The sequence below is a fragment of the Callospermophilus lateralis genome, unplaced genomic scaffold, assembly GCF_048772815.1.
Source record: "Callospermophilus lateralis isolate mCalLat2 unplaced genomic scaffold, mCalLat2.hap1 Scaffold_93, whole genome shotgun sequence".
Lineage (NCBI taxonomy): Eukaryota > Metazoa > Chordata > Mammalia > Rodentia > Sciuridae > Callospermophilus > Callospermophilus lateralis.
Genome location: NW_027517451.1, coordinates 1,525,907 through 1,777,572, shown reverse-complemented (window position 1 = coordinate 1,777,572; position 251,666 = coordinate 1,525,907). Strand labels below are relative to the sequence as shown.

General features: G+C 36.0%; 1 non-coding gene and 2 pseudogenes across 1 annotated transcript; 1 reads left to right on the top strand and 2 right to left on the bottom strand.

Moving 5' to 3' along the window:
• Window positions 1-15,590: 15,590 nt before the first annotated feature.
• Window positions 15,591-160,277, bottom strand: LOC143388468 (RNA-binding motif, single-stranded-interacting protein 1-like; annotated as a pseudogene).
• LOC143388472 (small nucleolar RNA SNORA3/SNORA45 family) lies at window positions 34,417-34,547 on the bottom strand. The gene has a single exon (XR_013090009.2). It is a non-coding gene; the product is annotated as a small nucleolar RNA SNORA3/SNORA45 family (small nucleolar RNA).
• Window positions 160,278-161,204: 927 nt separating the features above from the next.
• Window positions 161,205-175,366, top strand: LOC143388467 (hexokinase-2-like; annotated as a pseudogene).
• Window positions 175,367-251,666: the final 76,300 nt, after the last annotated feature.

The window sequence follows — 251,666 nt, the reverse complement described above, 5'->3', positions numbered from 1 at the left end:
TCGAATCCAGGGCCTTATGCATGCTAGGCAGTATTCTACCACGGAGCTACAATCCCAGCCTGGGTCATTCTATTTTAAGAGTTTAGGATTATTGGCAAACACGAGTATAAGCACTGGGTCTAAGCATTGGGTTGTCTTTATCCATCCAGTAGCCTGTGGGTTATGGTGAGGAAGCTGCACACTGTATAGCTTCAGGGGGTACCGGGCCATTCTACAGTCATTGTACACCTGTATGGCCTCTCTGACAACTCTCTGGTAGATAGTAGTGAAACTTTCAAAGAGCAGGTGTCTCCTCCATCTCCAACTGATGGGAAGTTGCAGTGTGAGTAAGTGGCAGGCTAGGTACCTAGGTGAGGCACTGGGGATGGTGCTGGGGAAAGGGAAGGACCTGGTGAAGATTAGCACATGGCCCTAACTCCTCAATAATGTGAAGGAGATAGATGGGCACCTTAGTCCCAGTTTTAAAATAACACTCAGATGTACTGCCTTCCCCATATCCCCTCCCTGGCTCTGTTGGTGAGCCAAGAATGGAAGGTTGGCAAGGAGAATGAGCTGCCACCTACACCAGCAGTGGCCACATTAGAATACAGAGGCTTTGGGTTTGAAGGGATGAGATTGTGAGACACCCACAATTGCCACTGCCAGGCCACGAGAGGGAGGATAATTACTGAGGTCCAGGGACCTGGGGTGGATGGTAAGCAGTGGCTGCACCAGCAGCAACCTGGCCTGGTCCATGGTTGCTGCAGCCATTGGTGGAAGCCACGAAACAATATCCCAGGAACCAGAGATCTGTGCCATAAACTGCATCCTGCCTTAGATAAACCCAGCTCCTTTTCAGAACAGAGAAGAGCAAATGAAATTCTATGTGAAAGCCATTGATACTGGTTGTACTCTAGGCCTGGCACCTTCCCTTCCCTTTCCCTTTCTTTGAGGGCCAGTCTCCTGTCAGCTGTCACTCATTGCTCAACTTTGCCAATATTTACCCTCCAACTCCCCGGTGTCTAATGACTGCACCCCATATGCCACGTGGAGGTGTTCATTGTAAAAGATAGAGACAGACAGATGCAGAGATTTCTTCTAATCTTACGGTGATAAACACTTTGAAAACATTTTGGCATTACCTTGTAAACCTAAAGCCAGGCCTGTCCAATGATCTAGCAGTCATACTTCAGGGCATGTCCCCTACAGGAAAACATGCAAGGTTGTCCCAGTAGACACATGAAGACATGTTCATCACAGTCAAAGACCAGAAAGAGAACACGTTTATCAACTATAAAGTGGTATACAATGGATTACTATTTGACAAAACAGATAGGTTATAGATATGCCAAAATGTGATTAAATGTTAAAGATTGAGCAAAAGAAGTCGAATGTAACAAATATTTAATGCATGATTTTATTTTTGTACAGTTTAAGTATGGGCAAACTAAAGTATATTTTAGGGATTCATATTTTAGTGGTAAATCATTAAAAAGGCAAGAAAATGAATACTGTGAAGACTGCAGAGTAGAACTTCCTGAATGAAAGGAGGGTTTTATGATTTTGAAGAGACACCCATGGGGAGTGGTCTGTGGAGGTGCCCCTGTTTGATTCTTGACTTGGGTGTGAGTCAGAAGGGTGTTCATTTGGTAAAGGTACATCTGTTTTATGCACTTTTCAAAGCTTATTATGTTTCACAAGTTAGAAATAGTTAGCATGAAACTGCTCACTGCCTGTTAATTCTCAGGAAGATTAGGAATGGAGATGAAACTTACAGGATAAATAGGGGTTCTCTAGGTAGGGGAGAATATTCTAGGAGAGAGACAACAATGTGCAAAAGTCCAGAGCAGAGAACTCTTCTGAGGTCTTAAGAGTTCATGATGGGATATGACTGGGGGTTAGGCTTCAAAGGCAGTAAAAATGAGTCATGGGGGAGCCAGGCACTTAGACTTGGTGGGGCTTGTAGAAGGATTTTAAACAAGGGAATGAAATTATAAGAATTGGAGAGCCCACGGGAACACATAGCAAAGAGGTCATTGAGATATGACTTCTTCAGCAGGGTCATTTGACTTGAGAACAGGAAGTTCCCTGTCCCCCCTATAGTATCGGCCAGTGCTATAAACTAAAAGGGGCCAAGTGGAAATGCAATGGGTGAGGTATGGATTAGGTTGGGAAATCCACTATTTCCCCATTCTAAGAGGTTGTAGCTCTTTTCATTCTCAAAAACTCAAAAGAATTTATTTTAGAGACATAAAAATTAACTTGGTTTTCCAGGTTGTTTTTCACCCTTCCTATCCCTCCAATGTAATGAGGTATAATTGACAAATAAAAGTTGCATATATTTTAAAAAGAAATAATTCATGGTTAACAAGATAGTTCAACTGGAATTTTGATGCTCTATGAGACTAGATGGGTTTCTCTTGGAAGGTGCTTGAAAAAATACCCAGGAAAATCAGGTATTTCTGTAGGATCAGTTTCTAAAGCATATCGAACAGAGATGGCAACTTCCAGCTGACATCTTAGAAACCTCATTTTGTCCTTAATTTAATACACACCAAAGCTGGTGGCTGAGAACTTATTTTCCCTCAGGGGACAGATTTAGAAAGTGGTTTATTTTATCTTCTTTTCCTTCCATACTTTATCTTACTTTTATTTATTTTCCTTTCTGTGTCTTTTATACTTCCTTTCTCTTTCTCCTTCATGCCATCTGCTCATTTCTATCTCCTTTCTGGTTTTCCACTGCCACAGCCTTCCTGATTGTCAATTTTACCATGTTCCATGTGACAACGGGCAAGCTGACTGCATGAGCCAAAATTATAACATCACAAGAAACCTCGTCTTTTGGAGGGTACCTGCCCTCTTAGGGCCAAATCTCTCCTGCTCCTTGTTACACCCTGACTGCTTCAGGAGACAGAATAGAAGGAGAGCAGCTTCCTCACACTTGAGGCCACACAGTGGGAGATAGCAGATTCTGAGCAGGGTGAGCCAGGCTAGGCATCTTGCACAGGAATGTGTGTGACATGGTTACATGTAGAGATACTACCCTGCAATCTATCAGATCATAATGGAATGAAATTAGAAGTCAATAATAAAATAAAATATAGAAGCTACTATAACACCTGGAGACTAAATAATATGTATTGAATGATGAATGGATAGCAGAATAAATCAAGGATAAAATAAAAAATACTTAGAAGTAAGTGAGAATACCATACAACATAGCAAAATCTCTGGAATACTATGAAGGCAGTGCTAAGAGGAAAGTTCATTGCATTGAGTTCATTTATTAAAAGATTAGAAAGTCAATGAATAAATAACCTAAGATTACATCTCAAAGCCCTAGAAAAAGAACAAATTTACACCAAAATCAGTAGAAGACAGGAAATAATTAAAATCAGAGCTAAAATCAATGAAATTGAAAAAAAAGAAATAATTCAAAAAAAATGACAAAACAAAAAGATGGCTTTTTGAAAAAATAAATAAAATTGATAAATGCTTAGCCAAGCTAATGAAGAGAGATAGAAAACTCAAATTACTAAAATTCATGATAAAAAATGAAATCACAATGGATACTACTGAAATACAGAAGATAATTAGAAACTATTTTGAAAATTTATATTCCAGTAAAATAAAAAATCCCCAAAACATCAACAAATTTCTAGAGACACTTGACCTAACCAAACTGAATCAGGAGACATACACAATTTAAACAGATCAATTTCAAGCAACAAAATAGAAGACATCATCAAAAGTCTACCAACCAAGAAAAGCCCAGGACCAGACAAATTTTCAGCAGAGTTCTACAAGACCTTCAAAGAATAATTATCACCAATACTCCTCAAATTATTCCATGAAATAGAGTGAGTTTGAAAGCGTCCTTTCTTTTCTACCAGACAAGTATCACCCAGATACCAAAACCAGACACATCAAGGAAAGAAAACTTCAGACTAATATCGCTGATGAACACAGATGCAAAAATTCTCAATAAAATACTGGCAAATCATTCAAAAACTTATTAAAAAGATAGTGCACCACAATCAGATGGGGTTCATCCCAAAGATGCAAGGTTGGTTCGACATACAGAAATCAATAAGTGTAATTTATCACATCATTAGACTTAAAGACAAGAGTTATATGATCATCTCAATAGATGCAGAAAAAGCATTTGACAAAGGACAGCACCCCTTCATGTTCAAAACACTAGAAAAATTAGGGATAGTAGGAACATACCTCAACATTGTAAAACTTGCTAAGCTCAAGGCCAACAACATTCTAAATGGAGAAAAACTGAAAGCATTCCCTCTAAAAACTGGAACAAGACAAGGATATCCTCTTTCACCACTTCTATTTAACATAGTTCTGGAAACTCTAGTCAGAGCTATTAGACAGATAAAAGAAATTAAAGGGATACAATTAGGAAAAGAATTCAAACTCTCACTATTTGCCAATGACATGATTCTATATTTAGAAGATCCAAAAAATTTCACCAGAAAACTTCTAGAACTAACAAATGAATTCAGCAAAGTATCAGAGTATAAAATCAACACCCATAAATCAAATGCATCTCTATACATCAGTGCTGAATTACTGAAAGAGAAATTAGGAAAATTATCCCACTCACAATAGCCTCAAAATAAAATAAAATACTTGGGAGCCAATCTAACAAAAGAGGTGAAACACCTCTACAGTGAAAGCTATAGAACACCAAAGAAAGATATTGAAGAAGACCTTAGAAGATGGAAAGATCTCCCATGCTTGTGGATAGGCAGATTTAATATTGTCAAATGACCATACTACCAAAAGTGTAATACAGATTTAATACAATCCCTATCAAAATCATAATGACATTCTTATAGAATTAGAAAAAGCAATTATGAAATTGATTTGGAAAAATAAGAGACCTAGAATAACCAAAGTATTCCTTAGAAAGAAAAGTGAATCGGGAGGATGACTATTCCAGACCTTAAACTATACTACAGAGGCATAGTAACAAAAACAACATGATATTGGGACCAAAAAAGACACATGGACCAAGAAGACACAGAGAAAACCCACATACAGACAATTATCTTATACTGGATAAAAGCATCAATAACATACATTGGAAAGCGGACATGGTGGCACACACCTGTAATCCCAGAAGCTCAGGATGCTGAGACAGGAAGATAGTGAGTTCAAAGCCAGCTTCAGCAATGGCGAGGTGCTAAGCAAGTTGGTGAGACCCTGTCTCTACATAAAATACAAATTAGGGCTGGGGATGTGGCTCAGTGGTCGAGTGCCCCTGAGTTCAATCCCTGGTATCCACCCCCCCGCAAAAAAAATACATTGGAGAAAAGATTGCCTCTTCAAGAAATGGTGCTGGGAGAATTAGAAAGCCATATGTAACAAAATGAAATTGAAGCCCATCTCTCACCCTGCACAAAACTCAATTCAAAGTGGATCAAACCCTTAGGCACTGGAAGAGAGTCTCTGCGCCTAACAGAATAAAAAGTAGGCCCCCAAATCTTCACCATGTTGGCTTAGGAACTGACTTCCCTAACAAGACTTCTAAAGTGCAAGAAGTAAAACGAAGCATAAATAAATGGTTAGAAATGATGGTGGAATGTGATGGTCATCATTGTCTAAAGTAAATGTATGAAGACATAAATTGGTGTGAATATACTTTGTATACAACCAGAGATATGAAAAATTTGTGCTCTATATGTGTAATATGAGTTGTAATGCATTCTGCTGTCATATATGAATAAAAAATTCATAATAAAAAAGAAAAAGAATAAATACATGGGGTGGATTCAAACTAAAAACTGCTTCTCAGCAAAGGAAATGACCAATAATGTGAAGAGAGCCTACAGAATATAAGAAAATCTTTACCACATGCAGATAAAGCATTAATCTCCAAAATATAAGAACTAAAAAAAAAAAACAACACCAAGAAAACAAATAACCCAATCAATGAATGAGCTAAAGAACTGAACAGTCTTCTTTTTTTCACAAAAGAAGAAATATAATGGATCAACAAATATATGAAAAAATGTTTAACATCTCCAGCAATTAGAGAAATGCAAATCAAAACTACTCTCATTTCACTCCAGTCAGAATGGCATTTGTCAAGAATATAAGCAACCATAAATGTTGGTTAGGATGTGGGGGAAAAGGTACATGCACACGTTGCTGGTGGGACTGCAAAGTGGTGCAACCATTGTGGAAAGCAGTATGGAGATTCCTTGGAAAACTTGGAATGGAACTACTATTTGATTCAGCTATCCCACTCCTCAGTTTATACCCAAAGGATTTAAAATTGGCATACTATAGTGGCATAGCCACATCAGTGTTTATAGCAGCTCAATTCACAATAGCTGAACTATGGAACCCACCTAGGTGCCCTTCAACAGATGAATGGATAAAGAAATTGTGGTAAATATACATTATGGAATATTACTCAGCCTTAAAGAAGAATGAAATTATGGCATTTGCAGGTAAATGGATAGAGCTAGAGAATATCATGCTAAGCAAAATAAGCCAGTTCCCAAAAACCAAAGGCTAAATGTCTTCCCTATGCGTGGATGCTAATTTGCAATGCAGTGGGGCTAGGGAAAAATAGAGGTACCTTGGATTAGGCAGAGGGGAGTGAAAGGAGGTGGGATATGGGGGTAGGAAGAATAGTACAATGAATTGGACATTATTACCCTATATACATACATGATTATGCAACTACACAACCAGTGTGATTCTACATTATGTACAACCAGAAGGATGATAAGTTACACTCCGTTTATGGAAAATGTGTCAAAATGCATTCTGAACAAAATTAGAACAAAAACAACAAAAAAGCTAAAACAAACAAACAAACAAAAAACCCCAAACAAAAAGGCTGTCGGACATGTGGCGTGTAGCTCTCTCTTTTTTATTGTTATTATTTTTTATTTGAGGAGCTGAATATGAAAGTGAAAGAAGGATCTGGAATACTTGTGCTGTTGTAGAACAGATTTTGACCTTCAAAGTGAGAGTCATTGGCTCTGTGAGAGGGATGAAGGACATCACCTGAGATCATTTGGCAAGAAACATTTGGAGTACCTGCTGTGAGTCTGTGTCCTCACAGACTGACTTTCACAGGTTTTTGGCTGTGCTGCCTCTGACTTTCATGAAGGGGCCCTAACTGAAACTGTTTTAGGAAACAGTCATTGTGTGGGTGAAGAAGGGGAAGAGGGGTCAGACAATATACAGGTATTTACAAATCCATAATCTGACATGTGGGGAATGTGTCATCTAGGGCAAAAGGAGTCAGAATGATGTTCTTTGGAAAGCATCCCACACCCTGCACCATCTCACCCTGCACAAAACTCAATTCAAAGTGGATCAAACCCTTAGGCACTGGAACAGAGATCTGCACCTATAGAATAAAAAGTAGGCCCCCAAATCTTCATCATGTTGGCTTAGGAACTGACTTCCCTAACAAGACTTCTAAAGTGCAAGAAGTGAAATGAAGAATAAATAAATGGTTAGAAATGATGTTGGAATGTGATGGACATTATTATCCAAAGTACATATATGAAGACATGAATTAGTATGAACATAACTTTTTAAAAAACCAGAAATATGAGAAATCTAGGGCAAAAGAAGACAAAGCAAAAAGCAAGATGATACTTTCTTGTCATACCGTCTAAACATTTTCAGAGCAGGAATGATAAAGGAATGTCAACTCTTTGGACATCTGTTCCAAATCTCCTTCCAATAAGAGCAGAGCTACCAAAGACTTCACTTGTTGGCTTACCAATGCCATCTCTCAGAAGGCACAGGAACCAGGGAGGAAATGGATCTCTGGAGTAATTCTGATCAGTAACTAAGGAACTCCCTGATAATGTGAAAATGAGGAGATCGCAGGAGAGATGCCTGTGTACCCTGGTCCCCTCATAGCAATTTACTTCACTCTTGCTTTGTTACTTCTCCTTGAAACATTGTCACCTATAGACAGTGAACTTTTATCTTTCCACAAGACTGTCCTCTGAGGACCAGGACATGATGATGATGATGATGATGATGATGATTTTTTGGTGGGGCTGGAGATTGAACCCAGGGCCTTGTGTGTGTGAGGCAAGCACTCTACCAACTGAGCTATATCCCCAGCCCCACAATGTGTGATCTTTATGTCTTTTGGTATCTGGTGCAGTATCTCTTAAAAGCAAAAATCAATCTTGCTGAAATGGAATATCAGGAGCATATCAACCACTGTCGGGATGATCTGACAAGGCTCTTTAAGAGTTTTTTCTAATTATGTTTTCATTGTAGTTGGGTACGGTGGTGTACTTGGTAATATCAGAGACTCAGGAGATTGAGGCAGGAGGATTGCAAATATGAGGCCAGCCTCAGCAACTTAGTGAGGCCCTAACCAACTTAGTGAGACCCTGTTTCAAAAATAAAAAGTTTTGGGGCTGTATCTCTGTGGTAAAGTGCTCCTGGGTTCAATCTCCAGTACCCAAACACAAACAAGCCCAAAAAACAAACATCAACAAAATAAAGGCAAAAAAGTTTCCATTGTAGAAAATTGGAAAAAAAAATCAGAAAAATACGAGAAGATAGAAAATTTGCATAATATTCTCACCTACTATTAAGCATTTTGAATTTTTTCATTTTTTATACTTAAATATTGTTTTATAATTATGATCATGCAGTAGCTACAGTACCTAGTACTTTTCTTCTTATATTCTGATCAATTTTTCATGACTAAAGATTTTTGATTTGATTTGGCACAGTGGCACACACCTGTAATCCCAGCTAATTGGGAGGCTGAGGCAGGGGATCAAAAGTTCAAGACCAGCCTGGGAAACGTAGTAAGACCCTGTCACAGAACAAAAAAATATAAAAATGGTTGGGGATATTGCTGAGTGATAAAGCACTTGCCTAAAGTGGGAAGTCCTGTGCTTGATCCCTAGTACAAACCCCCACCTCCAAAGAAAAACTTTAAGTCTTTTTTTTTTTTTTTTGGTACCAGGGATTGAACCCAAGGGGGCTTAACCACTGAATCACATCCCCAGCCCTTTTTATATTTTATTTATAGACAGGGTCTTGCTAAGTTGCTTAGGGCCTCACTAAGTTGCTGAGGCTGGCTTTGAACTTTGCCATCCTCCTGCCTGAACCTCCCCCTGCTGCTGGGATTACAGGCTGCACCACCTTGCCTGGCCAAAAAAGTTTTTTTAAAAAATGATGTCATAATATTTGTTTTCATATCTTTGTCATAATTAATCATGGTGATTTAAAAAGTAAAACAGCACAAGGATTTTCATGGGCTTCAACTTTTATGAATGTTGATATTCATGAAAAGTCAGAAAAGAAATACTACTTGTATTGGAGGGACTGGTCCAGGTAGGGTGGCAGGTTTGGCTCTAGGCTGTCCCTTGGGTTCTGAGCCTTATCTTGAGTCAGTTGCGGTACGTCTGGCAGGTGATCTGGTAGTGTGGACTGTGGAGCCAGATTTGAGGAGTGAAAGTTAAAGCTGCAGTGCTCAAGCCAGGGCAGAGCAGAGCAGTGAAGTCACATCTCCACCTCCCAAGACTGTCTGGCTTGTTTTGTGGTATCCTAGTTGGTATAACCAAATCTGGCAGGTGGAAATTACCACCAAACAATTTTAACTCACTAAGTAAGTTTGAGAGCTGTTCCAAAAAGATGCAGAATACTCCATGAGGTGCAGAGATATTCAAGCAGGGCCTGTGGCTTCTGGAATGTCAGAGGGTAGGAGTCACCTGCAGTGTTGTCAATGATCTGTGTCTTGAGTGAGCAATGAAATGGGCCTGAGCCTTTCAGAATCACGTGCTTTAGAAAAATAAATAACAGTATTTAATCCAAAGCCACCTGTTTTCAATTCTCAGCAGTCTAGAGACCTGCCAACACTCTCTGGAACCTAAGTTGTGGTCTGACATGGCCCATGGCTTATCCCCCACCCTTGACTTCCTTTGGTCTTAAAAAGTCACGTTTATGTCTCTCCCCAGTCTAGCAACAAGGATCACAGTCAGGATCAGTGCACTGCCAGTATCAGTAACAGTGATGGTGTGAGCACAAGAGCCACTGTCTTCCTTTTCTTCAGACAATTCTACTGCAGATTAAAATATATCCCCAGTTCCTTGGTACCTAACTGCCTGAGGAGCCACAGCTTTTTGGCAAAGTGTGGCTTATCCACAAAGCTGTGCCACTCCACCTTGTATATGTGAGTCATCACTTTCTCTGAACTGTCATCACTCTGGCTTGATCCTCCTTATTATATAGAAGAGATGCTTTTAATAAGAGTGTTTATTCATTTCAGTATACGGTCAGCCCACTGTCTCTGTGGATTCTGCATTGGTGGATTTAACCAACTCCCAATGGAAAAGTCTACATTGAACATGTACAGACTTTTTTCTAGTCAGAATTCCCTAAATGATATAGCATATCAACTATATACAGCATTTACATTGTTTTATTATAAGCAATCTAGAGGGAAAGCATCCAAAGGGAAAATGTGAATATGTTGTAGGCAGATGCTATTACATTGTATATAAGGAACTTGAGCACCTATGGATTTTTGTGTTTGTGGTGAGTCCTAAAACCAATCTACTGTGTATACCAAGGGATGACTGTATAATGTACTCAGATGGAAGTCCCTTGGATTGTGACATAAAGATTTCTTTGCTTTGCATGGCAGTGCACACCTGTAATTCCAGCAGCTCAGGAGGCTAATGCAGAAGGATTGTGTGTTCCAAGTCAGCCTCAGCAACTTAGCAAGACCCTGTCTCAAAATAAAACAAAAAGGGCTGGGGATGTGGCTCAGTGTTGAAGCGCCCCTGGGTTCAAGTCCTGGCACCTTAGAATACAAGAACAAAATAAGGTGAGGTTAACAAAACTTATGGTGCCCAGTAGCCTAAATAGTATTTCTTCTTACCTTACCTATTTCTTCTTACAGTCATGTGAAAGGGCACTCACATGTGTAGCTGAAATGCAAATGAGACCAACCACTGAGATTCCTGTAGCCCTGATTGTCTCAGAGGCCTGGCTTCTCTCCTGCTCTAACATCTCTCTCTGAAGCACTGGTTAGCATCAGGAGTATGCGCTGTCTGTTCTGGAGAAGTATCAAGTACCAGGGTTTTCTTGACTCAGTCAAGTGAAGTATTCTAACTCCCCCTTAGCTAGTTCACATAGCACACCAAGGGCCCTGGAGGGGAGGCATGTAGAATTGGAGGGGAGTGGATCTTTTTCTTTTACCACCATGACAGAGCCATGACAGCAGAAAACCTAAATACTGTACAACATTAAAACATTTAATGCACTTTGGGGAGGAGTTAATTTCCTGGATTAAGTACTTTCCATATAGCATGTCAGTGAGGGAAAGGGAAGTTCTCCCTCTTCCAAGTCCCCAGTGAATGCTGCAAGGGACCTCTTACTGGGAAGAGCCAAACCAGGTGACTTTACAGGAAGTCATGGTCATAAAGGCCTGGGTGGGATCATTCTGTCTTCCTTACCCATGTGCTGGCTTCCACAGGTGGGAGACTATTATTCTGTCCATCTAAGAAGTGAAACTGTCAAAGGGTAGCAGTAAGGAAAGGAGGAAGAAAAGGGATATGATTTTTTTGTTCTTTAAAGACATATTAAATAGATCATATCTCAGTGGCTCAGGAGGCTGAGGCGGAAGCATCAAGCCTCAGCAACCTAGCGAGGCCCTAAGCAAGTCAGTGAGATCCTGTCTCAAAATAAAATACAAAAAAGTGCTGGGGATGTGACTCAGTGGTTAAGTGCTCCTGGGTTCAATCCCTAGTACAAAAAAAAAAAAAAACCAACTCCCTCACCCCCACCATAAAACAAAAAAAAAAAATCCCAACAGATCAGCAGGTCTCCAGCTGTAGCTCAGTGATTGAGGGCTTACTTAGTGTGCTCAGACCCTGGGTTTGATCACTACCATAGCCAACAAAACAAAACAAACCAAACACCGAAAATAGTCTGAGTAGCATATTTCAGACTGGACTTTTGCTGAGATGTGGCGCACTGATGGTTAATGTGTTTGGTCACTACATGGATTTAAATCAACTGAGCCTGAAGGAGATCAGAAGTGAAATGAAACTCTGATAAACATTTAATCTTCTTAAAAAAAATTGACAGGAATAATAAAGTTTCAGATGTTTTTTTATTCAAAGATTCTCAAAAGAAATAAAACAGAAAAAGCTAACAATCTGATCAAATGTACACTTCAAAAATGTCTTTTGGCGTTTAACAACAAGTCCTAGGAAAGAAAACTACAGAGTTATCTTGAACCAGACAAATAAGTTACCACTGGCAAATTTGTGACACTAGTAAAACAAAAATAAAAAAATAACTCTCTTGATCATACAGGTATCTCTATGAAAATCTTTTTTTTCAATCTGTACAAAAGGTCTTTCTTCATAAATTAATTTTTTATAATTTAATGGCTGTCTACTATGTGATGTTTAACTGATTTATTTTTATTTATTTATTTTTTTATGTACAGAGGTTATGTTTCCCAAATCTTACCCAGATGAGTATGGCACTTAGTTCAGACATTTCTAGCAGCAGATTTCCCCTCCCCTCTAACTGAGCTATCAAATTTCTGTCTTAACTAATGCAAAAATATCAAGTAGTGAGAGACCCAGGTTTATAAATGTACTAGGTACACGGAGGGTGCTGTGTTCAGTCTGGACTTTCACAAAGCAGTAATATTCCAGGGAGCGTAGAACCAATAATACCACAACTTAAAAAAAAAAAAAGGAAACAAAAACAAAACAAACACATTTCTCTTATGACTATTTAATTTTCACTAGAATCTACACTTCTCAGAGCAGCAAGGACTTTTGAAACTATGAAATGTCACTGACATCTATAATCAAATACAAGCAATAAAATTTAAGAACTAAAAAATACTCAAAAGAAATAACTGCTTAGGCCTAGCTCCTGAGCTAGGAGGATTTGGTCTGTGGAAACAGGGAGGGCCAGCAACTTGTCCCAGCACAAAAGAAAATAGACTCTGAGGTAGATAACTGATCATACATAGCTGACCAGACAAGTACACAGTTTTGGAAGACAACTTAATTTACCATTGCTTTGAAAACATATGCAATAACCTTAATAAAAGAGCTTTAATAACAGTGAATCATCTCATATGTACTAAAGTAGAAATAACTGTGTGTTTATGAATCAGGAATTTCATAGTTTCAAAATTTGTTTTCTTTACACTTGAACACTTGTAGTGATGATGTAAAGTGTGGCACTGCTTGGATCCAAATCTTCCTTCATGCTTTTTGTTTGTTTGTTTGTGTGTGTGTGTTTGTCCATACATCAATTAAAATTATAAAACCTATATTCAAAGGTACAAAAAAGGCACATTCTCCTAAACGCAAACTGGTCCGGCAAAAATAAAGAGCACAGAAGATGTGATGCTGAGACAAGTTGGAGCTACTGGTTACTGGCTCTTCGGTCTTTGGTGAAGTTACCTTTAAAAGTGCCAAGTCGTTTTTATTTTTCAAATTTACCTGAGAGAGAGAGAGAGAGAGAGAGAGAGAGAGAGAGAGAGAGGGCTAGTAGCCAATCCTTTCGCTTCTATTCATATCTCAGCTTATGTTTGAAGAGAAATCCTTACTTTTAGCTTTTGCCATTTAGTTGCAATAGCAACATTTTTTTTTTCGGTTTGCCAGATCGCAGGCATAATTCTCATTCTAAAGCACTATCATTAGTATAAAGGAAGGACAAAACATTCGGTGACTCCCCTCCCCCGCCCCCTCCCCCAGCCCCAATGCTACCTAACACTAATTCTAGAACATCAAGTTAATTTTTTTTCTTCCTGAAAAAAGGCAAAAAAGACTTTACATTGCATCATACAGCAGATATCCTACATCAGTCAAACTATCAGAGGAAACTGTTGGAATACAGCCTTACAAACGCTTTAACCCTATTAAAAGTTCCCCAGTCAGAAAATGTGTTTCACACAAAACAGTTTTTCCCTTCTTGCATTTCACTACCTTACACATTATGTGAAAAATCATTAAAAACACCTACTACATATTTAAAAAATCCAAAATTTCAGCAACTTTTATTGACTACCTTTTAAAAGCCCTATGCTGCTGTTTTACAAGGCATAATAGACCAGCTCATTTGGTCAAAGCATTCTACATCATTAGTTTGAACTAACTTTTACTGAAACAGCTACAGCATCAAAAGAGTTAAGGCAAATTGGAATTCATAGAAAAGGATAAGACACTTCACACTACGTTGAAAGAAAAACGGAAAGCTAAGGAAAGAGGCGTGATGGCAACACTGAGTTACAGTAACACTTGCACAGCAAGCATGGAACACCATGGGTGAAGTCGGACTAGTTAAACTTCAGAAAGCCCATTTCATACAGCTGAAAAAAACACAAATTAAACACAAAATGAACAAAACCTCAAAAATCCGGTCATGCACTTGGATAAGTCTTCATGGTCTTTGTGCATACCCAGGAAATTGAAGTTTTCTTTTTTTTTTTTTTCTTTTTTGGATCATAACATTTGATAAAAATCTTTTTTGGTGTTTTTTTTTTCTTTTTTTTTTGTTTTGTTTTTTACTAAAATAAACCTGTTCAGGGGAACAGCTACTAGATGAATTTAAGGGTTTTATGCACCTTATAGAACTTATAGCAAAAATAGTTTTAGTTGATTTCATTATAAATAACATTTTCAAGAACCTGTGAAAAACTGTCAATAATTTCCTAAAGCACAATTGATCAGAAAAATCCATGATTGTTCAGCCTTTACACCCTTCTTCATGCAAGAACACCCTTCTGTACATCTGCAAGAGAAAGATAAAAGACAAGTACTTTTGTGGTCTCGATATAATACACCATAGAGCTTATAATCTTATTTAAAGAGATGTATTTGAAAAAGGCTGTGCTCATCACTGATGTTTCATGGAGAGATGCAAACTCTGGACCTGATGTTCACTTTCAATGTTTTGAATCTGCCTTTCAATCTGGGACTTGCAAAGTTCTTTCCTCTCTAAGAGAATCAGAGCCAAATACATATGGGTCTCCAAAGATCAAGGGTGGCTTTATAAAAACCAACAATACATATTGTCACTAGGGCAATCCAGAAACCAGGTTCCATATAGATATTTTACTATAATATACATGGTAAAGTAAAAAAAAAATGGTACTTGTGGGAATACAATCTTTTAATCTAAGGATACTGACACTAGCAATATCTTGGCTCTGAGTTTTAACTAATCTTGTAATGCTTGATAAAGCAACATCTGATGCTAAATTGCCTTTAGTTTTGAGTACTAGAGAATACAGTATAGGATACTTATATAATAAGTTTGATACATGATGTTCTATGATGTTATAGATCTTACTTTTTTTGAGGGTTCGAGGAGTGTGTGTATATGTGTTTTATTTCAATATAAAGTGTTATTCTTTTTGCATAGAACAGTGAATCTGCAAACTAACAAAATCATTGATTTTAACATTTTAACAAGATTGGATGCCCTGGCTATAATGAAATCAAGTATGATCGATCTGAGTTATTCTAAGCATCATTTTGATAAGGGAACCACAGACTGCCTGATTGGCGCCTTGGTAATGGAGACCTTTCTCTCATACCTCACAGTTACTTATTGGGTTGAAAGGAATATGGAGAATGGTCATTAGACATCTCTACAGCCACCTGCTGCTGACCACTCGCCTCCTACAACAAAGCAGAGCAGATGAAATGTGTTAGTGGTAAAATCTTAACTCTGCTACTTGGGTCTAAGTCAAAGGCATACACCTGAAAATAAGCAGTTTTTAAAGTGAATTTCTTAATATTATGCAGAGCTTTTTAGGTCATTTCCTCAAGTAGCTGAAATGGCTGATAGACACCAAGCACACCTCCCATCCAAATCTTTGACTTCTCTATTCTGATCAAGCTACATTTATCAAACAAATTTCTTAATCTGTTTTTCCCTGGGGTCAGATGTGATTTAGAATTCATCATTTTCAAGGTTCAGAATCTGAGACATGGTATGAAATATGCTGTATATCATATAATACCCTCAAGTAGGGCTTAGGGATGTCCCTCATAATCAAACATATCAGTAATTCTATATAGAACCGAGTGCATAAACACAGTAACTGGAACAAATGTATCACCTTGTCTCAGTTCAAGATGGGTTTTTTGAAAGGTCAGAATTTTTGCTAAGAAGTTAGTCACAAAGACAATTTTTATTTTCAAAGTTTTTGGAGGGTTTCAATATTGCTGATAAGGAATTGTGGGCTCCGATAACTGTGGTTCCCATAATCGCACAATGAAAGGCAAATAATAAGAAGGCATGGTTCTTTGGCCCTTTTTGGAAATGGGAGCCTTTGGGTTCTGCCCAGTGCCTACTGGGAAAGAGCAAGTGAGCTGAGTATTTTCCTTGGAATTTTAAGGATACTCTGATGGAAAATGCTATTTCCTGTCCAATCATAATCAGATGCCAGACTTCTTCCATACCAGCTCCAGTGACAAGAACCAAGAGTTATTTAGCTACACTAACAGCCTCTATAAAAATAGGTATGGCTTCTCTCCCACGTCTGCTACATCAGCTTTCCTTTTTCATTTACTATCTGAATTATGACTGACTTCTTTTGTGAGTATCACCATTGATACAATCTTTAGGACTAGGATTACAAACTCCAATTTTATCTCATTTTAGGGGTGACAAGATAGAGCTCTGGAGGGGTGAAAAAGGTGCTACAAGCTTCAAAAATATTTCTAGGAGTTCTTGGGGATGTGGCCTGGATGTTGTTATCCTAATTTGTAACAATTATATTTTATAGTCCCAAATAACATATTCCGTCTAAAGTCAATCCTTTTATGCAAATATTTGACTTTTGATAGATTTTGCTTTCAGTTTTACTTAATTCACCCATTTTTGAAACTACCTATTGCCAGAATGGCCATTTAATACTCTGCACCAACCTTGACAGGAACCGCCGTCGTCTGCATGTGTGTATACTGTGGCAAGTAGGCTCCTTGCATAGCTGACATTGCAGGCATGTACTGAAAAGGAGGAGGAGGTCAGGATGGACAATGGAAAACCATGCAAAATGGGGAGTACTCAGGAAATTTTGAGCTGGATATAAAATATATGGAGTTCTCCAAGAAGAAATTTAAATACGCTACCCTCAAAGGTTTATTAGTCCATGTAAATATGTCATATGGAAGGAATTTGTCAAACTATAAATTCCATGTTGTCTTTGGATTTCCTAACAAAGAAACACACAGGTGAAGATCATTAAAGTCTGTCATAGTGAATAATTCAATATCACTAATGCATCATTCTAGATGATCTTTTATCAGAAGACCTTGTTATCATCTAGCAGCTTCCTGAGTTGTTACCTAGTACTGTTTCTACAGGTGGAGACCTAAATGTGGATGACTTATTGGACCTATCACTGAAGATTAGGCCAGGGAATCCTGATTTCCTGATGCTGAAGTCACTAACTCTTAAAGGCAGGAGGAATTTCTGGTCCATCTCAGGCTGTGTATGGCTCTGGCTTAGTCTGCACAAGAAGTTGCTGCTGGTTTTGAGTGTAAGAGGGGAAAATGCACCACCCTTTGTTCTTTTGAGCCACTATAGATACAGGCTGCATCAAACTCCTGTGGGAATCTCTTACAATTTAAACTATAAACAAACCAACATGGATCTAGTACCAGGTCAACCTCATTACTCTACCAAGTCCCCTGGACTCTAGTGAAATAAGTCACGAATATCATGATTCAGTGCTCTCAAATTCTAAAACAGAAGGAATAGGTGAGGGAATATTTCCTATTTTTGCTACCATGTGTCACCTTCATCCTTTGCTGCATGAAATGGTACTTCATGATATACCAGTGACATTAGTTGAAGAAGCTAGATGTGGCCATGTGTGAGTGCTAAATTTTGGCAAAGGGGAAACCTAGAGAGCAGATTTTCAGTTTTTCACTTAATCAAGAAATATCTGAGTTTTTTCTTTTTGGAAGGCAATGTAGGGTGGGGCTGGGGCCAGGCATAATAACTGTCATCATCAAACCTGTGATTCTATAGGGTAGGCACAGGGGTGCATTAATTGACCCTCCTCTATTTGCAGAGACACATGATATTAATTTGCCACCTACTGTTCCGGTGCTGCCTGGTGAAAGATGACTCATCTGCTGGGTCAGAGGGCTGATCATAGATGCAGGCTGTAGTGACATGGTATGCTCCATTGAGGGAGTTAACAGGGCACCCTGTGGATGGGAGACAGAAGCAACAAAGGATAAAATGAGAGTAGTTAAGATTCTATAATTACCTTTTGCAAAGGAAATCCCTTTGTGATTAATGTGAAGCAAAAATAACATCTTTCAGACTGGCAAGGGGTATCAATAATAAATAAGGTTCAGAAGTCTTAATAGATTGCTTTTCCTGAGACTTTGTAAGAGTGTTAGGGGAAATGGTATTTTGATATTCACTTCACAAAAATTCCTGCATTAAACACTACCCTCACTTAACTGGGAAGCTAGTTCAGCAGGAGGAGCTATAATAGCAAGCACAGATTACAGACTCTCCTTGGCTGGCAAAGGTATAAAATGCTTAAAAAAGACAGGTGATGTTTTCTGTAGCTGCAAAAGAATAGGACCAATAATAATGATCTGTTTAAAAATGCTCTATAAAGAGAGCCCTTTGTTTCAAGATTAAGTTGTTGGGATCAAGAGCATTCTTCACTCACTCGGTGGTTCTCAGAACTTTTTGTGATTCTGGTGCCAAAAGAGGGAACATTAACCAACCAATTCCAAGTTCTTCCATTTCATTTAAAAAATATTGGTGAGTAAAAATCAAAATTTTTAAAAAAATTTGGGGTACTGGAGATTGGACCTAGGGATGCTTTACCGCTGAGCTAAATTCCTGGCCCATTTTATTTAAGACAGGATCTCACTAAATTGTTGAGGCTGGTTTGCAACTTGCAATCCTCCAGCCTCAACCTCTGAGCTGCTGGAATTACAGGTGTGTGCTACTGCTCTGGACTAAATTAAATATATTTAAGAAAACAGGGAAGAAAAAAAATCACTTATAATCCAGCCTCTCCCATAACAACCACAATGTGCCCCTTCCTGCCTCTGCATGTTTCTCCATAGTTGCAATCAGAGAACATGAAGAATTTCACATCTTGGGTTTTTACTTTTAACTTAGCATTGCACTAAAAAAAATTAACAGATTGCACAGTTGTCACTGTCATCATTTTTAATGCTTGGATCGATGGTTCACTGACCATCTACACCAAAATTAATTATTTTTGGACTTTAATTGTTCAATTTTTTCTATAAACTGTGGATTTTATCATTCCTCTTTTGCAGTTGGCCAATTACCTGATGGAGCAAGTATTCTAACATACTCCACAAGTACTAATGTACATTCTGGGATCATTGTAACTGATATCCTTTAAATAAGTTATTTGTTTTACTGATAATCTAATTATTGATATGCACAGTTGTGGGCAGAGGTTTGTGTGCAGGCAGGCAATTTGGATCTGGGTGGGAACAGGTAATGAATTCTCAGCAACGTTCTATATACATTCCTCATGTCTCCTGAAAGATGATAAACTAAAATATGTGCAATCTTTGTCTCTAAAAGTTGTCAAAGGGGGAAAAAAGATACATTCTACTTCTAATGTGCATTATCAAAAGCACAGAGTAAGATGAACATGACTCAGAAGTCCAGAAAATGGGGAAGGAGTTTCCTGATCTTTTTGCTCATGTACACATAATACACATCACAAATCCACACATGGCCATGAATATGTGCACGTATGTGTCCCAGTATGAAATGTGTATATACCACATAATACATGTGCATTCATAAGCATCAAAGATGTATTTTCCTGTGTTATAATATCAACCTGTTTTATTAGCTTCCTAAAGGTCATCTCAAGCATTTCTTGTTCAAAACTAGTTATGCCTGGATTGCTATTTCATACATACAGTCATATAGTACAGTGCCCACTTTAGGAGAGGTATTCTGGGACGAATTTCAATCTCATCTTAAGACCAAGAGCCAAGTTCTCTTCCTAAGCAACAGATCTATGTTTATCTCACAAACTCTTTAAACTGATTATCAGGATCCCCATTCTGCACTTGTCACCAGAAAGCTGAGGTCCAAATCTATGGCTTTCTTAACAGTAAGCATGCAGGTCAGTGTAGGCATGCTTAGCTTTGTGATGTCATCTGAAGAGTAGCTCATTTAGAAAAAGTAGTACTAGATACACATTAGATCAACAAGTGTTCAAGTCACCAAAGAAATCACATTTGTTATTTATCAGAGTGCATTATACTACACTGTACCTGATTTCCAAAGAGGCGAATAACACAGATGAAAATCTCTATCTTTACTTTAGGGTTGCATTAAACAGAGTAAAAACATGAGTGTGGTTTTATCAAATATTGTAAAACATTGTCACTCAGATATCCCCCCAGAACTGATGTGAGCAAGAAATTGTGTACTGCCCCCCACGGAGTATATTTTAAATTCTTATGAACAAATTTATTTAATGCTTACTACTGATTCATTTTAAACTTGTGCACTTTCATATCCCATGCTTAAAATTTCCCAAGTCCCTTATCACCTATGGCAAGGGGTTTTAACCTGAAGAGTACACACATGGCTTACTTGCAGGCAGAACATTAGGCCACTGAGGTGAACAACTTACGGGTTGCTGCAGGATATATGGTTGAGGTTGCATCCAAGAAGGACTTTGCACCTAGAAAAGGGAGAATTTTAAAGAAACAATGATTTCCATTGTAATAATTGCATAGTTCTCTTTTAATTGTGTTAAAAATCTACAGAAGGAAAATAAGGAAACAATACTATCAATGAGTAAAAAGATTATAAGGCAGTTAGCATTCTTGGCAAACTGGTCACTCTGAATGGGATGAAATAATTATTTAGAACCAATTTCTATTGGCCCACTCAAGAAGTATTTGTTGAGTATCAGGCAACAAAGAGAAAAAGGTGAATAAGACATGGGACCCACCCTCAATAAATTTACTCTCTAAAGCAGAGAAGTTAAGTATGTAAAACGTCTCAAATTAGTGAAAAGTGTTACAATCAAGGTATGAACTAGGTGCTTTAGGATATGGATGAAAGAGGATTAATTCTAGAGCATCTGATTAGAAACTAACCCTCAAAGTATGGGCTGACTTAATAAAAATAACCAAATTCAATCTCTCTTTGCTACTCAGGACATTAGGTTTCAAAAATCTTACATAGTAGTTAATAATTTCTACTTAGTGAGGAAAATAAATATCTGAAATTCAGATTGAAGAAATTAAACTTTAGTAACTATATCTGACATCTACAGTTAAAAGGGCATCCACACAGAAAAAAGACCCTCTGAACAGAGAAATAAGATGTGAGGTTCAGGCTTGTGGCAGGAATTCTGGCTTGTGTCGTTTGCCACTCGGGAGAGGGATACATCAGTCCCTTTTTGATGCCCAGGGCTTTCCAGAGTCTATGTGGTTAAAAAATGTTTCAGTTTCCAATTCTTAACACAACCTTCTTGTATCCTGTCCCCTAGTGTTAACTTCAGAGATTCTACAGAGAGAATATGGGGAAGAGTCATGGGGGAAGAATGCATTGTGATTTACCTTGATAGCAGAGCCCCGATACTTGTTTTCTCTGGTTTCCTTTGCCACCTAAGGCAGACCAAAGTTAAGTGCTTCTGCCTTGTTAACATTTCAGTTATCTGGACTGCAGCCGTTCCCCGTTGGGATACTGATGATTTCTTTCAGATGCTAATAATTTCTCAAATCCAACTACATAAGCATACGGTGGTTTAGTAGAGAAAGGCCCACTCCAACACGAGTGGTGGGCCCTCCCTGGATAAATCACAGGGAGGCAAGCAGTTCCCTGTACATCCCAATGTGGGCCAAATGCACTCAGTTTTGATATGCTTCGGTCTTTATAATCTAGTCAGGTGCAGCATTATGAGGTTAAGGGCTGTGACTCCTAATCCAATTTTCTCTCTTAAGCATCAAGCCAGCTATGGTCGATTTCTATTCCTCAATGTTCCCTAATTAGAAAATGGGAATAATAACCTATGCTTTTTAAACTCTTTGCCACTGGTTCTTAACCATCTTGGGGTCACAGATCCCCTTGAAAACCTAATAAAGAAAGAGACTGCCCCCACCCCCACTAATTGCACACACACAAGTGACATTCTGCAGCACAGGTCACTTAAAGCTCATTCACTGACCCTACCTGGTCCCTGAACGTATGGGGTTAAGAATCCGTCTGAGATGTTATTGCACTGAGTGTCAGGGAAAGGGAATGGAATTCCACAGGTATCTTAGTATACAGAATGCCCAGGAGAGGAAATCAGGCCTTTGAAATGATAACATTATTTCCAGTTAGCTATATCAAATTTATTACAAAACTGGCCTTCTAATTTTTTATTCTATGAAATGATTCTGAAATGCACATTGATTTCATATTAAAGAAGGAAAAAGGTAGTGGAGAAAAACCATAATAGCTGAAATATCTATAGCAGTATATGTTGAAATTAATATGTGCAATCTTTGATTTGCCTAAGAATAAGCTTATACATGCCCCTATTTTTAATGATATATAAATGACAGATTTCTAAGTTCAGATAGTTCAAAATTATGTCTTAACATCAGACATAGGAATTATTAGGGAAAATGCAAGGGAAATATAGAAATCTTAAGTACTACACAATTAAAGAGGCATTAAGTGACTTCTATACCCAGCAGGTTGAAGAACCATGGTAAGTATAAACGACTCTCAAAGAACAAAGAAAAGGGAAAATGACTGACAATCAGGGGAAGGAACATACAATAATCTAAAGGCTGAGAGAGGTGGTGATGACTACTTTAAAATTTCAGTCTTAGGGCTGGGGATGTAGCTTAGTGGTAGAGTTCTTGCCTCGCATGTGCAATCCCCAGCAACACAAAAAGACAACAAAACCCCAACAACCCCTTCAGTTTTAGTGCATCTAGTCACTTTTCTGTTATTCAAAGCTACTTTTATGTTTTTTAGACAGAACCAGCTTTGACATTGGCTTAGGTTAACCAATTTATTATTTAAGAAGTATAACTAATATATTTTTATTATAAGCCAGCTACTGATGATAATAGTAATCACAGCTAACATTTTGAGTGCTCATTAACACTTTTCATAGACTCAGTCCTGTAACTTTTCCAAACTTATGAGACAAACTATTATTATACCCATTTTAAAGAGGAAGAATCTGAGGTTACAGAAGTCAAATAACACAGCTGTTACATTAGATATTGTAGTCCTCTAAGATCAGAAATCAGGACTACAACATCTAATTCAATTGTTGTTAAAACAAGAATACACCAAAGTTTAGTTTAGTCCCATAGAATACCAATAGTCAAGAGAAGAGAACTCTCTCTCTCTGCAACTGAACTCCATTAGAAGCTCCTGTCTGGACTGGGCAGTCAACATCTGGAGGGGCTCTGATGCAGGGGAGAGGGCACGTGCACTCTTGGGGTCATGTAAAAGAGGAGCTATCCCTGAAGTATAATCAGATTGACCTTATGATAGTGCTTAATAGATTTCCTCAGTTGGGAATTTAAGGTAAAGCCTCTGCACAAAATAACATATATAAAATAGAGCTGCCTCTATTTTTTTTTTCTTTCTTTTGGTGGGCAGACCCCAAATCTCATCTGCACTGTTTACTGAATGTAACCTAACTGACACACCTTTGTGTATAAGCATATTTACTTCTTTTATTAGTTTCTGCTGACAAAGAAATAAAAGCAAGATACACACCTATTCTGTATTTTACCTAATGGCATTTCTCTTATATTTCAGTTTTTGGGACACCTGGCATCTAAAAGCTGGTCGGATAGTGGAGGAAGTATGTGGGTTTGTCTCAGTTCTAAATTGCCATGTTTCCAAGGACAGATAATGGGCAACCATTTCCTTGGCTTTACATATTTTCCTAAACATAAAAGCAAATTAGTCTATCAAATCAAAAGCAGCTTATTCTAAATTGAGTACCCAAAAGCTGCATAAAATGAGTTAAATTTCATTATAAATATTCAGATTTTTAAGACACATTAAAAAATGCAGCAGAGATTCACGATCATAAGTTGTTGCACTACTGACAAATCCTAAAGGTGCAAACCTGGTAGGCAGATACAGGAGATGCAATATAGGGTGTAAAAGAAGTTTGAGTGATCATTCAGTTTGTAGCAATACTGTATGGTGAAGGATAAAATCTAGAATAAACACAAAAGCCTGTATTAAGTAATCCTTTAAGTGGAATAATTCATGGAAAAATGATATTTTCCACCTTTAATTTCCCTCAAGCAATTACGCATTTATCATAACAACATACCCGTTCTGTATAGCAGCTGTGGTCGGGTCGTAAGGGAGTGTCATTCCAGCCTACAGGAAAGAGAAGGACATAAATGTTCAGCTGGAAAGGCATGATTTGATAATGCTATTTCTTAGACATTGCAACATAAGACAGTAACAGTAACATTTGATAAAAATGTTCTTTTTTTTTTTTTTGCTATAGCCAAGCATAATTGTAAGCTCAGTAAGAGAATTAAGCCCTAGACCTGTTGCTTGTCCCATATGGTAGCCATTAGCCACATGTAGCTATTTAAAATTAAATAGAAAAATTCAATCTCTCTAGCAAAACAGCTACATTTCACGTGTACACATGGCCAAAAGTGGCTAGTGATTATCACTGGACGGTCCAGATTCTAGAACATTTTCTCCAGACATTCTGGGACCTGCATGCTATTTTTAAAAATTATGTTAACAATTCATTGAAAAGAAATATAGAGAAGTGGAGGCCCAATAATTTATTAAGAAATTGAAGGTTAAAAAAAAAACTATTCAAAAGAACAAGATTAAATAAACATACAACCCCCCCAAAAAAACCCCTCAATGACAAATACATTTATTTTAATGTTATTTAGAATACTTTTTGAATATAATAAATGTAAACCCTTCTAAATGGTCATACCTAAACCATGGCATAAAAGACCTTCAAAACACTCTTGCAGTTCCATAGCAATTTAGAGCCTCCTACTTAGGCAGCTAGCTGGGGAACACAGCTGTTTGTACCATCTATGTGGAGAACTGTCACTTTGTGAGCACCCCCCCACACACACAGAGGGAAGGGTCTCAGTCTGAGCATTACTTGAATGAAAACGTGCTGGCAGAAAGGTGTGACCCAGGCAGCTGAAGGGAGATGCCTGTGTGACCTTTCGGAGCTGCCCACGACTGCATACCCACACTGAAGTTAAGAAAGGACTTACAAGTCTCACCTCTCCTTCTCAGTGCCATGGTCTTACATTAGGGATGTATTTGTTTGGGTTCTGTCTCTTCTTCTGTCCTCCATCCGCAAATTTGCAAAATAAAGGTTCTGTAGGAGCTGAGTGATCGGGCAAAAATATTACAAAACCACAACCGTGCGCACGCACAGGTGACAAGCGTAATGGGATTTCTTTTTTAGTGGGAGCAGTGTGAGAGCTAGGAGGGAACTAATAGAACACTGCAAGGCAGAAGCTTCTTCAGACCCTTAGAAAATCAGCCACTGGTGAAAGATCTTAGTATAGAATAATACACTGGTTATTATTTCCAAACCAGGGCATCATGAAAACATCTGAAGGGCCATTTTGTTGAAGAAGCAAAGGAATCTTCCCATTCACTTTGGTGCTTTTTTTTTTTTTTTTTTTTTAAACGGGCACTTCTTTGCCTTCTGGCTTCTCTACAATTCTGCCTTTAAACAGTCACCCAAATAATCTTCAAATGAAAATAGGATTGTGCCACCCTGCACTCCTCCAGCTGCAAATGCCTCTGGAGCTTCCCATTAACATTCCTCAGAGGGACCTCCACTCCTCCTGGTGGAAAACAAGTCCCCCCTTTGTAGCACATACCCCTATATGTAATTGCAGCATTTCTAAGTCTGTGTTCCCTGATGCCTGCTTTTCCTTCCTGTGTGCTCTGTCATCACTGCATTCCCAGTGTCTAAGCAAAGGGCACTTGGTAGGTGCTTCTTACCTAGAGGCTGAATCAATGAATGGATACACACAGACCTCATTTGTTCCTGGGACACAGGAGTGAAGTCTGTCATCGTGAGAAAGCTTCCAACACCTGCCCGTCCCATTTAAAGACTTTTCTGTACCTGAACCATTCCACTTGGTGAGTTTTTTTTCTTTTTTTTTAACCAAGTGTCCATCTCACAAAAATGAGACAAAGGGAAACCCAAGCAACAAATGTAGAAAAGATGCAGAGATTCTTTGAAAGGAGACACATTCATTAGAACTAAGAGACAAAATAACAAACCACAGGCAGCACAATAGGCCACCCCTGACTTCCTTTTTCAATTTGCTTTTCTGAGATAGAAGCAGCAGCGCATTCCTGGAAGTTGTGCATTTTTCTGCATGCGTCTTGTTAATATAATAAAGGCACTCACACCTTCCCGACTGGTTCCCACATTCCATCCTTTGTCTACTGTTGAACCATGATTACTACTTTCAAGTTCTGTTTCAAACTTAAATAACCATGAAGAGAAAAATATTACTTGTGGAAAATTTACTCCTTTCTCCTTTGCCGCTTATTATCCTAATTAATCTCTTATTTTATATCACTATTATCCACCCGCTAATGACAGGGTAGAGGCAATAGTGTCTCTCAACATTTCTCTGCCAAAACACAAAACACCGAACTGTATGTGATTCCGTCTCGGTGAGCTGTCTAGGCTGTTGGCTGGTATGCTTTTCCCTTCCTGGGTTGAACCACTCCTGAAGGATGCATTGGAATGGGAGTCATTTCTGAATGGCAACTGTACTCTGGGTATGCTTCGGTTTGGATATGATTTCCTAAATAAATAGTTCACATGTTGGAAGCTTGGTCCCTAGTGTGGCAATGTTTAGGTGAAGCACACAGGAAGGTCCTTAGGTCAAACCTAAGAAGGAGTGGAGGTAGTTCTTGCAGGATCCTGTGTTCTTACAAGAGCAAGCCCAAACCCTGAATTGCTCTCTGGCTTGGTCTTGTAATAATGCTCACGTACAGATACCACCTATCATGTGGCTCTCACAAGAGGCAAGCTGATACTGGCAGTATACCTTTGAATCCCTAGAACTATAAGCTAAATAAGCGTCTTTATTAAGTCATCCAGCCTCACACATTTTGTTATAGTAATGAAAAAATGGACTAATACAGGTAGTAGTTGTTCAAAGTAAAAATGTTAGGTGTCTGGTGAGAATTTTAGTGTTCCTTTGTTTACCTTCTTGTCTCCAATACCTCCACCTGAGCTTTCCTGAATATGAAACTTCCATAGAAGGCAAACTGGGTATGATAGAAGATGGACTGCAGCCAAATCCCAGAATACAGATGAACCATACTACTTGTCTTTTCAAAAAAAATTGTGTTTTTAGAAATTCTATCTTTACCAATTACAGACAGTGAACAGATACAATGAAGCAAGAAAGTTTTATAATCACTGTTATTAATTCTACTACAGGGTCATTAAGGGACAGGTAGAAACAAGGGCTGAGAAATAGCATCCAAGTAGGAAGGAATAAAAGACAAAATCTTCTGCAAATAAGGACTTTTTATACCTGGAATCTTTCAAAGTTACTCACCTTTTGGGGCAAATTATACTTAAAATTCTAGCACTGAAACTCTCCTCAGGCTCCTGGGTCAATGTGAAAGCGTGTTAAGTGCAGGCCTGAAATGCAGGTTGTGTGTGTGTGTGTGGGTGGGTGGTGGTGGCCTCACTTAACAATGACGGACAGAACAAGAACTCAGATGAAGAAAGGCAAGATCTCACTCTCTGCACATCTAGAAAGGGCCTCAAAGTAGAATGTTTTCTCCAATGATATTTAAGGTTATAAGGTCCTGCTTCCATATACTCCTGTAGGGCAAAGGAATATAATAAACTCTGTGGAGCTGGCACTTTGTGGCAGACACTTTTATCTAGAGGGTTTATAAAAACTAGCACCTAGACTGAAATTTAACTAATTTTTTAAAGCGCTTCCTGTGCTCAGTGATTGATACAAACTGTTTTCCTCAATTAGTATAATTCTTTCCAGGGAAAGAAGGTGACCAGGTTGCTCATTCTGGAAGCTTCCCTTGGGCTGTCTCGGCAGGCAGGTGTGAATGAAGGCAGTTTGGTAGCAAGACCCTGATGCATGTTGAAGCTCACTTGTTAAGTGGCCAATGTTCCTATTTGGATGTAATGTGCTTCTAATGTGCTTTCATCTAGATTCTGTCCTGTCAGAAAAAAGCAGATCTCAGGTAAGAATGAAGTCTGCTAAAATATGTGGTAAGGGCATTTTTGCAAATACATATGGTATTTAAAATAAAACACACACACACACACACACAGACAGAAACACATGGAACAAGATGTAGTTGAATCTTTCAAATATGAATTATATTTACCACCTGATTTTTGTGCTGCCATTAAGATATGATATTTTCCTCTAAAAGCAAAAAGGTAAGTAGTAGAAACAGTGTGTACTGGCAGTAATTTCTTAGGCCAAACAAATTTCTTGTTTTTAAAGAATGTAACCAGGGGAAATGACCCAGTTTTTACATGTTGCTGGCTCCTTGTTTCAGTGAACTAGGAGTGCCCAAGTCTTGCTTGTGAAGAAATATAAAATTCTAACAGCTTTTTTCTTTTATCAAAATTCTCTCTGGTCTCCTTATCAGTTGAAGTTTTAATGCCCTACTATGTATGTGGCAGGGACACAAGAGCCAGTGGTACAGTGGCAGATCTGAGTTGTTGCCTCCAGGGGGCATGCAATTTAATGGGGAAGAGAATATTTCCAATCTTATGAAAACTCATTTAGTCATTTACAGGACAAAGTACTGTTTTTAGAGAGATTTGTTCTAAATAGAAATGTTATGTGGAAGCAAAGTACTGACGTGGGGACAGCGGCCGTCTGTCTTTCACAATCACTGCTCCATTGACTTGGAGAGTGTGGCGAGAAAGAATGCATGCCTGGAATTTAATGTTTCTCTGTGTGCTCTGGAAAAGCAAATTAGGTAAAGACTTACAGGTGTTGTATGTGGCAAATGGGCTTAATTTATTTTATCTGACACCATGTTGCTAAGCAAGGGTAAGAGGATTTCAGTTAGATTTTTGCACAGAAAAACAAAACACCCAGTTCTGTACCATGAAGCCACTTATTTTTCAGTGCGTGCAAGCTTGTTAAAAATTGAGAGATCTTTGGTTAATTAGTCTCTCCTGTGATTCCTTCAAAATGAAGGGATGTCTTCAGTTTGCTTCTGGGAGCCTAATGTGCAGGCTACAGGCTGAAGGGAGATGGTGTGGGATGTTGGCATATTCTACAGAGGGATCCTCCAGCTAGCCTCTTTGGTTGTGTTTTAGAAGGCAGATACTGAGAACAGGAAGTGCCATAAAAGCTAGTAATAGGGATGAGCGAAGCTTGGGCATATTAACTTCGCAAAATTAGTGTGTGACAATCTCTTTTTTTATTTTGGTGGTGGTGCAGGGGATTGAACCCAGGGCCTTGTGCATGTGAGGTAAGCACTCTACCAACTGAACTATATACCCAGCACCAGTGATAATCTCTTACGTGGTCATTTTTCTATATTAGCAACTCTTTATTGTTCAAAACAATAACTGCAAAGAGTTCTAACATGATTTGTGATGTGAGACACATTCCTGAAATTAAAGTGATATAAAAAGTATATAATCTACCCCAAATTGATTATTTTGCTAATTATACACAGTGTTCTAGGCTGAATTTCCCCTTAATAAGGGTAAATCTCAGATATCTCATGAGGTCTGTCAGGTTCTTTTACTCAGCAACTGATAGAGAAGTTATTTTCTTCCTCATCAGAACCAACAGGAACATGCATCCCCAAAGCCTGACAACCATGGTGTGACCGTGACCTTGCACACTTGTGAGAAGCCCAAGGCAACACCTCAGATGCAAACACTGATCATAGGTAGTATCCGCTGAAGAGCCATCTATGATCATGGCATTACTGGACTCTTCAATATGCCCTCAACCAAACTTGAGAGAGGGATGATATTTTATAAATGTCTGATTGCACATCTCTGCAGTTTCCTTAACCTGTCTTTTGAGCTCAGATTCTACAGTGATTTGGGCTCAGATGTTGAAATGGACCTTTCCTCAGCCTGTCCTATGTGAGGTCTTAGTACTATCATGTCTGATGATGAAATGCACAAACAGATGGAATGACCTCTCTTTCCAAAGTACCATTTTTTCTAGTTACGCAGTATTTTATCTCAATTAACAGTCAGCAAAATGTAAACTGCCCTCGATAGAAGTTTCTCCCATCAATTTTGGAAAACCAGATCACTCAGCAACCTTCATTAGCTTTCGTAGTGAGGCGTTTTTAAAGTAACATTATCACAAACAATATGTAAGGAACTACCTGGTAAAAATTTCAACCTAAGGAACCAATAAATATTAATTTATTAAGATTAATTTTTTATGTGAACAACACCATTTCCTGTTTTAGCCCCTCTGTCCTATCCAATGAGCACAGCTATACTTTCTGTGAACACTTCTCCCAGGGGGGCTTTGATGGAATTTGGTCTCTCCTCCTTTACTATGCCTTACACAGTGTTGCTGGCTACCATTCAGGTTGAGAAGAGTACCGTTTGCAATTTTTTCATATCAGCTTCATTTCTGCATGGTTCGATTTTGGTTCTTTCACCTCTCTTCCCAACCCACCAAAGAAGGGTCACTAAAAGAACAATGTGACAATAGTAAAATCATGTTAAATAGAAAACAAAAACTCAATATCCTCTATTGCCCCCCATAAATATTTTAATATTCTATTTTCACTGCTTTTCCAAGTCATTTATTTTTCACATTTGTGATGACAGATACTTTTCTTCTACCATTTCTATTGTGGATCTTTCCCTATCTTGTTATACAGTCATTTGTCAATGGTTACATAGTATTCCATTTGAAAAGGAGTCATGCTTGATTTGTTTATTTAACTAGGAATTGAACTCAGGGGCACTTTGTCACTGAGCTACACTCCCAGTTCTTTTTTTTTTTTTTTTTTTACTTTGAGATAGGGTCTTGCTAAGTTGCTGAGGCTGGCCTTGAATCTGAGATCCTTCTGCATCAGCCTCCTGAGTCTCTGGGACTGCAGGCATGTGCTATTGTACCCAGTTTTCTTTATTCTTATAACACTTTATGGACATTTCTGTATCTTATTTATCTTTTTAAAATCACTGTCAATCTGATCATACTGCATGATGGCCAGGGCACTAGCTTCAGGGTTATTGTCCCTGAGTTTGAAATTTATGAGCTAGCGACTCTGCAAATTATTTAATGTCTCTGGTTTCAAAATCAATGAAATGTGGATAATAGTACCCACTTCAAAGTATTGAAATTATTAACATAAAAAGTGCTTAGAATAAGTGAGGCAGGAGGATCACAAGTTCAAGGCCAGCCTGGGAAAATCAGGAAGACTCTACCTCAAAATTAAAAATAAAAAGGGTTAGGGTGTAACTTAGTAGTAGAAAGCCCCCAAGTTCAATTTCTAGTGCCCCTCCTCCCCCCAAATGCTTACAGTGTCTCAATGAGTTTTCAGCTATTCTTTTTATTGCTGCATCAATTGGCGGAGCTCAAGTTTTGAATGTTGGCTCCTCTCAACACTTTTGAATTATTAAGATCAACTGTTAGTTGAGGGACTTGTGGTTCAGAAGGTTCAGAAGTTTTTAGGAATTGGCCTGCCCTCCACAGGATTTGATTCTGAGGCATCTAGCAGGCTGTCTAGGTTGCTTCTCTTCGAATGAAGAAATGTGCAAGTTACAGTTAACGATGAAATTACTGGCAAACACCATTTAGAAAACCCCCACATCTTCCACCAAGATCCTTGTGCTTTGATAAAATTCCTCCATTATTTATTGCTCCTCACTGGCAGAGTCTGATAAAGCTCAGAGATGCTCTTGGTGAGCTGGGTGTGGTCGATGGTAATAGCAGCTCCCTGAGGGCAGCCCATCACAAACCTGGCATGGCACTCATGTCCCCTGGGGGTGACACACTGCTAATCTCTCCTTGTGGTCCCTTATCACTATTTAAAACAAGCTTTCTCTCTGTGGTACAGAATATGGTTGAGGTTTGGGTCTGCTAGACAGCCCCTGCCCCACTGGCCACCCAGAACTCTTTGGCACTTTTGCTCCCCTGGCAATGATTCCTTGTTAGAGCAGCCCTTGAAGGGCACCTCTCACCACATGAACATGAGACCCTGCTCTTTTGCGACAGTGGGTGAGGAGGGAGATGTGACAAGACTACAGTCCAGGAGGTATGATCCCATCGTCCTACAGGTACCAGGGGCACAGCACATGTCTTCATGTGTATAGCTGTCCCTCAGGATCTGCTAGGGACTAGTTCTAGCGTGTGCCACAGACAGGCTGCGTACGATACGTTAGCATTAACGCAAATTTCTCAATAAAACCCAAAATGCATTTAACTTGGTTTTTACCTTGGCAGTTGAGTGGCCTTCTCTGCTTTGGCCTGGATCAGTCTTCTCTTCTTTCTCCCTTATGCATATCTTCTGCTCTACTTTAAATCATTACTTGATGATGTATAACACTCCAGTCAGTATAGATACCATATAAGTAGCTGGTACCCTGTATTGTTCAGGGAATAATGATTGGGAAAAAAGTCTGGATGTGTTCAGTACAGAAGCAATTTTTTTTCCTGAATATTTTCAATCCATAGTTGGCTAAACTGGTGTGTACGGAACCATAGAGAGGGCTGACTATATTTTGTCTTGAGAGCTGCCAGAATTTTCTGTTTGTACACAGTAGCAATGCTTAAGATGAATATTAAGGGAACAGATCGACAACAGAAACCTCTGAAACATCTCTAGGCCTTTTCCCAGAATTGTAATTCTTCCTTCACACATTACCTGTTCTGTCTCCTGGCATGGGAACATGCCCTGATAAGATCGCTATAGAGAGAGCCTTGAACTGTGGGCGAGAGTGTCTGTCAAGCTCGGGTGGGCACATGCCCAATCTGAAAAGTCAAAGGAACACAGAGAGCAGACGCAGAACAGGCTCAAGACTGGACGCGGCCTGCCAGCTGTCGCATCCGCACTTCACTGGAGCGCAATCAAGACGCAGGCCAGATCTGAGCACTGTGGCAGAGTGTACACCAGCAGGACACTGAGAATCCAACAAGCTCCTGCAGGCGCCGGGACAGGACACTTAGAAACATACTCCGCCTTTAGCACACAGACTACTCCTGACTCCACTAATGCCATGAAGAGGTTCCCAGACATGGCAGTCACACCATCTCCTGCAGTGCTGAATCACTGCGGGCCTTTGTCTTGAGGAAGTGGGAGCAGTGACATGTGGGGCAGATGGAGTGATGAGGCTGTTCTCAGCTCTGGGAGAGTCCCAGCTAATACACCACACCCACCCGTCTTCCCAGAGACTGTTCTCTCTTTACATGAAGGTACTGGAAGTGCATTTTTAGACAAATACCTGAATCATCATGGCGACCCTGTTATTTCTGCCTGGGGCCACGTTTCCTAGTTTGGACACTGATTCTATGTAACTAAAATTTCCAGCCTTGTTTCTAACAGTCACTGTGTGGAAAACTGGTACATATTATTTCCTCACAATGGAATTTTTAATTGAGAAAGTATTAAGTAGTTATTGAAAATCTCTATGGAATGAACCTAAGTTGTGTGAGAAAGCAGCTGTGGGTCCCTTCATCCTGGCTGGGAACTTTTTAAGCAAATCTGACTTATTGCAAACCATCCCTGACTCAAAACCAAGGCAAATCAAAATAAAGAACAATGCTCCAACATTTTCAGGGAACAAAGAGGGATTGGGTGAGGAAAGAGGAGACATCTTATGAACAATCCTTTTCTTCAACAAACTGTAATGTACATTTAAAGAAGCATCTGCTCTAAGAGAAGACAAAGCCTCTTTCAAATAAGATAACACCAGACATGAAAGCACCAGATTTTCAAAAAGCCTTTCGGAAACAGACTGCATTAAAAGTTGTGGTATGGAACCTTAGATTTTTCGTAGAAGTGTAAAAATGCACAACACGTTGTGCACCATGCCTCAGGTTGGGTGGCAGGGTGTGTACGGCTGCCATGGTGAAACCCAGCCATGTCACCTGAGTATGAAAGGTGTATTGGCAGGAAGGTGGGTGATGTAGAAGTGACTACTCATGTGTGCAGCTGATCTCCTTCCACTTAGTCTTCTAGAGACCTCCTTGAGTTCACTGTTCAGTTTATTTTCTGTCTTTGGGGACTGTGTGTAAGGCGGCTTCCTTTTTTTAGTTGTAGTTGGACAGAATACCTTTATTTTAATGTGGTGCTGAGGATTGAATCCAGAGCTTTACCTGTGCTAGGCGAGTGCTCTACCATTGAGCCATAACCCCAGCCCGTGGGTTTCCTTTTTTTTTAGGGGCATGTTTCTGACCTGGGTACTAACTGGGGAACTGATTGCCTCCACCAGTGAATCAAGATCAGCAGATCCTCTCCAAGGACTCCAGCACATCAGGACAAGAGCCATGTTGGGATGTGTCTCGCGTCTCAGGAAAGTGGGTTTCTTTTCTATACTTGGCTCCAATTTCATAGGCGAAGTGCCAAACATGCAAGAATCCAAGTACTCTGACAGGAACCATCCCAGGTAATTCTGCTTATGCCTGCTAGACAACATGCATCATTAAATAAACCATCCTCTGACTATATTTATGAAATGATATGTCTGCCTAGTAATGAGCCAATATTATTTAAACATTCAAGTGGAGGCTCATTCAATTTACTCTTTTTTTTAAGATGGGGGGAGAGAGAGAGAGAGAGAGAGAGAGAGAGAGAGAGAGAGAGAGAGAGAGAGAGAATTTTAATATTTTATTTTTTAGTTATCGGCGGACACAACATCCTTGTTTGCATGTGGCGCTGAGGATCGAACCCGGGCTGCACGCACGCCAGGTGAGTGCGCTACCACTTGAGCCACATCCCCAGCCCTCAATTTACTCTTGCCTGCCAATATTTTTGTTTTTCATCTACTTGTGCTGATCCTACTCACATGTATTCCATGGAGAAACTGAAGCTATGAAGCAGTCATTCAAGTAATAAGAGAGAAGAAGACAGTATCTAATAAACTGACAAACATTCAAAGATAATTCTCATGTTGTGTGTACAGGAAAAAAAATAAATCTAGAGAAGTTGAAAACTATTTCAAATTCTTTGTGGATACTGGGGACTTGTTTTTGGGAAAAAGTGAATTCCAAAACAGTGTGCTTCCAAGTTTTGCAGTGTACATTTCAAATTTACCCTAAAGGCAGTTCAACCTCACTGATGTGCAGAAGGTATCCAAAGTATTCCTCAAAATAGCCATAATTATTGAGATGATATCTACATGAAAATGCTCTATGAAACTACATGGTAACTTCTGCTGGTACAGGGTAATGCACAAAATTAAACCTAAAACACACCTCCCACCCCTAAGAACTTGCAACCTAGTTGGGAACTAAGACTAAAACACAGCGCAGATCATTAAGCATTTAGAAATAGCATGAAATTGGGATTGGGGTTATGGCTCACCTAGCACATGCAAGGCCCTGGTTTGGTCCTCAGCACCACATAAAAATAAATAAAGTTATTGTATCCAACTATAACTACTATATATATATATATATATATATATATATATATATATATATATATGTGTGTGTGTGTGTGTGTGTAGTTGTACATAGTTGTACATAGATAGATAGATAGTAGTTTAATATATATATATATATATATATATATATATATATATATATATATATATATATATATTTTTTAAGAGCATGAAATTAAGACCTGATTTGGAACATAGAGAATGGCTTGAGTGTAAAATTGTACAGTGATACAATCTATATGGAATTTGTTTCTTGGTTCCCACTGCCACTTGGCAGAACTTGGAAGAAACTGCTCTCTACCAGCTACAGTGGTGTATAGGTTCATACCATCATTGACATGTGGTTTGGAAATTGAAGTTTTTTTTTTTTTTTCTCCTTGAAAGGACATGGCCAGCAATCTGTGAACCCACTTCAAAGAAAACAGTCAATGGATACTGTTAAGTTTTTTGGAGAAAATAAGAAACCTGTCCAACCTCAATCTGTGGCAGCTGGAGATCTACTTCACTCAAGAAACTGGGAGATCTATCTAGATTGATTCAACATCAAAATTAATGTGTTCTGAAGGCTTTTTCTCCTTCAACTTTCCTTGCTGCCTGCAAGAAGGAACTGAGAAAATGAAGTGCTCACAAGTAAGTGGATGAGCAGCCCTTCAAAGGGACTAATGCTTTGGGGTCCCCAGTGTGCAGGGGATGACTCAGGGGAAGAAGAGAAAAGCCAGTGGGCACAGGAGATTAACTTGGAGGGTCTGACCTGCAGGGATCAGGTTCACACAAGGCTCTCTTGCTTTTGCGTGGAGGTTAAAAACATCCCTTTCACTTTCCTTTTCTTTCAATCAAGGATTGTCAATGGGAAAACAAAATTAACTTAACAAAAAGGAAGCTCTTTCACGGGGGTAGAGTTCCTGGGAACAGCATCTTCCAGATCTTGTACTTTATGCTCTAAACTGGTGCCTGCAGGCAGTTCACCTTCAGATATATCCACAGAAACAGTGCGCTGTCAGGTTTTAGTACTACAAGATCAAATGTAGGCTGTGGTATTGCACAGACTTACAAATTAGTTCCTCTATGAAATGAAACTCAACTGGATACAGAAAATTAAAGTGAATCCCTAATTGTCATCATCAGTCATCCAGATAAAGATGGAACCTTGGAACTAGGGGAGGATAAATACTGAACACTAGGAGCCCTAGAGAAACTAATCACTTCAATGACTCCTGGTTGGAATTCATCTAACTTTAAAATACCTCAGTGCTTCTTGGAAAGGCCTGAGTGAAAAACCAGGGCACATGTTCCATAGGGCCTTTGGGCTTGTTCCCTAGAAGTGGGGCCTGACCAATCTTTCTGTTAGGTTCAACTCACTGGATCTACTTAACTTCAGTTTTACATATTTTTACATATAAAATGTGGTGAGGTAGCTGGTTAGCTGTGAGGTGGGGGCAAAGTCAAGGTTTGTCAAATGGAGAACTCTGTTCTTATAGGTTGCTCACCTCCAGAGATTCCTCCTTTGTTCATAGGGGAGCTCCAGGGCAGGGTCCCCACATGAGTATTAGGATAAATCTAATTGATACATGGCTACTCTCCTTAGAAGACTCTGATGAGTAGGTGGCCAGACAAGCATGGTTAAAGACCCTCCAAACCTCTACCCAGCCCAGCAAGAGACCCAACTTTTACCCTAGGGCACGCCCTAAAGCAAGGCAGAAAAGTGAGGCTGTTTTGAATGACAGACCTAAGGACTGAAGATGACTTGCTGATCTGAGATACAGACTGGGAAGCAGAACTGAGATGTGTCATGCTAACTAAGATGATTAACATTACAGAGGACAAAAGATGCTGGAGAGTAGATATTTCCTTTTTGTTCCCATTTTAAAAATTCTATAGCTCCTCCTTCCAAGCAAGGTAAGGTAGTTCCTAAATTTTGAATTTCTCCCTGCTGTCAGGCATCTTGTTAGAGGCTGGCTGCAAATCAAAAGGCATCTCAATTTTCCTACCATATGCTACCTTGTAAGGAGGTAGTACTGTCTTAGTGTTATAATGCTGTGGAATTTATTCAAAACCAACAAACACTGGTTATTGTTAAGCACAGTTCAGTCGTTGTGCTGGGCAGGCACATAAAAAAGATGAGAAAACAGTTTTTGACTTCTAGGAGCTTCCAGTTTAGTGGGATTGACACATGTTAAATGCAGATGAGCATCCTCAGGGTGCTTTGCAGACAGAATCTAACTCAAGTATGTTAAAGGAGACCCCTGTAGGGAGAAGGCAGGCTGTGAACAGTCTTGAAGGGTGAGGCAGAGACATGCAGGTTAAAGAGAACCAAAGGGGTCTGAGGTATTGGAAACTATAGAAAGACTGAAAAGAGAAATGATGCAATGTGATGCACTAGGACAAGTACCTGTAGTTCAGTATTGGAAGAAAATAAATAGAAGGCAGGTAATGGATAAAGAAGAACTCTAGTCACCTTTGGCTTGCAATGTCATTCTTGGAATCCTGTATCTTTTCTTCTGGGAGAGGGAGAGGACATGATTTTTAGCACAAAAGTGATGCTGAAGTATATATACATTTTAAGTCTCTCCAGCTGCAGTCAAGAAGATGAGTATGTGTGAGAGATGACACAGGTGGCTGGGGGGATCCAGTCCTGGATTTTCAGCTGGAGTATCTGGGTGGATACTGATTCCACTAACTTTAGTGGGAGAGAGCACTGATCTAGTTTTGGAGAGAATGAACCTAAGGTGACTGAGGCCAGGCAGCCTGATTCTCAGGAGAAAATTTAGGACAAGAGATGAGTATCTGAGAGTCTCTTAAGATAAACAGAAACCAAAAACTTTAGACTAGATACACTCTGTCAGCCAAAAATGAAATTCAGGGGAACACCAACAATTAAGAGCAGATAAAAGAAACAAGAGTCCACAAAGGAGAAAGAGTACAAGATGGGAAGAAAAGAGAGATCAAGGGACAGCACATTTCAAAGTTCATGCAACAGATAAGACACAGCAAAGAAGAAGCCAGGAAAGTCCCCAAGTTTGATAATCACAAAGTAAATATTAGGGGTTGCACTGTGTTGTCTCTCTGACCCCACCCCAAACAAAACAAAACAACAAAAAACATTAGAGTCCTAACCCCATAATGCTTCATAATTCACAGTGTGACCTCCTTTTCAAAGTTACAATGAGGTCATTAGTTAGGTTGGGCCTTAATCCAAGCATGGCTGGTGTTCTGGGAAGAAGGGGAAGTTTGAATCCAGAGGCAGACACACTCAGAGGGAAGCAAACACTGTGAGGTCACCATGTATGAGTCAAGGAGAGAGGCCCGGAATGGATTCTTTTCCCGAAGGCCTCAGGAGGAATCAACCCTGCCACACCCTGACCTTCAATTTCTGGTCTTCGGAACTCTGTGACACTAAATTTTGGTTGTTTAAGCCACTCAATTTATGGTGTTTTGTTGTGGTTGTCCTAGCAAACAAATATAAGAAGTTTATCAAGAAGAATTTCAATTGCAAACTTAAGGGGAAGACTGGAGAGAGCTGAGGTGTGAATAGGACGTGAGGAAGTGAAGACCACACTTCAAAAATGCTTACATGAGAATGAGTTAGAGAGGAGCACTGCTTAGTTTTAGTTTGAAGATCACAGACTTGAGCGATTTCAAACACAAATGGATATCTTTTTCCAGAAAATTCCTGGCATAAAGTAGTTCGCACATACCTTCACTGAACTTGTGTGATGTTAAAAACGTCTATTGTAGTCATGCTCACAATTTTTTTGTTTCTGGTATTGTTTGTGAATTTCCTCTCACTTTCTCACTGCTTAGTCTTGCCAGAGATCTGCTATTTTATTAATCAAAAAATTAAAGTTTTTGTTAGAAAAAAGTAATTACAAGTAAAATACAGAGATGGTAATTATAGAACAGAGAGGCAATGAGAGGCAGAGCAAGGCCCTGATGGAACAGGATTTCAAAGACAGCTCTGAAACCTTTGTCCTTAGGACCTTGGGGAAGGAGAGGAGAAAGAGTGGGTGTAGGTGTGGATCCCTATATTGAAAAGATGTAGTCAGCTAATGATCTCAATGCTATTCACTGGCCTAGAGCTAGCTAGGGGACTGTACATGTTGGTAAAAGGGAGAAATACTGCTGGGAGAGGCAGAGAGAAGCCAAGTGGGGACCAGTGGTACTGAGGGTCTGGTTCAAATGAAGATGTGTAAAATGCCATGGTGTCAATCCTTATTGCCCAGGTATAACAGGATCAGTAGGGTGGATTATTGTAGGATCAATGCCAGTTCATGGTTCTTCCAAGCAGATGTGAATAAGGGTTGCTGTACAAGAAATCTGAGGATGTCACTAAAGAAATGGTTTTAGTGCTCACAAGTGGAGACCAGATTCTGTAGGAATGAGAAATGGGTAAAGAGAAACCCATAACAACAGTGAAAATGAAAGGGTGTCTTTGTATCTCAGATCAGGTGTCCTGGGAGTGAGACTGAGTGATACTGAATGGGATGTTGGCTAGAAAAGTTCCTGAGTGTAGTGTTCTTGATAAGGACAACAGAGGGGGAAGGGGCTAATGTGGAGTGAACATAAAGACTGTGGGGATTGAAGTCCAGGTACTGCTGGGGTGGGAAGGTGTCACGCTCCTCAAAGGACATGTCCTAAGGGTGGGAAGTCTATTTTAAGGATGGCCATCCGGTAGAATGAAGGCTGGTGCATTAGAGGGTTGGATTTTGCAATGCTTTACAAGTCAGAGAGCTCCTTACCTATGGGTCCACTTCAATTAATGCTTGGACAACCCGTGCCCAGCAAAAGCTGAATTTTTGAGTCTTATTTGTTGATATAGATATAAATTTTAAAAAGCAAAATGAGAGTTGTTGTTCTTACTATAAGAAGCATCATGTACTAAAGTTATACATATTACATAAATGACTACTGATAAAATTTTGGAGAACATACCAGAAACTCCTGGTGGTGTCTTGATGAATTTTCCATTAAAATGACCAATTACAGCTTCGCATTTTTCTGTAGATTCCATCCTATTTATGAAAACAAAGTTCATAAGTATGTAGCAGTCTCTTAGCTTTCATTTTGTTTTGTGCATGCACAAACATTCTTTTAGGCTTTTTGGATACAAATGAAATCAGGCAAAAATATGTGTATATAATAGTTTATCCTTTTATCTGTTGCTTTTACAGTTCTCCAGAGAAATAACTGAAACTATAGAGTATGTTCTAAATCATATAAGAAAGAAATTATATTGAGTGTTTTAATATCAAATATATAAATTCATTCTGATTGTTGAAAAATTGAGAAAAGCAATGTATAAAAGCTTTCTTAGTCATGATATTGAGTTAAAAGCAACAGTTTAAAATACTAGTATATTTGCTACTTGTTAGAATATTGGTTATTTTAAACATGGTCTTCCCTTTTAAGTATTCATAAAATGACAGACTACAGAGTTGTGATAATAGCTAGTGTCAATCAGAGGATGTGTCTCACATGACTTTTACATTTTCTCCAGGTTTAAAATTAAATTAGTGAAGTCAATTATATACTTCTTTGTCATCTTGGCTTTGGAGGAGTTAATTAAAGGCTGAAGCCTAACTTTATAACTTGTTTTATATCTACAGGTGGCTAAAAACATTTGAGAAACATTTCTGAGTATTTAAATTACTTTGACTTATATTTCTTCGATAGAAGAAACACAGAATAATCTACTTAAAATACACCATATTCCTGAACTACCCAGAGAATTACACCTCAGTTCTAATGGATAGTGACAATGTGAAAAACAGCAGCATTTAATTGGGCTCAATCTTTGGATAGGTACCCCTGGTCTGCTTTCAGAAGAATATCCACGGAAGTGAGGAGATGTTATCGAGCCAATTGGTGTCCTACCCAGATCACCAATGAAGTGTGCACTTGAGATGCTGGCCCTGATGACTTGCTATTTACTGATATATTAGCTTTATTATAAAATTGTCTGGCCTAACAGAACAATGGACTAAAAGCCAGAAGAACTAATTAATGGCCCTTGCCCACTAGTGGATGATGGAAAAGTCCCTCTGTGCCTCAGTTTTCTCATATATAAAGTAATATGTAATAATAATGCTTTATTCATAACACAGGTCTGTGGCAGGATGTGACTGTCTACTATATGAAAGTAAAATGTCAGCATTTTTTCTTCCAAAGTCTAAGTTAACAATTTAAAACACATAGATATTGTTATTACAGAAGACTAACAAGTTCCTAAATAATGTATCAGGTAAATTCAGCTTTTTTTTTTAAATGGGCTTTAGGATTAGAATTTATCTGGAAATCAAAGCTCTTTCTGTTTTATATATTTTCTCTAGAAACCAAATTAATGATTACACTAAAGTATCCTTTCTGGGGAGGAAGAGATAAAATGGAGGAATAAGATACTTTAGTTATATCTGGAGCACTCATTTCTTAAAAAACTAAAGTGAGAATTATAAGATATTTAAATTTATGTGGTAGTTAGGTGTTAAATCCTTTTCTTTCATAAATGTTTGAAAAATCTAATTAACTCACTTTATTGATGATGAATCACATTTCTGTCTAAAGAGAAAAAAACATACTGATTTATCTATGAAATTTAGGAGACTGGTTGTCAATTTAAAAAAAAATATTTTCTTAAAAATTAATTTAATCAGAACATAAGACACAAACACTTTCAGAATTATTGATCATATAATACTTCTTTGCCTTGAGCCAGCAAATATGTGTGCTCAGTTTCAAGAATACTAATGAAATTGCAAAAGATTTTTTAAAAATTACATGTAAATTTACACTGGTGCCCATAAGCCTGGCTTAAATTTGCTTGATTATTTTTTTAATTTGTAGGATAACTCAACAGAGCTTCTGCTGGTGTAATAAAGGGAGGGCAACATGCTTACCTAGCAAAGCCAACACCGCGACTTGTACCACTGGAATCACGTAGTATTCTTGTAGAAATAACTTGTCCAAAGGGTTTGAGCATATTTTCAAGTTCTTGCTCATCCATGGACAGGGGAAAATTAGAAATATACAGGTTGGTAGGATCCTGTTCCTGTTGCTAAAGCAGAACAGAGAATTGTCTATCAATTTCTAGGAGAAGGTGAGATATTTATGTCAACATATCTAATTGTATGTAGGCACCCTCTTTGCTCACATCCTTTTAAAGTATTATCTAGTGAAACCATGGGATCCATGGAACACTAAAATCACCTTGGACACTTGAAAACAGTGTCCACACTTTGGGCAGTGTGTACAGGTCTGACCTAGTTCCAGAGCCCTTCTCGGCAGAGGTGGAAGTGGCATCATGTTGGAAAGGGTGATGCTGAGTTGAAGGGGTGCCCTTCAGAAACCACAGCTCTCAGCTCTTTTCAATGTTTCCCAAAATAACCAACGTCTCTTCCATTGCTATTTTTAGGAGTTCATTTCAGGCAGGAGGCTATTACTGCTAATAATTCAATTTAGAGATACATGAGAAAGATTTCTGGATCAAGTCACGTGGATTCCAGTATAGGCTTTCCCCAATCTGCCCTATGGCAAAGTCCATATGACTTTCAAGTAGTGATCAGCAATGGAAAAAGAAGAGCTCCTAATTTAATCCACAAGAGAAACTCAAAAGCCATATAAAATGGTAAACTCTGGGCAGATCAAATTTTAGAATCTTTTAAAAGCTGAACTCAAGAGTAGATGGAGAGAGAAGGTGTGCTAACTCCGTGCTATACAAAGAGTGATACAGGGACCAGTAATATTGTTAGGAATTATCTGGGAGCTATTCGAAATGCAGAGTCTCAGGCCCTACTTCAGACCTGCAGAATCAAAAGCTGCATTTTAACAAGATACTCAAGTGACTCATAAGCATATGAAAACCTGAGAAGCAGTACTCTTAGATAATTTTCCATCCGACTTTAGTTTGTTGGGGGTAGAATCAGCTAGAATCAGATATGATTGCCAGTAAATGCAACGTTATGAGGAGTAGGGTATGTCAATCACCAGGAAAAAAGTTTACCTGAAAACTAGAATATTTTCTGACCAGATCAAAACTCACTTCTGCAAATAAGAGATTAGTGTAACCTTAATTTAAAATTAGCCTTTCCATTCCCTCTAAAATCTGGAACAAGACATGGATGCCCTCTCTCACCACTTCTGTTCAACATAGTTCTCAAATCACTGGCCAGAGCAATTAGACAGACGAAAGAAATTAAAGGCATAAAAATAGGAAAAGAAGAACTCAAATTATCACTATTTGCAGATGACATGATTCTATACCTAGCAGACCCAAAAGGGTCTACAAAGAAACTATTAGAGCTAATAAATGAATTCAGCAAAGTGGCAGGATATAAAATCAACATGCATAAATCAAAGGCATTCCTGTATATCAGTGACAAATCCTCTGAAATGGAAATGAGGACAACCACCCCATTCACAATATCCTCAAAAAAAATAAAATACTTGGGAATCAACCTAACAAAAGAGGTGAAAGACTTATACAATGAAAACTACAGAACCCTAAAGAGAGAAATAGAAGAATATCTTAGAAGATGGAAAAATATACCCTGTTCATGGATAGGTAGAACTAACATCATCAAATTGGCGATATTACCAAAAGTTCTCTATAGGTTTAATGCAATGCCAATCAAAATCCCAATGGCATTTCTTGTAGAAATAGAGAAAGCAATCATGAAATTCATATGGAAAAATAAAAGACCCAGAATAGCAAAAACAATGCTAAGCAGGAAGTGTGAATCAGGTGGTATAGCTATACCAGACTTCAAACTATACTACAGAGCAATAGTAACAAAAACAGCATGGTACTGGTACCAAAACAGGCGGGTGGACCAATGGTACAGAATAGAGGACACAGAATCCAATCCACAAAATTACAACTATCTTATATTTGATAAAGGGGCTAAAAGCATGCAATGGAGGAAGGATAGCATCTTCAACAAATGGTGTTGGGAAAACTGGAAATCCATATGCAACAAAATGAAACTGAATCCCTTTCTATCGCCATGCACAAAAGTTAACTCAAAGTGGATCAAGGAACTTGATATCAAATCAGAGACATGGCATCTGATAGAAGAAAAAGTTGGCTATGATCTACATACTGTGGGGTCGGGCTCCAAATTCCTCAATAGGACACCCATAGCACAAGTGTTAATAACTAGAATCAACAAATGGGACTTACTCAAACTAAAAAGTTTTTTCTCAGCAAAAGAAACAATAAGAGAGGTAAATAGGGAGCCTACGTCCTGGGAACAAATCTTTACTCCTCACACTTCAGATAGAGCCCAAATATCCAGAGTATACAAAGAACTCAAAAAATTAAACAATAAGATAACAAATAACCCAATCAACAAATGGGTCAATAACCTGAACAGACATTTCTCAGAGGAGGACATACAATCAATCAACAAGTATATGAAAAAATGCTCACCATCTCTAGCAGTCAGAGAAATGCAAATCAAACCCACCCTAAGATACCATCTCACTCCAGTAAGATTGGCAGCCATTAGGAAGTCAAACAACAACAAGTGCTGGCGAGGATGTGGGGAAAAGGGTACTCTTGTACATTGCTGGTGGGACTGCAAATTGGTGCAGCCAATTTGGAAAGCAGTATGGAGATTTCTTGGAAAGCTTGGAATGGAACCACCATTTGATCCAGCTATTCCCCTACTCGGTCCATTCCCTAAAGACCTAAAAAGAGCACACTATAGGGACACTGCTACATCCATGTTCATAGCAGCACAATTCACAATAGCAAGACTGTGGAACCAACCTAGATGCCGTTCAATAGACAAATGGATAAAAAAAATGTGGCATTTATACACAATGGAGTATTACTCTGCATTAAAAAATGACAAAATCATAGAATTTGGAGGGAAATGGATGGCATTAGAGCAGATTATGCTAAGTGAAGCTAGAGTAGGGACGAAGAGCATGAGAAGAAGATTAACATTAAACAGGGATGAGAGGTGGGAGGGAAAGGGAGAGAGAAGGGAAATTGCATGTAAATGGAAGGAGACCCTCAGGGGTATACAAAATTACATACAAGAGGAAGTGAGACAATAATATATACAATGTTCCAAAACAGGGAAAAATCAATAGAAATGGTTTTAGGTACTAAAGTTTTCCAATGCAGACCTCTACCAACCCAGTAAACTGCCCAGTTCCTCTATTAGCCATCTCCCTTTGGCCTTAGTCTCCCCTAAGTTTCTGAGGCTTTCCTGGAGTGCCAGCGAGTATTTGTTAGTATAGAAATCTGGCCCTGCACCAACCAGCACAGAGTTCTTGGTCCTTAGTGTGGGTCTTGAGAGAACCTGTGGCTTCAATGAGCTCAAGGACATTTCCTGTGCCCCTCACACTTCAGACTCTCACTATAAAATAACTATGACCTAGTCCTGCTTTTTACAGCTTCCAATTAAGAAGGATAGAGGGAAGCACGTAGTGAAGGCTAGGTGTGTGCAAGTCAAGATGAGAGGACAGCGGTGGTGAGGGACACTTTGTTGAGAGGAAAGGAGAATTGAGGAACAAAAAGAAGGCAAGAGGTTGAAACCAACTGTGAAAGGCTATCCAGGAGTTTGGTTTTATTGTATCATCCCTTGCTGCTTAGACTTTCCCACGTAAGGAATGCTAAGGGCAAGGAGAATGTGTATCCAGAAGAGTCCATGGGCAAAAGCCAAAGCAGCCTTGCCAGGGTGGAAAATTTCCTTGAAATCCTGTGCTTTATCTTAATATTGCTTTTTTTACATTTTTTAAAACAATTTGAGCTTTAACAGAGAAAAAATATTTCTGATCTAATATCATGGAGTAACACTGATACCTCAGGAAGATAAACCATGTTTCTCTTATCTTTCACTTTTCTGGAAGGTAAGGAGGGGTAGGAGGAAAGACAAACTGTAGTTTGAAACTTACACCTTGAAAAATTGGGAGGCTTTGGAGACACAGAGCAGGGGAATTAGAGAACCAACATACCTTAGATTTTTGAATCATGTTTAGTCAGATTCAGAAGCAAGTGGAAAACTCCCTAATCATAGGGCATTAAAATACTCTTTATACAAAAATATGGCATTTTAAAAATGTTACTTACAAAATTATGTGTATGTGTATTATAGACTTTCTTTTTAAAATTATAATCATGAAGATCTCTCAATGACTAATGTTTAAGAGTGCTCATAGGAGAATTTGTTATAAATGAAGTAATTTTAGAGTGAGATAGATACTAAGTACTTCCCAAACCTGTGTTTTAGTTTCTTGCATCTATGAAGTTAATAATAAAAATGTTTCACATTCTACAAGGTCTTGATTCAAACGGGAAGTTTATCAATGAAGAAAAAAAAACTGCTTAGAATCATGATCCAGAAAGAAATTGGACTTTTAGTTCTTTCTTGGATATAGTGAAAGAGAGTGATCTAAATAGATGTAAATATTTCCTATGACTTTTTTTTGTGTTGTTTTCAACAGCAACAATTCTTGTTAGGTTTCTTCATTTGGGATGACCATTTGTGCTAATATTACTTATATTTCTTTTTCAATACTACCCATAATGTTAGAGTAATTTTAAAGTTAAAAAACAAACTAACCACCAAAAAATGGGGAGAAACTGCCTCTTGGAGCCACAAAAATATATAATCCCAAAGTGTCTGTGTGTTCTTTACCATACATTCATTATGAATAGAACATATAATATTTTCAGTCACTGATGATGTTTTGCACACTGAGGATAATTTAGTCTCCCTAAAATCAGCAACAACCATAACTCTGTTGTATTATGTCTGAATAATAAGTTGCTATGTCTGAAAAATAAATGTATTCTGTCAATTATAGGTGGCTAAACAAAAGTAGGACCAACGGCCTCTTTATGTCCCTAGACATTGAAGGGATTCAAGGGCCTCTCTAACAAGTGGAAAACTAGATCCCACATCAGCCATGAGAGGGATAAATGGGTACTAATGTTCACTTAAGTAGAAAAGTGGGGCTTGGAGGTCCCACATGGTGTAAAGCACTCAGTCATCATCTGAAAGAAATTAACAAAAACCTCCCTGTGCATGTGGAATGGTTCCTAAAATGCAAGAAAGGGACTTGGCAGGAAGAGCAGACATCTGTTTTCTCTTGTACTGAATACCAACCAGCAGATAGCCACTCACGGGGATGTGACGGCAAACTGCTTGGAGCATGGTGGACTAGGGGTGTTGTGAGGACTAAATTCCTGCTCAGTGACTACCCATTTATTGAGAAAAATGTGCAAGCTTCCCATCAGCCAAGTAGCACCCAATGATCTGCTGACCTCCAGCAGGCCTCAGAAGGTACCAAAGGTTTAGAGAAGTCACACTGTTAACAGGTATCACTGATGTTTATTTACATATTACATCTTTGTTTCCAAGTTTAACATTAATAGGCTTTCCAAAAGGCCCAAGGCCATTTCTATTTGAGAAGTTTTATCGGGGTACTCCATGAATATGATTTTTAAATGTCCCTTTCGCCCTTTTACTTTTTGGACTGGGGATTGATCCCAGAGGTGCTTTATATCTAAGCTATATCCCTAGGCCTTTTTAAAACTTTTATTTTGAGACAGGGTCTTGCTAAGTTGTTGAGGATGGCATCGAATTTGCCATTCTCCTGTCTCCCCAATTGTGTGGATAACAGGCAAGAACCACCAGACCTAGCTAAAATCTCTCTCTTAATTCTTAATAACTGCCTAGGCTCAGAAGGAAGTTTTTTCCCCTCTTAAATGATTTTTTTTGATTATTAACAAAACAAAAAAAAAATATTACCACGTGGGAAGGACCAAGCAAGCCATCAAAAATACATTAATAATAATAATAATAATAATAATAATAATAATAATAATAATAAAAAACCTGGTCTCTAATGTTTCAATTTGCAGTTTTGAACATCTGTGGGATCCTTTCTGAACTCAATCAACATGTCAAACAACATTGCATTTCCCCCTTCCCTCACCAAAATGGCCCTTATTTTTTTCTGATTATGTTTAATATATGGATTTTCAACACATAGGTGTATCCTGATTTGTCCATTAAAGGAAAGCGGACAGTGACAGGCCATTGTCATTCAAGCACAGGAGCCAGATTAACTTCCTTTAAAAATCCTCTCCCCAAAAGATGCATGCCAAAGACTCCTTTATCAAGACAGAACAAAGAGGCTAAGCCAAACGTGGACTTGCAAAACCCTTGAATTTATGATACAGAACAAGAGATCTGCTAGCATTATAAAATACATTTTTTAACTATAAAGATATAATAAAAAAGAATTTAGATCAAAGAAACTCAAGTCATTCTACAGGGACCTGAAGAAATTCATACTATGGAAAATGTTGGCACATGGCCAGCATCTCTAATCCTGCACAATGATCTTCCCCACAGATGATGGAGGAAGGGATCATTTCTCCTAGCCAATTTACAGTATAAAGCCTACCAAAGAGGTCTTTGAACAGAGCTCATTATCGACCCATGGGGAAGCTGGCATTCAAAGTGCACCATGGATATGACATGTAGTACCAACCTACACTCAGTCCTATGTTGACTAAAAGCATTGCAAAGAATTTTTCAAAATAGTATATATTTAATATAATATGCTGCTTAATATTCAGGCATTGGGAATGATCCTAGGGCAAGTGTTCAGGGGCACTCAAAAATGGCTTTTGCATTTTGTTAACAGGCTGACAAACGGGCCTTTTTCTAACTCTGATTTAGCTGAGGCCATAAAACAAGGGGTGTGTGGTACTTCCACATTACAGAGTGAGAAACCAGGTCATCAGAGAGAGCCTGCAAGGAACTGGCTGAGAACTGGTTTGGGATGCTTATGTGAACACTGCCTCTTGTCTGTCTATAAGAGATTGCACAAGTGGAAATAAGGTGCATGTGCTCTTTATGTGGAAAGAAAGGTGCATGTGCTCTGAGTCTCAATATATGGGCTGTTTCCCTCTCATTATCCGGCCAGCAGCAGGGGCTTCAACAGACCAATCCGCAGGCCTGGTCTGTGTCCCACGGGCTTGCTGGATACAATGGTCCAAGCCACACTCAAAAGGTGAGTCATCTGGAAGCAGAAATGCTGGTTGAAGGGGGCTACAAGTGTGGCTGGGAAGAAACTATTTGACTGCAGATGGCCGGTAAAGGTGGATCAGAAGTAGGCCCATAGGCAGAATGGCTCCAGGTTGTGTTAGATCCACCCCAGGAAGGTTGGGGGATGGGGAAGTCCTAGAAGAATGGCGTTGAGGATGGCCTTCCATTATGAGGTGCTGAGGTTTCCAGCCCAAGAACACATATACTCTAGCTTCAAAGGATAATGGGGAAAGATCAGATTGAAAGGAAAGGTGGGGTTGGGTAAACAACTAAGAAAAATGCCAGAAGCATTCCATGAGAGAAAGCATCAGTCTGCTGCCTGGCCAGAGAAATCAACCCCAGATTACCTCTGCTACTCCAACCCTGGAGGGTTAGAAGCTGCAAATAGGAAGCTGAAAGAAGGGGTGGGAGCAGGAGAAGCACTAGCTCTGGAAACAGAAACCACCCATGTTCCCATCCCACCGCAACCATGCTCTTTGGAACAGACCTGGATCAGGTGGAGAGACTCTCATGTTACACAACACTCAGAATTTGTCAAATAAACAGGGATGGATATTGAAACACTGAACACTTAATATAAAGAACAATCTGTTTTTGAAAACCAGATATTCAGCATCAAAAAGTTAACCAAAGGTTAATGTTAAAATAATATTTCATATTATTTTAAATAAGCAAGTTATAATGTATTACATATTAGTCACAACCCAAACCAGTCTTCTAAAATATGACTAAATTGATTATCCTAAAATTCCCTAAGTTATAACTAAATACATTCATTACACATATCTATGTGAGTATATACACATGTAATAAATGATTATGCGGGGACAGAAACCTTCAAGACACTGCTTCCTGGTCACCAGATAATCAATAGAGTTGTCAGCAAATAGTTGTTACATACATAGACTGTGATGTCTTTCTGTAACAGTGACATGCAAGACACAACATCCCTTTTGTGGACTCTCAGCAGCTTTCAAAGCTTCTCCACAAGATTCTAACATTTGACAAATTCTATTTGAAATGTAACTTAAGGCTTTCCCCATATATTGACTTGTCTGAAATATCATTTTGAGGTTGGGCAATGTAAATACACACAGAAGTGCCTGGAAAAGTATTAAAGGATATGTGTGTTTCATGGAGTTTAGACATGAAAAATAAAGAGGCATTCTAACCCACCATCTTCTAAAATCAACCAGAAAGACCTGAAATGAAAGAAGCAAGTAAAGGGACTTTTTTGAAATAAAGAAAAGTCATGGGACCTGCCCTGGTATTTTATCCAACCAGAGCTTCACAGAGTAGAACAGACAGAGTGGAGGACAGAAGAGTGGTTTTCTGAATGAACGCCTAAGAGTCCTGCTTACAGAATATTTGCTCACTGTTTACAGAGCCAGATTAAACATTGTGGCAATCATGATCCAAAGCTGGTATCTCATATTTACAATACACTTAAAATTTCATTGCTTCTCAACAATATTACAGGAAATTACTCTTTATGGAGGACAAATAATCTAAAAGTCATCATTGCTATTTTTTAATATTTATTTTTTAGTTATAGATGGACACAATATCTTTATTTTATTTTTATGTGGTGCTGAGGATCAAACCCTGTGCCTCACACATGCTAGGTGAGCGCTCTGCCTCTAAGCCACAACCCCAGCCCATGATGCTTACTATTTATAGTTTTGCTTAACTTTTACTCTGGAGTTCAAGAAAATCCAAAGTAAGTGCAACTCAACATAAATCTTTAAAAACATTCTATGGCAAGGTTACCTTAAAATGTGATACCTTCTATTAATTCCTAAAATCTTTATCTATGTTTATTCTTTCATTCAAAGTAAGCCTCGATCCTGGTAGTTGCATGCATGTTCTTCAGTAGCCTGTAACTGCTAAGGTTTAACTTGGCTTTAAGTCTCAGCAGGTAATTTATTTCTTTCTCAGAGTTTTTATTTTTTAACTTCAATAAACCTTTCCTTATGGACATGGGAGTGCTCTTTAGGAAATGATCATTTGCTAATATTTAGAAGTAGCAGAGGATAGTAGAAAATTCCTTTTTTTCAGTATTTTATGAAGCCAGATAATATAACATTGCTGCCTCTTTGAATTGAAAAGAATGCTTAAAATATCAAAGTGCAATATTTTAAGTTTGAAAACAGATCCTACGGTAATTGAAGATCCAAAGATGGGGAAAAAGTCAGGTATATCTACAGGTATATCTTCATAATTGCATTATTGGTACTTGCTATTAGCATATAACCTAAAAGTGACATTGACTGAATTGACACTTATGCCCAAGTCTTTGCTGCCCAAATGTAAGCTTGAGTTATACGCTTACAGCTAGTACCTACATGCAATTATGAAGATACCTTTAGTTAAGTAGATTTTTTTCCAGTCTTTGGATCTTCAATTGCTGTCGTATCTGTTTTCAAACTTGAAACCTGGTAGTTTCAGAAGGTCTGTTACAGAATACAAACATGCCATTTCATGGTTCTTCTCTTTTCTGAATCTTAGTTTTTCTTAATAAAATGATTGTGCCTATTTGAAAGTAGGAAGGAGCACAATTGGAGGTCTCCTCAGCTTTGTAATCATGACTGCACCTGTCTGTGTAACTGAGATCAGGGATGGTCACCCTTCCAGAGTGCATCCAATATAAGGCATCATCATGTCTTTTGAAAAAGGAATTGGGCATCTTAAACTAACTTCAATTTTAAGAGCATAATATGAAAAGAAAGAGACAATAACTGGCTGGTTAACTCAATTCACCTTTCTAAATTATGCTACTGTAGATTCTAGGGAAAGACTTGGAGAGAAGCTGTCATAAGAAAAAAAAATTCAAGGTAAACATTATGTCTTACAGTAATTAGTATCTATGTGTACTGTACTAAGCTATTCACTAAGCAAGAAACTTATGGTTTCCATTTTGTAATCCTTGGACATTCAGGCACATTCCTTACCCTGAGAAATTTTTTTAAAGTTTATTTACATGTTATGTAATTTACTATGTGAATTGTATGTATTTATAAATCCTCCTTCCCATGGAAAATTATGAGGAATGTATAATATTTGTCAGAGTACTACTGCTGTGGATGTGGAGACACAGGGTAGATATTTAGCAGGAGCTGTGGCTAGCAGGGACAGAGGGAGCGAAGAATGGTGCAGGAAGAGGCTTCAGGAGCAAAGTGCTTGACTCACCTTGGCCATTTGAGCCTGAACCCCACTAGCCTTCAGGGCCGACACAGCTTTCTGAGCTGCTGCAGGACTGTCGAAGTCAACAAACCCATAACCTGAAATGCAAAACACAGTTTTTATTAAGTCATTACTTTATGATTATGTGAAAAGTAGAAGAATGACTCCACTTTGTCTCCACTCTGACAAAAGAAACGGAAAACCCCATGAGAGGACACAGGTGTTCACAGCCACAGTACAGTGACATCCTTAATTCTTCCTCCTGGTGGTCACTCTGAGCTGGACAAGCCTCCCTTCCCAGTGTGTGTACCGTGTGGAGAGGAGAACTGGCTTTGTTCCATGCAAGATCTTCTTAGGTGTCCTATTGTTACTATGAAAACAATGACATCTCAGCTGCCAACCAAAGTTAGAAAAGGTGGGGAGGGGGCAGGAAACAACTTCAGAGAAATATTGCTTTTAATGATGTGGTAATGAAGATAAGAGCCATTCCACTGGGCTGACAAATGACAGCAGCAAAAATTATGTTGTTTCTTCTTCTTTATATTTTTGGTACTGAGTATTCAACTCAGGGATGCTTTACTACCGAGCTACATCTCCAGGCCTGCCCTCGCAACCTTTTATTTTTTTTGAGACAGTTCTAAGTTGCTTAGGTCCTTGCTAATTTTCTGAGGTTGGCCTTGAACTTGCAATCCTACTGCTTCAGCCTCCGAAGTTGCTGGGATTACAGGTGTGCGCCTCCATGCCTGGCAAAATGTATGTTTATTCTGTAGAATCTTACTTTCAAAATTAAAAAAAGTACCATCATTAGATACCCAAAATATAAGATAATCTAAACTTTGGTAATTGGCTAAAAGTACTATTTACCTAAAACACAGCTTATTGTATCTCTTCAAAAGAAAGAGGGAAAGAAAACGCCTCCAGACACCTAAAATATTTGGAGCAGTTCATGCCCTAAAGTCTAAAACCAAAATGCAACATACACACACAAAAACAAATAACCACCTATAAGAGGTTGTGGTCTAAAGCTTATTTATCCATAGGTTCACATTTTTAACAAGCTGGTCATCTGTTTTCTCAGGCCTCAAGAAATCATAGCAGAAAATTAGGCAAAAAGGGGTTCTGATGAGGATAGGGCTACAAAGCAAGCACATGGATGGAGGCACCTAGCCGTGAAAAACCACAACAAGCAATAAAAGAGAAAAGTTGAACAAACAGCAGGACTTCCACAGCATACGAGCAAGCAGCCCCATTAATCTCAACAGATCCTGAGAGCATGGCTGTATTAAAACAGAGAATTGTAGATTTTCATTCAGTCTGATAACTCCATTATACTTAGTACACTGTTTAAAGGAACAGGACTCCAAGTGAAGTACCAGAGTCTCCCTTGGAACTCATATCAATTATTACAAAATTAATTTCAAAGTAAGTACATTTTAAAAAAGGAAAGTACCATGTGGAGGTTGTGTGAAAGTGGAGGTTGTGTGGAAGTGGAGTCAGTCTGTCACTGATTTCCACATATTATGAAGAAATGGTACATAATTGAGATAGCATGGTACTAGTGTCAAAATAGACAAACACACAGCAACGTGGTCAAAGATAAAGCCTCAGAAACAGTCCAGTTTGTAGCACTGGTACCCAGAATATTGCCTGGTAACAAAATAAGTTGTAATGAAATAGAGTAGACAGACTATCGATTACAGAGAGATGTTTCAGGAGAGATGAATGTTAATGCAGCTTCCTTGTAGTACTTAGAATTGGACTGAAATTATGCCCAATTTGATTTAGACAATAGTGAAACAGCCAGGTTGAGGAAAAGAAGAGGAGGCTGATCGAGGCCAAAGCAGAGGATGCTACTCAACTGCCAGGTTAGAGATCAGGTTAAACGTATTTTGGGTGTTATTGAGAAATTTGCTGTTACTGCTTACTTATCGTATTCTGAGGATGGATGCACATGCATGTGTGCACTCTTCAGCAGGTCATAAATGAACACATGGCCACGACAATCAAATGACATTGCTTCTACGAGTGGATGTTTAAAGTTTTCCACCAATTTTGCTATTTGCAATAAATAGCAATAAGCAGGTCATCTCAATTTCTGCTTCTATCTTAGTTTTTCCTGTTGGTCTGATTATTATATATATCTCCAACCTCTTGGTCTGATCTGCCCTCACTCTTTTTGATTACAAGTGTGTATGTTCTGGTCCATGTGCAGCCATGTATGAATGATCAGATACATAATCAATCCTTTGGAAGTTCTGCCCTGAACTGCCACATAGAATGGTGTGGGTAAATCTTCAAATCTCTCTTGTTGGCCAAATTCTGACAGAAACTGAAGCATTAAACAATTGAATTTTCAATAACTAAGGCAAGTGTTATTCAGATTTAATATATTCCTTAGCTTAATTTTGTCCAAAGAGGCTCCAAAATATGATTTATGACAAAATGACCTATGACCTTTTATGAATTTTTATTTCCATGCATATAATTCTCATATTTAATCTCTAAAAATTAATATATAATACAAGCAACATTCATTTATACTAATGCTCTATAATCTCATGTATTAATTTATCTATATCCACCTCTCAATCTATCTATCCTATATTTATCTACCTACCTACCTATCATTGTAAGTTGCTTTGGGTAGCATGCCATCTAACATTATTATGAGCTAAATTACATGTTATTTCTTATTTGTCTTAACATTATTAACATTTTCCCCCCATAAACTCTCTCATTCTGGTTTCCTATTCTTACCTCTACCTCCTTTCCAAGGTGTCTGCTGGCATCAAGTCCTGTGAGGTTTGCTCAAGGCAGAGCGCCCTGCAGGGTCTCATCACCGCCCACACAGTGGTAGTGTCTCCCCAAGCCCAGGTGAAGGAAAGCTCTCCAGTGGACTTATACATAAAGTCAGTTCTGAATTACAACCTCCCTTTCTTTGGAAGCCCCATTAGCCTCTTCACTTATCTGTGGACCCATTCCAAATATTAGGGCTGTGCATTATAAAAATATGGGAGATGTAGCATTAATTTGTACCCATACCCTTTCTAAATCAGGATGGGCACTTAGTAGAGTGGTGGCTTCCAGGGAATAGGCTGTCAATGGAGAAGAGTATACAGTGGTGGTTTTGCAACCAGAGGACTCTGGGTCCTCTCCCTCACTTTACTAGGGCAGCTCTGCTTTGCAGCAAACTGAACTGCTTTGTAAGATTTCTTGTTAGGCCAGGAAGAAAAGGAGGGGAGGTAGGATAAGGCCAAAACCATTATCTACTGAAATGTCTCTCTTGGTTTGAAACTGTTGAGATCAGTTTCCTGTTTTATGCTGGCAAGTCTACTTTTCTTTATAAAACCAAAATATTTTGTGTGTGTCTGTTCTCCCAAATAATTTATAAGTGTTCAGTAAGACAAATCGTGGCAACTAAGTGTATGTATTTGAGTCTACAAGTTAACTCTCTCTAATTTATTTTAAATATTTATGGGGTACTACTCTACATAAAGCACAGTCCCAACGCAAAACTGCCTTAATGTGCCATGTTGATTAAACATGGGCTTAGATATTTGTCACAATAGCTCCTTTAAATCTAGGCACTTTGAAGAAGAGACAGAAATACAATGAACCACTTCAAGTCTAGATTAAAGGAAATGGCTGGCTTAAGAGGAGGGTGCATTTATGTTCTTCGCCTTTTTCAAATTGTACTAAGCCACTGCCCCGTCACCACTACTTGAAAAACAAGGGTCTAATTAATGAGGAGATTTGCCTTCTCTGCCTATTCCTGTCAACCTTATTTCAATTCATGGGGTCAGTAGTTAGGTTCAAAATCAGCTGACTCCATTCTTTCCTTTTCCTAGAAATCACATGCCTATTGTTAAGATGCTGGATCATTAAAAGTCAGAAGCACAGAGCATCCGAGCTGCCTACTGCAGATGCCTCCTCTTCCAGCTCATGGAGTTGGATGAGCTCATCCTAATTACACGGAAAACTGAAGGTCAGTGCATCAAATTAATGCAGCAGCATATTTCAAAGGGGTGCATGACCTCCCCTCCCCATAACAATTTGGTCAGTGAAAATGGTTCTCTCCTCCCTGCTGCCAATATTGTCAACAGGCATTCAGCAGAGAACAATTGGGAGTATTGAAACATGTAATTAAGTACTGCTTAAAACTACTCTATTCTAATTAATAGAGCCAATTTGCACAATATGTAATCTTTTCAGTTCTTTAGTACAGTCCAATGGTCTTCAGTAAGCAGCTCTAATCTCCTCAGGCTCAAGAAAGAAAAGCTATTTTCTAAACTCTACTCCCCTTTTAAAAGTAGGGGCTAAATGCCAACTAGTATTTTGCATGTTAACTCTACTGGCGCCAAATCTGGAAATCTGGCAAACTGGAAGTTGCTGTTGAGTTTCCAGCCAAAACCCAAACCAGGGACAAAACAAATGTAAGCAGTGTGATAATGTTGTGCAAGACAGAAACTGGGTGTCACATGAGATTTGATTTTGAATGAAATGGGGGGTAATCTGGTAACCTAAGATCAGATTCAAAATTCCATCATTTCAAAGTTATGATTTAGCAAATATTCAGCCCTGAAAACATACCTTTGCATTTGTTTGTTGTCTTATCCAAAATTGCCTTTGTGGAAACTATTTTCCCATATCTGAAAAAGAAAGGAAAAATGTTATAAAGAAGAACTCTTATTAATGTCTAAATCTAAATAACACGCATACTTTTCAAACACCTGCAACTTTAAAGTACAAAATATTCTTTATTAAGCGGCAAGCTGTGGAAATTCCAAATTCAATACTTAACTAAAAACAGGGAATGGCCAGTCTTCCCTTCGGAATCTTTGGGTTACAGTTTGATGTTTAGCTTTGACGAATGGGTACTTATCTGACAATCTTGATATAAAAACACAGGAAATGTATTCTGTGAAAGTATTTTCTTCTACCAACACTATGTCTATGGTCAAATACAAGTCTGTACAATTATTAAAGTTCTATGACCTGCACAGCTTTTATGAAATAATAATGGTGGAGAGCTGCTGCATTCTTCTATGCCTGGTGATTCCACAGCCAGTGCTGCACGGATCATCACAGAGGGCTGGTGGGCCTGTGTGTAAGTTTAACACACTTAACGATAATAAAATAGGTCTTTTCATTTTTACTAAAGACTTCTGTCATTATCCATAAATAATTTACTAATGCTACTTCTAACTCTAATAACAATACAGTACACTAATATGTGTGCATGCAACATGTGTGTAAGAAATGGATAATCAAGAATATAAAAAATGCACCAGGGATTAATCATTCATTTTATGAGGGTGTGTATGAGAAATATGTTCAAATTCCTTAATGTGCTATAGATGTAGGAGGAGATGGAAAAAATGCAGAACACTAAAATTTAGTGCACGCCTACTGAAAATGAAGAAATCGTATAACTTAATTATGTGTATCTCACCTCACACCCTCTGAGAGCACAAACTTTGAGAAAAAACATCATTGACTATGCTTGTCTTCCAAAAAATAGAGGGGAAAAAAATCTTTGATTTTTAAGAAATTTTTTTAAGAAGTAGTTTTCAAAGTAAAACTTGGGAAACACATAACTTACTTCATGTATCTGAATTGCAAGTTTCCTCATTTGTACGTGGTAAATTCCAAAATTCTATTTTCTCCCAAGTTAACTTTAAAACAGTTTCACATTTGGTTTCCTATACCTTTCTCATGATTGATTTTTGAGGACTAAAACAAGTTTTTAAATTTCTAGGAAACCTAAGTATCTGTGCAACATGTTAAACCACCTTGAATATTGTAACCATCTATTTTATACACATTGAAAGCAGCTGACATGTATTTATCTGGAAAAAACAAATGGCTTGAGCCACCTCACTCCTCCAGTTAGTTTTCCTTATTTTCATTCTGTCTAATCATGTAGTCAGATGATTACTAACTAGGCATGAAAGTAAAGATAATTTAAGGTTCAAATGTCAATTACAACCGAGAGACATAATGGTGCACAAACAACTTCAATTCCCCTGAATGATATCAGGAGGATCTAAATAAATAATGTAAAATAGTACCTGCAGTAAAAAACAGGGAGAAATTATATTAAATTATGCAAACTCACAAGAGTATGACCCTGCAAATATCCAAAGATATGATGTTCCCCAAGGAGAAGAGAGTTATGTAAATTATCAATCACAATATTAAATTGGAAGGGGATGATTTGATATAGGTTAGGTGTGCTGTGTGGAATATACTCATATGCTCTTGCTAAGAAAAATAACCTGGGTGGTGTTTGAGAGATAAGAGGAAACAATAATTTTAATGTAAACTTTTAAGTTTGTTAATTCAATCTGAATACTAAATCACCTTTAGAACTTAAGGGGGCAACAACCATCTAGTTCTAGTTGGTAAGATACTGACATCATAGTGAGAGTCCTGTCATAACCAAAATTCCTTTTATAGAGAAAAGTAAGGATATTTTAAATTTATAAATAAAAATGTTGATAAACATAGTCTGTGTCAAAAGTTTAAAGCAATTTGCCTGAATCTTGCATATGTCCTTAGCAAACTGAAAGAGAGATAGAAGTGGCTATTTCAATGAAATTTCTTTGGCAATCTTTCAAAGAAATGAAGAAGCATAACATGAACATTTTGTCAGGCCTCAGGAGTCTTGGTAAATATTATATAAACAATGGCGTTTCAGTATTATCCCCAGTCACAATCACACCAGATGTTACACTTCCAATCCTGAATCCCTGGCACGGAGTAAAAATAAAAGGACAAAATATCTTTCTACTTAGGAAAATAAGGGCAAAAAAAGGCAACTCTTTTGACTATAGTTCAAAGATAGTAGACTAGAGAATTTTCCACTGAATAGACGTGTATTAAAATGTCAAATAATGGCAATGTGGTTTTATTACATCCTGTTTTTTCAAAACTCAGCTAAACTTGAATTTTGCTTCTTTCACAGATTCAAAGAAAAAACAAAAGAAACATAATCTTTACAATAGTTATTGGAAACTTTCTATGAGATTGGAAATGTATTCGCTGTGAAAAAAAATGAGTCACTAAGCCTTCAGACTGCATTCCAAAAGTCTACCAGAGGCACTTCAATCAAGGGTGTGAGAATGTGGCAGCCAGGGCCATTTGGGCTAAAAAGCATGGTACAGAATTATGTTGGTGAATCTAGAGCCCTCCAAATGATCTCCATGTGACCATGGTATTGAGTCATGGAGACATCTATTCACAAATTTAATATTTTTTTCCAAAAAAGGTAGAAAAAGAAAGAGTCCTGAGTTCCCAGTAAGAATGCTAAATGACCCTATCTCCCAATGTAATGCTTCACTTTCATTTCCAATATCAGAGAAGCCTATTGACCTCCGTGGTGTTATCCTTCTCGCTGCTCATGCAGTACTTTCTTTAATCTCTCGGATCAAAGATTGGTCAATAAAAATCATCTCTGCTTTTTTGAGGAGCAAACAAACTGCACTCCATCCTATGATAATTGTAAGTTTCACAAAATTCCAAGAAAGGAATCCCCATGTGTTGTTATTAAATTACCAAAGGTGGGGAAAAACACCCTAAGATTTCTTTGGCAAGTCCATTTAAAATGCACTGTGTTTTCTAAGTAAGGTGCATATTACTTCTCCTTGGGATTTTTGGTCTGTGTTTTTTTTTCTTTTTCTCCTTCTTCCTAAAAATTTTAAATAAATTTAGAATCAGTGAAAGATCTCTTACCAATGACCCTGAACACTGAAGTCCAATTTTTCTACAGAAAAAAAATTACATGGAGGTGTCATTTTGAAAAAAGAAAATCAATATAAATGACAGCCTCAATATGAACTGCCCTTTGCAATAAAGGAAACATGCCTCGATCCCAAATGAAAAGGACAACTTCTTTGGCGAAAGAGTAGGCCGGTTGTTTTCTCCTTTAAAGTTTGGTCCACTTTGCTAAGTAGTAACAAGTTTTAGTAGAAGCTGGGAATGATATCTAGTTTTTGATAGGACTATGATTAGTCATTTGAAACTAGATGTAATTCATTGACTTATTTCATAATATATTAAGTAATAGCCCCTCCTGCAAGATTCATAGTTCTAAATTATTGCAAAGTTCGCAAATCACTAATTCATTGGGGCATAGTATGCCACAGCCAACCCCATTAAGCACTTAAATATTTATTTCAATTTCCTAATTGCCTATCATAAGACATACATACTGTCTTCTAAACCATGCTTCTTCCATCCCTGTTTTAAGAGATGGGAAATTAACACAGTACAAGTGAACTCTGTGGGGGGTATTGTGAAGGCATACCATCAGAGGAAAATAATGATCAACTTCAAAGATATGGTAGTAAATACCAATTATGGGCAATAGTTACTTTAAATACTACTAGATATTGTATCAGAAGAAAAGTGTGGGTGAAACTATAAAAACTTAGAAAGGCAGTTAAATACCAAGCAGGAGAATTTATTCCCACAGAGACAGAACACATTTTTCATCAAGTTCATGTTTTCACATATTTTGCTTTTCTTTAACAGGGGCACTATCACTGATCTTTTCTGCTTAAACATGTTCTCAATAACTTTCTAGTGTAATAGCAAATCATTATCATCCTCCTATCTTATAGAGCTTTATAAAAACAAATAAAAAGCATTCAGTTTAAAATGACCAGAGGAATAAAAATAAGTTAACACAAGAATTCCTAGCATCTCTAATTTGAAAAAAAAATTGTTCGTTAAAACTTTGGGGATAGGGAGAGGGAGCATGGGAGGAATAGATAAAATCTAAATAGGGCAGAAAGGTGGGAATGGAAGGGAGGGGGCATGGGGTTAGAAATGATGGTGGAATGTGATGGTCATTATTTTCCAATGTACATGTATGAAGATTTGAAATGGTGTGAATATGCTTTGTATACAACCAGAGATATGAAAAATTGTGCTCTATATGTGTAATAAGAATTTAGTGCATTCTGCTGTCATATATAAATTTATAGAAATAATTTAAAAAGAAAATGAAAAAAAATTGAAATTCTAAAAAAAGTTACTGTTATTTAAAAATAAAAAAAATTAACAGGATTGGCTTTGGAATTATACTTAAGCTACCATTCTGGTTTCACAATTAATTTTATACAGTTCTTATACTAATTTGGTTTCTTCTGTAAAATTGGAATTTTTTTTAAAAAATCGTTCTTTGTGACAGACTAAATATAAATAATACATACAAAATGCCTAGAGCTATTCTAGGCTTAATCTTAAGTTCTCTAAAGAATTAACATTTACTGAGCACTTAACCACTGCCAAGCTTTGTTGTTACCACTTTTCCTATCGCTGCTCTTTTAAACTCCAAACTCATCTATAAGATACACATGTGACAGTCACAGTACTTATCTAAAGTTACAGAGTAAGTGGTAGAGGCAGTATTTGAACCCAGCTCTCTTCCTCAAGAGCTTGAATCTTGATCACCACTGTATATTGCCTATCTAGGTAACAGTAACTTCCAACTTGTCAGCTATCATGTGTTTATCACTGTCTTGCATTGGAAGCACCTGAGGTTTGAAATCTCTTAACTGGGAGTCCAAGGCTGCCTTTGGCCTTCACTGGTGATACATATGGGCAGTCCTTTCAATGCTTCTAACTTTATTCTTTATTGAGTAATATGAGTAGCTACCTCTAAATTCTGGAAATGATCACTAAAGATGATGGATATGAATATGCTAACTAATCATGATATTATAAGGGGCATATTTTAGCCTAAAAAAACCTATTGCACTTTGACTTAGTGATCCAAATGTTTTATGATTACATGGTTTTCAGAATTTACTTCCAAATGCAGACGTCTGAAGTTCCTCACCCCTAAATATTTTGTTCTATCACTAAGAATGTACTTTCATAAAAATTCCCAACCTCAATACATTTAAAATCTCCAAATTCTGTGGTCTGTTACTTCTAGCCAAAGTTCAACTAGTCAATGATTATAATTCATTCTACTCTATAATAAAGAGATTTTTAAAAGTTAACTAATTTCAGAGTAAACTGCTTTTTTTAGGAACAATATGCTACATAGGTTCTTAAGACTTGGAAAAGCTTATTAAACCATTTGTTTACAAAATGCCATCATGTTAGAGACAAAGGAAATAGGAAGAGGGCATTGAAGACTACTTATTCATCACTAATCTGACTTGATTGCATGTGTATAAGTTAACCAGGATGATTCAATCCTTGTAGACAATAGCATCTCAAACATGTATATTTTGAATAGCTCAATATAAATACTAACTGCAAAGAAATAAACCAAGAAATACTCAATATGATTTTCTTGTGCATAGTTGTTCCAATATCTTCACCCATGCATTCTCACATTAAAAAATACTTTCTGAACATTTATTGAAACTCTGTGTCAACTGCTGTAAGAGAAATAGATATTCAATATATAAAAATAAAAACATCAAAAATTTTAACATACTTTCAGGCTTTTTGCAGTTTTATACATAGTTTCATTTAATTGCATGAACAAAACTTCATGTCTTACTTTTAAATAATATAATTTTCTAAACATAAAATTGACATATACTTATTACAAAAATATTCATGCAGATGGAGAGTTAAATGAATAAAAATAACTCATCCAGAATCCTACTTAAAATCATTATTATCAGATGGTATATTTTATTAAAATAATGTCTCCTGTGCATTTTTAAACTTGTTGAGATTATTTTGTGGGTTTCCTTTCTTAAGGATAACTAACATGACGTCATTTAGAGGGCTTACATGGAAAGGAAGTAAGATGGAATCAGGGACAAATAACTGACACTGGACATTCTGTCATATTAAAACAAAAGTCATCACTCAAGTCATTTAATACAAGTGGTAATATGCAGAAAATTAATTATTCAAGCATCTTGCAATTAAAAATAAAAAGGACAGTTTATTATCCACTCATCCCCAAACTGGTAAGGGATTACAACCACCTGTTTTCTTACAAAATCCCCTAACTTAAAAATACTTCGCATGAGCTAAAACAGAACAAATTTGGTTAAAACTTTCATTCTGAACAGGTACAGTCTTTTCTTTCAACATATTTGTTTCTTAATGCATAATATTGATAGATAGTGTCAAGATGTTCAATAGTAATTTTCAAACTTCAGTAAGTACACGAAATACCTGTAGATCACATTCAAGAACAGATTCTGATACATTAGATTACCATCGAGTAGAGTCCACATCTCTCACAAGCTCCCAGGTGATAGGGATGCTGCTGCTGATAGAGAGATCATGGTCTCTGGCCAGCTCCAGCAACTCACCCATGTAGAGGTGACTCAGAACCTAGGCTCTGAGTCAGGGAGCACTCTTTGAAATAAGGAAATATATCTGCCTGCTTTATTGTAGGTAATAAAGACTGGTGTGTTGAATGTTTAAAAATTATTTAGAAATCACCGATTGACATATTTTCATTTCCATTATTTTACGGATCTTCATAAGCAGTCTAGTAGGGAATGAGGAGGAGAAGCATCAGGGACAACTAACTCTTCATTATTGAAATCAGAAGTTAACAAAAAAAAAAGATTGTAACATAATGTGAGCTTTTTCAAATAATCAGCAATACATAAGCTTAAAGGGAGGAACTGCCCAATGAACTGTAAGAATTATGACTTCTACACAAGATGCAGAACTAACGTTTTATACCTATTTCTTTCAAAGCAAAGTTTTCATACGATATTAGCAGCCTAAACCTGTGGTTCCGACAGGTGAGTGTAGACATATCCCAGGAGAGTCCATGCCTGGGGCCAGGCACAGATGGCTGTCAGTGATGCTGGTTGGCATTAAAAACCTCATGCAGCATGAGAACCTGAGCAGGATATAATTTAAACCACATTGCAAACAAAATCAAATGGGAAAGAATTTCACTTTTAAATGTTCATTCACTAAAATCAAAAATAAACAAAAACAACCTATCAACATAGCCTCATCATGTTCCCCAGAGGCAAGTGACTATGTCCACACATCAGCATTTAGTTTCAGAGAGAGCTCTGGGAGCCAAGATAATGAACTACCATTAACTATCATCCTGCCCAGAAGCATGGGGATGGGTAAAATGACCTTCTGAAATCCCAGTACTGTTACTTAGGAACCAGTTAGGACTCCTTCAAGACAACCAAGAAATGGTGATAAAGGGTTAGGAGGCAGTGGCTGCCAACAGGCATCATATTTTAACCTACTGTCAGCCACACAAGGATGATACCAAAGAAAATGTCATTTTTTCCAATAACTGGAAATTTCTAAGTCCCCATGAGCCCTAATCCTAGTGGAAGTCATCACATAGTTTCCTACTGGCATGCCAACACTCTCTAGAGAATGTTAGAACCTTTGTGGGTAACTGCACCACATAATAAACTGGCACAGAATTTTTTCACTTGTAGTTTTTACACAAAAAAGTACAGGTTCAAAGGTTTTAAACCATTTCGACAGATCATTTTGCCTTAATGGTTCTAGACAAATAAAACTCATTTTGTGTGAACCTCAGTTATCCAGAAGGGATAGTTTTTATTTTTGCAGTCTATGTTGTAAGGTTTGATAATTTATATTCCATAGATGACTAACTTTCAAAGACTTACAATACCAGATCCTGAACTCTATGGCTAACCATTTCTGGCAGTCTTTATAATGCAGAGCATGAAGAAGATGGAAATCTGGCCAAAAGACTGAATGATTTTGCAAATCTATTACCAACCACTGAAAAGAAGACAAAACAAGAAGAGACAAGCTCAACTATTGATATGACTTCAAGAAAATCTGCATTGTTGACAGAGGAGAGATTTTATTATGGGTATTGTGATGCATTTCTGTGTTTGCAACAGGCTGTCAATTTCCAAGTCAGAATCTATAATTCATAAAAGTTGGAGCAATTGGAGCTCTCTGCCATACCCTTTTATAGGTCCCTCAACTTCCTTTCATGGAATTCAGCAGCTTTTGAGTTTGTACTTGTGAATCAGTCAATGAATTCCCTTCCCCATTCTTCTGTGATAGACCATATGATTTCATGTTGACAGAAACATTATTTTTCCCTCTTTAATACACACAGTACTTTTAAGCTTAGTAACTTACATGTAGTTGGACCTCAGTCGATAGTCATGGAATAAATTTTAAATTAGCTTGGGATTTTTATATATACATTTTCCTTAAGCTAACAGAGGTTCACTAACCCTTTCCCAGACTTTTTTTGGTACAGTTCATATTAGTCATAAGAATAGTGTATTAAAAAAATAAATAACTTTCAAAGGAATATAAGCTTTATTTGTGGAACTGATTTCTCATTGTCTAACCATCTTAAACTAAATAAGCAACTCGGTCTCATGTTTTGGATAGTGAGAGAAGAACAAAGATTCTTAATTATCAAAATTAATATCCCATATACATAAGAGAATTAGAAGCCAGATATGCAATCATGAACTTGAAATATTCTGTTACCTGCTCAACAACAAACTGCAACTCCCCCATTACTAACAATGTTCGTCCATTTGCTCCACAATTATATTAATGGAAGCACAACTTAAGACACACAAGTGCCTAATTACTTATTTTTTAAGTTTGCATGTATTTGAAAAGTATGGATACTGTAGGTAAATGCATGTGCATACAATCAATAAATAAATAACCCTTACAATTTTTATTTTATTTTTCATATGTTATATAACATTTTTCCTATAAGAAATAGAAGCAACTCATCAGAAGATATCAAGATTTATTTTTTAAACAAAGCACTCAGATACTAAAAAACTGAATACTTCATAAAGAAAATAGGTTGCTCTCTCCTAAAATTGCCTCTAATGTTAGCTGAATATTAATAAAATCCATAAACCATTAGTACATTATTGCTGCTTTGTTCTTAATTACATAGACCTTTTATGTTTATTCCTCAGTGAAAATGCATAAAAAAATTAAATCGACTCTAATTGTACTCTCTGAAGATAGCTGGTAAAATCATTTCTAGCAGCTATAAATCAATTGTAGTATTAAAATGACCTGCCAGGTGCATCTTCTGGGTATCAGACTAATTAAGGGAATGTATTAATTGCAACTATTCATCAACACCACCAACGTTGTTAGGTAACCCTTAAAATGAATCTTTTTACCATATTATCTAGCAATAAAATTCCAGTTTTTTAAGATGTGAAGAAAAAAAAAGAGAGAGAGAAAAAAAGCTAGGAGAATAGCTTCTGCTTCTACATTTCAAAAGGTCTTGTACAGAACCTCAGAGTGGACAGAACAGAATTATATCCTACACAAAATCTGTAACTCACCCTCATGCTTGGTTTCAACTATGCTTTATTTTGTTAAATACTTTAATATGTCTTATAAAACCAATTCTCGATGATTAAAACCCAGTTATTTTAATGCTTTTTATCAAATTAACTGCTAATAACAGCATAATTTGGATATACACATTTGTGTCTGGATATTATGCATATATATCCATAATACACTTTATATATATTATATATGTATATAAATATTATATACACACTCACACACACACACACATACACATACACATATTTGTCTTTACATATACAGCAACCACCTTGCTATGGTGTGTGTGTGTGTGTGTGTGTGTGTGTGTGTGTGTGTGTGTCCTTCCCCAGAAGGAAGCCAATTAAGCTGTAATGGTAATTAGCATCAAAAGAATGTCAGAAAAATGTAGGCTTTGATCTTTAAGTAGTAAACTGAGTAGGCTTTTGAAATTAATTTCAAATGATGGCCATATCATTATTACATTTTCCATTCCTCAAAGGAGAAAAGAAATGTAAAATCTAGGAAATTGTTACAAAACAATATGAGTTTTTTCTTTCTTTATAAGCCAAATTCTTAGTGAGCGCTAAGTGACTCACTAGTTCTAAGACCAGCACTAATTCACTTTGTCATTATGGTTAACAGTTTTCTAAGTTTCGATCTCTTTAGTATGCTAAATAATACAAATGAAAAAAATGACAAATTCCAAGCAGTAGAGATGACTATATTCCGTTCTTCTAGTGTAAGTCACTAGGAGAGGTGGTATTGATCCTGAATGTCCCTAATCACCACTTCTAGGAACTGGTTTCAAGCTTCAGAAAATGTGATTCCTTTCAAACCAGGTTTTGACAGCCTGCTCATTTTTGGAGTATCTCTGCTGAAAATCTATTCAACATTTTAAATATGCCAAGTTCACAGGATGGAAAGCAGAGAGGACTTTAAGGTCCTTCTTAACATCCTAGTGCATCTGACCTTCCTGTAGTACCAAAGGACAGAAGCAAGGTCTTTGGAGTCTCAATAGTTAACAGTTCCACATGGTCATGTTCTCAAGAGCACCTAGTGGGACAGTCCCCAACATGGACCACCTCAGCACAAATTGCCTCTCTGTGTTTTGCCTTGGCCTGTCAGCTTACACAAAGCTATACTAAGGAAAAGGAAGTGCCCTCCTTCTCCATGGTTTGATTTTTCTAAGTGGAACAAGAAACTCATTTGTTTAAAAATTGCCCTAAATCTAAAAAGGATCTATTTTACCCCCTGAAATAAACACACTGGAGATAAGAAATGAACAGCTATGTTTGGAAATTCTGGGAGGATGAATAAATTCTTCAGCTCAGCCACGGAGAGGCAAAATCACAAGCCCCATATCAGGAATTGAAGTTGTGAATTCATGCTTATTCTCCATTTCTCAAGGGAGCAAAAAAGGACCCAAGTCTGAAGGGACAGACTAAGCACCTCATAGGAGAGCAGTAGGAGCAGAGCCTCAGGCTAGAGTGCCCGACACTACTGGAAATCGCTGGTGATAGGAAGCTCATTAGTTTAATCATCCCTGTCTGTTGCAAGCAGTACTAGGCATCTGAGTAGTCACTAGTAGCTTTTGAGGGCTAGGTTTCTGGAGTCGGAGCCAGTCAAATTTGAATTTGCCAAAGAAAATATTTAGGCTATTGTATTTCTCTAGTAGCATACAAAAATATGGTGGAGAAGTAACTGAATCCCTACCCACAAACACCTGAAATGTCCTTTGAATTAAACCCTTAAAGTTAACTCAAGAAAAGGAAATGTACAATTTTAATGTTGGTACCACTTCTTAATTATTCAGTATATCAGGCACTTTGAGAACTTTGCAAATGTCAGTGATTACTTTGCAAACGTCACCTATTTATCTTTTTTTTTTATCCTAGTCACCAGAATAGGATAGTGTGAGCTGACATTCGCCAAAGATAAATAATTTACATAAAATTCCAAAATTACATAGAAAAAGGATTTGAAGCAGGTGAGTTTGATAAGATGATGCCTTTAATCAGTAAACTATACTGTTCCTGAATATTCTCATGGAATTTGGAGACATCTCAGTGCATAAATAATAAACATGCACACCTCATTATTTTTTGTCACCACTCTGATTTTTGTTGACTCTACTATGCCCATGAAATGACTGTCTGCTTGGTCTGTGTTTTCTGAATTGCCAGTACATTCCTGGGAGTACACTCCTGATCTCAAGTATTATAAATTCTCATACTTCATGAAGGCACTGCTTCCATTAAACAAAAGTTAAAATCCTTTGTGCATGCCATATTCCCTCACTGAAAAAGTAAATGCTGATTTTCAGATCTTTGTTTACTCACCTGGGTTTTTCTTCATTTTATTTTAGAAATATTTTTCTTTCTAAGTATCAGGGGATACAAAAAATGATCAATTAATAATTATCAGATTGTGAGCCTAAGAAATTTTGCACAGCACCAAAAAGAATATGTAATATGGTTTTCTCCATTTAAAACATCAGTTTGGAACACAAGAAGAGAAGCACAAATTAAGTCCCAGAGACAAAAGCAACACTATTGGAAACTTAAACGACAATAACCACGACTGTTGCACCTGCATGAAGATAAAACACTTTTTTTGAAGGTATAATTGAAACAACTGTCCTCTGTTTCTACATATTAATACTTATGCAAAGAAATAGTTGTTTTTGAAGGTCTCATTCAGAAACAGGGTCAATTCACTTACTGATGCTAATCAAGGAGAATAGAACAGGGAAAAAAAAACAAAGGTTACTTGAACTATGTAACAAATGTGCTTGAATATTTTATTCTGGATAGAGGGATATTGTTTCTATTTACCTTCTTTTGGCAAACTTGAAAAAAAATTGTTTTATGATTTCTCAGACTCATTTATTTCATCTTTGTGGATAATATTTTTGGGGACACAACACAAAAGGAAAGACTTGATTCAGAAAATGCTCACAAGCTATTCAATTTTCCCAGTCAGTCCATTGCTTGACATCTTGGTATTCTCTATGTGGGAATAATTAACTCACTCAAGCTGACATTTTGCATGGCTCCTCATCTTTCTGTGTATATATCAAAGGTGCAATTATCTCTGACAACATTCAAGCTTATAAATATATTTACTGTGTCTCTTCCTTACCTTTGACACAGCACTCACCATCCATTAATCCTCTCAAATCCATATATGTTCAGGCCCTGTCCTTTACCTAAATGATGTAAAACATCATTTTCCAGATATTTTTGCCTCCCTTCTCTCCACTCCATCCATAGGTAAAGAAATTTCTTTGTCAAGCATTTTGATCCTGCTACTTCACTTCTCTGGGTCAGCTACTGGGCCACAAACTCTGAAATTCAAACTTCAATTCTAACAGAAAGCACTATTTTAAGCAGCATCCTTTAGAAGAAAGTTAGCTTTTTGCTCATTGCCCCTACTGTAGCTCCTACAAAATTTTATAACATGTTGCATTCTCAAGAGCAATTTGTTCATCATCCAAAGCCTCATTACCTGTAAACTCCTTGAATGCAGGACTCATGGCTTAAAAATCTTATAAATCTAGCACCTATATTTTTTGCCTGGCATAAAGTGGCACTCATTAAATGTTTGTTGAATAAATGAATGGAGACAGGATTCATTGCCATCACGTCCTTTGCAAAGCTGTTCACAGGACACTCCTCCTCTCAATCCTGTCTAAAGAGTCTCCACATATTTAAATGACCTTGCCTCCAAGCTATCCATACCCCATACCATGCTCTCTAAACTTCAAGAACCTTTCCCCTTCTACATCAAGTCTGGTCCTTTCAAAGTGCTGATCAAATTAACTGAGCTCCCTTTTAGAAGAGTTTTTCACCCAATAATTTCCATAAATTAATTTGAAACTCTGAGTATGAGGATGATGAAGAATATCATTAAGAGTTTACAAAGTTGATTTCTTTGTATCTATTATCTTGTCTTATAGCAGTTTTGAAATTCATGAAATGAATGTAAAATTATCCCCATTTTAGAGGTGAAATAACTGATACTAAAAACAGTAAATAATATGCTAATTTGAAATTCTTTTATCATTGACTCAGATATAGTCTTTTGTGGGGGGCGGGGGTAGGGGGGATATTCTCACTATGTTACCCATATATTACCAAGGATGGCCTCAAACCAATGATCCCCCTTGCTGCCTCAGACCTGAATGAGTTTATAGGCAGATAACCCTGCACCCAGTTTAAAACACAGTCTTGTGGGGAAGAAAGTGAAAGGACTATAGAGTCAACTAAATCTCTTTTCAAATTCTACCTTGGCCACTCATAATGATTTAAGGAGTCTGGTCATCAGTGTGTGAATTCACAAAGAGAAGATATGAAGTCCAGAAATTCAGTTTCCTTTTCCTTGTCCCCGATCAAATTATTTTCCACACGAAGCCATCAACAAATGGCTTTGATTACAGTGATGTCTATAACATTGTATCTTCTCCTCTGTATATACAAATACAAAGGAAGAGAGTGGATTTTTTTCTTCACTTTTCAGCACACAAAAATATTTACCAAGGCTTTTATATTCCTGGACAAGTGCTACTTAATTTTTTTTAATTAATGAACTTTAGAAAATCTAATTATGTAGCAACTATCTAACTGGATCTACTATTATTACTTTTAAAAATAAGCTAAGAAAAATATAACTGTACTCTATTGAAAGATGAGAGACTTTCCTGACAGAAAAGTGAGAAAAAAATAGTTTAGAAATCATAACATTATTTCCATTTTATTAAGGGAGACTTTACCAGGATAACAGCATTTAAAATAGTTTTTTAATGGAACCTTTTAGTATATACCTGGATGATTGTCTCTCACCCTCAAAATCACAAGGATAGATTTGACAACTTCAATTTCTTAATGTAGCTATTTGAAACACTCATTCATCACCCAGGTATCTCTATGCTTAGTTAAAGCCTTGTGTAGCCTTAAAATGGGAAACAAATATCTCCTGTCAAGAAAGAGTCTTAGCACATAGTAATATAACCAAATGATATAATTTCTTTTTTGACTGCCCTGGAATTTTCCTGTCAGGGTGCTGTTTCTAACTGGTTTGGTGGCACTCGTTGGATTTTGCCTCTGACAGTCAGAAGGGGCTCCTGGAAATTATTGATCAGCTGTGGCCCTGCGGTGAGAGTTTGAATGCCATTCAGTGATGTGGCTTGCAAAGAAAGAGCGATATGCAAAGTTGTCCTGAAATTTCCACCATGCTGGTTTCCTTTAGGTTGACTGATGCCTCAAAAGGAAGTCTGTAAAGCAGAAAGTCGACTGATGTGGATGGCGAGAGGAGGACATGCAGGTGGGATTTAAGGGTAACATCAAGAAAACATTTGTTAAAAAACATGAAACTCTCTCAGGTGCTTGTAGGCACCCTCTCTAACACTGCTACTTCAACAACACTGGCTCTCTGCCGTCCTTTATTCTCCGGTCTTCTCAAAGGGCTACAGAGCCATAAACAACAACACAACAGGGAGTACTTATGTCAACCCCCACGCAACATTTCTGTGAACTGAAATATGAGGTGTGGCTAAGTAGATCTCACTATTGCCGGGGTCCACATATTTTATCTGTGTGCTCACTCCCTAGAATTGCTCTCCTACTACTGCCCTGATTGTAGCTAAAAACAATAAATGAAAATATGCTGAAAGATGACAGTCTAAAGTCATAGTGGAAATTAAAGGCACATAAAGCTGCACCAAGGTACCTAGATAGCCATTTGACTAGGCATATAGATGTTCTTTTCAGACAAGGCAGAGCAGCCTGCATCCCCCACTACTACCCCAAGCTACAAACGAACACCTGAAATGTGGAAACATGGAGGCTTGGCTTTCCTTGTAGAAACTCCTTAGCAGCTCTTTAACTTTCACACATAGAGTTCCTGAGATACTGTCCACCATAAATAAAAGTCCCTCTGAGCTGACGACTTGCCCAAACTATTTTGCATGGTTATGAGCCATGCAAATAGCTAAATAATTCTCATATGTGTCTTTTAGTATTAAATCACACTGGTAGGAGCAGGAATATCAAATTCTGTCCTAATAGGCTATAGGTCAGGGTATTTCTGAGCAACTTCATGAAAAATCGAGGATAGAGTGTCATATTCTTCAGAAGATAGCTCTAGTCTAAAATTTAGAGATAAGTATCTTATGTAACAAAATGATGCTATGGTCATTATATTTGGGGAGTTCCACACTGAATCCTAAACATATGTGGTCATAAAGTCTTGGGATATGTTATTCATTCAGTGTCACTCCAAGTACAATTCCATAAAATATAGTTTTAAAATCCCTGTTTTATTCATTTGAGGCATTAGATCTGGTAAATATCATGAAATGTTTGTGCTCTACTATTTTTTTTAACTTTAAGTTTTCCTCATTTCATTATCATTTCTAACCAACCTTTTAGGTCCATTAAATTCAAGTTATGTCAAATAATACTAAGAACCATTATTTTCAAAGATCATGTTACAATTTCTTTATGGGCCTGTTTTTGGAGCTTGTGATCTAGAAATAATCTGAAACTCCTAGAACTTGAAAAAAAATCCCTGTATCCCTGTGCTAGCTGAACAAGGTTAATCAATTCACAATAGATGTTATTTTTATTCTGAGACTTTTTAATGTACTTTTTGAATGGTGATATATGTGTGTGTGTGTGTGTGTGTGTGTGTGTGTGTGTGTGTGTGTATACACATATAATTTTACCTCTGCTGAAAAGGGGACACACTGCAGTTAACATTCACAGCACAAGCGACTATGCAAATTTATACCCCCAAATTCTGCCCAGCTTTCACCACAGCATTATCTCTGCCAATAATGTGTGACACAAAAAATAAGCTTTGCATTCAGCAAAATGCTTTTGGTACCTGAAAATAATATAGTCTTAAGCACTAATTCATTAAATTTCTTTCAATATGGGCACTTTCCAGTGCCCTGCTTTCTGGCTACCTGCGTCCATAACTTTCGGTGCTTTTTAACACCAACTGGTGAATTTAAAATGCCTCCACAGGCTGATGATGCTGGGACACAGGCTTAGAGTATTTGCTGGCCTTGCATGCTTGAGGCCCTGGGTTCAATCCCCAGCACAGAAACTAAATAAATAAATAGAATATAAAACAGAACAAGCAAAAATAATGAAATAAAATACCTTGAGAGTTTAGTTCCTATGCTGAATCGAAACAAGAAATTCTTCATCCTTTTTTTCTTATTGTACTCTTTAAAAATCTTTCTTTTGTCCTCTTTCTCCTGCTTATCCCTTTCACCTTTTCTCTACTTGCTTCACTCTCTTGATCCATCAGATGCAGCCCAGCCTTCTGATATCTATACCTTAAAGTAATTTTGGACAGAAGCAAAAGGCCCTGGAATCCTTAGTAATCTGCTTCAGATCCAGCCACTGAGCGCTGGTTAGGCTCCCTAGCAGCCTATAGTCTTTTCAGGCAACTACCTTGGAAATCGAAAACCTGTTAGAGCATCAGTGGAATAACATAAGCCCTGAAACAAAAATCATACAAATAGAAATGAAAACGTCCTTTCAGTGTTAAGTTAAGGCACCTCTGAAACAATTGAAAGGAAGATAGGCTCTAGGTGATCTCTACTGATGGGCCTCAAAGTGGCTGGTGCTTAGAAGCAGACTGGTTATTTTGCCTGTATTTCTGATGTCATTAGGCCTCTGCCCTGAAGGCTGAGCAGCTTACTCCACTGCGCAGAGCTTCCTGTCTGAGAGCGAATAGCAAAGCTGAGATAATGCATATTTGAGAGTTACTTGTGGAGCAAGCAACACACACAGGGAACATTCCATCCCAGCAGTGCCTGTTACTTTGTTTAAGGGAAAGATGGCTTTGCAGAAATACCTGCTACAGCTGCTTCCTCCTGCTTTCCATCGCCAGCCCCCACACATGCCCTCTCTGCTCTCCTCCTTGGAAAAAAAGAAAGCAATGCTTTCACCCTCGCCCCCTCTTTGACTCACAGTCTCCTGAATTGCTTTCTTCTCCCAATTCTTTCACTCCTTTACTGTCTTCACCCTTTTCCAACTAAATTGCATCAATCCAGAGTGCTTGACAAAGACCCACAAATATGCAAAACAGATATTCCTGCTGAGCCAAGTTTGGGATAACTTCTCTTTGATGAGATCATCCTGGAAATTCTTCCCATGATTCAAGGCTTTCATTTCTTCCCAATGCAAGGGACATTTTTAAGCAGATAATTTCATTTCTGCATGCTAGACTGCTAATGTTAACAGCTTCTAATGTGCAGAATGTAATACATCCCCAAGAATTCAAGTCATTCCACCATTGTCTCTTCTTAATACAGGCCTCTCTATTGTGTCTCTTCTCTGTATTTCTCACCTTACACCTCCTTTGTATTCATTGCCTTTCGTTTTCCAATCTCCTCCCTTCCCCTCTCCTCTTCTAGTCTTCCCCAACTAAAATAGATACCTCATCTTGACATTTCTGCCACCCTGTGACCTCTTAACAAGACGCACCATCTTTCCTTTCCCATTTCTGCTTTATTCTCCAACCAGGCTCATCCCCTTGTCCCAGGACAACCAAGCTCTGCAAGATTGGGACAAGGACCAGGAGCAGAAAATTTAACAATGGCAGAGCTGTGACAAGTTAATTCAACTCCTGCTGTTAAATTAACCAGTGTTCCAGACGAGTTAATGCGTCACCCAGTTTCAAAAGGTTAAGCTCCAAGCTTAATCTTATTCATCATTATGAACTCTTCAAATTGGCTGAAATATTTAAAATTCAGTGAAATGAAAGGACCGCAGGAAACATTTAAGAGCCAACTACCCGATCTTCAAAAAAAATGGAGAAATAATCTACAAAGATTAGGAAAAGAAGGCTTCAGAATGGGTGAATGGAGACACTCGAGAACCAGGCTGGAGTGAATAATAAAAGGACATTGAAGACAAGGGCATCTTATCTTCCCACTATTGTGAAGAGATTCAGGTGTTAGGAAGAAATTTAATGGAGCACCCTGAAAATGCTTGTCCTATCTCATCATAAGCAACAGACCAAAACTGAATGCTAATGAAAAGGGCATGTACGATAATACCCACTGAGCTTTCTGCTCCTCTTTGACTTTGGACACAGATGGAAGGTGGGTCACTGTGTGCCCCCACTTATCACTGACTGGGAGGGACATTACAGCCCCCTGTGTGCTCTCCACTCAGGCTGCTGTGACAACAGAGAGCCCTTGTGAATCTTGAGAGAAGGAGTTGTGCAGCAGAAAATAACACTAGAGGCACCAAGCCTAGCATTTGTTACTAAGCACAATGTTCAGAATACAGTAGGCTTAATAAAGTTTTGTTCTATTATTATGACTTCTGTAATATACTTTTGGTCACAAACCTCTGCACATTTTTGAACAGCATAACAGCTGAGGTGAATTGAACTGTTATTCCATATGCATCCTTTCCCACTTCTCAATCTCTCACCCCAAGCTTACACATGTGCCCTGTTTTAAATGTTCTTTCCCAGTGTATGAGCTCCAGCTACCAATACTTCCCCAGTTCTCTACATATAAATAGCCACATTTTGCTCAAGCTGGTCCTCATACCTGAATTCCTCCCTGCTCCTGCCTGCCAGTTAGTATGTTTTCCCGAATGCCTTCATGTTCCACCTCTTTCTCAGAAGCCTTTTATATTTGGATTATCTTTATTCATACTTACAGGCTTTAAAAAGAGGTAGTTTAAGATTTTATAATGATACTGCTATGTCAATAGTGTTTTATGTATATATTTTATTGCTGATGTCTATGGGGTGAAGACCAAACCTCTCTGTTTTAATATAGCCTCTGTATGCCTGGTACAATGTTGTGCATTTCTTGAGATCCTAATAAGAATAATTCTATGAACATCTGTCTACTCTCCATCTTAATGTTTTGCCAGAATTACTTTATTTCTCTCCCTCACTCCCCTCCCACTTTTTCTTTCTTACATGTACACTGGACACACACACACACACACACACACACACACGAATAGTCATGAGCCATTTCCAAGTCATATGCTATCGTTAACTGTTTACTCTGATCTTATTGGCCAAAATCCTCTATCTACTCTTAAACAGTAGTGAAAATAGTATGCATCTTGCCCTCCCGTCAGCAGGTGTGCCTCTAGCATCTACCCACTAAACAAGATGCTGAGCATGAATGAATGTACTCTTCAGTAATAGTCAAACCATTGTCTCCCATTCTAAAGTTACTTATGCAATGTGAACTTGCTACTCTCTCATCAAAGAATGATGGTTAATTTTCTTCTCCTTGATTCTAGCTCTGCCTTTAATAAGATGACTTAAAAGTAAAGTTGTTTGACTTCTGAGACTAGGAACAAAGACACCCACGGTCCCTAGAAATTTAGCTCTCCAGATCCTCCGTGTCAGCACATAGTCCCTCGTGGCCAGCTGCCACACTCCAAGAACCCCAAACTAAATGGTGAAGCTGCACAGAGTATTCTGCTCAATGTCCCCAAGCAAGCCCAGCTGCTTGTATGAGTACAGAATTGCCAAGAAGATTCCAGGACTCAGCATTTAAGTCATCTCCAGCCACTTTAGTTCCCAGAAGAGGTCTGGACACTAAGCTTCTGACACAAGCCACCCTGATATACCTGGTCAGAATTCAAGAACTAGATCCAATAAAGGAGTTGCTTTATCTAAACAAGATGGTTGATACCTATTTTATTAAAAGTTTTTTTTTAATAAGGAATTGTTAAATTTTGTCAGAAGACTTCTGAACTTCTGTGGAAATAATCTTTTCTTCATTCTTTCCAGACCCAGTAATATATTAACACATATTGATAGATTTATTAAAATCAAATTATCTGGGGCTGAGGTTATGGCTCAGTGGGAGAGTGCTCACCTAGCATGTATGAGGCACTGAGTTCAATCCTCAGCACCACCCAAAAATAAAATAAAGAATATAAGTCCACCTAAAACTAAAAAAAAATATTTAAAAAAATTTACATTTAAAAAAATCAAATTATTTATGAAAAATGGGAGTTCATAATCCACTTGAATCTAATGTAAGTAATATGATATGTCAAGAGCTTTGTAATGTTTTGAACAACAAATTTTAAAAAAATAAAATAAAATAAAGAAATGAATCTTATTTAGCCATGATATATTATTTTGAAATACACTACTGGATTCTATTTCCTATAATTTATTTAAGATGTTTTCATCAATATTGGTAGATATTTGTCTTTGATTTCTTTTTTTTTCTTTCGCTTATTCCATCATCAATGTTATAACTTGTTTCATATAAAGAATTGGAGAGCTTTTTTTCTTTTTTTTCCTATGCTCTGGAACAATTTAAGTAGTATGAAGATTGTCTTGTCTTTGTGACTTGGTGTAAATACATAAGACTGATGCTTTTCTCTAGGGAATTCAAAGATGAATTATTTATTTCTTTTATGGAAATTATTATTTTTAAACTTTCAATCTCCATTATGGTCAATTTTGACAAGTTATATTTTCAGGGAATTTATCCATTTTAACAACTAGGGACATTCTTATGCATAGGACTGGGCAATATTGTCTCCCTTTCAAATTATATCAATTTGTTTAATGGTGCTTCACAGTTATTTTTTGTATTATATGTTTACCTTTCCCAATTAATTTCCTAACAATTTATTCCTTCTACTTGTTTTTTAAACCACTCATGTTTCTTTGATCTAATGGGTTGTTTTTTTTCCTTTATTTTTATTCTATTTTTGGCTTTTAACATTATTTCCTTTTGTATTTTCAACTTTTAACTTGATGTTTTCTCTCATTTTTAGGCAATTGTTCATCTTCTTTATTTTGGTTTTTATTGACCTAATTATTAATTTTTCAGATAACAGTTTTAATAGTACCTAAGAGACTCTGTTATGTAGTGTTTCCATTGTGACCAAAGAATTGTTCAATAGGGAGCTTGTGCAATTTCTAGATAAGAAAAGCCTTTATAAAATGTTATGATTAAATTCCAACTCTTTTTCTTCACTTTGCTATAAAATATTGTTTATATTACTTTTATTTTGTAGAGCTTATTAAGTTTTCAAAACAGAATTGATGCATTGTAAAAACTTGTTACATATAAACAAGATTCACATGCACAAGAAAAGATGGAGCTTTCTCAATTTTCAATTTTCCAACTTTAATTTAAAACATTCATAAAATTAAGTCTGTTGATTTTTGTGCTATAAGTCTTCTGTAAGTTGACTTTTATATTTACATGGACTGTGAATAGCATACCTACGAACTCATCTTTTTTTTATTAGTTGCTCAAAACATTACAATGATCTTGACATATCATATGTTTGATTCAAATGGGGTATGAATTCTTATTTTTAAACTCTTTCTTCCCATGTACTATAAGTGAGGAATTCCATTTCTACATATCAATATGACTGAAGTATTTGGCATCATCTCAGTCATACATACACACATATATGTACAACTTATTATATTGCTGTATTTTTCAATATATTGAAAATATATTGATTTCTTTTTTCAATTTTGATAAAAAGGTTTGTATTTTTCCTAATGATTACTTTGGGGATAATATTTACTTATATTATCCTAATTCTTCTTTTTCTTTACTTAAGCTCTTCCTATTTGTTTTCTCAGCTTGAAATAGTAATTTAGTGATTTTTTACTCCAAAATGCTAATGACATACTATTTCATGAGCTTTTACAACTAACACTTTCTCCCTTCTCCTCTCACTTCCTTTTTAGTTGTACCATTTCTTTGTTAAGCACTGTTAAAAAGTACATGCTCGTCTTCCATACTTTAATCTAGCTGAACATTTTTAATTTTCACTACCCATTGTATTTGTCATAAATTCCTTTAGCAAAAGGAATAGATAGGTTCAAAGTAGATTCTTCTTCAGGAATATATTATGATTATTTTACATATATATATATATATATATATATATATATATATATATATATATATAACCAGAGCAACTGTAGAGGAAAAAAAGTTTACTTGTGGGCTCACAGCTTCAGAGATCTCAATCCATAAACAACAGGCTCCATTCCTCTGGGCTTGAGGTGAGGCAGAACATTATGACAGAAGAGTGTGGCAGAAGGAATGGCTCTCTGCTCTCTGATCATGGCTCACATTATGATCAGAGAGAGATAGCTCTCCACTTGTCAGACACAAATATATGTACCCCAAAGCCATGGCCCCCAGTGCTCCACCTCCTCCAACCACACCCCACCTGTCTTCAGTTACCACTCAATTAATCCCATCAGGATATTAATTCACTGATTGGGTTAAGGCTCTCACAACCTAATCCTTTCCCCTCTGAACTCTTTCATATTGCTTCACACATAAGCTTTGGGGGATCCCTCACATCTAAACTACAACAAACTCTTACAGGTTTAAACTGTTTTTAAACTGTTTTTCTTTAGCATAACTATATATATATAGTGTGTGTGTGTGTGTGTGTGTGTGTGTGTGTGTGTAGTATAGTCCTGGAGATTAAACCCAGGACACATTACCACTGAGCTATATCCCCAGTGCCTTTTTATTTTTCATTTTGGGACTAGGTTTTGCTAAATTGCTGAAGATCTCACTAGGATGCTAAGGCTGGCTGATCCTTCTTCTTTAGCTTCCCAAAGTCCTTGGGATTCCTACTGTGTGCCAGTAATCTCCATATCCAGTTCTTTAGCATAATTTTTGTTCTCTTTCCAGAGTTTTTATTGGTGCATTATAGTTGTGGATAATGATGGAATTTGTTGTTTTGCATTAATACATGCACACAATATAACAATGTAATTTGGCCAATATTGTTCCCTAAGCATATCTTTTGAAGAAAATTTGACAAGATATGAAATATTAGTCATTCTACCCTAGCATTTCTTAAAAACATCTCTCCATTTCTTCTTGTATTGATTTGTATATTGCTATCAAGAATTCCAAAGGTGAGCTGGTATTCCTTTCTTTTTAAGTGGCCTTTTAAAGCCTGAAAAAACTGAAGAAAAAAAATTAATCCTTATAGTACATTAATTTTACTAGAATATATTTCAAAAACAAATTTTTCAGTGTATGGAAGACATTTTTGTATAATCATGTCTTCTTTTATTTCTGGGAAATTTTCTTAGATCATCATTTTAAATTGTAGTTCACTTCCATTATCACATTTTTTGTTGTTCTTGTTCTTGCACATCAATTACAACAGTCCCTTTCTCCATGATTGTCTGCATTGCTCTTGATCATTCTCTGCATTGCTCTTGATCATTCTCTGCATTGCTCTTGATCATTCTATTCTTTCAGCTTTTTTGTTCTCATTACTATTTTTTTTTATTTTTATCAAATGTACCTACTTTCCCGTGGGCACATTGTAATGAATCTGCATTATTAATACGGTTATTCTTTCCTTAAATTATTTCCTTAGTTTGGTCAGCTCTTATTTTTTTAAAAAATTATTTTTTAAAATTGTTCCAATTAGTTGTACATGACAGCAGAATGCATTGTGACTCATTGTATACAAATGAAGCACAACTTTTCATTTCTTTGGCTATACAGGATGCAGAGTCACACCATGCATGTAATCATACATGTACAGAGGATGATAATGTCCATTTCATTCACCATAATTCCACTCCCATACCCACTCCCCTACCCTCACACCATTCTGCTCAATCCAAAGTTCCTCCAATCTTCCCTTGCCACCTCATCCCATTATAAATCAGCATCAACATTTCAGAGAGATAATTTGGCCTTTGGTATTTTGGGGACTGGCTTATTTCACTTAGCATGATATTTTCCAACTCCATTCATTTATCTGAAAATGCCATAATTCACTCTTCTTTAAGACTGAATAATATTCCATCATATACATATTTTTTTCATTCATTCATTCTACAGTTTCTTTATTCATTCATTTATTGAAGGGTATCTCTGTTGGTTCCATAGTTTAGCTGTTGTGATTGAGCTGCTATAAACATTGATGTGGTTGTTTCACTGTAGTATGCTGATTTTAAATCCTTTGGGTATAGACTGAGGAGTGGGATAGTTGGGTAAAATGGTGCTTTCATTCCACGTTTTCTAGGGAATCTCCATACTGCTCTCCAGAGTGATTGCACTAATTTGCAATCCCACCAGCAATTCCCACATCCTTTGCAACACTTATTGTTGCTAGTATTCTTGATAATTGTCATTCTTACTAGAGTGAGATGAAATCTTAGAGAAATACAAATAAAAGTTGCTCTAATTGCTAGAGATGTTGAACATTTTTTCATGTATTTGTTATAGATTATATATATATTATTCTGTGAATTATCTTTTCAGTTCCTTAATCCATTTATTGATTGGGTTATTTGGCTTTTAGGTGTTAAGATTTTTCAGTTCTTTATATATCCTAGAGATTAGTGCTGTATCTGATGTGTGTGTGGTAAAATATTTGCTCCCATTCTGTAGGCTCTCTGTTCACTAAACCAATTATTTCTTTTGCTAAGAAGAAGCTTTTGAGTTTGAATCCATTCCATTTATTGATACTTAATTTTAATTCTTACACTACAGGAGTCTTATTAAGGAAGTCGGGGCCTAATCCAACATGATGAAGATTTGGGCCTACTTTTTCTTCTATTAGGTGCAGGATCTCTGGTCAAATTCCTAGGTCATTGATGCACTTTGAGTTGAGTTTTGTTCATGATGAGAGATAGTATTTTAATTTCATTTTGCTGCAGATGGATTTCCAGTTGGCCAGCTCTTATTTTAAATTATTCCTTTATGTGTCTGTTTTGAATCTTATGGTTTGGGTATATATTCACAGATGGTCTAATTAATAACTAAGCATTTTCCTGTTTCATTGGCTCTTTATCATCAAATTCTTCCTCTTTTTTTTCTTACATACAAAAACCTCTGATTAATACCTCCTATTTCTATACTGCTACTTGATATCACAGGGTTACTATTCTCCTCAAAAGTGAAACATCCTCTGGTCCAAAGCACATTCTAAGTTCCTACCTTTAATTTAATTGCACTCTTTATCAGGCTTCTTCATAATCAGCCTCACACAGCACTGGCTAACATGATTCAAATTGCATCCACAGTGGTATTCCCCTCTCATCCTCCTTTCCTCTGTTCAATCTTTGATAATTCTCTGCTTTTTGAAAGGTTCAGAACTTTGTTCTTATTTTGAATGTTGATTTGCTCAATTTGTGTGAGTTGAAACTTGCAGTCATCTCCCCCTAGTTATATCTAAACATAAGCTATGGCTAATGCTATTTCCTTTTTTCCTTTCTGCATGGTTTCTTGGAGACTTTGTGAAAAGATATGATTTTGGGATTCAGCCATTATCTTAGAAGAATCATGAAATGCCAAGTAATAGAGCATTAGTGCTCAACTAAAATAAAGGTCATTAAAAACCTTTTTTTAGAAGAGTTATTAGAGAGTAAAAATGCTAATTGATTTACATTTCAAACTATAAGAAGAAGTGAAAGATCTAACATTTGGTGGTACTTTGAAAGAAGTTTGAATACAAAATTAGCTTAAAATAATCACTTTTTCCACAACTCAACAGATGAATGCATAAGTACAAATATGTGAATTTGGAAATTGTACCAATATTTTAATATCATAAAAGCCAATAGATCAAAATGGTACACAATGTTGTCCTTATTCAGTAGATTATCAATAGTGTCTATTGAAACATTTGGTCTCAGAGTATGATACTAGACATATATCACAAAACTTCCCATCACCACATAGAAAATATGGTAATTTATAAATGTACTTAAAATATAATGAGTATGGATTATATTTTAAATATTTTTAAAACATTAAAAAAACTAAGTACAACATTATATTTAAGCCAAGGAACACTATTTCTTTTTCATCTTTTCTAAAATATTAGATGAATAATAATGAATTGTTGATATTTCCTAGTTACTGCTGTTAAAGTCTGGATACATAACTCCCACCTCATGATCTGTCCCTTTCCCTCATTCCAACTTTGAAAAAGAATATACTCTGACCATACTTTGCTTTCTCATTTCCAAGACTCTACTTATGGAATTCCTCCTTTCCTGAAAATTAGTTTTGTTCTTCATTTCCTGGTAAAGGCTCATTCATCCACATAATTTTTGTTTATTTTTTTTCCATAAATATCTCTTTCATGTCTAATCTCTACAACTCTAAAGTTTTATTTCTCTACAAAACTCTTAAGACTAACTGTAGGGTATATTAGTCAGCTTTGCATTCTATAATGAAATGCCTGAGGCAATCCTATACCTAGAAGATACAAAAAAAGAAAATTCCACCAGAAGACTGCTAGAGCTGATAAACTAAATTGGCAAAGTAGCAGATTACAAAATCACAAACAAAGATCAACAGCTTTCCTATATATCAACAATAAATCTTCTGAGAAATAAATCAGGAAAACAATTCTATTGACAATTGCCTTTAAAAAAATCATAGGAATAAATCTAACCAAGGAGGTAAAAGAACTTGACAATGAAAACTACAGAATATTGTACAAAGAATTTGAAGAAGAACTCAGACTATGGAAAGACTTCTCAAGTTCATGGACAGGCAGAAATAATAGCATCAACTTGGTCATACTATCAAAAGCAATATATATATATATATATATATATATATATATATATATATATATATATATATATATATATATATATTTTTTTTTTCCAATGCAATCCCCCATCAAAATACCAATGATATTCTTTACAGAACTACAAAAAAGTCCTAAAATTTATTTTGAAGGAAAAAAGACACCCAGGATAGTCAAAGCAATTTTAAGCCAAAAAAAATCAATAATAGAGGCATCACAATACCTTCAAATTATACTAAAGTAACAAAAGCAGCATGGCACTGGCATAAATACAGACATATAGACTAATGGTACAGAATAGAAGACAAAGAGACAAACTCATGCATCTTGCTATCTAACCCTTGACAGAGATGCCAATAACATACACTGGAGAAAATACAGCCAATTAAACAAATAGTGCTGGAAAACCTTGTTATCCCTATGTAGAAGAATGAGAACTAGGAATTAGATCAGAAATGATACAACTCCTACAGGAAAACATTGGTTCAAAACTTCAGGGTGTAGAAACAGGCAATGACTTTCTCAATAGGACCCTTAAAGCTCAGGAAATACTTTTAAGAGTTAATAAATGAGGTGGCATCAAATTAAAAATCCCTGCACAATAAAGGAATCAGTTCAGAATGTGAAGAAGTAACCTGTAGAAAGGGAGAGAAATCTTTTCTAGCTACTGTTCTGACAGAAGGTTAATATCTAGAATATATAAAGAACTCAAAAAACTTCACACCAAATACTGAAGTAATCCAATTAATAAATGGGAATGAATTAAACAGATACTTCTCAAAGGAAGAAATACAAATGGCCAACGAATGTAGAAAAAAAGTGTTGAGCATTATTATCAATTAGAGAAAATGAAAATCATAACTACACTGAGATTTCATCTCATGCCAGTCATAATGGCAGTCATCAAGAATACAAATAACAATAATTGATGAAGAGAATGTAGAGAAAAGGAACATGTTTACACTGTTGGTTGGATTATAAATTAGTACAACTACTATGGAATCAATATAGAGGTTTCTTAAAAGACAAAACCATATGACCCAGCTATACCTCTGCTTCATATTTATCCTGAAGAATTAAAGCGATTATACAATAATGATACATGCATACCCAGCTTATAGCAGCACAATACACAATAGCCAAACTATGGAGCCAGTCTAGATTTTCATCAATGGATAAATGGATCAAGACAATGTGGTAAATATATACCATGGAGTTTTATTCAGTCCTAAAGAAAAATGAAATTACATCATTTGCAGCAAAAAGGATGAATGTAAAGGCCATCATGTTAAGTGAAATAAGTCAAAATCAGAAGGTTATAGGTGGTTTGTTGTCTCTCATTTTTCTAGAGAGCAAAAAAGGAAAAGAAAGATGGGGGTGGATCTCTTGAAAATTGAAGGGAGATCAGTACAGGAAATGGACCAACAGGTCGGATGTGAAAGGTATGTGGGATGGAGGAGGATAGCACTGGGGAGTGATATTGGCAAATAATATTATTATATTGTGTGCATTTATGAATATGTAACAACAAATACCACCATTATAATGCACCAATATAAATGTAGAAAAAAATCTGTTTTTCACATCTAATTTCTACAACTCTAAATTTTTGCTTCTCTACAAGACACTTGAGACTAACTGAAGACTACAACTTGAGACTACAGCTTTTCATTACTGTAATGAAATGCCTGAGACAACTTATAAAAAAGAAAAGGTTTATTTAACTCAAAATCCTAGAGTTTCCAGTCCAAGAAAGTTTGGCTCTGTCACTTTGGGCCATTAGTGGGGATACCAGATTTAATGGTGCAAGTCACATGACAGAGTAAACTTCTCACAGCAGGAGCCAGAAAACAGAAAGAAATGAAATTCTGGTCCCTCAATCCCCTTTGAGGGCATACTCCCAGTGATCAAAAGACCTCCTATAAGGGTCCACCTCCAAAATGTCCACAGAACCACCTAAAAGCACATACCTGAGATCAAGCCTTTAATACTTGGATCTTTGGGAGATAGGCTTAGACCATAATAAATTATTATAAAATCTTGTTAAAGATAATCTCACTCTCAGGTTTAATGTATTAATCCTAATGTTATTTTATTAAGCAATATTGCAGAAAAAAATATCTAATAAAGAAAAATTGATCATGTTAATGGGTACCCATGAATCATGAAACTCCCTTAAAAACTTTACAAACTTAAAGTAAGACTTGTGGGAAGTCACAGAGATGTCATTAGTGGCTCGCTACAAACCTTGAAGTTAAAGCACCATATTTCATAGTAGTGGTCAGCATCAATCATTAATTTATTAGCTATTTTAAAATATTATCTGTACTGTGAAATTGAAGATATTCTTTAATGTTCTGACAAAAGCCACATCCATCCCTTGAGCTGTGTTACTACCTCTTTACATTTCCTCCTTTCCCCACTCTTACCCCATCCTCACCAAATAACTCAAAGGCTAGTACAGATATTGAGATAGTTGCTTCCATCCATAGAGCTAGCACACTTCTCATTCTCTTCTCATCTATGTATGACTTAGACTTCTTTTTATATTGCTGTTACCACCTGTTCACACTCAGTTTCCTTACTGGCATCATATCAAGACACATCCCAATAATTTTACACCTGATATTGTGTAAGCATATAATATACATAATGGGAGATGGGAAAGAATAAGGACATTGTCTAAGCATTTCTAAATGGAAATTAGAAATTAAGGGTTATTGGCAAAATTCCGATTCTATCAACAAACATCAAAAATTCAAATTGTCCACACCAAGAAGGAAATCAAAGATCAGGGAATCTGGGATCTTAGAATGAGAATGAAACTCAAGAGACTTTCCCATTTTCCAACAGTTCAATTCTGATTCTATTTTACAAATGTAACCACCACACTTCCCAAGTACTAAATACATAACGTCTGAGAGGTGGTATCAGGTGAGGAAAAATATCCATGCTCTCCTATGTGGTTTTGCAATGCTTTGTCCACTCTATCACAATGGCCATGTTAGTTTAAGAATTAATTAGGTACAAATAATCTTTTAATAAATTTTAACCTACTAGTATTAGCTGAATTGTGAGTAATTTGATGGGAAAAATTAAAATGTAACCAATAAGAATTATTTCATCAAATGCACTAAAAACATAAAAATAATATTAATAAAAAACAATTTAAAAACTATTAAATAAAAGAAAAAACAGGCTAGAAGCATGACTAAGTGATAGAGCACTTGCCTAGCATATGTGAGGTCCTAGGTTTGATTCCCAGCACTGCAAAAAGAAAAAAAAAAAGAAATATAATATGATCATGGGCCTATGATGTTCACTAAGAAAAAGGTAAAATAGATAATATAAAAACATAGGCAAAAAGCAAATATCTGAACAAAGATATTTTTGTGGTGTATAATAACTAGTAATATTATCTAAACTAAATATAATCAAACTAAATATAATCAAACTAAATACAATCAAAATATAACTAAATATAATCAAAACTCAACATTTGAAATAAAAGTACTTTAACCCTTGATATAAATTCATACAATTTAGGATTTCCTCATTTTGAAACAGTCTAAGAAATTATGGGGCTTATGTGTGACTCAATGATAAGACACTTGTATAGTATGCTCTGGAGTCAATCACCAGTGTCACACACATACACAAAATCTTCAAAGAAAGATGTAACAGGGTTAATATAAACTTTGGATATGAGTTATGATGAGGACAAATATAATTAGAAAATAGTTGGTTTTTATATGTAATAAAATGAAAATGAAAAACTTACAAAAAGCACAAAGCCTTATGTAACTGGCAATAATTCAATCATAGTGTATATTTTCATTGAGATAAGGATTGTTAAAGCAAATAACATTAGCTTTATCATCTCAGAACTACATGCTAAATAGCATTATATTTAATGAATAAAATGTATCTAGTTCACAGTTTAATCATATCAACTCAAAGAACACTATTGTTTTGGATATTTTCCTAATGTCAAAGATTACTAGCTAGAATTTTAAAGTCTTATTTGTTAAAACCTTTGAAGACTTTGAACATTTATTTTATCAACTTTGAATATCTTATACAGTATAAAGTGGTTTTATACAAATTTGTAGCAGATATAAAGAAATGTAAGGACAAGGAGATAAAAGAAAGAAAAGTCTCTTTCATCCCATGTAATGCAACTTCTTCAAAATGAAAACAATGAAACTGTTTTCTGTAAATATTACAGTTACTTTTAAGTAAGTGATTCTTATAATTAAAACTACTGGTGAAATAAATTATCAAAACAAGTAACCTTCTACCAAATATTGCCATGACACCATGCATCGTGGAGTGTTTCTTTAATTATTATTTTTTGGACAGAAGAATGAAATGCCATAATTTAAAAGGGGAAAGAGTGCTGTGGTTTTCTTCTTAATACTCCAATGGGAACTCATTATTCACACTATGCTTAAGTCTGTTGTTGACAATATGTGCAAAGCTGATACTTCTTTTCAGATTGAGGCCACTTAAGCAGGCACCATTGATACTTTTAATTAATCTACAAGAAAGTATTTGTTATCTAACAGTAGAAAAAGACTAGAATAGAAGGAAAATATACACTAAAATAACATTTCTAAGCAAAATCTATGAGATATTAAACAAATACAACATTAAATTACAAATGACATGAGTGTATCAAATCTTGGGTAAATTGGGTTATGGTAGTGGTTTTTAAGTACACTTTGAAGCAGTTTTCTAGTATTGTGTATGTGTACATGATAGCACTTTCTGAACTTCCTTTCATAACACCTTGGTGACACTCCCTAATCTGAACCCAAACATGACCTAAGCATTCTAATAGATGAATATTTCCTGTTAGGAGAAGTTCCCTGGATTTTTTCAAATCTCCAAACTCACCTTTCTCTTCCATGTTCTTGTTAAATTTTGTAAGCACTCATTTATATTATTGTACATTTGGCAAAGTTAACCAAATCTCACATATATTAGATAGATTCTAAACACAGAGATCACAATTGCTTTTTTCGTGTGATAAAACTCTCTTCAAATAAAAACCCACGGTCCAATACTGGAATGGTGTGAGGCCATGGATTAATCATTACTCCTTGGACAGCTAATTGAATCAAAATTGTTGCTAGGCACCATCTGATCTTGTTCTCTCAGTTCCCTCACACCTGAGTTCCAGCCAATCACTGAGTACCTCCATTTCCCACAAAGAAGAAAGTTCCTGTCTTTGAGGAGCAGTTTTATATTTGAGAGCAGTTGGATTCAAGTTTTTGTTCAGAGTCATTCTTCCATGTCTCTATTACCCGAGGATTACCAAGATTACAGCTCCCCATATGCTGATTCTACTGTATCAGAATCAAACAGCAAGACAAATAATGCAGGAGTGAGGAGAGAATTCACAAGATATAATGCCAGAGTGGAGCCTAATATTCTGGACCTGAAAAATCAGAATGAATATTGACTATTGTATATGATAAACTATTTTGAATTAGAGTGTTTTAGAATGGTTTCAATTTGCAAGTGCTAAGCTAAAGATTTTCATTTGTAGTTAAGTAAAAGGATAGCTTTATTTAATGGGTGATGAGTTTGAAAATTGTCCTGAGATTTGTAATTTAAAACCACTGAGAAGCCACTTTAATGAATATCAAACTATATTAATAAGATGAAACATGGGACATAAAGGACCCGATATTACTTAATCTGACAAATGTTCAACTAAAAAGACATGAGTTGCTGTAAAAGGTCAGGAAAGACTACCATGCCTAAGTGGATGGTGATCAAAGGAATTACCTTAAAATATATTATGACAATTTTTTAATTAAAGATCAGGAGTAGACATTTATTATTGTGAAAATGATTTGAACAGATTTAGAAATACTAAATAAATGATAAGAATAATCCCCCAAAGTTTTGGAAGTGTATCATTACCTTATTCCTATGTTGTTTGATATTTTTGAATATTCATTGATATATTTGATTGTTTTGGTCAGCCTTTTCACCACTATAACTGAAAAGACATGACAAGAACAATTTTAAACAAATAAAAGTTTATTTGGGGATTCATAGGTCTCAGTCCAGAGACGGCTGGCTCCATTTCACAGGATCTGAGTTAAGTGAGGACATCATGGAGGAAAGACATAGCAGATAAAAGCAGACTAGGACAACAGGAAATGGCATCAGAAAGCATAGACAGAGAAAGACTCCCCTTACCACAGACAAACTATATACCCAAAAGGCAAACCCCCAGTGACCCACCTCCAGGCACATCCTACCTGCCTACAGTTACTACCCAATTGATCCCTATCAGGGGATCAATGCACTAATTAAATTAAGGCTTTCATAGTCCAGTCATCTCACCTCTAAACTTTCTCACATTGTCTCACACATGAGCTTTGGGGGGTTATTCCACATCTAAATCATAACATTGACCATCATAAAAGTCTTGAGAAATAGAAAGACAACCTGATATTTGACTGAGATATCTCAAGTTTAGACTACTACAAATAAAATATGCTCATTTTATTTTTAATATTCCCCAACATGCTGCAATTTAGTCTAAATTATATGAATACTATGGATATAAATCCCTACTTTATAAAAGAGGAAACCAAAGTTCTTATAAAAGTTATAGATAATAGAACTGGCATTGACCAGGAAGCTTGTGATCCTCCATTTTTAAAGGTATGTTCTTCCAAGAAACAGGGCTAGATAATTTCTAACATGTATTTTTATTTTTAAAGAGATTTTTCCTAACAAAATAACTACTAATTGGTAACCAAGTTTCAAGACTTGTAAAAGTATACAAACAGTTACTATGACAAAAAAATTCATATTTCAAGATTCAATCTGTTACAGTTGATTAAAAATAGAAAATAGAAGGTATGACAAATTAGAAATGACCAAAAAGAGTCTTTGAGATTCTTTTCCAAAAGAAGTTGCCCTATGTTCACTCAACTTGAATCTGTCTGGGTTTTGTGACTGTTCTGAGTAATAGAATATACTGGATGTATACCCAAGTCAGTTTCCAGTCCAAGGCCTTAAAAGACTCTCTTGAATTCTTTGTCTCTTGAAATAATTTGGAAACTTTGAACTGCAATGTTGAATCCATCTACTAGAAGAACTCAGAGCTAAGATAAATGTGTTATGTTCAAAAGTCTCAGAGGAGTCATATCAGACCAGGAGTCAAATCAAAGACTGGGGATCAGGCATGTTTGTAAAGTAATCTTGACTTTGCAGACTATCCCATCTATCAGATGAACCTTAGAAAATGGCACTATTCAACATCATAAAGAGAAGTATGGGCTATACAAGCCCTATCAAATTAGTGAGTCAGAAAATCATGAAATATAATAAATCATATCTTGTTATAAGCATCTAAGTCCTAGGGTAATTTGTTATTTTAGAAATAGATAACTAGGACAAAATTTAATACCTGTAAATGTGTTGCTATTATAAAAAAATTTTCTGAAACAGAGTATTTGAAACTCAAGTTGTATGGTGGGCAAGAGCTGGACGGAACTATTGATGAACCTTTGAATGGCCTTAGGGAGACTGCTGGAACATTATGGATGATGAGGAAAAATTTATTAAAGGCCAATATAAATAACAGTTGGGTTATATATAGAGAGAGCAGCTAGCAAAACTATTGTTATGTATGGAAAACATAAAAGAACTTTGTGATCTCAGAAATCTTGCTAAGATTTGCAGGCTCCAATTTGAACTGTTGTAAGTTAAGCACCCTAGTTAAGCATCTCAACAGATCATATTGTCTAGTTTTAATTAAACAAACACCAAAAATGAGGAAGAAATCTTAAAAGATTTTTACAAAGTAGTCCACAAACGGCAGGCAATTCTCTTAATATAACTGAATAGTTAGAAACTGATAGTGCTAAGATCTTGATTGTTTTTCATTTTTTATCAGACACTTATGAGTTAAAAATCAATAATACTTCCATGAGATCTAAAATAGTCATGTTCATTAATAGTATTGATATTGACTAAAATATAATTTTAAAATCTAACGAGAAAGTTTTCTACTAAAACAAAAAAGAAAATAATTAATATTACATCCACCTTTTCCTCATTCGTTTTCTATTTCTGTAATTGGCAAAGTTTTATAATTAGATATCGTATATTTTACTATATTTATATTTTAATACAGGCCATATTTATATAATGTGTTAGCTTTTCATCACTGTGACAAAATACCTGATAAAATCAACTCAGAGAAAGAATAATTTATTTTTCTAACCATATCAGAGATTTCAGTTTACGGTCACTTGGTGCCATTGCTGTGGGTTTGAGGTAAGGCAGAACATCAAGGTAAAAGGGTGTATCAGAGTTGCTTACCTCAGAGAAGCCTGAAAGCTCTTGCCTAGCATTTGTGAAGCACCGAGTTTGATCTTTAGCATTGCATAAGAAAAAAAAAATAAGAAAATAAATGTTACCTTAAACAAACAAACAAACAAAAAAACCAAGATGTCCTTCTAGGACATGTGTCTTGTGGCTTACTTCCTCCAACCAGGCCCCACTTCCTACAGTTTCCATCGTCAATTCCCAAAAATGCCAAATTATAATTCATCAATGGGTTAAGCCTTTTGTGAGGTGAGGGGCCTCATGATCTAATAACTTTCTCAAAGGCCCCACCTCTGAACACTTCTGCATTGGGGATCAATCCTTCCATTGGGGGATACTCTAGATCCATAGGGTAACATGTAATTAAAACGTTAGTATACAAATTCATGAAAATATTTACTTTATGAGAGACACATCAAAAACATTTTGTAAATATTAGTTCAAGGAAACTAATATCAATAACCAGCAATATGATTAAAGAGTTGCTTTAGGGACATTTGAAAAGCAATGTGAACATGATACAAAGAATGCAGTAATCATTAGAAACCAACATGACTTTTCTTTAAAAAAAAAAAAAGCACACAACTGACTTCATTTATCTTTTCAATATCATTTTTATATTTAGAAAATAGATTAAATATTACCATATTGTTTTGAGCAAGACACTCAAAAAAATTAAGATGTGAATAAAATAGCAGACTTTAGATGACACATGCCAGGAAGAATAGCTTTTATGATAGATAACCAGAATAATCTTTCCGGCTCACTTCCTCTAGACCACATCCCAAATTTCTTCGATTACCCTGAGAATGAGGTCTACAATCCATTGATTCTACCACCCTTCACTGACCCCCAAGTGATGCCTTCACTACCATATTTAGCCAGTTTACATTTCACAGCTCAATCATTACCATCACTCTTACTAGGCCCCTAGCTCCCTTGGCTCTTGCTGGCTTTATCCACTGAACTTCCACCCTCTACACCTACATCTATGATTGAATCTTAACAAGGCTACAACTGAGCTAGTCTCAATCACATATCCAGTATCACTTTAAATTCATGAACATGTATTCCTTAGTACCACAAAAGATCACAATATTTGTACAAATTCTTGTTTGTTCACATTCTCACTCTCTTTAATAAGACTTTTAGACATTTTTGTCCTTTCCAGACACCAATAGGTTCTCTTCCATCCCTGCTATGTTTTAATAAACTTGCCTCCAATTGAATTGAGATAACTGCAGTTATCTCAATCTTATTCACATCTATGATCATAAACCCTACTTACCCTTCTGTTAACATAGAAAATTGCCCAGATCCTAGATATTACCTGTCAAGAATTATGAAGTTTACTTATTTATTATAATTACAATTATTTTTATTTTATTTTATGATTTTTATTAAATTTATTATTTTAATTTTAGTATATTTAAGTTTAATTATTTATTTTAATTTGAGTCTGCAAAGTTAGCTTACCAAAAGCCATGAGAGTCTTGGTTTCTATACAAAGCACAGTTTAGTACTCTTAGAAATTTCAGTACTTCATCCATACATTGCTGGTAGGACTGCAAATTGGTACAAACACTCTGGAAAGCAGTATGGAGATTCCTGAGAAAACTTGGAATGGAACCACTGTATGACCAAGTTTTCCCACTCAACAGCATTTACGCAAAACACTTAAAATCAGCATACTATAGCAATGTGGTCACATCAATGTTTTTAGCAGCTCAACTCACAATAGTTAACTATGTAACCAATCTAGGGGCCCTTCAATAGATAATTGGATAAAGAAAAAATGTAGTACATAAACAGAATGAAATATTTCTTAGGCATAAAGAAGAATGAAATGATAGCATTTTCTAGTAAATGAATTAAATTAGAGACTATCATGCTAAGTGAAATAAGCCAATCCCAAAAAACCAAAGGCCTAATGTTGTCTCTGATATGCAGATAATAACTCACAATAGCAGCAGGGGGCAGGGGGAGGAATGGAGGTTCACCAGATTGGATGGGGGGGAGTGGGTGGTGGGAAGGGGAATGGGAATGAAAGAGAGAGTAGAATGAATTGGACATAACATTCCTATGTTCATAATGGTTACATGACCAGTATAACTTCACTTTATATACAACCACAAAAATGGGAACTTATACCCCATGTATATTTGTCAAAATACATTTTACTATCATGTATAACTAAAAGGAACAAATTTTCTTTAAAAAAAGAAATTGCAGTACCTACTGTACATGCATTTTCTTTTGATGTGTCATCCTAATCAGGCCATAGGGGCCCCACATATTTGTCTAAAATTATTTTGGGGTATTTGTGGTAAATATGGTAATTTCAGTTGCAGACTGATGAAAGCAGATTGCCCTCCCCAATGTAGGTGAGTCTTGCCCAATCTGTTGAATGCCTGAATAGAATAAAAGTCTGAGTCAAAAACAATTCTCTTTTTCTCCCCATTTACTATCTTCAACCTGGGTCTACAACTACACCATCAACTTTCTTAGGTCTCTAACTTGTCAACTGCAGATCTTGCATTATTCAGCCTCCATATTGTGTGAACCAATTTGTTATAATAAATAAATAAATAAATGTTATAACAAATAAATAAATAAATTCTGTTTCTTTGATACCCTGACTAATATAGTTCCCTTGGTCACAATTTCCACAGGGCTTTGTATTGAGAATAAGCAACATCTGTATATGCAGTGGGTTGCATTACAGGAAAGGAATTTTGAGTTTAGGGAACCTGAATATTTTATAATGGGATGTGAACAACTTCTCTTGACTTGTACCCAGAGGGAGACATTATCTTTATTATACTAAACAGTAAGGAAACCTATCTAACTTGCTGTACAAACATCCTTAAAAAGTAGTCCAGTACAAAAGAGAAATATGTTACTTTTCTCTCAAGACATATATAAATTTGAGAAAAGTTGAAGAATTCATTTCTAACTTGGCCAACCCCTCAACCTACATGTTTACTTTAGCCTGTCCCCTATTGCCTACTCAAGAATGTTGCACAAGTAATTTCCCCTTCTCCCTCCTGAGTGTTTTTTTTCTTTCTTTCTTTTTTAATTGAATCGTTTCTATTTACATAAATTTCACCTATCTTAAAAAAAATGGACTCATTTTCCTCTCATTAACATCCTCATCTCTCGCCTTTCTTTCATACCAAATCTCACAAGGAAAAAGAAAAACCCTATTTATTTGCTCCCAGTTTTCTTCTTCTGTTATCTCTGTAACTCATTGTAACTAGGTGTCTTCCTTTCAGTCACTCTACCAACCTCCTCTTACCAAGATCACCTTCTTTGTCCATATAGTTGCTGTGACAAAATATCATAGGCTGCGTATTTTATAAAGAACGGAAATTTAATTCTTACAGTTCTATAGGCTGAGAAGTCCAAGATCAACATCACAGCGGTTTCAACATCTGCCACGGAACTACTTCCTGCTTTATGGAAAAGTGCCTTCCTGCTGTATTGTCACATAGTGGAGAGGGTTGAGCTAGCTCCCTAAGGTCTATAGTGTATCAACTATATTTTGGGCTCTGCTGTCCTGACTATTAACTTCTATAAGGCTCAACTTCCTAATACCACTGTCTTGGGAGCTAGAATGCCATCCTATCAATTTCTAGGGGACACAAACTTTCAAACCATAGTTACCACCAATGACTTTCCTGTTGTTAGCTCTGATGACAATCATCACTTCTCATCTTAGTCTAGTGGCAGCACTTGCATCTTTTGGGTTCCGTGTCCATTTTGACCCCATTATTCTTGGGGCTTTCAGGAAACCATTTCACCACATTTCCACTGCTCTTTGTGTGCAGTCTTTCCTAGACTTCTTGGCCAGTTTCACCTCTTCTCTAACTTCTAAATGCTGAAGTGCCCCAGAGATCAGTCCTTAGATTTTTTTTTATTTATATCTTCATTCATTCTCTTGATCATTCTTCTAGTTTTATGATTTTTTAATAGCATCAACTATATGCTGCTGACTCCCAAAACTATCTATCTTTCTGGTTCATATTTCTTGCCAGAACTCTAGACTCATATGTCAACATGTTTTTTATGAATATTCACTTGATCTCTCAAACTTAGAAGCTGCTGGTAGCTCCTGCTTGCCTTGCTTCTATTGTAGTCTTCTCCATTTAGGATAATGGAAACTCTTAAGTTATCCATGACTTCTCTCATATTCTGCATTCTATCCTTCAGCTGATGCTTATTATTTTTCCTTAAAAAATATAGAAAAGATTGCCACAGTCTCTGGCTGGGCACAAATCACGAGTCTCCACACAGCTTGTAGATTCAAACAGCAATTCTTTATTCCCGAACTCACACCGGCCATCTACAAACACGTTCTGGGGGAATCCACGTTCTCTGCCCAAATCCACCCTCCTGGGCATCTGTCTCCCAAAATATACTGTCTGACCCTAAGAACTCAAGAGGAACTCAGCAGCAGGATATGCCCTATTCTAAAGGGTGAACACCCTAATCTCCTATTATGATAAACTGCCCTATTCTAAAGGGGGAACACCCTAATCTCCTATTATGCTAAACCGCCCTGGTCCTTGAGCAAGGTCACCTTTCAGAAGTCCTTCCACTAGACAGCATGGGAGTAAGCTGGCAAGGAGATTGTCATACCTACTTGGCTGATGGCTCCCAGAAAAAGATAGCTGATCTTTACTACTTGCACTGTTAGCCTCCCAATCAAAGCCACCGAAATCTCAAACTCCTCTCCCTATCCCCAGAGAACCTGGTCCTTCCTTTGGCTCATGGCCAACCTTTGTTTATTTTCAAAAGATCATCCAAAATGATCCTACTTTAATGTAAGTTACACTATGCCAATCCTCTACTTAACTTCCTCCAGGAACTCCCCATGGTAAGAGCTCACATCCTTTGCAGAGATGTATAAAGTCATTCTTTTTCCTCTGATCCCATCCTAATCTCCTTTTTTTTCATATCACTTCATTTACACTAATCCTGACTTGCTTCTTGAACAAACCAGGGAGGCTTTGCCCCCCAAGACTTATCCAGGAATGACCAACCCCGAAAAAGTCAATTAGCACTATACTGTTTCCTTTACATGGTAACCATACCTGGCCATCCTATCTAAAATTCTAACACTTTTCCTCTTTCCTCACAGTGCTATCTCTCATTACATTCCCTAACATTTATTTGTTTACATTCTATATCTCATTTATTTACTATGCTTATTGCCCCCACTAGAATGTGAGCCTAATAAGGGAAAATTAGTTCATTGCTCTGTGCTCAGTACTTAGAATAGCAACTGGGACATGGAAATGGCACTCAACATTCATTTACAATAGTCAGTCATTCAATGAGGAGTTCAACAAATAGGGATGGATTACATTTAGATGCAAAAATCATGGGTGAACTTGGATAAGAATATTCTAAGTGAAATAATTTAGTCACAGGAAAACACCACAAGAATCCACAAATGTGACTTATAGAAGCAGAGAATAGAATGGTGGTTGCCAGGGTTTGGGGGTAGAGGGAATGGGGAGGTGCTGTTCAATGGATGTACAGTTTCAGTTATGCAAGATGAACAAGGTCTACAGATCTGCTGTACAACATCTTACTGTTAGTTAATACTGTGTAATGCACTTAAATTTTTAAGGGGGTAGATCTTATATTAAATATTCTTTGCCACATATGAGCACAAGAAGGTAGAGCACATGGACAATTTGAGATGTGATGTTTATTGCCTTGATTGAGGTGCTCAGTTCAAACTCATCACATGATACACATTAAATATGTACATTTTTGTATATAAAAAACACCACAATAAAGCTGTTTTCAAAAACCTATCACAAAAATAAAGGAGAAAACTTATTTGACTTCTCTTGCAGTTTTCCACACACAGTTTATTTGGACTCAGTGACTTTGTATATGCAATTTTTTTTTCTGACCTACAGTCCCTTTCTTCTCACTACTCATCATAGGTTTCAATTGCTCCATGAAATCTCTCAGGTTATTAAATGGACGAAATCCTCTTGTAGCATGCCTCTGAAATATGTTCAGCTGTTGCCCTTAGTATGCTATATTGTAATTTTTTTTCCTCAGCTGTCTCTTAATAAGCTATATGTTCCTACATGCTAAGATCCGTGTTCATAATATGCTGCCTTTCAAATCACTGCATTCATAGTACATAACTATTATTCAAATGTAATTAAATTTATGATTTAAAAAAGCTAGAGTGAAGTAATTTTTCAAGAGCTTTAGTATATAGCAAAATTGATAATAGTAGATATTCATTATCCAACTATGAAAAGTAGATATGAAATACTGTGCCCCAAACACTGCCTTATGAGATAGTGAGACTCCCATCAATGTGGAGCCTCCCATCAAGAGGAGCTTGAATGGCCAGTGCTCAGGGATTTGGGTAAAAGATTCTCAGATCACAAAGGGAATTATACTTGGAAAGCTCTCCTGCAGGATCTGTAGAATTCTAGTACCTCATTCTCCAATTTTTCTGTTTTTAAGTTTATGGTACTCTGAGATTTTTAGCTTTCTATACTATCCTGATTTAGAACAATTTGGATCCAACTTAAAGATTAAACACAAAGTTAAATGTAAATCTATACTGAATGCATTTGCTCAAATAGCCTAAATGACTTTATAGTCAAAATATAGTTTATTTGTTTGTTTGTTTGTTTATTTATTTATTTAGGTACCAGGGATTGAACTCAGGTACACTCAACCACTGAGCCACACCTATACCCCTATTTTGTGTTTTATTTAGAGACAGGGTCTCACTGAGTTGCTTAGCACCTCACCATTGCTGAGACTGGCTTTGAATTCCAGATTCTCCTGTCTCAGCTTCCTGAGCCACTGGGATTACAGCATGTGCTACCGTTCCAGGCAGACTATATTTTAAATTTAAAGGTCTCAATCTATTTTCATGTCACGTTACTCTTTACATTATTAAATTTAGCTTTCAAACAATATTTTGTATTTCTAAAATGTTTATTACTATTGATATTGTCTTTTAGTTCTTATTCCCCAATTTTTCTTCTTTTCTTCCCTCTTTTCACAATTGAAATTGAAATGCTTTTGATCTTTCTATGTAATTTTAAAGAAAAGAAAGCCATAACTATAAGTTGCTAACACAATAAGTTTTCACTGAGGACTAACTTCTGGAGATCATGAAATTCTAGAAACTGTGAAAATATTCCATAAAAGTATATGTCTTATGATTTCAAATTCCATTTGTTTTGCTTATGATAAATTCATACATTTTTCTACTGAGATATTTCTATCACAATAGCAACATATTTTTTTAACCTCACAGTATTAATGGAATGGAAATAAAAATTGTGAACCTGATAACTATTTACATTATCATAAAGTAAATCCAAATCTCCCAAGAATATAGACAATTATTTGAGGAAATTAGTAAAGGAAAATTTAATTGGACACAATAACTTTGTAAGGACATGTGGAATTGGAGTAGAAATCACATTTTACTACAAGGTATCTTCATGTGATTGCCTGAGACATATACATGATGTCTCTCAGATTTTCCCCCTCTACATAAAACCCAAGTAAAGGAAAATCAATCTGTAGAAGGTAGATATCAATCTGTCCATAAACTAAACTGCTAACTATTTGTTAAGTATCTTAACTTTGCTATGTTAGCCTTCAGCCCCTAAGAGAAATAAAGAAATGGATGTAAGTTAAAAAGTTGCTTCATGATATGATATTTAATAGCTGTAATAACCACTTAACTTTTTTAAAATAATTTTTTAGTTGTTGATAGACCTTTATCTAATCTATTCAATGGGCAATCAATCCAACTAAACTTATGCCAGTCATGTTAGAGTCCCTTGTACATCCAGAAAGAAGGAAGAAGGAAGGAAATGCTGACAACAATCTTTCAATACTTCTGTATGTCAAGAAAGAGGACACCCATGACCAGAATCAACCTCTGATTCCTTAGCAGAAATGTAATCAACAAAATAGGGAGCATGATCATCTAAATAAGGTTTTCATAAAGAAAATGGAATTTAACAGTTTCCTTCATTAAGCCTGTGTAGTATGTAGTGTGTATGTGCGTATATTTTTTTTTCCAGTGTTAGAGACTGAACCTAGAGCTCACATATGCTAGACAAATACACTACCACTAAGCTACATACCCAACCCTATATGTGTATATATTGCATTTGTCAGTTAATGGATGGAATTGGAGAATATGATGTGAAATAAGCCAACCCCACAAAACTAAAAGCCAAATGTTTTCTCTAATATGTGGATGCTAATTAACAATAAGGTGAGGTGGGGGGCACTAGAGAAGAATAGTGTTAACTTAGATTAGGTAGAAGGAAGTGATAGGAGAGGAGGGGAGGGGATGTGGGGATAGGAAAGATAGTAGAAATAAACAGACATTATTACTCTATGTGTATATGTGACTACACCACCAATATAATTCTGCAACATGTACACTCAGAAAAATGAGAAGTTATATCCACCTATGTATGATATAGCAAAGTGCATAAATGCATTCTACTATCATGTGTAAATAACTAAAACAAATTTAAAAATTAAGTTAAATAAAAACGGAAAAACCCAAACTAAGAAAATATATGCCCCACAATTCTTTCAAAACCTTTGGAGTAATTTAACATGCTTGCCTATATAAAAAGTGATTGTGTTCAAAATTCTTAGAGTCTAAAAACCTCAAAATTTCATTGAGTACTAAACACAGGTCAGACAAAATACACAAAACAAATCTTACGCAAGTAGGTCTATGGCATTTTCATGTATTTCTTGAAGATAGTTTGCACCTTTCAATTCCTTATATAATCACCAAGAAGAAAAAAAAATAAATCTAGATAACAAAGTGACACTCTCTGTTGTTTTTGTCTTAATGATAGAAAATAAGAAGGGAATTATTCATTCCTTGAACGTTTAAATCATCCAAAAGATCCTGTTCTCATGGTGCACTGTGACTCCAGTAAAGATGTATACTTAGATTTAAGTGGTGCTTTGCTAATTTCCGTAGGTCCTTTGCTTTCTGTTTTTTGTTTTATTTTCTTCCCTGACATTTCCTCGGCACTTGCTCCGGCTCCCTCTCCCTCTTTTTCTCCCTCTCCTTCTCACTCTCCCTCTTTTTCTCCCTCTCCTTCTCCCTCTCCCTCTGTCTCTCTCTGTCCCCCTCCCTTTCTTTTCCTTTCCCTCTCTTCTAATTAGGCCACTTCTTTCTTCCTATCATTCTTGCTCTAAATATACTTGCTAAGTCCATCGCTGCTACTGCCTCTTGTCCACGTTATCTTTTTTTAGGCACAATGTCAGTGCCATTTTTCTTGTGACTTGTGAAAGTCTTTCTTTCCTGTCCCTGCCCAGGCCTCCTACCCGCTGCCTTAGCTTTTCCTTTTTCCTCTATTATCTAGTACACTCTCTGTTATATTTCTAGCCCTTAAAGTTCACAGAGCTCATGAGAAAAGAAAACTACAGCTATGGTGAAACAACAGAGTTTTGTCCAAAAACTACCCTTGGTTATTTGGATCTAGTTTCCTATGTTGTTTCTAAACAACAGCTTAATTGCTCAGATGTGAGGGGGGAAAGAAATGCAAAAATCAAGTAAAATCCCTGGAGAAAGCACTAGTAATCTGTTTCTTCTTAATTCTTAGGGCTACTCAATTGCCCCATGCCTGCATTCATATGATAAAACAAGACATATTTACATTTTCCCTTTTGCTTACTGGGCAGTAGAATAAAAATATTTCTGTTCACCCAATTATCATTAACTCTTAGTAGAAATATGGGACAAAACACATGCCATCTTAAACTGCTAGTACTAAGTATAAGGAAAATACATTTAATTTGAAATTAATGGGATGTTGACAGTCTTCTTCAAAACACTGAGAAAAGTAATGAAGTTCCTGAAGCCTGAACTCCTAGTGATACATGCAGAATCTTATGGGCTAAAGAAACTCCTAGTGGACAATAATAGCCAGTTTAAGTTTTACCTTTGATGCAATTCTTTGCTTAGATATGTATTGATTTAAAAGTATTTAATTGTACCACTGTTTTTTTGTATTTTGTTTTTATATAACATCCTTTTGCGTTTCTTTTTATGGCTGGATTAGTTACCTAAAAACATTTTCCTTACTCTGTAAGCACAAGGTACCAGGTGAATTTGCCTCAGTACTGATCAGAATTTTTATTTTCCTTTCACAGATGAACAGGTTTTTTACATGCTTTGAAAAAAAGAATAAATATATTTAAAGTCTTAATAGGGAAATTGATCATTACAAACATAATTGGATCCCTTGCTTTTCTCATTTTTTTACTCTATAGGCATCTGCAGTAGTCTATTCACCTACTGACCCACAGAGAAAACAAAAATCTTTCTGATTATAACTGGAAACACTTTTAAAAATTCTATATTTGCAAAATCAAAATTGCCAAAAATGATAGCACTGGGAATTCCAAATTAAGTTCTCTGTATGCTATAACCAGAAGATATCAGTGCAGACACAGTAAATTGAGCTGAAGTTGTAAAAAATCTTTTACACAACCACACCTGAATTAGCCTTATGGGAAAGAAGGGAAGCAGAAAATATATGGATGCTGAATAGATCATTAGGAAATTAAAGATGAACAGAATAGACAATAAAGAAGAAAAAAAAAAACAAAAAGCAGAAGTACAGCTATTCAATTAACACTGATGTATAACTGCAGATATAATATAGATAGAAATTCATACTCTAAGAATCTTCTAAAGAGAAATACTGCTGTGATAAGAGAAAAGGAAGCATGAACACTGACCAGCTTTTAAACAGTTATATTTTGCCCTATGAAGTTCTGTGAAAATTGCACTGTACCAGTAATATTTAATTGTAGCATAAAAATTAAACACCATTTACTTGATATAAAATAGGGATAGTATGTAAATAAAGTAAGTTTCAATTCATGTCTTCTTACATCTGTTGGCAGTTTAAATAGTTTTAGTGTCATTAATTGTTATAGAAGTGCAAGATTTGCTGTATGCTTGCCACTTAGGACCAAAGGCACAAAAGTCTAATTGAACTAAGTAATTAGTAATTTGTCATTTCCTATTGTCAGCAATTACTTTCCATTAGAAATCCTCATTGAAAATTCTAATTTGAAGTGAGGTTTGCATTTTATTGCTGTCCATCCAAATTAGTTTAAAATGGACAGGTACATTTTCATTTAAAAATGTAAAGATATTAAGTATGCTTGAAGAAAGTGGAGCATACTCAGCTTCACCGAAATGCACATGCACGTGTATAAGCATGCACACATGCACACACACACACACACACACACACACACACACACACACACTCAGAGCCAACACCAAAGGAGGTGCTTTTATTTCCCCAAAAGGGAGCTGCAGTGGAAATATCACATCATTGTTGCTTCTATAACACTCCAGGCTTCTGCTTTTTAAATTTACACACAGACCCCTGCCGTGGCGCTCTCACCTGCACATAGACAGACAAGGAAACAGCACACTATTAGACTTCTTTCTGGAGATTCAGCTCCCCTGGGATATATGGATGTTGGACGGTTTTCCATTTGTTCTTTCTTCATGCTTCACTAGACAATTAACACTCTCTTTCCTAAGTTCTGAGCACCATATAAAGCAAAGGGGAAACTTTTATCAGCCCTCAAAAATAATACTAAGGAGTCAACTTATAATTAGCATGTGTCCACTGATGTACTTTAAATTAAGGGCAATTCAGTGAGTCAAGGTTATGCTTAGTTTCTTTTATAAATGTTGCAGACCTGTATATTTTCACTAGATATTCTTCCCCTATTAAAGAATAACATGTGTTTCCTTTAGAGTGCAGCCAGATTTCTTAAAAAAAGACTAGCTTTTCAGTAGTCAAAATTTGAAATTTAGAAATAAATTTGCATATTTCTCTGTGCCCCAGGGTTAAAAATCCCAAACTGTACAGCAGTTCTTTAACTAAAAGCCTTGAGTTAATATATACATACACAAAGGCCCAGTATCTTAGATGAGACAAACAAAAATTATTTGGGGAAAAGTATATTAATATATTTATTATGATAAAGCTGTCAATATTCATAAAGAACAGGTTTGATTTATTAACCTAGAGTTGGGATTGCATTAGAGGGCAAAAGACAATGAAATTTTACAATTATGTCTCTAATAATTCAATAACTAATAAGACTAGTATTGAATGCATCTCTGTATTAATTTAAATGATAAGGTTACTAATTTCTTTTTCCCTAAATTGTGTACATGTTAAAATTGACTTGCAACACTGTAAATGATAACGAATTTCTCTTATTTTTAAAAATGACACTCTAATCATTAATCTTAATTCATATACTTTCACAGAACAAATTTTCTACAGTTACTCATTTGGTAACTAACTAGATATATCACACATCTGTAACACTTAAGTGAACATTAATTAGTGCTAATTTACAATCAAATTCCAATGGAGAAGCAAATTATTAAGCTTTCTGGAACATCAAAAGTCTTCATGACTATTATTATGAAGAATGCCAGAACAACTTAATTATTTCTGCTTATAAATAATGTTTCCCACAAATCTTCAAAATGCATAGAATACTCTAGAAAGAAAAAAGATGCTAGTCTCATTGTAATTTGGTTTTATGTAATAATAATCCAGTTTACTTAAGTAACTGTCTTTTTTTTTCTTTTTTTCATTGCAGTAGAGAAAAAAATTACCTGAAAATCCAACATAGAATGTTTACATTGGGCTTATTATTAGAGAAGTTTTGAAATAAATTTAAGAAATTTTACTATACTTCTGTAAGATTTCACTACATGAATCTGATATTGCACATAATATTCCACTATATATGAACCAAATATTAAATTATACATTTTCTTCCTCCCATGATTCATATTTCACATATTTCTAAAAGAGTATGCTTACACAAGCTGCAGACACAAACTCCTATTCAGCTCATTCTAAAATTGTGTATAATTGCCAATAAGGCACTGAAGAGGAGAGATAATTAAATTAAAAGTTCAATAAACACTGATCAATATGCTTGTAAATACCAAGTCCATAAAATGATCTTCCCTTTAAGTGTAGTTATGCCACAGGTTCATGTTCCATATTTTGGAAGTTGACTGATCATTTTTAAGTCTAGTTAAATCTGTCTCTAATAGAAACATGCCAGAAATCTAGGAAATCTGCCAGAGAGGATTTATTTAAAAAAGAAGAAAGAAAAAGCAAACACCAGACTGGATTCTCAAACTGTCAATGCCTCCTGGTTTAGCATTAGCTCACAATCAGCTGAATAAAGAAGTCATCTCTGTCTAAGATGTAAATAAATCACAAGCCTCAGTTACTTTACCACTAGCTGTTTGTCATTCAGGAAAATAATGGTTAATCAATGTCTAATCAATGAAGATGTGTAACATATTAGTTTGCAGTCCTTCACCATCCTATTTTCTTGAATTGCCTGGGGGTTTGTGTTCAGTACTTACAGAATTGATTACAATTGAGAGTGATCATTCTGCTCATGTTTAGAGCTGTCAGCTGTGCTTTCCATGAGGCCGCTTTACTCTTGTTTCATATGAGATGCTAATATTTAGCTGCATCTGACAAACTGGGTTCCACTGTGGATCATTTAATGAGAAGTGCTTAAGTAACTAATTGTATCACTACATGTCACTTGATGAAACTAAACTTTTCCTGACTTCACAATAATCATAAGCATTACTGGCTTGCTGTGGAAAATTAAAGGGAAATAGCTGCCTGCTTGAGTCTGATCATGCCTGCAGGGAAGGTCTAAGAAAGGCAACTACCACTGATGTATTTATAAATAACCACAGGAGGTCGGGGGAAGGGAGGAGATTCTTCAATTTTCATATAAAACAATATTTTTCAACGTAAGCATGGTGTATACTCATGTGCAAGCATACTAGCATGCTCACAGTGTCTCACAAACACTAGGGGAATGGTGGACCACAGTCTCTAGACACATTTGTTTTAAGAAACAACCTTTTGTGGCTGTGTGCCTTCAAATTGCAATGAAAATGTTAATTGCCTGACAAGCCCGTTTTCCTTACCATTAACAATAATGTATCACCAACCTATATCTCCAGAAGAAAGAGAGGGTAAGTACTGAAAAGGGTAGAGGAGGAGGAGAATCTTGATTTCAATAACAAATAATTGTTCAGTGTGGAGTTCTCAGCTTGAATTACTGTTTTTGTGATTTATTTTGGAAGTTATGCAAAAGACAATCACAGAGTCCAAGGTCAAAAACTAATAACAATATAGTATTTCTTACAGAACATTTTTGGATCTTGATAGTATTCATTTAAAAGAACAAGTTTAGTTTTCTTCTAGTTAGTATCAGTTCCAAGAGCACCCTCTAGCGCCCATAGATTTGAAGCATCCTGTAGAAAGTGGGAAAAAGTCATTTGTACGCAGTTCAAGCTCATCGACACTTACTTTATGGCCAATATTCAGAAACTTTAAAAAGCTTATCTATCATCACAAGTGACCTAAAAGGTGCTCTTAAACTTAAAAATGTTTTAATATAATTCTGTGATGAAGCATACTGGAGAAATTTTAAGTGAGTCAAGATTTTTTTTTTAAGTTCTAATAGTGCATTAACACTATTAGGGTATTACTTTAGTTATACATTGTCAAGTTTTATGGATATTTAGGGATATATTTTAATTGTTTAAATTGCTTGAAGAATGGAGCAAAGCTTAACTAATGACAACACCTTAAAGATAAAGGTTATTTCACACTTGATGCCAAAATGTACAATGAAACATTGAATTTACATTGTTTCCAGGAACAGTGGGAAAAGAACTTTATCTTTGAATCACAACTTTTAATGAATCTGATATGCTAGAATAAGAAAAAATTATAAAGTTGAGTAAAAATTATTAAATCAATAAGTTTTTCTTGTTTTAACTCCCTCCATTTCACAAATAAATCCCATTACAGACTTGAGTACATCAAACTAAAATGGTCCCCCTGGAGAAAAATTAAAGGAGATTTACAAAATACTGGGTATGGAGGCGTTTTGAAATAGAATTTCATTGTCCAAAAGTACAGATGCAGGGAAGATGTATATTCAATATTAAAGAATGTACATATATTTCTGAGTTGGTGGGCTAATTGTGTAAAAAATGAAGGAATAAGAAATCATGAATTTATAATAATATTTTGATGCAGGAACATACTGTATTCAGATTTTAAAAAAAGCAATTTAGCTAACCTGATCTAAAAAAACAATAGCAATCTCAGCTTTTAACTGAATCAAAAGTGTCAAACCAAAATAGTTTTGTGCTTGGAGAGAAAATAATGAATGACTGAGGATAAAATTGCTGGAGGTACCCAATTCCACAGAGATTTCCAATCCACAAAAATGCTAGAATTTCATCAAAATATACTGGATGGTGTTTTCCTCCTTTATACCCCAATTTCTTAAGGAGAAATAGTTCATACATTTATATCCTGAGGAGTTTCAGCAAATTTCACCAGATTATTTCTAATACATATTTCTAGTAACAATTAGAGTATTTCAAATGATAAGAAAACATTATGCACTTGTAAAGGATCAGTCTCCAGGAGAGGCATAAATGCAAGTGCTAGCTCATGTAGAATAAGATCATGATCAAGAAAATACTTTTGGTCAACGTTTCCTAGAAGTTTCTTGTTTTTAATTTCCATCACTCACATTACTCAGACTGTGGGAAAGGCTGTTAGCTGGATGTCTTATAAGTTGTACTCACCTATCTGTGTGCAAATATTTATAGTCTTCTTAAATGACACTTTCACCATCTGTGGAACCGAAATCAAGCACATATTCTTAAAAAAGGCAAACCAACAAAGAGGTATGTAAAAGGTCTTCATCTACCACTGCACAGCGACCAGGGCAGGTGAGCTTGTCCCACGAACATTTGTACTTTGATACGACAGCTGTGATAATGATGAAAAGTTAATGGATTTTTATCGACATCAACCTGATGATCATAGACTTTGTTATTTTTATTATTTTTAAGGAGAATGGTGCTGCATGAATATGAAGGCATATATTCACAGAATTTCTTAGATTTTTAGGTACAGGCGCTACAAAGCCTTCTCTCTCCTTTCTGAGGTAGATAAATTGAGTTCCATGCAGTTTACTATGTAGGGGTCTTTCAAATGAGACCACAAAATCGCAAATCCTTCCTCTCCTGTGTGGACATTAAAGATCCCATAGCAGTTTTCATAAGAGTAGGGGCTTGTCACCATGCCACTGTGCAAATTCCTAGGACCTACCTTAAAGTTCAACAGCTAGCTTCTCTCCACAGGATATTAGTGTATTAGATACCATGAAAAGTTCAGTATATTTACTCAATTTATTAAAAATGTTCTCCTAATGGTTCTGAAATATCTTTTTCCAAAGCAAAAAAAAGAACCAAAGGTCTTCTTAGGTAAAGTGACAGTAATGTTTGTTACATGAAATCAGACTTCCTTCCAAAATATTTGATTAGTCTCTTTTGAACACAAATGCCTATGGTATTAATTTTATTTTAAAAAAAATAAAAACCACCAGTATGTAATAAAAAAATCTTATAATCCATGATCCATGCTTTATGATACAGGTAATGTAAAATAAATCATATAATCTACAAAACAATGACAAATGAAAGACTTGGAAAAGGTTATGGTTTGACAAGGTAACATTTTTGAAATCTGGACACCAATCAAATTGATGTAGCTATTGCTGATGCAACACTCTCTGACACTAAAGTCTTTACCACTGTCCAAAACAAATAGAAGAGCCCATTGTGATTGCTTAATGTCAGCTTTTTTTCATAAGCTCTTTCATAAAACTGAAACCAGGAAAATGATTTAAAGCAGTTCAATTTGTCTATTTACCTTTATCTTTAACTATTCCCATATTTCTGGCTACATGATGTATGACTCTTCATAAACCAATTTTTCAAAGGTATACATGACAGAAAAAAGTCAGGCTCCTAACCTTTTATGTGCTTAACTTTTATAGAGCTCTGGAAAACAAAATGCTTTTAGGTTTCAGAAAAGGGAAACAAAAATGAAGAAAGGTTATTTTCTTTTCCATTCTTTTTAGTAAATATTTGCCTCAGTGAAAATACAGCATGCACTAATTTCTAGACATATGAAAAGTCCTTTCAGAGTTTCCTCCCAAACATCACGATAAAGGTTTTTGCTAGGAAATATATAAAGTTATTTTTAAAAAATGAAGATTCATAAATTCACATCATTGAGCTCCCACAGATTCTACAGTTGAGGAAGGAATATTGTGCTAGGTATAATACCACTCAGCAAGGATATGTAGAGAATAAGAAATGCAGATCAGGGATTCCTTGACACGAGGAGTCTGAATATTTAGAATATCTAGCTTCAATCACAGAAAAAAAACAGTACTCAGAAAATTTATTCAAATATTTATATTTGAAATAGAAAGTTCTATGTTTTTAATCACAAGATCATTAAATCAAGTTTCAAATAAATTAGAAGATGGAAATAAAAGAAAATTATATCTCTTTGTCCATTCAAGTAGCCAATACTTAACAGGGCACCTATTATGTGCTTGGAGCTAGAAAAACAACTATGAACAAGGCAAAGTCACAACTTTGTCCTCTTGGAACCTATGTAGTTTCAAACTAAAAACCCAGCTTCAGGACCATTATTATCAGTTTATGATTGTGAGCCAGTTTAGAAGTGAAATTTTTCTAGTACCGTTAGTCCTTGAAGCCTCTTGTTCTTATGCAAATTTTCATTCTATACCCTGTGTTATTTTCAAGGTACCTGTAATTCCCCAGCTGGTTCGCCTAAATTAGAAAATGTAGTCTTCTCTCATAGAAAGGCACAAAACCTTAGAATCTTTACAATGAATATAGAATGTGGAATAGAAAGAGAGAGTTAGCATTTGTTCCCCATCTAATGACCCCACTTCCAGGCACTTTGCATATGTTCCACACAGACATGTTCACAATACGCAAGCATTAACATTTTTCACTGCAAACATTCACATCTTTCATAAGCAGATTAAATCAACTAAGTTGTTTTATAGAATAGTATAGTCTTTATCTTAACATTGAAGAAAGTCCAATAGGACAACCAATTAATCTTTAAAATTAATTCAGTGTGGATTAATTAACTGTGTAAAACTACTATTTCTACACTTATTGTTGGATAGACAGCATTTTCTTATGCAGATTTTGTGAAGATCTTAATAAATTATTAAATAATAAATCATGATATTTAATACAACTTCCCAAAACTAGTAGCTAGCTTATATCTTTAAAAAGTAAGCATGTCAACCAATATGGAAAAAAAATTAACATTCACATTATCATCAAGTATTATTTAAATGTAAAAAACCAATTGCATCAATATCAACCAGATGCTGTGAAAAGCTTATCAGAGCATTTTATTCTCAACATCACAGCATATCATGTTTGTTTGTATATTCGTCCATATAATTTGACCAAATTAGCATAAATACCAAACTTAAATTTTAGAATCAGCTTCTAACATTCAATGAATTTGTCTCACATATACATCTATCTATGAAACATTGAAAGTATCTTTATTCATATGCATGTATAATATTTACTATAGTATGTTTAAGTATACTTGTAGTCCTTAAAATACCAATGAAGCTACCCTTAAAATTTTGAAAATTAGAAACCTAACATATGCAAATTAGGTGCTAGAATTTACCTAATCAGGTGCCATTTAAATGCACATCTTTCAATGCATTAAAACTGTGAATAAAAAAAAAAAACTCTGTGAATGAGGATGACAAGAAATTTTTATATTGCCACACTAAGAATATTCCATTTTGTGTTATTTTTTTCTGTTGGTAGGAAATCTAATTTCTAATCTCATTCCAATTTTAGGCTAGCAAAGTTGTCATCTTCAAGCAATCTGGAATAACTAAACAAATAAACCACCTAATAATTAAAGAGTATAAAGTTAATATGTGTTTAGATGAAAATATACTGGCAATTCTCATAATGTAGTAGGAAGCAAACATACTTGTGTGACATTTGGTAAATGGCTTTAATCTGTTTACTTAGAAATCTTGCCACTTAACTTGCTCTTAATCCAATAATACAATAAGGAAAAAAAATGTAATAGAAATAAGACAGACATCACAAAGTGTGTGTTTATAGATGGTTATTTGTTGTTCATTAATCATATTTTAGGAGAGTGAAGTAGATGAGCATTTAACTATATATATATTTCTATAAATAGAAATTTATATATTTATATATATAAATAAATATTTATATATATAAATTTATATATAAATTTATATATATAAATTTATATATATTTCTATAAATAGAAATTTATATAATTTATATATAGAAATATATTATATTTCTATAAATAGAAATATTATGCAACTTTAAATATTAGAAATTATTTTTTTAAATACAGTAATTTAAATGCATTTAACCTCCAACAAACATGATTAGATTTTGCTGTTTAACTCATTTGAACTAATACATTAAAAATTATTTCACACACACACACACACACACACACAAAATCTTATTTACAAATAGATTTTTTTAAAAAATTCCTGGCTTTTTTTAATGGCTCATTTAAAAATTTCAAGTATGCTTGAGAAACTGACTGTGGATCATGTATACAATGTAGGGTCAATGCTGTATTGAATTTCTAGACTATTTTCAGACTACCTTCTGGCAATGGAAGCATTTTGACCACTGACAATTTCTATGGGTATATCTGACTATCCTGGTACAATGCACCATTCCCCATTATTGAATCTACAACAAACTGCTGTAGTTTATTCATTGATTGAGTGTTTAAGTATATTCTTTAGGAGCAAATAGAGAACAAATCTGTAAGCAATCACATAAAATAAAAAAAATCAGCAGAATCCCTTCTTCAAAGATGCTTTGAGCTACAGCACTTAATTATGTGCATTCTTTGATTATATTGCGTCACATCCAATAAAGATATGTAGGAATTCTATTTCTTTATATCACTGGATTCTTCTCAGCACTTCATTTTACCATGCAAGGAAATTAAGACAGCACCTGCCAAACCAACCCTACTCGGTTAAAGCACCCCCATTCATTTTTTAAACTCATATTTTGGGGCTTGGATCAATCATAATACTCACCAGAATGTTTTTTTAACCAACAAAGATGCCAACAGTGATTCTATATTTTCTAATACACATAAAACTATCAGGAAATACCTGTATGTGCATTAATCTGCATTCATCTACATGGTATTTCAAGAATAAGATTAAGGGCCTCTTGAACAGTATTCTTAAACAATGCAGAACCTGAGCGAGCATGTGGTGGCATGTGTGAGAGAGCAGACAGCTCTGCATCCCTTCACAAGGTCCTTCTGTCAGTGTGTATTTAGGACAGCTTTCTAACATGAAATCCACTCAGCTGCAGTGTCGATTTCCGGGGGTTCTGAGAAAGAGAGAGCGAGAGGCAGAATACTTTAGCTCCTTAAAGTGCATTTTCCTCTTTTCTGAAAACTGAAATGTGTTTCTGATTCTCAAATAGTGACTTTGTGAGCATATATCTGCTATACCAAACAGATTTCTTTTTCTTTGAATCAGGTTGGTAGACTTTGAATATTGTAACACATAAGCATTTAGAAATGTTTCAGAGGAGAATAAAATCTTTAAAAGATCTGTGCTTTCAAAAAATAATATAGAAACATGTATAACACAACACCTGCATTTTAAAGGAAGTAGGAAGAAAGTGCAGTGGAAATATTTCTGCAATCATATATTATTCACATTTTTTTATTTTATTCTTTTGTAAAGCATACTTTTAGTTGGTTAGGTTCTATGTAGGTTCTCAATGAAGTCCCCTTTTGTGTAACAAGGAACAAAAGAGGACAGAATGAGACAGTGTTAATATCAATAAACATTAAAAGCCACAATTTTGTCTAAATTCTTTTTCTAGAATGCAACCAAAGTACTTTTTGAATGTTGATGCTTTTTATTTAGTTCATTATTTTCAATATAATAGTAGCATAGGAGGCATGTGAAGAAGGCTATTCATTTGTTGCCTTTCTAATACAAAGTTCAGAAAAATGTAGAGATCATTCTAACTAATGAAATACTTTGGTATTTTTAGAGATTACTAAATATGGAGGTAATTTATTGCTAATGAAAGCTTTCAGTAATATTGTTTTTCAAGTGAAAAATAACCAGGGAATAGAAAACAATTTTAAAATACAAGCAAACAACAGAAAGAAAGAAAGAAAGAAAGAAAGAAAGAAAGAAAGAAAGAAAGAAAGAAAGAAAGAAAAACACCATGCTTGATGTCACATTGCAACTCACCTGATAGTTTATAGAGTTCTTGAAGTGTAGCAATTAATGCTCCAGGTCAATTAATCTACATGATTTTGCTGTGGTTACCTATACATGTAAGAGAATGTGTCCCATTCACAAAGGACATTGCACTATGGCACAAGACAACATAAGTGGAAGAAAGTTGCTTATAAAATAATAAAGAAAATATGGTAGCTTAAAAACAAAATACACTGATGATATGGAATGTTAGTAAAAATGATGTACACTCTTCTCTCAAGATGCTTTTCCTACATTCTCATAATTTTAAAAGTCATTGAAATAAAGTGGGAGGAAATGGCATGCAAATATTTTTTGCAATCCTTTTACAGTATGATGGAAATTTTTATTCCTTGGTAAATTACGCTTTGGTTGGTTAGGTTTTGTAAGGACACTGAGAGTACTTTCCATCTTGAGGTCAAGCTATTACTTTTATATATATATAATAATTTTATTGTATGGAATTTATTAACTCTATCTTTTTTATTCTGTAAAATACATATATTTAACTAAGGTATTCACTCAGAAGGGCATTGGGGAACTCTCCAGTAATTTTTAATAGAATAATTTTGATTCTTTCAAGGAAGGGCTTTTCCTCAATTTAAGAAAGATTCTTGCTTAAAAGGTGGCCTGCTAAAGGTTAACACACATGTAGATATGCCACGTCAAACACAATTTTTAAAGTTGCAGCCACCAATGACTCTCAGCTAACATTGTCCTACTGACATTTTTGGTCAACAATGTTTATTCCCTTATTAGATTGGATTATTATATGTTATATGTAACAGTCCTTATAAATGATGAAGGTTTGAAATATTTGAACTGTATTTCATTCAAAGTTTAATTCAGAGAGGAACATGAAGCAAATATGTAATCAGTATTTATGGAAGGACAGAATGAGACAGAAAGAGAAATGTAGGTGTTAATGAAGGAGGGACAAACTTGAATAAGAAACCTGAATAACAGGAAAATCCCAAAGATAAAGAATGGTATAAAATACGTAGCAGGACTAAGTTAACCAGCTTTTGCTATCATACATGGGATAGCATTAAGTCACAGACATAAATATGCTCCAAAGCTGACAATTTATCTATTATTAAGAATTTCAATAAACAGTAGAGCATGTGCTTTAGCATCAATGCCCTGGATTCCAGCATCTGCACAGAAACTCACATGACAACAGATAAAAGACTTTCAATGTGGAGTTTTTTATGATATAAAGTAAGCTTATTTCATCATAATTTCTCAAGAATGCATTTTATGATAGTGGATTTATGCTTTTCTTTCAAATAAAGAGATTGCATCACACCCATCACTATCTAGTTTCTCAACCATATTGATATAACTGATTTTCTCTTCTTGTAGACTCATAAGAACATCTGTGAAACATAATGCCACCCTCCTCCCTTGGAAACCACTGGAAAACAGCAGCAGGCAGCATCATACCTGGGCTCCAAGTCCTGTCACATGGAAAGACTATGCTAGCAAGAACCTTCGACCTCAAGTCTAACAGGTTTGTAGTTGCAAACTTCACCAGTTTCTGCTACCAGGGTCACCAGCACAGAAGCAATTGTCACATAGGTACTGTATGAAAATGAATATCATCTTCCTGGTATATTAATTTTTTTGAATTACTAAATATAAGCAGGGCCTTTATAAAGTATTTTTGAAATTTTGACACTCAAATTTCATTCAATCATAAATTAAAGTTCTATATGCTACAGTTTTCTGCCGGGCATGGTAGTGCATGCCTGTAATCCGAGAGGCTTGGGAGGCTGAAGCAGGAGGGTCACAAGTTCAAAGCCAGCCTCAGCAAAAGCAAGGCTCTAAGCACTACTCAGTGAAACCCTGTCTCTAAACAAAATCAAAATAGGGCTGTGGATGTAGCTTAGTGGTTGAGTGCCCCCAAGTTCAATCCCTGGTACCCTGCCCGCCCCCCAAAAAGTTCTATATGCTACAGTTTTCTGACAAAGAGTAATATATTTTCATCTCAAAGCTAATATGGATTCCAACTCTACCACAAGATATGGTTAATGCTGTGGTCTAGAACAGGCATCTTTCATTTGGCTTAGGGTCTGAATGCATTGTTTAAAACTGCATGATATATTTCCCTTGAGCTTTAAAAGCTAACAGAAATTAATTCCAGTGTCCTAATATGTGGTCAATGCATTTTTATTGTAAATGGTGAAAATACTTAAAATTAGAAAATAAGTTAAAGGCCTGGGAAACAATTGTAAGATAACTCTATAAACTCAGAGAAGACACTTAAAATGCTTAATTCAATAGGAGCTGAGTAGAGTCCAATTGTTTGGAAAGAGGAGAGGAGTATGCTTAATTTCTTTTGAATCTGCCCAGTTTTACTAATTGTTAGATACTATGGATAATTTTTAATAAAAATCATTCTTTAGCTCAATTATATCTGACTTGAAAGAAGTGTACATATACTTTCTACTTTCATAACAGAGCCTAATTTATCTGTATATAGAATATATCTTGCTGAATTTGTTGCATTTATTTGAATTGAATGAGGGATTGGGTCACTTTCATCTGGTTTACAAATGATGAGAATGCACGCTGAAAATAGTGAACAAGATTTTGAGAATTTGTTTGTGAAAAGAGAGAGGTTGAAAGGAAATTATTAGTCAGATAAGCTTTAAGCTGAGCTGAGAGAACCTCACTAAAAGATTTCATGAAGGTTTATTTGGTATTGACATATACATGTGTTTCCCTCCCAGCTGGAATGACTCCAAAAGGGCTGTCATGGTTGGTTGAGTAAATAATACATGCTTTAAAAACAATTATAAATCTGTATTCACCGGATGGACTTTGTATTCATTCCAGTCAATTGGGCATATAATACTCATTTTAAAAATAAGTACATATAATGCATTAAAAACTGCTTAAATGCCTATTTAACTGGTGGGGCCAAAACAGCTCTAAAATGGAGCATGTGATTAACACTAATGGAAGTTATGCATACGTAATGCAAGGAGAACCCCAAACCCTTTTAAAGAGGACTATGACAGGAGAATGACAGCTGGGAAACATGAAGATTTAAGACTACGATTGTTTCTAAAGTAGTCTTTGCCCTTGTAGCAACCAATAACTCCCAGAGTGGTGAGTCTTGGGGTCCAAGGCAATAAATGTACTGATATTTAAAATAAAGCATTGCTAAAGGGAAGAGCATAACAGCCTGATGATAAATAATGCAGCAATGTAACTGGATTGCATCTCTGTACTTAAACAGCTATTTACTTATGATGGTTCCTGTCCTGCTTAGAGGTCTTACCCACGACTCCTTCTTTATAATGTAAAACACAAGAGACACTCATACCATACTGCATTTTAAGTTGTTAATGAGCCTAATTTGAAAATAATCTCACAATATTTTAGATTAACAACATTTTCTTTTTAAAGAGGGTGAAGGGCATATGCAACAGTTGGCCTAAAACACATAATAATTCTGGCTCATTTCTCTTTTGGTTGGAGTTTTAAGAGAGTATTTCCCAAATGGCTACATAGATGGTGGAAATTCAGAAGCAATTATGAATCTACCTATTGAACAAAATTTTTCTCCATTAGCCTGAAAAACATGTTTGACATTATCAACATGGGTGCTTTTTAGGGGGTACGGGTTGGTTAGGATGTCCACTGTTGAAATGCAAATATATTACCTAGACAATATATATATATATATATATATATATATATATATATATATATATATATATATATAAACTCATAAATACTCTTCAGTCCATCAATTCAATTTTCAGATAAACCATCCATTACCTAAGAAAACAGAGTGGTCTTGTCTGAGTGTGGGACACAGGAGCAAGTGGCCTGATGCAGAAAAAGGCCTAAGGAATAAATATATAGTGTACTCGAAGGTTATGCAAAAGGCTATGAGCAATCAATGGGCAGAATAAATGCTGAGACAGTCAAAACCTCAAAATAGACTTTCATATTCTCATCCATTACCTTGCTGATCACTTTCAAAATGATATCACAATATCAGATTACGTATAGGGAGAAACAAATTTGGATCTCAAAGTGATATCACATTGGTAATACTTGAATTCCATCCCAGTCCCAGGCTCTTTTCTATTTCAAATACTAGCAACAGCGGTTTGAATGTTGCTAGAATGCATGCATCTGGAGGACAGATATTTTTGTGTGTATGGTATCTAGGCAGTATTATTGATACAAAGAAAAGCACCTGACACATAGGAGGGTCATAACGAATATTTGTAAATGAATGAACTGAGTGAACAAGAAAAAGTATGGTAAGCCTTTCAGAAGCATAGGATCAGAAATTAATATCAAAGTCAAATGATAATGATGAGTTGGCTTCTCACTTAATTTTGTCTTCCAAGGTATAATAAAGATAGCTTCAGCTCTAATAGATGCTTTTAATGCATAATAGCTTTGACATAGCAAAAAGAAAACATAAAGTAGAAAATAAGAAAACTTGCTGCCTTCAAGAGGAGAATGGAGAAGTCCAAAATAAATAAACAAAACCCCAAAGAATGTCTTAGAGTGCCATTAACAGGAGAACATGGAAATGAAGATCTAAAAACCAAAGTCCCATCAATATCCCTGAATCTAGTTCTGGTCTGTGCTAAGACTGGCTTGTTATGAATACTTCTTTTATATTCCCATGAGATAAATGCTGCCTTCCGAACTCCCAGGTATAGTCTCACAATTAATTCCTATAACCTGAGCCTAGCAAACTCAAGGTCCCAATCCTCTGAGAGTCACAAAATTCTGGGTGCTGTGCAAAGGGCAGAAGGCCCTCCTTCCCAACTCTGTTTTCCTTTATTATCCAGGGACAGTCTACGCTGAAGTGTTCGGCCACTATTGCCTCTCTGTAGTCACCAAATCCTAGTCCCAGAAATGAAATATGCGCTTATTTAACCCTCCAGGTTTGCATAAGTGACACCATTTCATTTCTCCTTCTCTTCTGTCCTATGGATATCATTCATTAAACCTTTTCTCAATCAGTGACCTAATAAAGCTCCCAAGTGAAAGGAAACAAATACTGGGGAAGTGGATGTTGAAGGGAAGTACAATGGTCTAAAATCAGAATAGCCTGCTGGGTGTGGTGGTACATGCTTGCTTATAATCTTATTGACTCTGGAGGCTGAGTCAGGAGAATCTCACATTCAAATCAGCCTCCACAATTTAATGAGGCCCTAAATAACTTAGTGAAACAAATTTGTCTCAAAAAATAAAAAAAAAAGGCTGGTGATGCGACTCAGTGGTTAAGTGCCCCTGGGTTCAATCCCTGGAACCAAGTGTTAATGATTAATTAACTAATTAATTAATTAAAACTTAAAAAAAGAGTAGCCTTTTACTACCCCTCTTTGGAGATTATCCTCATATTTGATATGTTGAAACTTAGACTAAGTTAAGAGATGAAGTAACTCACTCAAAAATGTTGTGAGCATGTTCCATGCTTTGGCACTGGAAGCCCAAGTTTCAGCCAAAAAGTCATCGTCCTTGCCCTCATGGAGCATACTGAATAGAGAGAAAAGAGCAAGCATGATATTAAATTAAACATGCTACAGTAGTGCCTAAGAGAATTCCTATCTCTGACCTGGGGTGGGTGGTGGTGGGAGGTTAGAGAAAGTGTTGATTATCTTGAAATACAAGATGAATTGGGGGGCTGGGGCTATAGCTCAGTGGTAAGACTGCTTGCCTCACATGTGTGAGGCACTGTGTTCAATCTTTAGCACCACATAAAAATAAATTAAATAAAATATTTATTAAAAGATGAATTTGATTAAGCCAGTCTAAAAAAGCAATGAAGATTATGTATGCTTGCCTAGCATGCACACCTCTCTGAGTTCAATCCCTAGCATTACAAGAAAAATTCAAAAATAAATAAATAAAAATAAGCAATAAAAAAAGTCCTTGTAGAAGAAACAATAGTACAAAGGCCAGAGATAAGACAAGCAATATTATAAGAGTAGAAATTTTCAAAAATGGGTACTGAAGAAATCACTACAGACCAGATCCTTAAGGATCTTTTAGGTTACAAAAAGGAATTTGGAACTGATCTCCGGTTTAGAAAAATATTATTTGGGGGAAGATTTCTCTGATTGCAGTATGAAACAAATGAATTTTTAAAATTAGAGTAAAATATTTTAGGTGAGATTAAATAGATCATCAGTACAGATATTCTGTCTGACATAATATGCCAGTTTCACATGGTTTACTCTTACTGGTTATGGAGCTGTTGTTTCCACTAAAGGGAGAATAGAGAGATCTAGATAATTTCTATTCCTTCAGCAGCTATTTATGAGAAAACAGAAGCTGAAGATTGACTGGATATAACTAATGGAGGAAAAAGGCGGCATCAAGAGGAACCCTCCCCAGAGGTTTCTAAACAGAGCAACTATGTAGATGGTGATGCCAAATTTCTATGCAAGAAAAGATGTGAAAGAGACCAGGAGGAGACCACAAAGAAATGGATTGATCAGAGGAGTTTACTTACTCCAAGAATTCACTATAGGTAGAGTAAAAGAAATGCTTTAAAATGAAAATTCTGATTTAGCAAAATGAGGGTTTTTTTTTTTAAAGAATGATACCGTTAACAGAGCTATCAACTCTTTTATATTTTAAAAATAAAACCCTTAAGCTAAATTGTCAATCCCTATCTTTCTATAAAATAGGTATCTTTCTCAATCCATAAAATATAGGCTTTTATTTTTGCATAGATTCATAATCTGACCTTCTCCAAGTTGCCAAAGCCTAAGAAATAGCTTCAAGACTATAGATTAACCTTTATAGGCTGTACTTGACATGAATTTTTAAGAGATATAGTGTCTTCAAATAAATGATCCCAACACAAATTTAAGATTCAATCAGCATTAATGGTGGTATTAGAAATGATAACTTCAATTATAAGCATAATGCATTTTCCTTTGGGAGATTAATTAATTTAGAGTAGGTACTTGGAGTTTGCCCTAGCACAGCCATACTTCAAGACTGCTTATGATCAAGGAAAGGCTCTTGTACTAGCTTGATTTGAGCTAATAGAATATGTTTTAAAATATTAATTTTATGTAACTCATTTCCATAAATTTGTTTTTTTCCAGTCTTCTGAAAAAAAAAAGGATTATAAGTTAAAATAAAAACAAAAACTAATTAAAGAAATCTCCAATTTGGTCTTCATGTGAATTTTATGTTTATGACTTAAGAAGAAACAGCTATTAAAATGGCATTGTGTTACATAAGAATAAAATAAACAGTTTCCCCTCAGTATTATTTTTCACCATTTCACTTTCTGAAAGAACAAAAGTTATTTTAGGAGGTGTACGACTAAAATCATAAGTAAGTTTTAAGGATGTTGAGAGCTATGTTCAAAGTGAGGATTATTAGAGCTTTCCTGGAAATGAAAACAAAAATATCTATGACATCAAAATTATCCAAACTGCAAACTCAAAAGAATTTTCTTCTCTATTTAGAAAAAAAAATGTGATTAAAAGAAACTGGTGTCAGGGCCATGGTGGGGTTGGGGGTGGATTTGACAAGGTAGAATAAATGGATATACATACATTTCTTTACAGTGTACAATAAAATAAATGGAATAAGTTGGGAATGGTGGCCCATGCCTGAAATCTTGTTGGCTTGGAAGGCTGAGGTAGGAGAATCGTGAGTTCAAAGCCAGCCTCAGCAACAGCAAGGTTCTGATCAATTTAGTGAGATACTGTCTCTAAATAAAATACAAAAATGGCCTGGGAATGTGGCTCAGTGGTTAAATGCCCCTGGGTTCAATCATTGGTATATATGAATTAATATAAATTTGGATAACATAAATTTGGTAAAGTTATAGATTAAATTAACTAGAATTCTTTTAAAGGCTCAAGAATGCTAGCAATTATAGATAACATTTACTAGCAATTTTTATATGCCATTGAAAATATGTCAAATGAGTTAAGTGCTTTGACACAGATACAATTATTAATCTCAATTAAGAAATAAACAAAACTAGGGTTTGTTACTAATCTGAATTCTCCCAGTTAAGGAACAATAAAGTCAGACTCTTATGCCCATTTGCAAACCTCCAAAACATGAGCTTAACTCCAACATGCTATATATTGATCCTCTTTGAAAATCAAGGGCAACCATTTACCACAATATTTGTATTAGATTACTGTATTTTATTGACAATATCTAATCAATGAGGGAGGGGTACCACAAATGCAGGGAAGGAGTAAATATCAAATATTCTTCTGGCTGGATCGCTGAGATTATGCCAAGTTCATAATTTATTATTCAGATTGTGTACCTACTAAATGAAAATTAAACTAGATTGTAGAAGGCCACCATTCTACAGAAGTGATAATTTTGGTGGTGTTATTGGTTGTTATGCAAATTCATCATATAATTTTAACCATTTAAGTGAAAAATCCTTCATAAAACTTAACTTTAAAATAGTTAAATACAATATGCATTAATTCATTCAACACATACTTTCTATACAGTCAAAACACCTTGGTAGGTACTTTGAGAAAAATAAAAGTCAAAGACCGTCTATTCTTTCCATGATACAACAATCTACTTGCATGGCTTATAAAAAAAAAAACTGCTATTAAATTTTATATATAATTGTTAACATTCAAATAATACAAAACACATGCTTTCAGCATAAAATTCATAAATGTTTTATAAACCAGTACAAAATAATGTAATAAAGTATTCACCTATGAAAGCAGAGAACATGAAATAAAAACTTAGCAACATGCATAGGCATAACAAAGAAAGAGGATTGGAAGGATGGGTTTTCATCTAGAACATCAAAAAAGAGATGAAAATGAATGTCTGAAGAGAAAAGGGAAAGTTTTGGTCAGCTTTTTCACTGCTGTGACTAAAGGAACTGATAAGCACAATTGTAAGAGAAAAGATATTTATTTAGGGGCTTAGGGTTCCAGAGTTCTTAGTCCAAAGAAGGCTGGCTCTATTTCTTGGGACTCAAGCTGAGGCTGAACAACATGGTGTTAAAATGTGGTGTAGGGAAGCAGCTCACATGAAGATCAGGAAGCAGAGAGAGAGACTCTATGCTTCAGATACAAAATATATACCCTATATCTCCCATGCCCCCAATAAACCACTTCCTCCAGCCACATCCCATCTGCCTCCAGTTATTACTTAGTTAATCCTATTAGGGATTGATTCACTAATCAGGTGAAGGCTATGACCCAATCATTTCTCTGCCAAACCTTCTTACATTGTCTCACACATGAGCTTTTGGGGGACCCTTCACATCCAAACCACAAGAAAGAAGGCATGAAAATTTATATTTGAAACTAATAAACTTATAGAGGAAGTAAGAATGAAAAAGTTGGTGAATAGCAACTGCCAGAGGCCTTGAAGATTATATGATACAGATTTAGATGGAATAAAAACAACTTTGTTATTTGGTTCTTCAAATTACTTTACATTTTGGAAAAAAATCTAATCGAATACATTATGCCCAAATAATATTTTTAATACCATTTGTCCAAAGTGCTTGCCTAACATACCTGTCAGATAGATGTTTCATAAGTTGCTCTCCCAATTTCACTCTAACCATAAACATATTCAATGAGATTATCAAACCCAAATATTTCCAGTGCAAGTTGAAAGGTAGCTCTTCTTAGCCAAAATCTTTAAAACACACACACACACACACACACACACACACACACACACAGACACATTTTTTTTTACATTTTTAGAGCTTAAACTATACATTTTTTTAGAGAGAGAATGAGAGAGCGAGAGGGAGGAGAGAGATAATTTTTTAATATTTCTTTTTCAGCTTTTGGCGGACACAACAATGTATGGGATGCTGAGGATCAAACCTGGGCCGCACAAATGCCAGGCAAGTATGCTACCACTTGAGCCACATCCCCAGCTCTAAACTATAAATTTCCCTCCATTCTCTTTAATATTACCTTAATGACAGATGTGTCTTTTGTTTCAATTTAATCTCCCTTGTGTAACTTTTAATGCTTTCTGCAAAATTCAACAGTTCAATCTGGAGCCATATAAATAAAACCTTGATGACTCTTAAAGACTTTAAGATTAATGCAGGAAGAAATTACCTTGGTTAGTCATGCCTATTCTTATTAGTAGCCTGCAGTTTGCCTTTACCCAAGAACTGGTGGGAGTTTGATGTGAAGCCAAACTCAGCGGATCATGTTGTGTGGTTGGTTTTTAATCGCTGAATTCAAGGAGAAGCCAGAATTGCACTTCGAATGATTATATGATTGTATATGATATCAAGTAATAGCAAACAAGATGAAGACATTAATGTACATAATAAACAGAAATGAACACCATCCTTCTTATTTAGATTATGTCAACAAAACAAGTAAGTCATTCTATGGTGAAGAAGCAAGTTTAGAGGATTTTTTAATGGAAGCCCACATATAAATTTCATGAATGTCTTTCTAAATAAGAATATCGTGGACAGCTAAGCAACATCAAGACATCTATTACATCGGGGAGCTTGTAATTGTTCTTCCAGAATATGCTATCAACACTGCAGTGTTTAATCAATTAATCATGCAGCTGCTACCATGCAAACCTCTACCAGGTGAACTGTGAGTGTATCTGCATACTGTGCATGAACTAAGAATGATAACACAAAAAAAACAATGTCTTTTTTTAACCTGCTTCCCCCTGTTCAAAGCAAAAATAGCAGAGCCAGTTGAAACTCTGAACTAAGAATATTCATACATAACTGAGAGAGTGATTGGAATCTTCTCATCTCTACCTTATTTAATATATAATAAAAATACCACAAATATCACTCACATTTTTACCTATGGACAAAAATAATATCTAATTATCTATTGATAATTGCATGCCAGATACAATTCTGAATTCTTTGTGTAGACCTCAGTATTCCTACTAAAACATTTTTGTAGTGGTTTTCTTCTAGCACCATTTTGCTTCCAGGGACATTCACCAATGTCTGGAACCATGCTGGTTGTCAGAACTTTGGGGAATGGTGGTGCTATTGGCATATAAGAGGTGTAGGTCAGGGATGCTGCTAAGCATCATTCAATGTACTTGACAGCCCCCACAACAAAGAAATCCAATCCAACATGTCAGCAGTGCAGAGAGTGACAAACTCTGCCCTATTTTCATCTTCATTTAACAGATGAAAGAACATGAATCTTAAAGAGTACATAGGCTGCAAAAGGTTCAGTGGCAATAAGCAGTAGAGCTGAAATTCCAGCAAAACACAGTTCAACTTCAAAACCTATATGCTTTTGGTGTGGTTAGGGCTGTAATCTACCCACCTGATCCTCATGACCCATTCAAATTCTTCCCAGAAAGATGGGAATTTATAGCCAGAGCTTTCTTGTTTCTCCTAACTTTCTATGGTTCTAACTATGAACCTTCTAGAAAGGTTACCTGATTGTGTCTCCATTCCTCCCCTGGGTGTATGAGGCCTCCCTAAGGTTTTGCCCTACTGTTACCTGTTTCTGACCAAGCAATAGAGGATTCCCTGAAGTGGCCTTTGCTGGCTTTCCGTCTTCTCTGTGAAATGGAATCCTCTTTGGTGAAGTCATGGACAACTTTTTTCACCTGTAAAAAATAAGCCCCGACTACTAGAGAGCAATAGGAACCATACAACATTAAGATACTTGAAATTTCCTGCATCTTAATTATCCATACCATGGAATCTCCCTTACATACTCTTACCTCCAATTTCACCTCACCCAACTCTGCCTGGTTTGGCATAGAGTCTGCTTTCATCCCTGCTGACAGAAGCAGGGACCTGCTCATTGGAAATGTCAACACAATGCAGAAACTCAGGCATGTTCCCCATCAGAAAAACAATCAAAGATAAGACAATAAGAACCTCATCTCTGGCCACATTACTTAGAGTGCTGGAAACAGTCAAGTTCCCTGAATCCTACAGACCATATGGCAAGTTACTGGGCACTGAGTGCAGTACCACTATCTAGATGACACCCTTTCCTTTATTTCTAGATGACAGCTTAGAAATAAATCACAGTGCCTTTCTACTCTTTGAGACTTGGAATTCTGAGGAAGTGAATCATCTTCTTCCAAGGAGATAAACTGATTTGACACAAAATCATTCACTTCTTTCTAGTCACTCCAACATGTTCCTGTTTATGTGCACGCATGCATACACACACACACACACACACACACACACACACACACACACACACACCAACCCTCGTATTCCATGTATTTCCATGTATTTGCTGGGATAAAAGTGAGCCAGTGAGGGACTACAGGGAGGTCTGTCAGAGCTTCCCCCTCAGACATACAAGTCTGCCAAATTGCCGTAACTGACAAGCCATCATTTTCCCAGAGCAGAGGCTGACATTCAGGGTTGCTCTAGAATGTGGACAGAGGTCTTCACAGCCAGGAAAAGACACCCAACTCCTCTGTCTCCCCTCCCTCACACCCTGCTCCCCAGTTGTGGCTCCTCTAAGGCTTGGATACAGGTCTCCAGAGGTGAAAGGAGCATGGATTAGCCCACTGTGCCGCCTTGCCCACAGCATAGTATAATATTAATTAGTCACCTTCCTTATTATTCAGTCAAAATATGCCAGACTGAAATAAATTACATTCTTAGCACATATTTCACACCCCTGGATCAAGTCTTGCAAGGGTTTTCTTTTATTATTTATAAGATCATGTGCTGTCTTCCTGCAGAAAATGAGATGGTCTGCATGAGGAAAAAGGTAGAAGAAATGCAGAGAAATGAAACAATCAGATATTCCCTAATGATATTTAAAAATAGAAAATTTGCTACTGTTACATACAGCATGTTCCATCTTTTGAGATTTAATGGCTCTCTTGTGGTTTAATGGAGAATTACTTTCAGTAATTGATTATTAAAATTTAAAATTGCTAACCATCTTCATTATTAGATGAGGGAACATGTTATCCTTGTAATTAAAAAAGCCCGAGACTCACTTTCATCCTGTTGACAGAGCGGGCAGACTGTCTCCACACTCAGACTTGATGGTTTCAGGCTTCTTGTTTGACAAAAATAGCCAGGCAGTCATTTGATGATGAAAATGCAGAACATCCACAGAGACTGAGCAGAAAATATAATGAACAAAAAATAAAATAATAAAAAGCCCTACAAGCTAATTAAAGTTTTCAGTCCCGACTCATTAAATGCTATGCATCACTTATGTGATATTTCAGTGTGCCGGGCTCAGGTATCACAGGGCATTGTCACTTTCTCCCAGCCTCCCTCCAAGTGCCCTCAGAAGGCACACAGCCATTCCCTCTCCTCATGAGACAGTGCTCACCCTTTGACATTTCACCTCAAATGTTTACCGTTGCAAATTGTTGATTTCAGAAACATACTACACAAAGTGGGCACTGGAACAATCCAGTACAAAGCTCATTGTCTAAAATGTGTATAGGGAATCTCTAGTTTTTGCACACAGAGCTCCAAGGTTTGACCCCTGCTAAGTCAAAAGAGAAACCCTTCCAAAATCTACATCCCGAGAGACAAAGTTTTGCCAGTCAGTTTCCCACGCGTTGGGGATAGGGGGTTGCCAGTGTGGAATCTGGTGTTTCCTTTGAAGTTTCACCATATTAGAGTTCCATTTTGTAACAGCAGCAGGCAGTGATTTCCAAAAGGATCTTTTATAACTGTCAATGAAAAGAACCTGTCCAAAAAGGCATTTTCACAGCCTAAGTGTTAGACAGATGTCAGCCTTTAGGAAAGGAAAATCCAGCATACCTAAGAAATACAAATTTGAGTGAAGCAAATATTTTTGTTCATGAACAGGTATTCTGGAAATCAGGAACGACATTTGAGTATCAGCATTCCCACAGTCTTAATTGTTTAGCTCGTAAAATCCCTGCTTTGAATGTCAATTTTTAAAAATTGACTTGTCAATGAATTTCCAATATTGTTTTAAGATCCAGGTCCTCAAGGATGTCCTCTCTGATTCAAGCCAGCCAACCCTGATTATTCTTGAATGCAAATCATATCCCTACCCTTTGTCCACATTCAAAGACTAGGATATCACTGGGCAGTATTTAGATCATGCTGTGAAGCTGCTCTCATGTTTTTGTCCTTGTGTTTGTCTTCCCAATTAGATTATGAAACCCTCAAGAGTAAAAGCAATTCCTTTTATTTCTTTTGCTATTTTCACTTACCTACAGTCTCTCACCTGATGTCGAACTTAACAGACATCAGGCCTACCACCCATCTACCACCCATCTTATTTGCTTACAGAGTTAGATATGAAGGTTTGACAAGATGCTGAGCTCAGCTATTCTAATTAAATATAACCTTGAATTTAGGATACATACAAATATAACCTTGCATTAGGACCCTTACAGACTGGATCAGCCTTTCTCACCATGGAATTATTTTCTCAGTACTCCCAAGGATGGTAAATAGCTAGCGCCATTCTACATACAGATGAGACAAGTGAATTCATTGTATCACTGAACATAAGGGTTTGATAAAGTCTAGTCTAGATCATTCTTTCAGATTATTTAAACAATTTCACAAAGTCATTAACAAAAAAGAAAATTCCTTTCCTCCCCCATGAACTTTCTGGCTTTGGTAATATGACTATTCATCTTGGGATATAAAATGTCATTCCATTTTTATAGCCATATCACACATCACCCCCTCCTAATCACTTTCCTATACCCCAACATCATGGTACCTTATCTGTAACACTATCATATATGTGCCGATAGGATAATTCATAATTGAGCATTTTCCTACCTCTCTGGGCACCTAGTGGAGTGCTTTTAAAGTGTAAGAGATTATAGTATATACTAACTGAATAATAAATGAAACCAAGGGGATGGCTTCACACTGGATTTTTATCTATATCTCAATTTTATTTCTTAAATTTAAGCATTGATGAAAATAATTACTCAATTTAGAAATTTAGAAAACATTTCCTTCTCATATCAGCATTAAAAAACTTATCTCTGCAAATAAATTCCCATCTCAGTTGATGGCAATTCTATAGTTTTAGTTGCTGGCTATATCCTCTGTATCACCCTATAATTCTCTATATCTCTCATTCCCCTTGTCCACTCCATTAACAAAGTGTGTCAAATCTTCCACCAAAATAGATCCAACACACACCTGTAATCCCAGCGGCTAGAGAGGAGGAGACAGGAGGATTGAGAGTTCAAAGCCAGCCTTACAAAAGCCAGGTGCTAAGCAACTCAGTGAGAACCTACCTCTAAATAAAATACAAGATAGGGCTGGGGATGTGGCTCAGTGATAAGTGTCCCTGAGTTCAATCCCCAGTACAAAAAAAAAAAAAAAAAAAGATCCAGACCATTTCTCACCATCTTCATCACTAGCAGTTTGTTCCAAAGTATCATCCTCCATCCCCTGGTTTATTCTATTGTCTCTTAACCACACTCCCTATTCATCTTTACAAATATCCTCTTATGACATCACATGGCTCAAAATCATTCTTCTGTCCAAACCCTCTAATGACTCCCCATTTTATTACAATGGCCTACAGAAGCCTAGGAAATCTCCTGTCCCTCTTCATCATAATATCATCCTTTACCACTTTTCCTCTCCTGTATTTACACTAGGCATGCTGGCCCTCTTGCTATTTCTAACCAAGCACCTCACTGTCTCAAGAAAAGCTTCAAGGGTTCTGCACATACTCTTTCTTTAGCCTCCATGCAGATCTGAAAATAGAGGTTTGCTTCCTCACTGTCTTCAGATTGCTGTTCAAATATCACCATTTGATAAGACCTCCAAGAGTAGGATCCATCTGTTTTCTACTAATAGTAATTTAATCCAGTTAGTTTTATCAAAGCAGATTTATAATGGAGAAATCCTAGCGTTTTAAGCTATTTGCTGATTATCACCACGTCAGAGGAAGATAAAGAAGATTACAGAGTTTGGGTCCATTATGTGGGCACGTTATCTGGAAATGTTATGGCTTCCTAGAAGGGGACTGCTGGAAATGCATTTTCCACTGCATTGTCTTTGTGTCTCTTTTTCCTCTTCCACATATGAAGAGAACAAAGGAGAAGTGAGAGAACAAAGGAGAAGTGTTCTCAGGAAGTTACCAACAACTGAGAGAAATGGTTTAGACCACTCCCATTCTCAATTAGTCCCTAATTGGTTTGATTTTCTCTATTTTTCTGCATGGTTCATGAGGGAAGGAAAGAAGAAAGAAAGTGGAGAAAAGGAAGAAAAAAACATTTTTATAAAGAAAAAAATTTACTACTTCTTTGTGGTCAAAAAATCAGAGTTTAAAAAATTAAGTGGAAGTGAAGTATTTTCCCTCAAGCTTTTGTTTTTGTTTATGCTTATTTTTTTTCAAGTTCTTACCACTCATGATAATATCCTGGCACCAATACAACTGATAACAGTCTGTTGGCATTAAAACAATTTTTAGAAAGTACTTGTTTCCCAAATTATTACAACCTTACATGATATGTGGGCTACACCAAAGCTGATTTTTATGTTGAAGGAAAGATTTTGTAGTAGAAACTTTTTCTGTTGAGTGACTTTATATATTTTTTTTAATTCCACAAGTATCTGAAAATTTAACCTGGATACAACATTGAATGATTTGCCTCTTCATTTCATAGATGAAAATTCAAACACTAAGTACGATTAAATGGTTTTCCTAGAGCATAGGGTTTGTTACCAGGAGAACTGAGAATAAAATTCAAGTTCCTTGGCTTCTGAATCACTGTTTCTGCTGCTCTGCAATGTCCTGTGTCTTATCCATGATTGTGCCATTTTGGTTCTCACAACAGAAATTCAACTAATATCTGCCCTACTTCCTAGAAAGTTGTAATCGAAAACTTGAAAGTAAATAATAACATGGAAATAATCATAGTCATAATTATGATGAAATAGATCTACCAACTTCCAATTTATAATCTTCAAAATATTTATATATTTATCACCTCATTCTGTCCTTGAAAGAATGTTTCACAAATTATACAATAGAAAACATTATATAAATATTAATAGACAACACTTAAATAATCAAAGATTTTCTTAGATGGTGATGAGAAAAAAAGTCACCATGGCGTCTTAGATGGATGAATGAAATGTTGCTTTCACCATCTGTGCTAGGTTTCATTAATTTGGCTTGATGAATTAACCTTTATATGTATATATGTATGTATGTATGCATGTGTGTGTGTGTGTGTGTGTGTGTGTTTATATGCTGTGTGTTCTCATAATTATATTTGGAATTTACTAATGCTCTTTGCCATTTTCCATGTGTCAACATTGATGAAAGCCATCTCAGGGCTCTAGAAATGGCAGATTGTGAATTATTAAGATCAGGTATCAAGACATTGACATGTCATTCACTGGTAACACAGAGGGACAGGATGCCAATAGTACTTTTTAAGTATGCCACCAATGGAGGAAATGCCTAGATCTTTAATAAAATTGGCCGCTATACATAATGTATATTACCAGCCATTATCTGCTTTCTACCACATGGTTTGTCTCAAAATTATGAAGGGAAAAAAGGAAAAAAGATATTGTCCATTTGCTTATAGAATAGACACCCATTTATTCCATGAAATATGAATGGAGTCAGGCAGGGCCTCTGGTCAAAAGTATATCCCACAATACCTGTAACACTGCCTGAAATCCTACTGTTATTGACTCATTCCTTTGTGCATTGAATCTTTTTTTTTTAGCCCTTAATCAAACCCATTAAAATGCATAAACCCATAGCACAACCACAATCTCCTCTCAGATCAAGCCTTTAATTTATGGGGACCCAATAAATCAGGAATAAGGAAAGTGATAGTAGAGGGAGTTTTAGAAATAATGCAACATAAGCAAATAATAATTCCATACAAGGAAAATTGGCCTAGGTCCGTGCTACATATGAGAATGCTGCAAGAGACTTTTCTGATTGTCTCCAAGTGGGCACCAGGGTTCACAGATGAAATACAAATGACAAGAAAAAAAAAAGAATGCCTAAACTCTAAAGAGAAAAATCACCAACCCACTGCATCAGGCAGTCTGATACCAGGCAGGAGCTTGGGATTCTTAAGAAGTACCTGGAGCCTGGTTTCTGGAAAGGAGTCCAAAACAAATTCTCTATTTAAAAAATAAATAAATAAAATAAAATAAAGTAAGCTTCCCCTGACAGTGAGAAGAAGGTCCTGTTTTTTTTTTTTAACCCCCGTGAGTCCCTGTTTGAAATCCTGTATGCCTACCAATGAGTTGTAAGAGCAGATTATGCAATCATGAATATTTCTATTTTTTTCTCTCAGAAAAATCAAATTCCATGACAATCTCACCACGTGGGAAGACCTGACTCTAGCTGAGTCAATGTCATTCAGGCTTGGATTCCTAAAATCTAATTGGTTTAACTAATATGTGACCATTAAAAGATATTCAGTTGAATCATTTGTTGTGAGATTAAGAAGGTAAGGTGGACAAAGAAGCACTATGTAAAACTCCTGAGGAAGATGTGGCAGCAAAGTGATCGTGAGAAGTGCTAGGATTCTTCACAGTGATTTTACACTCTTGACAAACTCACACACGCCTCCCACTGCCGTGTACTAAGGGAAATAAGCATGAGGATGGCCAAGAACAGGAGAATATTGGCAGCCTACTGTGCAGAGCCAAGATGGAATGTCTCTATTCTCTATTGCATCTGTTCATTTGACCACTAGTAGGTAGAGAGGAAATGTTGCCCTAGATCCTCAATAAGAAACAAAACTCTACTTATGATTAAATAAAACCATGGCTGGGTTTAAAACCAGTTGTGATTTTGAAAAGAATGAAGAAAATGGTAGTGAAAATGCAAAATGCAGTAGACTCTAGTTGATAGGCTATCTGGCAAAACCCCTTCAGTCATACCAGTCTGTGATGAATCCCAGGAAGCAGCAGCTCCTTTGGACAAAAGATGTTTCACCACCCCCAGTGGGACAATGAGGTCATCAAGGACAGATTCTACAAACCTAGACAGACAGAGTGGGGAAAGGCTCTATTCGCTCACTGGAATTTCCTAGCACTTTCATAAATGTCAATAAACACTGGTCTTAGGGGCATATCATGTTCCAATATATTTTGGTATAAAACTTGTAACCAAGAGAGTCTTAAAATGAAAGTACTGAAGGGAGATGTGTGAGTTTGTTGAAAAAGGCAGGTCATTCTCAAAGGCAGTATATAACTGCAGAGGCGGGGCTTGAGTGCCCTGAAGCCAATTGAATAATCTGTTTTATTGACACAATTATTAAATCATTGATTAGTGTGCTGAGTGGTCTGAATCTGTTGTCTTTATTACAGGTGAAGTGTAGTCATTGCCAGCTGTTTCTGTGGCAAGTTCTTCAGCTGCAGCAAAGCTGGTATTGTGCCCAGATGCAGGCTGGGAGCCCCACAGCTTCAAAGTGTTTTTTCTTTCCCCCAGTGAGTGCTTCTCCCTGTCATTACATGGTTTCCCTGTGCTCTCATCATTACAACAATAGAATCCATAAAACCAAACGCAGAAACAAAGAGATAACTTATTGGCAACTAATGAAACACAGGAAGATTGTTCAAGCGTTTTAAATGCGAAAGGGCTTTGAACCATTTTAAATGATCCACTCGTATTCCATCGCCCCATTGTTAACACAGGCGTGAAGGCAAGTGTCTCAGCCTCATAAAACTTGCACCATCTTTGCCTTAAAAGTCTGCTCTTTTGTTGTCTCTACTTCTAGAACTCTTTTTGGATGACTGCTTTGCTTTCTGTCCACTTGCCCAAATTCTACCCACCAGTTGAGGATGACTCATCTGGCAGTTTTTCCTGAAGAAATTTTCCCTAGACACTGCAGACTCGACTGAGTTTTCCTTCCTTTTCATTCCTCCAATAACTTAGTCATGTGTCACTCACATAGTCAGCAGATGCTAGGGTAGGATAAGAAATTATAGAATAAATGTCACATCATAAGTAGTCCAAGGTGCTTCCCTCTGATACCAGATGAGCATTGAGAAATTTTCTCAATCAACTCTCTTATTAGCTTGCTATGATGTGAGGTGCCCTCCAAAAGCTCATATGTGAGATGATACGAGAAGGTTTAGAGGTAAAATGTTTGGGTGATGAAAGCCTTAACCCAATCATTGAATTAATACCCTGATAGGGATTAATTGAGTGATAACTAAAGGCAGGTACAGTGTGGCTGAAGGAGGTGGAACATTGGGACTGGGTCTTTGGGGTACATATTTTGTCCTTATTGAGCAGAGCTCTCTCTCTCTCTGATTCCTGGTGAGACATCTTCAGATGCTTTCCTCCACCACATTCTTCTGCCATAATGTTCACCCCACATTGAGCACTGAGAAATGCAGTCAGCCATCTATGGACTGAGATCTCTGAAACTGTGAGCCCCCAAATTAACTTTTCCACCTAAAATTTTTCTTGTCAAGTCTTTTAGTCACAGCAGAAAAAAACAAAAGCTGACTAAAGCATAGCTCCATCAGTGACTCAGCATTGGCACTTGGGATGAAGTCTCTTTTCCATTCCTGATGTTGAGGAAATTGGACAGGCTGTGTTATCAGACCAACTGGGATTCACACTCCAGAACAAAAGCTTATAAAGTGTGTAATCATGGATTTTGCTCTTTTTTTTTTTTATTTTTAACCCTCTGAGACACAAGGTTTTAATCTATGGAAAAAAAATTGTGGACCCTTCCTCACAGTGTAGTGCATACTGAGCATCTGGTACACAGTATACATCTAATATATGTACATTTTCTATTCCCTGGGCCCCTACCAACACTGTTCATGTATTGCTAACTAGGTCTTATCTGTCTGACTAAGTTTTAAGTCTCTTGAATATAGGGCTACAGAAGCTTCTTTATACTAAGGCTAAACGTATCTATCTATAATCTCAGGGTGTTTATCCTATTTCCCAAAATGGTAAGTATTGACTGGAAGAAATTTAGTTGATTTTATGAATGAAAATAGGGGATTAATGAGCTAATATTTTCAAGCAGTTGATACCAGTAATATAATAATTCTCCATAGGGTTTATGATATAAAGATACATAATCGAAAATCCTGCCCATTTATAACCCAGATATGTAACAGCCTTAAAAATCTTCTCGTGGATTCCCGTCAAAATTCTGATTCATATTTTCAGTGTCTCAATGGGGTCTGCTCAAGTCTAGAGATGAGGATCTGATATGGTCAGGCATAGCTTTGACAAATGGCAAATGAGACCCACATCCACCCCTAGCCTGATTTGTTCCCGCCAAATTGTACTTGAAAACCACTTTGGACAAGGACTGGAGTTAGTACAGATGTCAGGTTATTCTCTTTGAGCAAAGAACTAGCCTATCCTGGACATAAAATTGCACCTCTAACCAGGGCCAGAGGCATTTTTAAAAAATACTTTCATGCCCCCACCAACTACCTCAATGTGCCACTACATGGGCAGGTTACTATAAGTAGTTCAAACTATATTAGAAATCAATTTCTTTAATTCTAATATCTATATCTAAATTTCATTTCCCTTTCACGATCAAACTTACGTACAATGTAAGTAAAATTTCTAACTTTCTAAGTTAAGTTTCCTTTGCTAACTTTCTACATTTGGCAATTGCAAAACCTTTGGTAACTAAGAAAAAAATTAAGTAATCATAGAATCATAGAATTTTCAGTGCTAAAAGAGACCTTAGAGATCATTTATTCCAACCCCCTCATTTTAACAGACGAGGAGACTGATGTCAGTGGAAGAGTATAGCCTCAGGGGTAAACCAGAGTTCATTAACTCATCTTAGAAAGCACCTGTTTTTGTTGTTAGAATAAATGATTAAATGATTCCAATTTCATGCCATCTCCTTTATTCAGAAAGTTTACCATTGCCTTCTCCTTTTGTCCATGTAACCATGACAATTGCTGGAAATAATATAGCTATGAATATAAAAATAGCCTCATTAGCATCAACAAGGAGCCCGCCAATCAGCTTGGACCTATTAAAGGGCAGATAACTGCCCTCCCTGCCTTGTAGTTTGCTACATGCCAACTCTCCCACTCCTCCCTCAGGCTGGCTCTTTCCTCTTCTGAAGCTATGTCCCTCATAGTTTGACAGCTGGATTTACAAGTGATATCCTACCTGAGAAAGCCCTGTTCTCAAACAGGCTCAACTGGCTCTTTCCCTGGGATTTCTGGCCTGCTCTGCTTTTGAGATCCCCTGATGCCATGTCTAAAGTGAAAGTGAACATTTTCCCTCTGTGTATTAAAAAAGCAAAGGACAGAGAACAAATGAGTATAATTTAGAAATTGACATACTTATTAGCAGGAAATCTTTAGAGGGGTTTTAGTGTTCATTTCTGTTCTTTCCACAATCTTTCCACCATTGCTTCTCACCCCACATGAGTAATTTGATGATTTATGCTGACTTGTATATGTTTCTCTGCAATAGAAAATAGTGTATCACAATGTTTCAGGGGCACCTCCTTCTCCTCTCAAAAGAAGCACAAACCAAATAAAATGGAAACTGGGAACACAACTGGCAAAGGGCAGGAAGAGGGGCTGGGGTTGTGGCTCAGTGGCAGAGGGCTTGCCTGGCATGTGTGAGGTACTGGGTTTGATTCTCAGCACCACATATAAATAAATAAAGCCCACTGATAACTAAAAAAAATTAAAAAGGCAGGAAGATATTTTTAGAGTAATTGTGATCACTGGCTAAATTCATTTTGTCTAACTTTCACTGAAAGAGAAAATTACACTGAGTTTCCCTGTTGAGGAACATGGAAAGAGGAGGAGATGGATGGAAAGACAGTCAACAAGCTGCTTCAAGAGTTAAAAGTTTTCAAAATATATCACAGTCTTAAAGTTCACAAATAGAATAAAGAAGTAGAGTGGAGAAGAGTCCAAAAATGGGTCCACCCATCAATGAGCATTGATTTTTTAAAATGATGCTAAGAAAACTCAGTAGTAGAGAAAGAACTGGATTTTCAACAAATGGCACTAAAGCAATTGAATATACCTACTGCAAAAATATAAATATTCATTTATGCCTTTCACCACAGGAAAAACATTTATTCAAAGTGACTCATAAATCTAAATGTAAAATCAAAATCTATAAAACTTTTCAAAGGAAACACAGGAGAAAATTTTGTAATCTTCAGTTAGAAAGAGATACACACACACACACACACACACACAGAAAAAAAATTGGTAAATTATAGTTCACCAATATTAAGAACTTCTCCTCAGAAAGGTGAAACTATTGAAAAATCATGTTCCCAATAAAAGATTTTTAATCAAAACATAAAAAACCCTCAAAAATCAGTGATGATAAAACAATGAACTCAAAGGGTGGAGGCTAAGTATTTGAATAAGTACTTTACTAAAGAGGATATGAAGAGGAGGAAGAAGCACACGGGAATCATTAGAGAAATTAAAAATAAAATCATAGGGAGATACCACTATGTCACTCGTAAAAATAGCCAAAATTAAAAAGATCAACCACGCCCAGTGTCCTGGGGCATATGGAGCAAGTGGAACTCTCACATGATGATGAAGAGAAAGGTGGGGCACAAGCTCCTTGGGCAGCAATTTAGCAATTATTCAACAAATTAAACCTGTACCATATGATCCAGCCCTCCACTCTTATGTATTTCCCCAAAAGAAATGAAAGCACCTGTCTGCACTAAGGCTTGTGTTTGAATGCTTAGAGCAAATTTATTGACAACAACTTGAAACAATCAAAACAGACAACAACAGGTAAATGGAATGATAAATACTGCTGTGTTTATACAGTAACTTTCACAGCAAGAAAAAGAAATAAGTCATGGATACCACCCAACACAATGGATGCATCCAGTAGATAGGATGCCTCATGGGGTCAAAATGTTTAACTTAAAAAGAAACCTCCATATAATTATGCTGCATGAAAAAAAGCAGATCAAAGTATCAGCAAATGAAAAAATAGATACTGGACAGTTCTACTTATATAAAATGCTGAGGAATGGAAACTCCTCTATAATGACAGAAATCAGATCAGGGGTTTGTCTAGGGGTAAGAAGGTACAATGGGAGTTGAGGTGCCAAGAGGGAGGGGGCAGGAGAAAGAGCAGGAGAAAACATTTGGGAGTGATGAATAAATTCATTAATTTGATTGTGGTAAAGATTTCATGGGTACAAACATGTCAAAGCATCCAATTTTAGAACTTGTAAAAAAACAGAGGAGAAATGATTAGGCTAACTATATCATGGGCTCATTTATTTATGTGATTCCCTTTGATGATAGAGGGCATAGGTCAAGGAGAGGTCATAGGTCAAGGAGAAGGCATAGGTCAAGGAGAAGTAAATTATGAGGAAACCTGAATAAAGAATATTTAGCAAAGGCATTATATAGGTAATTGTTGTTCTTATTTCAACTTAATTTGTGAGTTGGGTTCTAGAATCAAGCTTCTTAGAACAGCAATTGTTTCTGGTATTTGTTTCTTTAATTTGTCCCTCCCCACTTTAAGCACTGCCCTCTACTGAGCATTTACTCTGTACCTCGAATTTTACCAGTCTAATGCATTTTCTAATGCATTTTCTCCCAACAAGCATTCTTACACCCATTTTACAGATGAGTAAACAGAGGGACCTAAGAGATTAAGACCACACTTGAAATCACACAACTAGCAAGTATCAGACAGAACCAGGAGTCACAAGCAGGTCTGATTACAAAACTCCATGCCCCAAAATGTGCTGTTGTTCCTTGATTATTCAGAAGACAGAAGCACTATACTGGGTTTGAAAATAATATGAGATTCTTCTGACTTCATGAATCTATCCCCTAAAGGGGCTTGCCTGCTCGAGTGCATGATCTCCCCTTCATACAGCTCACCAGAATGCATCCTACTCCAAAATGCTTAGCAGAGTTGTATTCTTCAAGGCCTGAGCACACTGAGAAAACTTGCTTTTCCCTGGTAGTAAAATGTAAAGACCCATGAAATTGTGAATGAAAATAAGTGGAGATAAGTAAATACAGATAAGTAAGATAAGACACGGAGCCGCTAAAAGATGGCATGTGCAGCAGTACAATTCGTTCAGGGCTTGGGGCTGAAGGGATGCCCGGGTTTCTGTACCCCAACTCCATTTACCACCCCTGGACTTTTACTCTTGCCCAAAGCTTCCTTGACATAAGAAAGGGCATTCTCTAAAAACATCTGCATTGAGCTGCTTCATGAACCAGCAATGGCCTTGATGAACAGATTTCCTTTGTTTGTCTTTTGTTGTTTTACTGTCTTCCAAACTCCTGGCCTTACTTTACCACTTTGGATTCTGTATTATTCATGTCAGATAACCTGCTAAATAATGTGTCCTAGAAAGAGCAATCTGAACCAAGGTAGTTCACATTAAAAAGAAAAAAATACTTGGATAAATGATAAATGAAATAAAGATTTTAAAGAAATTTTAGGGTATTTAATTAATCTACCAGTTTTACTAAGTTGCTTTCAAGTGAAATCGCTCTTTACCAGCGCCCTTTGAAAAGGTTAGAAGTGAATTCCCTGAGCTACAATCATTAGCATATAGATGTCTCTAAGTGTTAATTTCTGTTTTCACTGAATGAATGTAATTTAAAATGAGGCCCTTTCAAATCATTTAACTTCGGCCATTTGAGAAAGATAAGAAAAATGGACTCACGCATGAACCCCCAGCAGAACCTGCTTCTTCGGAATAAGTACTGTATGCCACAGCCACGCACTACTTTGGGAAATTACAGATCTGTACAGAAAAAGAAAGAGGGTTTGAGGTGAGCAGGTTAATAGGACCCCAAACATTTGCTTTCGATTTAACTAATCATGAAAAGGAAATTGAAAATAAATGAAGGAATCAACTTGAAAAATATGGCAGTTCTGTCCCTGTTGGAAACCCAGTAAGGTTGGTAACAAAGCCCAACAGCCCCAGTGTTCTGCTTCAGTGTTCTGCTTGGCACAGTGCTTGGCACATGGCTGGTACTCAGTATGCTTTGGCTTAATGGTGCCCTATAAATGAAAAGTTGTGTCTAATAGTTGTGCTTAGAGGATTTTATTCATGCTCTCTTCATACCCTGTCTTGGTCTATTTGCCATAACAAAATACCTGAGATTCAGTAATTTATAAAGGATAAAAGTTTATTTCTTTTAATTCTAAGGTCTGAAAGGTAGGTAGATCAAGGCATTGGCAAGTTCAGTGTCAGGTGAAGGCCCTTTCCCCAAACAGTGTCATCTAGGTGTTCTCATGGGGTGGAAGAGCAATAAAGAGCCTACTGGTTTCCTCTAGCCATCTTACAAGGCACTGACCCATCCACATCCACCAGGGCAAGGCTCTCACCATTTAATCACACAGCAGAAGGCCCCTCCTCTTAATGCCACCATGAAGGGAACTGAGTTTCAACACATAAATTTGGGGAAACACATTTAGACTATAGAATGACCTGCTTCCCTTTACTTTTAAAATAACTTTTTAAAAATATAAACCATTCCTGTTATCTTATGCTTACAACTCTTCAACAACTTCTCTTTGTTTTTTTCTTAGAATAAAACCTTAACCCCTTTGCATAACCCACAGATCCACATGACATAGCTGCTTGATCCCCCTCTCACTTTCATCCTAATAAGGCTCAGCCTCACGGCCTGCCTCAGTTTTTGCACGCACACCCTTGTTGTACCTCCAGCCTGCATTGTGCCTCTCTCTGAACAGGATGCTCTTCATGTAGCTCTGTTATGGACACCATGTGCACATTCCTCAGCTCTCAGGACAGACCTCACTTTTCTCAGGGAGCCTCTTATCAGTCAACTACAGTGTCCCCACCACTCCGAGGGACTGTTATCTCACCACTCTCTTTCTATCACAATACTTATCAAACTGGAACATTGTCTTTCTTATTAAACATCTGTCTTTCTTATGGATGTAACAGCATTGTAAGAAGAGAGAAGTCATCTCTCTGTTCACAGCAATATTCCCAGTGCCTAAGACAGTGTGCATAGTGCCTGATGCATTTTAGGAGGTCAAAAATATTTTCTGATTTAATGAGCAAATGGTAAACAGATAGATATTGCCAGTCTCATGTTAGATTTCTAATGGCATACAGACCTAAGAATATACACAACCCATTGCTTAGGTCTAAATCTGTTAGAAATCTAACATGGGGTTGGCATATCTATTTGTTTACCATTCACTCATTAAGTTAGAAATTAAATTAGAAAGAGTATAAAATGACGGAGTTCAAAATGCTATTTTTAAAAAGTCAAGTTGTGTCTATGTTCCCCCACTGTATTTACAGCACACTGTAGCAAAATGGAACTTCATATACCGTGCTAATCTGCCTGCCACGTTCACACTACACTTACCTGCTTATGATCCCTTCACATTCCCTAAATTAGAAGATGTGTTCAGAAAGAGATCACACCTTCCTTGATTTTTGTACCCTCCATAGAGTTGCTTGCACATAATAAATGTACAATAAATATTTAATTAGTTCTCACCTTTACCACGATTCAGACACATTGTCACTTGAAGTTTTTCTCTAAAATGACTTCATATTCAACCTTAATTGAGTCATCAATTGATGACCTTCATACATATATGAAACTATTAGTATGGAGCTCCAATCCATGTGACTGGTAACAGATTCTTCTAACGGATCTCCATAAGAGAGAGCAGGATTATCAATTCATTCATTCATTCATTCTTCCTTTAACCTACCCACCCTCTGTGTTCTGGACAATAATTGTGGCCTACATCACAATATAAAAGGCAGAGTAGGATCCCTCTTAGATCTTAGTCTAAAACCACATACAAGCAAGTATAAACAAAACCCATAATTCAAGTCACAAAGAGCTTTATGAAGATATCAATGGGGCTAATGATAAAGATTAAGACAGCCTAACTCATTCATAGAACCTAAATTGGATGCCCACTTGGGAACAGAGAGAAGAAAAGTAGTTACCAGAGACTGGGGGACAAAAGGTTGCCTGGAAGGTGGGGAGAGATTGGTTAGTGGTACAAAGTTCCAAGTAGATTCAAATAAGTGCTAAAGCTCGTGTTCTACTTGCACACTAGGTGACCGATATTAACAAAGATGCATTTTATACTCCAAAGTAGGCAGAGGACAGATTTTGAACACTCTTACCACAAAGAAATGATGCATGTATGAGATCATGAGATTGTTAATTTTCCTAACTTGCTCATTATATAGTGTAAGTCATCACACTTAACCTCACAAATATGTATGATTATGTAAATTAAAAAAAATTAAAAGGAATGAGATGTGTAAGGGTCTCTCTGAGACAAAATTGAAGAGGAGACTTTGAAGATGAGAAGGAAAAATTCATGCATAAATCTAGAGGACAAGTGCCCTAGGCCAGGAGCAGCATGTGTGACAACCCTGAGGTGTGAAGATTCTGGCTGCATAAAGAGAGCTTCAGAGACCCCGGCATCTGGCACAGCTGAGAGAAGAAAATGGATGGTGATGCAAAGGGAAGCAGAACCTGTGTCCAGGGGACCTCATAGGTCACGGTAATAACTTTCTATTATACTCAGTTCAATGGAAATTCATTGAAGGTGTTTGAACAAAGGCATCACAGACTATTTTATTGTTTTAAAAGATTTTTCTGGCTGATATGTGGCGAATTACCAATTTTACAATAGTCTCTCTGCCACTTGTCAACATTGTATTGTGCATAACAAAATCTTCTCTTGACTGATGGGACCTCCCTAATACTCTCAGAAATCTCCACTGAGGGTCCCTCGTTTATCTGGGTATCTGATTGCACTGTCGCACTCATCATAGCTTCTGCATGCACAGGGACACAGACACTGGGATATTGCTGAGTCTCTTGCCTTGACACTGGATATATAATGGATTTCCTCCAGAAGGACTTCATTCTTTTGAGAGGAGGTCATTCCTTTTGTGATTGCTTGCTTCATGTTTATTTTATTTTTGGTTTGTTTACCTAGGTTTGAGTTGTATAACTGTAAGATCACATGTTAAAAGCCAGCAACTTCAGACACTATAACGTCTATCTCCCACTGTGTTGCTCAGCCAGTTCTCCCAATCCTTATTGACAAAGACAATCGTGGGTCACTCTACACACACAGACATATGCACATACACACTTGGGGCAATGGATGAAGGGAACCAAAAGTTTTGTAATTTTGTTTTCCTTTTTTCAAGGGCAAAACTAGAATAAAACCTTGAAGGTCACATAGCCACTCAATGGCTCAAATCGCTACTCTACAATAGCTCCTTCCTTCTGCTTGAAGAGCTATTTAAAGGACTCAATTCTCTGAATGTCCATCCTTCCTTCAGTGCAGAAAACACCAGCGCATAAAAAGCATCTATTCTCTGTGCTCTAAATAATATCCTAGGCAACCTGATTTGATGTGTCAACTAAGACAACAGAGAATTACCTAGAGTACCCTAAGCTACGAGTTAACATAGTTAAAAGAAGGATCCTTCTCTATATTCAAGGTTAAACTTCAGAATTCATGATAAAAACATGCTACTAGTTGGTCAATTCAGAGTACAATCTGCTTCATCTGTTCCTCTCCCAGCCTTATTTATACAACAAACATGTATATCACTAGGACAGTACTGACCTTAGAGGATAAAGATAATAATATTTATAACAGCTAATTTACATTGAGCAATTCAGACACTTAATCCTTCTAGTATAATATAATGATGAATTAATGATTCCCATTTTACAGAAGAGAAAAGCTGAGCTCCACAGCCTATATAATGTGCCAAGGTCACATTTTTACTATATGACAGACCTTGATTTGAAATCCTAGGTGTGTCCAATCCCAGGTACAAATTCTTAACCATATACAAATCAGTTTATTGCTTTTAGAAGCTCACGGGGGGGACGTCAATCATGAAATCTATTAATGTTCACTGTGCAACATGATGATCACAACGACTATCTGGCAGATGCTCAGACAAGACTCTCTGGGTGGGAAAAGAGTTGCAAGAGCCAGGGAAGGTATAGCTGAATCCTTTGGTGCCAGTGTAACATGGAACTTTCAATATCCTGTTCTGGAGTTACATTGTCAGTACTTCAAACTGCTGTAGACTTCTTAGGAAAAAAATGATTCAATATTTCAGCATAGCAGTTTTTCCATCTATCAAATGGGAATGATAACAACATGTATTATATCAGCTCCATGGGATGATTTAATGAGTTAAATCGTATCATGTGCTTAGACCAGTGTTTGGCAAATAGTAAGCATGCAATTAATGTCTTTTTTTAAATCTATGAAAACATAGAAGGTTATCAGTGTGGATTAAATGTTGGCAAAAATGGCTTTCTAAAATGAAGGGACACAAATGCCTATAAAAAAGAAAGTGACAGAGTCAAAATCTTGAGACATTCTATAGGTTGGAATTTTGGGGTTTCCATGTGTAGAGGAAGGTGGTATTATCACATGACAGGAGAGGGAGATAGTATCATAACATCAACAGCATAAGACCTTTGTATTAAAGAATTTGTACTTAGTGTTCTCATCAGTAAAATGGCAGAATTTGATGATATGATAGAGTGGCCCCTGGCAGCTCTATTAATAACCAAAATCTATAATTCCTGTACTCTATTATTGTAAAGTGGATGGAATGGACTTGTGAGTCTTTTTTTATCTACCTGGCCACTGGGCACTCTTACTAAAGAATCCTTAATCAGTTGATGTAAATAGTGGACTTAACATATAATATCATCAATTTTATTCATGATTGTATCCCTGTAAGAAGATAATCCTGACATTTTGGTAACTTTTCTAGTTTTGTAAAATTTCTGTAACTGTTATGGTCTAGATATGAGGTGTCCCCCAAGAGCTCATATGTGAAACAATTCAAGATGGAGAGATGAAATGATTAGATTATGAGAGTTGTAACCTAATCAGTGGATTAGTCCACTGGCATGGATTAACTGGCTGGTAGCTGTATGCAAGTGGGGTGTGGCTGGAAGAAGTAGGTCACTGGGGCCATGGCTTTGGGGTTTATATTTTGTTCCTGGTGAGTGTTTTCTGATTGTCATGTCCAGAGTTGCTTTCTTTTGCCATGCCCTTCCACCATAATGGTCCCAGACCTATAGAGTCAGCTGACCAAGAATTGAACTCTAAAACTGTGAGCAAAATAAAGTTCCTCTCCTTTAAATTGTTCTTATCAGGTATTTGGTCACAGCAATGCAAAAGCTGACTAAAACAGTCACTAAGCTTTTCCTCACCAAAATGTTGTCTATTTTGACATGGTGTCTTTTTTAAACAAGTCTATGATAAAGCTATAAATACTCTTCAGAAATAATAATAGAGAGAAATGCTGGGGACATAAAATACTAATATTATTTAATGCCAAACAGTAATGTGTATCTAACAAATATGTACAGTGTGTTTGACATTTCTCCTGGCATCAATTTATTTTATTTAGGTTTATTTTTTTCCCACTTACGGTAGTGCAAGTACATTTAAACAGTAAATTTGCTTTACATTTAAAATGTTCAAACTCAACCTAAATTATATATATCTTGTTTTAATCCCATGTTGACTCTTTTATGAGAGATAGATCCAGCACCCCATATGTGTTCAAAAGATTGCTATTAGGGAAATCGTTTGTTTCCAGCACGTTCAAGTTCTGAAAAAAAAATAGGGATTGCCATTGTGCTGTAGATACTGCATTATGTTATTTATAAAGTGCTGCAGTGGAACAGAACAATGCCATCCATCAGTTTCCAATCAGCAATGAAGTTGGCAGAGGGAAGTGGGGTGTACAAGAATGCATTGGCACAGACCATTTAAACTGGAAGATTCTAGAGCTTGAACTTGGCAACAGTTTTTGAAACTAATTTATTTGTTATTTGCGGGAATGGGTTACCACTTTGAAACACACTCAAAAAGTTTCCAATTTCAGGACATTGAAGAGTCAAACAATACAAATAGCACTCTGTGTGATTTCTTTCCAACCACCCGCTTCCCCCATCCACATACCTGATAAAATGTCATTTCATTATCTGCCATGGTTACATTTTTTTGCTCATTCTCTATTTCTGTTTTTAAAATTGAATCCTCTCCAAATTCTTTTCCATTTTTAAACACCACCTGTTCTTCTTGCTAAAGTACCTTCAACACAGGTTCACATTTCTTGAGAGTCCCATTAGATTTGGAAGTGATGCATTCCTGCTTTTTCTTGCTTAGCTTGAAAGGCCAGAGTAATACTGATTCTTTATTCAAATATATTAGCATTATGTGGACAAGTCCAAATGCCATGGGCCCCATTAATTCAATGCTATTCCAATCAAAAGCATAATAGGATTTTTCATATACCTTGACAAACTGACTCTTAACTCCATATAGGAGCACAAAGCTCTGAGACCTGACAAACATTTGTGAGCAAAGAATAAGAAACAAACAGATTTTGCTCCACTAGAAATGAATTCTTTTAATTTTAGACCATGATCATTAATATAATATTTTAGACTATAAAATGACAAATTGATTCATGGGAATTAATTAGAATCTCATAAACAAAAATACACATATAAGTGAATTTGTTAAATGATAGAAGAGACTTTGAAAATACATTATCACAAAACAGTTCATGAAATGGCTTCTGGGCTGGAGATGTAGCTGAGTAGTAGAGAACTTACCTATTATGTGCATGGCCCTGGGTTCTATCTCCAGCACTAAAAAGAAAAAAGCTTTTCATATTAAATGACAATAATAATAATAGTAATAAAATCAGACTCAAATAGCTGTATGTGTGTATCTATACACATATGCATACATATACATACATATATATGTTATACATATTCATATTTCAAGGAGATTGAAACATATATAAAGCCAGGTATAGTGGTACATGTAGAGGTACCACAGGAGCAGCTCAGGAGGCTGAGATAGGAAGATCTCAAGTTCAAAGTCAGGTACTAAGCACTACTCAGTGAGACCGGTCTCTAAATAAAATACAAAATAGGCCAGGGGATGTGGTTCAGTGGTCTGGATTGAACCCAGAGTTCAATCCCCAGTATCAAGAAAGAAAGAAAGAGAGAGAGAGAGAGAGAGAGAGAGAGAGAGAGAGAGAGAGAGAGAGAGATTGAGAGAGAAACTTGCATATAAAAACAAAAATAAAAGTATTTGTAGTCTTAAGATTTTATACAATTAAGAGTCATAAAAGAATGGATGAGTTAGTTTGGCCAGATCCAGATCAAAACTAAAACAAAGTTTAGAGACAAGGCACACACAAGTAAAAACATTGACACACATATCACAAGAAATTGGATTAAAATACGATTGTACAACTCTTGTACATGATTAAAACACAGCCAGATAGTAAAATGAGTAAAGGATATAGATTAGTCAACAGAAGAAGAAAGCATTTTTAATTACCATGATCCAATAAAAGGGATCACCACATACAAAATTTGTGAAAGTGATTACCTTTGGGGAAAAAAGGATAGAGGAGGCTATAATGCTTTACTTTAAAAAAAAATAGCATGAAGCAAATATAACAAAATGTTGTTTATTAATTCTTGAGGATATGTAAAATACCTGTCGTGAAAAATAAAACTGAATTGGAGGAAGTATATCATTTTTGCTTCTTACATAATTGAGGAGTTAATATTATATCTCTGTTATTGTATGTTTTGCCTCCCTGAACTAGATCTATGGTTATTTTTCACATTGCTTCTTGAATAAATTATACTTTAAAAATTTTAGAATATCTTAAATTTAAAATTTAAGAAGAAACTGATTGTGAAGTTTACACAGATAGAAGCTAGCAGGAAAAGAATTATGGTTTCAGAAAGAACTAGTATTCCATTGGTACCACAGGAAAAAAGAGGGGAAAGGCTCTCACTCTGAATTCATTCTCCCCTGCCAGTCAGCATGGAGCTATGGCTGAGGTATAGCTGAGCTATGGCTGAGATAGAAGATATTCTACCAACATGCATTTTCTTGCATAAGAATAGCATTACCTTGAAACACTCTGGCATCTGCCGTCCCATTGCTTTCTTTCCTACCTCTAAGGTGGAGTATATCTAGTAATATTTTCACATAAATTGACTTATTTCTTAAATGTACTTCTTAAACACCTTTGTAATCTAATGAAACAACCAACTAAGATAAAGATAGTTTTGATAAAAAGTGTAGGAGTGGAAAATAACCTGCATTGGGGCTTTTATTAATTAGGTTGGACTAGGTTTTGCTTAGAGGAGAAGGTTGATAAAATAATTCCAAAAGTCTAATTGGTTTTACATAAAATGTATCTTGCTCATGTCATATGCACAAAGCAGATGAGAGGAGGGCTTCCTTTCACCAAGGAATACAGTTGACAGAGGTTGCACTGTCTTGCAGCTGTGCCATCTGGAAGATGCAACCTTCTCAGTCTATTGGTCAGGTGGAGAACAAGTGTAAAAAAGCAGGCCTTTCACTATCAAGGTTTTTTTTTTTTTGGTCAAAGGAGGTCCAGAGCCCAGGGAATCTCTATGTCATGTGCCAGGCATGGGAGAAAATTGAATGTTGGGGACAGTTAGTGATGTCCACCTAGGTCTGGGTTGCCAAGGGCAGCTAGAGTGGACACCTAGGGTGAAGGTAAGGATAAAGTCAAATGATGGTTAAGAAGGCAAAGAAAACAAACGATCTCAATATCTGTATCTTTCGTAGAGACATTTTTATTTACATACAAAAATTAGGGGAAAAAACTGCTTGAAGTCCAATGTTTTTAGTGTAGAATTTCAGTGAAAAACAAGACATATATTTTCAGTATTTTTTTCCCTCAGAAAATTCAAGTCAGATGTCTTTTATTTTGCTGATGGATACAATTGACAAATAGATGCTAGATCTTTCATAATTTGATATGAAAAGATACAAAAATCAAAGAAAGATAACTCATTTTCGTTTTTTTTCTCTTATTTTTATTGAATTCACTATAAGAAAATGAAAATTTGCTAAAGTGCCATACACACTTTGAAAGAGTTTTTACAATGATCTTTTGAGGAGATTATATTGTTTATCTTCAGTGATGGCTACAGTATGCACAATTACATCTAAAATTAATCACATTAGGATGAGTCTTTTTACTCATTTCATTTATTACACTATAGCTACCATAATATATTTGATTCACTTCTGGTTTAGCTAAATTGTGATCATGTATACTAGCAGTTCTCTATGGGAAGTTGCATACTAGGTATTTTTAAATCCAAGGCAATTTAACAGAGCTTCTCTGCTTCCTTTATATTTTGAAAAAAACTATTGGTAATTGCAAAAATAACATAATCTCTCCTCAAGCGTAATATTTATCTATTGGCTCATAATTTGTTAAATTCAGTGGAGCAACTATAATGAGTTTATTCAATTTTGCATTCAGAATCAAGATTTTGGGAATAAGTAATCTTCTTACATTTCTGTTCATAACTAAAATCCAAAGCACTATTATCAATTTGTAAGATGGCAAAACCTCAAAGAAATTTCTGCAGTCAGCTAGATCTGTAGGCTTAATTTTGACAGCACAGATAATGTGATAAACTTATTCAGGAATATTTTTATTACACCTAATTTAGACACACTGCATTTATTTTCAAAATTTTCTCTGAAAAAAAAAAGCATTTCTCAAAAGCATTCCATCTCCTTTCTCCTTTTTTAATGGAGAAAGAAAACTAAGTCAAATGGCAATTTTTGTTCCCTCAAACAAGAGCATCAGGGCCTTTTAAGGACCTTCATTATTTTATGTGTGATTGTTCACAGCTCTCAAATTTATTGGTACAGCTGTCAACATGTATGTATAATTTGATAGCAATGTTCCAGCTTAACAAGTCCTCTTGGAATTATTTATTACTAAATTTCATTACTTCGTACAAATGTTCAGGCTGATTAAGCCCACAATTTCAGGTTTCACCACACTTAGACCAATCGCAACATCATGAGATTGTAAGATTTCAGCTAACTCACTTTCTACAAGACCTATTTTGTCAAGGCTTTACATATAATTCAATGAAATGTCTGTTGATATGGCTACAGAAAATAGAAAAAATATTTTTAAATCACCAGCTGTTCCTGAGATATATTTGCAATCAATGAATGTTGAGAATCACTTGTACATTTTGGACTGCCTTTGTGTGGAAAGAATTATCAAATATTATTCCAAATTTACTCTGCAATGAACATGGTACATCTTCCCTGGAGAACATGTCTTCCAAGACTCAAATCTCTATAAACATGAAAAGAATTAATTTTAATAAATACTTTTCAAGCTGTATAAATTTCATACTTATGAAAGTTTCAACATGGAATATCAAAATACTAATTTTTTTCTGAACTCAATAAATAGGAACGAAAAGTGTGGATGTCAGGTAGAGGTACAGACCCACTTAAAATCTTCATGGGGAATCGTAGGACAATATCTTAATTTTGAAAACAATGACAGCTAAGAGCAGGTTAACTTTACCCATTTGGAGTAAACTTATGAGTCCTACATTTATACCAACATTATTTTCATATTTATATTCTAATGGATTTGTCCTAATTTTTTATGAGTTTTTAGAGAATAATGATCTTCCCTTTCTTATGTTTCATTTCCTTAGGGAAAAAAAGGGAAAATAAAACAAGTACTAAGTGGGAGGAAGTGTTCAATAAATATTGAATAGATGAATGGAAGTTGAAAAAGCAATCACAGTCAAAAGTTTGTGAAATTTTCTTATATTCTAAATTGATTTAAAATTATTTTATAATCCTAAAAAAGAAAAGAAAAGATTAAATATGTAGAATGAGAAAAAGAGCAAAATTATTTCTATAAACTTGAAAAGGATTTTTTATATTCTCCCTGATATGATTTAGTTGGATATATATCTGCTAATATTTACTTGTCTACCTTACTAGGTAGCATTGAGAGGACACTGACATGAAATACATTCCCTGAGAGTCTACCTAAAGGGGACCTTATATTCTCTTTCAAACACATGCTAATTTGACAAGGCACTCTTGAATATGTCTTCAGAAATGTAAAATTTTCAGAGAGCTGTTTGCTGTGTGAATCTTTTTTTTTGGGGGGGGGGTGGGGGAGGCTTCATGGGAAAGATATATTTTAAGTTGTTCATTGAAGTACAGCCAGAGTGTGAATAGCAAAGGAGAACTTGACGGACAAAAACCGACTTCCAGGGGTGGATGTGAGCAGAGGCACTAGTGCCTGCCTAAAAAGAGCACAGTGTTCAGCACATGGTAATTCAGAGAGGTGTGGGGAGGTTTTCAAGACAGCCTGCAGAATGGAAAATCTTTGCCTGCTACTTTCTGACAGGGGAGTAATATCCAGAATATATAAAGAACTCAAAAAGTTAAACACACACACACACACACACACACACACACACACACACACACACACACATCTAATCAATAAGTGGATGCATGAACTAAACAGGTATTTCTCAAAAGAAGAAATGCAAATGACAAACAAATATATGAAAAAAAATGTCCATCTTTAACAATTAAAGAAATGCAAAACAAAACTACACTGAGATTTCATCTCATCCCAGTTAGAATAGCAACCAAGAATATAAATAATAATTAATGCTGTCCTGGATGTGGGGAAAAAGAAACACATATTGCTGGTGAGACTTCAAACGGATACAACTGCTGTGGAAATCATTGTGGAGATTGCTCAGAAGACTAGTCAATTAGATAGTTCACTTCTTGGAATTTATCCAAAAACGCGAAATCATCATATTATAGTGATACATGCTTTCTGATATTTATACTAGCACAATTCACAATAGCCAAATTATAGAACCACCCTAGTTGTCTGTCAACAGCTGAATGAACCAAGACAATGCAGTCTGTATACACTATGAAGTTCTATTCAGCCATTAAGAAGAATGAAATTATATAATCTGTTGGTAAATGGGTTGGACTATAGAATATCATACTAAGAAAAATAAAGCCAGACTCAGAAAGCCAAGAGTTGAATTTTTTCTCATATGCAGAAGCTAGAGAGAAAAAAGAGGAATTTTTTTTTAAAAAAAGAGAGGGGGATCACAGCAAAATAGAAGGAAGATCAGTAGAGGTAGGAAACCAAGGAGGATGGAGGAGAGGAGGAAAGTGGGAAAACTGGGGAATAAAATTAACCAAATTAATTCTATACAGGTATGAATATATTATGATGATAATCGTATTAAGTTTTTAAATCCAATTATATATATAATTAATATATAATTATATATATAATTGTATATATATATATATATATATAATTTGTAGAGTAGAGGAAGCTGATCAGGGAGGGAAGAGGGGGAGGGAAGAGGTTAGGAAAAGAGGAAGTACTAAGAAATGAAATAGAGCAAATGATGTTATGTTCATATATGAAGGTGTCACAAAGAATCTAGCTACTATGTATAATTATGATGCAATAATAAAATCTTTGTAAAATTTGGAATATGAGATAATGAAAGATTATGACAAGAATGGACATGATAAATGTATAAATAGGTTTAAAATTTGTTTATGCAGTACTTCATAATTTATTCTCCTAACCAAAATTTAGTGAAGGATTATTGTGTCCACAAAGAGAAAGAATGAATAAAAGAATTTAAAAATACTACTTATTAACCTATTTTTATTCCAGGTCCAAAGTCTTATGTTTTGTATATATTATCTCAATCATTATGACAATTCTCTTTATAAAGCAAAACTACAGTAAAGAGAGATTATTTGTCTCTTCGTGATAGAGTTAGTTAAGTGTGCTTGAACTCTCTGTGTTTCTGTGCCTAAAACTTCTGGTCTTTTTATCCATGCCACCGCTCACACACATAGTGCTTCCCACAAATTCCTTCCAACTGAAACATTCATCAACAAGTTCCTCTACACAAAGAGCTTACAACCTATTTTTTTTAAATAAAAAAGATAAAGAGTTACATGATAGATTAGACAATTGAAAAACAGCACATCTGAGCAATGGCAAAATAAAGCAGCTTCATCAACATTTTATAAACAAATAAATCTTAAAATATGAAGGAAAAAGGCAACACATTACTTCACCAACATATTTGTTCTAAAAATTCACACTATTACTTTTTTATTGAACCTAGTTGAAACCACTTTATTATTACTATTCATCCACAATGTTTATCTACACATGTAATTGTGTCATGCTGATGATATTAGAACTCATAGTTAAATATTACCGAGCAAATATTATAGTTAGGAAATTAATTTTAAAAATTTCTACATCAGAAGTAGGCTCAATAATCAGCTTCAAACAGGTACTATCCAGGGGCCTTACATGAGAAAAGCTGGTCAGTGCTAGGGATAAGTCTAGATTCTTGAAATGACCTTAGAACCATCATTTATATTCACTATGGTTCTTCCATCTTTAAATTAAGTTTGAAAATATCTTCCACAGTTCCCTTCTTCTATGATAATGCTTCAAAGCCTAATGTATAAACGTTAATGTTCCACTGGTTCTGACTCCACAGTTTCCAAAGTGTAGGTAACTAGATTCAATGCTATGGGTCAGCAGAGACAGAGCGTACTTCAAAGGGCTCTGGAAGAGGCTTAGCAGGTACTTTCTGTGCTCACATTGAGGCATGCACTGCCAACCCCTAGCCAACACACTGCACGTGGAGGCAATTCAATCCAATACCAAGGCCTTAGAAAGCATGGCAACAGCATTATTGACTGAACGAGTCCTTTTAAAAATTCTTAGGCAATTGAATCAGACACCCCATAATTTGAAAGTGAGCTTCGGCATTTCTGTTTTCTCTTCTGTGATACTAGAGTAACACAGCTTCCTTTATAGGATTTTTTTCAATGATTAAATGAGATAAACTAATCAAAGAGTCTATGGACATTTAGCACAACCCCTCCACCCCAAATAACAACGATTCCTGGTATTGTTTGATTTGCCCTGTAAAACAGGAAAGAAAAAAGATATGTAAGGATTTAAAATGTCTTTTCTACTGTCACACAATGAAAAAAACCCTGGAATAACTCCAAATGTATGCTTATAGTAGAAAAGAATCCATGATCTAAAGAAAAGCACATTTTAAAACTTAGAATTGGGGGGTCAGAGTTGCTGAGTGCAATTTCTTAAATTTACAATTAACTAAAAGTAGCTTAGTTGTAAGCCCAGGGATCTCCACAGCAGCCCCAATTTGATTTGGTCAGCTATGATTCACTGCTTAGACGTTACAACAAACCTTAAAATGGCAAAATTCATTGGAATAATGAAGGTTTAACTGGAGGCAAAAGTATACAATTCACAAAATGTATTTAATTAGCCCTCAGGCCACTCACTGATTTAATATACAATTTCTAAAATGAATTGTGGAATTCTATAACATAAAATTTACTAAAAATGATATCAGTGTTTTAAGACAAAACAGTTCTCACTTTCTTATAGGGTATATTCTAATGAAAGAATATTCTTACTTCTTGCCATTTAGCCTGACTCTCTTTAAATTTTCATTTTCCTTACATGCTTTCAAGCTTGTTTTTTATTAATTATACAAATCATGAGCATTAAAAGGCAATATAATAGTTTCAAAAGTAGATTCAGTGACTATCTGCATATTTAATTAACTGCTCTAAATTTTTAATCATTTGAGCCCAGGTTCTTTTCTTGAAGCTTAACTTGATAACAAACCTACCAACTGGTAAAACTAATTGGTACAGGATCAGTCAATAATTTATAAGGAAAGGAAAAAAACACATTGGATTTCATGAAGGTATAAGACCACCAGCCAGTTATTTCTGAGAGGTAACAGCAAAAACAACCTTGGCTCTACAAATCCATGGCGCAGTAGTGACATCCACTGGCTGTCCCTTAATATTGTGTAGATTCCTTGGGCTTTTAGTGTAAGTCTTGTAAAAAAGAATCTGTATGCCCTACATATTTATGCCTTTGCTTCATGTCAACTGTAGTTGCATTCACCTATACATTCACTGCATTTAGTGCTTCGTGTGTCTCATACTTAAACCTTGAAATTCAATAACAGATGAGAAATATTCTGTGTTTTCAGAGTTAGAGGGACTCCAATAAACCTCATCATTATGAGACTGAAAGGAAACAAACTAAATATAGTGAGAGGGGGAAGCATCTTTACTGGTTGTTTAATCAATGAAAAAATCAATATTGTCATTTTACACTACCAGAAATTTGGTGCATTGCTCTGTTACTATGATTTTGAAAATAGTGAAGTATTTAGAAAAGATGTGCCATGGGCAGAACTTGTCAGGTGCACTAAGGCAGTAATTTCCAAAGTTTAGTAGGTGTTAGAATCTTCTGGAATGCTTACTACAAATGCAGATATCTGATCCCCTTTGCATAACTGTAGAAGAATCTTCAAGAGACAATTTTGGTGCATTTGGTATATTTCCACATTTTGAGGAACACAGCACTGATAGGCCCTATTATCTTTAGTGTTCCAATACTGAAATCTCATGCACAAAGCAGGTTTCATGCTGTTTTGAATTCCTTATTACTGACAACCTAGAGAACAGGTTCAAGTTTATCAGGGGGCCAAACTCTTCAGAAATACTGTATTTTGTACTATGCCACTTACTAATATTTCATCATCTAATCAATTAAAACTTACAAAAATATTTCCACAGATTTTCCAGGCAGTGCATAGAAAACAGGAATAGTTTATGATTGCTTATAAGTAAAAATCAGGTGCACTCCAAAGATGAGATTAAATAGATGGGGGGTAACTAGTATGAAATGTTCAACGACAGTACAGAATGTATTTTCACTGTATATTTTAATATGTTAGCAATATCACATCATCTGCTGGTGATGAAACTACAGCTGATGTTTTTCCTAATGTTGCCTAATTTTTCTGTAATGAAGATGTACTATGTATGTGATTTGTTTTAAGGAAGCATATCCTACAAGTTTTGGGGAAAATTGTGGGTGTCAGGGAGGACTCAATGCTGCATTCAGCATTCTTGCAATAATTAACCAATCATCATCATCATCATCACCATCATCATCCCTCTAAATCTTACAACAAAGCTCTCAATTAACCAGAAGCTTCATGGATGATTTGAGTTATTGCACAATGAATTTGGGTACTTACTCGGAAGCTATGATTTAATAACCTTTCAGTTAATAATTGTGACATGGAGAAAGGACAATTCTGAAAAGCACTGAGGAGGTAAGAGACACAAGGGCAAGAAAGCACAAAGGCTAAGCTATTTTCTATGAGAAACCAAGGAAAAGGTATTAAAGGGATGAAGCTATAAGATGACAAGAACTGAAGAGACAGCATCTAGAACTTAGAGTGGAAGAAAACAATTTTTTTTTAATTTTCTAAAGGGACTAAAAATTAACCAAGTAGATTGCAATTCCAAATAAGCAACTTCCTCCTCCTATAGAAAAGTGTTAAAAATTACAATGTGCAGCAAGAAGAAAGTAATATTCTTTCTGAAAACACGTTCAAATAACCCCCAGCTTCCCCAGTACCTCTGTAGGATGTATGTGCATCTAGGGTAATGGTGCTTGCTGGAAGATGACTGGGGAGTTTGATGCTAACGCCAATTTGTAATTTTCACCAAGTCTCCCAGGTGAAAAGCTGGGAAAAGCCTGGCTTCAGAAGTTAAAAATAGGCCTCTTTGCAAAAAAAATTTTTAGGCTCCTTTGCCTTACCAAGACCACAGACTAGGGAGAGAGTCTAAATTTAGATTCTTTTCCTTAAGAAATAGGCAGGCACCTGCCAAGATGCATGTTCATCATCCATAGAGAATTAATGGAAACTAATGAATCTCCATATTTTGGCAGAAAAATAACATGCTCAGGCTCAAACTCTGGATTGTTAGGATGAGACAGCAATATACAAATGTGCATTTTATCCAAAAAGATTGCCAGGTCACATTAAGAGCCTACTACCTAATGTGGTCAAATTTAGAAAAGTAGGGAGAGAAAATAAACAATTTAAATAATTTCATCCTGTATAGGCAAGTTTGTCTTTCTTCCTAAAATGAAAGGTTGTTTGTTTGTTTTTTTCTAATTAAAAACAGCATGCCCATTCATAGGAAAGCTACATGGAATGAAAAGATAAACCAATTTATGAAGTCACCTCCACAACCCACTAATTTTATGTGATAGGGAGAGCCAGGCCAACTACTTCTATCATTTTGTTCAGATTTTTGTAGCATGGACACACACAAACATACAAGCTGGCCTTGAACTTAAAATCCTCCTGAATCAATCTCTCAAGGAAAAGAGCTTTTACATGCACACACACACACACACACACACACACGCATACACACACTTTTTCTCGTTGTAGTAGAAATTTTTCCTAATAAGTGTAAGCAGATAGATGATCAATTCATTATGATCCCTATTAATAAGTATTTGGTTTGAAAAATTTCACTATTATAAATGGCATTATGGGAAACATCTACTCTTACTCAGTCTCAATCCATGATCCACAAAGCTTTAGAAGGGATCTTATAGGAAAAGAAATCTTATTTTATCTTTTTCATTTGTTTGTTTAAAGGCCATTCATGGAATTCCATTCCCATTAGAATTAGGCTCACACTCCTTTCCATGGCCTAAAAGATTAGAATGTTTCCTGTATCTTCATTACCCTCTTTACCCACCATGCCCACTGATGCTGATCTTTATTTTTTCCTCAAATGTGACATGTTATTTTTTGCCTTGGGGCTTTTTACACATGCTCTTTCCACTGCTTCAAAAGCTCTTTGACTTGGGGATTGATTCAGTAGGATTTTAAGTTCAAGGCCAGCTTCAGCAATTTAGCTAGGCCCTGTCCCCCCAAAAAAGAACTGGGGATATAGCTCAATGATAAAGTATTCCTGGGGTCAGTCCCCAGTACCATAAAAAAGCAAACTCTTCACCCAGAGCTGTCTTTAATTTCTCAGTGTTCATCTTTCCATCTTTCTCCTCAGGTTCAACCTTCTACCTGTTATTGGGCTCTTTGTTTCTGTCTCCATTCTTCATTTAATGCCACAGTTCTAACTTCCTATGTAAAACAAGGTCTCAAGTCTTAACTATTCCCTTCAGCATCTGCCGTAAGGCTTCCCCTTCTTGTATAAAGAAGTTCTAAATAAAAACAATTCTTGCTCTAAGAATTCTCAAGACATGCGAAAATCAATTTTTCACCTACATGAATGAATATCCATTCTCCTAGTCTTCTAGACCCTAAAGGTACTAACTGTTTTCTATACCCCCTTGCTGCCTCCCCATGCCTCTTATCCAGTGGCGTGTGATATCACTGACAACTTCTCCTACACAAAACATCTCTCCATGCCCAGACTCTGGAGCAGACTCTTCTGGTGATTGCCAAGAATATTCAATAGCTCTCTGCTGGGTTCTACTCCTATGATTTCCTTCTCCACCTTACTCATCAGTCCATGGTTACCCTTCTCACTCCAGATCATCAGATTCCTTCTAAGATATAATAAATTTACACATTCATTCATAGTTTTGAGAATTTCTGATGTGCAGGGCACAGATAAAAATTTAAATAAAGTCCCTCCATGATTTCAAGCAGGTGAAATGTGCAGGCCAAAATACTGAAGTGCCTGGCTATGGCCTTACTTAACTGGAGTATAAACTGCTTTGCCTAACATTGGAACTCCCCCTAATGCAGCAGGAGCTTGCCTGTGTTCTATTTGCCATGACTTTCCTTTCTGTTATACTGTTCCACACACTTCAGTTACAATGAAGTTATCATTTGCTTAAAAACTCTTAAATTCAATCTCTGTCCTTTCCATGCTGGCTGGCACTGCCCCCTCCTTTTGATGACCCTGCACAGTCCTTTCTCCAGTGCTTTGTAAATCTAACTCCTTCAGCCTTTCAGAAAGCCACTTCCCTCCTCCCATCTTTCAGCAAGTGTAACCAATATCCCTCTCACTTTGTGTTTATAGTAGAACACTTACCCAGCCCGCCTTCTAGGTTTTGGGTTATTATGCATGAGTATTTTAAGTAAAGAAAAATAAATGGATTTTTAAAATGCAAATTTAGTTAAAACCAAGACCAATTTACCAAACTCCAAACTTGCAGAGGTTTCTTGAGGAACTCTGAACCTGGGCAGAGTGAGATTCCCATATTTTCTCTCTTATCAACTTCCCCAATAGAAGAGCAGAACTGCCTCTAGATAGATATCTCTAGAAACCCTATTTGCATATTAAAATACTTGACCTCTGTTAGAGGAAGTGGGCCCTTGTACACTAGTGATCTCCTTTGGTGAGAGACCCCAGTCCTAGCTTAGCAATTATCCTTGAGAATGTTTTGGTTTAGAGGTAGAAGGTTCAGTATCAGCTGTGTTATCAGACAGAGGGACAGAATACACCTAGGGAGCCCAGTTAGAACTCTCCCCTCCTAGGTTGGGCTGGATCTGCCTTCCAGCTGCCTTCTGCTGACCACACCCCAGGCATCAGAGAGCCAATCAGGACTGTGAATCTTTCCTCAACCTTTCAGTTTCTAAGTAAATGCAAACAATTTTCTGTGGTTTAAACCACAGCAGAATTTCTGCTATGGTAGGTCTTGGGAGGAGGGTTAATGGATTTTGCATTTTAAACAGGTTTCCAGGTGATGGTGGTGGTGGTGCTGTTGGCCCAGGACTATTCTTTGAAAATCTTTAGTAGAATTTTTACTTCTTTCTGGAAAGGAAAAGATAGTTGTTCTTTTCCACTTCCCTCTCCCCCACTTAGCTTTTCATTTTTGCCACCTGGTTAACCTTGCACTTGGAATGTGTTCAGCCTCTTCCTTATATTTTGTTCCCCAAACCTCTGGCCTCATCCTTTCCGCATCTGGAGAGTCACCAACTTCTCTTTGAGGGTGCTGAATGGCCAAGAAGGAAGTCAGGGCGCTTTCTTGGGGCTGATTGAAAACCTGGCTCATTGTGAATGCAGCTTTCTCCAGGGCTGAGGAGCTGTGGGTCCTGCTCAGTGTAATCACAGTTGTGAGAGTGCCCATCCACAAAACCCTATTCTTTTTTGCTCTTCAGAGAGAACTTAGTCTTCCATTTTTTTAAAGAGAAAGTCAGAGAGCAGAGAGAGTGAGAGAGGAGAGAGAGAGAATTTTAATATTTATTTTTTAGTTATCGGTGGACACATCTTTGTTTGTACGTGGTGCTGAGAATCAAACCCAGACCGCACGCATGCCAGGCGAGCGCGCTACCACTTGAGCCACATTCCCAGCCCAGTCTTCCATTTTTGAAAGTAGAAAACAAAGATAACTTCTTTGGATTGGCCCTAGGTGATTAGTTTTCTAGAATAGAGAAAAAAATAGGAAAAAGTTACTCAATTTTGCTAAGTTGGTTCATAGAATGCCAACACAGAATGTTCCACCACTCCCCCAGTCACAAGAAAGATGGATGATGAAGTACTACTTGATGGTGAGGTGAACTTTCCTTTCTGGTAAGATAATTGGCTAGGCATTTGTGTCTGGGGGGTCTGCCAGGGCCACCAAAGGATGTCCTATTTGTAGGGCATGCGTGGACTTTCTGATAACTTTGGTCACGATTTTCCCCTTCCTCTCAGGGTTATTTTGACAGATATTTAGATAAATGGTCTAAATGTAGGACAGCTTTTAATGAGTACTAACTAGTATTAAGCCCTTATATGAACTGACTCTTTTAATCATTTGAGGAACTGTTTGTGGGCAGTCCAGTTACATTCCCATTTCTTTGATGAAAAGCAAATGAAGACTCAGAGGGTAGGAAGAGGATCTGGTACAAATTCAACTAATTTATTTGCGAGCCCAAGGTCTTAATTTCTGTGCCATTCTGCCTGCTCATCTTCCTGTATCATGTGTCCTTAGCTATTTGACCACATTACTGAATGCCTGGCCAACTTCATGAATAAGCTCCAAATCAAAGACAGGAAGCTCCCATTGGGCTTTACCTTCTCATTCCCCTGCCACCAGACTAAGCTAGATGAAGTAAGATGGGTTCTTCAGAAGACTTGCTGCATTGCTTCGCTCCTGGGGCTGGGAGGACTGGGAAGAACTCCCTGGTGGCCATCTGTTGCTGTGGTATCGGCAGTAGCACTGAAGGATTTTATAGCTAAGGATTCAGTATTGAGAGTTCTGGGCTCCAGGTGACTGTGCATGTGTGGAGGTGTTGAGGGGTGAAAAAGTATCGGGGAGGTGGGTGCTCTTTGTTACTCTGCATTTCACACCCATTGCACAGTGTCCCAATCTCACCCAGGGTGACAGGAATGAGAAGCTAGGAACTCTTTTGATCCTGAGTGTTTTGATGAAAGGTCTTGAAAGAAGGATGCTTTGTGAGTTAATGATTCAAGGATATACACATCTTATTTTGGCAAGTATATAGCTTGCTCCTTCTGTTTCTTTGAGGTGGTAAATCATGAAGGCATCACTCATTTGATCTCCTTTCCTGAACCTGGGAGGAGCCTGAGTTTCTTTTTCCTCCGCTAGTCAGGAGACAGTCTACAAATTCAATGATGACTTTAGCTGGGCATCAGAGAGCTCTACTAATGATGCTTGGCAAAATGTGGCCTGTGTTTTAATTGTAGAAAATCAATATTCATTCCTTGGTTGTTTTGTAGCAGAGTTTCCTGGTCTCATGGACCAAGGGCTTCAAGTCCAGTGGTGTAAAAGGCAAAGACGTGGTGGCTCTGATCTGGAAGGCCATTCAGCGAAGAGGGGTGAGTGTGGAGTGGTGGGACCTCGGGTGTGCAGGCCCTTTGGGATTCACTCTGAAGTCTGTGCTCAAACTCAGCCTGAGAAGCTTTTGTAGAGCTTAAGGGGAGGTATTCTTCTTCTCTGCTGTTACCCAGTAATTTTATATATGATGAGATGCCTTTGGGGTTTTGAGATTAACATGGTGGAAAGTAATCTTAGTCTTGGTGCAAGAAAACCCTTCAGTCCTGAAGAAGACTTCATATCATTTCAAGTAAGGAAGTTGGCATGATGGTGACATGACGGTAGAATGGGGCAGAGAGTGGACAAAATAAAGTTCTGTCATAGGAGTGGGAGGGAGAGAGAGAAAAAGAGAAAGGGAGGGAGGGAGAGAGAAGGAAGAAGAGGGAGGTGAGAGGGAGAAGAAAGAGAAGTAGAAGAAGCCAACAAGATTGACTTTTCTTAGTGCAGTAATGGCTACAAATTAGACCACAGTGCTGGTGTCAGGAAAATGGTTCTCCACAATGAGAACAAGCAGGGTGGGAGTGAGTTGCCCGATATTCACTCGGGTGTGGATCTAGCTTTCCAGCTCGAACCTTCCTTGGCTCTGAGTTGGGTTAGTAAGCCCGTTGCACTTGAGCTGTGTGTCTTGCTGCTCTTTTTCCATCTTTACATCCTGTATCCATCCCTTCTGTGATGGTGAAGGTCAGAACCCTCCATTTCATCCCTACAGGACTTTGATATTGACATTGTGACTGTGGTGAATGACACAGTTGGGACCATGATGACTTGTGGTTATGATGACCAGACTATGAGATTGGTCTCATTGTGGGTGAGTGAGCTCTGGGTGTGAGAGCCGGATGTGCAGTAGGGAGAGTAGGCTGAAAAGAAGGGAGTGACCTGTAGACTGGGTTATATTTGAAGATAATGATGTAGTTGCTTTGGAGGGCCAAGCCAAGGCTTGTGGAGCTGGGGGTAGGGTAGTAGAGTTCTGGATCATATATTGGGTAGCCCAGGAGTCTGCAGGAAGGGATCCTAATATGGAGCAGCCTTGGACAGTAGGGTAAGAGGAAGATGGGGGCAGGGGAGGGACGTGTAGGGAGGTGCTTGAGCAGTTCCTTGCTTTGGTCAGGCACTGGCAGCAATGCCTGCTACATGGAGGAAATGCGCCACATCGACATTGTGGAGTGCGATGAGGGGCGGATGTGTATCAACATGGAGTGGGGGGCCTTTGGGGACGATGGCGCGCTCAATGACATCCACACGGAGTTTGACCCAGAGATCGACATGGGTTCACTGAACCCTGGGAAGCAACTGTGAGTGGGCCTTTGGATGGCGGGGTTGGGGGGTGTGTTGGGAACTGAGGTTGGGGCTGCTCAGGGACAGGGGATTTGTTTTCAGGTCATCTCTGTAGTCTTACTTTGTCACCCAAAGTTTGCCAAGGCACCCACCAATTATGGGAACATTTGGGAATATAAATTGCTGAGAGGGCTCTAAAACCAGCGCGAGTAATAAACCCCATTATCCTTCAGCACATTCACTTTGGAAGGCCATATCCTAGTTCTTGAAAGCCCCTTAGTAGCTCCCAACCACTGCACCCCACAAAGGACCAGGTTATATCATATGGCTGCTCACTGCCAACCCACAGAGTCCCAGGGCCTCCTGCTTCAGCTGCAGACTGACTAAGGCTTATGGAAAAGCTGGCTTCTCAGAAGCCTTTTTGGGCTCCATACTGGGTCTGTGGCCCAACCATAATCTTGAAGTAGATCGGATAAAAGGCCCCAGCATTTTGTGTCCTGAATGTTCTACACTCCAGCCAGGCCAGACTTGGTTTTATGTTACTTTCGACTATTACACAACCTTATTTCATTCTCACATTGGCCAAATGTCTCTGAAGATGTTGAGACAGGATTGCTGCAAGCACTAAACATAGTTACAAAACATTTTGAGCAATGCAGCATCTCTCTGGTCTTCTTGGTGTTGGGACTGTTTTGGGAAGTCTTTTCACACAGATCTCTACTTAGAAAGGAAAACTAGCCCTATAAACCAGGTCAGTGGTGGGCAGCCTTTTGCTTTACTGGGGAGTCCTTTCTTCCTCAAAGCTTGGTTTCATTAAGTCATAAGCTTTTTTTTACGTGTTGGAATGTGAGTCCATTTACCTGAACTTAGGAACATACTGGTTGTGTCAGCCATAGGTGACCAGAGGTTTATGAGCTCAGAAGTCACTCACTCAATGCCTGCCTCCAATAATGAGACACACCCATGTCATTCCAAAGAGCCCTGTACCCTTTGAAGCATCAAAAGACAAAATTGCCAGCCAGGTCTTGACAGCATATTCCTGGTTTATCCATAAAAAAAAAAAGATTGGGGAGTCATCTTTCAAATTATCAGCTGAGGTAGCCCCAAAATCATGAGCGATGACATCACACTGTAGAGACCCGCTTGCCCTGGGGGTGTTTCCCTTAGCTCCCATAGAACTAGATTCACATGTGAAGATGTAGAATCCTCACTGTTAAAGCCAGGTTACTCCCAAGGCAGGTGCCCATGTTGTTACTTTGACATTTTCAATGTGCCTTGTGCTCAGAACAAATGCTGCCACCTGTCCCTTAGCTCCAATGCTTCCTGACTTGTCCTGAGTTGTCTCTTTGTAGGTAATGTCCAACTCCCTTCCACACCCCTGCTCTGGGCCTCCTTGTCACTGAAGCCAGTCCTAGACAGTACCAGTAGCCCTAGGAGCCTCCTTTCTCTAAGACCCAGAGGCTTTCTGAGAGACCAATGGGTCTTCTTTGCCCAAAAGAGATTGAATTTCCTCTGCCACATAGTCATCGCCGGAAAGACTTCTAAAGGAAACAGTGTCACCTAGTGCTGCAAAATTAAGTTACAAAACTGCCTCAGGTTGGGAGCTGATCTCTGCCTTTCTAAAACATGTTTCTTCTATCACCAGCCTGCTCAGAAACTTCCATTGTGTTTACCCCCAGACTCTTTGAGATCTGTTCCAACTTGGTCTTGTAATCTTGCCTCACTATCTTCCTGCCCCAACTTGTCCCCCAACCCCACCATTTTCTCAGGAATCCACAAATCGCCTGTAAGAGGCTTGTGCCCTATATTTAATAAGGTTAAATTTTTTTTTCTCTTGAAAAAAAATATTGGGACTCTACATGAGATTTTATTTCAAAGAAGTTGTTTTTTTTTTTTTTTTTTTTTTTTTTTTTTTTTTTTTGGAGAGAAGAAATTTTAAAAAACATTCTCCTACACAAAATTAAATTACCTAAAATTCAGTCTGTTCCAGAATGTTCTATACTCCCTGGTTGTTTCATCTGTTTAAGTCCTGTTTTTCCCCATTGTTCAAGACTCACCAGCCTGAGGGTCAGTCCCAATCCCACAGTTCCTGCAGCGCCCCCAGTTGTCACGTCGACACACACCTGAATAAGTTAATCTTTAATCATGTTGACCTCTAAAGCATGCTGAATCTTACATATTTGTGTCTTGCCTCCCTAGGAAAGTTGTGCATTCATGGACGGTGAGGGGGTATTATTGCTTTGATCTATATTTCCCTGCAGGTTTGAGAAGATGATCAGTGGGATATACATGGGGAAGCTGGTAAGGCTCATCCTGGTGAAGATGGCCAAGGAAGAGCTGCTGTTCTAGGGGAAGCTCAGCCCAGAACTGCTTATCACAGGCAGCTTTGAAACCAAAGATGTCTCAGATATTGAAGAGTAAGTTTCTGGTCCCAATGCCTCTCCCCATAACCGAGTGTCTGGTTATAGGGAGAGGCATTTGGGGAACATGGATGGGGCATTGGCTTTTGACTCTTTGAGCAGGAGGTCCACATGATTGTCTTTTTTTGGGGGGTGGTGGTACTAGGGATTGAACTCAGGGGTGCTTAACCACTAAGCCACATCCCTAGCTCTTTTTAAAATATTTTGTTTAGAAATAAGGTCTCGCTGAGTTGCGTAGAGCCTCACTAAGTTGCTCAGGCTGGCTTTAAACTCATGATCCTTCTGCCTCAGGCTCTCAAGCTGCTGAGATTATAGGCATGTGCCATGTCACCTGGCCACAAGAGGGTCTTGAAGGTGGCCCATGGTGGGCCTGTGAATTCACTCTACTTACTTGTCTGTGCTCCTGTGGATTTTGAGGGTGATGCTACCAAAGTGACTCAGGGTTCTGGGAACAGTTGGCCTGAACATGCAGGGACTTGGGCTGTTGCACTGGGTTAAATTTTGGAGGCATTAACGAGGGCACCTTAACACTTGTTTGCATCTATCTCCTTGTTCTTCTCCTGAATTTCTGACATTTCTTTTCTTATCAGCAGTTCTCAAAAGGGACTACCCTGAGCCCTACTTCAAAACAGAAAAATAGGTGCTTGAATGCCCACAGATATATTCACACACTCATAGTCCAGCTGGGGAGTGGGAGTGAGGATGGCCCATGGTATCCTGATAGCTGGGGCTAGTTTTCCATTCTTGCTATTTCCTCGTGTGAATAGAGGGGGTCCTATTAGTTGAGGAACCAGGTAGACAGAGGAAGTGATTTCAGTGCCAAAAGGAGCAGTGAAAGCATTCCAAGGACTTTGTTCTGAGTGGAACTTTTAAACAGTGGCTAAAGTTGCTACACCCCAAGGGGATGGTAGTACTCAATCTAGTGAGGCATTTGGTTCCCCTGAGAAGGGCACTTATGGTGTCAAATCACCTACCCTTTCCCACCATCTTCAGACACAGACAAACTCTGGCTGCTTTAGAGAGAACAAATGGGCACCACAGCTGGATTCACATGTTTAGAGGTGACTCTATAGAGGCAGAGATTCTGTCTGTTTACCCTAAGACAAGCAAACTGCAAATGCAAAGAGTGCAGAAGGTCCATGAACCAGGTCTTATCTTCATATTAGCACACAGAAAAGAAATACTGTTTTTTTTTACTGGGGGAAAAATGAGCCAGGGTAGTACTGTATGTGAGTGTGTGTGTTTGTGTGTGTGTGTGTGTGTGTGTGTGTGTGTGTGTGTGTGTGTGTGATGTCTGGGAAAGATACCTCAGGGTGGTGATGTTGCATTGTATTCCCTCTTTGTTGTCCCGACCCTGCTCACAAACAGGTAGCAAGGTCATAAGATATGCTGTCCTCACTGATAGATGGGGTTGGCTGGAGCTGATGGGCTTCCTTGTCAACCCATACCCTCCTCCTGTTGGCCACAGTGGGTCAGACAAGTGCCCACACACTATCTTTCTCGTTCCCCGTGATAAGGATGGCATCCGGAAGGCCTACCAGGTGCTGGTGCGGCTGGGTCTGAATCCATTGCAGGAGGACTGTGTGGCCACTCACCGGATCTGCCAGATTGTGTCCACATGCTCAGCCAACCTGTGTGCAACCACCCTGGCTGCTGTGCTGCAGCGTATCAAGGAGAGCAAGGGCGAGGATAGGCTGTGCTCCACCATTGGGGTTGATGGCTTCGTCTACAAGAAACACCTTCAGTGAGTCAGCATGTTGGGCCCAGGAGTTAAGGAGGTCCAAGAGTACCTGGGCCCTGGTGACTCCATAGGGCAGCTCTGTTTTTCATCCCAAGGTGTTGGGGGGTCTTTGTAGAATTATAGTTCCCAACAGAGCAAGCGGCTACTGGAGGATGTCATTCCTGGTGTGGGTGGAGGTGATTTCTGAAGGCTGCTGTTGACTCAGAGCTCCCCTGGCTGCTGGGTACTCTTCTTGGCCACCCTCTTATTTATAAGACAGAGTTTCAGTATTTACTCTTATGATTCTTGGTGGTTCTAATTGCTATGTATTCTGCCAGGGACCATCTCAGCACTTGGGGTTACCAGCCTCTGATTTGGGTATTGAATTGATGCCACGCTGCATGTTTTGATCCCTTGGGTTATATATATCCAGACATTCAAGTTTCAGTTGGGACCTGGAAGAAGCCTCTTGTTGCACTCACTTAATTTCTCCTAACATGAGTGCCAGGTCAATATGTCATCATTAACTGAGCTGGTCACTGTGGAAGGTCTCAGCTCTGAGGCCCCCTAATCTCCTAGCTCAGTGCCTCCCAAACTTTAGTTAATGTGCACATGAATCATATGGGGATCTTAAGAGGCAGATTCTGGTTCAGAAGGTCTGAGGTGAGCCTGAGATCCTGCATCTCACAGCCTCCAGTGGAGGCAGTTGGCTCATGGACCACACTTGGAGTAGCAGAGCGATACCTCAAAGCAGTCATCACCTGGAGAGTTTCTTGCCAAACATAAGATGTTATCTTTAGTTGTTCAGATACCTTGAGATGGTTGGCAGAAATTGGCAAAAGAGAGGCGAAAGTGCAGAAGAAGTAACATATTCAAATAAAATGAGTTATGAAACATGAAAAATGGGTAATGTTAGAGCCACCTGATTCTATTAGACTGCAGAGGCTGATTGCAATCTCCTGGGCAGAGGAGATTTCTTGTGACTGCACGTAGGGAACAGTGTTTTGCTAGAAGTGTCCTTTCCTTTCATTGGGGATAAACCCCACCAGGGCGGTCATCTGAGTTTTTATACAGGGATTCCTAACATGGGAAAGAGTGGAGGGAGAAGGCTTAGGGAAGCCTCTGCTCTTGCAGGCCCAACTTTTGGGCTGAAGCAGTGAGTCACTGTGCAACCATTTATACCACTGACCTTAACTGTGGACACCTGTCTCTTATCTCACCTGGGTGGCTACAGTTTTGCCAAGTGTCTTCACAAGGTTGTACGTTGGCTGGTGCCTGACTGGGACATTTGCTTCCTCTGCTCTGAGGATGGCAGCGGCAAAGGGGCAGCCATGGTGACTGCAGTGACTTACCAACTGGCTGATCAACAAAGAGCCCACCAGAAGACCCTGGAGCCTCTAAAACTGAGCCATGAGCAGTTGCTGGACGTCAAAAGGAGGATGAAGCTTGAAATGGAGTGAGGTCTGAACAAGGAGACACACTCCATCGCCCCTGTGAAGATGCTGCCCACCTACTTGTGTGCTACCCCCAATGGCACAGGTATGCAGCAGAGATGCTCACCTAGCAGGCATTTGTCCTAGCATTGATGCTTGGGTAGCTCAGTTAGCATTAGCCTTGGACATTTGAACTGCCACCTGTTTTTGAAGCTATATTACTATAATACTAGAGTCAACCAGACATATCTCAGCTAAAATCAAACAGTATTTACTGGTACCTACTATGTATCAACACATTTAATGCCTATTAATTCCGTTAATATTTGTTAGCTATTAAAGATTAGTAGTTACTTTTGTGTATTAACAAACTGCTGTATGTGGCAAAAAACAGAGGCCTGAGAAGTTAAGAAACTTGCCCAAGTTCACACTACTAGCAAATGTCAGAGCTGGGATTCAAATTCTGGAATTTAGGTACCAGAGCCACTGCTCACAACCATCACTTGGTCCGGGTCAAGGTTCAGTATACTGTACTACCTGGGCCAGGTTTGGCCTATGCCTGTTTTTGTGAATAAAGTTTTATCAGCACACAGCTATGCCCATTGGTTTGTACAGCATTCATGACTGATTTGTACTACCCCGGCAGAGTTGAGTGTTTGCAGTAAGACTATGTGGTCCACGAAGCTTAAAATGTTTCCTGTCTGTCCCTTTACAGAAAAAGGTTACTATAAACACTCTTGTAGGTCTTGCAAACTAATAAATGGAGGTCTTTTCCCAATTCAGAGAAAATGATTGCTGAGCAGGCCAATGTAGCAGTTAGTATAGGTTCCAGTATAGGGTTTGATCCCTGCTCCCTTTTTCTACTGATGTGATTCTACATAAGTAATGTTGTCCAGCTCAGCCAGATTTTGATCATCCATAAGAAAGGAATGAACTGTATCCCTTAGGATGGCCTAAGTGTTGGATGGGGACTGTGTGTGAGGCTTGTGGCACACTGAAATTGCCTAATGGTGGAAGTTTTTCTCATTTTAAAAGATTTTCCTTCTAATTCTTTTAAAGAATTACACTCTCTTTTTCCTTCTCTAGTCTGGAATCGAACCTAAGGTGGTATTTGATTTGGCACAAATAGCGTATTTAGATAGTTTTAAATGTACTATATCAGCATCCCCAGAGCTCTGCAGTGCTCTCTTTGAATTCTGGGCCCCCAGCATGTGGACTCATTTGAGAGTCACTAAGGAGCCAGCAGAGATCTCATCCTGGGGCATCATTTTTCTTCATCATTAAATAGAGCTCACACTCCATCACCCCCTGAGGCTGCTGAAGCTGTAGAGTGGCCCCTGTTCAGGGGAAGGTACATAAACTGTCACTCTTTGTCACCCCAGCTCATTTCCTCCTTGGATTTGTTTTCCAGAGAAAGGGGACTTCTTGGCCTTGGACCTTGGAGGAACCAATTTCCAGGTCCTGATGGTGCGTGTGCAAAATGGGAAGCAGCAAGGAGTAGAGATGCACAACAAGATCTACTCCATCCCACAGGAGGACATGCATGGCACAGGCAATGAGATGAGCAGCATGGAGCCTCCAGGAGGGCCCAGGAAGCTTCTTGCTTTCAATGACAGCTCTTTCCTTGTTTACCCATGGACCTGGAGAAGGTTTGTGGGCCCCAGGCCCAGGCTGCTCTCTGGGTTTGTGTCTGAGATTTCATTTCTTCTGGATGGAAACCTTGAGCTCCTGCTGAGGCCTTGTTGGGGGCAGCCCATCTAGGCCAGGGCCTCTTTCTTAGTGCTCCAATTTCTCCCCACAGCTCTTTGACCACATTGTCCAGTGCATCACTGACTTCCTGGAGTACATGGGCATGAAGGGTGTGTCTCTGCCTCTGGGTTTTACCTTCTCCTTCCCCTGCCAGCAGAACAGCTTGGATGAGGTAACAGTGCCTTCCCACAGGGCTCTCCTATGGGCTTTATTGACCTTAATGAGTTAAAGGAGGGCACTAGTGACCCTTGGGGAGGATGGGCCTATTTATAAGAGTAAGATGGTTGAGGCTGGTGAAGGTTAAGTGGGTTAGTTAGGATCCAACTTTCTTTGGAAGAATGATGATGGTGATGCTAAAACAAAACATTAAACTCACATATTTTAAGCACTTATTTGTATGCCACATAATACATTTAGCTTCCTATGTGCATTATCTCATTCAATCCTCATGGCAACTATCTATGTTAAGTGTTCATATGCCCAATTTTCAGTACAGAAGATAAGGTCTACAAAGGTACTTGGTGCCTTGCTCCAGGTCATCTAGCTTGAGAGTAGCCAAGCCACTATTTGAATTCTGTTTTTCTGATGTCTTGAGACCGTGAGCTCAAATTCTCTCTCCTGCTCCTGAGGCTCTTACAGGCTCAGGCATTTTTATTTTGTCTCCTGTAAATGTGGAAGCTCTGGTCTTTCTAGACTCACCTTTGCCTCTCATTCCCGAATGAAAGAGGGATTGAAGATCTGGTGTTCCCAGATGTTCTGGACAGGAGTACATAAAGAGATGGAGGACAGCTGAGTAGGCAATGCTGGGATCTGGGCTGATGGCTTCAATATTAGAGTATTTTTATTTGAACAGTGGTTCCTCTCTTACTTAGCCAGTCATGTAGAAACCTGCATGCATGCTGCAGGGTTATGGTGCTGTGGATGCAGTTTCCAGGTGCAAAAGGATGGTTCCTGCCTTAGATGCTTCCAAACTGGGCTGTTGAAGCAAGCTCAGAAAAGTAAGAGCTGCTGTTTGGACCATGGCAATGAGATACTACAGCCCTGAAGACTCACAGTGAGATGATGATCTGAGTGCAGTCCTGGAGGAGGTGAGGAGTACTTGGAGCAAATTAGAAGAATGACTTGATGGGGAGAGGTTTTACTTATTTATTTGTAATTTTTTGAGAATTATAATATCTATATTATATAGAAAAGAAGAATAAATGATTAATAGAAAAGTAAAAATAACATTCCAACAAAGTCCTTCCAGACTTTTCCTACAAATTTTTATTTTATTTTATTTTAAACAGACACTATCTTTTCATACCAACATGTATTTATATATTTTATTGGGTATGATAACTGTTTCTATCTGAATAGAAGTTGTCTATCTGAATAGAACAGTCATCCTGCTGGATCTTAACCTGTATGTTCCAATTTTCTGTAAGGAGCACATGTTATGTCTAAGATCATAAAAATGAACAGCAAACAAAGGGAAAGACAATTCTATCTGTTAGCCAATGAGGTTATCCTGATGATGAGGTATTAGCAGGTGCTCAGGAGGCCTGAGGGCCTCTGGCTGTGCTTACTTGCCACTGGCCTTGGACAAGTCTCCCCAGCTGTTGGGGCCTGTTCGTGTCTTTTTATAAGGATTACCTGAAGTGATGTTACTTGAACATTCTATAAATTTTAAAGCACCGAACTTTTGCCAGAGATATGAAGCTAATGTGCAGATGAGAGAGATGGGTGGAGGTGAGCACACACTTGTCTGGATGTGAGTGTGTAAACCAAGGCTCCACAGGGATGCACTTTGTTCTTCTGAGTCTTTTGGGATCTGATCATGGTATGACACATCCAGGTGGATGAGATGCCAAGGTGATGGGCATGAACCACCAAGCAATGCCTGGGGACACCATGCAAGTGGGCAGTAGTGAGCACATAGTCCACTGGTGGGTCCAGCCTCTTGGGAAATGGATCTGGGAGTGCTGACACTGGTTCCTGGTGTTCAGCAGCACAGAGGGCTCAAGTGAACAAAGATTTCTCCCACATGCAAAGCCACCAGGCATCAACTTCCAGATGGCCCTGTGACATGGTCAAGGGCCACATTAAAGATGGGCCCACAGAGGACTCTGAGAAGCCTTAGAGAGCTTTCTCACTGAGAAATGTGGAGGAGTGTAAGGCCTAGACACTTCCCCAGCTGTGGCCAGGTGCTCGTTCACTGGATATGGAAGTATGAAACATTAAGAGATGTACTGGCCCTTCTGATTTAAGTGAAGGACAGGGAAAGGGCAAAACTGCTTTACCCAGTGAAGGAAACATGTGTTGGGACATTTGCACAGTGCTTATGAGCCATTAATTGGAGTCAGCAGGTCTGGAGTTGAGTCCTGCTCCTAGCTTCAAACTAGGCCTAGGCAAGTCACATGGGTGCCTGGGTTACCTGTAAAAGGTGGGTGTGATCATGATAAATGTTCTCCAAAGATGGCTGTGGGGATTAAATGGTGTAGCATATATCATGCACCAGCATTGGTGCACAGGAAGTACTCAGTAAATCCAAGCAACAACCTTAGGGACAACCTTAGATTGAGTATCACTGGTAGGTGATATAGCTAGTTACTCCAGGGAATCTGTCTAGTTTAAGAGGTTGAGAGCCCAGAAATGACACCGCAGCCCTTCTCTGAGGTCTTCTCTGTGCTTTTTAGAGTATCCTCCTTAAGTGGACCAAAGGCTTCAAGGCATCTGGATGCGAGGGTGAGGACATGGTCACCCTGCTGAAGGAAGCGATCCACAGGCGAGAGGTAAAGGAGACTCCATGACTTGATTCATTGATGCCTGAAGTGATCTGTGAGGGGCAACATTGAGTGCAGTTGCTTTGGCTGGCAGGAAAATTGATGTAATCATTCAGCTCACAATGGTTGAATGTCCACTGTGCATAAAGCTCTGTTCTGGGTGTGGGGATTCAGGAATGACAGCAAAACAAAACAAAAGAAAAGAACGTTTGTTCTCAAACATAAACCCATCATCCAATGGCAACTGTTATTAAGGGCTAAGATAAATGAAGTTGGACAAGGAGAGCAGGTAAAGTGAGCAGGGAAGTGGCAATCTTAATAGCAGCACAACTAGGGAAGTGTTAAGGTCTGTAAACAAGTCAGATTGGCACCTGTTATTTTGCCAGAGAAATGTTAGAGTCTGTAAACAAGTCTGGATGGTGCCTGGCAAAATGCCAGAGGGAGTGGTTTGTGAAGTAACAAAAGTGAGCCATTAAGTGTGGAGATTCCTTATTGGTTGACTGCTGTATCTATTTAATGCTAATTAGATAAGCTGTGTAAAATGTATAAATATCGCTCAGATCCTACAATAAACGGCTCTCACTCCTGCTGCATCAACGTACACAAGTTATTCGTCACCCCCCGGTTATTCTGCTGCAGCGGGACTGCGGCAGGGAAGTCTTCATGCAAGCCTTGAGTGAGCCTCACATGAAATAAGGGAGTGAGTCACAGCATTTGAGATGTATTTTATATACATGTAAGTGTCCTTGCAAATGTCTGAAGGGAGAATGTTGGGGTTAACTTGTGGACTAGGCATCTGCTTCTGCCTTCTTAGGAGTTTGACCTGGACGTGGTGGGTGTGGTTAATGACACAGTTGGAACTATGATGACCTGTGGCTATGAAGACCCTCACTGTGAGGTTGGCCTCATTGTTGGTATGGTTGTCAACCATCCTCCCCACAGAGGTGGGGGGCAAAGCCTTGGATGGGTGGGAGGCTTGAGCTGAGTGAGACCTGGTGTCCCTGTGATTGGCAGGCATGGGTAGCAATGCCTGCTACATAGAGGAGATGTGCAACGTGGAGCGGGTGGATGGAGAAGAGGGGTGGATGGAGAAGAGGGGCGGATGTGCGTCAACATGGAGTTGGGGGGCTTCAGGGACAATGGATGCCTGGACGACTTCCACACAGAATTTCACAAGGCTGTGGATAATCTTTTGCTCAACCTGGGCAAACAGAGGTAGGCACCCAACTAGGTGAGGGTCTTGTATCCCAGAATGGACAGCAATGAGTGATCGGAGTCTCCACCATAGCATTTGCAAGGAAGCTTATTATCTTGAGATGACAATGGGTTTCTTAGAAAGTTCTGAGTTAGTAATCGTGAGGAAGCTGCTTCCACCTTGAGGCCTGGGAAAGTGGAGGTGGGGGTGGTATCAAAACCTAGGGCTGAGTCTGTGAGGGACAAATGATGAGTGGACCACTGCTGCTCCCAGGGTAAAACAGCATTTCTGGGGCACCCACACAGGAGTAAATCCTTTCTTCCTCCCCCAGCCATCCAGCATCAAGCACCCTCTCTTGCCAGAACTGGTCAAGGGCCAACATCACAAAGCTTCATGAGTGGTGGTGGTGGTGGTCGGGTGAGGGGAGGGTGTGAGCAGAGAGCACATGCTCAGTTTTGCTGAAGGTGGAGGATCAGTGTGAGAGGACACTAGGAATCCTGCTCAAAGTGAATTAAGTGGCATTCCTTTCCCACCATGCTGCCCTCCGCTTTCCGTTCTGTCTCAACACATCCCACCACCTTTCTATTTAACCTCCATGAACTGCAGGTTTGAGAAGATGATCAGTGGCATGTACTTGGCGAGATTGTCTGTAACATCCTTATCACTTTTACCAAGCATGGGCTGCTCTTCCGCAGCCGCATATCAGAACTGCTCAAGACAAGGGGAATATTTGAAACAAAGTTCTTGTCTCAGATTGAGAGGTGAGAGTTTATTTAGGGTTTGGAGGAGGATGCGGTCATGTCCTATGTATTTCTCATGGACAGACAAGCTGATGGATTTCACAGCTCAAGTGAGATCAGAGCAGGGCTCACACAAGTCAGTCTAGTGGCTCACACATGAAAGCTGGTGCTGAGCATGGCATGGGGCCATGAACAGGGATATTGTTGTATTTTTAGGTCAAATAGAACAAGAAAGATACCCGATCATAGGATGTAAATTAAAATGTGCAGAGGAAAATAATGTGATGAAGCATCCATGCTTGGCTTGGGGATTCTTCTTCACTGCTGGTTACAACAATCAGGCAATGAGGATTGATTAAAGAGGGCAGGCTTCACTCTATCAAGGACTAAGTAAACATCAGGCAGGGAAGAAGCATGCTATGCTGTGGCTTGTTAGAGTGAAGCCTCTGTCCTCTGGTCTAATGGCAGAAAACTCTGTTCCAAATTAGAATGGTGAATTTCAGAGCCCTTAAAAAATTAATGCTATGGTTACTCTCAAAGCATAGACCAGGAACTGGGTTACTGACCTGAGTGGGCCCCAAGGGCATCTGCACCAGTGAATAGAGTCTGCTCAGTTGATGGGTATGGAGATGATTCCAGGTCTCTAAAATAGTTTTCTTTATAAAATAGGGTTTATTTTCTCACTACAATTTTATGTGCACATATTTCATAAAAAGGACACAAGCAGAATGCAGTGTGGGGAATGGAAATCAAGCAGGAGTATAATGCTAGTGAGTTAATGCTTGTCCTGAAGACCCAGGGACAGCAATGAGAGAAGGGACATGAATGTGTTCTACAGCTGGAAATGCCACATGCTGGCATGGCCACTGTCTTTATTATTTCCAAATGAGTAGACAGTGAAGTTCCTTTGGGTTTGGATATGTTTTGTAGTGACAGTGTTCTACCTTCCCTGTACAAAGCAGAATGAGGACCTTCTTTTAAAATTTCCTGTCACTCTCAGGAAGAGTGAGTGTGGTCCAGTGGGAGGAGCACTAATCTGAGTTTGTGATCAGGGCCCTAAGGTTGTCAATTTAATCTATCTCTGGGAAATGAGCCAGGACAGAAAAAGAACAAAATGGTAAAGCAGAATACCGGAGAAAATAAAACTGACTCTCGTTGAGGTATCTTCAAAAAATAGATATACCTGCACTGCAACAGACCAATGTGCATCTGAACCTTATCTTTCAATTTTGCATGTATGCATACAGATCAGGGACAGCCTAGCTAACTTCCCATTTCTCACCGTACAATTACCTGAAAACACATGTAATTGAATATATTAAGAATTCTGCAGATGCAACTTATATACCAGCATGAAAATTGCATTTTACCCAATTGTAAAATATTAATTAATTTAGCAATAATAGTTACATATTTTAATAACTTTGAAAGTGCTCACATTCCTTTTACACATTTTCTTTGCAAAATATGTGTACCAAAAATAATACTACAAAAGGACCAAATGCAAGTCATACAAGAGAATATACAGGGAATAATTCAATTTTCAAAATTGACAAGTAATAATGGTCTCAGATTATTCTACACAGAAGGTATATATTCTCCTACTTGATATAAGTCAGCATAGTTCATCATTGAGGTAACTATTCTCCTTGTACAATTTCTAGGCCTCACAGTAATCTCATTAGTTAAACAAGTAAACCCATTTTAGAGATGAGGACATAAATCTAAAAGGTTTTTGAACTGTATTTTTTATAGCCAGGAGATCATTTAGACCTACACTTTCAAGGAAGAACAGAGTTCAACAACAATGAGTGTCTGTACTAAAACTAGTAGGCTACAATTAATTGATTCCTATCCCAGTGGTAGGTTTTTTATATTATATGAATCTAATTTTCTTTAGGCAATATAAAAGAAATAATTTGAATACTTCATGCAGTCACAGTCTAAAATTATTAAAGGTGAAATATATAGTTTACAACTTCCTAGTAAATAATAATGGTAAATACCCTGAAGAATAAGGTCACACTTGTTTGTAATCAATGATTTAAATTATCACCTTGTTATTCTTTTGATGTTACAGGACTGATAAGATTGAACAATCCATTTTTTAGGATATTTAATTTGAGAAGGAAATGGAAAGAAATCACTTGAATTTTCAATTACTATTACTTTAATTACCAAATTGAACAATCTCCTGTCTCCATTAAGATAAAAGGTGAGAAACAGTGTAAAATCAAGCCATGAGTCTATTGAGAAAAATGATTGTTAATTTTCTTTCAGGATTAAAATCCTGTTTGTATATCATTTTTAAAAAATAGCATTACTTACATAGTTAAAGAGGAGAGTTGACCAGTAGTTTACAGTTTGGGATTGATCAAGGAGTTTGATGGTAACCAGTGCTATAATCATTAACAGATTTAATTAGCTCTTTGTTGATTTGATTATATTTTATTTAAATTTTATTTGCCACCTATTCAATTGGTAGCAGGAGTGCAGTAAAATCTGAATTTATCTGTTCAGTTATATTCTGGATTTCTACTACTCCAAATCAATAAACCATCAAGATGAAATGTTTAGAGTTCAGCTAAAACTATATTTTGTGACATGAGGCCTCAAAAATATAACTGGGTCTTTTGGTATTCCTTCAGTATAAATTTCCAGGACATTCAACTGTAAATGTTATACAATAACTAACATAAAAATACTAGAATTACAAAAGTTATAGTTTACTATTTTTTATTTAGATTAGCAAAAATAAAATATCATACCTCTAGCCTGGAACACATCACAGTAGACAAAGATTAACTTGTACTCAGGTAAGTAAGGTTCAAAATCAGGCCTATTAAGAGCAATCAAATAACTTTAGATTTTACTAATCAAATAGATTGTAAAACAGACATTAAAGGTGGTGTAGTTTAAAAGAACTTAAATGACAGCGATCTTTTATATTAAGGAAGCAGATGTTTAGTAGGGAATACAAATGAGGACAAAATGACACATTGCAATAACAGGCAAGGTCACTTAGAACTACACCTAGCAGAAACCAAACAATTCTACAAAATACAAGAAAATCTGGAATTTTTTAGTTATGCATTCCATTCTGTAAAGATTAATACTGTGATTCAAGACTTTAAAAAGCATTCATTGGGTGTAAACTTTCTTAGTTTGTGGAGTACAATATTATTATTCCTGTGGTCATTTTCAGCTATTACATAATATTTTTATGTTTATAGTCTCAAAATTCTAATAAATTATTATTTCAGCTTCAAAAGTTTATTTCTTCAATTTTTCTGACATTTTAGCCTTCTTTTTTTTTTTGACTCTCTGATATACTCTTCTCCAAACTCCAGGTTATGATTGCTAGTCTGATTATTTACTTTCAAATTATTTTTGGTGGTCCTCAAATCTATCCCTATTCCTTGTTCTACCTCATTAAATTGGCTCACTTTCCCACAAGATATACAGGATTCTAAACGTCTTTAATGTTTATGCCCTATCTGCTTTACTATAAGAGCATTTGTATACATATATAAAGCATCTCACACTTTAAGAATCACACTCATGAAAACTATGATAAAAAGAACAGTCTACTATTTATTCTATTCAATGCATAATTTGCATATATATGTTACACAGCACTATATAATGAAAAGTGATAAACACACAATACCAGCCATTTGGCATATAATAAATCCTTTCTACTTGTTTTATTAAATGAATATAAAACTACCTCTATTTCTTAAAAATATTTTTAAGTACCTATAATATATGCACAATTCTTACATTTTCAGAATTAAATAATAGGGATTGGAGCATATTAATGAGAATATAAAAATTCTAGGGGAATGATAATATGTGGTTTCAACTTTCTAAACGAGTACTAACATTAAAATATAATAATGGCAAAAAAGTTAGAAACTGAAAAATACACTACCATTTTAAAATTTTTAATAGAAAAAGTTAGGCTGAAATATAGCTTTAAAATATGAAACATAACTTTAGTAAAATTTAAGGAGAATTATTATATGTATAAAATTTATCTGATAATAAAAGTATCTACATAAATATAAAAATCAGCTTCATAATTGTGAGGACTTGCAAGAGTATATAATTACTTAGATTTCCATATACAATTAAAAATTGTTGAAATAGGAGGGTAAACCTACAAGTGTCTCAGGATAGAGGTTTGTGAATAAAGGAAAATATAAAATAAATAAGCAATCAAAGTACAAGGAAAAAAAATCCTGCTCTGTTAAGAATTTTTTCTAAAGCTCAGCTGCTTGGCTGGGACCTCCTTTTCCAGTTTCTTCTGGCCTTCCCACACTTTATCACTGACCTATGTAAATGCAATGCACATATATACACAGACACACACACACAGTCAACACCTTGTATTTCACGCATTAAACTCCTATTATTTCAATAGGCAGAAAATATGTACAAGGAAACAGAAATAAATATTTCTACTTTGAGGTATAGTCTTAGCAAAAACATGTATATGAGTAATATGTAAAAAGATAAAATATAATAAGACTCTACTATTCAAATACTCTTGCAAGCTACATGCCTCAGTTTAAAGGTGAAACTATATTCATATTTGAAGTGAATATTTTGCCAAGCATAGGATGGGGCATAAATTAATAGTGTCTGCAATACTTAAAAGTTCACAGATTTTCTGGTTAGAATTAGTTGATGTTTTATATATGTTCAGTTATATATATTTAAAAATATATGTTCTAAACAGAATAACCCCATATAATATTCAAGCATAGGTCAGATTTTTACAAATTATTTGGGCAAATATACTTTATTTTGGAGTAGTATTTACTTAAAGACACTGCAATCCTTCAATCAGAACTCTCAATTGTGATGAGATTTTATAAACAGAATGACAAATCATTTAAAGGTAGAAACAGCAAACAGGTGTACAGCTTATGCCTAATAGGCCTTCCCTTAGTTTCACAGTCTGATAATCTTTTTGCATACTGTCTTGACCTGATTATTCATGAATTTTTGCATAACGAGAGAAAATTTTCTGACACTTTAGGTATGACATGCAAAGTTTGCAGCTACTCAACCATCCTGGAAAGTCCTGTTGATTTTTTTAAGTAGATATAGCAGTCAAATTATAATTTGATCCAGCATTATTAAAGTGGTCAACCTATTTAGTGAATTCCTTGAAAGCAAAAAATACTTCTAAATATTTCAATGCATCATCACATGCATAAAACTACCTTATACTTGAATAAATGTGTCTAAATGAACAATTAACACTCTTCAGCATTGTTTTGAAAAGTTCCCTAAACTATTTTACTCTATTACATTTGTTAATATTGTCCATATTTACAAACAAAATCTGAAATATTCATTAAAAATATCATTTGTAAAATGTTCTTTGAAATATAGAAACTACAGAGATAAATATGATCAAGGAATTTTGTAAAAATTCATATTAACTTGCCTAAATTTTAAAATAACATTTAATTCAGGATATCATATTCTTGCACATTCATATTTTCAGTATCAATTAGAAAATTTTTCTTTAACTTCAATTATTCCTATTAATACTGACTTGTTAATTCTGCCATATATATAAACACAATGATTTAGATAATCAGCTCCCCATCTTTTGGCTTTAATTTAAAATTTATTTTTATTTTTCAGAGTGGTATTGTGATGTTTGTTCAAGTCTTTAATTTTTTCTATTTATCTTAAGTTACTGTGCCAAAATTAAATATTTTTTGAATTTATTTTATTGGATGGTATACTCAGTTCTAGGTTATAGTGTCAGATTTAAGATTTTCCTTTGAATTTCTTTTTTCTGGTATATTTACAATATTTTTTTTTGTATCTCATGTTACTTTCTTTCAATTTTACTCTAATACACTTAACTATTGGCTATTGACTTTCAGGTGGAATTCACAGAAAGAAAATTCTCAAAATCCTTCCATTAAAAATATTATTCCATTTGTCTATACTTTTCAACACTTTCATTTTAATTTACTTGCTAACTATATTCTTCTACAAAAAAATATTCTTGCTTTTATCATGGACTGAAAGAATATTTTTCTATTTTTGAAGCATTTCCTATTACTGATGAAGTTTCAAATATCAGTTATTGTTGCTTTTAGTAATCTTTTCCAGAACTACCAGGATTCCTGGAATTCTCTCTGTCTTTTGCTTTGTTTTCATTCATGTCATTGTGCACTTGGTGATTTTTTTAATTGAACATGTATATCACACAGTAGCTCAGGAAAATTGATCTGAATGTCAAAAAATTGTTCAATATTGTTCTCAATGCTTTTGTTATCTTCCTTTAGAACAGATATCTGAATTATACTGTGATATTTGTTATATCACATCTTGCCCCACTCCCCATTTTTTTCTGTGCCCATTTTTCTATTGTGATCTTTTTTTTTCTACTTTTTAGGATATCTTAAGATTATTAGCTTTATCTTTAATCATGTTTATTTCATTGATTAATTTAACCATATTTTTATTTCAAAAATTATAGTTCTTATTATTAGCAAATATGTTTTCATGCCCTCTCTCAACCTTTACCTACTTTCTGCAAACAGTAACTCTAAGGATGCCAAGTAGAAATCGTGAAGTTCCATTTTTCTAAATTATTTGTTTTCTCTGTAACCAGAAGTGGTCTTGTCCATCTTGAGCTTTCTCTTTTGTGGTTTCTGCTCCCTGCCCCACTCCCCACCCCCGTTCTATGCTAATACCCCACGTTCCTTACCTGAAATCCTCAATGGCTAACTGCCTACTTGTTTAGGTCAAAAATGCTTGTGTTGGTTGAGAGAGAAATATTGTGTGGTGAGAAGCTTATGTCTACTTCAGGTATTTGGATTTCTTCTTGTTGTGTTTAGAATTCTTTAGGAATCCCTTAGAACACACTACTCTAATCATAATGATTTGAATTATTTTTTCCCTTTTTAAAAGTGTTTTGCACTTAGGTTTTCTTAGTTTTTTATGCAATCATTTTAATCTTATGTGCTTCTCTTGCTCAAGAATTTTTTCAAGCATGAGAGTAAAATGACATGTGCTCCTTTCTTAAAGTTCAGTGGAATTGATTTTTAACACTTTCAAGAATTAATATTTTCTATTAGAAACTATTTTAAAAGTATTTGAAATCAAATTGTATTTTTATATTAATATATTAAATTTTGATATTTTATTGTTTATTTGTATTTTTTCATGAACTTCCTGACAATTTACATATTATAAAAAAATTCCCAAATGAAAGTGATGTCAACAAAATGGTGCATTAGAGACTCAGCACTTTTCCTCACACAGAGGATACAGCAGTTCAACAGCAATGGAGGAATCAGTTCCTTTTTTGACCAATCTAGAAATTAGTAAGCTAGAACTCAGCAGGGACAAATCCAACCATGCGAAACTACTAGGAAAAGAAGAGATATCATTTTTCCATTACCCTCAATCTCACCTCAATGTGAAATAATCTTGAAGAAACTCCTAACCTTCAGCTTCTCCCGAGAAGCAGAGGAGTTGAATTGCATTTGTAGCATTCCTAATAGGGAAAGTAGTTCCTTCCCAAGGGATAAGCCAACTTAGCTGCCTTAGAGAGATAATTGGGCTCCATATATGCTAGTAACTACCAAGACCAAAGCAATGGTTTGGATTAACTGTAGAACCAAGCAGCTAGAAGAGTTTAATATAAGTGGGAGATAATATCCAAATTCCACTAACTCCATAGGAGGAAAATATTAGATGACATATATGACACCCTCATTTTTCAGATGGCTTCTCAAAACACTGTTTTCTATCTAGTCTATCTGAGAATACTAAATGGAACCAGCATATTTTTAGTTTCTAATGGCCTTGGGGGCCAGTCAGAACTAGGATGGTGGTTTGACATTGTAGCTAGTTGTTACAAATTCTATGAACCAGCTCTTTGTTAACAGAGCAAAAAGAGAAAGAAAGAAAGAAAGAAAGAAAGAAAGAAAGAAAGAAAGAAAGAAAGAAAGAAAGAAAGAAAAAGATCTCAGGTCTCACCAGCTACCTGTGGAGGGAAAGAATTGTAGAAGCATCCATAATTCAACTTTTGAGGAGCTGACCAAGAAGCTGACTTTGGTCTCACTTGTCTTCAGAACATGATAGGCCCTGGCATGTTCTAAGTTTCTGGAGACCACTAACAACAAAGAAAGTGGATTCATCTAGGAGGAAGGTTTAAGAAGCTTCCAGAATCTCTGGTTGGACTGACTAGTGAAGTTATTTATTTACCTGTATGAGGCCTGTCTATGAAGACAGGCAGAAATAGTCATTTTGTATCATGTACAAATACCAATACAAAGAATGAAGAAAAAGAAACAAAAAAAATATGTTCCTTCAAAAGGATAAAATAAATAAATCTCCAATAACCCATTTTAAATTAAATAAATATGATTTAATGACAAGAAATTTAAAATAACCATCTAAGAGCTGAAGAATTTAATTAGTGAACTAAAAATTTACTACAGGGCTTAAGAGAGGATTATATCTGATATAAGGAAAAACCTCACTAAACTCAAAAACAGATTACTGGAAGTTATTTCAGTTAATGAAGCAAAAAGGAAAAGGGAAAATAAAAGAAGAATGAAGTAAGCATAGGAATTTATGACTTATGGAATATAATAAATAAGATTAATATATGCATTATGAGAATCTCAGAATGAAGAGCAAGAGCAAGAGAGCAAGTGATAGAGAGGAAGAAACTAAAATGTATTTAAAGAAATAATACTTGAAAACTTTTCAAGTCTAGTAAAAGAAATGTACATCCAGATCCATAAAGTCAAAAGTACCTTAAATAATAAGTATCCAAAGAACTTCACACTAAGACATATTCACATTGTTAAAAGTTAAATACAGAGAATTTTGAAAGCAGCACAAGAGAAGCAACTTGCTGCATACAAGTTTATGTCCACATGACTACCAACAGATTTTCCAACCAAAACTTTGCATGCTGTAAAAGAAATCAGGACAATTGTTTATAAAACGCCAAAGGAAAACAATGGCCAAACAAAAATTCTACTCATAACAAATTGTCTTTTAAATATGAAAATGAGATAAAGATATTCAAAGATAAACAAAAACTTTATTTTTCATCAATACTACTTTAGAATAAATGGAATAAATTTATTTTATTCCATTTAAAATTTTTAAAAAAATTTAAAAATTTAAAAATTTAAAAATTTAAATTCCATTTAAATTTTTTTTAAAAAATTCTGTTTTTCCTCCAGTTTGAAACCAAAGGATAGTAACAGTAACACAGGACCCTAAGCAAGCATAAAATGCATTGGTAATGAGAAATATACAAATAAATACTGTACTGTTGTAATGGTGGTGGATAAATCACTTAATTCTAACAAGGCAGAGACTTACAGTATTAAAATAACTATAATTAAAATATATGATAATGGGCACACAAGATAAATAGTTGCACATTCTGACATCAATAACTAAACATAAGGAAAACAGATATTGTAGTATTTGTATCCCATTTAAGTTGTAACCAGATTAACATAGGCTGCTATAAAGATTGGTCTTGGGAACAATTTCTTATATGTCACCAAATGGAGAGGCATGTAATCGAAAAGCAGACAAGAGTGCAGCAAACTAAAATGCTCTGCACAACAAAAGGGGGATGGGAAAGTCAATGGAGAAAATGACAACGTGTAAAATGAAAGGCATTCGTAAACCATTCATGCAATAGGGGTTAATTTCCAAAAATAGTTAATCCTACAATTCAATAGTCAAACATAAAAAACCTAGTATTCCAACTAAAAACTCAGAACTTGAACAGATATTTTTCCAAAGACAGATTGCCAACAGATATATGTAAACATGATCAATGTCACTAATTATTACAAAAACACAAATCTAAAACACAAAACAATATTACCATTATCTCTAGAAGTATTAGGAAATATTATCTGTTAACATGGATGCACACACACACACTAGAAACACTCCACAATTGGTAAGAATGCAAAATGACACATTAGCTGTGGAAAACATTAAAGAAATTATTCAAATAATTAAAATTAGAAGTATACTATGATCTAGAAATTCCACTTTTGGATATTTATATAAATTAAATGAAACAATCTTCTTGAAGAAGTATTTGTTTTTTATGTTCCTTACAAAACTAGCCTCAATAGTCAAGATGTGGAAACAATAAAAACATCCACTGACGGGTAAGTGGATTAAAATATGTGGCACATATATAATGTGAATATTATTCAGTCTTAAAAGGAATACGAAAGTCACGGAAGAGCAAATAATTCATAACCTTGCTTTCATAAGGTATCTAAAATAGTCATAGAAGAATAGAATACTGTTACCAGAAAATAAGGGAGGACTGATAATCAGATTGTATGAAATATCAGTTATGGAGACTAAGAATCTGAGATCTGCTATACAACATGTTCCTTTACACAATAATACACTCCTGGCTCTTAAAAACCTGCTAAGAGGGTAGATCCTTTGTTAAGTGTTCTTTCCATAATTTAAAAAGTCCCATTTGTATATCCCAATACTTTTGTCTTGGTTATAAAAGGAATTTTAAAATATTCACATATTTACCTTAATACTTCAATTAAGTTTCCCAAAACTGGAAAACTTAACACTTTGATAACTAACAAAACTTGATAGTAAATACAAAAGTGAGAATATTGCTGACTTAATCAAAATGTTTAAAAAATCTCTATAAGCTAAAAAGCCATTAGCATACGATAAATTTCTCCAAATACATGAGATTAAATCAAACAAAAATTTAAATATTACTTCTTCAAAAAGAAATACACAAACATCCCCAATATGTAAAGATTAATGTAAATGGATTATTTTTTTAAAAAAACAAGAAAGATGTTTCCTCCATTATAACATCATGGTTTTCAATTTTTATTTAAAGTCTCAGAGAATGCAAAAACATCTTGGCTGCTTGCAAAGAGACAATGATCCACTATTACAATTTACTCAGGGCAATTCATCTCTTCCTGTAGAAAGATTATCAATAGTAAAAGATTATCCAGACCTCTAGAATCTTAGAACATATTTATTGAAGTGATAAGCAAGTGGGACATCACTGTAGAGATTGATAGTAATGGAAAGAACATTTGGGTTAGGTTTTTGTCACCAGGACAAAATACTTGACCACGTTAATAATTGTGCCTATTCATATATATATTCCACTCTACTAAGAAAACCACCTGCATTAATGCCGCTTATTAAGACCAAACAAGTATAAACATCAGAACAAGTATTATAGCTAAAAAGGAAAAACAAAAATAGCAAATATTGGACAACAATTTATTCCTTTCAGTAGGGTCACTCACTCAATCCCTTTTTTGCCTACTCTGTAATTTGAAGGTAGTTGAGAAAATTATCCTAAGTATCTGAAAAAAGAAGTTTTGAATTGTTTTTGTCATTGTGAGAAAAGAAAATGGATACTTTGGGTTTTCTGTTGACTAGTCTAAGATTAGTATCAGAGGACTGTGGTCATTGACTGGTGATGTGATACCTGTGGCCATATGTCCTCCACTGTATCTGGAAAATGTGAGCTTAAGTGTCTGTGTCACAAGTGTTTATTTTTGTAACTCTTGTTTTTCTCCCCAAGAGTTTCCCAATTGCCCCCTCCTTCCTATTCCTTCTCTGTAAAATAGTTTTGTAGTGACACAAACCAAACACATTCTTAATGAAATGTTTCACAACATAATTTGGAGATTTTACTATTATTTGCTTATAATGTTCTTCTCTCTCAGACATGGGTAACTCCTTGCATTTTGAATGACTGTTCACAGGTGCAGTTATCACAAATGTATATAAAAATGTACAAGGAATAGAAAAGATAGAAAAAGAAAGATTCAGTTTCCTTGTGGCAGTGATCCAGTTTCCCTAAAGGTCACTGCTCAGTGTGAGCAGCACAATCAGCCTGAGGGGCCAAGCTTATGAACAGAACTGAATCCAGGGTATTCATGGGCCAGAGCTTGTTTCTGCATAGCAGGAGTTCTATTTGCATGAGAAGGCTCTTCTTGCAGAATTAAGAAAAATTCTGGAGGAAAAAAAAAACTATTGTAAGTGACTACTTCTAGAAATTAATGCCCAAGCAATTTCCATGGTTTTCTCCATTTTTGTTCTTAAGTTTGTTTCTGACATCTATTCATGTTACCTTGGAGACTTTTCTTCTCAGAAGCAGACTTACTGGCTGCCAGAAAATGCCAGTTTATACCTTGTCTTTTTTCGAGCATGTTCTTCTGCTCCATAGAGATAGAAAAAACTCACAAAAGGACAGGAGGAAAAAAAACTCTCACAGTCCCAATATGTGCATGTTGGGTGAGTTTCTAAGCTGCTAGTTGCCAGAACAAAGCTGCAGGAAGAAGTCAAGATGCCAAAATGGTATCCGGTCTTTGCAAGGTGAGCAAATGTGCCACATCCACGATCAAAAAGCCACCCAAGATAGAACTTTCCTTTGTATTCTGTTTTTTCCTTTCCAGCTGCTAAAAATTACCTTATTTTATCTAATACCTTAGAATTTAGGCTCTACCTATGATCTTTTACTCTGCCACTTCCTTTGCAGTGATTATGTTACAGGTAAGTTCAAACAACAATTAAAAGAAAGAATAAAAGGTGGCACTTATGTATGTGCAAACAAGAAATTTTCTCCAGGTTTGATTATTTTTTATTTTTCTTTCATATTAGAAACAGTTGGGTGAGTAGAATACTGTTCCACAGTGAAATCAGTCAAGTGTGGAACTGCCTGCCCCTGTCAAATTGATAGAGTGAAGATGTTGAAGGAGATAATGGAAACTTTCTCCTCAGTGAGGACTGGAATGAAGAAGCCATTTCTAGTCACTCATCAGCATGGATTGCCTTGGTGCTTGTGGCATAGATCAGAACTTCGACTTCACAAAGGGAGATCCAAACAAGCACACTGATCCACTTTGGGAAATGCAGTTGGCTTCTGCTGACTATTTAGTATGAAGCAATAATAACAAATGGAAACAACATGGATAAGTCATGAACATGAAGGATGACAATGGTGAAGGCAGATATTTCTTCATACACTCTAGTCCTGCACTATTAACTGGGGTTGCTAAGTGTTTAGTTTTTTTTTTGTTTTTTTTTGTTTTTTTTTTTTTTGTAAATCATGTGTAATTTAGAAGGTTTTTATTTGTTTCTTTCCTAATCATTTGTGATGATCAAATTTTTAAGAATTGTTTAATTTTCAGAATAGTTCAGTGATAAATAGCTATGCAAAAATGCAATTTAGTGAACATGTGTGAGCTTGCATACTGTAGTTTATTTTCTGTAAAGGAGGTATTGAAAATATGTAAATTATGCCTTCAGTAGTTTCCAGTTTTATTTTCCTTTAAACATTTACAAACTTTATATGCCACAGAATATGTACATGTTTTCACTACACTGAATGAATATGGTAGCTCGTACGTTTGCTTTTGGACAATATATACTAGCAAAATGAAGTAGAGAACTGAAACAATTATCCAAATCATTCAAACAAAGGAGCACTCTGGCCCCAATCATTTAGATACAGAATTTCAAATCAAAGTGTTTCTTTGGCTTGAAGGATATGGCCAATTTTCTCGTTGCTCCATTATCGCTGACTATAGATTTCCAATCTGATAATGGTTCTAACATAAGATGGAAAAAATGATAGCATGTAATTGTGTTTTGAGAACTTGGCTCATTCCAAAATAATTGTGCCAGGGTGTCCTAGTGCAGACACAATCTGAAAGGTTAGTCATCTTTTGAAGATGAATGAACACTTAAAGTCTCTTGAATACAGTTTAGAGCAGAAAAATGCAAACTCCTTTCTTGGTTAGTTTGTCTCTCTAAAGGTACTTCTTGCTTCAACAAATTTTAAATATTTTCTTTCTAAAGTGAGTAATGTTCCTCTGTTCAGTGGAACATGACAAGCTATGAAATCGTAATGTGACTTTTGCAATGAATATGTAAAAAATGAGTTAAATTTTTTTTGTCATAAATATGTATGATTACATCAGATCAGAGTTTATAGTTTGCCCTAATAATTTATTTATTTTTTTAAATTTTGATTTATTTTTTTTAGTCATACATGACAGTAGAATGTATTTTGACATATAATACATACATGGAATGTACATACATCAATCATATTGTCTATTCTATCCTGCTGCCCTTCCTATCCTCCCTACTCCTCCCCTCCTCTCCCTCTATCCAATCTAATGTGACACACTTTTTGCCTTAATAATTTATAAATAATCATAAGCAAAGCCAAAGCATTAAGGCAATTATTTTATTATATTGAATATTGACATACATAGAAGAAATATACTCCAATCCAAATCCCTTTTAATTCCTTTTTTGTTACCATGTCTATCTTTAGGAAATTTCCAGCAAAGGTCTGAATTTGGCTAAAAAAATTGTTGAAGTGCTGATGGTTTTCTCTATGCACAAAATTTTTTTCTCCTAGGAAAAGAAGGTAGATAAATTCACAACACAGTTAAATAAATTTCTCAAGTGCTAATGACCTTTTTGCATTTGTAAGTAATTATAGGGTTTGTGGTGTCATGTCTAATATGTGCTTAACACATGAAGATTCACAGGTAGTGGGTGCTGTGTGCCAGGTGTTTCTCAGTGGGCTTTGCACCTCTGACACACATCATGTGCATTGGCAACATATTACTAAGGACTGCCCCTACTAAGGAAGATCTCAGGCTTATGTGAAATTTTTAATGCACTGTTTTTGGTTTACTATTTCCTCTGCTAAAAAACTCAGGGGCTATGTGACGAGTATAATCTTAAATATATTGTAAGTTCCAACTTATTTAGAATGTAAACCATTAACAAATTATAATTTTTCAAGAAATTATAACAAAATCTTTGCTAAACATCCTAACTCAGGAACCATGGACCGAGGGTCCTAAATTCAATCCCAGAAACTCACTAAGCATTGGAGCTTCTCAGATGTCTAGCGAGTTAATGAGCTCCAGTTGGAATAACACTGGATAAATGATTTGCTTTTTTATCTGATAAAGAAAAAAGTGCATTCCTCTTTATTTTCATTTTCTATTACCCATTTCTCTGTAGAATTTTCTGATTAGTGTTTTTCATAGCTTTCCATTTTCTTGCCAAACATAACACTTTTGTAAATCACCATTCTGCTTTCTTTCTATATTTTTATGTTTTCTATTAATAATTCTCTTATAAAATATTTTCTGTGGACTTTAGTGAATATCAATTATTTTAATAAACTCAGCTGTTAACATTTATATATAGTATTTTACTTCCTTAATTGTCCCAAATCTTTACAATAATCCTGTGATGACATTTATATTCCCATTTCAAAGAAAGAGTGTTTAAGGGTCAGATTAAATTATTTAACTTATAGAGAAGTGCATAGGCATTTTTTGTCAGCTCAAATATCTTTAAAACAAAACAAAAACAAAAAGTAAAAACTGAGCTTCTTTCATTAATACTGCAACCCTTTATTAAAAAGATGCAAAATGGGTGTTTCTGATCATTCCCAGAGCAGTCATTTGCCTTAATTCTTCATGACAGCATTTGAAATATTGAGCAACAAAAAGATCAAGTTACTCCCCAAAATTCTCTTCTTCAAATAGGCTACCTCTAAAATTTACAAAATAGAACAAAGTTTTCATCTTACTCCTATTTTCATCTTCATCATGTATTTCAGTCCCTTTCTGAAATGCTTTGTTTGGATTGTCTGTAATCACATATATAAAACCTAAGCATATATTGCTTTTAGAACCCTGAAATTGAACCATGTTACATTTCAGTGAACTCAAACTGCACAAAAGCAAACTAGGCCAAATTTCTCTTGACTGAAGTGCCTTATTAGGTAATATAATTCTCTTTCTGAATTCTAATTTTATTTATGTAACATGTCATATTTTTCTATCAATAGCTGAGAATGTTTTTAGTCTGAATTCTGCATCAAGAAGTCTATACTTTTAATAATGTTTTTTTCTAACATCCATCAAATTATTGATTAAATATGCTGAAGAAAACAGACAGATCAAACCAAATTGATGTAGACTCCTTTATTTTATGATATTAGAGTTTGTTTACTCAATAAGGCTGAATTTATCATGTTATTGAAAAATCCCCTAATAAAGTCAAGGTTAGTAATGCCATGAACTTGAAAATTGCCAGAATAGACAACATAATTTTGTTTAAGGGGTCTAAATTTATTTTCACATAAATACCTATGGTTTAGGCTTTTTCTCCCTCTGGAGGTGGCCTGCATTCTCATTTGAATGTGTATTTCTTACTTTTCCCTAAACGAAGTCTCTTCCCTGAGATAGTCTACATTCGCTCTTGAAAATCATCTACTTTTCTAAATAACTGTGTCTCATAAAAAATAAAGACCTATCAGATAGGCAATAGCATTGCCCTTAGTGATATGAAAAGTAAAATTTGGAGTTAAGCCCCGTATCAGGAAGGACAGTTTCTACATGGTTGAGCTGAGAATGAGGCACCTGGTGTCCAAGGAAGTCTGCAGCATACAACTTTGCCTCCCTCTTTATTGCTCTAAATTGGAATTGCTATACTCATTATTTTTATAGAGAAAATAAACTCTACACAGACATTTTTACAATATGGTAAAATAAAATGCATATATATGCTAAATCATTTCAAATCTCATGTGTAAGTATGATATATTATGTGAGATCATTACTATTTATTCATTTTTATAATTATCTATACCATGCATGTTCTATGTATATGAAGACACACAGGGTTACACAATACAAATCTCAAGTCAGTAATGTAATGTCATCATTCTGTGTATAATCAGGGGTTTAACATTCAAGATTTTATTTGTTTTTCTCACTTGTTATATTATTTAACTTATAACCATAATTATTAGTTTATAGTGCATAAGCGTATAACTTGGTGAGGTGATTTGTAATTACATAACTATTAAGTAGCAGTGCAGAATTTAAATGAGTCTCCCTTACCTTAGTGTCAATGGTCTTATAAACGAACACCTTATTGATTGATGTGAATTAATCTTGTCCTGAATACTTACATGTAAAAACTGCAATCAGAATATTTCCTAATAATGACATTGACACAGTCTTCAATATATAATGAATATCAGTGGCTCATTTGCAAACTGGAAATTTTAGCACCATTGTCTTTTAGAACTTTTCATTTTTCTAAAATTTCCAAATAATTGAAAAAATTTTCTCTCTGTTGTTCATCTCTGCAATTATCTTTTTAAAATAAATCTGGAATATAGCATTTGGAACGTTCAGATTCATTCAAAATGCCTATATGTTTTATTTGATACAATGCCCTGGCTTACTGTTTTTCTCTCTCATTTCTAACTTTAAGTTTATTCTTGTGGAAGATATAGAATGAAAATTGGATGTTAGTTTTGTAGTTTCTCTGTCATTCATTATCAAACATTCACCTAACTTTTTGTTGTTGTTGTTTCCTGCTACTATCCAGAGTTTGGATATGACAAGCTTTTGTTTGTGTTGCTTTAAAATCTCACCATGGACTTTTGTATTCATTTTCTAGAATTATCTTTAGAGGTCCAAACCTGTGTTCTGAGTGCTGTTCATTAGCACACAAACCCAAAACTGATATTGAAGCTACATATTCAAGCTCCCATTGGTGCTCCTGTTGAGGCTCCCAGTGCAAATGTGCTTGATTATAGGGAAACACTGTTGATAGAACTTTTCCTCATCTTAACTGTGTTCCTGGCATAAGCCCTTGCCTTCAAAATACTTTATGCCATATAATGAATAAGATGCTACTCCCAAATGTTTATGCCACATGGCAATGGTACTTCATAAACTAGACTCCATAGAGTCTAGCTCAACTAGATAATACAAATCCTATACTTATTATAACTTCACCGAGTAAATGATTTTTTCTTCATTGGAATATTATTCTTTTATGAATTTGTTTTCTGGCACTGTTTTTTTTTTTCTTCGTAACTCTTTCCCTAGATAATTCTTCTTTGGGCATCTTTGCTAGAACTATTCATTGTCTGTGATTAATTTTTAAGCAATTAATGTGTTTAAATCTAGATCTGTGCTACATCTATAAATTCAGAATTGCCCATGAATGTGCATATTGGTGTTGAGCAAATCACAATTTCTCAAATTTCTGAGAGATTGTAGTTGGTCCAGAATATGACAAACACTGGATTTTTACATCCAACTTCATAGCTTCACAACCATGTTGTGATTGGTAATGCCATGTAAGATTCAATAAACACTTGGTTTTTGTTTACCACGCCATTTTAAAATGCTAATCTATGTTCTTCAATACCTTTCATTTTTGGTAAACCTAGTTATATTTTATTTATTTTGAAGCAGGACATCACAGCATTGTATAAACACTTTTTTTTTCTGGGAAAAACAAGTGACATTTTTAACAACTAACTATGGGAAAAACATCTATGTATATTCTTACCCAATTTTATTGATGTGAAAATACGTTGCATACAAATTTCTAATAATAATAAAAACATTATTTATTGTAAGTTCCATATAGCCAGATCATTCTTACAGAATGATTTGTTGATTTTGACACAATTCTTGTGTCCATTTATATATGAATATCAGTGACAACTGACAAAATTGTCTACCTCCAATAAATGTTGACTAATTTATTTATATTTATATTAATAATAATAAGACATAAATAAAATAAGGAAGTAATTATTGAAACTTCATTCTTTACTCAGTAATTTATCATTGCTGAATAGGCAATGTTTTCTGAATATTGTATGAATACATTCTCAATGATTTGTGTTGCTCATGACTTAAGAGCTAAAGACACTTTAAAACATTTTTTTTGTAAAGTTTTATTTTTTAGTGGTAGTTGGGAACATTACCTTTTATTTTATTTATTTATTTTCATGTGGTGCTGAGGATCAAACCCATGGTCTCGCACATACTAGGCAAGCACTCCACCACTGAGCCACAACCTCAGACCAAGATACTTTAAATTTAATCTTTATTATTAAATCTTTTTCATTCCTTTCTTAAATCTTGTATTTTGACTATCCTTAAAACAACAAATCCAACTCTCACTATTAATTGCCAGTTTTTGAGTCTGTAAATACTATTAGGATACCTGATTTCAATCACTAAGGAGCTGAATGGTAAAGATAAAAAATAACACACTAATGTGTAGTATTTCCGTGATAGGGCTATCATGGCCATAAACAACAAGAGTATAGGTAATAGTGTAGAAAATAATTAGGAAGTTATGTGTTTTGAATTGTGCATTACCTATCTTAAATAGCATTTCATATTTATGTGGAAAGTAAATAAATATTTAATAATTCCTGTGTTTGACATCAAATCAACCAAATTTCAGATATTTTAATACGTGGCTTTTGCAAGAATACACAAGCTATTTCCAGCATCCCACTGGAATAGTATAAATTCCTACTTTGTTAAGGCAAATTATTTAATTCTCTGAGCCATGACTTTCTTAATCAGTCAAAATTAGATAAAAGAACACATTTGGCACCCTCAGAACAACATTCAGAACATGTTAAGTGCTTGCTGCTACATATTGCTCCAGTGGCATTTGGAGAACTGTATCTATCTGGTTAATAGCAAGAAACTTCAGAATCCACATAGACTTTAAATGTGCATATTATAATTACAATGACAAAATTTCAGATTGTTTGCATTGTTTAAAATATTACATTATAATAGTTATTTATTAATTTTAACTTATCTGAGTTGTTTACATTTCTCCAGTTATGAAGTACTATCAAGGAATATTTTTCCTTCTAAATACTATTTGTGGATTTTTTTCCTATAGATGCATTTCAAATTATAATGTCTGAGAAGAAGATTCCAAATTACTGTGTACTATGTAGAACACTTTGAAACTTTAAATGGCAAGAATAATTCATACTCATAGCTTTCAGTTTTGCCAAACTGCTTTCTTTGTATCATATAATAAATGTATGTTTTGCAAACCTCTTTTCTCTGCCCTCCAGTATTAAGTCTGAAGAGACCTTATTATTTATTCACATGTTCGCAGGTATCTGTTTCTACCTTAATAGAGCCCAAATTGTCAACTTTTCAAACAGTAACTTGTTTTCTATGCCCTAAGGTTTGAAAGAAAATAGTCTCATAATGGAAAAAAGCAAGCTGACTTTCTGAATGCATACATTTCTCAATTCTTTCTCTAGCTGACTGCAGGTGGAGAGATGGTCTTCTAACAATAGGAAATGAAGTTTGTGGATAAACAGGCCATAAATAACCACATTTGCTACTTCCCATTGGGTTTTTGCAGCCTCAAAATGAGCTCTTCAAACTCAAAGACATTCCTCTCACCTATAATTGTTTTAAATTGTAAATAAAAATAAATGAATTTAAATGTGATGCAAGGAAGAGATGATGTAATGACTATCTGAATTTCAATATTTTTTTTCCTTTCCAACCAAATATACGATTTATAGTACAGGTAATAAAAAGATTCACTTGATGAGAGAAGTCTGACAAGCAAATTTGTTTGTTTTTAACAATAAGGGGCTAGGTATGTGGCTCAAGTGGTAGCGTGCTCGCCTAGCATGCATGTGGCCCGGGTTCGACCCTCAGCACCACATACAAACAAAGATGTTGTGTCCGCCAAGAACTAAAAAATAAATAAATAAATATTTAAAAAATTCTCTCTCTCTGTTTAAAAAAACAATTAGCCTTAAAATTTTAATTATAAAGAAATTCTACAAATAAAAAAACAACACTAGTAATAATTGATATTAAATAATTCTCCATTTTTCAATGATTTTTCTAAACAATTCTTCTGTCAGATAAAGACAAGGAGAGGTGTTAGAATGTTTTCTGTAAAGACTAAGCAGAATCAGGACTTAAGATTTTTACTGAGTTGGCAAATGTCTTAAAAATACCTGGATATCATTTTGTTAAGGTAGAAATATAGGAACAGATATCAGGTGTTTCATATTGAACTGCTTAATAATCTATTTTCATGCATTCCTTTGGGTAATCAGCAGTTTTATTGCTTTAATATTGTAGAAGTGCTAGATTATTTTTGAAGGAGAAATAGAGGGGAAAACCAATATTGGATCAATGCCTTGACATTGCTAGTCAACTTAAAGCATGAAAACATCCATTTAAAACTCTAACTAGTAGATCTTCATAAGTAATCAACAGCAGTACTCTAGTTATGTTGAGAAATCTTCAAATTTATTAGAGAATTTCTCCTCATCAGGTAATATGCATGGAGATTTAACATTACAACCTAGGCAAAGACCAAATTAGAATAATACATTTAAAGAAAGGTGTAAGCAGTTTTTCAAAGTGTTTTGAATAAGTAATAAATGCATCCCTTTACATTGAAAGTTCAGTCTAGGATACATTTGAAATATTGGCAATACATAATCTTTAGTAAAAACAAAATTTTCTACATAGTATGATTTTAAATTGTCTTCCCATCTCTCAGTACAACTTTCACAAGGAATGTCAGATATAATATAGAGACTTTTTTTTTACTTTTACTTTTTGCAGTAGTGTCTGAAATGTGGTCTGTTCCGGTCACAATTGGAATGAGGGATCTCTCTTTACCACTACACCCCTTTGGTTGTTTTCAAGCATATGGCACAATCAGGCACAGTGTCACATGCCTATTGTCTAAGTTACACTGAAGACTGAGGCAGGAAGATCACAACTTGATGCCAGTCTGTGTAACATAGCAAGATCCTCTCTCAAAATTAAACGTATGAATGAATGAATGAATAAACAAATAGGGTTTGGGATGTAACTCAATGGTAAAGTACCCTGGATTCAATCCCCAGTATTGAGGGAAAAATAAGAATTCAAATACATAATATACAGCCTTTCTTAGTTTATAATACTTGCTCTTTACCATGAGCATTCCTTCTCTGCTCTGTTTTACTTCCTCACATATTTTAGATCATTACTAAAATGTCTCAATCTTTGAGAAGGCATCCTTGACTGCCATTGTTAAAATGACCATGTTTATTCATTTAGTTAATTTTGATCTGCTTATTTTCCCTCATGTTCTGCTTATTTCTTTTAGTAATTATATTCCTCCCCCCAAACCAAGCAACAGAAAATAAATTCCATAAAAGAAGGAATCTTTACTGTCTCCCCAGGGCCGTAAGATGTATCTGGTAATAATACCTTAAAATATTAAATAAAATTATAATATGCAAGTTATAAACTGAGGAACTCAATACAGGGCATAGACAGTGAACCCCCCACATCTGTAGCCTCTGAATCAGCAGTTTCAACCCATTACACTTGGAAAATACTAAAAACCAAAACAACAACAACAACACAAAAAAACAAACAACAACAAAAACACAGTTATATTTACTTTTTGTCTTCTCAATATTCTATAAATAATAAAATATAACAATTTACATACCACCTATATTATATTAGAAGTTATAAATAACATAAAGATGACACAGGAGTGTGTGTGTGAGTTCAGTGCAAATACTACAAGTATCTTATATAACAGACATAAACAAACATGGATCTTATTATCTGTGAAATTCCACAAATCAGTATCCAATGAATACCAAGGGACAACTGTACTGATAGAATTTGTTAGTCATAGCAATTACCAATTTGAATATTTTTAGATATCAAGAATCATGGTTTAAAGTATTTTCTTGGAAATATGCAAAACATTTATCTCATAATTTAAGAGGTGTGACTCTTTTTTAATGCACTTTACTTGGATCATTTCATTTATTTGTAGATTTTATTTATTGAAATGATAATGTAAAATCCTACAATGCATTATTAGTCACCATTATTACTAGGCACAATCCAATGTCATAAATACACTGAAGTACATGAGCAATAAGCCATGTAGGTTTCACATAATCTTATAAAAAATAGAACTTAGATGTTATTGATAAGTTTTTTAGAATCATGTTATAGGTGATGTGATTTAGTCTGCTGCAATATCAGGAAAGAGTTCCCTGAAGAAGTGATACTTGATCTGATAACTGATGATGAATTGGTTACTAAATAAAGGAGATAGAGATAATTAGGGTTTAACAGAGGGAAAAACATTTGCAATGCCTGTGGCAGTTTGGAATAGTGTGATCTACTGCATCCAGTCCCATGAAGACATAATTTTGTTTAATTTAAAACTACATTTAAATTCAATCAATTTTCAATGGAATTTACTTACTGTGGCACAGATTGAATCCTTCTTTTGAAAATTAAAAGTTGGGATGCAAATCATTATTGGTAATGATTCATGATAACAAGAGAGAAATAGATTCTTTGCTAGTAAACATTTTTTTTCAGAAGTAAATTCTTCAATAAAACTCTTTTTAAGGTTTTATCTACTTGAATAGATATCCTTTTGAATGTATACAGTGCAAACATCCTATAAACAATGAACCCTTTACACATATAAAGTAAAAATTTAAGACACATGTACATGTATACACCAATTTGAAACTCTAACAAATATGAGCAACTAAATGAATTTCTTAGTAGTACTTATAAACCAGAACACTTCTAGTATCATACTTTCAGATATTAGAGCTTAAATCCTAATGATTTATCTCTGCTATATTTCTAGGATTTCTTGTCATTGTAAATAAAATTAAAATTAAGGCAAATAAATAAAAATACTAAGAGTATTGTCATATTGATGGAATAAATGCAAAAGCACAAGAAAAAATTTAAAATAATATAATTAACAGTTCAACTAGAAACATAATAATTAATAAATAAAATACTTATCTCTAAAATCTAGTAAGATGATCTGACATAATAGCAACTTTCACACAATTATTTATAATTATTTTATAGTATAACTTTGATATAAAAGTAAGATTGCTTGAGAATGTGCTTTTTTATTTTGAAGGAAAGGAAAGAATTAGGTAATATAAAAGTTTTGAAAATATCAACTTATACTAAAATACAGGTAATTAATCAATATTTGGGTGTTGAAGAATTAATGCCACAATGAAAATATTAACATAAATCTGGAGATATGTGAAAAATGTGTGTTTTAGAAATGATATGAAAATTCAAGCTCCTACCTTTAGGATCCCTTGGATAATTTTATATCCTACTTTTAGAGCTACTTTATATTTCTCTATCTCTTGTGTACCATGTGAGCTATCATTCCATTCATAGCTAGAGGCCTTCGTCTCAGGATCACAATAAAAAGACATATGGTTCTAACAACCCTCCATTTCACATTCTTTTTCTTTTGAGGCAAAATCAATGTAACCATCTGTTTCAAGCAGGAAATGAACATTTTTAATTTCCTTCTTTCTGATGCTTCTTCAGTTTTTATTTCTGTTCTTTAAGTTTTATGCTTCTTTTTAGTTTTTAAAATATCTGAAGTCATACAAAAAATGTTATTTGGGAACATGTCCTTCCATCTTGTAATAAGCAAAAATACCACTTACAGACAAAATAATGGTTTTTCATGAGGGACACTTAGGTTCCTCAGGGGAAGTGTGAAAGGGAAGTGGCATCATCTATACCTGGCATCATCTATAAATGATTTTATCAAGTACCATAAGGCTTGGGTTAATCAATTTACCTAATATGTTGCAGAATTGCACTTTCTTCTTAAAATTATGTCAAAAATTTGATTCCTAAATTGTTCACGTTATTCCTGAGATATAATATTTTAAAATGTAATCAGACATATTGACACATTCTGTAATGAATCTGGTTACTAAATACTTTGTTAAAAGGACCATGATCAGGTAATTTCCAGAATATTAAGAATTGAGGAAAATCTAGATTTTTTTTAAAACTCCCTAACATCTGATTTGTCATATAAAATATATAACTGAATGTGAATTTATATGTATGCTTTCCACGTATATGTCATAAGTTCTAGATATTTGTATCTGAGGTACAGAAAAAGAATAAGTATTTTTTTATAAAGCCCACACCAACCCTGTCTAAACTAGTATATTTAAGAAATGATAGTTACTATTTTTTTTGTTTTGTTTTTTGTTTTTTTGATAGAAATGATACATTTTTTTAAGGTAAGTTGACCTTTTTGGCTTCATGGTTAATATGGATGTGATCATTTTTTCTTGTTGTACATTGCATTTAGTCTTTAGCATCAATGTGGCAAATCTATGAGGTTAATAATCACATAATAAGAAGGCTGAGTGATTTCTGGTCCTCAACCAACCTTCATATAAAACCAGCAAATAGAAGAAACTTAAATATCTGGCTCTCACCCTTTGTCTAGGGGCACAAAGGCTCACTGTTAATCAGAACCATTTAATTAATCTTCTGATTCCAACTCATTGAATACACGTCTCATTGAATAACATGGCTAAAGTGAGACATAAGAAAACCTCATATTTAAGCACTATGTCCTCTATGCTTCTTCCCCAAATATAAATTTTATAAAAACATTTAAATAAAGCATAAGGTCCTTCAATTAATATGCACATGAAAAAAATTAAAAGGAAAATGATTATTGCCATGTCTGACCTATGGATTCAAATCTTGTTTATGTTTTTAAAATTTCCATTTCTAAACTGGGGAAGGTTAATTGCTGTTTCCCTTTCATGTTTCTTTTTACACAATCACTCTGATTAAAACACCATATGAAGCTTTAGAACCTAGCAGTGTCTGGTTAAAAGTCAATGTCATCTAAAGAGATGAATGATTAGCAGTTTGTCTTTAGCAAAATAGCTTTCTGAATGGAAAATAATTCAGACTGACTTCAAATGTCCAAATTTGAATATTGCTTGGTGGTAAAGCAATGTATGAGTTGTTTTGTTCTCTTATAGTCTTATATTTGCTTTTGTTTATTTAAAACACTTATTTCCAGAAAATAATATGAGCTTTACTGTACTATTTAATGATAAAGTAAGAATTCATGAAAGCATTCATTATCCAACTGCTTAATAAATTTTTGAACATAGAAGTAGGACTCAATAATTTGTTGGAATTAGAAAACATCAAGTAGAAATTTATATCATGTGATTTAGTCATAAATTTTGAACCAGAAACCACTTCCAAAGTATTCTTATCTGTTTTCTTTATGTCATAGAACAGAATTAGAGATATAGAGAACATAAGTGAGTTACCCCAGGTCATAATCCCTTTTTAACGACAGAACCCAAATAATTACCATCTTTATTTCTACTTCTAACTTGTCAGGTCTAGGTATCAAAATTTAAGCCACAAATATATTAACTCAGTCATCCCCAGACCTTAACATATTTGTTAAATTAAAAATAAATAAGTGAATAAAAATCTTGCAAACTCACATATAGATTTTACAGTTGCATTTCACCAGAGATAAAATACACAAATAAAATTAAACAATCATAAATAAAAATGAAAGAAGAAAACAACCATGTTTTTCTGATTATCTTATACCAGAAGATATTTTACTACTACTGAAAGTTATAGACAGTACCTAACAGCAACTTGAAGAAAATCCTCTTGTATGGACTAAATTTTATTCTAAAATCCTCTGGTGTATACTAAATATTATTATAAACTTTTTAAATTTTATCCTTATTTTTGTCATATCCTGAGCCCAAAAATATCCCAACACTGGCCAACATTGAACAAACCCTGTGTTAAATCATCTGGTCTCATAATGACCCAGTAAGTAAGTCTGGACAAGTGTCCACATTTTGCAGTGAAGAAGAAAAGTTCACTAGAATGAACTAAGATAAGTGGGCTAGAAAATAGCCGTCAGGAATAGAAATGATGAATTCCAAAACAAAAACCCAGTGTTCCTTCCATTGTAAAACAGTCCCCCAAAAAGGAATAAAAGAAAATACACTTTACACTTTAAAAGTAAAATGTTATAAATAAATAGAAAATATGAGAGAGCAAAAATGGATAAGTTAATCTTGGAAGCAAAGAGCTTATACAACTTGTGCACATTTTTCTTGATGAAAAAGAGTATGTCATTATATGCTATTTTAAATCACATTTACTTCTTTATATCCAAAAAAGAAAAAAAAATTAAAATCACGTTATTGTTAAGAAAAAAAGGCAGCTGTTTATATGGTCCTATTGAAACAACTTTGTATAAAAATGCTTCTTTTGTCCAACTACAGAAGAGAATAGAAGGATGGTGTTAAATACAGAAACTTAAGTTTATTTCAGATTTTTAACTATGTGGTAATACAAATGACATTTTATCTCTTCAGGTTCTCAGCACTACAGTGAAGCAGCTGAAAAAAATTAATAATTTTCATTTATTTCTTTATTTATGTTTAGAATTGCAGATTTATATCACCTTACTAGTTGAAAAAAATTTCCTACTGATTAATCCAAATTTTTCCTTTAGTTAAAAAACACTTATAAATCCCAAATTGCTCTGACAGTGCATAAAATCATGAGTAAACCGCAGAAAAATTCCTGCCTTACTTTCTTGTAAGGGAGATAGAATTTAAATAAAGTTAATTTTTTTCTTCTGGTAACTTGTATGACAAAAATAGTTAAAACAAGAAAAAAATCAGAAAGGTGTATCTGGGGTGCCATGATTGCAATAGGGTGGGAATGGAGTCAAAGTGAATTGGAAAATAAAAGTCAAAGAAGGCCTAATCTAATAAATTCTTCAGAGGCCATTGAATGGTTATTATAAATGAGGTAAGAAGACATGGAAAAAATATTTGAGAAGGGGAGAATAATCTCACTAATAATTTGACAAAATCCCTTGGACAGCTGTACTGAGTATAAATTGAAAGATGAGTTAGAGCAATGAAGAGGTCATTGGGATAATGTAATGTGTGTCTTTCTTGGGTATGGTTGAAATGCAGGTGGTGAAAACTCTCAGGATTCCAGACATAATTCCAAGAAGCTAAAAAGGAATTTGCTGAATGGTTAAAAAAAAAAAGCTAAGGATAACCCCAATATTTTGATGTCACATCCACATATGTAATTGTCCTGGGTTGAGATGGGAAAACTGCAGGTGGAATTGTTTGGGAAAAAAGAATTTTGACTTCAGAAGACATATTGAGTTGGACATTGCTAGTCACCATTTCAAAGGACTTGTTGGATAAGCCCTCAGAGGTGACCTCAGGAAAGGAGCTCGTGTCATTCTCAAACAAATGATAGTCAAAGTCACAGTATCAGATGAAATCACCAAGAGGGAAATGTACATCAGAAGGTACTACGTAGAGCAGCTGCCCCAACCAAGGCAGGTTAACTCAAGATTGGCACATCCCAAAGAAGATAACACAAAGCCTTAGGGAGACCTGACATTATTTATCTGATGGGCAGGCAATCTGCACAGCAGAAAATTCTGTTCAGTTTATGTACAAGATTACAACAATGTTGGCCCTGTGCCAAGTATGATGTCCTGGGTTATATAAGACTATGAAGTGCTCTTATTTTTGACTTAAGACCTCTTACTCATGGCTTCCCAGACATCTGGGTAGGGTACTTTATGGACTCCATTTTCCTTATAGCTACCTTCAAAGTGTGGGCTCTGGGCTACTCTGATCTCCTCAGGAAAGAAAGAGAAACATGGAGCCTCAGGTCTGGGGGTGCAGCTTAAAAGTAGAGTGCTCACTTAGCACAGGTAAAACCCTGCTTCTACCCTGTCACCACCCCTAGAGGGAGGGTTGAAGCATCAAAGGACAAAGAATAGGAGAGCAATCGTTGAGGTAGGAAAAGAACTTTAAATACTGAGGTGTCACAAAAGCTGAGTAGAAAAAGTGTTTTCAGGAAGAGTGAGGAGCCCTCAGCTGGGTCAAATGGTGTTGATGAGTCAAATAAAATGAATACTGAGAATTGCAAATAGGAATTACCAATGCAAAGGCCATATAGGAAAATTTGAGGAGAACAATTTCAGGGATGCTGTTATTCAAAGAGAAAATCAGAAGGGTTTAAGTAAAAATGGTGAGCACATTTCCTCTGAAGAATTTCAAAGTCAATAGAAATGCAACCATGTTTGGAGAGTGAAGTGAATTTAACAGAAGTAACTGGGAGAAATAAAAGCACAGGTGGTAGTTGCTTATGGTAGTTTCCTTCTGGTTCATTTGACAGACTAAGGGTTTTGTAAATAAGGCTTTCAGTTATAAATGAAGGTGGAGATGTTTTAAAGGAAGATAAAATATTTAACAATTGGAGAATGTTTACTTGAAGAATTGAAAGTACTTCAGGTTTTGATCATAAACATAGAAAGGGTATGAACAGATACGCATTTTTCTCTAAGTGCACTAAGTTGTGTGGGTGAAGAAATGAGCTGTGGTTAGGATATGCTAGTGATGACAGGGTGAGAAACAGTTATTCCGTGAGGGCTGTTTTTTGGAGTGAATCAAGAGGAAAATGAGAAGAGCTGAAGGTGAGTGATGAAGAAAAGGTGGTTAAGTTCCATGGGCTGTAGGTCCATGTGGAGCTAAATGAACTTTTTGTGGTCAACTTACCAGATCAGTTGAACTGCAAGGAAAGAAGGTCTGACTAAAGAGGGGGACACCTGGAACTGAGAAGTGAAGAGTCTGCTGTAATCATGCAAGGTCAGTGGTCTATGGCTATCCAAGGTCAGAACGTGACCAGATCAGAAAGGGATTCAGGAGATAGAGTCTTCTAGGAGAGTCAAAAAATTTAGGAACCTGCAGGTTTGGGTGGTTCCATAGGAGTGCCTCTGTGCCAGGTTCTAAAGATGTTCACAGCCTGTGGACAATGCAACAAGATGGCCAGGGAACCAAGCACTGTGGGTGGTGTGGGCGAAGGAACCCACATTTAAAGCTTGAGGAGGGAGGAAAGTTGTTGAGAAGTGCAAAGGTGGGGTGCAAGCCTCCCTCTAACTCAGCCTTCCCTTTCTGGAGGAATAAACTGCCATTAGAGAGCTTCAAGAGAAGAGGAAGTGTGGTCCTCAGTGAGAGTCTTATTCTGTAACGAAAGAAGGGAAACAAACTGTAAACATATTTTGTGCTGAATATTGCAAACAACACTGTGTCAACTTTAAAGCAACTCAATTCATTTGAATATATGCTACATACATGTGCACATTTTATAGTGTTTTATGTAATTATTTAATTTGGATTTCAGTTGTAAGTATAATTGCTCCATTTTTAAGTTACACACAATCTGAGATTAAGTTACTTCTCCTTGGTCACACAGATTTAAGTGGCAAATTCCAAGAGCCATGTTATAACAGATATATATATATATATATATATATATATATATATATATATATATATATATATATATATATAATTTCAATGAATGCATTCTTAATGTTTTCTCCCCTGATGTTAATTTGTGTTTTTAAATGAGGCACTTACAAAATAATCCAAAGATCATCTACTGAATGCCAGTATCTTGGAACACATTACTACCTCTTGCAGATAATTCTCAGAGATTTATTCAGTAATAACCGAAGTAGCCCCTGAGAAAGCAGCAGTGATCAACATAGATATTATTGCTTCATGGAGTTTCATGGACACCAGAAAAAGAAATTAAATATGTAATGATACACAGAAACTGTGAAGAGGCTACAGCTGTTAAAAAATCCAGAGAGTTCATAGCTTGGATGGGGGGATTGGAGTTTCTCTGAAAAAGTGACATTAAAGAACAACTATGAATGTGTGCAGGAATTTGGGGCACAAGTACAGGAAAACTGCAGGAAGAGAAGATTTGATGACCTTGAGCAGGAAAGGAGCTTGGAGTCAGTAAAAACTTAGGGAGGGTTGAGGTGGGAGTAAAAGAAAAGCTCTGGTCATAGAACCAAAGAGTAGCAGGGAAGAGTCTGAAAGGGAAGTCAGGCAAGCACTTTAAGGCTATTTCCCATATTCTGCTCTTTGTCAAAAAGCTCTAGCAGAAGTTTGGAAGCACAGGAGTCATGTGGCACTCATTTAAGCAACTGCATTGTCAAATCCCTTAATTGTGATGGCATTCACCTTGGTGTTGAATTATATTAGATACTTTTCCTCTGGCTTTTGCATGCTGAAAAATTACAAAGGGCATCATGAGTTTCTAAGGCAGAACATGAAGTCCTTTTACGTTATACATGAATCAGGAGCAGTGAAAACTTAACAGTGAAGGTCTATTCTGTGGTTTTGTTTATGATTTTGTTATGATTGCACTAAGTGCCCTTGCTTTGCACAAAATGTCAGATAATGGGGATGACAGGTATGATTTAGACATCTTTCCTTTTGGATTTCAATGTTTTTATTTTTATTGAAAACATAAAATCCATATATGCACATGAGCCTTGCATTAGTTTGATCTTGATTGAACCTTCCTGTGCTTGCATTTTTTCCATTGATCTGGCTTTTGCTTTCAAATTTTTATGATTGTGTAGTTTGTGGAACATTCTCTTTTTTTTAATTAATTTTTATTGTAGGTTGTTCAAAACATTACATAGTTCTTGATATATCATATTTCACACTTTGATTCAAGTGGGATATGAGCTCCCATTTTTACCCCATATACAGATTGCAGAATCACATCAGTTGCACAACCATTGAGGAACATTCTCTTTTACTGTTTATATTTGCTAGGTGATTTCTCAGCGGGTGAGGTAATAATCATAAAATCTTTTGGCTTTCTTTGTTGAAACTAGTAGTATAATAAAAATCATGAAGTATTATAGAATTGGCCCTGATTTTATAGTTTCAAAGCTTTTTTCCTTTATTAATTTCAAATATATAGCAGACTCCTTTTTTGGACAAATAGCATTTATTATAAGGAACCTCAGGGTCATTATATGTGAGCTATAGTATTATATAAAAGTGAAAACTGTTATTGGTATTTCTGAATAATTTAATTTTTTTGTGAGGCAGCCACCCATGTACTAACATTTCTGTCAGTTAGTCAAAGGAGATCATTATTTTCAAGAGGGAGAAAAATGCTTGTTATGCAATGATGTCTCACAAAAGCAGTATTAAAGTTAGGTAATGAACTGAAAAGATATATAATTCTCTTGTTCTGGTGTTTTCTATGAAATAAAAACAAGGAAACAGTACAGATGTACATACACCGTTAATAAACACACACACACACACACACACACACACAATTTCTTTGACCTTGATGTTCAATTAAGCTTCATTTTTTTCTCTTGACTACATTCAAATCACCCATTTCCAAATGACTTTACATAACACTCAATACTTTTATCTGGCTTCAGCAATCCTTGCTACTAAAACTATGTACTTCAATATAATTGAACATAAAAAAATCAAGATTCTTTTTTAGATAGTCCGTTGGAGCAACCACAACATGTTTTTAATAGCTCTTCTTACTTACCTGCCAATTGGTAACCCAATCATTGTTTGAGATTTCTGTAATTCATGAGGCATTACAGTCTACCTTTGACTCAGTAACTTTCATTTATGTTTAGTAGAAACTTGTCTTGTTACTTTTTTTCATTAGTACTAATTTTCCTACGTGGCCAAATATAATGGCTTGTTTCTAGTCCTCATCTACATTGAACTGTGCTAGAGATATAAATACCAGAAGCTCATTGTACATACAAATAACATAAGTAGAAGAAAATGCCAAGATGCTGTAGAGAGGCATACTGTAAGATGGGTCATCATAAAATTGAGGAGTTTTTAATAGAAAAGAATGACATAGAAGGTTGTAAATGGAAAAACTGTTGCTATGCCCAGTTATGGTGACCAGTCTTGTCTCACTCAAATGTTGAGGATGGATAAAGCAATGGAGGGCATTCACATGGAAAGACAAGTCAAGGAAATATTCTAGAGGACTGTGAATGCCAATCCAGCCTGCTCCCATATACAGAAATGCTAACCCATGAGGCAGCCTCAGCCAACACCCAATAATGGCTGTGGTTCCAAGGGAGATAAAAGGTCCCAACACAGGATGATAATATTTTAAAAAAATAAGTATGTTAAAATACTACAATTGTCCTTTACCTACTCTATCTCAAATTGTATTACTGGAACTCTGCCTATCCCCATTATACAATGGGAAAAGTGACTCTTCAAAGCTGAGATAACAAGCTTGAGGCCGTATGAGGAGCTGGTGAATAATCCTGAGGCAGGGGTATCATGCATTCTCCCTGGAATGGAGACACACAGAAGACTCATTTTTTAGCACTGTCATTTTCAGTTTTTAACATGCTTTAGGAAATTAGCTTATCAAATTGCCAAATTGCTATCTAGTCAGACCCATGTTTCTAAACCTAACTCTTTATTCAAATCTAAATTTTGCATGAATCAAGTTTCACCTAGAAGTTTCTACTTGGATTTTGCATCATCTGGAAACTTAAAGTAGAAAATAAATTCTCTGACTCGATATTAGTGTGCTACTTTTGGTCAAATGAGAATCACTTACTTCTCATATTTCTTTTAATGCACCAAATACACATCAGCCACTTTATTGTTCACTCCATAAAACTTTGTTTGCCTTTCTGATGCATATTTTGTTTCCATGGCTAGGACTGAATCAGTTCATTACTCAGTTTAAAAACTGAGTTTGGCTTTTTAATTGTTTGGCTTTTTCACTCTGTCTTGACTATTTCTTTACAAAAGGTAGAACAGGATGGATTGGATGAATTTTTTAATATCTTCCAGTACATTTTCCTCTTTACAAAAAACTCTATATAAACTTTCTCTTTCTCTGGATTACTGTTATTTTCCCACTCATTTCTGCAAAAATATTACCAAAGCCAGGTATGCTTTCTGCCCATCTGCTGATGGCAATGCTAACTATCCTTATGTCATCTGCGAGTTCCTTTCGAGTTAGTGAAGACCAGTACTTTTTTCCTGTTTTTTTCATGAATTCCTGTTGAATTCACTAATTCTATTTTCTACAATCATTGTCATGTTTTTTCCACATTTGTACTTACTATATTAAGTATATTAAGCTAAACATTAATAGGTACCTAGTGTCTAAGGATAAATATATTTTTCTTTTTAGACCAACCTTTTACATAAGTGTTATCTACAAACTCCATTCTCTAATAAAAGTGACCCAAGTATTATGTCCTGAATGCTGTACCATTTATATTCCTTCCTCTATAACTTTGTTTAATAATGATATATAATGTCCTCTTTTCTGTTTGGTCTCTCTACCCTTGTAATTTCTAATTTCATTTTAAACTCAAAACTCCAGCTACTTTCCAAGCCTCTGGCAGTGTCTTCATGAAAATGTATTTGCACTTGTTTCACTCATTTAGTATTTCATAACCCTCTTTGAAGCTTTTAGTTTTATCTGTCTCTCTTGTCTAAAACATATCATGAATCTCCTGAGCATATGCACCTTGTTTTATTCTTCTTTGTGTCTATCTGCATGCCTATCTTGGTGCTTGCAAAACAGTGATTTGGGGTTACACTGACCCTGCAGACTCCACTAATGTACATAATTTTCCAGAGATCTATGTATTGAATATTGTTACCACTGATGTAGTTTTCTGTCTGGATTTTCAGTAGTTTTAAGAAAATCAGAAATATTTTAATCCATAGTGTTAGATTTTGTAAAATTAAAACAACAGCTCTGCAAGCTTGCAGAGCTTGTGAGTTTTGTAAATTCTTAAAGTTTATAAATATATAGTACAATCCTTGAAAAAGTAGATAGTGTAATATCTGCTTATAGGGTGATATCAGGAGTAAGTAATATGTTGTCATTTAACTAAGAAATGGTAATTCACTAAAGTGGCATGTTGTAGGGTTTAAAAATGAGATGTCCCCTAGAAGTTCAGCAGACAATGTAGCAATAATCACAGGTGAAATGATTAGATTATGAGAGGTATAACCTAATCTGTGGAATAATCCACTTGATGGATAAATAATTTGAAAGCATTATGTAATGGGTGGTGATTATAGCTAAGTAAGGTAGGGCTGGATAAAGTAAGTCACTAGGAATGTGCCTTTTGATTTCACATTGTATTCCTGATGCCTGGATTGTTGTTTCCTGGTTACTATGAGGGATTTTTCTCCTCCATGGACTTCCATGATGTTTTGCCTCATCTCTAGCCTAGAGTGATGAAATTAGGTTTTCATGAACTGAATCTCTGAAACTGTAAGCTCAGAATAAATTTTTCCTCCTCTGTACATAAAAGAGAAAATTTATCTTATGAATAAGAAATCTCAGATTTGAGATATTAGTACTCCTCTCTATCCTACCCCTGCCCCATAAATCAGTAAAAGCCTTCTTTCAGTAATGTATACATACTTTGGGGTCAGATTTGAAAACACTTCTTAACATTACAAAATAACAGAATGATTGAGAGCATGGGTCTGAATAGTTCCTTGCTTAAAAACGTGGCTCTACAACTGACCAGCTATTTGACCTGTGGCAGGATACTTGAATTCCCTGTTTTTCAATTATTTTATTTGTAACATGGGACTAGATAATTGTATTCAACACTTACAGATGTTTAGGGAAATTAAATGAGTTAATATGTTTTAAATGGTCAGAATGATAAATCTTCTAAAATTGTTGATTAAATAAAAATGCATTTTGTGATGGTGATTTTTTTAATAAAGCCTGACACGAATGTATCTTTTTCTCTTTTTCCCAGAAGCTAAGAGGCAGAAGGAAATCAAAGTCAAACCACAGAAAAGAAATGAATCTGCTTTTTACAACGTGGTAAAATGCCACTTATATCAGTTAAATAGCAGGAAAACAATAGAAAAACCAAAAGAATTAAGAAAATGGAAGATGTGTACTGAACACACAGTTAAGCTTTTAATATATTTGTAATGAGGCTTTATGATCTACAAACCTTGGTGTTAATCAAAATTAGACTTCATGAGCATCAAAAGGACTTGTAAATAATGAGATTTCTGAAAGTGAAGATAACAATAATTGGGTAATCTTTGGAGTTCAGCAATATGCTTTTTGCAGTCAGATATATTTTATATCACTTTAGAGAAAGTCAATACCCAAAAAATCATTTTCTATTTGTTTAGCTGAGGCCTTTGGCCTGAGAGCTGCAGCTCTTTTTGATTAGGAGCTCTTAGTTTCCACAGGTGCCTTTCCTCTGGAAGACTTATATGCCTCATAAAAGCTTTACATAGCTTTTAAATGCAGACTTTCAATCCTACAGGTACTGCTGATCTGGAAGTTTTGTTTTACTTTTTGGGCTGATGAAATGGCACCTCCTTTTTGGGAGACGTCAGCATGAATGGCAGAGCAATGGTATAAAACTGCAAGAGAGTGATCCAGATGGAAAAAGGGCAAGGAGAGGAACTGGGAAGCAGAAGTCCATAGGGAGAGAGGCAGCTGCTCACTGGGAGCTGCAGGGGAGGTGGGTTCACAGGGAGAACTCAGAGGAATGAGCACAGAGGCAGGAGAAAACAGAGCAGAAAACAGAATCTCAGATCAAGTGGAAAAAGAAACAGGCTTACCCAGGCCTCCTGTATTCAGATTTCCTTCTGATAATGTGTATTGCTTTCAGGACAGTCTTGGTTCTTCCACACATTAAGCTAGTGTGACTCAAGAAAAAAAAATTGCTGATGGGTATTTTCAAAATATCTAATACATTGAAGGCAGATTTTTTTCTACAAAGTTATAGATAACAATACACCTTAGTAAATGCTTATTATGTATGTGGTGAAATAGAAACAGTATGTGTAATATCTCTCTGGATAAGAAAGTAGGATAAAAAGTAGGAAAAGAGTCAAAGAAGAAAACATATAAACATTCATCTTTACTGTCAATCAAAAAATTCAGTTATGAAGGCTGGCAGTAAAGATGGGCAAAGGTCTGAGATATATTCTGAATATGAAATGACACATACTCATGCTTAATTTATGCCAGAACTTTTCTAAAAGTTTTAAATATTTTCCTTTATTTAATTATTTAAAGAATCCAGAAAGGTAAATATTCTGTTATTCCTCTTTAACAGAAAATGGGTGTGTGGAGAGGGATTTAATTAAGTTCCCTACTCTGAAATGTTGCAGCCAGGATTTTGGGGCTTTCATGACTATGTCAGTCAACAAGGGAAGCTAGCAGTAATTTCAATGGGGCTGAAATCCAGTTCAGTGCTGCACTTACCACCTATGTGAATGAAGACTCTTCTGAAAAATTCAAAATTATCAACTGTGATAAGGACAACCCTGTAAGACATGGACATAAATAGTTTGATACCAGACTCTGTATTTTAAGTTTCATGCTGATACAATATACGTGGGGAGAAAGGAGTGTCTGGAATCAAACATGGTTTCCAAGATTCCATTTTAAACAACTGGATAGCCCTTACCACTGTTTACAGTTATAGTGTAAAATATTATTGTGGTTATTGCACAAATTATATCATGCAAATTAAATTCAATACATGGAAAATTAGCTTTAATATTATTTCAGATTATGTCTAAAAAGACCCAAGAAAATAAACTTGTTCTAGGTCCAGAACTAATATGCACAGGTCAAATCAAGGAGTGACTGTGGCTCTTCGGTGAAATCTGTCAATGGGAAAAAAAAGGAAGAGAGGAATATCAGGCAGTATGTTTTCAGCTAGATGCACCCTTCAAATAAAATCCAGAAGCCTGTGTAGACAACCCTTCCCACTCAACTTCCTCTCTTTTTATTCCTCTCATTGCTCTTCCCTTGCTCTTTCAGTTGTAGAAAGAAACACCCTGTTTTTACTAACATAGGTCCCCACTATTATTTTGTTCTCACAATACCATTTCCACATTCATGAATAAGGTTTTGTGATATTACAAAATGTATATTTGATCTTTGTTCCTATTTTCTGCCTCAGACATCCTAAAATCTTTGGAATCTCAGCATTATGAATGGCTTTTTTATGCTAATAAGATTACTGGTAGCTGGGGATCCTTAGATAACCTCAGGACAGGGCTTGGTCACCAGGAAAACCAAGCCATGATTACATAGGCCTGACAATCAACCTAAACCTCCCAGAAGTGGAGAAAAGTTGAAATTGAGTAGAACATTGGTGGAGGATTATTTACTTAACATACCTTGGTAATGAAGCCTCTGCAAAAAACCACAGAGTTCCCAGAGCTTCCCAATAGTTGAACATGTGGGGGTGCCTGGAGGGCAACATGCTGCAGAGGGAAGGAAAACTCTACACACTCCCACCTGCCTGGCCCTAGGTGTCTCTTCCATCTGGCTTTAATCTATATTGTTTATAATAACATTTATAACATATAAATAAGTGTAAGTAAAATACTTTCCTAAGTTCTGTGAGTCAGTCTTGCATGTGAATTGAACATGAGGAGAGGATAGTAGGAAACCCAATTTAAAGTTGGTCACTCAGAATCACAGGTCACATTAGCATCTGAAGAGGATCAGTGCTGCAGTCTGGCTGGGCACAAAATAACAGAGCCACCACAAAGCCTTGTAGATTCAAACAGCAACTCTTTATTCCCTTACTCTCACCAACACTCTACACCCACATTCTGGGAAAATTACACTGCCTCCACCAGGCTCTGTGTATCAATTCTCTCAGAACCCCACGAGAACTCAACGGGAACTCCAAAAAGTGGGTGCCTGAGGCACCAGGATACACCATAATCCTGGAGCCGCCCTATTCCCAGCAGGATCCACCCTAAACCTGGAGCCACCCTATTCCAGCAGCATCCACCCTAAACCAGAGCCACCCTAATCCCTGAGAAGGGTCACCTTTCAACCCAAAATGCCATGCATCATTCTTCCTTGGCTATGGCTCTCAGCATCTCCCCTTTTCTGTTTAAATAAACAACAAGCAATGTGGCTTAGGGACTGTGCCTGTTAGGTTGTCCAGTACAACATGTGTTTCTTACCCATCATTGGATGAGCTGACATCTAGGCATCAGCCTCCTGTCTTAGGTTAGTACCACTGCAATTGGATCATACCCGTCACTGACTACTGGTCCAGCATACAGCCATACTTGTGGATTGGCCTATGCACCAGTGGGGGGGGGTTGAGGTTCTTTGCCTCACCTCTGTTGGCCCCCAAATTTGGCCTTGATGCCAGTGGGGGGGTGAGGTTCTTTGCCTCACCTCTGTTGGCCCCCAAATTTTAGACCATCACTAGCAGAAGGAAAGAGGATACAGAAATGCCATGACACCAAGCCAATCGACGGCTCCTATGGAAAAATTGTATCACCAGTGACCCCATCAGCAAAGATACGCCAGCACTACCACAATTCGCTGTACCAACAGATAGTTCACAATGTATACAAGTGATACATAGTCCAGGAAAGTTCTGCAAGCAGTTAAAAGTGGAGGAGTCTATCAATATGTCCATTTCCTCTGAAAGTAAATCAACTCCTTGAATGAGCATTACTTGTTGAGTTATTATTCATTGAGGCATCAGTTTATACAGTTTATTGTGTTAACTATCGAAGAAACTGTAGTTTGGTTTTATATTTCTCTTCACTGCCACTGGGATGAAGATAGAAATTCTGGCAATGATCCTAAAAAAAAAAACAACATGTAACATTCCAACAGGTACTAAGAAAACAATTTTCTGAAAAATTTACATTATCCTGAACAGAATTATTAAATATAATGAAAAGGAAAGGTGAAAATAAACAAACAGATCTGTTAACCTCCTTATTTGTACACATATTAAAACAATCCTCAACAGCTGTTTACCCAATTTAAATTAAACCATTAAAATCACATGAATAAAAAAAAATTGGATCCATTTTTTCACGAGCGCTCCTCATATATGATATATGGACATACGCACATACAGACATACAACACAAAACACAAGAGTGCACACAAACATACAACACATAAGACAATAGTAGAGGCCTTGTAGCTTTACCTAGGTGAAATCTCCAATGCAATGTTTAAAAACTCCACAGTCAAAAAATAAAACTGATCAGAAACACATTAACCTAGGTTTGTATGAGCTCAAAAAATAAAATAGAACTTTATGATGTGGGAAAAGGCAATAATAAAGTAGATATTGAAAAAAGCATCCTGGTTAATCACTGTCACAAATGTAAGAATAGCCAAGCTGGAGCTCTGGATATCAGCTGTTATGAATTTGAGTCAAATCATCTTCTTTTTGGTCTGTAGAAATCACTTTGGTTAGTCTCTCTGGAATTCAAATCAGCTGCTGTTCTCCCTGTGGAAACACACAAACAGAACCCCGACTCCAGACAATCACTCGGTCAGAACCTTTCCATTGTCCTGTTAGAATATACTTCCAAAGTAGCTTAGGTTTATGTACATTTTTTGGATACATATGCCTTTCCGCAGCACTAAGTCCTGATGAATCCAAATTTTAAAAGTTTAGAGTAAAAAGCGTTATTTTAAGTTTATCTTTGGGGGATATATACCCCTTTCCAATTCCCTCTTTTTGCTTTAATAAGTACATTTTAATAGTTTGATGAGCTCTTTCAACTATTTTTTGTCCCTGTGGATTGTATGAGATTTCTGTTAAGTAAAACATTAACTAATTTTTCTTTAGGGATGATGTGCCAAAATATCCTATATGCATTCTTTGGAAATTTAAAGATCCTTTTAAATTCAAGTCTTCCAAAAGCATTTTGCCTTAGTTTTTAGAATTACTTTAGTCCTTTTAATTTTTTGATGTGGGTTTTAAACCAATTTGCTTCTAGTTTAATGTTTTCTAAATTGGCTCTTGTCTATAAAATTTAACACCCTCATCTGAGACTTCTAATTTATGCACCACCAGAAATTAAAGTTGATGGGCTTTTAGAAAAAAATTCCTAATAATTTCCTTGTTCTATTTTATCCAATATTTGACTTTAAAATTCTCTCCTCTACTTTTTCTATCTTTAATGTCTGTATCTAATAGTTGTCTTAGCTTTTTGAATTTTCTATCTGAAATACCTTTACTTGACATTTTCAACCATTTTCTATCTTATTTCTATCTTCTAGTTTTTTTTTTAAGGTTTGTACATTCACCTTTTCTTGCTTTTTTCCTCCTAGTTTTCATTTGTTTCCTATTTTGTGGGTTTAAAATTCTTGTCTTCCTACATCTTTTTTTTATCTTCCTACATCTTTTCTATCTTTTTTTTTCTTTTTAACTTTCTATACTTCTGTCTTTAAAGTTTTTCACTTCAAATTTTTAATCTTCTTTATCTAAGTATATTTTATTGTATTATCTTCCCATTTTATCCTATTTTCTTCCCATAAGCTTTAATGTTAGTTTACATGGCTGCCCTTCAACTAAAGGCTTTTTTTTTTTTACTCCATTAAGAAGCTTTGTCTCAATCTGTCATGTACAATTACGTTTTTCTTCTTTTTTCCTTTCACAAGCTTTTAAAGTAAGTCTAGTTTCCTCAAAATCTTTTAAAATGGCATTTTACAACTTTTACTTTACCACACAGAGATTATCTCATCTAGAAACATTTCTTTTTCTTTTAACCTTACATATTAAAATATATTTCCACATCTTGAATCTTTTAATATCTCTTTTCTAGTCATTAACCCTTTTTATATTTTCACATTTTGAAACAACTCTTATAAAATTTCTAATTTAGACAAATTACTCCACCTTAATTAGATGAAATACTTTCATGTTTTTTTTATGGTACTATAATACTATAATTGAAACCCAACTGAAACTTCTTATACTCTTTGTATATAAATTACACGTGATAGAATCTTAACTCTTAGTAACCTTGTTGTAGCAAAGACACAGACACAAAGCAATATTAAACATTTTTGCATTTGCCAATTTATGAAAACACACATAATGTTTAAATATATTACCTTATGGATCTTAATAAGTAAAGAGTACTTGATTTTATATTTAGTGGTTGATATTTTAACACTTTAGCTTTGTAAATTAATCAGATATTTACTACACTTGTCTAAGATCTTGGTTTTTTCAAACATATCAATGAGACCATCTCTTTCTTGTTGAAGAAAAATTCTTCTACAGGATACCATGATGGTCCCATTGATATACTTAATAACTCCTCTTTAAAAAGCCATGGGCTACATTTTTGTATTTTATCAACATATGCCGTAATTGTTCTTGGTCTTACTGTGGTGTCAGGGGCTAGAAGGAAATTCTCCTTCAAAGAATAGCCTGACATTTACAAGAAACAGCCCCCTGGGAAACATCCTGCCTGGGAGACATCCTGCGGCCATCTATCTCCCTGAATCATCCAGTGGTTGTCTCACCTTGTGCAGACATCCTGCAGCTGGCAGTTTTACAACCTATATCCAGCAACTGCTGATAAGAGAGCTTCCCCATCCCCAGCATATAAATACCTCTGTGTGAACAATAAAAATTTTCAGCTTAATCAGAACTCCTGTCTTGCTATCATCCCTTGTGTCTCTTGTCCCTTCATTCCTCCCTGCCTAGGTTCGCTGCCCTCGTTGATGTCCTGCCTGCCGGGAAATTTGGCGCCCAACAACTGGGCCTCGAGCATTTGACTGAGGGGGAACACCGTCCTCCATGGAGAATTGGCCAAGTGGAGCTCGTGATCCCCTCAGCAGATACCACCAAGAGACAGATCCAGGAGGAAAGTGGGGACGATGCACGGTGAGTGACCCACCATGGCACAAGCAGTCTCGTTACATGATTTGTTTTTGTCAGGCCTCCTTAAGGGAGGCCCTCAAAACACGGGGGGCACGTGTTAAGAAAAAGGACTTAAAATTATTCTTTTCATACATAGGAGAATTGTGTCCATGGTTTCCCCTTGAAGGGACCATTGATGGTAAAAGATGCTTAGTGTAGGAAACTTTTTGAAAGATTATTATGAATCCTTTGGCCCAGAAAAGGTGCCTGTTCCAACCTTTTCTTATTGGAACTTAATTAATGAAATTCTTAAAAGTTCATCCTTTGAAAACGGTACCTTAAAACTTGTCAGGATTGGGAAAGAGGCTATGCAAAAGACTTCTCGTCCCTCTTGTCCCCCCTCGCCATGCCCTTCAGTTAGTATGGACATAGATCCTTCTCAGTCTCCCCAGGACTCTGGGAACCTTCCTGGCCCCCCTCAAAATCCTACCCTAATGAATAAGGCTACAAAGTTTGCCAACCACCTTTATCCAGTTGTAAATCCCGGAGATACATTGACCCTTGGGTAGGAGGCTACCTTGGAGAATGAAGCAGTTCGCTACCATTCAGAAGACCCACCACCTCTCAGGACCCCACCACAGCCTATAGCACTTACAAATTCACCTCCCACCTATATCACTCCTGCCTTTTGTGCTCTGGCCCTTCAGGGTCTAACTGCCCCCTCAGATATTTTTTACCCACTTCCCTTGCCTAACCTGGCTCCCTTGTGAGAGTCTCTCCAACATAGACGGGAACATATCCAACTTTTAAAAGAATTAAGATCCCTTGACTTTAATCTCTGCTCATTAGCCTTAGGCACGGAATCAACACAAGCTGGCCCAAGGTGATCTAATACAAAGGCTAAGCCACGCCATCAGACTGTTCTCACCTTCCCAGTACTCCACAGTCAGATAGATAAGCCAGCCCAGACTGAGGACAAAGACTTAGAGGAGGATCAAGAGGAGGAAGTGGGGGAAACAGATCAAGGGGAGGAAGCGGGGGAAGGACAAGAGGAAGATGAAGACTCAAAGGATGAGGAGTTCACCCCTAGGCAGGAAGGAACCCAGAGTGCCTACAAAAAAATAAGCCTGTATTTTCTTGAAAAACTTAAAAAGGCTTGTGTTCACTATGGCCCCACTGCACTTTATACGTTGGCCTTATTAGAAAGCCATAGCGCACAATGGCTTACTCCTAATGATTGAAAATGTTTAGCCCGAGCTACCCTCAATGCCGGAGACTTCCTGTTATGGAATGCAGATTTCAAAGAGCACTGTCGGGAAACTGCTCAAAAAAGTTTAACTAAGGCCTCCTTTAAATCCTGGACTTATGTAAAGCTAGTCGGCAAAGCGCCTTTTGACACTAACCCTAAACAGGCACGTTTCCCTGCTGGACTTTTGGCGCAAATTCATATGGCTGGCTTACATGCTTGGAGACGCCTCACTCAAAAGGACTCAGCTACCACTTCCCTGGCAAAAATTTGACAAGGGCCTGATGAGCCTTAAAGCGACATTTTTGCCTAGCTCAACCTAGCTGCGGAATGCCTACTTGGACCAAGCAAAAGCGAAAGTACCTTTGTAAAACATCTTGCCTTTGAAAACGCCAACCCGGCATGTCAGGATGTTCTTTGACCACATAAGGATAAAGGGGAACTTTCTGACTTTATTAGACTCTGTGCCGGGGTGGGTGAAGCTCATGCCATGGGTCTTGCCTTAGGTACCACCTTTACCAAGGCCTCTCGCAATCCTGGCTCATGTACTTGCTTTACTTGTAAACAACCTGGCCATTTTGCATGCAAGTGTCTGACAGGCAAACAAAGCCTAGGGATAGTGTCTCCTCAAACTGGGGCTAAACCACCCCCAGACACCCTTTGCCCTAGATGTGGTAAAGGTATCACTGGGCCAATGAGTGAAGATCTAAGACAAATGCCCTTGGACGGTCTATTTCTTCCCGCTTCTTGGGAAAATCCCTTCGGGGCCAGCCCCTGGCCCCGACCTCCCCCAGGACAAACCCAGGGGCAATAAGGTTTTTTTCCCTCCCAAACTCGCAACCTACCTCAAAATCCTTCTCCACGATTGCCTCCCTCCAATGAGCCACCCCAGGCAGCACAGGATTGGAACTCTGTGCCACCACCGATACAATACTAGACTCCATGCGAGGGCCCCAAATAATACCCACTGGGATTATGGGTCCCCCTCCATCTCATATGTGTGCCCTTATTCTTGGAATAGCCTCTACTACCTTACAAGGTGTTCAGGTCTTCGCTGGCATTATTGATAATTATTTCACTGGAGAAATAAAAATACTGGCTACAGCTATCAATGGAGTTGCGGCCATCTCAGCAAGAACAAGACTTGCACAATTAATACTCTTTCCCTTAGATTCTTGAGGCACTTCCACTGCCCAAACCCTACCGCGGGGGACTGCCTCCTTGGGGTCCTCTGATGTGTATTGAGTTCAGCCCATTTCTCACAATAGACCCACCCTTACCCTACATAATGAAGGAAAGGAATTCCAAGGAATCCTAGATACTGGCGCTGATGCCACAGTTATTTCTCAAAAACACTGGCCATCAGGTTGGCCCCTCACCCCATCCTTGACTGACCTTAAAGGGATAGGACAGTCAAAAAATCCTCTGATCAGCTCTAGGGCACTTAGCTGGACTGATAAAGAGGGTAATAAGGGAATTGTCACTCCTTTCGTTGTTCCTGACCTCCCTGTTAACCTATGGGGCCAAGATATTTTGAGTCAAATGGAAGTTATCCTTGCCAGTCCCAATTCCACGGTGACTCATCAAATGCTTCGTATAAATTTTGTTCCTGGTACAGGCCTTGGGAGACTGAGACAAGGACTGGTTGAGCCCATACAACCCATACAAAAAACAAATACATATGGACTGGGTATTCTGATTTTTAGTGTCGGTCCTGGACCCTCCTGTACCCCATGCAGATAAGATTATTTGGGAGACTTAGACTCCTGTGTGGGTGGATCAGTGGCCCCTTACCCAAGAAAAATTGGAGGCTGCCTCCATGTTAGTGCAGGAACAGCTAGCAGCCGGCCATGTAGAGCCCTCAACCTCACCACGGAATACTCCTATTTTTGTTTTCAAGAAAAAATCAGGCAAATGGCGCCTTTTACAAGATTTGCATGCCATTAATAAAGTTATGCACCCGATGGGAGCACTACAGGCAGGCATTCCGACACCAGTGGCTATTCCCAAAAATTATTGTAAAATGCTTATTGACTTAAAAGATTGCTTTTTCTTACCATTCCTTTACATCCTGAGGATAGACACTATTTTGCCTTTAGTCTATCTCGCATTAATTTTCAGGGCTCTATGCTGAGATTTCAATGGAAGGTTTTTCCCCAAGGTATGGCCAACAGCCCTAGTCTTTGCCAAAAATATGTCGCTCAGGCAGTAGACCCTGTGAGAGAGCGATGGCCACAAATTTATATTTTACACTATATGGATGATATGTTAATTGCTACAACTAATAACCATGACCGTAATAATTGTTACTTGGACCTTTACAAAGCCCTCACTACCTTGGGACTACAGATAGCTCCTGGCTCCTGATAAGGTTCAAACACAGGACCCTTATATCTATTTGGGCCTTAAACTTCAAGATAATCAGATCCAAATTCCTAAAATACAACTATATGTGGACCATCTTCACACCCTTAATGATTTTCAAAAATTACTGGGGGATATTCAATGGCTAAGACCATATTTAAAATTACCCACTTGTGTACTTTTGCCCTTAATGTTATTTTGAGAGGTGATTCCCACCCCTCCTCCCCTTGAAAGCTTACTCCCAAGGCATGACAGGCATTAAACCAAGTCACAGAAGCCATTGCCCAACAGTTTGTTACACAAATTTCTTATAACCTTCTTCTGGTTCTGGTTATTTTACACACTAAATATTTTACTCATACACCCACAGGAATATTTTGGCAGCGGGATCCACATTTTAAAAATAAAGGCTGCCCCTTGCTTTGGGTCCATTTACCCACCACATCCTCCAAGGTTATTACTGTTTATCCTGCTCAGGTAGCTTCTATTACTATCAAAGGTCACTTTCTTTCTCATTTTGGCAAAGACCCTGATACTATTTTAATTCCATATACTAATGACCAAACCCAATTTTTACTACAGACAGCGGATGAATGGGGTATTTCCCTATCAGACTTTTTGGGAAAAATTGATAACCACCTCCCCAATGACCCCCTTTTACATTTTGCCCAATTATTTCCATTCATTTTTCCCAAAATTACTCAAAAGTCTCCTATTCCTCAACCCCTTACTGTCTTTACAGATGATTCTGGTAATGGCCGTGTGGCCTTTGTTGTCAATAACCAGCCCACCACCTTTGATACTGTCTATCAGTAAGCACAGCTTGTGGAATTGTTTGCCATAACACAAGTTTTTATAACATTTTTTTTGAAAAGCCTGTTAATATTTATACAGACAGTGCCTACATTGCCCACTCTGTACCCCTGCTGGAGATTTCACCTGCCAATAAGGCTTCTTCCAATACAGCCTTTCTGTTTCACCAGCTTCAGCAGCTAATCCAGGCCAGACAACACCCTTTTTTTTTTTTTTTTTTTAGGAAACATTAGGGCACACTCTGATCTTTCCGGCCCTCTAACACAAGGTAATGCCCAAGCTGATGCGGCAACTCATTCCATCTTTCCAATTTTTGTTGGCTCCGTTCAAAAAGCCACGGAGTTACACAATCTTCACCATGTAAATTCCCAGAGACTTCGATTACTTTGTATAATTACCAGGCAACAGGCATGAGAAATAGTAAAAGCATGTCCTGCTTGCACTGTCTCCCTCCCCATTCCACACTTGAGAGTTAACCCCCGAGGATTACTGCCCAATCAGATTTGGCAAATGGATGTTAATCATTATCCTGAATTGAAAAAACCAAGTATATACACGTTTCTATAGATAACTTCAGTGGCTTTATTTTTGCATCACCACATTCTGGAGAGGCTACCAAAGATGTCCTTTCTCATCTTGTTTCAGACATTTCCATAATGGGTAAACCAATACATATTAAAACAGATAATGGCCCTGCATATACCATTGCCAAGTTTAAACAGTTTTGTGCTACCTTGCTAATTTGTCATACTACTGGAATTCCATACAACCCTCAGGGCCAAGGCATTGTGGAACGTGCCCACCTTACCTTAAAGACTTGGCTAACCCTCCTTAAGGGTTCCGCCCTTGTATTTACCACTCCCAGGGATCACCTTAACCATGCATTATTTGCCCTTAATTTTCTTACCCTAGACAGTGAAGGCCATTCGGCCGCAGACAGACACTGGCATCCCTCGTCCAATTCTGTTCGCCCACCTGTTATGTGGCACGATCCCCTTACAAATAAATGGAAAGGCCCAGATCCTGTCCTTATTTGGGGATGAGCCTCAGCTTGTGTTTTGGACCAAGAGCAAGCAGCCCCAAGATGGTTACCAGAATGCCTGGTTAAACAGGTCAATGACTTACCTCAACCCAGGGACAAAGACCCTCCCACTGAGGACAAATTTTCCTCTTTTTCATATGCAGCCAACAATCTGTGTGAGGATCCTGCTTAAGGCACTTCTGTTGAACAGGTTTGTACACGGAGGCCTTGGCCCTCCACCTTCCAACATCATGGAGTACCTTTTTGGCTCCCCCTGTGAATGCAAGGGAGGATCTTGGACTCAGGCTGCCACTAGTTGGACCCAGACTGCTGACTGTGTGACTAAGGTGGTTTACCTCTGTGCAAGGGTATACCATAAACTCGGAGGAGTTCACCAGCCTAAATGGGTATGTGTCAACAAACCAAAGATTATTCCCCCAAGTACAAGTAAAGCTCTCCAAAATTGTTCTGCAACTTGCACGCATACCCAGGTGATGCATGTCTCTTGTTATGCATTGGCCTCAATTTTTGTTAACAATCAGGGAGAACAATTTTTTGAAGCCACCCTAACTAAAACTCGTGCAGCAGGGGGGACCACTATTCATTATACCCCCGTTCTCTTTGACCGGGGAGGAGAAGGCAAATACACCAAGCTACAGTCGGCTGGATGCCAAGGCACTGTCAGTAAACCATCCTGCTGGCCCATTAAGGCCCCTACTGGGGTCTCTGATGGTGGAGGACCCACTGATGCTGTCAAGCATCTTCAGATAATCAAACATTTGAAACCCCAAATCCCTGAGCTTACATATTATCCCTTAATGCTGCCTAAATCCCAGCTCCCAGATTTGGATACCAATACATTAGCTATTTTGGAAACTACCTTCTCCTTGCTTAATAATTCCAACCCCACCATTGCTGGTGATTGCTGACTCTGCATGAAAACAGAGGCAATCATGCCTATGGCAGTTCCTATTAATTCTATCATAGACAATGATAATACATGCCAACCCGGATTTCCTTTTAAAGTACAGCCTATAGGCACTTTTACATCATGTCTTTTAGGTGTGATGCAGAATAATACCTATGATATTGATGTTGGAGGTACTTCCTTTGGAAATTGCTCAACAGTACAAAATTATTCCTCACCCACCCCACCTCTTTCTCCCCCCAATGGCACAGTTCTTATGTGTGGAGGAAACTTGGCCTTCCCCAGGCTTCCAGAGAATTGGACCGGTGGCTGTGTTCTTGCCTTATTACTCCCTGATATAACTATTATCCCAGGAGACAAACCTCTACCCATTCCTAGCCTAGACACCTTAGTCAAAAGACACAGGGAAGTAATACAGGCCTTACCACTCCTTGCCAGCCTGGAATAACAACTGCTGTGGGCACAGGTACAGCTGGCTTAGGCATGGCTATACACTCTTACCGTCACCTGTCTCAACAACTTATCAATGATGTACAAACTCTATCAGGAACCCTTAAAGATTTACAGGACCAAATAGACTCCCTGGCAGAAGTGGTCCTTCAAAACAGATGAGACTTAGATTTGCTGACAGCTAACCAGGTAGGTATTTGCTTGGCCCTAGGGGAATGATGTTGCTTTTTTATTTATACCAATAAATCAGGCATAGTACACACTAAAATTAAGCAGCTTCAAAAAGATTTAGAAAAGAGACGAATGGAATTTTTTGAAAATCTCCTCTGGACTGGGCTTAATGGATTTCTACCCTACCTTCTTCCCCTAGTAGACCCTTTGTTGGGTTTACTTTTAATGGTGTCCATAGGACCCTGCATGATAAACAGGCTGGTACAATTTATTAAAGAACAGATTAATATTTTGGCCTCTAAGCCAATACAGGTCCACTATCATCGTCTGGAGGTGGAAGACCATGCTGCCAACATTTAAAAGGATGTTCCACCCTTCTCACAGGCTTATTTCTTAAGTTTACATCCCCACAGATTTCTCTTTCTTATATAAAATTATAAGTAACAGCTCTGACCAACCATCTTCTGCCCTTGTAATAAGGGTTAAATTATCCCTCCTCCCATGGACCCCTCCACCTGGGGGAGGACACACCCATGGAGTGAGGACGTTGGGCCAAAATAACAGAGGGTGCAGGAAGGACTGCAGGAGGATGGATACATGGATCCCAAAACCCAAGGCCTCTGAGTGACACCCTCTGGTGCATGGCAGTTGGCATGCTTCTCCCTCAAAACTGTCTCCTCCAGAAACATGCCAAGGCCATGAAATCTTCTAGTGAAGAAGCTCGCTCAGAACAGGAGATATTCTAAGACCTCCTGGAGGAACAGAGCCTCTATCACCCCCTAAAAACATGGCCAATAAGGTATGGTCAAATATTTTATATAAGAAAGGGGGAAATGTCAGGGGCAAGAAGGAAATTCTCCTTCAAAGAATAGCCTGACATTTACAAGAAGCAGCCCCCTGGGAGACATCCTGCCTGTGAGACATCCTGCAGCCATGTATCTCCCTGAAACATCCTGTGGTTATCTCGCCTTGTGCAGACATCCTGCAGCTGGCAGTTTTACAACCTACATCCAGCAACTGCCGATAAGAGCTTCCCCATCCCCAGCTTATAAATACCTCTGTGTGAACAATAAAAATTTTCAGCTTGATCAGAACTCCTGTCTTGCTTTCATCCCTCGTATCTCTTGTCCCTTCATTCCTCTCTGCCTAGGTTCACTGCCCTTACTGATGTCCTGCCAGTCTGGACACTGGGGTGCCTCCTTCCTCTAACAATTTCTCTTCCTCAGGGGTGAACAACTTCAAACTTTGAGTCAACCATTTTCCCCAGTTTGCCAGAGAAAGTTCTAGGAACAGGCAATTTGAAATAAAAACAAAATAAATCAAAACAAGAACACATTGTTTTTTAAAATGGTCACCCATTCTTTTGCTCTCCTTGAGGGGTGAGTAATTTCACTTACCTCCACGTTTCAGGTGTTCCCAGCACGGGCCACCAAATGCCACAGTCTGACTGGGCACAAAATAACCGAGCCACCACAAAGCCTTGTAGATTCAAACAGCAACTCTTTATTCCCGAACTCTCGCCGACACTCTACATGCACATTCTGAGAAAATTACACTGCCTCCACCGGGCTCTGTGTACCAATTCTCTCAGAACCCCACAAGAACTCAATGGGAACTCCAAAGAGTGGGCGCCTGAGGCAGCAGGATACACCCTAATTCTGGAGCTGCCTATTCCAGTAGGATCCACCCTAAACCGGGAGCCACCCTAGTCCCTGAGCAGTGTCACCTTTCAACCCAAAATGCCGTGCATCATTTATACTTGGGTATGGCTCTCAGCAGGTCAGTTTTGGGAGATTGTTCCCTTCACCTATGGGATCTGCCACTATCTCCAAGTGGATACTGTCTGAATTGAATTATAGGACACAGCATTGTCCACTGGAGAATATGGTGTCAGAATTGTGTTGAGTGATGTGAGAGAATAGAAAAGACACTTTTCAAAAAATCATTAAGAACTCTTTTTAAATTCTTCTCATAGGATACTAGTCTTGGAAATCAGGATCAGATCCTCATTCCCATGGGGTTAAATTTTAAACACCTGAGAAATGCCAAGGCAAGCATAGAAAGCAAATTTTATTTAAAAGACAGAGAAAGAGAGATAGTAGACTCCTTTGGAGATGATCCACGGACCAGGGCAGGTGCCCATGGGAGTGGGGGTGTCTTGTATTTTTATAGACACCCCCCAACACACACACACACACACACACACACACACACACACACACACACCCTCTTTTGTTCCTACCTTCTTGACCACAAACAGGAAGAGAACTACCCAAGGGGTAATTGCTTGTATTGAAAAATGAAATCCTTCCCTCCCCCTGAAGAGTTAGCAACCAGTTGTTGGAGAAGTGCTCTCTACCCATTTTCTTTCCTTTGATAATCAGCTTCCTGTCCTTGGAACCAGTGTCATTATTAAACAATTTTATTAGCCCAGGTTACCCACTCGGTTTCATGTCAGAAATCTGACCTAGAAAGCTCCTTTATTCCAGTTTACCTCTGAAGAAACTACAGGACACGTAGCTAGTAAGTTCAGTTCACCTTCAGAAGGACTCCTCGTACAGCAACCAAAAGAAGGACACAGCAATCTTTGAGGACATCAGTTTTACAGAGGATTCCTCAACGTTCTAGAATGTCATTGGTTCAAACAAAAGTGAAAGCATTATAGACAACTGTATCCTGTGGAAAAGGAGGGAAGAGTAAAAGGTAAAAAAAGGTGGAGGAAACTACAAAGAGATCCTTGCTCTTGCCGCAAGGGACCCAAGAATGGTGGAAAGAAAACTTGGAAAGGCATCCAGAAAGCTAGATATGACAGAAGAAAATGAGGGAGATCAAGTAAACTACAGGATTTTACCAGGAAGCCCGAATGAGTAGAAAATTAAACTTGATTTTTCCCGAAGCTAGATCATAATCACAAAATAACTTTGATTTTGAAGACATAATATGTATGCACACATTTGCATACATTTCCTTTGCAATCATCTATCCATTGTCTATGTATTGATAGGAAATATGGTAGTCAGGTATTTCTGTGGTAAGTAGAAACTAGATATTCTGTGATAATATCTCATAGCCTGAATATGAGTAAGCAAAATTTTAAATTCAGACCAATATTCTTTACAAAATATTTTTTTTGTTTTGATTTATCTTTTTACAGTGAAGATTCACCATATTCTTTAGTGGAAATCAAACTTTTGCCTTTATTAAAATAAGTAATAAAACTCTTTTTCTTAACATATAGGCTTGCATAAAATCTCATAAAGTTTGCAAAGTTTTTTTTTCTAATATTCATTAGATGTTTTACATATTGAAAAGGTCATTAAATAGGTGAGATGTTCTGTCTTTGTTACCAAACAGGTTTGAAAACTGCACTCACCATGGTCATCGTGAAAAGGATAGGTGACAGAAAAAACCAATGAGTTTTTTACATAAGTTAAAATTAGTTTCTATAATAGGCACAGAGAACAATAGATTCTGGAATCAGATTCCTTGAGATAGAAAAACTACTTAATCTCTCTGCCTGTTCCCTATTTATGTCTAAAGGAGGATCAAATGAAGCATTGCACATAAAGTCCTAAGAATAATATCTGATACATGGTGTGTCATTCATGTGTTTTATGCTTTGATTAAAGACACTCATACATTTGTTATCATATAGTGTTCTTAACGGTATTAGTTGTTACTTTTGAAGTCTGCATTCACAATCAAAACATTGTAAAAATCATACACTAGAATACAACATTCAATGTTTGAAAAAAATCTCATATGAATAAGAAGAACAAAATTAAACTTGAGATGCTTTGATTGACTAGACAAACACTTGCCAACAGTTCTCATATGGACTGATTTTGATTACCATCTTCCCCAAATTTCATGATAGTTGATGGGTAATGTTGTTGACTTTGTGGCTAGTGTTTTCTTAATGAATTCGTGGTATGGTAGTGGAAAATATGAACCACTGTGAGAAAAATCTATAAGTTACCAAGAAAGGAGAATTCTATACATTTTAACCAGCTAATCCTTCAACTTTAAAGTTTTTAAAGGGCCTCCTAAAATCTTTCACAATTTCTTTTAAACACAGTTTGCTGAATAAAATAATGAGAATTTAAATCATTAGACAAGCAAAAGTCTCTGATGTTCACAAATCATATTTTCTTTGCCTCTGTAGATAAGTATGCCAGTCATGAGAGTCGCCTACCTCTTCTCCTGTGAATGACAGTATTCTGCAACTGACTGCATTTTGCTTTTGTAGTACTGGGGATTGAATTCAGGGCCAAGAAGTGTTCGCCCAGCCCTGCAATTACTATGGTTTTCAAATTTCCACAATAAGCATGACCAGAGAACAGACAATAGAGGTTGAGATGATATAATATCTATGATAACTTAGAGTTTTGTCTATGAGATTAATTAATATATCAAAAAAATTTATTATTAATATATTTCTAAGTTCAGGTTAGGAATTCAAGAATAATCTTATCTCCAAAGAGAAAATGAGTCATAATGGCAAAAAAAAGGATTGAAATATCTTCTCAGTCTAAATGGTCTATTGTCTCTGTGACACATTTGAGGTTCCATTTCTGTCTCTTTCTGTAATATTTTGACTGTGATTTCCCACTGGCATCTGGAGACCTAGAAAATATTTTCATTCATTTTGGCAAGGGGTAGGGGAAGCTACCAGTGAAAAGATGTCTTAAAGCGAAGAGAGGCTTCAAAAATATAAATTTTTGGACATACTTACAAATAAAATTGGTTAAAGTGCTGTATTTGCTGAAAAGCAGACAAGAACAAAGTAACTGATGCAAGTACTTTAATTTTTTTAAATTTAAATAATCAGTTGTTATTCTAATTAGAAAAAAATTTAAAAATAATAAAATTTAAAAACTGTTATTGCAGAACAAAAATTAATTCCTAAAATGAAGTAAAGAAACATCAATTTTCTGATCATAAACAACTAGAAAAAAGGAACGTTTTTTACATATACCATTACAATGGAATTTCATAACTGTATCTAATAAAAATAACAACATAAGTTCCCCCTCCACTTAGATGCCTCTATAACACAAGAAAATTTATCTCTAAGCAAGTTATTTTTATTTCTTTGGATGAGCACAATATGCCTAGTAAACTTCTTCCCATACAATGACTGAAAGTGGGAATATTCATTAACAAGAATTGTTGAGATTCCATCTGTATTCAGTACAAGACACTTGTGTATCTGTATAAAGTTAGACACCTTAGATCTGTGTAAGATCATTTCAGTTTGATCACTTATATTTAGATTAGTATTTTAACAAATTTCTTAAATATTGATTATATACCTAAATATATATATATATATATATATATATATATATATATATATATATATATATACTGTTATATACTGTTATATATTACCTAATGTATGTAACTTCTAAGTTATATTACATAATATATATAACTTCTAAGTTATCAATTAATGTATTTGAGAGCAGCACCTTTCATTCACAGAATGTATTATATTGAACCACCTGATAATATATTTTTTGTAATTCAAATGGCTTTAATATCAGCAATGTCTAATGGGTCCACCTAATCTAGTTACTATACATTTGTTCAATGTATGTATTAATGTATTTCTGAATGATGAATTATCATTTACAGGCTTTTACATTTATTTTGAAGTGTCTTTGAAAACCATCAATATTTTAATTCTGTATCTATACTCAATAAAATAATAGTAGGTCTTTATATTTGCTTATCAAGTGATGGTTTAAATAAGCTGAATATCAGCATTAGATAGTTTGTGGCAATTTCATACTTATACATTGAATAAAATTTTCTGGTAATTTATATAAATTCTATTTACTACTGATTTTATTTGTCAATTATTTGAATTCAATTTAATTTGAATTAAAATTTTAAGTGGAAAATAAAAGCACAAAACTGTAGAGAATAATGAGTTACTATGTGATATGTTGGTACATGTACATATTGTACAGTGTTTAAATAAGGTTAAAATATTTTTCTTCTCAAAATATTGAGTATTAAGGACAGGAGGCAGTTTGATTATACTATTGGAAGCTAATCCTAGTAAGCAGATTGTTTAAGAACAGCCTGAACATTGTTTAATATTAAGGAATAAAAGGAAGAAGCAAATATGGTTGGCATAACATATATTAAATTATGCAAAACCAGTGTGGGATTTATAAACTGAAACAATGACCCATACTATTAGTAAAATATTGATCATTTAAAAAATTTTATATAGCCAGGCTCAGTCATGCCCACCTGTAATACCAGTGGCCCTGGAGGCTGAGGCTTTGGTGATTTCAAAGCCAGCCTCAGAAAAAGCAAGGCACTAAGCAATTAGTGGGACCCTGTCTCTAAGTAAAATAGAAAAATAAGGCTGAAGATGTGGCTCAGTGGCAGAGAGCCTCTGAGTTCAATCCCTGGTACACCCTCAAAAAATGTTTATATATATAATATACTTTATATAATGTTTATACATGTAATAAATTTATTTCATTGATGCCATTTTATGTGATTGTCAAATGGTCTTTAGACTTTTTTTTTTAGAAATTTAAAAGGATATTTTACAAAGGTGCATGTTTTTCTTTATTTCAAGTTAATATACTTATTCCACTATTAGGTAATCTGAGTGAGAATTACGGTTAATAACTCTAAATATACTAATCAAGAATGTTTACTTAGTCCATTAATAATTTTCAATGATCTCTTTGTACATTTCTACATGGACTGAACAAATGAGATTAGAAGAAAAATTGCATAAATATTAAATTTAAGTTATGTAGATTTAAAAAAATGTATTATGTGGTCCCACTACATTTTAGTTTGTGCAAAAATGGAACTTAAATAAGTTATCTTGTTTTCAAATTTGTCATATAATTTTTCCAACTAAAAAAGGAAGATATTCTATTAATGTGAAATAATATTGGTTAAAAAAAAGAATATGGATTTATAATTATAATGAATAAATCACTATGGATAATATAAATGTTGATTCAAATGACATAATAGTAATTAAAGTTATCAAATGTTCTATGTGTTTTGAATTTTAGCATCTGTTTATTTCCAGGTGTTTTTAATTGATGAACATTGCTTAATAAATCTTGTTTTAAGTAAACACATACTTTGGGACAAGAATAAATAAAAGTTAGTAAAAGTTTAAATGGGGGTAGGTAGTAACTACCTTCATAATATTAATCTATTTTATTTTAAATATTTCACATCATAGCCACCTAGAATCAGCAGTTTTAAAAATTGGTAAAACTTCAGAAATATAAAACATAGCAATAGCTGTGTTTTATGGCAGAATACATATCTTTATGAACAATAAACTTAATGAAATTAAATAAATGATAAGTAAAACCTCAAATTATAATCAGAGAGAAATTGTTAGCAACAGTTTATAATATCACAATATAGTATAGCAAGAAGTTTTCAAATATACTAAGCAGTATCCAAGAATTAATATTCATAAGATCTTTTCTTGAAGCTACATAATTATGCTTCTTACAAAAACTTTCCTCATGCATTTTATTAATTCTACAATATTTCCTTCTCAAAAATTGTGTTACCTAATTTTCACTGGTCACTCATCTAGAACAAATTTGGCCTTCTCTGTGACTTAACATGCTCATGGTAAGAAAGTTGATTTACTGAGTACAAAAAAATGACCTTAGATGATTTTATTTACTCAGGGGATGAATTTTTATAAAAATTTTTAGTTATTACCAAATCATAGACTATATGTCATCTTGCTTAGTCTGTTACTTCTACTATATCATTGATCCATTTCTAATTTAAAAGTTTTGTTTTCCTCTCTCTCACCTTTATTTGAAGACAGTGAAAACACAAATCTTTTGGCTATCCCACTGACATTCTCACTGGAGGCAGGTAACAAACATTTATGTAATAAATAAATATTTATTAAGTGAACAAACATGAATGTGAATGTCATAGGATTTCATAGGGATATATGAGAGAAAATTCAGAATGCAATTGTGAAGAAGAATCTCTTTAGTTGGTTTAAATACAAAGCTGCAATTAAAACTAAATTATTATAAATATCATCCTATGATACTTTAGATTTTTCTTGAGAAAAATAGAATAATCAATAAACAAGTTAATACTTACAAAATACAATGACTATCAGAATAAGAATTTTTCCAAATATTAAAACAAGAGGACAGATTTTGATACCACTATTTAGACATGCATTTTTGTTGAATTTAGTAATTCTAACTATAAAACCAAAGTTAAATATCCATTCTATTCAACAACCGTATATATGTCTCACATAAGATACTAAACTAGCATCTAAATTGTCTCAACTATAGTTTTATATCATAATACATTTCTGGCGGTTATTGATTGAATTAAAATTAAATAAAAATTCAATTCTCTTCACTTTAAATTATTTCTCATGATAAAAAAATTAAGTGTTTAAATCTGCATCAACAAACCTTGCAGAATAATTTTGGTTAAAAAAAGAATATGGATTTATAATTACAATGAATAAATCACTATGGATAATATAAGTATTGATTCAAATGACATAATAGTAATTAAAGTCATCAAATGACCTGTGTGTTTTGAATTTTAGCATCTGTTTTAAATTTTAGCATGTCAAAAGGGGAGTAAAGAACAAAACAAAATTCATACTATTCAAAGTTAATGGCCAATTCCTAAATAATTAAGAAATTGTATTATAATGTCAGAGTTACTGACCTAGAAATATATGACTAAGTTACATACAAGAATATTATTTTGTATATTTAAATATTTTAGAAGAGAAAATGTTTTTGAAATAGTTTATAATTCTAAGTATTTGCTGAGTTTAGAATAAATTCTAATAGTTCTGAAACATTCTGTACATTATAGCAAAATTCTTCTTATAGTTAAAACTGCCTAAACTACATTCACAGTTCCTTTCAGTGAACTTCAAAAAAATTCATGTATCTTTTATTATTTCATATTTTGAACAAATCATGACCTCATTAACTTTATAATAAACATTTTGTTTTCCTTAATAAAGTAATGTAATATCCCACTTGTTCTATTATAGGTTTTATTGTGTGTGTGTGTGTGTGTGTGTGTGTGTGTGTGTAAACTACACTAAAGTTAGCATAGGTTAAAGATTTTATAACTCTTCACCATGCCCTTTTCTATGTGATTTAAGTAAATCACATTTTCAGATATGGAATTCATTATGTAATATTTAGAATTACGTGAAATATTCTATAATTGTAATAATTGGCTCTTCATTGTTATTATATCTTGATCATTTAAACTCTTAAATCGAGTTTAAATGATTTCTTCGATATTGAAGTATTAGCAGAGCTCATTAAATACAATTATAGAATATTTCAAGTAATTCTAAATATTACATAATGAATTCCATATCTGAAAATGTGATTTACTTAAATCACATAGAAAAGGCATGGGTAAGTTCTCTGTCTCATAGAATCTTTAACCTTATGCTAACTTAGTGTAAGTTTACACACACGCACACACACACACACACACACACATTGAATGTACTACAGAACTTTAAAGAAGCTTTAAAGTAATTTTGTCTGAAGTTATTTATTTCTGAATTTCTAACCCACTGAAATTAAAATTTACAAATTATTTTGAACAAAATTACAGTCTGTTCAGTAAGTATAAGTGTGTTTTTAAATGTATATTTGCTAAAACTTGGCTATACAAATATAAATGGACTTATTAGTAGTTATTAAAGAGAATTTCCTAGAATTAGACAAGTTTATATTTTTCACCTTGGTGGGGGGTATCTTTTAATGCCAAGTAGCAAGGGCTTAATGACCCTTAATTTTAACTTAAGTGTCACTTAATATAGTTGATTCTATTAAATATCTCAGTATCAATGACAAAATATATGCTGTCATATTTTTAGAGATGGCAGCTACCCTTAAAAAATGGTTGTTTATCACATACGTTGGCCATATCTGTTTACGTTAAAAGTCTTTAAGCTTCTAGGTTATATAGTACAAATGTAGGAAACAGTACACACAATCGAATGAAACAAACCTGGATTTTAGTTCTATTGTCACTATTTCCTAGCTAGTTAACTTCTTCCTTTTCATTAATTACTGTGAGCCACCATTATTCAAGATAAATTATTAATATATCTTTTGTGGGACTCTTTGGATTGACTATAATGCAGTCAAAGTGAATACCACACTGCTTGGCATATGGTAGTAATTTTACTGTAGCTAAAATATTTATAAATAGTTGTCTTTTAATGCAAATTATGTATATGCCATCAAATTTGAGAAAGGAATGTAGAAGTGTAAAAAATGACTGAGATAGCAAAGAGTCATATCATTGAGTGTCCATCATATGGTCAATTCAAAGGAAGACTACCTATGGGAGGCATATGTGAGGGTAGAGGAAAGAGAGGAAAACATCAGGTTGACTTCATTCCCATTTAGCGGGGATTCTATTCTCTCCAAATGTTTTAGTTTTATTGCATGTTCCTGAATCCACAAAGCACTGATCCAGACTGATGAAAAGCACACTAAGATCTTTTCTCTTTTGATGGTTCACATGGTAACTTTATTTTTGTTGCTGGATTTCTCTAGTTCTCTAGAGGATTTTCTGGTTTTGCTGGCATGATTCTTGATTGGAAACAATCATGCGGAAACAGCTATTATATGACTTGAGAGTGATATTACATTCCAGGTATCATTTTTGTCTTTCTAAAATAGATAAAATAATAGTGATTTAGCCAATACCTTTTCTTTGTGGAGAAAAAAATCAAACTATTTATTATTTTGCATCATCTCCCAAATTCTAATTTTAATCTAGACTTTGTAAAGAATGATCAAAGCCCGATAATATTTCTGCTAAAGTTTTCCAGATTATAGCAAATTAATGCTTTGGTAGCAGGATGGAGGTGAGGGGAGGAGTGAAGGACTTATTCAACAAATAGATATAATGGAATCAATGACCTCCAAAACCTCTGACGTCACTGGGGGCCTGTGAAAGGAGTACTTACAGAGGGCAGCTTGCAGTGGAAAGGACCTGAATTGTATCTGAAGATTAATACTCATGGCATTGCTCTAAATCAGAGCTTAGAAAATAAGAAATAATGACTAATGAGAAATAACAGTTAAATTGTTGCAAACAATCAAAAGTGTTGCTGGAGAAACCAGGTCTTCACATTGCTTTATTGCAAGGCCAATAAAGAAAATGGAAACAAAATCTAACTACAATATTTCCCAATGTTATTTAATATGAATCTGTCAAAGATACAAAAATAGAAGATTTGCATATTGGTTTGAATAAATTGAGCCTGAGGAAATTCAGTCAATAAGTTACTTTAAGACCTTTAATCGCATAAGGTTTTTGGCTGAGATTTTACTTCGTTTTATTCAAAAGGACCCAAGAGACACATTATCCTTCAGTCAAGTACAGAACCCTTACCTGTTGTTGAGATTTTGCCACATTATTTGTTAGAATAAATCAGAGATTGAAATAGTGGTCAGCATGTACCAAATCTTTACATAAAGAAGTAAATTTGATGCATATTTAAAATGAAATCCATTTTTTTTCGGGTAGAAGAGTTTTTCTTAGCTACATAAAAAAAAAACCCAAATTACTACTTAGCATTACAGAAAATACTTCAAGAATTAGCTTATGATCTATGAAAATGTCCAATAATTATAGTCCTTTTTTTTACTAGGTTGGGAATTATGCTTCAGTAAAGGCTTTAGATTTAAATAATCAATTTCACTATTTGGTGTGTTTGCCTCTCAATACTTAAATAAGAATAAAATAAAGAATAATGGATCTGATCTATTGTAATAAAGTAGGTGAGTTCTGTTCTGACAGTAACTAACATGGGAAGAAAGGATCATGAAGAGGGCCTTGAGAGGGCAGTGGGCCCATTCCCATAACTTTTAATCTAATAAAACAGAGGATGTTGTTTTTTATTCCCTTATTATAGATAGAACTCCACCACTTATATATTCACCTTGGATTGAGGGGACATTAGTCATGGCTGAGTACTCTGATTTCCCCACTCCATCTGGACAGCTCAATGAACAGACTCCCTCCTTCAGCATCAAATGAGATAATGCATGCAAAATCACTTTGAAGAGCATAAAGTATTTCACAAATGCAAAGTATTATTACTTTCAGATGAGTAATTAGTGCTTTTAGTAATAAAGAAGTACCACTTTACAAAACTAATTTATGAATGATAGTTCTTTGGAAATGACCCTGTAATCAGTTGGGCTCATACCTAAGTGATAAGTAGTATAACTTTAGTCACTTTATCTTACTTTTCTGCTGAGTATTCAAGAAATGTTTTAAGAACAAAATCTATCAAGCTTAAAAGATATACAGTGTCTACTGTTTTTCACTGAACAACATCTAGAATTCTAGAAAAGATCATTCATTAAATAAAGCCTCCAGAAATATTTGTTGTTTAAAATCAAATATGAACAAATGATATTGAGTTTTTTTAAAAAATCACATTTTATGTAAAGAGAGAGAGAGAGGAGGGAGGGAGGGAGGGAGAGAGAGAGACAGAGAGAGAGAGAGAGAGAGAGAGAGAGAGAGAGAGAGAGAGCATTTTCCTGCTTCATCTAATTTGTTGTCTTTTTAAAACAACAAATGTCTCTCTGGTTAAATGTTCATGTGTTACCGGCAGGGTGGTATAAGTCTATTCCTCTTTCTGAATGGGTAAATTTTTTTATTAAAATATTTTTATTAGTGTATAACCATATACAAAATAGTGGGTCTCCTTGTGGCATTTTTCACATGCACAAAACATAATTTGACCAATTTAATTCCTCTCCCCACCCTTTGATCCTATTCCTCTACTCCACTGGTTTCCCTGCACATACACTTTTTTTTTTCTATCTGGCTTCCACTTAGGAGAGAAAATATGTGATCCTTGCATTTCTGAGCCAGCTTATTTCACTTAACATGATGCCTTTCCTGTTCCATCAATTTTTTTCTGCTAATGGCATGCCATTAATCTTTATGGTTGAATACAACTTCATGGAATATGTATGGGAAACAGTATTGTTTTCCATTCTTCTATTGATGGATACCTAGCTTGGTTCCATAAACTGACTCCTGTGATTCTTGCTGCAATAAACATGGATATGCACATATATCAATTTTCTTTTATGAGAAATTCTAAAAACTACTGATATTTTAATCATATATTTTATTGATGTCTTAATTCAATTAAATGTAAATTATTTTCATGAATTTAAAAAACACTTTTTTAGAACAAATGATGGCTCTGTTCTTTAAAATATAATGTCATTGACATAATATGCTTTTGAAATCTTGAAGAGTTATAAGTAATCAATTCTATAACTAAAACAGAAAGCATGAATTAACTATGAATTAAATATATGGCATTAGAATAATTTTAAGCATCAATTAACAAATATTTTTTTTAATGATGGAACAACTTGAGTTTGAATTGTTAGAACTTCAATCTTACGTCATATAATTTTGTCTCTATGATATTCTTTAAAAGTTTACAAGTATATGGATAGTAGGAAGATAGACATAAGTACACAGACAACTTAGCCATCTTATAAAGTAAGAATTAAATTTTCAAAGTATTAAATATCAACATAAAATATCCCCTAATAAATTTTGGACTTTCAAAATTTTGCTCAGTTTTTCAAAATTAGATTATTTATATTAATTTTTTGAAAATATACATGAAAGTCTTAAAACATGGGCAATAGGCTTAAAGCAATAAGAACATAATATTTTTAAACCTCAGAAGTAAATTTTATGATATTTCTTTAAATAATGCATGCTAGATTTTCATAATAAAATTAAACTTATTTACAAAAAGGGAATTATATGGCAATACTATTATTCTTTCTACTATCAAAAAACACAATTTTCTCATTGATTACAAAATGAAATATTTAGAAGCTCTTCTGATTCCCAAATTTTAAATAAGAAATACTAAAACTGTGAGTTGTCACTCCAAAACAAGAAGTACTACAAATAAACTTTTAATATAAATTAAATATAAATTTTAATATAGATTAACAAGCATATGTTTAGAAATGCCTGGACAATTTCAAAAATGAAAATAATTATTGCAATTCTTTTAGTAGAACATTACTTTTGCATTTTGTAGTATGTCATTCTTAGCATTAATGATTCTAACTAGTCTTTTGCTAGTAAGAACAATTATAATAAATTTTAGGAGGATATTGTGTGGGTGATTTTTCAATGTTCCATTCCATTACAACTCATAAGTTATAAGAATCTCATGTACAATAAATAATTTATATTAATATGTATAGATGTTTATACAATATATTATATATGAATATTATAAATACCTATATAGTTATAGGTCTATATAAAATCTATAATTCAATTGAGAAATTTTATCATTGGATAAATAATAAAGACTATATCAATGTAGTTTTTACTCAAATATTTTAATAGACATTCTTTAGAAAACTTACAAAGAAAATATGAAAAATTCTCATATAACCTCTTCTCACACAGTTTCCTTAATATTAACATTGAACATTAGTGTGGGAATTAGTTTCAATGGCTGGACTAAATTTTACTTAAAATTATTAATTAATGCCCATAGTTTAATTTTGTGTAGGTATTTGTAAACCCTTTATTTTGTAAAGTCAATGGGTTCTGAAAAGTGCATGAAGTCATATTACAGTGTCATGCTGGATAGCTTCATTGACCTATAAATGCCCTGCACTATTTGTGAAACCCTCATTTCCCTTAAGTCCCTGAGAAACACTGATCCCATTACTGTCTCTATAATTCTGTCTTATCTAGAATGACATATAATTGAAATTATACAATAAGCACCTTCTTTAGAATAGTTTTATCATTTCACTAAATGCATGTAACTTTCAACCATGTCTCTTTGTATCATAATAGCACATTTCTTTTAATCACACAATTAGATTACATTATATGAATACACCACCATTTGTTTATATATTCAACTATTGAAGTTCATTTTGGTTTCTACTTATTTTGACAATTAAAAAAAGCTTCTGTAAATAGCGGTGTGCAGGTTTTTGCATGGACATATATATTTCCATTCATGTGAATAAATATTTAGAAATATGATGACTGAATTGTATGGGAAATCTATGTTTAGCTTTGTAAAACACTGCTGAACTCTTTTCCAAAATGGCTAAAACATTTTGTATGTCTAATAGCAGTGAATGGGAGTTCTTGTTCATCTACATCAGATTTTAGCCATTTTAAGAAGTGTGTATTTGTGCTTCATCATTGTAGATTGCAATTTTCTGATGATATGAGGCCTGGAACACCTTTTCACTGCCTTTATTGCTATTTGTATATCTTCTCTGGTGAGATGTCCATTCAGATGTTTTGCCCATTGTTTTTTCTTTCCAATTTTTTAACAGTGTCATTTTTTTGTTGAATATAAATTATTTTTGTGTTTTAAATACAAGTCCATTGTCAAGTATGTATTTTGTGAATATTTTCTCTAAGTATAGATCTTCTGTTTTTTTTTTCGTTTTAATGACAATGTATTACAAAGTACTACAAATAAGTGGATGATTCACGTTAATAATTAGAACAAATACAAAATCTCCTTGAATAGGACACAGACCACACTTAGCACAAAGAGTAATCATGTGAAGACACAGTGAGCAAGAGTCATCTGCAAAGAAGACATTTGGTATTTGTTTTTTAGGGATTGGCTAGCTTCACTAAGCATAATCTGCTCTAGTGCCATGCATTTCCCTGCCAATTCCCTGATTTTGTCTTTTTTAGTGCTGCATAATACTCCATGGTGTATAAATGCCACATTTTTTTTATCCATTCATCTATTGAAGGGAATCTGGGTTGATTCCACAGTCTAGCTATTGTGAATTGTGCTACTATGAACATCGATGTGGCAGTATCCCTGTAGTATGTTCTTTTAAAGTCTTCAGGGAATAGTCCGAGAAGTGCAATAGCTGGGTCAAATGGTGGCTCCATTCCCAGCTTTCCCAGAAATCTCCATACTGCTTTCCAAATTGCCCGCACCAATTTGCAGTCCCACCAGCAATGTACAAGAGTACCCTTTTCCCCACATCCTCACAGGGAGCAAGAGCAGGAAGAAAAGATTAACATTAAACAGAGACATGAGGTGGGAGGGAAAGGGAGAGAAAAGGGAAATTGCATGGAAATGGAGGGAGACCCTCATTGTTATACAAAATTACATATAAGAGGTTGTGAGGGGAATGGGAAAATAAACAAGGAGAGAAATGAATTACAGTAGATGGGGTAGAGAGAGAAGATGGGAGGGGAGGGGAGGTGGGATAGTAGAGGATAGGAAAGGTAGCAGAATACAACAGTTACTAATAGGGCATTATGTAAAAATGTGGATGTGTAACCGATGTGATTCTGCAATCTGTATTTGGGGTAAACATGGGAGTTCATAACCCACTTGAATCTAATGTATGAAATATGATATGTCAAGAGCTTTGTAATGTTTTGAACAACCAATAAAAAAATTAATTAATTGAAAAAAATAAAACCCTGACCAATTGCTTTGTTAGGAAAGAGAGGTGGGAGGGGAAAGGAGGGAGAAGGGGAATTGCATGGAAGATAGAAGGAGACCCTCATCATTATACAGAATACATGTATGATGTTGTGAGGGGAGAAAAAAGAAGTGTGTCACATTAGATTGGGTAGAGAAAAGTGATGGGAGGGAAAAGGGGGAAAGGAAGGACAGCAGAATAAAATAGACATTATTATTGCTTTATGTATAACAATGTGATTCTGCAACCCATACAATCAGAAGAATAAGAAATTATACCCCATTTGATTCAAATGTATGAAATGTCAAGATCATTGTACTGTCATGTGTAACTAATAAAAAAAATGAAAAAAAATTGTAATAAAAAAAAGAGTCATCTGCAAGGCAAGATCTCAGGAAATGAATCTGCTGACACTGTAATCTTGGACTTCTAGAGCCAAAAATTTTGAGGAAATGAATTTCTGTTGCTTGAGCCATGGTCTGCATATCTGTATTAATATGTATAGATGTTTATATAATATATTATTGATGAATAATATATATAAACTAGTGTCTAGTGTTTGCCCTATACCTTTCAATAAGTGATGAGAAGGTTCAAATTTATGCCAGGCTATTGTTCATTAAAGGAAAAAAAACAGCAAAACTCCCCAACTCCTTTTGTATTTAAGATATTTTTAAGAAGATTATGCAGAACACTTAATTTCTTCTAATTTGCCCTCTATGTACAGTTTGTGATAATTAATTCTGCTGTTAATGAGACATAAAAATAAAGAACAGCAGTAGAAAGGGTCTCATGAAGCATTTGATGGAGCTGCTTCTTTCTCTCTGCACCTGGTTAATTAAGCTTTTTAAGCAAAAGTCTATTTGTTACATAACTGGATAATGACTTAATTTGAACAAGTTAACAATTTCACACCTTCTAAGCATAAGGTGAATACTAAGTAAAATCAGTAATCTAATATCCTCACATAGGTCACTTTTATTATCTATAATGAAACAATGAGATAAATTTGCAGTTTCAAATTCAAATACTCGATTACCTGCACTAAGGGAGGGAATAAGACAACAGATAATCTGAGACAGTGTCATTTAGGATTAGCTATGGAATATGTTTTGTATTTTCATTCCTTTATGTTTGATAGTGTAGGAATACACGTCAATTCAAATAATAAAATTATCATGTTTAAAACAAGTACCCAACCTCTGAATCCTACCATTGTATGCCTATGCCTAACAGTCTTCATAATAATCTCCTTGCAGTGAATAATACAATATATTTTAATTGGCATATTTATCAATTTAATTTTAGTAATATTGGTATTATTTAAAAGACAGATGTCATTTATCAGACCACTCCAGGTCCCAGGGCTCCATTAGATATTCATTGCTTAATTGTTCCTAGTGCCATTCAGTTGATTTCCCAGCATTAGAGTTACTGATCTTAGTTAAAAACAGGAAAGGTCATTATTTCCTGAGACTCAAATGTCTTTCTCACCAGTTTCATAGCACAAATTAGCATACACATTAGTTATTAATGCTAGAAAATAATGAAGTGACTGCTTCCAGGGAAACAGGATGCATGTTTAGTAAGTTATAATAAGAAGTATGGGCAACTGTAATTTTTTGGTAAAAAAAATCCAATTGCAGCACTGATCTTAAACTTCACTCTCAAGATCTTCTCCAAAGAGTATCCACTGCAATAAACATTAAACACATGACCTATTCTGTGATTCCCTTCTTTGAATCTATAAATAACTTCATTACACTTAACAACAACAAAAACAATAAAAATAACATTGAAGTTTTTATTTGGCAAATTTCTATTTAATATGACTCCTGAATATTTGTAAACCAACTTTTTTTAAATTCTTATTTGTATTATTTACTGATAATTATTGAGTATCCTGAGTACCAGATTTCAGAAATACAAAAAATATGTACAAGAGTGACCTTGGACCCATAATACTTATACTTAAGAATGCGGCATGATGATTGTGCAAGGCAAAATATTTTAAGTGCAATAGTAGTCCTGAAGAGGGAAAAATTACAACTATTTCAAAGTTCTGTGAAAGAGGTGGCTTAATGAGGATTCTAATAAGAAATGTGAGAAACAGAGATATATAGATAAGAAGGCAATTTAGGTTGCAGGAACAATTTGAACAAGGATAATGAGACCCAAAAATATTGTCAATGACTTTCCTAGATTGGCTACACCATACTAGTAAATGCTAGCATTATGTAAGAAGTATGCTCAATTTTCATATGTGATATTCTTTAACTTAATAATAACCAGGTTAGTTAAGTATTATCTTCAACTTGCAGATAAGTAAACTAAATAAAATATGAAAGATTTAAGTGCTCTCTTATTCCAGGTTTTTCAAGAAGCAAGAAGCAAGAAAGGATTACATGTGTTAAAAAAATTATCAGTGGAAACATGTGTCAGTTAAGGAGGTGGGGGACAATAGAGGGGGACTGTCAAATTTGAAGGCAGTTTCTACCCTGAGTGAAGGAAAAATTAAAGGAAGAACAGTCAGGTGAAACTCTCTCAAAATGCAGAGCAGTTGGAGACACTTTGGCAAAACCATGTGGTATTCTTTAAGCCAGAGCCACACTCAAAGAAGTCACGTATCTTCCAGCAATGAACCTACTTCAATTTCCCAATTTTTTCAGTTACTGGCTGAAGCAGCCCATGGGAAACAGGCCAGCACACCAACAACAGGGAAGGGTCTCTAGAGCACAGCAGCTAGGATCAAAGTCAGTTAGTTCCCTTCAAACCCTGACGGAAGTATTCCCAAACTCTCTAAGGTAAAAGACCCAACAAGAGACCAGTCTAATCTTCAAACCAAGTCTATGCAATGACTTCAACCAAAATACAGGAATAAAAATAAAAACAGCATTATGTAAGTACTTTCCTCACAAGGACTATATGTTAATAATAATTTGGTTATAAGTATTATAACTTAATCATGAAAAAATATTGATTACCCTATTAAAATTTCTTCTTACATGGCACTTCCTAATTTTACATTTAAAATCTTATCAAACAGCAATAGAATTTAAGATTTTGAAATGTATCTACAGTACAATTAATCCAATTCACTCATGGTACAGATGAACTAATTCAAAGTTATGAGAGATTTCATGACTTGCTTAGGGTTATTTAAAGACTTAGTGACAATAAGCATTGACTGTACATGTCCTAACTCATGTTTACAGGGTTATCGTAACTAGTACCAGTTTTCTCCCATTTTTTCTCCCAATTTTTACTTTTATTTGGCTTCAAGTTTCTTTATACATAATTATCTATATCATAGCATTTGTATAAGTTCATTTGCAATAATCTGCTTGCAATTACATAAAACTAGCAGCCATAAAAATGCAGCATAACGTCCTTAGTATTCTCCAGTTTTCAGAACTTGGCAATTATTAACTTATCTGATTTTTGTTGGATATTTGATTTGGTTATTGTTTGTTTCTCTATTGGACCAGCAAGGTATGGGAAATCAAACAAGGTACAGGGAATTTGGAGTATTGGAAATTAGCATTATTTGCTTTTATATTTTATGGTTAATCTGACTAATTATGAAATAAATATAACCTCCTGAATTGTATTAACAACAGTACTAGCAGAGCAAGTACTAAGGAGATGCATTTTCCCCTCCTCATTTCTATCCTCTTGCAGATATTAGAGAGCTATAAATGTTAAGGTAACCACATGAAATTGCTGTGACTCAACAATTTTGGACCTACAAAACTGGCAATTTTGTACAGTTTAATGTACTGGGTTCCTGTCTTGAACATTGGAACATTGAGGCATTTTGAAAATAGTTTATCATGAGGAAATATTTTAAATTCACAGACTTTCAAAATTATGGGAATCTATAGGGTTTCATCATTCAATTCTGTACTCTGGTCATGAATCTTCAACAATTTCTCAAGCAGGTTGTTTCACCTCCCTGCCCGCCTTTTTTCAGGCATCTAACAATGGGAAAACATTCTAATTTCAGACAGCTATAGTTCTCAGGGAATTCCATCTTGTACTGAATTTCCTAGTAACATTATTCTCTGATCTTAGTTGTTTCTTGTGCTTTCTAGACTCAGTTTAAGTGTCAACCCCAGGATAATGTGTTCAATATCTTAAACCAACTCTTCTCTTTATAAATTGGAAATTTAAATCTGATCATTTCTTCTAATGTGTTCTGTATGTTATTTTCACTGTCCCGGTCATTGTCCTATGGGTATACTCCAATTTCTGTGAAAATGTAGGTACAATGATTAAACATAATATTCCAGATATGATTTTACCTGTCAGGATTTGAATTCAATACAACCATTAATTTCCTTACCATGACCCATAACTGTTGTCACAAGTTATTATAATGATATACCCTAAATGTTCAACTAGTCAGACAACAAGATACTGCCGAGGATTTGAACTGTGTGTTCTACATGACAGAGACAAACATAAAAGGGACTGAGGCTTCACTTCTGTTTTCAATATGTTAGCATTGATAGACCATGGCACATTGAGATGGTGGTATACAACACTGCACAGATTGGTCTTTGTCTAAATCCTGAGGAATCATGTCACCAATTTCCTCCAAAAAATTATATTACGTTCGACACTACATCATGAATACCATCAACAAAATTGAAACTAATTGGCACTTTTCTCAGTTAAAAATCTCAGGAACTAAAAACCACCTTGAGATTGCCTCAAGCTTAAAGACAGCATCTTAAAAATATACTAGTATTTAGTTAGAAAACATAGGTTTCCAAAGTGTGGAAAACAAGTGCATATATTAAAAAAAAAAAAAACAGTCAAAATCTGTGACTAAACAAACATAGTATGATTTTTTATTTCAGCCATCTTTAATATAATTATTAATATTTCAAGGTGGAGATACTTTTTCATAGAACACCCATTTATTCAAAATTCCATGAAGCTTAGGATGAATTTAAGAGAATCAGTGTACCTCAAATTTTAAGTAGTTGTATTACTATAATATCATGTTTCTACCTCCATTAAAATCCCAGTTACTAAAGTGTTCTTGGCAATATGCTCTTTCTTTTACTGTAAAATGGAATATAGTTTCTTCATGGAGGTGAAGTTTGAAACAGTAGTTGTTTTGGTATCACACAGTTTATAAGAATTTTTTTAAAAAATCAATATCAAGGTCACTCTAGCATATAACCAATTTTATTTATTTATTTTACTAATGACTACAATTTCGTTTCACAGTAGCATAACAGGAAAATGTAGTTGCTTTTAAAGCTTATTCACTATATTATGTCTCTTCGAAATATATGTTGAAAGAATATACCAGGGTTTTCATATAAAAATAATGTATATTTAGGCAGAGTTGATGGCTACTTTTAAAGTGACAGTTACCTAAAATTCCTATTAGTAGCACTGTGACATTGCAAGTGCTGTTCTGCTTTGAATTGAATAGTTTTGCAGTGAACATTTTAGGTTATGACAAGGTCAGTGAATTTTTGGAGTCTATTTCCTAGGGCATTACATTTAGTAGTGGAAGAGTTTCTTAATACATTTCATTTTACTAATAAATAAGTAAATGACTAAATAAAAATCAAAACAATTAAAGTCTAAAGGCTCCCTGATTAGGAAACAACGTTCTATGTTATACAAATACATGTGTTGCTTGCATTTGAGTGTTGGGCAACACTAGTTCTTTCTGTATTTGGAGATCATATTATTCCTTTTAATAGTAATTCAAAATAATCACTAGGAATTCAATATATTATACCTTCCACACATTCTGTGTTCTTTATGTTCAAATTGCAGTTAGGTCTTCAAGGTTTATAAAAATAATCTTACATTTTAAACAATCATTGCCAAGCCAATCATTGCTTTTAGGCTTAAAGTCATAACTTTTGTAAGTCTCATCTATGAAGTAAGATAGTCTAGGCTGCATAGACAGTCAGTAAGGGTAACTAGGTTAAAGTCCTCTGTTATCAGTAGTAATTCAGAATGCCTATGATTTGGAAAGTTGTCATAGCTGTATAAATGCACACACTTTTTGTATAAAATACCCAGCTGATTATATATACCTTACCTTGGCATGCCCTCTGCAATCTCCTCTACGGTGGCTCTGGATCATCTCAAGGGGCTGCCTGCAGCATTCAGAGGTTAAGATGTGATGACGTGATTTAAACACAAGGCTAATGCCCTCTGCACTAGGAATGAAGTCCTCGAAATAGAAGAGCCTGCTGCACCAGAAATGTTGCATCTTTATAGTTTGATGCCTTGCTTATGTATTCCTAAGATCTTTTATTACCATTTAAATAATTGTGCAGTTTCAGAAGATGTTCTTTTTCATTTCTAAGCTATTTTTTATATTGTTCTAATAGCAGATTTAGCTAAGCCTGGAATGTGACTCACTTTCAAGTGGCATCTTATCTATATAAGCTGGTGCACAATTTCTACTTTTACATCATTTGTGAAAATGATACATTGCATTTTGGATAGTCTATTGCCTTATTTAATAAACTATTTTATATTACAAATAAAATAAATTTGATTTGATTAAAAAGTGACCAAATTTATGAGTAGTAATCAACTACAAAAAGCCTTTTATTTGATTGAAACACTCTTGAATGTTAGATTTGTAGATGCACAGCTGAATTCTTAATTTCCAAATATACAACAACTTTCTTTAAGAAGGAAAAAAATTGGTCATTACTAAAAATCATATGAAGGCTTAAGTGTCATTTTTTATCATTGATTTCAACATAATCATCTAAAATGGAATAATAATTAATGATTGTTACATTTAATTAATTTTTTTTCAATTCCCTGATATAATTATCATGGTATTTAAGCAACATTTCTTATTTTCATGAAAATTGAGGCAATAAGATGGTATTCTGTAATTCAGAAGTATTACAGTTCTAGGGACATAGATAACACTAAATGGCCAATAATTATTCCCCAAATATTTTTGATTTCTCTGTTTTACTGTTTTAAATAGCTGCCAACAAATCATGTTGGCTTTAAACAGTATAATATTTTCATGCAGTGAAAAACTATTGGTTTCTATTCACAGGAAAATTCCCACAGATTTAATACATAAATGTAGGTGAATTGGTATTAATAATTTCTAAAACAATTCTACTTTCAATTACAAATTATAATAAAATTGTTTTTAGGTCTAAATGGATGCTACTTAATGTGTGTATGGATTAAGATATGCTAGATGTGAAGTGCTCACTTACTTTGTCTCTCTCTGTTTTGCATGAATTTATAATGACATTTTCTAATACTTTTCATTATTAATTTTAATTCTGTCACCAAATTAATGAAGTTTGCTAGGTTTATTTTATGACTTTATTCAAATAAGCATGAAAAAAAATGTTTGCTCAATAATTCCCATGATTTTCTGTTGATATTATGGGTCTAAAGAAAAGGTATATATGGATAGGTGTACATGCACCTCTCTGTATGAACTATTTTGTTTAATAGTTTTCATAGATAATTTAAATTATCTATGAAAATTTACTTAATAATTTACATATGTCAGTGTTAATCTTAGTTCATTCATCAATGTTATATAGTATGTTATTTGAGAAATAATGAATTCTAAATTAAATTACATGTATTTATTATAGGGAAATGGAATAATATAAATTAAGTAGTAGATTTATCTATGTAAGTTTTGAGAAAAAAGTTCTAATTATAACATCTCATTACTGTTTTCCTTTTTGTTTTATTTTCACTCTTTCTTACAGAGCGTTTATTAAATATGCTTGACCACTCCATTAAAAATCACATGTACTCAGCAGCTCTGGAGTCTGAGGTAGGAGGAATGCTAGTTCAAAGCCAGTCTCAGTAACTTAGTGATCCCCTAAGCAACTCACTGAGACCCTGTCTCAAAATAAAAAATTTAAAGGGCTGGCATTGTGGCTCAGTGGTTAAGTGCTCCTGGGTTCAATCCTTGTACCAAACAGGAAAATATTACATATAAATGCTAGTATAAACAGAACCCAACCAATAAATATACTGTATGATTTCATGAGAAATAAATTGCAGATTTCTACTTTATCAGTTCACACACATAATATAATCATCTCCTCTTACTAGTAATTCAAATAAAATTTAGGTTAGCAAACCCCCAAGCTTTTGTTGCTTTAAGGTTCTAGCCCCTCTATAAAAGCATACCCATGGGAAAGTTAATAAGTCTATGCATTCCTGGAAAGCTTACATGTCTGAAGAGTTATAGAATTAAAAAAAAGAAGAGATCCTCTTAGTTCTAAGGAAATTCAAAATAAAAAATCTCCCTAATATTTAATAGAATATAAATTGAAATAAGTTTCCATAATTTTCTACACTTTTTTAGCAGTTAACTTTTTTCATTTTTTTTCAGAAAGAAAGCAAGATTCTCTGTATCTTTTACTTGCTTTATCAAAAAAAGAAAGTACAAATTCACTTTATTATATCATGTCACAGTACCTTGTCTGATATTTTAATGCTTTTATTTTCATAGGCTAAGAAAATTTAGCACATTGGTACATAGGGACTCAGTAATGTTGAGCCTTACAACATTTCTTGTGAAAACATGTTTTCAACATATAGCCTAAATGGGAGAAAAATTGAGCGAACTGATTGACCTATTATAAGAGACACAACAAAAATACAGACAAATTAAGGGACAGGACCAATGTCAAATTGAGGAAAGACAGTTTTTAAAATTCTAAAAAAAGTGTCCTTTAATATATTCATTAGTAGATTATTATCTTAATTTATTAATCAATGAGAGAAAGTACATCTATTTTTGATATTTAATTAAAAATGATTAATAGAAGAAAAAGTAGGCCTTAATCTTCTTCATGGGGGATTAGTCCCCAACTTCCTTAATAAGACTCCTATAGCACAAGAATTAAAACCAAGAATCACTAAATGGGGTGGACTCAAACTAAAAATTTCTTCTCAGTAAAAGAAATAATCTGTGAGGTTAATAGAGAGCCTACATCCTGGGAGCAAATTTTTACCCCTCAAACATCAGATGGAGTACTAATTTCTAGGGCATTTAAAGGACTCAAAAAGCAAAATACCAAAAAAAGCCTCAAATAACCCAATCAATAAATGGGTCAAGGACATGAACAGACACTTGTTTAAAGAGAATATTCAATCAATCAAGAAATATATGAAAAAATGTTCATCATCTCTAGCAATCAGAGAAATGCAAATCAAAACTACTCTATGATACCATCTCACTCCAGGCAGAATGGCAGCTATTATGAAGACAAACAATAATAAGTGTTGGAAAGGATGTGGGGGAAAAGTCACACTCATACATTGCTGGTGGCACTGCAAATTGGTGCAGCCAAAATGGAAAGCAGTATGGAGATTCTTTGGAAAACTGGGAATCGAACCACCATTTGACCCAGCTATCCCTCCCCCTCCTCCATCTATACCTAAAGGATTTAAAAACAGCATACTACAGGGACTCATCCACATCAATGTTTATAGCAGCACAATTCACAATAGCTAAACTGTGGAATCAACCTAGATGCCCTTAAGTAGATGAATGGATTAAAAATGTGGCATATATACATAATGTAATAATACTCAGCAATAAAAGAGAACAAAATCATGGTATTTGCAGGTAAACTGATGCAGTTGGAATAGATAATGCTAAGTGCAGTTAGCCAGTCCCCCCAAGAAACAAATGTTGAATGTTTTCTCTGATATAAGATGACTGACTTATAATGGGGTAGGGACAGGGAGCATGGAAGGAATAGACAAGCTCTAGATAGGGCACAGGGGGGTGGGAGGGAAAGGCAGGGGGCAGGGATGGAATGTGATGGACATCATTATCCAAAGTACATGTGTGAAGACATGAATTGGTATGAAAATACTTTATATACAGAGAGTGGAAAAATTGTGTTCTATGTGTGTAATAAGAATTGTGATGCATTCTGCTATCATGTATTCAAAAAATAAAAAGCAATTAAAGAAAAAGAAAAATTATGTCAGAGATGATGGTTCAAATGCCACAAGACCAAAGCCTAGGTCCACAGCGTTTAACAGACTGCAATTATGATCCACATAAATGATAATGAATTGATGTGTGCTTCTTGTAACTTAATACAGCTAAAGTCCCCATTTTTCAACATCTTCTCAAATATCATTTCATGAATGCTAGACTTTTCTCTAATATAAGATAATACAATTTTCCCATCACCCATTTTATTTCAATTCCTTTTTTTCCCACACTTCATGAATTTTGGAAGTGAGAGATGGTAAAAAATTATTAAAATCATAAAAATAAATATGATATGTTACTGGATGACTCATGTTTATTCGGCTACTACATGCTATTTTGTGTTTTATCTGTTATGATACTGTAAATTATTTCTTTTTCACCCAGAATTGTCTAATAACATTAGAGTGCATATACATAAA